At 48.2% G+C, this 250,994-nt stretch overlaps 1 protein-coding gene and 1 long non-coding RNA gene across 3 annotated transcripts; both read left to right on the plus strand.

The window, feature by feature from the left end:
• Nucleotides 1-41,793: 41,793 nt before the first annotated feature.
• LOC119804991 lies at nucleotides 41,794-70,441 on the plus strand. Of its 2 annotated transcripts, XR_005283860.1 has the most exons (4): nucleotides 41,794-41,972; nucleotides 51,307-51,389; nucleotides 66,323-66,397; nucleotides 70,141-70,441. It is a non-coding gene; the product is annotated as an uncharacterized LOC119804991 (long non-coding RNA). The 2 variants fall into 2 exon arrangements; XR_005283859.1 differs by lacking the exon at nucleotides 66,323-66,397.
• Nucleotides 70,442-88,987: 18,546 nt separating this feature from the next.
• Nucleotides 88,988-240,924, plus strand: Mical2 (microtubule associated monooxygenase, calponin and LIM domain containing 2). Its single transcript, XM_042056049.1, has 43 exons — nucleotides 88,988-89,320; nucleotides 126,375-126,582; nucleotides 129,853-129,969; nucleotides 132,098-132,199; nucleotides 133,985-134,140; nucleotides 137,412-137,512; nucleotides 141,548-141,805; nucleotides 142,996-143,111; nucleotides 143,895-144,021; nucleotides 144,735-144,825; nucleotides 145,806-145,953; nucleotides 146,784-146,983; nucleotides 147,283-147,389; nucleotides 151,787-151,855; nucleotides 155,090-155,233; nucleotides 156,461-156,586; nucleotides 157,943-158,161; nucleotides 158,350-158,451; nucleotides 159,855-160,089; nucleotides 160,867-161,056; nucleotides 163,515-163,566; nucleotides 165,107-165,251; nucleotides 165,695-165,765; nucleotides 168,985-169,092; nucleotides 170,458-170,644; nucleotides 172,651-172,739; nucleotides 174,349-174,451; nucleotides 181,065-181,069; nucleotides 188,030-188,205; nucleotides 191,357-191,538; nucleotides 199,235-199,309; nucleotides 203,485-203,630; nucleotides 204,674-205,961; nucleotides 216,894-216,994; nucleotides 220,254-220,334; nucleotides 222,840-223,023; nucleotides 223,890-223,945; nucleotides 226,059-226,182; nucleotides 227,042-227,139; nucleotides 230,729-230,771; nucleotides 234,215-234,314; nucleotides 238,034-238,107; nucleotides 240,619-240,924. Exons 1-43 carry the CDS (start codon nucleotides 89,057-89,059, stop codon nucleotides 240,801-240,803), a joined length of 6,753 nt encoding a protein of 2,250 aa, XP_041911983.1. The 5' UTR covers nucleotides 88,988-89,056; the 3' UTR covers nucleotides 240,804-240,924.
• Nucleotides 240,925-250,994: the final 10,070 nt, after the last annotated feature.

The following is a 250,994-nucleotide window of genomic DNA, read 5'->3' on the forward strand; positions in this document are numbered from 1 at the left end:
ACACACACCCAGAGCATATGTCATCGTCATCCTCATCTCCTGGCTCCTCTTAGGTCTCCCCCCTCCTGCACTGTGGCCTGTGGCACCTGCTGGCTGGATAAAAGCAGTCACATTCTTTTATTTTATTCATTAATAGATAGCAATTTATTCTTTATTAATAATCACCTCTGGGGTGGCTGAACAGGTGGGGGCTTAGCGGACACCTCTCCACACGGTCTCCACTTTCTGGCAAGGGTGTTGCTCCTCCCTGCCCACACCCAGGGTTCATCCTCAAGGAGGACTCTCCAGCACATGCCACAGTGGTCGCACTGGAACTCTCAGGACCACACAAGAAGCACAGTTTTCACCTGCTCCCACAACCCCTGCAGGTTCAGAAACCGGTTTCTCCATATAAATATAGCCTGGAAGTTTACCTAACAGGAGAAATTAGGAGCCCAATCTGGGTTCTGGAATGCTCCCATTCTAGACTCATACAGTGACAGAGCTACAATGTGTCTCCCTCATTCCCCACCCCCCATCCCCACACTCCCGTCCCTGTTAGCTCTGCCCTAAGCAGGAGAGGTGCTGACTCTGCTGAGGCGCCTCCAGTTTAGGTTTGCCGCCACTTGCACTCTGCAGAATGCCCAGTAGGTGGCGACAAACTGCTGCCCACAACAACCTGTGGGCGTCTCTATCAGATAGTGGCCCCTGTGTATGTGAAGGCAGGTATTAAAGACAGTGCTGCCTTCAGGTCACCCATAGTGAAGGCCAACAAGGCTTGGCTCATTAATACTGTCCAGTGCTCAGTGAGGACTGGGCTCTAGGTCTCCCTCAGCCCAGGCATTCCTTTGGGGGTGGGGGAAAGGGAGGGTACAATGCAAGAGCAGACAGAGTTCTCTGCACCCCTACTCTGGCTTGAAGGAACAAGTTTGGTGTTCTAACCCTGGTGCAGGTGGGAAAGTTGGCCCTCATTGAAGACTGATGTGCCTGGGACACCAGGTGGACTCAGGGCGCGACTACTCCCTGGACAGGTGCTGACAACCAGCAGGCTTGTTATTCTGCCGTGGCTACTTCCATATGAACATAAAATGGCTGGAAGGTGCACCCAATATGGTAGTAGGTGCTAGGTGTATATGACTGTCTAAAGTAACTAATAAAATAAAAAATCTTTTGATATAGGGTTTCACATATTTCAGGCTGTCCTTGAACTTGCAAGGTATCGGAGAACAACCTTAGACTTCTCATCTCCTGCCTCCACCTCCACTTCCCAAGTGTGTGCCGCCACATCTGGTGTAGGCAGTGCTGGGCATGAATCCCAGGGTACAAGCTAAATAGGATTCTACCAAAGGAGCTACATCTCCAGACCTAAGATGAAACAAAATTTAAAACACAGTTCCTGCCAGGTGTGTTGGCCCATGCCTGTAATCCCAGCATTCAGGAGACTGAGACAGGAGGATTACTATGAGTTTGAAGCCAACCTGGGATGCATAGCAATATCCTCATCAACAACAATAGTATTGAAGTGGAAAATCCAGTGTCTTAGTTTCGTTAGCCACATTCAGACACGTGGCCCGTGGCTTGCCCTGGGCCAGCATAGAGATGAGTATGTTAATCCCTGGAAGTTCCACTGGGCACACAAATCCGAAGCCCACCTCGTTTCCTAGCGACAGGGTTGTGTGTGCGTGTCATAGTGTACCTGACCCTCTACACACTACTGTAGTGTGACTTCTAATTGATCTTAATAATAAAACCCCAAGTCCAATATTAGGGGGTGAAAGCTGAAAGATCAGAGAAGCAGAGCAGCCAGCCACTAGTTCTTAACTCTATGAAATCCTCAGAACCAAGGGGACAAGATCCTATCTCTATGAATCCTCAGACTGAATGCCTCCTGTCTCCTCCTGACTTACATTCCTCTCTCCACCCAGCCATATCCCTTGGGATTAAAGGTGTGTGCCACCACTGCCTGGCCTCTAGGGCTAATTAGTGGCTCGCTCCCCACTCTGATCTTCAGGCAGGCTCTATTTGTTACAGCATAAACAAAGTATCACCACACATTGCCTCCCACAGATGTGGTCTGAGAGGTGGGAGCAGGCAGTCCTGGTCCAAATCCTTGAACCTGCTACTTCCTATGACTGAAGCTTCGGCCACGCCACTTAGCCTCACTCCAGCTGCGTTCTCATCAAGGGAGCAGAGAAAATATTGCCCAGCTGTCACAGCTGATAAATAGTAACAGGTGAGTCCCCAGCTCACTCTTGTGCTGGCTTGTCACCATGGAGACTCGTGCCTGGCTCATGGGGAACACAAGGCTTGATTCTTGCCCAGAAGAAGATGGCCATCTAGGTGGGAGGTAAGAGATATGACCTGACCAGCCTAAGACCATTCTCCACGGTCCCATCTAGGGTCAGATGGGGTCCTGTGGCAGGGACCCCAGGAGGAGGACCATGCTTAGGAGGTGCATGTGAGCATGCCTGCATGGGGTTTGGACCAACAGAGATAATGGGGGAAAGCAACCTCATGGTGCGGTATTGAACAACAGAAGGATGGAGAAAGATTCGGAGGTTGAGAGGGAGGGCCTGAGCTGAGGCAGTGCAGAGCGGCCCAGTGGGGAGGGGAGAAACTAAGGGGATGGAGTAAAAGAAACTAGGCCATGCTGCTGCAGCTACTGAAAGCAGATGGTGGCTGGTACTGGAAAAGGCAAAGCTCGGGGACCAATTGTGGTGGTTGCAGAAGGAGGAACCCTGGGGAGGGGGATTGTGCAGCAGAGGTGACCTCTCCTCCATGTGTTTTCTCTCTGGCCAGCACCTCCACGGCTCCAGAGCTGGGGCTAACCCCGGGCTGTCAGCAGTCAAGCCGGGAAAATTCTTGTCCATTTCTAGTGGACGCTTCTCCAGATCCTGCCTGTAAACACTATTTATTTTGGAAAGCAACGGCTCTGTTTTCAAATAAAACGTTGGGACATGCAGTATTGGATTTCCCTGATCTGACATTGACCTAGAAAAATGTGCTGGCAGAAACAGAAAATGTGATGCCCCACTGTGCTGGCAGGCACAAGTGTCTCTGCTCTTGGCAGTGTCTGCAAAGGTTAAGAGGCAAGGAAATGGGTGGGGTTTTCTCCCAGCTGGAAACACGCTCTTGCCCCAAAGAGGGGGACAGCTGAGGACCAAGGGACAGTGTGGGCTTCTCATAGCCCCTGTGTGCATGGTCATGAGGAACAGGAAGAGAGGTAACCAGTGATGATGGGGTGAGCAGCGGAGAAGAAGCTGGTGAAGGGGGAGGGGCCGGGCAGGTCCATAGAACAAAAACAGCCATTGGATTTGCTGAAGGTAGACAGAGCCCAGTTCTCAGAAAAATGACCAATGTGATTTGAGCCGTAGAGGAGGTCTGGAGTTCATTCCTGTCTCTCAAGGGACAGGCTTCTAAGAGACAGGGTGGCCATATCCAGCTTCAGGGGGAAGTCATGACCTGTCATAGGCTGGCAGGAGACTGGGCACTTCTGTAAAGGTGGGATGGGGCTGGGAAGCAAAGTTAACAGCGGGATCCCTGTGTCATAGTGGGAACATCTGGGGTCATCGAGGGCACAGGGTCCTGATCTCACTTACAAAGGAGACCCAGAGAGCCTCAGAAACCTCCACGGAGTCACTAAATCTCCCGGAACAGCCCCCAGTTGAGGCAGAGACCTTGTTCTGTGCATATCTCACAGAGAAGATACCGTACCCCTTCATCACCCCCCACCACGGGATGAACTGAGATCAGAGGTGTACAGTACCCGGCTGGGAGCTGGGCCACAATGAGGGCTCAACAATGCTGTGCCACTCGGCCGGCTACGCCTTACCGTCCTCATTTGTACACGACAAATAATAACCAAATGTGCCTCACAGAACTGTTGGGGAGGTCCAGAGAGACGGCCCAGTTGGTAGAACACTTGTCTAACCCCCAAGATAGCCAGGGCTCCATCCTTAGCACCATATGCACCATGGGTGCGGTGGTCCACCCATGCGAAACTAGCTCGAGAGAGGCGGAGGCAGGAGTTTAAGGTCACCCTCTGCCACATAGTTCAAGGCCAGCCTGGGCTACATGAGACCCTATCCCACAAAAGAGAATTAAGCCTGTAGGTGATTAAATGAGCTCTCACACACAAAACCACCCTCCCCGTGCCTGTGTGGAGTAACCGCAGCTGTTTGCCATGCTAAATATTATGCTTGCCTGTCTCATCACAGTACCACTCCCTCATTCACTGTGTCTTTGAGGAGAGTTTGCCATATGTTGAGTACTGGGAATGCCCCAGGGAGCAAGAAGAGCCCAGGGTCACTGAGTGCAACAGTCAAGTTGGCGAGTCCCCTGATAGGAGCAACCTCGGCTCACAGTTTCAAAGGGTGACGTCTATCCTGGTAGAGAGGTGGGGCAACAGGGGTGGCTTTCTCTGTCTCTGCAGGGACGTGGGGTAGCTGCTTCACATGTAGTGGTTAGACCAGGAAGCCATGTATGGGATCTGAAGCAGGGCCAGGCCCTGTAGCCACGACTCCTCCCCTCCCCCCTCAACAGGGCTTCACCCCTGCCAGTCTTGCTTCTGGTCCCAAAGATACCACAACTTCCTAAAGCAGTTCCAACACCTGGGGAAACGTGTTCAGATGTGCGAGCCTGCAGGGGGCATTTCACACTCAGCCCGTGACAGTTCTCAGACCAGCCATGTTCATGTCTGATCCGTGCATTTGGTGAGCATCCCGTTCAGGTGGCTGAGAACTAAGGTTGCAGAGGGAAGGGAGGCTAGCCTGGGATTGCCAGGGGGTACCTATCTCATGCCGAAGCCGTTATAAGGAGGATAGAACTTCAGGCCAGCCACGGTGCTGGTGGAAGACCCGATGGCAGAGGAGGCAAAGGTCTGAGTGTGGAAGCCATGGGATCAAGAAAGGCAAGGAGATGGGGAGGGACAGGCTGCCCTTCATGTCAGCTTGATGAGACTGGACCTTCCAGAGTCTAGAAATTCACATGACTTTAAGCCACTCTCTTTGGGAGTTATAGCAACCAAGGGAAACGAACACAAACTCTCGGCATGGAGTGTCCCATCCTTTTATGGAGAGACAGCAATGAGGAACTAGAAGGCTGGGTATGCTGGACACAAGGATTGCAGCTGGGGGCAAGGGTCAGACAGACCATCTGTCTGTCCCTCCCGCTCATCCACCCTAGCTTCACACCCCTGCTCTTGCTGCTTGCAGCATTCAGAGCTCCCTGACTCTGGCCAGAAGTGGAAGCCCGTAGAGAAGGAGGCTGTCAGATTCCTGGGCTAGAGAGGGGCAGGTGTATAGTTTCCGGACCAGGAGGGCACTGGTGGGGCCTGGGAGCAGGGTCTAGAGGAATTAGCCTGTCCCCGGGTCCCTGGGTGGGGCGATGAGGAACTGATTTGTCCAAGCCTGTGAGCAGAGACGGGCAAAGCTGGCAGGCCGCCCCAGTGTCTCCCAGGTCTCTGTGATTACAAGTTCTCATCGCTGTAATAAAGAACACCTAGATTCTTCCCATTTGGAGGCCGTAAAATACCACTTGGGCTTGGCTTTCATCTTTCCAGGCTGCGGGCTGCTTACGGAAGCCTTCCTCTTTCATCTCTCTTGCCTTTAATTGGCAGGTCTGAGGCCAGGGATCTCAGGAGCTGGCCAAGGCCTGACTCCAGTCAATTTCCCTGGCCTCTCCCTGTTCACGTCACCGCACAGGACTCTGCTCCTGCTCCATCCTGGAGCAGACAGCTGAGCAAGGCCTGAGGAGGGGCAGAGAGGTACAGAAGAGCTTAACCCAGCAGGGGGCCCACGAGTAGGTGGGGCTTGTGGCTTGGCTGGGGTAATTAACCTGTTTCCTGGTTCCTCGGGGGTTACTTGGGGGTAGATAGAGTTCATCATCCTTGGAAGGATGATGCTTGAGGCCAATGTCCAGGAACTCAGGTGGGACATTGCTCAAGGACCCTGTATCTGGGGAGAACTGTTTACACGGTGGATGTTTTAAAGTATAGTGACACGCTTCCCAGTGATACTCAGGAATGTGCGCAAACTGAGGCACATGTGTTTCCCCTGTTTTACATGCATGAGAGGGGTCAGAGGTCAGGTGGAGGCTGACACCAGGAGCAGGGATTTTGCTCTGGCAGAAGGGAGACTTCACCCGTTAGACTAAGGGGGCCAAATACCACTGAGCCTTGGAGCCTCTGAGACTGTGATGCTATTTGTTTGCCTCAGAGGACTACTGGGGTGAGGAGGGGCTCGGACGGAATGCACGCGCCATTGGCCGTAGCATGCCTCCTGGAATATGTGTTTGAGCCGGGCAGCCACTATCTATGTCCACTTTCTCCATGATTGACAGCATACATCCAGGGTCAGCCTGCCCTTGACCCCTCTCATCTCATTCTCCCACCCCTGAAACTGGACCTAGCCCTGCGCCACTATGACTGTTCACTGTGGACAAGCTGTCTCCACCCTCAGAGTCCCCTATGGGGAAGCAGTGTATAGAGGAGGGATGGAGGGAGGGGTGAAGGGAGGGAGGGAAGGAAGGAGGGAGGGAGGGAGAGAGGGAAGGAGGGAGGTTCTCTCTGAGAGCAGACCTGGGCACTGGCCTTACCCATCCCATAGCCTCTGTCTCCCATAGTTGCTTCTCAGCTTAGACTGCAAAGTTAATCCCAGGCCAGTCCGAGCTACAGAATGAGACCAGCGCTAAAAATCAGACACACCTTCATCCTTGGAGTTTTTAGGGGGGCGGTGTTGGCTGTGGGTCTGTGCATGATGACATCTGTAAGTCACCCAGAGTTGCTTAGGCGAAGCAGTGGCTGAACCCTGGGTTGTTCTCTGCTCTCATGCACTTGTTCCTAGAAGCAGTATAAAGCTGTATATCTGAAAGGTAGGTGTTGCTCAGTTTGAGACTTGACAATATCTTTTGTCGTCATAGTGATGTTTATAGTACAGAAACAAAGTATGTTCCAAACATAAAAGTAGCCTCAAATCATGGGCTGGGCCTCTTTAGCTTTACTGAGGTAGAATCAACAAATGAAAATATACATATATTGCTTTTTAGTCCCAGCACTGTAGTCCCAGCCTCGGAAGGTAGAGGCAGGAGGAAAGGAAAATTCTGAGCCTCCCTGGATGTTGTGAGAAATCTTCCCCCAGGGAGAAGCTAACCACATCTTTCCCCTTCTTCCTTAGACTCCAACAATAAAGGGAAGACTGGATCACCACAGCTCACCCTGAGGAACCAGAGTTCACTGGGCAGGGGTGAGGTGTTCCGGACAGGAGTGTGAGTGGCCCCAAAGCAGCCACACTGGACACTCTTCCCCTGCTTAGCTGACAGTTTCCCCTTAGCCACCTAGATGGAGTGTTCCTCAGTTAATCTTTACTAACGATATACCCTACACTTTATACCGCCTATACTTGAGCATTCCCTAAACCCCTAGGCCACATGCAACTAGGATGGAATCGCACATACAAGTGGGAGGGAACAGGTAAAATCTCAGAAGAGTCTACGGACTCTCCCCACCTGCTTCTATAAGGGAAAGCTCACAGCAGCCTCAGGATGCTATTTAAAGATACCCGGATGGAAGCAGCCATGAGCATACAAGCGTCTGATTATACTATATACAGACGTGTGCACACATCGTACGGGCTCGACTCTCAGAAGACAAGTAGAGGTGGCTCAGTTTCAAAGTGCTCGTCAAGGAAGCATGAGGACTTCAATCTGATTCTCAGCATCCTTGTAATAGTCAGATGTGGTGGTGTATGCCTGCAATCCTGGAGCTCGGGAAGCAGAGACAGGAAGAAACCTGGGTTTTCCTGGAAGACTGTTCAGCCAACTCTGTGAACTCGAGCCTCAGTGAGAGACTCTGTCTCAAAAAATAGTGTAGAGAGAAACAAAGGAAGAAACTCAGTGCTGACCTCTGGCTTTCATCCACATGCTTAGATATGTGTATGTGCACACACACATGAACACATGTACACACGTGTGCACATACACAAACATTTATATATAAATTCATTTTGCTTTTGGTGAAATTTGGCCATCTTGGTGTTCTGTCCTAAGCAGTGACCCTGGTCTTCAGAAATTCCTTGCACATATTGATTTCAATAACTATTTGCTGCTCTTTCAGAGGCTTAACTAGTCTTTTTTTTTTTTTTTTTTTTTTTTGACAGGGTTTCTCTGTGTAACGTCCCTAACTGTTCTGGAACTCACTGTATAGACCAAGCTAGCCTCGAATTCACAGAAATATCCTCCCTCTCCCCTCTGAATGCTGGGATTAAAGGCAGTGTACCACAGCCGCCCAATTTATACATTCTAAATAATGCATTGCTTCTAAACATTTAGAGTGTTTCTAATTTGTCATTAACTCTTAAAAAAACACATTGCTATGAACTTACAAATTTAATATTTTTTGTGTATAATTTTGATGATCCCCTTAACATGAACTACTTGGTTCAAGGTAAGAACTATAACTTCATCGTAGGTTTATTGAAACATAACTTACATGATGTAAAATCTACCCTCTTAAAGTATAGAATTCAGTGATTGTTGAAATAAGTCCATGGAGTGGAGAGATGGCCCAACCAAGCACAGCTCTTGCAGAGGACTGGAATTTGGTTCCCAGCACCCACATCAGGGCCTCACAACTGCCTGTAACTCCAGCTCCAGGGCTCTACTGCCCTCTTCTGGCCTTCATCAGCACTGCATGCACACCCCCCACTACACACACAATTTAAAATAATGATAGCATCATCATCATCATCATCATCATCATCATCATCATCATCATCATCATATCTTAAAAGCAATGCAACCATTTCCATAATCTAGTTTTAGAATATTTTTATAGTTTAAGAATATTTTTATCAACCAAAAATGTTTTCTTATGAACATTCATAGTCATTTTTACCTCTTCCTTAACTCTGGGTAGCTATAAATCTACTTCTGTCACTAGAACTTTGATTTTTTTCATATTAACAAATTATCTGTCTGTCTGTCTGTCTGCTGTCTGTCTGTCTCTATCTATCTATCTATCTATCTATTATCTATCTGTCTATCTCTATCTGTCTGTCTGTCTGTCTGTCTCTATCTATCTATCTATCTATCTATCATCTATCTATCTGTCTGTCTATCTCTGTCTCTGTCTGTCTCTATCTATCTGTCTGTCTGTCTGTCTATCTCTGTCTGTCTCTCTATCTATCTATCTATCTATCTATCTATCTATCTATCTATCTATCTATCTATCATCTACCTACCTATCCTCTTTCTGCAGGTTCTCACCCTAAAGCTCAGACTAGCCTTGAACTTGTGATTGTCTCACTCAGTCCCCTGAGCGCTGGAATGTGGCACCACACCTGTCAGTGACGACTTGACTGACTGAGGGCACAGGATGTGTGTGTGAATCTAGGGCACAGGATGTGTGTATAAATCTAGGGCACAGGATGTGTGTGTAAATCTAGAGCACAGGATGTGTGTGTAAATCTAGGGCCTCACACATGTTAGACAGGTGCTTCATCACTAATCTCTATTCCCAACCTTTTTGGTTTTGGACAGAATCTCCCTGAGCTGCCTAGGTTGGCTTTGACCTAACTATACAGCTCGGGCAGGTCTTGAATGTGTGATCTTCCTGTCTCAGCCCGTCTAGTAACTGGAATCCCAGGCCTGCAGCTCCAGGCCTAACATTGACAGTAGAAATCCTAGTAAAGTTGGTGTCAACATCTCTGTGTGACTTGAATTGACAGTTTTAAAGGGACTAGTAATGTTGAGCGTCATTTGCACTTCTTTGAAGGAATATCTATTTAGATCTTTTACTTGTTTTTAAAACCCAGGTATTTGTTTCACTTGTGTGAGAGTTCTTCATTCTAGAGATAAATCGCTTAGCAGTTATATGATTCGCAAGATTCTCCCACTCTGCATGTCCCCACCTTCCCCTGCCTCCCCTCTCTCTCTGTGAGTGTATGTTGCCATGAGATCCTACTGTGTTGTACATGCTGGGCTCAAACGCATGGCTCATGTGACTTCCCCACTCGAGGCTCCAGAGTAGCGCTCTCTGTCCATCCTTTTGAATTCTTCTCATGGAGTAAGTGGTAAATCTTGCCCTGTAGAATCTCTGCAGGATACAAGGTTCCCTTTTTAGATTCTAGAGTCTACTGTGTCAGGACCCCATGGGTGAGAATGGCAGACTGTCTCTCCCATCTCCTAGAACCTCTGTAGGTCACTCTAGCGGGAGCCAGGGTAAGAGTCACCGTAAGTAGAAATTTTCACAAACGGATTGTCGACTGCTTACAGGTCTGTCTCCTCCCGCAGTGTCGATCACAAATGTGGTCCAGGGACTGGTGGGAGGGCCCAGTGGTTAGGGTGCTTGCAAAGACAAGCTTGAGGGCCAACTAGGGTTCAAATCTCCAGGATTCACATAAAAGCTAAGTGGGTGTGGCAGCCTACCCGTAATCCAGGGCTTGGATATAAGACTAGGGAATCCCCAGACCCAACTGGCCGGCTGGCCTAGCCATAGCGGATGGCTGTGGATCAACTGAGAGGCTTCCCCTCACTCAGTAAAGAGGAAGAGCGATCAAGGCTAATTCTTAACATCAACCTCAAGTCTTCATTTGCATGAGCACACACATGCACACTCACCACCCACACACATGTGCCTACATACATGCAAAGATGTATGCACAATACATAAGAAAGCACACATCAGACCACATATTAATAGGAAAAGAAAGGAAAAACAAATATGGTCCAGTTTCTTGGCTCCCAGAATGGGGTCACCACTCCAAGTCCCTGTTCAGAGAGTTCTGATTGGGGGGGGGGGGGAGCGTTCTGTGCTAGCAGAGCCTGGAGAGTAGACAGACAACCAGGCCCTTCCCTCCAGAAAGGCTGACTTTGTGTGCAAGCGGAGGCTGCTTGGTTCTTGGCTCCAGAGCTGGTCTGACATCAATCTCTCAATCTCCAGGCCACTTTTAGACGTGAGGCTGCTGGTGTGGGGACTTGATGAGAGCGGGACTCCCTGGCTGTGAAGTCACTGGCATTTCATGGAGCGAGGGAAGATTTTACAAGCACTGTGCTGAGCTGGGCTCTGAACACAGGCCAGGTCGTTACGCAACTGCCCTGGGAGGCACAGCATGTGTGGGTAGAGAAGGCAGGTGCAGAGAAGGGGAGCCCCTAGCTCACTGTATTGGGGGGGCGCTGGCCCCATCCAAACACTGCAGGGAGTAGATCCTTTCAGCCATATACTCCATAGATTTTCCTTAAAGCTTTTAGCGACTTATCTCATTTTTCATATGTGTGTGTACATGCGCCTGTTTGTCTGTCCCCTCCCTTCCTCTTCTCTACCAGAATGCAAGCTTCCCGAGAATGGGAACTGTACCTGCATGCTGTTCTGCGTCCAGATATAGTGGAGGGTAGCCTGTAAGGTTCTGAACTCTCTGCTTCTGGAAATACCCAAACATCTGTTTACTCAGCAAACTGACAATTTGACCTCTGTACTTGTCAAGTCTCCTAAGTTCACTGGCAGCCTCAGAGTACTGACGTTCAACTTGATACGTCGACTTAGTGGAGGAGCAGGTTTGCATACATCTGGGATAGGGCGAGGAGTCATCTGGGCCAGCCCACACTAGGACCAGATGGCCTGGCTGCTGGCTCTGCTGTGGGGTCAGCTGCTATGATCTCCAGGTGGCTGTCTTTTATTGTCCTCACTGTGGGGCCTTTCTGTGTATAGGCTCACCCCCTCTTGTCCCTGGAATCCCCCAAGGACTTGAAAGCGATACCATGTGCTGTCCAGGACCAGTGTCCCATGCCTTTGAGCTGTTTCTTGCGTGTCATAACCATCCTTGTCACTGTCCTCAGAAGGGTGCTAGTGAGTCACTGTTCCCTACTAAGTGACGTCTCAGAGACCTCAGTGAGCCTTAGCAGTTTGTGGGTTTTGACATAGTGCCCTTCCCCCACTGTAGCAAATATTTAGGTCAATTTTATGAACAAGCTTCTTTAGCTAGAGAAGAAAAGAGGAGAAGCCCTTTCCCCACCCATTTATTTATTTGTTTCTGAGTCAGGTTCTTCTTATGTGTAGCAGGTTGGCCTGAAACTTAATACATAACCCAGGCTGGCCTAAGACTTGCTGATCAATACTTGTAAAAAATAATTATTGGTGATGGAGAGCTCGGAGGCAGGAGAGATTTGGAGCAATGTTTTAGTAAAAAAAAAAAATCAGAGCTAGGCCTGGGGACACAGCATACCTATTGGCACAACACTTGGAGGTAGAGGCAGGAGGGTCAGGAGTTTAAGGTTATCCTTGGCCACATAGCAAGTTTAAGGCTAGCGCGGTCTTCATGAAAACATGTCTTGAAAAGAACTTTTTAAAAAGAGAGTCAGCCACATCCCTAAGTGGGTCATATCGTTTGTCATACAGGCTGTGCATGCCTGGGGACCTGAATTCAGACCTCAAACAAAGGTGGATGGGGAAAACCGACTCCACGGGCTGTCTTCTGACCTTCAAAACACACCACGACGTGCATGTCCATAAACAGAGATACGACAATAACGATAGGAATAATAATAGCAGCCTTTTACATTCCTGACTGGGTGGTTGGGATTCAGGTAGCTGTCAAGAGTCACTTGGAAGGTAAAGGTGACTTTCAACTGCACACTATCACAAAACCAGAAGGAAACAAAATAAACCACCTTACAAAGACTGGTTATTTGGGTATCCGTCAGCCTGCGCCGGCCGTGCTAAGAGCGAGAGAAGCCCACACTGTGCTTGTACTGAGCAGTTTCCCGGTTACCCATTCCAGTGTTTCCCATCGCCGCCCACCTCTGGGATCCAGGGCGATAGGAGAGGTGTATGTGTGTGTATGGCCATGGTCATCCACTCTGCTCATGGCCTCTTCACAGAGACAACGGCAAACTTTGTATTTGGAGGCCTTTACTCCTGCTGTAAAGTGAGTCCCAGCTGGGTCTGGTTGACACATACCTAAATGCCAACACTTGGAGACTAAGGCAAGAGGGTCTCACATTTGAGGGCAACCTTGCAAGACTTATTTTACAAACAATAACTGTATCCTACACTCAAGCATCAGACACTTCGTGGACACACCTGGGGACCCAAAACTTTACAGGTTTCTCAATTCTCCCCAAGTCATAAGTCCTAGTTTGGGTGCTAACCTCTTGGTGCCCTGGTTTCTCCACTTTCCCCAGGGTAGTTGCACAAGGACTAACTTGAGGGGCTATGACAGCTACTGCTGTATAAACAATGAAAGGTTCAGGGTGTCCTGGGGACCCTGGTGCTGTTCCAGAAGGTATATGTCAGGGAACTTGTGAAATTTGAGGACCAGAGGCCCGGTGAAAACAGAGCACTTTGTTCCCTGCCATCCTGGTGTGCACGCACTGTACCCTGGCTTCCCAGCTTCTGGAGATGTCGCACTTGTTCACAGCCAAGGCCAGTGGAATCACTGGGTAACAATTATAGCTGTGGCTATGGCCCTGAGGGCCACAGCACCTCCGTGATTGGTCTATTTCAGTCAGCGTCCAATCAGGAGGAGGCATCTAACTGTAGTGGCTCATACAGCCCAGAGACAGGGCTCTCAGCAGGTGTCTGGGCACAGGGCAGTTTGGGCTCTTATCCCAGCTCTGCTGAGAATGCCCAGTGGCTGAGCACTCTTCGGGCCGACTGTCCCACTAAAACTCAACTCCTCATTTATGAATCGGGGTTAATGCCTGCCGCCACATGGAGCTACTGTTTTAAATGAACTATGTCTAAAAAGTCCTGCTGAATACTTGGTGCAAAACAAGGTTGTTGTAATGGGAGTGCCCTGCCTCCTCCAGGCAAGGCAAGGCAGAGGTGTGAGCTGCCCTGGAGAGGACTCCCTTTCCACCCACTCCCTGTATACATCTAGACGCAGATGAGAATGGATATATGGATTGGGTGGAAAGGGGTTTCTGCCCAGGGCACCTCAACCTCTGCCTTGCCACGTGTCTGGAGCATCAGAGCCCAGCCAGTATCCTCTTCTTCAGCGCTCTATACACTAGTACCAGGGACAAGACTCTCTTCTCTGCTGGCAACCGCAGGAGAGCTCACCATTGTTCTCACCAAGCACATGGTTGTCTGTTCAGGGCTTCTGAAGTTTTCCATTCTCAGCTTCTGACCCCTAAGAAATTTTTACATGACCCTAGGTGTATAGTATTATCAAATAGAGGTGCAAAGCAAACATTTACTGACAACAAATCATGATGAAATTTATTTAAAAAGAAGTCTTTTGGGGCCGGGATACGGCTCAGTTGGTGGACTGTGTTTCCCGTATACACAAAGCTCTGAGGTTGAACTAAGAACCACAGAAACTATATGCCTGCAGTCTGGCACTTGGGAGGTAGACACCTAAGAATCAAATGTTTGAGTTCATTCTTGACTGCATAGCAAGTTGCTGGCCAGCCTGGGCTACTTGAGAGACTCTATCTCAAAATCTAAAATAAAATGAAAAACCCAAACCCAATAATTCTTTAGTATGCATATAATTTTAACATAAAAAAAAGCTGCAATGGACCCTAGAACCCTTGAATTGGTAGATAGATAGGTGGAGAGATAGATGGGTAGGTGAAGGTATGGGTATGTGAGTGAATGAATATGTGGATGGATGGATGGATGGATGGATGGATGGATGGATGGATGGATAGATGGATGGATGAGTAGATGGATAGATGGATAAATGAGTAGAGGATGGATGGATGGATGGATGGGTGGATGGATGGATGGATGGGTGTGTGGGTAAATGGATGAGTGAGTGAATGAACATGGCACGCTGGGTTCATATGGAGTACAGGGTTAGCTTTATGGTGAGGCTGGAGAACAATTTTAGTTGTGGAACTCGCAAAGGATACTGGGCACTTGTGCCTCCAACTTAGGGCAGATTATTGATGACAGTTATGACTTATCTCTCTGGGTGAGGCATGCAGTCCCTCAAGGAGAGCTAATGCTGTTCCTCTGAGAAGTTTTGACTGCCCATGACATGGTGTCAGAGAATGCAGCACCATGAAAAAGCCAAGCCAGCTAACACAGAAGCTTAACATGGAATCACCCAGTACCACTCCTTGCACACACAAACCATCATCACCAGGGCAACCACAGGACAGCAGTAGCAATGCCTCCCTTCTCCCATAACCTTTTTCCTTATGCTGCCACATGCCCTGGGGGCCTAACTGCCTTTGAAGGCAGCTGTGGGTAGAATGATGGAGTTCCTGGGGTAGGGAACAGCTCCACTCTTAACATTTAGTGGGATTACCATTTTATATTATTGTTATTGTTTTGTTTGATGCCAAAGAGGAACAGCCACAGTTTAGAACAGGCACTGAACTCCTTGTCTGAGTTTTTTTGAGGCGATGGGGGAACAGGATGAAGCGGGGATTCAGAGTGCCTCTAAAAGCTACAGAGTTCAAAATCTGATTAGCGATTCATGGCCATAGATCTTGTGAAGACTGGCAGTTTTCTCCACAGAAAGTCAACAGTCGCTTCTAATTATGACTTTTAAGGACTGCTGGGGATGTAGCTGAGTTGGTAGAGTGCTTGTCTAGCCTTGGGTTTGATCCCCAGCACTGCATAAACTGAATATGCTTGCACACACCTGTATTCCAGCACTCAGGAGGTGGGGACAGGGGGAACCAGAAGTTTGAGGTCATCCTTAGTTACATGATAAATTGGAGCCCAGCCTGCGCCACATGAGACCCTGTCTCAAAAAACAAAACACAAAAACTATTAACGACTGTCTTTTTAGCTGACGGACTGGGGCTGAAAGTGGTAGCCCTGATGCTCTGATGACTTGCTTCCAGTGATGTGAGCATTTGGGGCTGTTAAATGGTACAGAAGAGACAGGAGGAGGAAACCCAGACACGTGGCATTTCTGCCAGGGCAGAGACACAGAGAGAAGCTGCCTGTCCCCCATTGGAACCTTCGCTACCCTGGAAAGATTCATTTCTGTTTGTCTAGCAGCCCCTTCTCTTTGTCACTGTCCTGGTTGATGGTGTCACCATTTGCCATCCCGCCCACCCCTGTCTCAGGTAGCGCCCTCTTTCCTATTTCAGATTCTTTCTCTTCATTCTCATCTCCCCAGAAGATGGTTGGATGGCTGCACCATCATCCATGTGATCACAGCCCTCTTATCTGGGACATTGTTCGGTCCTGTCTCTACCACTGGCAACGCAGGCCGTAGCCAGCCTCCAAGCCTCCCCACTGAAGGTTTCAGGTGGGGGTTCAAGAGGGTACTGAAGAGTTACTAATGCCACAGACAGACAGACAGGCAGACAGAGGAGCATCCACATGGCAGGGACCCCAAGGAGAGCACCAGAAACAGATAGCATGGTGGGGTCTCTGAAGAAAGAAACTGGAGCCTACTGAGCAGACGCGAGGGTCTCTTCTCTGGCCTAAGTGCAGGAAGTTTCAGAGTACAAGTTTCAGCAGCTAGGCTGTGGGAGGCAGGGAAGTGGGCAGGGAGTAGGATGTGTGGCCACTAACACCTGCTTTGTTAGAAACAGATGGGCTCCTGGGAGTCTGTTAACTGGGGGCGGGGCCAGACAGACAAGTCTCAGTAGGATGCCTGTTTGTGTGGCCTGAGCAGCCCAGATTCTAGCTTCCCCTTCTTACATCTCTGGGGTTGGCCATTGAGGTCAAGGAGGGGAAAGCCAAAACTTGGCTTCCTCGTGGTATAGTAATTTCAGGTCACGGCTCCTTTCAAGGTGACCTTTACCTAACTCCCAGCAACTGTTTCTTCCCTCTGCCCCTCTTGCCCCACCATCTTCATGCTCCTTTCTGCAGACCATACCATACTACACGGTTGGCTTTCTGTCAACAGTTCTTCATGAGCGCGCCCCAAGTTCTCCCAAATGACCTGTCGTTTTACGCTGGGCCCCTCAGTGATGCCACTCTTGTAACAAAGCCTTCTGTGGTTTCTGCAGGGTTGGAAGATGAGGTCTCTCTCTGTGCAGCCCGGTCTGGCCTTGCCCCGACTCTATCCCAGGCTTGTACTGGCCAAGACTTACTCCGGCCTGCGTCATCAGAGGCCTCTTGCGTTTGTTCTCTGAAATTCCCATTCATCACGCTCTTCCTCAGGTCTGAGCGCCCCCTCCTTCCCCAGCCTCGTGAAGCAAGGCCGTGTTTTAGGACCTCATAAGAGAAGCCAATGGTCTGGAACAGGGTCCATGAGGTGGTAAATATTTGGTAAATGCAGGACGAATGTGCAAGCCTCAGGAGAGGGGTTGAATGAGAATCTTTTTTTAAAAATTTTTTTTTATGATTTATTTATCTTTATTTTATGTGCATTAGTGTGAAGGTGTCAGATCCCCTGTAACTGGATTTTCAGACAGTTGTGCGCTGCCATGTGGGTTCTGGGAATTGAACCAGTGTCCTCTGGAAGAGCAGCCAGTGCTTTTAACCGCTGAGCCATTTCTCCAGCCCTTGAATGAGAATCTTTGAGAGCTTTGCATTTTTCTTCAAGGTCCAGTGTCAGAGACGTGTTTGTGGGTAGACAAAGCTGAGTGCCTTCTATTTTATTTTATTTTGTTTTATTTTATTTTATTTTATTTTGAGACAAAGTCTCTGAGGTAGTTTGAATGAGAATTGTCCCCATAGGCTTGGGTGTCTGAACCCTTTGGTCTCTAGGTGGTGATGTTATTTGGGAGGGTTTGGAGCCATGACCTTGCTGGAGGTCATGCCACTGTGAGAGTTTAAACCTTTCTCAGCTTCCAGTTTGTTCTCGCTCCTTTGTGCCTATGGTTGAGGATATAAATTTCCTGGCCATTCTGTCTGCTGCTTGCTGCCACAGCTGCCCACCATGAAGACTCTTCTCCCTCTGCAACCATAAGTCCAAATAAACCCTTCCTTCTACGCCTTGGTCAGGTGTTTTAGCAACACAACAGAAAGGTAAGCATGGCAGTCCTTTATATGACCCTGGCTGACTGGAAACCCACAGGTTATAACAGGGTGACCTTGAACTCACAGCAACCCTCTAGCCTGTCTCCTGAGGGCTGGTACTACAGGCTTTCCCTGCCACCACCTTGCCCAGTCTGCATGTTTAAGGGAAAGGCTAGGATGCATCCTAGCCTATACCTTGGCATCAAATGGCTCCCTCAAGCCTGTAGTTTTCTGCTCTGCGATTTAGGGATGAATAAGCAGAGCGAGAGCCAGCCTCTGAGAGCAGATCCACATGCAGTTATGTAACCCAGATCAAAGCTAGGGCCGGAGCACAGGCATGGTCCCCATCAGCAGCTCTGATGACTCTGGGCTGAATCACTGTTGGAAAAACAGAGAAAGGAGATAGTCTATGTAATCAAGAGGAAAGCCTTCCTGCAGGGCAGTCTCCCTGGTGAACAGTCCCCTGCTGCCAGGAGCCTCTGTGATCCTTTACCCAGCTGCTGAGGGGATGGGGGCTAGGGACTGCCTGGAACTTCATTCACCTGAGGGGATGGGTTAGCAGGCCTGGGGATACTTCACAGGGCCCCCTCTTTCAGGAGGAACAACCTGCAGAAAGGTCTCTGCCATCCTCTTTTGTTCTATGTCTGCTGCTGAAGAACAAATTTCTAGAAGAAACTCTGTCAGCCCTGATGCCTGGTGGGTCCCTGTGGGAAGGGGGCTAAGGGAGAGGGTTTGGTGTTTTTCTTTTAGGAGGAGAGGAGGAGGAGGGGGAAGGAGGAAGAGCTTGGTTAAAGGTGGCTCAGATGCTCTTCTTTTCAAAATCCATTTTATAGCCCTAAGGAGAGAGAGACTGTGCTAGGTGCTTACGCCCCTTTTCCTGCTACCCTCACTTCTACTCCCCATATCCCAGCCTCCTCCCGCAGGGACTCCGTCTCCAGGTCTTCATCCCTGCTAAGCCTGACTCAGCCATCCCTGTTGGCGTCTTCTGGGCTCTTGTCCTTCCCAGGATGTAATTGGGTATGCTCTGTGGGCAGACAGTCTGTAACAAATTTCCTAGGATGGAAACCAAATGATTATAAAAATAGTTGGGCCAGATTGCTGGCATGCATCACGCTCAGAAGTAGCCCTGGGACGTCAGGGCCCAAGCAAGTGCTTGGCGAACAAGGCTGTCACCCACCTCTTCCACCTCAGGGTGCCCATTTGCATGCCGGCTCCAAATAGGAGTCAGGCGAGGGTGGTGTGGGCCTGGGTATCTTCCTCTAGGCTCTTTGTCAGTATTTATTTCCACAGTAGCCAGAAAGCCACCTGGTCCAGAACAGGTGCTCCCTGACCACCTGGCCCGCCCGAGGTTGGCTTCCGATGCCAACGTTCCCAAGGAGAAGGCTTGGAATGAGTCATCCCCAATGCTCCCAGAAGCTTTATTGGAGGGACAGAGTCCCCTTGTTTGAGGACTAGGGAGTGGTAAAGGCCAAAAGGACTTTAGTTTCTAGAAGGATGACCACCTGAAGACGAGCTTTTCAAAGAGAACCTCCTTCCTTTTCCTCCTTTGTTCCTGGAGAAGCTCAGGGTCCGAAGCCCTGCCCTCCACCCCTCCACTAGAGACTGATGAGGGTCCAGTCACAGTGGCCAGATGGTGGTGGTTGTGATGGGTAACAATGATTGTCAGCTTTGCAGGATACAGGACAACTGAAGAGACAAGTCCCCGGGTGTGTAAGGGATTTGTTTTTCTAGATTAAGTTAATTAAGGCGAGAAGAGCCACTCTAACTGCAGATGGCACCATCCCATGGCCTGGGTCCCATACTGTACAAAACAGGGGAAGCTAGCATTCATCTCTCTCTCTGCTTCCCAACAGCAGAGGCCATGTGCTGGACCAGCTGGTGCACCCTCCCATGACGGAGGGAGCCAAAGTAAAAATAAATGAGCCCTTCTCTCAAGTTGTCTTTGTCAGGGCTTTGTCACGGTCAGAAAAGTAACCAACCCCATGGCCTGATGGAGACTTTTGCCCATGGATACCTTGACACATGGCCCTGGGCATTTGTTCCAGGACAGAGACAGCAGGAGCAAGGACACAGGAAGCAAAAGGGTGGAGTTTTGCCAGTCCCTGGCCAGAGTTCCCTCTTCCTCACTGGGTGCAGGAGCTGCTCCTGCACCTGTGGGCACAAGAATTTAGCTTCTCGGGGAGTTCCCATCAGATGCAACTGCTTAGTGCCTGGGACCAGCCATGCACGGGAAGGACTGAGTATGAAGGGTCTTTTTGCACAAACCAAAGTAAACACAAGGATGGAGTCATATGGGGAGGATCCTTGAGCATGGCTGCAGCTGGCAGCCTCAGTTTGTGCGGCAGTGAAATCACCTTATATGGCTTGGGAGGAAATTCTCGGCAAAGATGCAAATAGGTCATCAAGTAATGGCAAAAATATGCGGCTGAATGGATGGGTCTCTGCAGCCTCTGTGGCTCCAGAGGCTGAGCAAACTCCTGGACGAAGAGCTGCAGTCCACAGAGGATGGGGACAAGAGACACTCAGTGTCCCCCGGTCAGCCTCTAACCTCCTCTTCCTATCTCCCCATGGGGATCTGCCCCTAGTCTGGCCAGCATCGCCATTCCCAGTGGCTGAGACCAGGCAGGGACAGGAGATGGCTGGAGACTCTTTCTGGTGACTAATGCAGAACTTGAACAGGAAACAGACTGCAAAAGACTTAAGAGAGGCTATAATTAGCTCACGTCCTAAAAACACTCACTTGGGAAGAAATGGAATTAACACACTGGAGGAGGAGAAAATACAGCTTCCGAGCAAATCCAGACTTCATCCGGAAGCGAGCTTTCCTCCCAGGCAGCCCTCCTTCAGCCCTTGGAGGACCAGCAGCATCACGTGTGCTCAACTCTGCTTCCTGAGTTGACCACCCAGCACCGCTTGCTGCCAGTAAGGTGGCCTAGATCGCCTGTGGTTCTGGTAATCCAGCTTCATAGAGTCTGTAACAATGTGCATGAGGGATTGAGAGTCAGAGGTCAAAGGTGTGCAGGGTCTTACTCAGGGACATTATGGATTGTATGTAGAATGTTCTTCACAGGCTCATGTGTTTGAGCACCTGGTACCCAGCTGGTGGCACTGCTTTGAGAGATTGTGGAGCCTTTAGGGACCATGGCCTGTGAGGAAGCGAATCTCTATTGGCATCCCATATCCTTTTCAACAGGTTCCCCTCTCGACTTCATGTCTTTTGTTAGAGCCCACTTACTTAGTTATATGTACACAGGTGTGAGTCCACGCACAAGAGCCTGGGAAGCCTACCAGTGGCCACCTCTTCAAGGAAGACTGAGCCACACTACTGTGACAAAATACCTCACAGAAACAACTTAAAGAGAGAGAGGTTTATTTTGCCTTGCAGTTTAAGGGAATGCAGTCCACTGCCACGGGAAAATGTGAAGATGGCTCACGGGGCAGCTGCTTTGTATGTAACGCTCACTGTGGAGTGCAGACAGCAACCTTTGTCTAACCCTCAAGGCCCTCCTCCCAAAGGCCCCCTGCCTCCAGATGCACAGTTTCTGGATCCCCCACAGCCCTTGATTGGCAACTATCAACTGCCAACAGCTCTTCAGTAAGGGCTGGGGACTGGCGAATTCTGCCTGACTTGCTAGTGTGCAGGTCACAGCTGCTGTGAGTTCGGGATGGTGATAACCATGTCCAGGTAACAGCATGTCATGGCACTCTACCCGCTCCTCCAGCCCCTCTTCTATGATGTTCTCTGAGCCCTGCGCATGGGTGAGGAAGTGGGGAGATTGGTACAGATGCCCCACTGGGGGCTCAGCATTCTTGCCAGGCATTTGATCACAAGAATACTTTCTTATTCTTTCCAATAACTAATATCCTGGAGAAGTGAAAAGTCAGAGCAATGATATTTTAAGAAAATTCTTTATGATTGCCTCAGTTTTCCCTATATACCAGGCTGCTACAATTCCATTGTCTTGAATCCAGTGATGGAGGAGAGAGAATATCAGAATTGGCCTTGGATAAAGTGAAGCTTGGGGTTATAACACTTGCCAGAGCACTCACCTACTAGGTCCCTTATAGTGGACATATCTGAGATTGCTTTGGGTTTTTTTGTGGGGGGGTTGTTTTGTTCTTTGAGATGTTGGTCTGGTCTTCTGTACTTCAAAACTGTTTATTTTTTCAAATCCTTACAGCACTCCAATGGAAACTCCAAGAAAGGGAGAGAAAATAGGTCAACACTGGATAGGGTGGGGACCCACTTTCCTTGGACCTTCTACAAAGCACCCATTCCCCACACCGCCCCTGGGCTTCATGGGCACTGTTTGAAGACTACAGATCTAGAGTCCTGGCCGCCCAAAACTCCTTCTCATGATTCTTTTACTTCCTCTGTACAAGAATTGTTGCTAAAATAGTGAAGGCATTGATTATTCTCGTCATGACATTGTCCAGACATGCTGGTCAACGCAGAAGGACCATTCCTGCCTCTCAAGCCCCCGCCAGTGTTTCAGCAGCCCCAGGAGCTACGCGATGGACAGAAGGCAGACGACACTGGGTTCTCCCTCTCCCCAGTAGCCACACCCTCTGCCGTGTGACCTCGGGCACCTCTATTAAGAGATGGGCTCCATTGCTCACCCAGTGACTATCAGCTGGCCTGGGGATTTGCTTCCAACAGGGTTTAGTGGAAGTGATGGGGTTAACTCCTAGTAGGCCTTTGGAAGCTTCGTGTCCCCCACCTGCTCCTCCTCCTCCCCCAAACCCCACATTTCTACTACTGCCATAAGACCAGTTCTAGGTTAGCCCACCGAGGGTGAGACTACACAAAGCAGAGGTGTCTCCACAGAGGCCATCCCAGGCCAGACACCCCCAGTTTACCTGCCAGCCACCTGTGAAAGCCTCAGCCAGTAGAAGCACTGGTGGCCGCTCAGAGGCCTGTGTTTCAAAGTCTATTCCTGTTCCAGCTATCTATTGCTGAGTTCCAAAGCACCCACTGCTGATACTTTATCCTAACTGCAGTCTGAATGTGAAGTGTCCCTTACTGACTCACGTGTTCAAACGCTTGTAACACATAGACACTCCCCCATCACCTCCCCTTGGTGGTATTGATCTGGGAGGTAGGACCCAGCTGGAGGCAGTAGATCTCTGGGCAGGCAGCCCTGAGGGTTATAGGTTAGCCTCTGCCCTGGTCTGGACTCTGATCCCTGTACGAGGCAGCAGTTACGCTTCTGTTACCATGGGCCACCGACTACTCTTCCCCCACCATGATGGACTATATAACTTCCACCTGGGAGCCCCTCCTTTCTTAATTTGCTTCTGTCAGATAATTTGCAGCGACGAGACAGTGTCTGGTACAATGAATGCTTAACTACAAGCTGGGGGTGTAGCTCCATCATCAGGGTAATAGAGTCGAGACTCACCTTGGGGTTAGTTTCTGATTAGGCTTATGGGCCATTACATCGATGCCATCGATTGGGGTATAAAGTTCTGCAGGGACCATGATGAGTCCTGCCTCCCAAGGGCAGAGTGCCAGAGTTGGCCACCTGGTAAGTGTGAACTTGACCTTTTACTACTCTTTGCTTGGACGGCTCCTACCCCCTCACCCCCTGATCTCTAAGGCCTCTTTGGTGTGGGTGGGAGGAAATGCAGGTCTTCGGCCTCAGAAGCAAACAGATATAATCCTGTCAGTCAAGCCCTCTGCCAAACCATGATGGGAAAAATCAGACTATCAACAGGCTCCGTTAAGATTTGCACCAGATCCTTGTCTAGTGAGGAGCCTGGAGGTTGTCAGTCTGCCAGCCCGAGGCCAAGCCCGTCTACACGGGCCGGAAAGTTTCTACCTAGCCTGTTTAGCTTTTCCCAGGCTCATGTACCAGTGACACAGGTCAGCCTCAGTGGCAGTAGCCCCATCAGGACAGTGGGAAGATCAATAGTTGTGCCCAAAGTGTGCCAGAAAGATCCCCTAGGGCCAGCACCTTCATTCTCCCCTCCAGCCTTCCTAGACCCCAGTCTGGCGACCAGGCTTCTGCCGCGGCTCTCATAGTGTCTTAGTCACTGTTCCATTGCTGTGAAGAGACACCTGACGAAGGCGACCTTTATAAAGAAGGCATTTAGCTGTGGGCTGGCTTACAGTTTCAGAGGCTTAGTCCATGATCATCCTGGCACTGGAGCGGTGGGTGAAGGCCACATGCTGATCCGCAGTTTGGGGGAGAGAGCGTGAGAGTGATAGAGATGGGGGGAGGTTGGTGTGGGCTTCTGAAACCTCAAAGTTCACCCCCAGTGTTGCACTTCCTCCAACAAGGCCACATCTTCCAATCCTTCTAATTTTTTCAAAGAGTGTCATTCCCTGGTGACTGAGCATCCAAATACATGAGCCTATTGGGGCCGTTCTTACTCAAACCACCACACATGGTTTTCCCTGCAAGGAGTGGAGTTCTTGATCCCATTTGCCTGGGACCAGAAGGTCTCGTTAAGTTCCTTTATCATTTATCAATATCTCTTCCTTATTCAGGCCAGACCTGGTTCCTGAATCCAAAACCACTTCCTGTTTCAAATAGGAAGTCTTCTCAGAAGTAAGATGTCCCTGCCCACCTGGGGGCAAGTATGCTTGGCAAATGTCAGAGCCTCTTCCTGGCAGAGCTCCTGCCAAGAGACCTGCTGGGTCCTGAAGGCAGTGTGCTAACTCTGCTGAGAGCCAGAGGCCTGATAGTCCTGTGCTGGCTGGCCTTCAGCTGCTGAGTCCTGACAGGAAACTGTCAGTTACCTCCCATACTGACTTGGGTTTGGCTTGCTTTGGCACCAACATCCTGTCTGCTCTGCTATGGAGGAGCGAATGAGTACGTTTTAATTAGGCTGGTATATAACAGAGCCTGGGGGAGAGCGGGCTTCTTGGAACTCCTCAGAGAGGATGGCATCTGGGAGCTGAGATGGGAGGGAGGGAGGGAAGTGAAGTCACAGGGCCGGAGGCTTCCTTCTTGCCTGAGATAACGCTCCAGTAATGTGTGTTTTGTAGCAAACACCTCACCTGAACCTCCACACTCAGGAACGACAGACCCTCCCTGCAGGGTCCTCTCCACACCCAGCTCTACCCTGGGCACGAGCTCTCCTTCCGGTCTCATCAGTCCACTGAGCAAACATGACCTTTGAACAATGCTGCAAATTCATCAAGGTGGCAGGCATTGTGTCCACCCTAGCACAGGCCTGCAAGAGAGCACACACGCAGAGCAAATCACCCCACGTGCCGCCTGCAGGGATCCTGGGAGAAAATGCGCATTCATCCGTGTTTACCAAGCCCTACTCTGCTCGAGCCTTCCCTCCCTCTGCCAGGCTGCAGGGAATCACGGGGCTGTTGTGTCTTTTCTGTTCCCATCACTAAGATCCCAGGCCCCCAAGGTCTGGTCTCAGGGTTCTCCTCCATACCCACCCACCAGGCTTCAAAGAACTCTGCCTTGAGGGAGAATCCTGAGCTGAAAGTATCTGCGGTTGTCCCCTCCTCTTCCTCCTCCTCTTTTCCCTCCTCTTCCCCCTCCTCTTCCCACCTCTCATCTTCCTCCTCCTCCTCCTCTTCCTACCCCCCCTTTTTTCCCTTTTCTTCTTCCCCTTTCTCTTCCTCCTCCTCTTCTTCCTCTTCCTTCCTTCTCACACCCTCCTCCTCTGGTCATATAATTATCCTGGGCAGACAAGAATACTGGAATCTGTGACCTCAAGGCCAGCCTGTAGACCCTGGGAAAGAAAGGGAGTCTCCGTTTCTGTGACAGGCCTGGGGCTTCCAATTCTCTGTTTCTCCCATCTTGCCCTAGTCTGCCAATATCTTCTGTTCTTTCTCTTCCTAGCACTGTCTCTCCTGCCCCTCTTTCTCTTCCCTCACCCTCCCTCCCTCCTTTCCTCTCCTTCATACAAGCAGCAACAGGCTAGATCCCACAGTAACAGGCCTGCAGATCGCAGGTCACAGTCCTAAGGGAGATAGGTTGTGTAACCCTGACAGAATGAGTGGCATCAGTGCCCTGAGCCTTTCTTTTCACGTGTAAGGTGGGGGCCCTCTCCCCTGTCGCTGTGCTGAAGGCCCAGAATAGGGAATAGCTTTAGTGATTTTGAAGGCAAGAAGAGGCTTACCCTGGCAGACGTCAAGACTGCTCCCAAGCCCCACCCCCACCATGTTAAAGGTTTAGACACCAGTGGACCTTAGAGAGTAGGGCAGAACAAAGCTCAAAAGTAAGCCCATGGCCATCTGGACTGTAGTGGGAGGCAACACAGGATGTAATACTGTGCATACCGTGAGCATATGAAGTCTAAAAGCCAGAAGAACACAACAAAACTGTTTAGAACGAATACCTCTGAGGACAGATACTAACCCTGCACCAACATGACAAATATGCGGCTGGCCAAGGAAACACGAATGCCTCTGGGGCCCAGAGTACATTTGTGTCTATTGATTTAATTTAATTTAATTTTGGGTTTTTGAGACAGTGTTTTACATAGCCTAGGTTGGTCCTTAACTCCTGATGCTCTTGCCTCAACCTGTTGGACACTGGAAAAACAGGCATGCGCCACCGTTTCAGGGATGCTTATGTCTTTAAAAAGAAGAAAAGTATCCGCAGTGAGCATCACAAATGGTCAGAGCTGCGAAGCTGTATGGCGGCATGCAAGTTGTGGTCACTTTATTGCCTTATGTTAGAAATATTAGAAAAACAATCCCCATGTCCTCGGCCTCTTGTCTTCCCTGCAAAGCTGGTTGTGGGCTGGAGGGCAAAGGCTCTCCATATATATATATATAATGTATAATGTCAACCACCTCACAGTCATTTGTCCGTCCCTGTCTATAAGTCATGCATGGAGAAAGCAAAAATACTAAGGTCTGAATGAAAGACCAATGAAAGAAACAGGAAAATGACCACACTACAATTCTTGCTAAACTGAGGTCTATTTCAAAGCCCTAAGGCAGAAGCTTTCCTTCTGACTAGTGCGTGGAAACTGGGCTAGCATGGAGTTGGGCCTTGAAGGGTGCATAGGAGTTTGCAATAGGATAAGAGGGTGGAGTGAGTCAAAGTCCAGAATGTAGGAGGGTGTGGTATACTGTGGGGCTGGAGGGCAGCTGCAACTTGACCTGTGCATCAGAGGGAACATCTGGCAAACACGGGAAGGCAGGAAGCCTGGTGATTTGTGAGAGGCAATTAGAACACAACCTGCAGGGGTTGGGCATTTAGCTCCGTGGAAGAGCATTTGCCTAGCAAGTGCAAGGTCCTGGGTTCGGTCTTCAGCTACGGAAAGAAAAAAAGACAAAGGACACAACCTGCAGCCAAGATATGGGTATGGGAGGGCCTTCTGTCTAGGTGCTTTTATTGGTTAATGAATAAAGAAACTGGCTTAGCCTATAGCATGGGAGGAGGAAGGCAGAGTCAGAGAGATGCCATGGAGCCCTGCTAGACACAAATGCTGGAACTTTACCTGGTAAGCCACAGCCACGTGGCGAGATACAGATTAATAGAAACAGATTAAATTAATATAAGAGTTAGACAATAAGAATCTAGAGCTAATGGGCCAAGCAGTGATTTAATTAATACAGTTTCTGGGTGATTATTTTGGGTCTAACCTATCTGGGCGGCTGGGAACCATCAAGCGGCCTTCTCCGAAAAGATATCACTTTGGGGTGCACAGTCAGACTGAATCTGTGGCTTCCACATGACAGATCTAACCATTTGGGTATGGAATATATGTATTTATGTATGTATATACATATATAGCATACACAATTTATATTCTGGATGGCTGTTGTTCTAAGGGAGCTGGCATGATGTCTCAGCAGTTAAGAGTACTTGTTGCTTTTGCAGGGGACTTGAGTTCTGTTCCCAGCACCCACACATGTGCACATGGGCATATACACATACACTTAATTAAAAATAAAATAAATGTTAACTTTTTTGTTCTGAATACATATAGTCCCCCTTCACCATCATTATTTCCCAATATCTCAGTAGAGCAGTGATTATAGGTTGTTTGCTTTGCAGTATTTAAATAACCTAGCCAGGCATCATGTGATCGAGCACCCAAGAGGGTGAGGCAGGAGGACTACCATGAGTTCCAAGCCAGCTTAGACAACAGAGAAAGATCTTGTATTAAATTATCTCCAAACAACAAAAGCCAAAGTAGGCTGAGAGCTTGGGGGATGGCTCAGCTGATTAGGTGTGTGCAGTGAAGGTCCCCAGAACCCACACAGTAAAGTGGTACCATACACCTGCCATCCGAGCCCTGGAAGGGGGATGAAGATAGGAGAATTCCCGGGGCTCTCCAGCCAGTCCCTCTGAGAAACCTGGGTCAGGGAGAGCCCCTATTTCAGAAGGTGGAGGGCCATCGAGGAAGACACCCACAGGTGACATCCGGCCTTGTATACATATGCACGCAAACACGCAAGCACTCGTGCACGCACGTGGCTGGATTTTGGAGGTAGAGGAAAGAGAATCAGGAGTTCAATGTCATCTTCAGTTTCACAGTGCATTTGAGATCAGCCTGGCTTACATGAGATCCTGCCTCAAAAAGCCACAATAAATAAAATAAATGTAGCAAGAGAATGTGCGTAGGTTATAGGCAAACATATCCCCACCATTGTACATAAGACACTTGAGCATCTACAGATCTGGGTACCCCAGGGGCTCCTGGCTGTGGAACTGAAGGATGTTTGTGTTTTTCTGCGAAGCTGCGTTCACAGAGAGCGGGGCAAAGCTTGGTTAGGCTTGGTTCATCTCTGTTGGGTTTGCTTTAATCAGGCTGTGTTTATCTCTTCGCTGCACCCGCAGGCCTCCCTGTCTGTCTGCTGGAGGAGCTCAGTAAATACATGTTGGTGGCCAGGCCGGAGAGAGGAAAGAGGCAGCAGAGAACAGAGCCAGAGAGGAGGGATTTCTCAAGAACAGCCTTAGCGCTAGTTGCGAGCTCGCTCAGCGCCTCCCCATCTAGGAAGATAAAGGACCCCCCCGAGGCTGGTTACCCAGCCTGCTGACAAGTGTCTGTGCATACGTGTGCTTTTAATGAAAGGACTTTACAGGTGTGGGCCTGTTGCAGTGAGTGAGTCCTGTCATAAGGTGGTGGTATTGCATGGTGCCACACGCCTGCCATCCCAGCACTCAGAGGGATTGCTTTGTATTGCTTTGTATTCCTGGCCTGGGCTACAAAGTAAGATCCTGTCTGGAAAAAAAAGTAGCATTATTTATAAAGAAGTGCTTTCCTTTCTCCTGGGGCAAAAAGGCCTCACAGAAAATAAAAACAAGTTCTCTCTGATGAATAATACAGCACAATAAGCCCATGGCTGGTCGTGCGCCAGCTGCCAGGCTCTGCTCAGGTGGCTCAAAGCACCTGCCCCGCCCTGTTGGCATTGTGGGAGAGACAAGGCCTGCAGAAGCCTAGGACTTAACAAGTCTTTGCTCTGCTTCCCTGAGTCAACGCCAGTCACCAACCACAACTTACTTCAATTAATAAACTGGGCCCAAAGCAAACAGGCCCCCAGGGGTGCTCTGAGGTGAACACATGACTGTTCGTTCCTCATTGCCTGTTCCTCTATTACCCAGGGAGATCCAGCCTCCCGGGTCCAAGGCTCCTCCTGTCTCCTCTCCCTCATTCCCCTCTGTGGGCAGTCTCTGTTGCCTCTCCTGCTCCCCTCAGTTCAGCCTCTTCCTGGGACAGATTTTTCTCCATCTGACCACACTTGCGGAAGGTGGCCTAAAACCTAAGACACCAACCCCCACCCCCTTGTTCTCTTTCTTTCCTTCCATGTCTCCTTCCACCAAGGAAGGGTCTACAGAATCATCATGCTCCATCCCGGCTCACTTCCTGGTCACCTCTCAGCTAACTCAGGGAGTGCAGGGTCATCGGCCTCATCTGTAGCAATGACTGAACAGAGATGTTGACATCACTGTGTGTTTGATGAATTTGACAGGGATTGTGTATGAGCTCTTGCTAACCCCACTGCCACTTATATTTCACAGAGGAGGGAAGGGAGGTACCAGGAAGTTGAGTATTTGCCTTGAATGTGGAGTCTGGCTGCAGAGGTTGCTCTTCTCTTGTTCCTTGACAATTTTTTTTTTTTTTTGCTTGTCTTACACCTGGGACCCAGGACAAAGTACCATGTAAGAAAATTGTTCAAGAATATGATGCTGCCCCGTCTCTTACATGTTTGCTTATCAGCTCATATTATTTCCGGTTCCATCGTGGGCAAGGTGGGGACTGCCATGCATCTGTTTTCATGACACTGGAGCCGTAGTGGAGGCCGAAAAGGGTGGGGAGTGCAAAGCCCAGAGAAAGCAGTTTACTTGGCTTATAGCAGAGGTTCCCAAATCTGCTGTGCACTAGAATCTCCTATAGTGGTCATTCCTGGAATCCCAGGACTTCGGAGGGAAAATCTGGAGTCCAGCGTTATCCTTGACTACACAGTGAGTTCAAAGCTAACCTGAGTCACATGAGATCCTGTCTCAAAAAATAGTATTTTTTTAATATGCTGATGCTTGGCCCATTCCTAGAAGTTATGGCCGAATTGACATTTGGGTGTTTTAATTCCTCAGGTGATACAAATGCTCAGTAAAATTGGGGAAACATGGGTTTCAATGTTGATAATAATTAGCAAGTTTGGTTCACAAGTGGCCCAAAGCCAGCCAAACTTGTTTGTGTATATCTATAATCCTAGCACCTGGAAGCCTGAAGCAGGAGGATCACCAAGTCTGAGGCCAGCCTGGACTACTTAGCTAGACACTGTCTCATCCACTGAAAGAAATTATACAATCCAATTTAGATTATTTTAGGTATGAAAGAAATCAGGGAAGGAGTGCTATATATCAAATCATCTTTAAGTAATAGAGGAGGGGTGTATAGCTCTGAGTGGAAGGATCTTGAGAGGCTCCAGAGGGATGGCTCAGTGGTTAACAGCACAGACTGCTCTTCCAGAGGACCCAGGTTCAATTCCCAGCACCCACATGGCAGCTCACAACTATGTGTAACTCCAGTTCTGGGGAATCCAGCGCCCTCTTCTGGCTTATGTAGGCACTGCATGCATATGGTAGACATATACATTAAGGAAAAACTCCCATATACATTAAAAACAGGTTGTAAAGGGACCTGTGAGGGTGAAGGGAGGCTTCCTCTTTCTCTAGGTGGCTGCAGTCCTGGCTCATCGTGCCTACAAAAAGCCATAGCTTGCCTTGATGTCACCCTTCTTTACAAGCAGTGCAAAGAGGTTTGAGTCCCTGGAACTCAGAAGGAAGTCCAGAACAGCGTCATGGGCTCTGACTTGTTCTGAGACAGTTCCCAGGTGAGTGGAAATGGCTGGCTGGCTTATTCCTGGACCATTACTGTTTTCCAGGGTGTAAGCCAGGCAAATGCAACCACCACCAGCTCTGCTTTTGCTCTTTTCTTTTTATTTCACGTGCACTGGAGTTGCACATAAAAGAAGTGTGCATTGCCTGCATGTATGTGTGTGTAAAGGTGTCAGATCTCCTGGAACTAGAGGGTCAGACAGTTGTGAGATGCCATTTAGGTGCTGGAAACTGAATCCAGGTCCCCTGGAAGAGCAGCCAGTGCTCTTAACTGCAAAGCCATCTCTCCAGTCCCTACCTTTTCTTTTTATAAAGAGAGGGCCTCATGTAAGTCAGTCTGGCCTCCGGTTTACTGCAGCACCGGTAGGCCGTCAATTCACGATCCTCTTGCCCCTTACTGCCGAGATTAAGGAGGTGTGCCCCCACATCCAATCACTTCTGCATTTTAAGATAGAATTCCTTAAAAATTTTAAATTACAATTATTTATTTGTTGTTTGTTTGTGTTTATGAGGGGGTGAGTTGCTTGCCCCAGGACATGTGTGGAGGTCAGAGGACAACTTTTAGAAGCAGGTTCTCTGCTTCTACCATATTGGTCCTGGGTTCTAATTCAGATCAGCGGGCAAGATCCTTCACCCACTGAGCCATCTTTGCAGCTCTGAAGATGTAATTCTTGGGGCTGGAGAGATGGCACAGCAGCTAGGAGCACTGGATGCTCTTGCAGAGAAGCCAGGTTCGATTCTCAGCACCCACATGGCTGCTCAGAATTGTTTGTAACTCCAGTTCTAGAGGACTCATGCCCTCTTCTGGCCCCTTCAGGTACTGCACACTTGTGTTGCACAGACATTCATGCGGGCAAAATACCTGAACACATAAAAATATTAAAAAGATGTAATTCTTGTTATAGGAAGGACATTGAGAATAAAAAGAAGAGGAGACTTAGATCATTTAAGAAAGAGATTCTGGGGCACTGAGACCATGGAATCCCAGGCTGATAAGCAGAAAGGAGTGTTTGGTGAATTATAGTTGATAGGGTTGGTCATCCTAATAGAAAGAAAAGTTAGAAGAGAAGATACACAGATGACTGACAACCTGAGTTTGTAGTCAAGCAAGTACCTGGCCATCGGATTTGGATATGCCAACTTTGAAATCTTGTCTCTGTGTATCTGTATTGCTATAACAGGATAGCCCAAGCTGGGTTCTCAATAAAGGTAAGACATTTATTCTCAAATCTCTGGAGGCTGAGAATTTCCAGATCAAGGAGGAAGTACTGGGCAAGGACCTTCTTGCCTTTATCCCGAGGCAGAAGGTTGGAAGGGTCAGAGCGAGCAGAAGGGGCTGAACTTATGTGACATCCCAGCCTCGAGGCAACAAACTCACTTCTGTGACAGTTACATCAGCCCAGGCATAATTTAGTCACCTTCAATAGTTCCACCTCCAAATGATTTCCACACACCAGTTTGGGAGGACATTTAAAATACCTAGATGTCTTGAAGATTAGTAGGGGCGATGTGCAGTCCAGAGAATTAGGCAAGAATTAGAAGTCACCAGCATCCAGAGGTCTGAGGAAGCAGGGGCCTTGGGTATGGTCCCGGGAGGAGAGATGAAGGAGGAGATTAGAAAGCCAGGAGCCTGTGTGGATGAGGGAAAGGGTGGAGGATGGCAGGTACTGTCTGCCTATAGTGCAAAGAAATGAAGGGGACCGGAGCTGGAACTAGAACACGGGTTTAGCTGCTAGGAAGGGTCTCTTGCTCTGGCTAGAGTAGGCTATACGATTTCCAGTGAGAAGGATGGAGAATGCAAAAATACGGAAGATGCTCAGGCCAGATGTGGTGATGCACCCTGTGATCTGAGTAGTCAGTAAAGGAAGGAGTACCAGGAGCTCCAGGCTACCCTTGGCTATATAGCAACTTCAGGATTAGCCTGGGCTAACCTGTCAGAAAACAAAAAAGTTGAATGATGAGAAGAAGCGCAGTCTCAGAAGGGGATGTGTGAGATAATTTCTGCATGCTTGGTTTTAAAGTTTCTTATTATTTTCCTGCTTTGTTTTTTTTTGTTTTTTAAAGCTTGATTTTGTTTGCTCGATGAGAAAAATATGATTAACGCTACTAAGAAACACAAAGATGGCAAGAAAGGATGGAGATAAAAGGTAGTGGTTTTCTGTAGACCTTCAAAACAGACTGTCAGATGTTAGCGACTGGGAGGAAGGGCGCAGGGGAGTGTTGGCTCCACAGGGAGGAGTGTCCTCCTGGGCTGATAAAAATGTTCTGGAACTAGATAAGAGTTTATAGGCTGCAAAACCTCGTGGATTTATGACATGCTCCTGGGTTCTGTACTTTGAAATGGGGGTGGATTTTTTAAAAATGTATATTTTACCATGCTTACAAAAATAGTGGTCTTACACATGCCATGCTTGGTGGATTTTACATGCTTCACCTTAACTGATGCCCACGCAATTACACAGGGTGCCATATCTGTTCTTCGCGACTAGATCACACAACTGGATTTAAGATTCCAGCTCAGCCGATTTAACTACAAAACCCAGACTTGGGATCACTTTCTAATACTGTCTCCATAGCCACACTTCCCAGATATCTGTATTGATAATGTGAGTGGATTCCTATCTACTGATGCATTGGTCAACTTGGTTACTGTAACTGACATTTAATTTGGCTCACAGTTTTGGGAGATTTAATCTGTGGTTACTTGGTCCTGTTGATTTTGATCATGTGGTTTGGGGAGCATTTTGATGTTGTCATATGTGGTGGAGGAAGCTGTTTAACTCACAGAAGTCAGGAAAGAGAAAGAGAGAGCTGGATTCCCACTATCTCACCAAGGGCATGCTTCCATTGACCCGAGACTTTCCACTGGTTCTACTCTTAAAGGTCTTGTCACCTCCTAACAGCACCTTTAACAGAAAAACCCCTGAGGAGAACACTATAGATCCAAACTATAGCAACTAAGGTATTATGGTCCAAAGAGCTGGGTGATGAATACATCTACTTTTTGCTTTTCCTTTGAGATAAGGTCTCATGTAGCCCAGGCTGGCCTTAAACTTAACTGTGCAGCTAGGGATGACTTTGAACTTCCGAATTTCCAAGTTCTGGATTATATGCATGCATCATTAGGCCTGGTTTATGTGGTGCTGGGAATTGAACCCACGGCCCCACGCATGCTAGGCAAGCACCCTACCTACTGACCTATATCCCCAACTCATCATCTACAAATGTTTTTGTCATTGCTGTTGTTTGTTGGTTTGATTTTTGAAATAGGGTCTCACTATGTAGCTTTAGGTAGCCAGGCACTCACAGTATAGACTAGGCTGGGCTCAAACACAGATCTGCCTGCCTCTAATTCCTAGGTACTAGGATTAAAGACAACACACACACACACACACACACACACACACAGAGAGAGAGAGAGAGAGAGAGAGAGAGAGAGAGAGACAGAGTGTTTCTATATGTTAAACTTTATCTTTTGTCATTTGTCCCTTTGATTAGCGACAGCTGTGATTTTAGAAATTATTGTAAGTTCAGATTTAACAAAAGGAGGAAACAGAGAGGTTGGCTCCTTGCTGAAGGAGGCGCTACAGGTGTTGAGAAAACACGCTGGGCTGTGGCTGGGTCTCCGAGGACTGTGGGAGAGCATAAACAGGGTGATAAGGGAGCTCCAGGTGTTGACCTGCAGCACAGTCTGAGAGGGAAGGACAGTGTCACTGGGTAGGAAGGAGGAAGGAGGGCTGTGGGGGAGGGTGACACTGGGCAAGGATTCTCAGATCTGGCAGGGATGAGGGCCAGTGAGCACCAGACTGGACCCTAGGGTCTGCGCCAAGCCAACTCCTGGTTCCCACTGTTTGGCTCCAGACCCCATTCCTATCTGTCTGGAAGAGAGACCCCCTGTGGCCAGAACTTGCCTTGCTCCAAAGGACCTACCTCGATAGCCTTGTTCCAAGACAGCATCCCCAACCCCACCTCTGCCCCAAGTCCTTGGAGAAATAGCAACACGGCCTCCCATGCTCTTAGGAGACTGATACAGTCAGTGCCTTCTGCTTTGTTCCAGGATCCCTTGGGCATGCACCTGAAGCAGTCCTTTGCTTTACTCCATTGCTTCTTTGATTTCCTTCCAGTGTTGCTTGAGGAGGATGCTGAGTGATGAACCTAAAGAGAATGTCTTTTTGTCTCATTCTGTCTCAAGGAAGGAACTGCCCGTGTAGGGGAAGTCAGCTATGGGAAGCTTTTCCCAACCGGTGGACCCAATGTGCTCCTGCCCCAGGACCAGCCAACCTGTCATCCCTCCTTCTCTACGTGTGCATGCGGGTGTGTGTGTGTGTGTGTGTGTGTGTGTGTGTCCATTTGGGAGCATAGCCTATTGTTATGTTTTGAATACATATGTCTCCCATAGGCTCATGTGTTTGCACACTTGGTCCCCAGCTGGTGGTGCTGTTGTGAAAGGTTGTGGAGCCTTTAGAAGGTGAAGTCTTGCTGGTGGTCACTGGGGGCCCTACTTCCTGTGTGTGTACTCTATGCCTCCAGACTGTGAATGCAATGTGACCACCTGTGCACCTCCACTCCTGCTCCCATGCATTCCATTCTGTGATGGATTGTACCCCTTCTTAAGCTATGACCCCAAATAAAGTGTTCCTTCCTTAAGCTGCTTTTGAAGATTTTTTTTTGTCACAGAAAAGAAAACAAAGCAATTACTGTTCCTTGCTCCCTGTCTCTGTCTCTCTCTGTGGTGCACAACCAGGGGACTCAGGCATGCACTGCTGCCACTCTGCCAATGAGCTGCAGCCTGGCAGATGCTTGGGCTTTTCCAGTTGAAGAACCAGCTCTGCGAGGAAAGGCTTGTAATGGACACTTCCTGTCGGTCATACTGATCTATTAAAGAGAGGACAGCCCCTCCTGAACCCCTCAGGGTCTGCGATGCCCAGGGATTTCTTTGCCATCTCAGCTGTATCAGGAGAAAGACTAGGAAGGAAGCAGTCAGAACTTACTGCCATTTAAAAGTATTTATTTATTATGACATTCAATAGAGGTTTATCTGGGATGCTGGTGTGTGTTCGGAGAACAGAATGCAGACTGGATCACAGAGGAGGGTGTCAAGGTGACATGACTTTTTGAGATGTCAGAAACATGCGCTTACTCTGAGAGATAGCACAGGTCAGAGCCGGGGGTAGTGTACAGGCCACAGGGAATCGGGGCTACAAACACCTCACTTCCTTCTGGTTCTGGCGCTTTATGCATTCCAGACAAACACTACCTTAGTCCTCTTACTGATTTTCATTATTTTATTTACCTTTGAGAAAACCAGCTTTTTTATGGCAGTGTGTGGGCCACAAAACCATGGAGGCCATGGGAAAACGTTGTTTCCTCGTTTATCCCTCCAGCAAACATTTATGATCCCCTACCGCATGCCGGTTACTATTTAAGCAATGTGCACTTGGTTCTGGTGACTAGGGTGACCATGGTAAACGCTATACTGTGACTCCTCCCAGGAGGTTTGACTGTGGAGCTCGGATGAGCTGTGTGACAGACAGTTTTCTGTGACTGTGAGAAAATAAACTTACAAGAGGGAAGGTTCGTTAGGGCTCATGGTTTCAGTGTGACCTGCTTGGTCTTGTGCTGTGGGAGAATGCTCTTGTACACTGTAAAAATTTGTCACTTAATAAATTGGGAGCATGGGGACCATGGGAGAGGGTTGAAGGGGAGGGGAGAGGCAGGGAGGGAAGCAGAGAAAAATGTATAGCTCAATACAATCAATAAAATAATCTAAAAAAGTTAACAACAACAACAAAAGATTTGTTACTCAAATTGGTTTAATAAAACACTGATTGGCCAGTAGTCAGTCAGGAAGTATAGGCAGGACGAGCAGACTAGGAGAATTCTGGGAAGAGGAAAGGCAGAGATTCAGTCACCAGCCAGACACAGAGGAAGCAAGATGAGAATGCTGCACTGAGAAAAGGTACCAAGTCATGTGGCTAAACATAGACAGAATTATGGGCTAATTTAAGTTGTAAGAGCTAGTTAATAATAAGCCTGAGCAATAGGCCAACCAGTTTATAATTAATTTAAGCCTCTGTGTGTTTATTTGGGATTGAATGGCTGTGGGATGGGACGGGACAGAAACTTTCATCTACAGTCTGGTTTGTTTGGGAGCATGTGGCACTGAGGCCTCTTCACTGCATGGCAGTCAGGAAGCAAAGAAAATCAGAAATGATATGGGCATGGTGACTCATGCCTGTAATCCCAATACTGGGAAAAATAAGGCAGGAAGATTGCCACAAGTTTAAAGCCAATCTGGGATAAGTAGTTCTAGCCAGTGTGGGTGCAGAGTGAGACTCTGTCCCAAATAAATAAACAACAAAACAACACACACACACACACACACACACACACACACACACACATAGGAACATGCATGCACATAGTAACCACCAAATAGAGATGGCTCAATTGAAAAAGAGCTTATTTTGCAAGGCACGAGCACTTGAGTTTAGATCCTTAATATCCATGTAAAATTGTGCATTGAGGGAGGTAGCTCAGTGTTACCAGACAAGCGTGAAGATCTGAGTTCAGGTCCCCAGAACCCCCATACAGCTGGACACAGGAGCACATCTCTGTGACCCAGCATTCCTATTGTGAGATAGGAAGCAGACAGGAGGAGCCCAAAGGCTCACAGGCCAGCTGGTCTGGTACACATGGCATCTAACAAGATGGCTCAAATAAGGCCAAAGGCTGGAATGGGCACCTGAGATTATCACTCGATGTCCTCAGTGCCATGGAAACCTGCAGCATCATTCACATATACATCCACATCCACATAAAGATTTTAGTAAACAACACTGGAGTACAGGTGTGGGGTCCAACCGTCAGCTACTCCTCTGCTGTGTGCTGGCCCGAGGGAGCTAGCAGGCCAGGGACTCCACTTCTCCAAGATGCTATTATATTCTCTTACCTCTCAAGTGTGGATGATAATAGTACCTACCTCAAAACACACCGAGAACTATAACACATGCCCAGGTATGATGCTGGGAGCTGGCCAAGTCTTTGATCTGGAATCACTTACCTAATCTGTGCCTCTTAGAGACAACTGATTAACTCAAGAGAGCCGTACCCATCCCTTACCAGGTGCCCCCCTCTGTTCTATGAATGGATCCCCTGCTTCCGTTGCTCTGCTGTAGGGAGGTGTCTGAGTTACGCTTCCTGTTTGGGGCACACTGTTGGTAGAACTGGGATTCAGCCCAGGCACCTGGACTTAGAACATGTGTGACTACTTGCTTGGTCATGGCTCTTCTTGGGAGAAGCAGGATGTACATGCTTGTGGGATGGTTGTAGGATGGGTAGACAAACAGGTGTGAGTCTCCTTTATGGACCAGAATAGAGATTTTTTTCCTTGGCCCATCTAGCTGCTGTGTGGAGGGTTGGAGAGCACTGCTGTGAGCACTGTAGGAGCCTGCCTCCAGGTTCCATTTAGCTACAGCAGTATATTCTGGAATGTTCAGTAACCACAGCCCAGCACACCATGAGAGTCCCAGGGTTTGGTTTCTTGTGTCTCTCAGGACCTTAATCGATGCCCTTGGATTCGGTTGTCTTTGAAGAGGTGTGTTGAAGCTAGCCGTGACAGTGCAAGCCTGTATTCATAGCTCTTGAGAGGTGGAAGTAGGACTCAGTGTTCAAGGCCATCTTTAGCTACATCGTCAGGTTAAGGCCAGCCTGAACTACAGAAGACCCTGTCTCCGTAAGCAAAACAAAACAAAACAAAAATTAACAGAAAGCCCAAAATAAACAAACTATTTAAAAAAAAACCCAAAGTACAGGCTAATATCTCCAGTCTATTTAGGGCTGAGACTGGACTGTACCTGAGGCCCTGTGTCTTCCCAGCTCATCCACACGCCCATGCTGCCACTGTTAAGTGGGCACCCCTTGCTAGAGTGCTACTTTCTGCCTATGGTAGTATCTCTCAGCTACCTCAGCAGGGACTCTCTTACATTTTCAGCCACGTGCACACATCCCCCAAAATGCTGTGGGGCCGCAGGGATAATCTTCACTGGAAGCCCTCAGAAAGCTACCATTTCCTCCCCAAATTGTCGGAAAAATCTTCTCAAAGGTGCAGTAAGCCTGATTGGTTCCTGGTGACCTTGAACACTAGGGTATCTATCTAGGAACAATGGTGCCTTCTGCAGGCTGCGGGATGATAAGAGGCTAGAACAAGCTGCTATGATCTTGTTTCTCACACACTGGCGGGTATGCCCAAGGGAGGCTCCTCTGCTCCCACTTCCTGGCTTAGAAAGTCCTCCAAAGATAGCCAGCTGTCAAAGTGGCCTGGGGCCCGTCAGCCTCTTTTCGTCACTTGACAAGGTCGCTGGGCACTGTAGAGACCAGGCAGCCTTCCTCTTCCCCTGAAACAGCAGCTCACTTTGATGTCCGCTCTAGAGAAAGCCTGGGAACCACCAACTTACAGTGTCACCCCTGTGGGGAACAGTGAAAGCTGGGGGAGTGGGGCAGAGCATCCTTCCCCAGGACTCCTCCAGAATCTGTACCAACTTTGCTTCTAGCAGACCGGGAGGCTGCAAATAGGGGAAGCAGACCTGCTACCTCTGCAGCAGCCCCCTTGGAAGGTGGTCGGGTGGATGCTGATAATGAGAGGACCAGCTGGGGATGCTTTGGAGCTGCAGACTCCATGGCTTCGGTTGGAAATGAGGATATTTTTAGGGCTGAATCTGGGTCTTTCTTCTCTCCCTCCCTCTGATGCTAAGTAGCCATCTGTATCTCCCAGGCAACCTCCTCAAGCTGCATCCTAGAAAAGCAGCAAGGGGAAGCGGCTACCGTTAAATACAGAGCGCTGCATCACTCATTCACTCATTCATTCATTCATTCATTCATCTGTTTAGAAAGGAGCTAGATACTGTTTCTCCCTAACATGGCATAATGCTTTCTTTGAAGCAGTTATGGATACCCCCAATCCAGCAGGCCACTCTGTAGTTACTACTATGTTCTGAATTTTGACACTCCTATCCCCAGTCTTCTCTTCCCATTACCCCCTCACCCCCAGGGAGCCGTTCAGCAATGGAAGTCTGAAAGATGATAAGAGACTCTAGCCCAAGAAGCCACAAGACTTATCTAATTCCTCTACACCGGTGGTTCTCAACCTTCCTAAGGCTGCGGTCCTTTAATGCAGTTCCTCGTGTTGTGATGGATCCCCCAAACATAAAATTATTTTTGTTGCTACTTCATAATTGCAATTCTGTTACTGAGTGAGTGGTGTCTCAAATCATGGGAAATATATGTCTTCCTGTGGACGTGACCCACAGATTGAGAACCTCTGTTCTATAGGCTGCCCCATCAATACCCCGATTGCCCTGTTTCTGAGTTAAAGCTCAGCTCATCACACCTCCCACTATAGTAAGAGTCTTTCTCAGTGGAGCCCCTTGAGATACAGGCTTGCTTGCGTACAGCAGAAGAGAGGAAGTATCGGTAAATTCTTACTTTTGAGCAGCCAGGTCTTCCGTGCTAGCCCAGCAATGTGGTACGAGCATGCAATCCTGGCATTTGGGAGCCCCAGAGACAAGTTAGCTGTGAACTTGAGATCTCTCTCTCAGAGTCAGTGATGAGTGAGCTGTGCAAACTGAGTGGGGTCCACAGAAGTGAACTGAATTCTGAGGCTGCTAAGAGACAGCCCTTTAGAAACCTGAAGGGCTGCAAGGAGGAACACACAGCAAAGACAGTAGAAAACGGGGCCTGGGGTTGCAGATGGATGGAATTGTTGCCGGCACTTGCCTGGCCAAGGGGCATGCCTCTCTAGAGGGTGGTATCCAGGGGATTCCAGCAGCATGGAGTCATGGTACTGTTTGCTTTTGCCTCCCAAGCCAGCCTACTTTCCTCCCCCTGGGTCAGTTCAGCTCCAAGAACATTTGTGGACATTGTATTGGGACAAGCTGGGTGATGGGCTCTGGGTCCCAGGGGAGAGTCAGTCCTGCTGCTTGCCACTTGGATCTTATTTTCCTGGTCTCTGCTGTCACAGCGACTGCACGAATTTCGCAGAACTCTCAGCCCCGAACCATTCATACATAATTTTCTCTGAAAGGATGAGGGGCATGACCACTCAGGAAAGCGGGAAGAGCCGAGGTTAGCCACTCTACATCCAAGAAAGAGAAGATGCAATGGACCCAGATAACGCGGATGGTCTGTATCACCACCCCTTTCCCACAGCTTTAGCCAAACAGAGACCAGTTCAAGGCAGGACCTAAGCAAGGACGACTGTATGCAGCAAAGCAAGGCATGAGGGCCCACGAATGCCAGGCAGCCCTAGAAGTCCTTCGTTGCTCTCTACAATCCAAAAGCGGACAGTGAGGCTGGCTTTCCAGCTGCCTAGGCCAAGCATCATGAGGCCCAGCCCTCGCCTCTCCCTTCACATCAGAACACCAAGGCCGGATGTTCACCTCGCAGCAGCCCAGGGCTGGGTCTCCGACCTGTGGCCAGAGTGGGAGCGGCCGGCCGCTCCCGGGACTGGGGCAGGGTTTCAGCCCACGTGCGTCCGAGGCTGCAGCAGCTGGGAGGGAGGGCGTTGGGGTGGGTTCCGCGCTGCATGACCATTGGCCGTGCGTCTTAGGCTTGGGGCGGAGCTTCGCCTTCAGAGCTCCTGTCATTGGCCGAACTTCCGATGGAGGCGTGCCCCAACCGGGTCCTCTGCAGCTCGCATAACCGCAGGCACCCGGCCGGCTCAGCCTGCGCCGGGCCGCCTTGCTAGCTCTGGGCTCGGCAGGCGGCCCGTGGGGTCCCGGATCGCTGCGCCCACAGCTGGAGACCAAGGCAGGCGCTGACCTGAGGCCCGGAGGCCCGCGAGACCTTCGGTAAGACAGAGCGGGAGTGGGTTCCGTGGCGCGCGGGAGCGGGTGGGGACCGTGCCAGTCCTGGCTGGACTCTGCGCCCTACCGGGCGCCCCGGAGGGTCAGGTGCGGCAGCTGCGTCCGCAATCTCAGACCCACCTGCTGGGCGCCCTGTGGGCTCTCCACCAATCAAAACTGCCATTCTAACCTCAGAAAACCCAACACACCAGCCCAGAGTGGGCGCCCTTCGGCAGCAGGGTCGCCTGTCATCGCTCAGGGGACCGTCCCCAAACTTTGCTCCACTCGATCTAGGCTCCCATGCCTTTCCCATCTTCTCACTAAGCGCCTTGCTTATTTTTAATTTATTATCTTTTTCTGTCTCCCTTCTTCTCCTCCCTCCTTGATAACAGGAAGTTAAGTTGGGCCAAATGTCAGTGGCCTGGCCGCCGGCGGGCTGGGACCCGGGCTGGTTACTTGGCCGGTGGCGGCGCTTCCAGGGACCGCGCTGCTGTCCCCTCTATCTCCTGTGACCCCTGGCAGCCTGTGCTCGTCCCCCGCTCTTCCCCCGCCCAGGAGTACCTCATCCTTGCGTCCCGTCCCGTCGCTGGCTGGTCCTGGGCTGGGGTCTCTCTCGTAGCCTCTGCCCTGCTGCAGCTGTCTGGAGAGGGCGGGGTTAATTTATCCCAGGCCAGCCTCAGTCTCAGCCGCACCCTCACCGGCACAGCTGGGAAGGGCCTTTACCGACCGGGAAGAGGCGTGTTGAAACCAGAGTACTCTCGTGTCTCCTTCTACATTGTTTATTCTGGGCCTGGGTTTCTAAAGTGGAAAGAGCTCTCGTTTGCAAGGCCACTCGCTACCCACTAATGTCTTAGGTGGTTTAGAAGGAGGATAAAGTCAGTAGCCAGTCCCTTTCTGGATAGACCCGGAGGGAAAAAAGCCAGCGGCTAATTGGTTTTCCGCATTCGCGTGCCTGAGTTCCCTGGCACCTGTGTCCTCTGCCCGCCAGTCACCTCCGCGGGGGCAGTGAATCTAACAGGTGGGCCACCAAGGCAGTCCTTGTTCACGTCCCAGAGATTTTTTAAAGGCAATCAGTGTTGCCTTCTTCAGATGCTGGGAAGTGGGCACAGGTTGGGTCCCGATTGTTACTCTCCAAAAAGCCCGAGTTGTGTGTTCTCCTGGCTCTGTGCCTGCTTCCTGCTAGCTTCCTACGGGTGGCTGTGGGAATATGCCCTGCGTGCATGTGCCTGGAGCCCCTGGCCTTGGAGAGATTCTGGGGCCTGCAGGAGTAGTTTGCAAATCGCCTGAAAGGACAGCCAGTGGGATGCACTGCCATCTGCCCCTCACTGTGTCCTCCAATGGAGGGGCTCAGGCAGTGTTAGCTGTGATAGGGGACAGCAATGCTGCCACCTCTGTGGGGCTGGCTTTTCCAAGAGCCTAGAACTGTATTCATTGAACTAACTTGGACCCTTACAAGGAACTCTAGGCTTGTTCTTTCTGCAGCGGGTGAGGGGCAGGTTTTGGAATATGCTTCTCTGGTTGCTGAGTGATTGAAACCCACAGTTTGAACGGTCCCCTTCCTAGGAGCTGCAGAGAATAGCCCCAATCCTTCCCTCTGTTCTCTCCACATGTCTACATCACTATCTGGGTTTGCCTTCCAGCCTAGGCCTGACGCTGCTCACTCTCCACTGGTGGAGGACTTGGCTGGACTGGAGGGGGCTGAACGTGGCTAACCCAGGAAGTCTGCAAAGTGCTAACAGACTCTATCCTTTAATGTCCAGAATTCTGAGCCTGGAAGAGAATGTTGCATTCTGGGATTGCTCATTCTTTACCTCACAAGCATCTCACCTTAGTCTTCTGTAGTACTTGGGGCTATACCCATTTTACAGAATAGGAAACTGAGAAGCAGAGAGATTGTTACTGGCATCATCAGATGACTAGAGTCTCACAATGATTCCAGCTTCCAGCTGTTTGGGAAGAGGATTAAAACATGACAGGAAGCAGGGAAATCTTGGACACCCTCTGGACTCCAAGGACTTAGTACAGACAGCCCCTGTTTGGTATTGCCAAGTTCCCTAATGACAGGTGAGTGGGTCTTCCCACCCCTCTATGAAATGACACAAAACCCCCAGTTGGTTCCCACAATCCTCCTGGCTCTTTGTTGTCTGTTCCTTCTACACCAGTCTCACCGGGGCATCTACCGCCATACGGAGCAGTTGCCTGTCAAAAAATACTGCAAGGAAAGCCGAAGCAGGGAACCCAGGGTTCAAGGCTGGTCTAGCTAGGCTGATAGTAGATTTGAGGCTAGTCCTAGCTACCAAGCAAGACCTTATCTCTACAACAACAAAGAGCAGTAGGTATGTATCATAGGCCATAATCCCAGCCCTGAGGAGGCAGAAGCAAGAGGATTGCTGCAGGTTTGAGACTAACCTAGTAAATATGAGTTCTAAGTTAGTCAGGGCCATCTCAAAAGCAAAACAAAACCAAACCGACCAAACATACATACATACATACATACACACACACATACACACACACACACACACACACACACACACACTTTTTTTTCCAGAAAAATAGGATGGTGTAATGCGCCTACCCCCTTCCTCAGCTCCCCAGTCATTAAAATGATGCTACATTATGCTAACTCTCTGACTGTCTCTTCTGCTTTTCTCTCAGTTCTATTTTAAACTTTCCATTTAATTATTTGTTTGTTTATTTATCTACTATACGCGTGTACCTGTATGGGTGTGTGTGCCACAGTTCCTGTGCAGAGATCGGAGGACACTTTGGAGGAGTCTGTTCTCTCCTTCAACTATGTAGGTCCCTGAGATTGAACTCAGATTGTCGGACTTGGCAGCAAGTGCCTGCTTAAGCCATCTCTCCACACCCCGCCCCCCACCCCCGTCGGGTTTTTTCTTCCTGAAATATTTTAAAGCTGATTTCTGATGCCATTGTTTATGTCCTTTTTCTTCTACATAATTATTCAGCATGTTTCACTTAAGAGAATTCCCCTGCAGAACCATGGTCATTATTGCACAGGACAGAGACTGCAGTGATCTTTCAGTGTCACCTGTCCACATCCATATCGGCGTCCCAGCCTGCCTGTCGGGCATGACCTTTCCGGCTGTCTGCTGGAGTGACGATCTGCGCACATGCTGTATTTGGTCACGGTGCTTTGCTACCTGCCGTGAACAGCAGAGGGTCCCTTCCGCTCTGTGAGCAATTAACCCCCATCCTGAGGAGTTCATCTCCCCAGGGATGGATCACAGCGAGCCCCTGAGGAGTCCCCTCTTGTCCCTCTCTGGATCACCAGGATCAAAGCCTACATACAGGGGACACACAGCAGAGGCTTGGTGAGCATATGCTCCGAGGCATAGCAGTCCCTGGAGGGGTGTGTTCCGAACAAGGGGACTGTCGGGTTCCTGTGGCTGTGGTGCGTGTTTGGAACGATGAGTCGCTCACGCTCGTGTGGCTGTCGCAGGAGTGAGCGTCAGCCCGTAAGCATCCTGAAATAATAGGAAAACTATTTACGACGCTCACCCTCGTCTCTTTGGTCTGTGGTGTGGCGCCCAGATGGCCACGTGTGTGCCCTCGGCAGCAGCTGGCCCAGCACATCACGCATGGCTGACAGCCACTGAGGTCATTCTGCCCAATCTTTGAGTTCAGTTCTGTCAAGACCAAGCTGTGAGTCCGATACAGGGCTAGGTAGAGAGCAGGGTGCATGTTCTCTCCTTAGCAGTACCTCTCCCCCGTCAAGGCTCTCCCTGCCACAGCCTCCAAGGGAAGACTTAGGGTTTTGATTTTGTTATCTTAGGTTTTTTTTTTTTTTTTCCTTTGAGCTCTTTTGAGAAAGGGTCTTATGTAGCCCAGCCTGGACTTGAACTCGATATGTAGTTGAGAATGGCCTTGAACTCTTGATTGCCGCTGCTTCTATATCCCAAGTGCTGGGATTACACATGTAATCTGCACTTCATCTTTTTAGTTTTTTTCAGCAAATGTAACATTTTAATGCTTCTGTTAGTTATGTCAGTATTTGAGTTGCTATTTTTCCTTTCTTATTTACTTTTTGGGGTCTTTCATTGGTTGGTTTTATTACTAGAGACCAAAGCCTGAGCCTTCTCATGCATGTTAGTCAAATATTTGACCACTGAGACGCAGCCTCTGCCCTCCTTAAAGTCTTTAATCTTGAGAAGTGGTCTTTGTAAGTTGCGTTGAAGCCCAGGAAGGCTTGGAACTGAAACTCCTCCTGTCTCAGCCTCCCAGAGACCTGGGATTGCAGGCATAGACCACGAGGCATGACACTACTCTTTACTTTTTTTCTCCCTCAATTTTTTTTATAGTAAAGATGTTCTCATCATAGGAAATCCATATTATAATCTCTCTAAAGCCAGGCCCTCAACTGCTTGTGTGCCTGTGGACAACCTTGGACTTACCACGTGCATTGGTTACAGCTATGTTTATTGATAGTACCGCAGTCAACTGGGATTTTGAAATTTGCTGAGATCATAATATTGTTTGTATATTAGACTCATTTTGTTATTCGGGAGGCAGCACAGAGCAGTAGAGCCCGGAGCTTGGGCCTGCCTGGTCTAGGCTCCACTGCTCTGAGCTGCCTCTTGGGAAAATCCTGAAGGACAAACACCCGTGCACCTCTCGCTAGGGTACCCCGGCCCTCCCTCTACTAGCTTCTTTCTTCTTCTGGGCACCAGCCCCAGACATGCCTGGTCCCTGAGGATAAAGTGCTCCTTCTAAAGCAGGAATCCTCCTGTTGCCCGTGGCCCACATTAAAGCTGGCGGGAGTGATGGTGACGGGGTCCCTCTGGTCATAATCTGCCGCTGCCGGGTTGCATCTGCCGTGAGTCTGATTTGGGGATGCTCCCTTCTCTGTCAGATCTTGAAGAACCTTCATCATCCCTGTGCCCCAAGTCCACAGCACACAGCCTTTTGTGTACAGAGTGGCAGATGTGGTCTGGTTACTTCCACTCTCTTGCTCTGTCCGTGTGTTGACCTCCAAGTGTTGCTGTAGTCACCAAGGGAAGAAGTCCCCTGGCTCAGTGAGTGTGCAGGCCACTGTGTCTACATAGTTAATACTGCGTTTGCCATGTTGGAGATTCTAGGTTTTTGTTTTGTTTTGTCTTGCTTTTTACAGGTTCTCATTATGTAGCCCTGTCTGACCTTAAACTATATAGACCAGGATGGACTCATTCACAGACATCTGCCTGCCTCTGCCAAGGGCTGAGATTAAAGACCTTTGCTACCACTCCCTCTACACTTGGTTTTTATTTTAAAGACAATGTCTCATGTAGCTCAGGCTGACTTCAAATTTATTACGTATGTAAGAATGACCTTGAGTTTATGAATTCCCTGTCTCACGTAATCCCTGAGTGATGGGGTTATAGGTATGCACTGTGGCCTTTTAATACAGTGCTGGATTTCATATCCCGGCAGTTTTCTGTGTAGGGACAAGCACATTCCCAACCGAGCTACAGCCCAGGCCCTTGGCGTGCTCTGTATGTGACTTAACACAGGACCATGTTCTTTCCTCCCAGAATCTTCACCTCTCTGTGGCTGCCCGGGTAGCTTGTGGCTCTAGCATTCGTCTTGTAGCGTATCCACATTTATTTCAGGGTATAAAACTGTTACAGCAGGCCCTTTCCCAGACAACAAGGTGGGTCCAGAACTCATGTCCTTGTAGCTGGCTGCAGAGCCAGGCAGCAAGGAGCTAGACAGTTGTTGCTGGCCCTGCACTGTCAGAGCCACAGGTCAGTGGAACATTTGCAGGCCCAAGTTTCAGACACACCCAGCCCAGAAGCTCAGCACATGCCAGAAACAAGAGTGAGTGTCTAGAACATTCTGTCCTGGATTTGCCACCTTCATATCAGTGTGCTGAGCTGCAGGGACTCCCCTCTGCTCACAGACTCTGAATGCCGGCCTTGGCCATTCATCTGAGCACTGGTTCTGGGAGCCAGGAGCATGAGGAACAGGGAAGGATGATGACATACGTGCGGAAGAGTCACTCAGAACTTTTAGTCTCTAAAGAGATCTGCTTCCTGGTGTAGAGCAGACCCAGGTCTCTAGGATTCTGGATTCCGACTCCTATGTTGGGTGCCTATTCATCCTAAGGTGCCATGTGCAGCATTCATGGAGTTGATAGCTCCACGTGTTGGGACAGCTGGATCTTTAACACTTGAACACACAGACGGTGATGGACAAGAGTTTCTTTCTGAAGGAAGTGGGTATATCTGGCAGTCAACTGAAAGGGTACACAGAGTGGAGGGAGGGCACACATGTATGTACACACTCTAACACGCACATGGATGCATGCTGCTCACCCATACACACATGAATACTCTGTATTCACTCATTCACACACGGTACGTAGTTCTCCCCTGCCACACACACAGGCATGGTACTCGCCCCAACACACATGTATAGATGCATGGTTCTCACCTCCACACACAAGGATATGTGATACTCACCATCACCAACATACAGATGCATAGACCCAGCCCACGTGCACGCATACATCGATGGATGGTAAGACACTCACTCCATACGAAAGGGACTAGTGAAAACCCAAGCCTCTTTTCTTCTTCAGCCTCCACCCATAGGCTCTCCTCACAATGGTGTTTGCTGTTCCAAACCGTCTGTGGAGATGCTGTGGGCACATTCTTCTGCCCATTCCACACTCTGCTTTTCCTTCTGTCTGTTGGGCAGTGACCAGAATGGGAAGAAACAGGAGTCACAGGGCCCCAGTGACTCAGCAATGAATTGGCCAAAACTTAACGATTACCTTCTCCGTGAGTTTCACCCACTCTCCCAGTCAGAATCCTTTTGCATTAGATCTGGGGGATTCGGAGCAGCTGGGCACCGAAGATAAACATCAGGGGCAGGTTCTCCAGGCAGGTGATAGAGGCGAAAACAAGAAAGCAGGCAAATGAAGCATGCTATAACAGACATGGGTTCGAATCCTACCCATGTGGTCTTGGAAAGTGTGTGAACCCTACCATTTAGCCTACACAGAGGTAGTCACACTTATCTCAAGACTGATGTGGAGATGAAATTAAAATACTTAAAAAGTGCCCTGCGTAGGTGTGTATTCCAGTACCTCTCTTTTTTTCTACGTATAAAGAGTGGTCAATTCCATAATGAACACCACGAGTGGGCTCCTCCAGAAGTCCCACTTTGGGTCTCAAGCTTTGGTTTTCCATAGAAGTCAGCCAGTTCTCTGTTTTCCGGCAAGCTGAGCTGCTTCTGTCTGCCTGTCTGCTCCCCCAGCCTACTCCCTGTATGGTGGCACCACCTCCATCCCACCTAGCCCATCAGCAGCCCTTCCTTCTCTGCCCTTCACTTCAGCCCCCCTGGCTCCTCCTCCTTCCTTCTCCTCTTCCCTGGCGAGCAGTAGCTTCCTGGAGAGGGCTCCCTGTTTATGGTTTCTCCCTGGGGTGTTTATGCTTGCCTCTCTTTGCAAGCTCCTAGCAGATGTCTGTTTATTGCTGAAACTTCATCTTCAGCCAGAAAGAGGAGAGGACTTTTTATTTTTATTTTTTTTAAAGATCTCTAATTGCGGTGACTGCACAATACGGCTTAGATTGCCTCTGAGTCTAATGCGTCATTACTCTCCAGCTCTGCCCATTAGGAAACCCTTCAGATGTTGGCAGAGAGACCTTATATGTCCCGATTTCAGAGCGGCATTTAAATTTAGCATCCAGTTGTAACCACTCAGAAAGGGAGTGAGGGCAACTAACAGTTTGTCTTCTATCCTGGCTCAGACAGATGGTGTGAATGAGAGGAGCATTTTTGTATCCATAGCAACGGCAACCCTCCCTCACACCCCCTCTTTTCACCTGCAGGGTTGAGCAGGCACTCAGAGGCTGTCATGAGATTAGCTGGCAGCTTGGGAGTTTTATCTTTCCCTTTGGACTGGGGTGCTCAGGGAAGGGGCACTGGGGTGGCTGTAGGTGTTTCTGACTTCTGTGTCAGAGGAGTAAGAGAGAGCGTGAGTCACAGAGCCGTGGGATGTCAAGTTGGAAGGGCCCTCTGATGTCATGGTCACAGAATTCTCACTCCTGCCTTGAGTTTGCGTGTGTAGAATAAGGGGCTTAGACGTGTGTTTATTTTTATTTTTTGAGGCAGGGTCTTATCATGTAGCACAGTTGGCCTTGGCTTGCAACCCTCCTGCCTCCCGACTACTGGGATTTCAGTCATTCACTCATCTCCAGCCTTCCTTAAGGAAGGACAATGTAGTGTAGGGTGGGCTAGGGCTTCGAGATCTTTCCATATCAGAACACATCTCCAGAGCCTTGGGGATTGAATTCCTACCTTTGTTTTCTTAGCCTTTGATACAAACCCAGATTTTTTGTTTTTCAGAGACAAGGTCATATTGACCTGGCTGTCCTGGAACTCACTCTATAGACCAGGATAGTCTCAAACTTAGAGATCCACCTGCCTCTGCCTCCCAGGTGCTGGCATTAAAGGGATGTGCCACTACACCCAACTCCCAAACCCAGATTTTACCTGGGAAGGGCAGCTGTCTGTAAAGATTGGTTTGTCTCAAATTGGCTGTCAGCTGAACCTTGAGCGAATACACCAACAAGAGCCAGTTGGGAGCTGCGGAGGAGGGCTGCAGAAAGGGCTATAAATAGGAGCTGGGGTGGGGTGGGCTACCAACAGCTGTAGGCTCAGGCTTGTTAGTGCCCAGCACAGCGTGCAGCTGTTATACTGGGGCGCAGATCCAATTGCTCTTCCACTGCCCAGAGTGAGGTATGTAGGACCAGTCTCTCGCTGCTCCCTGCACGCAAGGGTTGGGTATAGAACACACTCAGCAGGTGCCAGTCAGAGGAGGAAGAAGGGGTAGGGCCAGTTTGTTGGTCACAAAACACCTTGGAAGATGAGTAGGGTGCCCTCAATAGAAATGAGTAGAGGCAAGATCACACAGGGGTGTGGAGAAATAAATGACATATACAGGATGTGAGCAAACCCAAGAGGCAGAAGGAAGGCACCAGAAAGGACTAGGGCACCCAATCCTTGGACCAGGTAAGTTTAGGAGCCTGTACCACCCTCCCAACACGGAATGCTAACTAAATACTAAATGGTTGTCTACATTGAGAAGTACCCGAGAAAATGGAGTGGTGGAATTAAGGCAAGGCTCCTGTGCCCTGGTTTTGGTCTTGTAACCTGCCTTATGGTTACAGGGTCTGTGTATGCAACCCCCTCTTGCCATTTCTACGTCCAGTGACTCATTATGAAACTCCCCAGCTAGGGTTGTAGAATACGGTCCATCCATCCTTTCCTGCAGCTTGTGGTCTGTAGAGAAAAAAGCAACTGCCCCCTTACACCCTTCCTTCCCTTCTTCCAGGTCATTATTAGGGGAGGAAATGCAGGCATAGAAGGTACTGACCCCAGAAGCGGACCGGATCAGGAGGTTCCTGCTTGCCTGTGGTAAGTCAAAGCAGCAAAGGGGGGGAGGGGCGGGGCCCGTGGGTTCCCTCCTCAAAGGATTTGGAAGAATCATTTCTGTAGGGGCCAGAAGCTTGCAGAACCCAGCAGCCCATCTGACATGCTGCTGATTCTCTCGCTTTCCGAATCTCCCTTCCCTCCGTGTGCTGGTAGGGAAGGGGAGGTGAAGGCCCTGCTCAGCATCCACCTGCTGCTGATGCTAACCTGGTGGGTGGGTGGCATGGCAACTTGCTCTGTTTACAGTTTTGACATTTGAGCAGTGCTGCAGGCACCTGTCTTTCATGTCTGTCTTGGGGACACCCTGGGTTTATGTGATGGGGTCAATTGCTCTTGCAAGCTGCAAGTGGAAGGAGTCGAGTATTCATGGGAGTTGGGGCTCCGGTGTGATAGGAACCTTCTCTTTTCTTTCTCCCTCCCTCCGGCTCTTCTTCCAGCTCTCCCTTCCTCTCTCCCTGCCCCTTGCTTTTCCTCCCTCCTGCTCTTCCTCCTTCTCTCTTCCTCCCTTCCTCTCTCCTTCCTCTCCACGTCTCTCCCCTTCTCCCTCCCAAGCCCCCTTTCTTTCTTCGAATCAGTTGTCTCAGTGGGAGCCCAGGTTGGCTCTTCCATGACCAACTGACCACTGGGCCCGTTTGAGCTTCAGTACAAGACTTCTGATGTTCTGTCTATTGGAGGCAGGTTGTCACAGGCAGAACTGAACTTTCAGTCGGGTTTAGTGACATTATTTACCTCACAGGATGCGTTTGCAGATTAAATAGGGCGGTGGGTTCACCATAGCCACCAGTACCCGATGCACCAGTGGGATCTTTTTCTGGGTCAGGGTTCCTCTTGCCCTCAAGCCTCCCATTTGTATTGTTCTATAAGTGACGTTGCCCTTAAGCAATGGATGTTTAAAGAGTGCCTCAGTTGGGACACCAGCACAGGCAATGAAGAGATGGGCAAGGCTTGCCTTCTTGGTGAGGCTGGTACCCCACTGGACACAGAACTGGATGGTGAGGAGAGTCCCGGTTCCATCGAGAACTTCACTGATTCCACTTGCTGTCATTTAAAATTTATTATTCTATTAGGCATTAGACAAATGTTTTTATGTTATGCCTGAGTTTTGCTTGTTTAGATTTTTGAGAGTACAATTCTCATTCTGTAGTCCAGGCTGGCCTGGAACTCAAGCTCTCTGCAATATAAACTCCTCAAGCTCATTTGCTGTATAGACTAGACCGCCCTGACCCTCCACCTTAGCCTCCTGCATACCAAGGCATGCAGCAGCAACTTGGTTTATTCCGTATTCCTCTTGTGTGCATATGAAAAGAGAATAAAATTGGTTACAGCGTTTCTGAACCTCCTTCATGCTCAGGGTCCATCTCTTCAGCATCTCTTTCTGATCTGCCCTAGTCAGCTGTAACTGTCAATTTGACACAGACCAGAGTGACCTGAGGAAACTCTCAGATGAGTCATTGTCTTTATCGGGTTGGTCTGTGGGCATGTCTGTAAAAGACTGTGTTGATTGTGATTCAACAATCATGCTGGTTAATTTTTAAATTACATTTTATTGATTTATCCGTGTATTCGTGTGGTTGGGGGCAAGAGTGCCTATCACAGAGCACACATGGAGGTCCGAGAACAACCTGCAAGCATGGGTCCTCTCTTTCTACCATGTGGGTCCCAGGGTTGAATTCAGGTTGACAGTTATGGTAGCTACTGCCTTTACCCTGTGAACCCTTACTGTTTCCTATTCTGGTTAAATTTGGACTTTGTCTTGCTTCTCTTGAGGCAGGGTCCCAGCATGTCGTTCAGACTGTTTTGAACCAGCAGTCCCAAGCACTGGGATGTGGGCATGCATCACCTTAAATGCTGACTTGTTAAGTCCCCAGCAGCCTTGCTCTGAGGATGACTTCAGGGTCGCATGTAATGACCCCAGACCGCACACAGGTCACCACCACACAGGGCTCTCAGAGAGCCTTCTGGCACAATGCTAAGAGCACACTTTAGGGGACCTAAGACCTTAGCCAACTTGCTTTGGGGACACAGATTCCAGCTACCTTATGGATTCCATCCTGTTCCTTCACTGACCCATGACAAGATTCCTACTGGCTCTGACTGTTATAGCTCTTCATCTGTTTTCTTTGACATCATATGCCCCCCAGTCCCCATAGGGTTCTGGGCCCACTTTCAGGTCTGGGACTGGACTGCCTTTCGGATACAAAAGCCACTAAGCTATTAAGCATCGCCTCTCTAGATGTGTGCAGTGCTCTGGGCTAGAGCTTATTGGCCTGGAGGACTTGAACTCATTATAACTGTTTAGACATCTTTCAAAACAAAACAGGGCTAGGGACAGAGATCGGTGGTAGAGCGTTTCCCTAGAGTGCTCAAAGCCCCAACTGTGAAAAACAACCAACAATAAGAAAAACATAACCAACAATAAGAAAAACATATAAGCTAAATCAAGTCCCCATCTCATCAGAGCGCCCTGTGTCGCCCTAGGGTAGGTTCTTGTGTCTGCCTCCCTCCCTCTTCTCAGGCTGGAGGCTGGAATCACGTTTCCGAGTGGCAGCCCCAGCCAGGTCTAGGAGCTCTCTTCTCTCCCAGCTGTTAGGAAGGGCTGTTGTCCTCAGATCCTGTGTACCAACTTCCCCTTTTGTGGCTCACAAACTTCACAGGAAATGGTTGTTTTTCCTCCCCATTTCCTGTGTCCTGGTCACTCACTGGTTCTGTCTTTGCTGTGGGAAACTAAGGAATTAGACTTGTCCTGTTACCATGGAAGCTGCCTCCTTCTTCTGGATGGTGAAGGTCTCCGAGAGGCCAGGAAGCCCTAGGCAATAGCCCCTGGGGTCCACCCGGCCCTCAGGACTAGCAGCTCTCTCTGCTCAAGTGCATTCATGCTAGCTGTGGACTGGAGGTTTCCATCCTGAGCCAGCCCTTTGCCCCAATCCTGTCTGCTGTGGGCTCTGTCTCACAGGCGTTCCTCATGAAGATTGTTTCTCTCCCTGCCCTAATGCAAATTCGTCTCTTACAAGGCTAAAGGGACAGCAGTGGGGGAAGTCAGCTGTCGGTTACTTAAAGGAGTGGACTTGGCTTTCTGCCTGTAAATGCTTGAGGAACATCATCAGGAGGCCGCTCAAAACGGCTTACCTGTTCGATTGGCACACTAGCCAGGGCCCAAGAGAAGGGAAAATGTCTTAAGGTGGGTGGGAGCTTCAGGATTTTGGATTTGAGAATTCAGTGAGTATATTCCCTACCCCCTTCCTACCACCAAAGTCTCAGGTAATCTGGGTATATAATTAGCTAATTGGAGTTGTTGAGGCCATGTGGAAAGAGTGTGGTTTGAAGTCTGAGTCAGGCCTCTGTTGATTCCTGCTCACCTGGGCCTCAGCTGCTCAAGGGTACAGTAGTTGCTGCACCCTTCTGCGCTTGCAGAGGCAGTGGGAAGACCATTCTGTCCTCCAGGGTCCAGCCCAGCCTCACACAGAGCACCTTCGAGACACCTCCTCCTCTATCCCACCTGACTCATCTTCCTGCACAGCAGAAGGAATTGGAAAGCAGGGTTTGGTGGCTCACACTTGTAACCCAGAACTCAGAGGGACTGGGGTGAGGGGAACCCTGGGAGTTCAAGGCTAGCTTGTGCTACAGAGTGAGTTCTGGGCTAACCTGGGCTACAGTGTGATAGCCTGCCTGCAAAAGAAAAGTCACTGGAGCTTCCGCTGGCCTTGTAAGGTCGCCTTGCTGAGAGCGTCCGTCTGTTTGCTGAGATCTCGCGTTCAGCAAGCCGAGTCTCCAGTGTGGGTTTCAGCTATGAGTCACCTCCACCTCCACCCTGGTGATTTCTCTGCTAGGCTCCTGCCTCTGGGGGAACTGCACTCTGAACCCCTGGCCTGCCAGAACGAACCAGACACTTCACTTTTCCAGGCCTGTGGGGCTTTGCAAACCACTTGGTGGGCCCTATCCAGGAGCCTTTGAAGGCACAGGTCCACAGCTGCCTGTGCAGATAAGCTAGCAGCAGCCAGGTTAGGGGAGAGATGGAGGGTGTGGAGAGGCCAGTGCAGGGAGGGGCTGTTGAGAAGGTGGCTTGTTTATACCCGGAAGTGAACTGAGAAATGTTTGTTGAGTCCCTACTGTGCGCCTGTTCCCTGTGCTTTGGGGACATTGGAATTCATCAGGCTTGGCAGCTCTTCCCAGAAAGTTTACAGTGCCAGGAAAGCAAGACACACGTGTGTGTAAACAAGTGTGTGTAAACATGTGTGTGTAAACGAGTGTGGCAGCAGGCTGCGGGGGGGGGGGGGGGGGGGGGAAGGGATTTGGGAAACATCACTGGGAAGTTCATGGCTAGTCCAGACCACAGAGGACAGAGGGAAGGCCTTGGTGTGAGGAATGTTCTCTCTGGGCTGCGGAAGCCTGGAAAGGTTCTGAGGAGGGGAGAGAGTGGTGGTGGTGTCTGATGTGGATCTTGAGGGGTAGGCGAAGTGCAGATGGTAAGTGGGAGGAAGCACGGAGCGTCTGTCTCTCCCTCTGCTCATGCTGGAGGGAAGGGAAAGAGCCGGTAGGAAGGTGGGAATAAGCACAGACTCTGGGTGAGTGACACCGGACAGGTGAGGGTCTTCTATGTAAGACGGGGTGGGTACCCATCAACCCCTAGGGTCAGTGAGGCAAGACAGACAGGGTTTGATGTCCATCTGCTCCGATCTAGGTAGCTGCAGCGTGCTGAGGAGCAGGAGGGCAGGAGGCATGCTGGTCACGTGTTTACCACGGCTCCCCCAGGAGGGTTTCTCCCTTGACATTTTCATTTTGTTTTGTCTTAGTCAAGTTGCCTGCTCTCAGGCTGGTCTTGAACTTGGCTAGGATAACCCTGTGCTCTTGCTCTTCCTGCCTCTGCCTTCTGAGTGCTGGGCTTACAGGCACACCGCTGTATCTGACTTTATACAGTTCAGGATTAGTGTGCACGAAGCTCAGGATCAGCCCCCTGTATGCTAGGCAAGCATTCTGCCAGCTGAGCTACAGCTGCAGCTCTCCCTGGAAATTCTCAGGCCTGTTCAGTCATCCCATGGGCAGTTACAAGAGGTGGCTCTAGTCCTCCAAAACCGTGGTTCTCAACCCTTTAATGCAGTTCCTCGTGTCATTTTTGTTGCTACTGTAATTTTGCTACTGTTATGGATCCTAATATATCTGATATGCGACCCCATGAAAGTGTTGTTCTACCTTAGGGGTCACAGCCCACAGGTTGAGAACTGCTGCTCTAGAACAAGCCAGCCATTGCTCTAAGCTCTGAGCTTATGAAAACGGTGTGTGTGTGTGTGTGTGTGTGTGTGTGTGTATAAACAACAAGCCAGACAGCACCCTGTTTCCCAGCTCCTGAAGCTGATCCAAGGAAAGGGGGGCAATAAGAGGTCAGTGCTAAAGGATGAGGGGCCACTGGAGACGGCTGACGCAGGGGAGGGGAAGGGTTGCCGGGTGAGGGTGGGGTGGCTCTTGTAAACCGGCCCCTTGAAGTTGGCAAGTGAAAGGTCTGGAGTCACAGGGAGGGGACAAGCTGGGTCCCACGGGGATCTGGAGTTCCAGCAGATGTTCTTTAACTCACTGGGGTCTTTGGCTCTAAGCCGTATGGAACTGTGAGTGTTCTCGAGCAGAAGAGTGCCAAGAAGCAGCCCGGTGTGGTGTGCACACCTGTGGTACCAGCCCCTGGGAGGCTGAGGTAGCATGGTGTGTTCAAACCCCGCATGAACTACGCGATGGGTTCTAGGTCAGTCTCGGTTATAGAGGGAGACACTGTCTCAGTAAAAGTAGCAATTATAACAATTGTTATTAAAGCACATGAGCCATGCAGAGGAGTTAGCCTTCTGCCTTTGCTTTCTCTCAAACCAAGAACACACTGGCAGCTTGGTCTCCGCTGATCACTGGCCACCCCCATTTCCCTTTTGTGGGCTGAGGTCAGGGCTAGAACCAGGCATTTAGGGCCCAGTGTGGAGCAGAGACAGTAGGGCCTGGAGATAACTTTGGGGAACCTGGCAGTTGAAGTGGGAGGGGGCAGGAAGGGGCCCAGGCTTTGCCGAGGAGAAGGGACACTATGGGTGTGAGGCCCAGGGCCTATCGGGGCCAGAGAATACTGGGGACTGAAGCAGAGACAGTGGCAATGCTTCCTCCTAGGGGAGAAGCAGGCAGTAGAGCTACAATGTGGCTAAACCAGCCCTTAACATGGACTTGTAAGATGTTATGGAGGGACCCTCAATAGGAAAGGGCAGTTCGATGAAAGTGTCCTTAAGAAGTCCCTGCGGTGAGAAGAGCCCACCATGGTTGGGGCAAACCTCAAGCTTTGCTAAAAGCAGCACTCCCTTCATCTTCCTGACTACCTTGGATGCTGAGGCTTCTCTTCTTGGGCTAGAATCGGTGCCTGGCAGGTCAGCAGAGCAGCGCAGAGTGGAAGCTCAAACACACCTGCTATGAAGTTGTTTCCATCCTGCCACAGGAGGAGAAGCCGCTGGGCTTTGTCATACACTTGCCTCTGAACACCCTCCATAAGGTCCCCAAGGAGCTGGTGCTGGAGGGCCTCCAGGCTCTAGGCGACAGAGGTTCTGGTAGAATTGTTCCTGACAGAAGAGCTAAGATCCCTTCCACTCCCATCCCAAGTGGGTCTCCTATACCTCAGCTTCCACGGTGGCCTACCCTGCTAGCATTCACAGCCCCCCCCCTGCCCCCGCCCACCAGCAGTGCCCCAGCTGGGGAATGTTACTTTAAGTTGTGTGGCTTTTGTTTATGCTGCATTTGTTTAACTCTGTGAAGCTGTGATTTTATTTTATTTTTTTTTTGCCTGTCTAAAACACCTGACAGTCCTAATAAAGAGCTGAATGGCCAATAGGGAAACAGGAGCAAGGATAGGCGGGGCTGTCAGGCAGACAGAGTATACATAGAAGGAGAAATCTGGGCTTCAGAGAAGGAGCAATGAGAGGAAAAGGGGGAGAAGGGCATCAGGGGCCACCCAGCCACCCAGCCAGGCACAGAGTAAGAGCAAAAGTAAGATACACAGAAGTAGGAAAAGGAAAACGCCCAGAGGCGAAAGGTAGTCGGGATAATTTAAGTTAAGAAAAGCTCGCTAAAACAAGCCAAGTAAGAATAAGCCTCTATGTGAGTGGTTATTTTACTTTAGTTAAGGATTTTTAATATAATCTTTTCTCATTTTACATAGCTATCCCAGTTCCCACTCCCTCCCCTCCTCCCACCCCACCCTTCCTCTCTACCTCCCTATCCACTCCTCAGAAAGGGTAAGGCTTCCCATGGGGAGTCAACAAAGTCTGACATTTCACTTTGAGGCAAGACCAAGGCCCTACCCCCTATATACCTAGACTAAGCCAGGTATCCCTCCAAAGAGAATGCGATTTGAGACTCCAGTTCAAGCACTAGGGATAAATGCTGGTCCCACTGCTAGTGCCCCACAGCCTGCCCAAGCCTCACAACTGTTCCCACATTCAGAGGGCCTAGTTTAGTCCTATGCAGGTTCCCTGATATCATTCCAGAGTCAGTGAGCTCTCACTAGCACAGGTGAGCTGTTTCTGTGGGTGTCCCCATCATGGTCTTGACCTCTTTGCTCATATTATCGCTCCTCCCTCTCTTGGACTGGTCTCAGGTAGCTCGGCTAGGTGCTTTGCTGTAGATCTCTGTATCTGCTTCCATCAGTTGCTGGATGAAGGTTCTATGATAACAATTAAGGTAGTCATCAGTCTGATTATAGGGGAAGCCCAGTTTAGGCGTCCTCTCTACTGTTGCTTAGAGTCCTAGCTGGGGTCATCTTTGTGGATTCCTGGGAATTTCCCTAGTGCCATGTTTCTCATTAGCCCTTTGGTGGCTCCCTCAGCCAAGATCTCTCTTTCCTTGTGCTCTCTCTCTCCTTCCCCCTTCTTGAGCACCCCATCCCCCCATGTTCTCCCATCCCTCTCCCTTTCCACCCTCCTATCTTCACCCCAAACTCCCAGGTTTTTTTTTTCAGGAGATCTTGTGTGTTTCCCCTTCCCAGGGGGATCCATGTATGTCTCTCTTAGGGTTCTTCTTGTTATGTGAGTGGTTTCTTTGGGATCTGGGTAGTGGACCCCACAAAGAGCAAAAAGTAAACCACCAACACAACTCTGTTGCTGTTTCGGCCTTTTGCTGTGGCCCTGCAACACTTCCCTTCCCCATCCTCCTCCTCCCAGGCTCAACTCCAGCCTGCCTACCTCAGAGAGGCTCTCTACACTTCCTTCCACCCATTCTCCATCTGCCTCCGTGGTGGGAGCCAGCAGCTCCCGTCTCAGAACTTTGCAGCTGCCAGAGTGGGGCTCTCTTTCCCATGGACATGTTTTGAGCACCCACCATATCCCAGGCTGCCAAGCAGAGACTGAGACTCTAGTGGAGTGTACCCTGCCAGGGCACACGTTCTATCTCTGCTCCTCCTCAGGTATGTGACTTTGCGTAGATGATTGAGCTTCCTTGGTCTCCGTGTCCTCGTGTGAAGGGAGCGTGTGGTGCCTGCGCACACATTGAAAGCATTGGATAGAATGCTCTGAGCACAGTGCTCTGTGCCCAGCTCCAGCCTCACTGGGAAGGGAGGCCGTATGGCAGCTTTGATCCTCGCATCTTAGTTGTTATGGTTTGCTTATGCTATGTCTCCTGCAGAGCTGGTGCATTTGAGCCCCTGGTGCCCAGAGGGTGGTGCTGTCCTGAGAGGCTGCAGAGCCTTTGCACAGGACTTCGTAGACAGTAGAAAGTGGGACTGGGGGGTTTCAAAGCCAAATCCACTTCTGGCCAGAGATCCCTGTTTCTTGATCTGTCAAGCCATGTATCAACCTCCCCGCTGCCACGAATGGAGTCCCAGCTGCCATGCCTCTTCTGCCGCGGTGGACTGTTTCCTTTAAACTGTGAGCCAGAATAAATCCTTCCCTTCTGTCACTTCTGTCAGGAATCTGGTCTCAGTGGGGAGGAAGCAGCCAAGAGTTAGCTCCCACTCCAGCAAAAGGCAGCTCTTCACTCAGAGCTGATGTGACTTAGGGCTCCTCTTCTCCATGGGCACCCTTCCTCCTGCTCCCTCTGCTTCCTGAGCCCCAACCCCCACTTCCCACTTCCTCCTCCAACACCAGGCTACACTCCATAACCAGTTCTCACCAGCCAGCAGGAGTGAACCAGATCAGGCCATGAGGAAAGATGAGCCCATTTCTTTGATTGTTTGAGTGGCAGAGAGAAAAAAAAAGGGGGGGGGGAGAATGAGAATACTTACCTGGGGGATCCCTGTGGTGGGGGCAGCTACTGCTCCCTCTGGCTGCCAGGCAGGCTGTGGGCTGTGCATGTCCCCGGGGGTTGGCAGGTAACGATCCCCAGGCTTGGATTATTGCCCTTATCTTTATACACAGGTGCAGTGTAGACCCTGCCCAGTGTTTTCCTCCCATCATTGCTGTGGTCGGAAGGATTTTCACATTGTTCCAGACTGTGGTTTCTAATTTCATTCTCCAGCGAACGTTGGAAGCTCCCACTTCTGCCTGTGGCCATGTCCCCTTCTGTGCCAGGAGATGTTTGTGTCTGGACATGCCTTTCCCACTGGCAGTCTGGGATACCCATGTGCACTGGGGGAGCTAGACTTCCCGAGAACTGGGAGGCAGGCGACTGGACATACTTACTCACGAGGCTAATGCTGCAGGAGAGGTAGGGCTAGTATGTTTTGGTTCTTCATTTTGGCTGTCAGGCCACAGATTTCGTTATTTTTGGCAACGTTATAAACCTTTAAAATCTAAACCATGTTGGTAGTGACGCACGCCTTTAATCCTAGCACTTGGGAGGCAGAATCAGGTGGATCTCTGAGTTCGAGGTCAGCCTGGTCTCCAGAGCAAGATCTAGGACAGCCGAGGCTACACAGAGAAACCTTGTTTAAAAACAAACAAACAAAACAATAAAATCCTTTAAAAAAACTAACCTACCAGTAGAACTCCCTTTCCCAAGGAGAAGTTAGAGACTCGGCTTGAAGGCTTGGGTCAATCTATTTAAAAATAAATTATCTTTGGGGCTGAGATCAAGCAAAGATAACTTTGTTGAGCTCAGTACCACGTGCCAGATACTGCAGTCTCTACCTGTTAAGACAGACACTCCTGGGACGGACAGCTAAGACAAAAACAAACATTGACTCCCCATAGGGCTCTGATAGGTACACCTAGTTAAAACACACAGCTCATGTGGTCTCCCGAGACTCACATAGAGCCCTTTGAGGTTAAAAATCTTTCCATGTATGTGCAGCTATATGTGCCTATGCACGTGTGTGCACATGTGTTTATGAGTGCTCCTGTATGCCTGTGTGTGGAGGCCAGAAGTCTTAGGGGTCATTCCCCGGGAGCCACTCAGCTTGTGTTTGAAGTCATGGTCTCTCACGGGCCAAGTAAGACGGCTGACTACCCAGTGAACCCCACGGATCAGCCTGTCTCTGCTTCCTCAGTACTGGGATTACGAATTCACGCCACTATGTCCTGTTTTGTATGTGGGTGCTGGGGGTCAAACTCAGGTCCTCGTGCTTTGGTGGCAAACACCGAAGCAACTGAACTATCTTACCAGCTCCTAGGATTAAAAACTCCTTGGTGGAGAGATGTGTGCCCTGAAACACACTTAGTGTAGTTGAAGCTACCTCTCATGTCTTCAGCTGTCACCGGGAATGGACAGAGGGTCAGAGAAGAGAGAACACCACCAGTATCCCTTGGCCATTCTGAGTTCATGGATTAGTGGCAGCAGAAATGAGCTATGTGAGGAGCAGAGCCCAAGCTAGGGAATTAGAATGAAGACAAGACCTGGGGAGCAGAGGCGTGAGCCATGTGGTGGGTGATTTTGGTTACAGATCTCTGTGAGCCCTAGTCTCTTCTCCTGGAAAAAGGGACTAAATGATCTCCTGGCTCTCAGGAGGATGGTGTAGGTTGGGGTGAGGTTCTAAAAATGAGTCAAACACTCCAATAGGTCAATTTCCCTTCCCTTGCTCCCCTCTTTTCTCCCTTTCTCCCTCCTCCAAAGAACTATATTAAATAGTTATCTTAATTTTGAGGGGTGGGGTACCTCTTTTGAAGTCAATGAAAATCAACTCTAGCTTCCTTCTATCTTTCTCTCCGTCTGCTTTCCAAGTACTTAGGGCAATGTCTGAGGCCAAGTTGTTGCCAAGGACTGTGGGACCAGGCTTGCAGTGGCCTCCCCTCCCTGCTGCTTATAGATACCTTGCTGCACCTGTTTGCTCTGTCCTGGCTGTCGGGGTCTCAAGGAGGATGGACAGCTAGCTCTTCTTCCTGGGCAGATTTGGTGGTGACGAGGCAGCCATCTGTTCAGGTCTGTTGTTTGTCAGGATTCTCCATTTAAGGAACAGGAGCCAAACCCAAATGAGCTTATGTCAGAAGGGAGTCTATTGGAAGATGCCAGGGGAGGCTTGGAAGCATCCAACCCCGGAAGGAGAATGACTGACTGACGGCCTCCCTCAGCCATAGTTCCCTTTCTAGTGTTCCTCAGTGGCAGGCAGCTCTCAACTTACCCCACCCAGCCTGAGGGGTGGCTTGACACAGGGGAACCAGATGTTCCAGGGACTTTGCAGAGCAAACTATATGCATGCTCAGCCTTGAGCCCTGTGCCTCCATCTTGGGCTAAGGGATGGGACATGGGATGGGATAGAAGATCACTAAGTCTTACCTCGTGCTTACTTAGTGATGGCTAATAGTCTAAGGTTCTTGCTTATGTAACTCATTACTCTATAAAGTTATGTGCCATGAGACTGAAACAGGAAGCTTAAACAGTTTTCCCAAGGATGCTTCCTCCTTCTTCTGGAAGGATTAGGCCAGGCGGAGGGCTCCACCCGTGTCCCTGCCACTCACTCTAATGCAGGTAGTAACAGCCTTGCCACTCTGAGAGCTAGTGCTGGGCTAAGTCCTTCCCTATATCTCACCTCACATTCCAACTATCCTTATTAGGTGCTGACTAAAAATTGATCCATTTTAAATTAAAAAAAAATTTTTTTGAGACAGGGACTCATGGATCTCAGGCAGACCTCAAAACTCACGAGTAGTCAAAGATGATCTTGAAGTTTTGAGCCTCCTGCTGCTACCTCCTAAGTGCTAGGATTCCAGGCATGCACCACCATGTCTGGTTTTATGTGGGGTTGGGGACAGAAGCCAGAATGCAGTGTGTGTCAGGGAAGCATGACAACTGAGATCCATTCTCCGCTTCTAGCATCAGCTTGTGACTCTTCCAAGGCCACTAACTATGTTGAAAGGAAGCAGACTGGAATCCCTGAGATGTTGACTGGGAAACCTTAAGATGAAGACATTTCTCTTGCTCAATCAAAGGCTCCTGGGTGCCTGAGGTAAATCCCAGACTTGGCTCAAAGTCTGAGCCTCTGTCCTCTGTCCAGCAGGCTGGGGTGTGGAGACCTCTCTCATTGCATGCAGCTTTAAAGTCTGAACCTGCCTTGATGTGTCTAACTGGACTCATCCCAAGTGGCTCCTGGGCCAGCCCATGTGCTAAAGAATAACCAGGTTCTACATACCTTCATTCCCCACCCCATTTCTCTTAATGGTACTGGGGATTGGACCGAGACCTTGCACATACCAAGCAAGCAGCTCTCCTACTGAGCCACACCCCCAGCTTTTATTCGGCAAGTATATCCTAAGTGCCCGGAACATTCCAGGCCCAGTCTAAGTGCATGGAGTGCTTGAGAAGGACTCAGACTTCATACTGCTAGATGTGCAGCATATCAGAGAGGAAGACTCCCCCCCACCGAATTCACCTCCCTTGGGCTTCTCAAGTTCCTGGGATCCACGGGGACACATGCACCACCAAATCAAGTCCACGGGAGACCAGAAACCTCCTGCTTCTTAGCTTTTCCTGGCATGTTGTCAAGTTCCCAGGAGATGACGTTTCTTCATCCGACTGATCACAAAGGGAGGTTTTGTATGTCAAGGAACAAGTGTGGGCCTGGACTTAGGCTGCTCCACCGTGGATCCTTGGACTGCTGTGGTTAGTGTTAGCTGGGACTTCGATTCAAGCACATGACATAACTCTAGCTCTTTCCAGGGCAGGTGGGAGGATTTGCCAACGCAGAACATAGTAACCAGTCAGAGCAAAGCCTGTTCTATGGGTGATTCCATGCCCGGTTTGTTACCAGTCACCTGTGTTTCTAAAGCCAGGGTCAGTGGGCAGCCGAAAGGGCACAGTGGCGAGGGAATCGCCAGTTATGCCAAGCCCTTCATTGTGAAGATGAAGACATGACAATGGACCTCGGGACCTTCTGGTCAGGTGTGATATGTAGGGTATGTCTGACTGTTGGTCAGAATGTAGGCATTGGTTGGTCTTCTGAGTGGCTGGATCACAGCATTCCCAGGCCTCTGGGAAACTGACTGATGTCTCCCCGACCCAGGCATGTTCAACTCATTACCACTGTGAAAGCAACCCAAGCAGACCTCCCAAAGAGCCCCTCATCTCCTTGCTATTCTTCATAGATCTAATGAGCTCTAGGGAACAGGATGTAATACAAAGCTTTAAAACACTGGTTAGCCTGACAGTAGACTTCCAAATTCAGGATGTCTAGCTCTCTTACCCACTGCTCCCGGAAACTTCCCTTGAGAAGCAGGCCAGATATGTTAAGGCCCCTGACCGACTGCTGTCATGAGGCATCAGTACTGAGCCTACAGCTCAGGGTGATAGAATGTAGCCAAGGCAGGCTAGCCTGTTCATCAGTTGGCACAGGCCCTGAGGACTGTGGGCATGGTAATGGGGATGATGATGGGCAGGGTGTTAGCTCCCGAACAGGTGACTGCTCTCAGAACTTGCCAACCTCACAGGCTGTGCAAGCCATATAGCTGCACCAGGCCTTCGTGTTCAGGGCACCGCAGCTTGGTTGAAGGGACCCTGAGTGTTGGGCTTGAGCCCTGCCGTGTTGTAAGGTCAAGGCAAGTGCCACCCAGACCTCCAAACTAAGCTTTTCATCTATGCAGAGCTTCTGGGATAAAAACATGTCTGATCCTGGCAGTGCTAACTCCACTGTGGCCGGTACTCAATAAATAGTGAGTTTCCTCTCATGAGTTATGTGAGCAACTGGGCAGGGGATCCTTCCTCCTAGCATTCTAAACATGCTTCTTTATGTGCTAAAGAGAACACCCATGGATGGCGTGTGTGTGTGTGTGTGTGTGTGTGTGCACGCGCGCGTGCGTGCATGTATGTGCATGTAAAAGCAGGACCTCTGCTTCTCCAAAGCATGGGGATCACCTCTGCATATCTCAGATTTCATATCTGCTTCGATTTTCCTCCTCCCCAAGTTCCTGAGACATTTGCATTTTCTTTGAACATGAAAATAAATTACCAGACTTATTTTATATCTCTAAACTTTCTTCCAAGCAGGTGTGAAAGCATTTTCTGCAGCAACAGTTAGGATGTAACCAGATCCTGGGAGGGGGGGAGGTCACTGGAAGCCAACATAATAATTTGGTTAGGAAAGAGCCCTGCTCAGCTGTCTCACTTCTGTTGCTTTCTAGTTGATTTATCCTTGGGGACCTTCCTACCTTAGATTATACATCCGTAACTTGTTAAGTTTTATACCAGTTGGAATTGCTTTCATTCTGTCTTGAGTTTAGAAGTTCTGGCACTTTCTCAGTAGACTAAAGCAACCTTAAAGATAGTGTGAAGGCCAGGGTGGCCCTCCATGGAGACATAGCTGATTGTCTTGTGGGCCTTCACGCCTCACCCCATCCTCCCACTTCTTACTGAACTGCCTCATTTTCTGCCTCTCCTCCACTCTGGCTCCATTCCCACCATCCTGAAGCAGCTCACCGTGCCCAGCACATGCCGTTCCCCTAAGAAGCTTTCTTTGCTCAGGAGAGGCTGGTGAAACACGTCTTCCCATTGTACTTTGTGGGTTCCTCAGACCCACCAGTATGGTGTCTGTATTTGGTTTTCACCTACAGGCCAAGGGAACCTCTGGGGCAAGGAACCACCATTCAACCTCCCTGTCTGAGCTTGACATAACCAGCACAGTGAAGGTGGGTAGAAGGCATTTGTTCGAGGATATGGGCCCCGAATCCACTTAAGGCCTGATGAGCCCTGAAACTCAGTCACATAGCACTCCATATGCAAGACAGTTGTATTGTAGTCCCCTGTTTGTGGCCGTGTCTGATACAACAAATCACAGGCTGCCAGGGAGCTTGCCCCAGGTCACACACTCCTAAGGACCAGGCCTCCTATCGCCTGAGTCCTGGGTTTTTCTGGCTTCTGTAATAGCAATCTTTATCATGAGAGAGATTATTTAGAACAAACCCCTCATTATCAAACAGGGAAACTGAGGCCCAGCCTGAAAAGACTTTCTGCAGGTTGTAAAACTGGTGTGGAGAGGAGTGATGGACCACAGGCGATGGACAAGCACTGTGGCCGCCTTTCCATTCCCTGCTTCCTCTTCTTTGCCTCTCTTCTGGGAACTGCACTCTGAGAACATGCTGAGACCCGGTGTCTGCCTTTTTTGGAACATACAGAGGGCTCTGAGCTGGAGGACGACACGGGGAGTGACCTGGTCTCTCCCACAGGAATGCTCAGGACTTTTGTTGGTGGAGGGAGGATAAAGCTTGGGGGAGAACAACAGGATCCAGTCTAGGGCTAGGGTGACAGCTGGTGGCACACTGGCTGATGCATTTAGAGGCTGCTTTGGCGCGCACTGAGGACCCACACGGGGACAAGATGGGAGGGTGACTGGACTCAAGGGAAGGCTGCTGTAGAGTTCTGATTCCTAGGATTGTGTGCAGGCTCAGGCAGAGAGGTCCGGATTGACCAGCATGTGCCAGCCTGAGATGCCACCCCTACTTTCCCTGAAGACATATAGCATGTGTGTCCATGGAGAGTCAGCAGCAAGCAGTGAATTCCAGCATTGTCTGAAGCAAGCGTGGGGTGAGCGTGTGTGCCTTTCTGGCCAGCTCCCTCCTCTCACGAGCCCATGAATTGTCTTGTTTTGTTTCTGAGTGACCATGTGTTCTCCTCCCACATTGCATTGTGGGCCTTTCCTGGCTCATTCATTTAGTCCCAGCTTGACACAGGGCCAGGCAAGCTCTGATGTGAACTCCACCCGCCAGCTCTGTCTCTGATGCCAAGTAGAAACATACAATTTGCCCAAATTACAGAGAATGTGCTGTCAGCCAAATAGGTACCTTGGATGGTTTTCCAAAACATGCCCAGATTACACATTTCTCCAGGGCAGAGAAAGTGTGTGGTGTTACATGACGACAGCTTAAACTCCGAGTTCACACTGCACTTTGCCGTTTACAAAGACCATGCCATCTTCCCCATCAGGCAGGTGAATTCACCTGCATTGTCCAGATGAGAAGAAACTTGCTTTAGGCAGGCTGCAGCCTGCCCAGGTAGCGTCATCGGAAGGCTGAGCTGGGGAGCTGTGCTGCTCAGAACTCCCTGAACTCTCTTCTCTGTTGAACTCCAGCTCTATCTAAATCCCAGAGGGTCTGGCAGGGCCATCTGGGCATAAGTGGGTCTTCTTGGGCAGCGGTCAACAGTCACTGCCCCATGAAGTGTGGATTTCTTGCCGAGGTGGAGTGACTAGTGAGCTTCCTTTTCGCCCGGTCTCACCCCCAGGAACTGGGTCATGCTTCTGAATAATTAACTCCTTGACTTCCCTGACGTGTCCTCCTGTTAGCAGATCTGTAAAGGCCAACCCTTTTATTTGCTGTCCTACACTTTGAGATGACCTTGACATTGCCCACCCGTGATGTTCGTGATGTAAACGGGACAGATCTCCCGTGGGGTAATTGGCTTTCATGTCACCCTCCCCCCACCAAACTTTCTCTGGACGTCAAGACCAGGAAAAGAGAGATAGTGTGTGTATCTTATCTATTTGGGGCTGTGGAGGGACAGAGAGGCCCAACTCTCTCTTCTCACTGACCTCTGATCTCCCCATGATTTTGCCGCAAAGCGCTGGAGAATGAACAAAGAAAAGTAGGTTGAAGGACTGGAGAGATGGCTCAGTAGGTAAAGGTGCTTGCCACCAAGCCTGATGACCTGTGTTCAATACCCAGGAACCACACGGTAGAAGAAGAGAGCAGACTAACACAGATTTCGCTTTGACCTCCACAAGTGTGCTGTAGTGTATGTACATGTCCATACATGCACAGAGAAATAAGTATATGTATGCACACACACACACACGTGTGTGCAACAGTGTCTCACCACATAGCCCTGACTGACCTGGAACTTGCTAAATAGGCAGAACCATCTGCCTCTGCCTCCTAAATGCTAGGATTAAATATGTGCGTCAAAAGCCTGACATATAATTTTTCAATAGAAAGGAGAAGCCCACGGAGTCAGGAAGGAACCCATGAGATGAGGAGGCAGTTAGCATGACATCTCCCTGGCCACGCATAGCGAGAGTAGCACCGGGGTTGAATTTCCTAAGCATCTGCAGCAGGTCTACTGACCTCATTAGACTCTTGAGGTCAAGGGAGTTGAATGGAAAAAGCAGTGAGCTGAGCCCCAGAGATCCCTGTGTGATCCACTGGTCGCGGCTCAGATCAGGGTGCTTCTTCTGCCTTATTCTTAAGGAAAAGAGGGAGAGGTGTAGGGGGGTGTATCTTGAAGGAGCCTCCCAGGCTGCAGGGGTCTCAGTGCCCACTCTTACATTGCCTTCTCACCCTGTCACCACCTCCTCTGAGGAGAGCTTGCTTCTGTAAGCTCTTCCCCCCATGGCCTGTGTAGCTCTGCTACATTTCCAAGCCCCACCCAAGGATATGCCCTAGCTTAGATAAGAGCAGCCTGTTGTTGCCCTGGCCTCCTACCAGGCTGCAGGGGGGCTTTCTCTTGGAAGAGGTGCTGGAGCTTTAAGGAGAGAGACTGGTTGGTAGACAGGCATGGGACTGGGAGGAGATGCTGAATATCCAAGGTTTCAGTGTCCCGGGTTCCCAGACTTTATTGACCAGAGGGTAATAAATATATTCTTAATAATTAAGAATTATTCTTAACAATAAGTTCTTAATATTATTGCCATTATTGACCAAAGGGTAATAAAGATATTCTTTTTAACTATTAAAGCTTTACCTTACTTAGGCTTGTTCCCAACTAGCTCTTTTATTTTATTTTATTATTTTATTTTATTTTTATTGGGCTATTTTTTTTCTCTGCTCTGCTCCTTTCATCTCCCTTCCCCTTCTACCCTCTCCCATGGTTCCCATGCTCCCAATTTACTCAGGAGATCTTGTCTTTTTTTTACTTCCCATGTAGATTAGATCCATGTATGTCCATGTGTGGCCCATTGGATCTGGTGGCTGAGACCTATGATCTCAGCTGCTCAGGAGCCTGAGGTAGGGGGATTACAAATTCAAGGCCAATGAGGCTACAATTAACTTAAAGCCAGTCTGGGCAACTTAGTAAGACCGTGTCTCAGTAAAAAGTGGGACGAGGGCTGAGATACAGCTCAGGGGTGCTTTCCCAGCATGGGCAAAGGCCCTAGATTCAAACCCCATGACGACCACCACTAAATAAAGACATAAATGTGTGTTCTAAAAGTGGCAGACGCTGTGGCCAGGGTTTAGGGTGATAGACATTTGGTAAAAAGAGGACAGAGCTTAGCCAGACATCTAACACCGGATGGGAAGGACCCCGAAAGGGACCTGTCACTAAGATTTGCAGTTGTATAGCGTACTCAAGCTAGAAGAACTTCCAGTCTTCACTTACAGATGGTCCAACCAGTCTTCTCTTACAGATGGTCTAACCCAGTCTTCCCATTTGTGAATAGGGAACCCAATGCCCAGAGAAGAGACTGAAACAATCCCAGGAAGCAAGCGGGTGGCAGGAGTGAGCGTGGAGACATCTTCATCCCAGCCGGCTATTCCCCAAAGCCCGACTCCTTTCTCGCATGAGCTCAAGCTCTGTGCCTTCCACTTGCCTCTTTGACCCTGAGCTTGGTTGTCTAAGGTGTTAGCCAGGCCCCACCTTGTTGTTTATTGAGAACTAATAAAAAAAACTCAGGCACAGCAGTGTGGGGAGCCTGAGCTGCTTCCCGTCTGTTTGGCTGGTACTTTGTACCTAGCAACTCTGAGTCAGCAGGATTCTGTTTTATGGTGTGTCTTGGGGTAGAGGGTCAATTTTAAAGACAAGTGAAGGGAATAATGCCCAGCTTCACCTCTGGTGGTCTCCTGGGTTTGTCGTTTGGATAGCAGCTGCATGGCTCGATTGTGAGGCAGCCTTGTTCTGGGGCTGTACTGAGTGCAGCTGTGCTTGGCTCCCAGAGAGACTCTTGGGGTGAGAAGCCAATGGCTGCGCCATTGCTGTGATGGTCTTTGTGAACAGGCAGGGGGGTCTCACTCTTCTGAGGACTCCTCTTGACTCTGCACTTCTGCATGAGCGAGGGTAGAGGGCAGGAAAAGAGGGTCTGTGCTGCACTCCTTTTGTTGGATGAGCCTAGGTTTGCTCGCACCTTCTTGCTTGTCCTCCCTCCTGTGAGGACTGAATGATAAAGGAGAGGCTCTGGTGGGAAGGAGTGCTTTCTGTGTTTTGACTGAAGAGGGCTGTAAGGGTGTTTTCCCCTTAGCTGAGAATACAAGGAATGGAGCATCCACGGAACCGCCGGGGTTTGAACTAGACTGTCAAGGTATTTCTAAACACTTGCCACCTTAGGCCCTACAGAGCAGTGTCAGCCATCCGGGTGTGACGTCTCCATGCGTATGGAGTCCCATGTGTCTGGAATACAGAGTGAGACCTCAGGCGGTCTGTGTCCCTTTTCTACTTCCTGCATCACTTGCAGCAGTGAAAGTGGCTATTGGTAGGCAAGGACAGCGAGGAGAGACATCCCACACTGACAGTTCATATTTAAAGTGTCTTGGATTTCTTGTGCCAAATAAACTGAGATCAAACATCCTTGTGAGTTGATGACAGACTGTCCCTCCCAAGACTACTACATACTAGACAGGGCCACATCATAATTCTGCAGGAGCTGGGCCAAGGGTAAGAAAACTATTTTTTTTTTTTTACAAAAAGCCCAATAAAAAATATATGATAATTTGCAAGGCAACATTACCCAGGAAGCAGACTGTTTGTCACGAGGGCAAGCTAGAAATTAAAGAAAAATCCAGATCCTTCAAGTGGAGAAGGGGAATGAGGACAAATAGTCCCCCAAGAATTCGTTCCTCTGGCATGGACGTGCCTCCCAGTACCTTACTGAGGTCTGCCTCCTGGAAACCAGCTTTAGAGACTAACATTTAAGCCCTTGGAGAGCAATCTAGAGTCTACAGCTTTGGTGGCTTCCTATCAAAAGATGCATTGTTGCCTCTAGAATTTTGTTTTTTGGTTTTTTACTTTCTTTGCAGTACTGGGGCATGGACTTCAGAACCCAGGGCCTTGAGCATGCTATGAAAAATCATCTGAGCTATCTGGTTTTGAGGCAGAGTCTCACTACACAGCTCAAACTGGCCTTGGACTTGCCTTCCTCCTGCTTCAGCCTGGGAACTAGGGGCATGTGCTGCTATGCCTGGTTCAAGAGCCCTGACTTTTGTGTCTTGATGAAGAAAGAGCATTTGGTGCCTGTGTCTTTCAGAGCATGAACCACATACCAAGGAGAGAGGTCAGCACCTTCTCTGAGCAACACACAAATGCATTACGTCTCCCTTCTACCATGGAAAATTGATCTTTGGTTCCACCCTGTGGTCCTTTTCCTGGGGCTGTGGATACTGAGTCACTGAGAGGTACTTCAGTCCAGTAAATGTCAAGATATTTGCTGAATTTGGTTCGTTTATCCTAACATCTCCAAGCTCAGGAGATGTGGCCTCTGAGTGTCTCCAAGAGAGTTAGTCAGCATCCTGAGTCTGTTGCCCCTCCCTCAGTCTGTGTTGCTCTTAGCAACCAGCCTTGTAGCTACTTGACTTTCAAACCCCAGTACTTGATGAATAAGCTTGTCCAGGTAGCAATCTCCTCCAGACTCAGGTAACAGCGAGTGGATTGCAGGCAGGCATTTCACCCCCATCTGATGAGAAAGCCTTTATACTTTAGTTTATACAGCCTAATTGACTTTGGGGGAAATGATTCTTAGTGACTTCCATTTCCTGCCCAGGAAGGGAGTGGGCCACTGCTGCCTTTGTCTGTGTGTCTGTCTCTCTGTCTCTGTCTCTGTCTCTCTCTCCTGCTCAGACTTTTGAAATGCCAGCCAACAATAACACAGCCCGTTTCCCACAGGCAGGGAGCTGGGTGGCCCTGGTGAAGGGAAAGAGGACTCTCTTGGAGATGAGCTACATCACCTGTCTGTGTGTGACCGGCTTGCTCTCTTAGGGTTGTGTCTGGGAACTGCTAGCACACTAGCTGGCACATCCTCGTCGGTGTTTGTAGGATGGATTGATGGATGAGTATATGAGTGAATGTAAAAATTAATGGATGGGTAGAGAGATGGATGAAGGAATGAGTGTGTGGGTGAATGGATGGATGAATGGTTAGATCGATGACTATGAATGAATGAGTGTATGAGTGAATGGATAGGTGAATGGTTAGATCGATGTCTGTGAATGAATGGGTGTGTAGATGGATGAGCAACAAGCAAAGCTCTCTTCTTCCCAGTAGAAGCATAAAGGAAGTCAATAGGTCCAGACTGAGTTGCCCACCTGCTATCTAGGGTTCAGCATGTACTTCAGAAGAAATCCATTTGGTCCTTGGAGCAAAGGGAATTGTATGGTGAAGCTGTTTCCTAGGAAGTACCAGAGAAGGGCAGCCAACCTTTGAGCCTCAACTCCTCAAGACCTCAAGTCCTGTTTTCGGATTTAAAACAAGCACCAATAGCAATTATATGGCTCTGGGAGAGCCGACCGGGGCAGAGCAGGGTAGAATTTGTTCAGGCAGCTCCTTTTGCTTGTCCAGCCCATGGGACTAGATGCCCGACTGCTGGATGCGTGTCATAGAAACCTCCCCATGGGGGTGCTTGCTCTGCCCATTGGCTTCTCTGAGGCATAGAGGAATTCACACTGTTACCTTAGATCCTGCCATTCCAATATACTGATATGCTAGTAGGCTTTAAGCCACTCAGGAGTCCCTTCTGACTCAGAAAGGGACTACCCGTCTGTGCAGATGGCCTCATCTGCTCATAAAGGCTGGATGATGCGTATGAGCTTTATATAAAGATGTGAGGGAGGGTGTAGCCAGATGCATGGCTACCTGGGTGGACATTTAATGGAAGGAACAGACAAACACTGCCCCTTCTCCTGGCCTCAGCATGTTCGCAGGGGCTAGCTGACTGCTAAGATCCAGGAAAGTGCTATTTACATCAATGATGGCATCGGCAGCAAAGGCATGGACTCATACATCAGGGGATTATACTGAAGGTGAAAGTCCATGACCCAAATTTAAAACTTTAGAGGTAGATGAATTACCATCCTTCCTGAGATACATTTTTACTGGGGAACATTTATTCATCCAATGAATGTATCAGCTTCCTCCCGGGGGTGGGGGTGAGGATGACCCTAACACTGAGATTTCAAAGACAACTCATCAGGAGGTGAATTGGGCAGAAAAAGCACATAGCACGTGGAGCTCAGTCACTTGAGTTCTAAACATTGAGTGCCAGTGGGACACTCAAGAGCGAAGTGGTCACTCTGGGAAGAGACAAGACATATGAAGGGCATCTCCCTTTCCCTTAAGATGTCCCCATGCTGGTTATCCAGGCAGGATGGTGAGCACATAGAAGGCTCAATAAATTCAAGGCTGAAGGAAGTGCCAGCAGCTTGGCCTCTGTCCTGTATGATACTCCCCTGCCCAACCGAGTCTTCAGAAGAGAGAGTAGGGTGTGTGCCTTGGTCACCTGGTACCGCCAGCCTACCGTGGTGCCAGCACCATGTAGGTTCTCAGTGAAGGAGATGGGTGGAACTCGGTGTGGCTGTTGGCCTTTGACCCTGGTCCGGCAGTAGAATTCTCTGGAGAGTTAAAAGCATTTCACCTCTGGGCCCTCAGCCACAGAGATTCTGATTGGGAGTGGCCTTGGATGCTAATTTTGGGTCACTCCACAGGGAATCTATTGTGCCATTACCCTTGGTGACTCTGGCATTGAGCAGTTAGAAGAATGCAGAGGGAAGAAGTAGGTAAAGCATCAGGGAGCTTTTGCCTCTGAACACTCCAGCTCTCCCCTCAGAGCCAGCCGGGGCTCTGCAGCTGTGTGGTCACCTTCATCTTGCAGCTGTGTGGTCATGCATCATAGTGCCCACCTTTGCTGTAGTTCTTCAGGGTGTAACTTCCATGGGGGCACGATGTCTAGTAGGTCTCTGACCAGGGCTGTGGGTAGACTCTGTTGGGCAGGAAAAGAGACAAGCAGAGGCGTGGTGAGAATTCTGAGTAGGTTGCTACAGAGTGAGACAGAGGGGCTTCTGGAAGCTAGCCTGATAAGGAGGAAGGTGCTGCATGGTGGTAGCCATGCCAGGAAGAACCTGGGGAGACAATGAAGATGTGGGGACCCCTCAGTCCCTTTCCAAACAGTCATACTTGAAACCATTATGTACCCTGAAACTCATGTGATGCTTTTGATCTGATTTGATCCTTACACAGTTTTTATCAAGCATCTGGCACTGCCAGGGGCACAGATGCCAGGTACTGAAACAGGCAGCCACTGGCCTTTAGTAGTTCAGTGCTATCGTGTGGGAAACATCCACAGGGTACCGTGTGGGGAAGGGAGGAAAGGGAGGGCAAAGTAGTCTTCAAAGAACAGTGCTGTGAAGAATACCACCTGGCCAGGCATCTTTCTACTTTACCCTCAAGGAGCCCAGCAGGGCAGAACTGTTATTATCCTCATTTTATGGATGAGAAAACTGAGGTTCAAAGAAGTTGGGCAACTCATCCTGGTTCACACACTTAGTAAATGGTGACTTAGGGTTTGCCACCAGTCTGCCTGACTCCAAAGACCACACTGAAACCCTGTGGTGCTGTGTTGCCCCTGAGTTAGTTGCTTTTCTCATTGCTGTGACCACGCCTGATAAGAAGCTAGTTGAAGGAAGATATGTCCACTTTGGCTCATGGTTTGAGGGAATACAGTCTATCACTGTGGGAACTGATAGCAGCTGCTTGTTCATATCAGTGGACCAGAACACAGGATGGAAGAAGGGAATCCAGGTGTAAACCTGAAGTTCTTCCCACCCCATGGTCTTTTTCTCCAGCAAGACCAACTACTAAAGGTTACACAACCCACCGAAATAACACTACATCACGAGGCTCAGTGTTTGAACATATAAGCCTTGAGGGAACTTTATATCTAAGCTGTAACAACTGGAATTTAGCCAGTGACCAGAGTCAGGGTGAGCACTGTGGATAGAGGGGGGCTACATCAGTAGGACCTGAGGGTGGGAGAAAGAGGACTCCCATATGTTAGAGAATTGGGACTGGGATCAGGGCTGAAACTGGAGGGGCAGGTAGGAACTCGACATGCAGGGGGGCTTGCATCAACTAGATGTTGATCTTCACCCTGTCTTTACAGCCAAAACTTCTAAGGCAGCAATGCATTATGGGTTGCAATATGCAGAAGTAACAGGACTAAGTTCTGTGCATTTCTGATAGATCCCACCAGCAAGAGTTTGAGGTCTGGGTTGGGAGCTTGGTGGGAGGTGAATCTGGAAACAGAAAATGTATTAATAAGGAGACTTTGGGGGTTCAGTGAGTGGATGGGGACCTGCTCCCTGGGTGAGGAGAGGAGCTGTGAACAGTCTACTGAAGAGGCAGGACTCACCTGGCCACATCTGCAGTCTGAGAGGAAAGAAGCCAAGAAATTGGCTGTAAGGATGTAGCACCAGGGTCTGGTGTAGAAGGGAGACAGGTACAGGTGAACTTGAGACAAATGGATCACACTGGAAGTTTCTGTAGGGGCAAGAGCGTGACCTGTGGCACTCTCACCAGTGAGTCACTGGGAGGCAGCCGTTGGTGGGACTATAGAATGGCCGAGGTCCTGGAGGGCAAGAGTCAGGAGGGCAAGGGTCAGGAGGGCAAGGGTCAGAACTTTCTCTTTCAAGGGCAGTTGAGAGAGACAGGGCTTTGCCAAAGATGGAAATCACACTCAGACCAGCAAGATAAGGCTAGAGAAGTGACTGTGGGATTTAGAAACAGAGAGAGGGTGATGACGTGGAGCCTGATGCATGGGGTGTGAACAGAAACCAGAATGTGGTGTGGGACGGGTTGGTGGGACCCAAGAAAGTGACCTTGAAAGGGAGCATTGGCTATGAAGTGCAAAGGGGAGGGTGTAATTTGGTCTCTCTAATGAAAGGAAGCTTAATTCTAACTGGATTGATTTGGGGCATATTTGGAGGAGTGTCTTCCTAGTGATACATTCAGAAATCAGATGACAACCCAAAATGTGAGTAATGAATCTCTGGAGGAGGAGGTGGAAAAGTCAGTGAAGAGGCACATTCTTCTAATTGGGGGACATGTCGGATAGACCACCAGATGCCAAGAAGCAGCGGGTGGGCAGAGTGAGCGTGACTCCGCGGTCATCCTGAGGATCTTAGACATGGTCCTGTACACACTGTAAACAGAAGTGGCTATCTGACCCTCTTCTGTTTCAGCATCCCCCCACATCTTCAGACTGAAGGTGGGGTTTTCATTCCCAAAGCCTGACTTCAGCAAGCCAAGAGAGGCACCTCCAAATGCAAAGATTCACCTGGGAGGTGACTTTGCATGGGGGCCGGGCAGAAACCGAGTAGAAAGTGTACATCAGCCATCCTATTTCAACAGAGAGTTGGTCTCATCCCTTTGAAAAAATGTCTAGTTTCTGGAGGGGAGAACCACTCCCAAGCCTGGTGTCCACACTGACGCTTACCAGGCATGCCAGGGAAGTGGTCACTGTAGGAAGGCTCTTCATTTAATTTACAGGAGTTCTGTGTTGTTTGTGACTTGCTCAAGGGAGAGTTGGATGACTCAGACACCCACATTTCTTTTGAGCCCTTCACACAGGTTTGTGGGCTCTTGGGAGTTCAGTAGCTGGGTTATCATTGAAACCAAGGGAATGAACTAGCTTGTCTGCTCAGCACTCCGCCGAACACCATTTTCAAACAGGGAAAGGACATGGGTTTCCAAGAACATTAGGTAGACTTATTTCTGGAATTCAAACAACTTTTTCAAAACATCAAGGTCCTGATATAATGTTAGATATAAAATGGCAGAACAGATTGTTATTGGAAATTGACCTATGCATTGGCTTTTTCTTTAAAAAAATTATATAAATTTATTTTTAATTTTAAATAAAATATAATCACATCATTTTCCGCCTTTCCTTTTCTCTCTCCAACCCATCTCATACCCCTCCCACCAACCTCTCCCATGATCCTCACTCCCTCTCAAATTGATAGTCTCTTTGATTTTTATTTATTTTATTTGATGGTTTATTTTCTTTAATTATTATTATTATTATTATTATTATTGGCACATATGCTGCATAAAGATAGAACTATAACCCACAGAGTCCATTTAATGTTGCTTGTGTATCCATGATTCCAGGACGGACCACTTGTTACTGGGGAACCAGTTAGGGCCTCCCCTTCTCTCAGCAGTTATTCTTTGCCTGTGGTGCTATGTCTGCGGGTGAGACCCTGTGAGATGTCCTCTCGTCACGTTAGCGTGTGTACTGGTATTGTCATTGGTCGGTCTTGTTTAGGCAGACATATTGTTGTGATATCATGAGTGTAGTTTCTCTGTCATTTCTAGGAGACAGTCTCACAGCAGAATTCTTGGTCCTCTGGTTCCTACAATGTTTCTGCCCTCTATTCCAAGATGTTCCCTAAACCATAGGTGTAAGCATGGGTTGTAGATGTATCCATTGTGACTAGAAACCTCCTCCCCCCACCATCAGTAGATCTCTGCAATTTGACTCACTGTGATTTTTCTGTGATGGTCTCTGTCTGCTGCAAAGAGATTTTTTGATGAGTGAGACCTCCGCTCGTCTGTGGGTGTGAGGGTAAGTTTTAGGATATATTTAGGGATTAGGCTGGGTTAGTGAAGTGGTGGTGTGTTCCTAAGACCCTTGTTCTCACTAGCCCCAGATTTCTATTACCAGGCATAACTTCCCTCATGGTGAGCTAGCCTTATGTCCAATTAGAGAGCTGTTGGTCACTGCCAGGATATGAGTGTAAGTATTGTTCTTTTAGGGATGTTTTGCCATGCTCATTACAATGGTTCGTGGGCCGATTAGCTATTTTAACATCACTGAGATGAAAGGAACCTAGCAGATAGTTCATGAGAGGAAAGATTTGCTTTGGCACATGATCTCAAAAGGTCTCATCATGGCTTATACTTGAGAAGCAGAATGATGGAGTGACAGTCTGTGGGGGTGAAAACAAGTGGCAATGGCTGTCCCCACTGCAGCGGGCCAGGAAGCAGTGAGAGCAAGAACAGTCTAGGTATTGCTCTAAAAGACTCACTCCTAGTGAGTTACTTCCGTCAGCCAGACCCCAGCTCTTAAGGTTCTGCAGAAGCCTAAAATAACACACTCAAGAAACAAGCACTCAAGCGACCGACCAACCAGTGGGGACATTTCAGATACAAACCATGCCAGCTGGCGGTGGCATAAGAGGGGTGTAGATTCCCACATGATCGGCATTCTTGTTGGAGGGAATGCTTTCCAATGACATAGGCCAAACTTAACATGCCCACTGATACCTGTCGTATTGTTAAGGTGATGTTTTCTGCCCAACAGGTAAAGCCCTGTGTTCAATGATTTCAAAATTACAAGTTGTTTAAAATACATATAAAAACTGAAACATGTTCTGGTCATAAAGAGCTTTTTTTCCAAGTGGGTGTCTAAGGGGAGCTGACTTTTCTCTCTCTGGCTTTAAACTACCTCACCATGAAGTTCCTAGGGTTGTGGTACTCTGGAAGGGAAAGAAGAGCAAACAGCATCTTGGGATGAGGCAGGGCACTTATGGGTCAATCTTGGGATGAGGCGGGGTGCTTATGGGTCAGTCTTGGGATGAGGTGGGGTGCTTATGGGTTAGTCTTGGGATAAGGTGGGGCATTCATGGGTCAGTCTTGGGATGAGGCAGGGCACTTATGGGTCAATCTTGGGATGAGGCGGGGTGCTTATGGGGTCAGTCTTGGAATGAGATGGGGTGTTTATGGGTCAGTCCTGAGGTGAGTCTTGGGGTGAGGTGGGGCACTTAGGGATCAGTCCTCAAAACATTGTCCCTCCTGCTCCTGCTCCATAAGGGTATACTTAGTTACCAGTGCTCCCACAACTGCAAGGACTAGCCCAGGAGGAAGGCACCCTCAGGCTGGAGGTCAGCTAGCTTCTCCCCGCCAGGCCCACCAATAACTACAATGTCACCTTTCAACTAAGTGTTGATGGGTGTGTCAGTCACTAGCCTCCTTGGCTCTTCATTGAACTCTCATTACCTCAGACCCTGCTGTGTTGAGGTGATGAAGAAGGGATGTGTGGGAGCATCACGCATCGAGGGCTAAAGGAAAGCCGGTCATTGACTGTGGCAGGAGCATTATGGTAGTGGTGCTTAAGAATATGCTTTTGAACTTGGCTGTGGGACCTCCAATGGAAGCTTCCCGACTCAGGCCCTATGGCCTTCAGTAAGCTGCTGACTTCCAATCTTTTGAAACATGAGCATGAGGTGTCCAACAATGCCATGGTTTGTTACCATAATTAACCACTTCAATACACAGCAAAGCTGTTAATACTTTGCCTGGGACTTCACTGATGCTCATTAAATGCCAACAATTATGTTCTCAGAGAGAGAAGACTCACTCTTTAATTCTTGAGCCACAAACTGTAGAGAGGGGCTTGTGCCGGGTGCTAGAAGCAGGGAGTGAAACGTGTCAGTAGGGGAACTGATTGCAGTCAAGGAGGGGTACGGTGTGCTGTGAAAATCTGTGGGAGGGACTCAGCCCATTTGGGGAAGAGCCTGGCGTGGGGTATGTCAGGAGGACAGGAGGCTAGGAGCACAAGAGTTACCGGACGAAGATCAAGACTGGCAAAGTCTGGTATGTGAGGGAGTCCGCACTGCCTTATGAATAACCAGCTTCTTTGCGTGACAATAGGATTCTGATGAATCAAGGGGAGTCAGAGGTAGCATCTTTAAAGTGGTTGTTAGTCAATAAAGATATGCTGAAACTCAATTGAGGGACAGAGCTGTGGCAACACATCTGGTGTTTGCACACACCAAAGACTGTACCTTCTAGGCTTTCAGGATTCCACTCACACAGGCAGGAAGGTTCCCTGGATCCAGAGGAGCAGTCCCCAGTGGTCTATACCCCAGTGGTTCCTACCACAGGGACTGGGGGATTGGAGTATTCTCCCAGGTGAGGGTGGTGGGTGGTGGCTTTGGAGACCAGCACTAAGGATCCTGTACCCCATTTTCCCATGGGGTGTTGAAATTGGATTCCATAGGTGCCAGGTGGGAGGAAATATGTCATCATGAGATCCCTGTGGAAAGGGGACAAAAGACAACAATGGGAACATGGTAGATGAGCTTCCAGAAGCTTCTTGGGCCTAGATGAGATATAAAGGGGAAAAGGAGAGAAACCTAGATAACTTTGAAAATTGTCTAAAGTCATGGCACATCACCAAATAAGAACCAATGTGTTTCTTCCATTAGTGTAATAGTTTATTTTATTTGCTGTGGTTTAAAAAATTGGCTTCACTGAAAATGATGCTATTCATTCTTCACCCTGGTCTCGGGCACCTCTGCTCTTAGGTGGTGGTCTTTCTGGTTTTGTTTTATATGGATTTGATTACTTGTTGTTTCTGCAATGAAGTATGCATAACATTAAATTTGCCATTTTAACCATGTTTATAAGTATACAGTTCAGTGGTACAAAGGATGCTCACATTGTGGTCTAGCAGTACAAAGGATGCTCACATTGTGGTCCAGCCATCACCACCATCCATCCACAGAACACTTTCATCAGCCTACACTGAAACTCTGTATTTTGTTAAGGGCTTCCCGTCCCTTCTCCCTCATACCTTGGCCACCTCTATTCTCTTTTGGCTTTGCTTTATAGTCTAGGCAGGCCTTGAGCTGTGATCCTCCTGCCTTAGCCTCTTCAGTGATGGGATTACGAATTATAAGCATACCCCACTACGTCCAACTTCTTTCTACTTTCTGTCTTTGAACTTGATTACTACAGGTAGCACCCACTAGGTAACTAAGAACACAGGTTTCCCTACTGGATTCACTACTGGGGTTCTATAAACATAGACCAGATGTGACATGCATTGATGGCCCTCTCATGCACACGGGAAGGACATGATTTCTTTTGTTGTGGTTTTTAAGGTTTTTCTTGATGACCTTGTGAACTAGCTTAGCCTGGTCTCTTGCAGGATTCTCTTTTCTCATCCTCATGGCTGCTGCTATTCAAGGCAGGCCCTTCAACGCCCAGCTGCATTCTCTTTCCATCGCCGAGCTTGCTTGCTGTGCTATCTCCACTTGTCTACCTTGAAACAAGCAAGCTAGCGTTCAGGAAACTAGAAGTCTGAGATCCCAGTTTTCCTGGGTGATCCCAGTGTGTGGTCACCAGCCCACAGTCCTGCAGAACATCCTTTGGGAGCAAAGATGGACTTGGCCTATGGGGAGATATATATGCTAGCTTGCTGACCAAAATACATAGGGTTCCACCAGGGAGATCACATCAGACGTGTGAAGTCATAGCCAAGGCATAGGTGGATAGCACATCGTTTCTGTCCCACGCTGCCATGAAACGACATGACACTTGGGTTCTTAGTGTTGTTGATGTTATTGTTAGCTTACAGATTATTTGCGAAAGTGTCCCTCAGTCTGGTCTACAAGTCACTATGTAGCCGAGGTTGTCTTTGAACTACTGGGAACTCCCTCCCTTAGCCTTTGGAGTATAGGCATCGCAGACGTGAACTACCGTCCTGGCAAAGGACACGCTCTTTGGAAGGGGCCCTGCCACACTGATCTTAGTGGCCCCGTGGTCTGGGAAGCAGAGACGCTGGAAGGAAACTTAACCTTATTGAGATTTAAGCCCCACTGGTCCATCGCTGGCAGGGCTTTATTCAGGACTGTTCTTTCTTTCCTGCAGGAAACAGGTAGTGCTGTGGTCCAGGTGGGCACTGGTGACTGAGACTGGGCATAGCTGGGGAAAACATGAAGCCATGTCTTAGGCTAAATACGACAAGCAGGGGAGAGATATTCCTGGGTTTGGGGCATGTCAACAGGAGGGAGTTACTTGAGCTGTGCATGTGTCGTGTAAAATGTTTGGGAACTAGATAAAGATGCACTAATCCTTCCTTGTTCAGGATGCTGTAACTCAGGAAGCCTTGCCCAAGAACGTCACAGGCTACGAAATGTAACCAGCATAATCGGGGGCTGGTTGGAAGGACGTGAGCAAGTACACACGCTATTTCTGTTATATGGCGCCCACCCATGGAGGCTGAAAGTGTGGGTCTCCCTATGAGAGAATGTTCTGTATCTGCCCATATGGTATCTGATGAGGCTGCTTATCCTGGAACCTCCCTTTTGCCTGTCAATCACAGTGAGTGAGTGAGGTGTGGATGTGTGAAGGGGTATGGGCAGCATTAAAGCTACCCCAGCAGGGCTGAAGGAAGGGGCCTGCAGCGACTGAAGCTTCACCTTCCTCACATGGGGATTCTCCTAGGAGGCCCTGGAGAGAGGTTTAGCAGTACTAGCTAGAGATGTGGGGTGCAGCCAGAAATTCTCGGGGAAGAAAAATTTAAATATACGTATATACATGATTACATCCACACGTGTGCCCATAGATATACACACACACTCACAGATATTCAAACACATGTAAAATAACTACCACAAATAGCAAAGTTATAGTTACATTATACAGAAAGGAAAAGATGGGCATGTTTTGAGATGACCTCTTTTTATGATCCGAGGGGGGAGGGGAAGGAGGAAAGGAAGGGAGGAAGAGAGAAGGAAGGAGGGAGGGAGGGAGAGAGAGAGAGAGAGAGAGAGAGAGAGAGAGAGAGAGAGAGAGAGAGAACAACATACAGGCTTGTTGCCAGAACTCCTGGGTGGAGGCACCTGTGAGGCAGTGACCTTGGATAATGCTGGCTAGCTGTTGTTCCTTCTTGCCACCTCCTGGTGTATACAGGACATAGGTAGTAAGACCCTGGAAGGTGGAGGCTGGGGACTGATTCTCTGGGTCATCCTGGTGTCTGGCATTGCGTGTGGCTCAAGACCGTAGTGGGTGGAGGCCAGGAAGTGGTGAACCGTGAGACTACTTCATCAAACCAGATCGCAGGCACCACTGAAGAGGGAGGAAAGGGACCTGAAGGCCAGGAACAAGTAAGTGGTCAGGATCGTGGGGCAAGAGCAGGAACGGAAGGCCAGGACCTATCGTGGACCAGAATGTCCTCTGGTGCTCACCTGGGGCTGGGGGTGCTGGGGTGACAGGTGTTTCCAGCCCTCATTGCAGCTGGGGGTCAGGTTAGTGTTATTACAGCTTATCCCTGGGTATCTTCCCATAATCCCTTCCTAGAGAGGTCCCAGGCAGGGTGAGTAGAAAGGACTTCTGCCTCTGGTGGGTGACCTCTTGGTTGAGAGATCATGCAGCAAAGACACTTTGGCTGGACAATTCCTCTCTCTGGGGCTGACAGATGGTTGAGGCCAGGGCACAGGTGGGAGGCCTGGAGCCGATGCACAGCCCACGATGGAAGTGATTAAGACAGGCAGTGCCCGGTGGGCACAGCACAGAACATGGACACACAGGGGGGGCCCGTCAGTCCCTTTCTACCTCAGACTTTCCTGTCTTTTCTAGAATTGGGGCTGAACTCAGGGCCTCACACATTAGCATTAGGAAAGTCTTCCATTGAGCTAGCTTCTTGGTCCTCTTTTCAGTTCTTATTTTGAAACAAGGTCTAACTAAACTGTGCAGGCTGGCCTTAAACTAACTCTACAGGCCAGATGGACTTCAAAATTGCCATCCTCCTGCCTTAGCTTCTTGAGTCACTAGGCTGATAAGCCTGTGTTACCAGGTTTGGAGCTGTGCCCAGTTTATGTTGGCTGCCTAGTGTTCAGAGAAATGGAGGGCCAGATGGAAAGTTAGGGTTCCAGGCCACCTGTGGGGACCAGGGCTTCCTGTCATTTCCGAGGGCTCCACAGAGAACTAGCCATGAGGTAAGTGTTTCCTACCACACCCCTAGCTGGATTTAACCTCAGCTTAGGAATTCAGGTAGCCGTGACTGGTTTCCTGCAGTATCCAAGGCTAGCGGGCTAGTGGTGTTTCCTATCCACACAGAGTACAGGACGACACCTAGGTCATTGCTGAGACTCCCTCAGAGACCCCTTGCTGCAGCAGCCCTAAGGGAGTGCACCTTGGCATGAAAAGGACACAAGAGTTTGTTCTTAGCTTGCAGTGACCTTGAAACAGATCTTGTCTGTGAAGCCTGAGAAGAGGGTAGAGGGTTGAATGTCTCTTCTGGACACAGTTACCCCATGTCCCTCCCCAGGCCTCCATAGGTTTTCAGGAACTCCACCTTTTCCTCAAAGTCATTGTTATATTGGCCATCGGGTGGTGGGGCTCAGAGGACACCTCGGGAGTGAAGTTCTAAATGTGAGTACACAGGCCAGCCAGGACTCGGGAGTCCCAGCACTTACATCGAGAGGGAGCACAGGCTTGTCGTGCGATCTTTGACCTTTGTCTCCCAGATGCTGCGGACTGAGCCCATCACTATGATGTCACCTGCAGTACAGGGCTCTGGATGTTCACTTTGGATGGTCAGAGGCAGGGGAAGGGAATGTCTCTGTGACTCATGAAGTCACACAGGCAGGGAAGCTGAAAAACCGCAAATAGGGGACTCAGTCAACAAAGCCCAAACTTCTGCAGGCTATTCTTGGAAAACGACACATCACATTTTGTTTCTTCCCAGAAAATGCAAAACCCTGCATATTTCTAGCTAGTTGCTTCTATTTCTACTACGTCTCAGACTCCAGAGAAGCAACATCTGGGCGGTGGTTAAAAGGGCAGACTCCCAAAAACCAGCCACCCAGGAGCCTCTGATTGAAGTACTCTTCTTGTTTTTGAGACTCTGTGGTCTTGTGTAGCCTCAGGATGGCCTTGAACTCAGTTTGTAGCCAAGGGTGACCTTAACTCCTGCCTAATCTCTCTGCTTCTACCTTGAAAGGACTGGGATTACAGGCTCGCGCCACCTTGCTCAACTCTGCTTTAACAATTTTTGGCCTTTGTCATTTGGAGCTGGTGAGAGTATTTCCCAGAGGTCATGAACCCACAAATCTCTAAAAAAAATGGAAGCTTAAGGCTCAGACTCACTGTGTCCCCCTCACAGTGCTTGGCAGGCCCCTGAGCAACACTGCATGTATGCACTCTGTGTTCTCAGTTTATTATCAAAACTCCCTGGGTGAGACTCCCCCTTGGCATATGGGGAAATTAAAACTCACAGATTTGGTGATTTGCCCAAGACTACATAGGGCTAAGAAGGGAGCTCAGACCTTGATCTTCTCAAGTGATGCTCTTGACTTCTAGAGCTTTTTTTTGCTTAAAGACAGGGTCTTCCTATGTAGCCCAGGCTGGCCTAACATGCTTCTGCCTCCCAAGAGCTGAGATTACTGGGATGGGCCGTGTCCTGTAGTTTTAAGATATTTGTAATTTCTTGACATAGGAAGCTAACCTAGCAGGGTTTGGGGTTGTGCTTGTGGTTTTTTTTTTTTTTTTTTTTTGTCAGTTCTAGGTCTGCGCATGCTAGGCAAATGCTTTGGGAAGCCTTTTAAGCCCTACCTAGGTTATGTTTCTCTTTGAGCTGATGTTTGAACCATTGAAAGATTAGTCCTAGTTACAAGGCCAGCAAACAGTAAGTACATCCCAAACCTGAAGGCATTTGTCTCTTGTGATCCTATGATGTGAGAAGTATTGTATCCATCTTACAGACAAGAAAATTGAGGTTACCAACTGAGATGGTGTGTCTCATGTCACACAGCTGGCAAGTTCTTAAGACTTGACTCAGGCACAGGTTTCTTTGATTGAATAAACGATCTGATGTTCCCACAAAGATGGCTACCCACCATGTGACAGTGCCATCTTAAAGGGGTATGACTTGGCAATCCAGTCTTTAAAAATGTGGAGACTATTTAGATCCAGGGAGGCGTGTTCAAGCCTGGTACAGTGGGGTTCATGTCCAGAGCCAAACTCCTCCCATGGGCCCTTTACTCCCCCTTCTCTTATCGCACCCTAGATAAGAGCCAGTTCTGGGAACTCTCACACCCCAGACCCTCACACCACCTTTGCCTCATCCTCTACTGAAGTCCAAGATTTAAGTGGTTTTAAGAGAGAGAGAGAAGACAAGTTCTTCAGGTTTGTAATTGTCTCCCGGGAGACAGATCTGGCTTGATACTTGCTAATGGTATGCAGTTTTAGACAGATTTTAGATAGGAAGCTGGGAGTGGTGAGTGGATTTGGATATAACATGTGTTACATGCATTACATATGTTAGCACACATGCCCAGCACTTCTTGGCCTGAGGTTATCATCCTTCTCTTAGAAGAAACCGAGTCTTGTCATTTAAGTGGTTTGTATGAGGTCATGTGGTGGTGAAGGGGCTTTGCTCACCTGCTCCCAAATCTCCAAGGTCACCCACCCCACTCCAAGGTCAATCCATCCTCACTAGGGATTGTAGAGGGAGCCTTGTTTTGACTCTTAGCTGCCCTCCACAGCCTCCATGCATGCCACACTGTTATGGTTCCAAAGATAGACAAGTCTGGGAATGTGAACACACTCAGAGAAGCAGATGAGCCCTGCTTCCTGTGGGTGCTTTCTGGGTGGCAAGTGTGACCCGCAGAGAGGCCACAGTGTTGACGTGAGATGCCAGGCAAGTGCCGGGGATGTCAGAGGAGCAAAAGGGAGCACAAGAGAAGGAATTCATGTCTCTTCCAAGCTAGGCAGGGCACTGGCATTGCTAGCTTTCTCCACCTGTGTAACTTGTTGGGCAGCTTGGATCAGGGTATCGAGGTAGGCCCTCCTGAAGGATGGGCCTGGCCAACATATGCAAGTTAAGACCTCGCACAGGGATGGAGGTTAATCTCCATGTGAGCACAGTGCCTGCACAGTGGATGCCCTTGAAGAGCAGAAGGGGGAGAATAGGCTCCCACATGAGCCGTGTATACCCCTTGACCTGGAGGAGATACGCCATGATTGATCTCAGAACCCCTGATCTACCACTTTTGCAGAAATCCTGAGCTGTTAACACCTTGAATTTACTGTTGCTGTAACTGAACCAGCTCTTTCCCCACTCATGCCTCTGAAGGGTGTCTCGCTGGCCCATAATGGCCACTTCCTGACCTTGTACTGCAATCCCCCTCCTTCCTACAACAGAAGCAATTTGGCATTTCCTGGGGGCTTCTCCAGGCTCAGTGGGATACCTGCTTCTCTAAGCAGCCCCAGGTTCTTTGTCCAAATGCTACAGTGCTCTTTTGTCCACTGTTCTATCTTCTTCCCCAGCTGGGGTCTCTCTCTACATGAGCCATCTCTGTATTCCCAGCACCCAGTGCGATGCTGATGTTTGCCAAGGTGACAGAAACTGTTGTGGATGAATCAGGCATTAGGGAAAAAAAGACACACAGCCTCCTGACTGCTTTTGGATATTTTGAAACCAACCTCTGATCCAGATGTGCCCTTCATAAATGATCCGATCTGGGAAGCATGAAGCTGCCTGGGGCCTTTTACTCTGTGTGTTGTCCAGTCTCCCATTGCCAGGTTCCTCAGGACCCCAACAGTGGGGCCAGTTCAGAGCCCTCTTGCTGGCCCTTCTTGCTCTAACTATGCATTTAGAGAAAAAAAAAAAAAACTTTGCTTTGGAGAAGTGGCTTTCCTTCATTTCATTCCTTTGAAGCTGAAATGACTTTCCTAAGACATGCTTGAGGTTAGAATGACCCAGAGAGAGGGAGGTGGGGAGCATGCCCCAAACCCAAGCAAACTATTTCAGCAATGCGAATGAACACCCCATTGTGTGTCCCCGTTCCGTCAGTCCAATTGCTCATTCAGACAGCTCTCGGCTTGGTTTTGCACAGACCAGGATCCTTTCACTATTGGCAAAGAGAAGGCCACGCCACTCTGCCTTCTGGTTGTCTGATGTAGATGCTTCCAGTGGATTCCAGAAACAGAAGTTGTAAGAGGTTGCCACTTGTCACCTGTATCGGGGAAAACCTGACCCCAGAGTAATCAGTGGAAAGGGTCAGAGTGCCTGGAGGAAGATAATGGTCTGTGGGGTTTTTTAACCTGTGCACTGACATCATTATAACCAGGTCAAATTCCTGTTAATCCGTTTGCAGCACCAAGAACGATAGGTTTCCATTGGGGCTAAATCAGCTGTGCCTGTCTGGCCTTTTCCTTTCCCTACTCCCCGTTTCCAGAGCCATCTGACTTGCAGCATGACTGCCTGAGCCCTGTTGACATTCTCTGGAGTATATTTATATAGCTGGGTGCAATCTGCAGTTCTCCAGCCAGAGAAAGGACTGGGGGATGGGGAGCGAGGTTGCCAGCAAGGCGTCATGCCAGGCTAGAAGGTACATTGGACCTTCTCCAAATAAGGTCCAGGTGGAGCGGTGAGCGTGCGGAATCAAGATCAGCCCTTTAGTCCCTTTAAAGGATGTGAGACTCACCTGTCGACGCCTTCCTTTGCAGGGGTGATACCTTTATAGCACTTCATGGTAGCCCTTGGACCCCTCCACACCACGGTTCCACACAGCTCCTGAACCATGGGAGAAAATGAGGATGAGAAACAGGCCCAGGCCAGCCAGGTCTTTGAGAACTTTGTGCAAGCCACCACGTGCAAAGGCACCCTCCAGGCCTTCAACATCCTCACCTGCCTCCTGGACCTTGATCCGCTGGACCATAGAAACTTCTACTCACAGCTCAAGTCCAAGGTGAACACCTGGAAGGCCAAGGCCCTCTGGCACAAACTGGATAAGCGTGGTGCCCACAAGGAGTACAAACGAGGGAAAGCCTGCATGAACACCAAGGTAAGGGGACCCCCATGGACATTTCTCATGGAAAAGAAACCAAAGAGATGTTATCTTGCCATTTTGAGGTTCTTAATGGATGTGCCTGTGGGTGCTATATTGTGGTTTTCAGGGGAAGGTTTCCATTGCCTGGAAGGGGTGCCTTGAAGTTGATCCAATTGTGGTGACCACTGCTACCCCTTTGTACCGTCTCCAAGGGAAGGAACCAAAAGCAAAATGGGGGTATGAAACAGTGGCACCACCCTATCTCCTAATCCTCCTGTCTCTACAACCCTGCTGCCTGTGGTGGGTCCTGCTCTTTATTGAGCAACTTCTGTATACAAGGTACCCTTCCATCCCATCTGAGCATTGGACACTTGCAGGTCCCTGTGCTGCTCTAGAGATGTGCAGACTCAGAAAGCAATAGTTTTACCTGCATTCACACTTCTTTTTTTTATATATGGTTTATTTTTTTATATTTAAAAATTTCCATCTCCTCCCTTCTTCCTCCCCCTTCCCTCCCCTCCCCTCCACCCATACCCCCGTCCCTCCCTCTCCAGGCCAAGGAGCCATCGGGGTTCCCTACTCTATGTTAAGACCAAGGTCCTCCCAACTCCCCCCATCTAGGAGGCACGGTGGCTCTGAGTCTACAGCTTAAGCACTGTGTCACCTAAGATGTGTCGCTCAATGCCTGTCTACCGGCAGCGAACATTTTAGAAAGCCCCCGTGTGGTTTTTGTGGAGTGGGGTGGGTGTGGGTGGGCGCACTGCCTGTGTGTGTGCATATGAAGCCGGGGGTCAACTTCAGCCATCTTCCTCTCTTTGCTCTCCACATTGCTCTTTCGAGACAGGTTCTTTCACTGAGCTTCGGGCTTGCTATTCCAGCTAGACTGGCTGGCCAGTGAGCTCCCACAATCCTCCTGTTTCTGTTCCCGCAATGCTGGGCTTGTGGATGTCTGTCTCCATGCCTAGACTCTATATGGCTGCTGGGGATTAGAACTCGGATCCTCATGCCCACTCAACAAGCTTTGTACTCACTGAGCCGTACCAGTCTGAGCTGTGGGGTGGTTGCTGGTATTTTCTTCTTAACATCTCCTTGTCCCTTTCCTAGGATCCGTGTCTCTGCTCAGGAGCACACCTGTAGATAAGATAGTCTTCCTAAACTGCTTGTGTGCCTTGTGGCCCACTGTTTGCAGCATCCGTGAACCTAGAGCCCAGAACATCACTCTTCTGACATCTGACATGACCCCGCCCGACAGGCTGCTAAAGCTGAGATTCGTTGCTGGTACAGATCCAGGCTGTGTGTTTAGGTTAACGCTGAACGCACGGTATTTAGATCTCTCGGGAGGTAGCTCAGCAAAGCCCATGGAATTCTAGTCTGTGCCAATCCCAGGACAAGAGGATTGAACTCTCCATAGCAATGGAGCCTGTTGTGTTTTTGTTTTGGTGATGGGGAGTGGCTAAGGCCACCGTGGGATACGGCTGCTTTCCATTGCCCCAGGGAGACAGCTGCCAAGCTCCGGAGCCCAATACACCAATGTGGAGAGTGCAGGCCAGTGTTCCAACTGTACTAAAACCACATACACTTCAGCCATGAGAAGAGACCCCCTTCTGCTCCCCTCCCCCATGCTGGTCCAAAACTTGCCACACTCTAGCTTCAAGCAGAGACACCAGGGTGGCAAAGGAAAAGGGAGAAGACAGATGCCCTGGGTGCCCCTCCCACCAATGCCTCCTTCAAAGTTGTAATTTCCGGGTTCATGGCTCCCTGGGGAATTGAGTTACCTTTTTTAGTCATTGTATATGGTGGCTTTCTTTTTAAAAGAATCCCATATATGGTCCCTGTAATCCCCAAGAAAGTCCTAAGGAGGGTACCAGAGAAAGAAGTTGGGTGGTCACTATTTGATACACTGTCTCTCATGGAGGATTTTTAAAGAACTGTTAGCCCAGGCTGGCTCTGAACTCAAGGCAAGTCTCTTGTCTCAGTGCCAGAATTAAAGGTGTGAGTCAGTCACCTTGCCTAGCAGGACTGTTTTATTAGGAAGTGGCATTGCCCTGGTGGCCGATCCAAAGGTGAACGTTCTGAGGGAGGCGGGCGAGCCGGGCATGAGAGGAAGGCTGGCTAACACGATGTCTTTTGTTTTGAGCCTGGGTCTCACGTAGCCCAAGCTAGCCACGTACTGGTGACCAGCCTTGAACGCCTGATCTCCTGCATCCACGTCTTGATTGCTAAGCTTACTGGCCTGCACCACCCCACCTGGCTCTGGGGGTGCGCTTTGAAAAATCATCAGTCAGAGGGTGGCTTGTCGTGTCTGGCCAGTCCTATTTTACAAGCTCGAGTGGCTTCGAGCAGCAGAGTCTCCATGCCGTGTGGCTGACAGGTCACTCTGTGTACCTGAGACACAAAGAAAGTGAGAGCATCTTCAGTTTGTGGTGTTTCAGTCAATAGTAGTGGCCCCAAGCCTGAGTCGTTGGCCTCTGTGAGGGGAATGAAGGCCTTTGGAATGTCCGGGAGTCTATCTTATCCTTGCTGAGGAGTGGAAGAGCTGAACAGGCACTGGCAGTCTACACTGAGACTCTCAGGTCGCTTTTGCTGGTCTTTTCAGCAACCCGGTTCAAACCAGTCAAACTGGCAGGGAAACCATTCACTCATGGAGGCAAGATGGTCTACCACACAGCCTCCCGTCCTCTCTCTTTCCTTCCATGTTGGCTATTTTACTCTATTCCTCTGTACCAAGGGCAGGTTCCTCTCCTCTTGGAATGTCTGGGTCCCATCTTGACAGGTCTATGACCCAAAAGGTAAATCTTTCTCTTCCAACTCAATAGTGAATTTTTTTTTATTGCTCTGACTCTGGATTCATAATAATAAAATCCAGGAGACTTGGCTACTGCAATTGACAGCCCTTCCACACATGATTGACACATGGGTGGAGCAGCTTCCCAGGACTGGGAGTGCAGACAAACACAGGTGTTCTTTTCTTTTATTGCTTACTTTTTTTCTGGTCAGGCCCTCCCATGCCAGATTCATGCATGGGTGATGGGTACTCAGCTCTAAGAGGCCGTGTTGCTGTTCTCGTGAGTCAAGCCAAACCACAGAAAGTGGGTCCCACCTGTCCTCCCACGTGACAAACACTGACTTGTTCACACAGCATGTTTGTTTGGATTTTTTTTGACATAATAGTTTATGCTTAGCATCAGCCAGATAAGAAATACTAGACCTTAGCAAACAAGTGGTTGATCATAAATCCCATTCCAGATAATGCAGGCGTGATGAATGCCTGCTTAATGGAAACTCCCAGTTAGCCCACAGACATGAGTAGGAAAAAATGCAATTCGTCCCGACCCCTTCTTTGTATTGAGGGGCACATGATCCAGTACCATCTGGAGTTGATTTGGGCTTATCAGTCCCCCACCTGCATGTATTAAGTGCTGTGATTGCATCCAAATCTCCAACCACACCTGCCTGTGTGCTGGTGGCAGTGGCAGGAGGACCGGGATCTCCGGGGAGAAGAGCTCTAGTGGAGGTGCCTAGAAATGAGAATGACCTAGCAGGCCTTCAGAGCCCTGGCACCAGTGTGCATTGCATAATTTAGCCCGAGACGGTTGTTTATGACCTATTAATATTTATGAGGGTTTCATTAGGCGCTTCATAATTCATTCCCTGGGTGTGGCTCTGGATAAGAATGGGGTGAACCAAGGATCAAATCATATGAACTCTCTTGAGATTGATGCCACCTTGGCGCTAGGGCCACACCTGACTCAGATGTGACATCCAGGTGGGTAGGTATTATGCCAGGCCCAGATGAACCTGCAGTATGTAATTTGGTATAGAGCAGTCACACCTCCAAATCCATGCACGTATGTAATTCTAGAAGCAATGTAAGAGAATAGTGTTCTCTTCACCTGGCAGGTGACATGTGCAGGGTGTGGGACAGACAGGGAGCCACAGCTGTTTGGGGGAGCCAGGGAGTAGCACTGCTGGGATTCAGGTTATCTTGGTTTGTCCCAGCAGCAGGTGTTTGTAGATCCCCACACCACAGGTAGTCATCCAACAGTAAAGGTGGTTTGAAAGATGGGTAAGAAGGTATTAATCAACCAGTTGGTGATGGTCCATCCCTTTAATCTCAGCACTTGAGAGGTAGAGGCAGGCAGAGCTCTGTCAGTTCGAGGCCAACCCCGTCTACAACGTAAGTTCCAGGACAGCCAGGGCTGTTACACAGAGAAACCCTGTCTCAAACAACAACAACAACAACAACAACAAGGAGTTAATTTACCTTTTACACAGTATTTGAAGCCAGCCTGAGCTACACCGTCCAACAAAGACTGCCAGTGGGATACTGAGATGTTGGTTCAATGGATAAAGGCACTTGTCATGCAAACCGGGTGACCTGAGTTCAATCCCTGGAGCCCACGTAAGGGTAGAAGAAGAGAACCAGCTCCACAAAGATATCTTCTGACCTCCATATACATTCTATGGCCCACATCCCTACACACAATAATAATAATAATAATAATAATAATAATAATAATAATAAAATTTAAATTATATTTAAAAAGAAATAGTGCTAGAGTTATGTGTGGTTGCTCGTATCTGTAATCCTAACACTAGAGAGGTGGAGGCAGGAGGACCAGGAGTTCAGGGTGAGCCTGGGCTATATGAGATTTTTGTCTTTTTTTTTTTTTTTTTAAAAAGTTCTCACCTAAGTCTTTCTTTTCTTTTCTTTTCTTTTTTGGAATGGAGATAGGAATGTAATTATGTCCTTATTCATCTACATATTTAATAATTTACAAGTGTTATGGAGCTAATACTACACCAAAGCTTATTATCTAGGTGCCTGTAAACCCTTCCATTATTCTGCAGGCAGCTGTACTATCTCTATGCTTTTCTCTGTCAAATATGAAGAATAATGTATCTGTTTCACAGTGACTGTCATAGTGACTGTCAGGGTTAAATACAGTCATCCTTGTGGAGTCCTTGAGTGTTGTCTACTGCATAGTTCATGATTGGCAAACACTGAGCCATCACAATCATTGGCATCCTTCTAAGTGTTAGGAGAGAGGTGTGTGTGCCCCAGTATGGAGGAATATAGGAAAACAAATGACTAACTGGCTGGGTAGTCTGGATATGCTTCCTGGAGGAGGGTGGATGATGTGGGAGTTTGCCAGGTAGGTAGGAGTCTGTCTGGCAGAGCTGAGGACAGAAGAAAGGCAATCTAGAAAGAGGCATTGCTTTTGTAATGAGAAAGAGGGGCGAGGGGGCAGGAAGAGCCTTAGAAAGCAGGATGGATGGATGGATGGATGGATGGATGGATGGATGGATGGATGGATGGGAGGAAGAGATGGGGAAAGGCCTCCTGCTCTAGAGCCAGGCTATATGGAAAGGAGGACCATGGGCAGAGAACCTCACCTCAACCTCCCTGCACTAGACACCCTGCCACCCAGCCTAGAGCGCCTTCTAGCATCTCTCTGGGTTCGCTCTATAACACCAGGTGATCTTTGCAGCATCTCCTTGGGCTCGCTCTATAACACCGCGTGATCATTGCAGCATCTCCCTGGGCTCGCTCTATAACACTGGGAGATCATTGCAGGCCAGCAGGCACTGTTTATCTTACAGAAAAACACACTTGCAGAAAATGACTCACGGACTCCTGTCCCAGTCAAAGATTTGGGAATAGCTGATGTGATGTCAACAAACAACCAAGACAGTCCTCTTCCTCTGTCATTGTAGAGGGATGAGCGTGCATTTGGGGAGCATCCAGCTGAGCCTGCACACACTGTTTCCTCCCCCGTGTGACCCTTGCTCATGGCCACCTCAGCACCACTTCCCCATATAGATATCATGTCGTGGGTCTCACACGTGACCCAGCTTGCCATGTGGCGCCTGCGTGACCTGAGTGAAGCCATTGGGGAGGCCTGAAGCTGAGAGCAGGGGAGAGTTAGGAGTGGAAGGGGTAAAGCTGGGAGCGCCCAGCTACTATCTCCTGCTTGGATAAGCCTATCAGACATTCCTGGCGTCTGAAGTCACACACACAGGCTGTGGCAGGTCAAGTGCCTCTTTGCCTAATATGGACAGGTACAGGCAGCTGGGAAGGCAGAGGTGGTTCTGTCTCTGGGCTGTGAAATTGTGTACTCCATGCAAGAACTAGCTGAGGAAATTCTGGATCTGCCCACTCACCTGGCCAGAGACCACTGACCCTGCTCTTGGACCATCCTGGAGATAGAAGGGTGTGCTAACTGCCATTCAGTTACTATCTCAAGGGAGCACACAGTCTACCCAAAGGCCACTTCCTGACAACATTTACTGAAAAGAAAACCCTCTCTCCTTCAACTAGCCTCATACAAAACCATCAGTTTGGGTTCACTGTGATTTGCTTTGTGGCAATACAGTCAACCCTATGTATTTCTGAGTTTTGTATCTATGGATACAACCAACCATAGATCAAAAATACTTAAAATTTTTTTCATCTGTCCTGAATGTACATGGATTTTTTGTTGTCATTCCCTTGATGATACAATAAAATAACTATTTATATAGCATTTGCATTTTGCTGGTATTGTTATAAGGGATCTAGAGATGGCTTAAAGTATGTGGGAAGATATGCACAGGTCATATGCAAACACAATATACCATTTATTTTATTCAAGAGACTTGAACATTGCAGATTTTGGTATCTATGGAGAAGTGAGATAGGCTTCCTAGAAGTCCATGGATACTAAATAATAACTATAATATACTTTTTTTTAAAAGGGAAAGCTAAGTGAGCTGGGGATGTAGCTCAATTGATAAAGCGCTTGCCCAGCATGCATAAAGCCCTGGGTTCCATCCTTAACATCCCATAAATGAGGCATGCTGTAACAGGACTATAATCCCAGCACTCAGGATGCAGAGGCAGGAGGATCAGAAGTTCAAGGTCATTCTCAGCTACATAACCAATCTGAAGCCAGCCTAGGCTAAATGAGATCCTATGTCAAAGAAAAGAAAAAGGGAAACTAATCTTCATTCATTAAAATGCTGGGGGTGGCATGGTGGCATATGCCTTTAATCCCAGCACTTGGTAGGTAGATGTAGACAGAGCTCTGAGGTCAAAGTCTAGGCCACTCAGGGCTACACAGTGAATCCCTGTCTCAAAAAAGAAAAGCCTATTGAAGTTGGGAAGTAGCTTTCTCCTGAAGGATCCAGGTGAGCTGTGCTATTCCCAAGGCTGTAGGAGGAGTTTTAGAAGTGGTCCCAGCTAATCCCTTTGCTTCTGAGCATCTCCCCCCTGTGAGGGAGGGGCAGTGATTGCAGCCACTTCTGGGTCTTGGCTGGCATCGCAAGGGGTGTGGGAAATCAGCTGATCAATAGGTCTGTAAGGCTGGAGAGGAACCTTCCTTTTCCATGGAGAAAGACTCTTCTCACAGTCCCTGGCCCACCCAGGGTTGCACTTGAGGGAGTCTCTCGCCAGATTGTCCAACTAAATGAATGTCTGGATAGGGCACGAGGCAAAAATGGAGGGTTGAAAGCTATGCTTCCTACTTAGAAAGAGTTGCCTTACGTCTTTCTTTCTTCTTGAGGCTCTTGCTCCTCCTTGTTGTTGCTATGAAGGAGGAAGAGGAAGAAGAAAAGCTTTGGGGATGGCTTCTTTCCATAGCAAGGCATTCTCCTGTGGGGCAGCTACCCGGAAGTACATCAGGCTCGACCTTTAGGTTGTTCCCCCTGGCTGAGTCAGTAAGGACTGTGTTTGACTACACGTAACTGTAAATAGCCACACATAGCCATGGGGACTGAAAGGAAAGGCTTGGTTTTTAAAGTAGGAATTTGGGGCAGAGGTGGCCGCCTGAGGATCAGTAGCCAGCGTCTGTGGAACAGCTCTGCCCGAGAGAACATGATATGAGCCGCATTGGAGAAGTACAAGGACATGGTGGGATGATTTATACAATTTAGTTTTACTTTATGTGTGTGTTCTTTGCCTGCATGTGTGTATGTGTGGCACATGTGTGCAGTGCCCAAGGAGTACAGAAGAGGGCATCAGATCCCCTAAAACTGGAGTGACAGATGTTTGTGGCTGCAAAGACGATGCTGGGAACTGACCTTGAGTCCTCTGGAAGAGTAGAAAGTGCTCTTAACGTCTGAGCCATCTCTCTGGATTGGTAAAATAACTTCAAATGTGCCCATGTGCATGTACACACACACACACACACACACACACACAGAGGGGTTGGGGAGGAAGCTATTCCTTCAGGCCTGTCCGTGGAAGTTCTATGGAGAGAAGATGTTATTCTGAGACCTTCTCTGAAGACAGTCGTTTAACCCAAGGAGAGAAAGCTGCCGGTTTTCACTATCCGTTCTGTACTCGTTCACTTGGTTGATTGGTAATTGAATTTATTTCGTACATTTCCCTCATGTAAACAGAACAGGGCATCCCTGCCACTCTCACCCGCTCACCTGCTCACCACCCTACAGCCCTTGTCCATCCCTCTTCTTCCCCACAAATCTTAGTCCCATTCCTATCTCTAGATTTGTTTTGTCACTGGGGCAATCTGACGGTGAGTTTGGAGCTGTCTCCTGGAGTCGGGTGGGTTTAGAAACGAGTACACAATTAAAGACAGTGATCCTTTATCCCAGTTCTCCCAGAATTAAAAGCCAGCAGTAAAGAGTAGGCCCCTAGGAGCCCCTCCCCCTTCTCTGATTTACTCTTGTAGGGTAGGTCTTATGTAGGTAACCTTAGTCATTGTGATTAGTGATTGCACTGTTTGTATTATGTCCAGGGCATTCCACCGCACACCCTATCATCTGGCTCTTACATACTTCCTACCCTCTCTTCTTCAATGTCACCTGCGCCTTAGATGGGGAAGTATCCATGTCCTGTTTAGGACTCTGCCCACAACCATCACTTGCTCTCTGTGACTTTGGCAACCATGAGTTTTTGCCCTAGGAAGAAGCTTCTCATGGAACTGGAAAAATAGTACAAAGTTAGGTGACCCATGCCCAATGGGACAAATGACGTATGTTCTCTCTCCGTGTGAATCCTTGCTTGATTTTCCTGTTTTGTCTGTTTAACATGGCCACCTGTGGAAACCAGAAAACTGGTGTTTTTAATTGTGGTAAGATATATATGCTACCTTAACCATTTTAAAGGTCCAGTTCCATGAGGTTAACCACGGTGTTATTCAGTCATCTCGATGCCTGTCTGTTTTGAGAGAGATCTCATGTAGTTCAGGCTAACCTCAAACAAACCGTGTATTCTGGGCTGGCCTTGAACTCCTGATCCTCCTGCCTGCACTGCAGAGTTCTGAGGTACCACCTCACCCAGCACCAGTTTCTTATGTCTAAAAATTTTCCACTCTCTAAATAGAAATTCTGAACTCATTGACAGTACTCCACCGACCATGCCCTTTCTCCGTAATTTTTCCTGTTTGAGGTATTTCATAGAAGGGAATCAGATATTTGCCATTTTGTCTGTGGCCATTTCAGTCAGTGTAGCGATGTCAAGAGCATGCGTTCAAACTCCATTCCTTTTCATCGTCCAGTCTAGTCAGACCTTCCATTTCATTCAAATGTATCTGAAATATTGTTTTAGCAAACAATAACTATCACAGTTATAATGTATCTTTCATTTTTTTAGTGCCAAGTCTTCAAATATATGCTGTTTTTGACCCTTATAAGACTTCTCAATTTGGATACCAAATATTAATTAGAAATCTTTGCTATAGGGAGGTGGGAAGTACCTGGGAGGAGATGACAGAGGGGAAACTGTGATCAGAATATGCTTTATGAAAATAACTTTATTTTCAATAGAAAAAGAAGAGATGGGCCAGAGAGTGTGGCTACCACATGGAACTTTTCACCCTATGAGATGCAAGGTCATAGGGGGCTTCTGGGTCCTGGGTCACCTGGTTTACTTCCTCCAGGAGGAACTTGTGATGTCCCAGGGGTGCTAATGGTAGATAGGGGTAGACTGGGGCAGCCCTTGTCCCTGAGTTACCCCTCGGTGGTCCTGAGAATTCCATAGTGGCCTGGGTTAGGGTTAGGGTTAGTCATGCCAGAGCTCAGGCCTTGTGTCCCAGGGAGTGGCTTGCTTTCATAGCACGCCTGTAGGTCATTGGGAACGAGGGCAGCCAGCTTTGCCGCCAAGGCCAGGCTAGATGTGGGTGCTGCTGGGAAGTCTTACCCTGTAGCTTCGTCCATGTGGGGAGGACCGTGCTGGATGCTTCACTAACCTAGCGCTCATTTCTTGTCACTGCCTAAACACCAGGTGTCTGTCTGGACTGGAAATAAGGATGTCCCCGTCTGACAAGTGTTGAGATAACAGGCTCACACCAGCACATACAGTTTACATAGTGCTGGCATCACCAGGCAAACTCCATCAAGGTTCCATCCCCCACCCTCAGTTTTCTTGTAAAATCATAAAGTTTAGATCTTTGAGTCACTTTGAGTCCAATTTTGCATGTGGAGTTAGGTGGGCCGTGCTTAAACTATTTTCCAGCTCATTTTATTTCTCAAATTGTCACTGTCCTCCTTTTCTTCTCCCTTCTCCTCTTCCTCCTCCTCCTCTTCATCCTCCTCCTTCTCCTCCTCCTCCCCAGTGCATACTCTGCGTCTTCTGCGGGTTTGCCACTGCATCTTTTAGCTCCTGCATCTTTCAGCCCCCTGGACATGACTTCTCAAGGAATATCTCAGCTACAGTCACCTGTGTGCTACTGAAGGATGGCTTTTATTACACAAAGGTCACCCCGGCCAGTCTGTTACTAGGCAAGGCCTCTGTGGACAGCCAGCTTCCTTCTTCTACAGCAGCAGTGAGAACAGGCCCTGAGGGTGCCCTGCCCCTGCCGCTCTAGGCCTTGGCCTTCACTGCCCAGTCCTGCCAGAGCTCAGGCCTTGGGATTGTGTGCTCTGGTCCCCTGCTCCCCCAGTGCTTAGAAGAGGGTCCTTAAGGCAATGTATTCTAAGGCCAGCCCTTACGTTCGGCATCTGAACCACCAGATAGCAGGCCTGGGAACGCCATTAATCATTTTCCTCAGGGACTGTGCTGAGCTACAGCCACACTCGCAGACTTCCAGCTGTGGTTTCCAGCCAACAATCCTTAGGTGGAAAAATGTAGCCTATTGTCTCGGGGAAAGGTGCTAAAATGACGGAATGCTTTCTTTGCACAGGATACTGAGTGGGGCTGGGCTTCCATGCTGTTAGGAATCCATATCCTGTTTTTTTTTCTTTTTCTTTTTCTTAATTAAACCCCTAATCAAAAAAAAAAAAAAAAAAAAAAAAAAAAAAAAAAAAAAAAAGCATTGTGGTCCCTGGACTCAGGTGACACATTTGGTGGATTTTGTTTTTCACTTCTAGAACTGTTCCAGCCTTAGGAGCACACACTTTTTCAGCTTGACCTCCAGAATCTGTGAGCAGGCATGATCTGATTGGCTGGTGGCTATGCTGTCCCTTAAAATGAAGTCTTGGCATCCTGGGTGTCTGCCTGTGGCCTGCCTGTCCTATCCCTGTTTCAGCCCTGTCTCTCAACTTCCATGTGGTCCTCGGAAGTTTGCAAAAATGGAGCACTGTGAAGATGCCAGTGTTTCTGAGATGGAGCCGAGACAAGAAGGGTTGATGATGTGCTTAATGTCGTTAATGCCATGGATAGGATGTTGGCTGTGGACTGTTGAGGTGAGAAGAACCATCCTGCGCCAGAACTCAGAGAGGAAGACGTGCTCAGAGCTCCATCAAATAGACTGCCTTTGATGCTCCCATGTCTGCAATGAGGTATCAGAGAGGCTGTAGCGCCATCCATGGCTGAAAACATGGTCGATAGGATCATAGGAGCCTGGGTTCATATCCTGCTATGGTCCTGTGACCTAAGGCCTATTATTTAACTTTCTTGGTGTCTTGATTGTAAAATGAGGTTGGTAATAGCACCCACCTTACAGGGAATTAGGAAGCCTACATAAGTTGATATATTTAAGCATGTAGGCGCAGTGCCCAGTGCGAGACACAATTATGACCTTTGTCCTCATTGCTGTACAGTGGGGTTCTTTGTTTTGGCTTCTCCACTGCTTGGGGCTACTTTGTGATTACTTCTCCACTAGGGGATAAGAGTAGGTGTCTGTTTGGGGGCAGAATGTCACTGCAGTCCCTGAACGGGTCATCCCTGCAGAGCTGGCAGCCAGCTGCCTCTATTGAAGTAGCAGTTCAGGGGGACACCTGGAGAAATCAGGCTCCCTTTCTTTAGGATGCTGGCTCCTGAGTGTCCCATGGTGTCGTATCTCCAGGAGATGTTCAACACTGGTGTTTGTGAAGGAATTGTCTGGGCTTTTCTGAGAGGCTTACACTAGGCCTTTCAGCGTTTCCACTGACATAGTCATGAGTTGGAGTCCATTGTTCAGCCTGCTGGGTGAGGAGCTTTGGGTAAGCTTTCTTAGTGGTGAATGTGCCAAGGCAAATTGCCTATTCTGGACTCTTAAGTTTTGAATTCCTTGTCAAGTCTCTGGGGATGTTATATGCTCACAGCCTCTGAAGTACTGACTGGTATGTTTAGGGGAGTTTGTATCTCAGGAGAGAAGGAAGCAAAGATTTTATGCTCTGGAAGGTCTAACTGGCCAGGGAGTCTCCTCACCCACTCCACCTAAATGCCCAATCTCCACAGGTGTTTTCTTTAAGGCTTAAAATAACCATTAACTTTTATTCAACAAGGACAATCAATGCTTGGATGATGGGTAGGTGGGTAAATGGTGAAGGACTGCATAGAAGGATGTACGGATGGATAGAGAGACGGATTGGTATGTGGACAGTTGGACAGGAAGGTGGAGAGATGAATAGAAAAAAGGATGAATGAATAGACATATGGAGAGATGGATGGGTGGTGGATAGATGGATGGATTGGTTTATGACAGGTAGATAGATGATGGATGGATGGATGGATGGACGGACAGACGGATTATGGAGATTACGCTGATGCAGATGTTAGCAATAAGTAGTTACTGTTGGGCTAAAACTTATTCCTATCACTTAATGCTAGCAGGAACAGCAAAGAAATGCCTCCCTGTTGGCTGATCTGGAATTACCTTCCCCCATGATGAAGTATCTTCGTTTGAACCTTCCTTAGTCCAAACTGCTGAGGTTGTTGTCTGCTTTTCCAGTTGGGACTGAACATGAAGCTCTCAGCAGGTCTGTCATCTGTTATGCAAGTATGTCAGAGGTCAGAGGGCTAAGGCCACAGTGTCTGAGTTGGGGAACACTCTAGCTCTCGGTTCTTAGCTGGGTGTTTGGCTCTCGTTCTTGGGGTGTCTGTCCTGTGCTATATTCCTCACTTCCCAGTGATGTCCATATCCCACAAATAAAGTACAAAAGAGGAGAATCCCAGGGTTCTGGAAGAAGCCCAGACAGCACCATGTACTCTTTTGTACTTCCCATAAGTGACTTCAAATTGAGTCCCAACCCCAAGCTCAGCCTGTGGCTTTGACTTTGTTTTCAAAATAGTGCAGAACCTTTGAAATCTTATACCTCTTCATATACCAGATATCTCCTGAGCACACAGTACATGCTCAGCAGTGGAATCCTGGAACTAGTTAGTTGGTCCAACTGTCCTTGTTGGGCTCCCTGACCCCTGGTGCCGTGAGGGTTCCCCACCCCCCACTTGGGGAGATGGAAGCCGTCTATACATAATGTAATGGCTTTGGTTTATGAGATTAACTGGGGCCTGCACCATTGCTGGAAACCTCGGAAGTGGCTAAGGGTTTCCCCAGTGTTTTTATGAAGTGGGCTTCGAAAGGCAAACAAAAGAATCCAGAGCAGCCTACGCAGGCCAGGAGAGGAGGCCAGATGTGGCTCGGGAGCCTTTTTGTTTTTCTGTTGGCTTAGCTGAAAACAGACTAGACTCTCTAAGTGAGCCTTCAGCCCTTTGGAAGTAGGTCTGTTGCTTTTTTAGAAAACAGTCAGTTCTGTGTATTATAAGTAAATTTAAAAACTCATTTGTAAGAAACAGGATGTGGGCCGGCGAGGCAGTTGGCGAGGCAGTTTGGTGGGTAAAGATACTTGCCGCCAGACCTGGTGATCTGAGTTTGCTTCCTGGGACTCACGTGATGGAAGGGGAGAACTGACTCCTGCAAGTTGTCCTGTGACCTCACTGTGCATGCCATGACATGCTCTCTTGTTGCCAGATGTGTCTCTCTCACACATATACACACAAAATAAATATAATAAAACATTTTGTAAGAAGCAGGATGGGAGGGTAGTCTGACCGTGACACCTGTCACTTTGTTGATTGTCGGTATTGACTCGCTTATAAAAAGCACTATAGCTTACAAAGGCCTTCAACATATATTGGATTTATATGTGTAGCAAGTATTATCTGTTAACTTTCCCCTTTACTCATTATATTTAAAAAATAAAAGATACAGACTCATCATTCCACCTGAACCATAGTAGAAAGAACACAGACTTTGAATCTTGGGCTCAGTTTTCCCATCTGCAAGGGAAATAAGTAATACAGGGGTGGCTGGGAACATAGATCTGAATAAAGCATTTGTTGAGCAAGTATGAGGGCTGGAGTTCAGATCCCCAGAACCCAGGCAAGTGCTGGGCGGGCCTGCCTGCCATGATCCCAGGACTTGGGAGACAGAGACAAAGGACCCTCAGGCAAGCTGGCTAGTTAGAATAGCTGAAATTGATAAGCTCCAGGTGCCGTGAAGGGATATAGAGAGCATATAGAGAGGGATTGAAGAACTTCAACTTCGGGTCCCTACATGCGCTCACAGGCATGCACACACATCCACACACATACATGTACTCATATATAAACAAATAAACACATGCATGTATGCTACACGCGTGCATGTATGCTACACACATATACACACGCAACAAACAAGCAAGCAAACCAGGGAGACGGTGCTAAGGAAATGGCCTCTCACTGCACAAGTGTGTGAGCAGAACTGAGCTACCTGTGACGGTTACCGCGAGTCAACTGTGCAGTTAGTGGGGACTGTTCCCTTCAGGAGCAGCCAAGTTAGGGGTGGAGTTGCAGCTTCTTGGAACTGAGCGGGAGGAAACCCTCTGGTGTGAGAGCGAGGAGACTCTGGGCCCAGCCTACCCTCCTGAACCTGTCTCCCAGGATGATGGGGCTGGGTCTCTGGAGGGACCAGCCGGTCAGCTGTCACTGGGAATCGTCTGATGAGCAGTAACGGATGGTCCCTTCCTCTGCCTGCTGACGGATTACCCTTTCCTCTGTTTCGCTTAAGAGCCCCTGTTTCCAGTGGGAGGGGGAGCTCTCCTCTTTCTCTGCTCCTGTCCTCCTCACTGGGGGCAAAGCCCAGGGCCTCGCCTTACCTGTCGGTGTCACCTCCAGACCTTCTCACCATCATGTTCCCGCTCCACTCTGTTCCCATAAAGCAGTTGGTTTTTTTAAATATCAAAGGTGTTTTTTATTCTGTTTGTAAAACTTGGATTCATGAAACAATTGCATAATCAAGGGGGGAACATCTCCAAGACTTTCCTTTCCGAATGACATGCTTCAGTGATCACATCCTGGCACCCTTTCTAGGGTGTGCTCTAGTCCTCTATACTAGACGAGTGTTCACCGTTCCTTCCCGAGAGAGAAGCAAAATAAACGAGTGTAAACTAGAGGCCAGGCAGTGGCAGCCTCCATCCTTCCCCTAAAACTGTGCCGAGAATGGCAGGGGTCCCACCTGATTCATCCGAAGTGAGCTGGGAGTGGACTCAGCAGCCTGTGGTGCTCATGTAGGCATGGAGCGCATGGTTTGGAAGGCTGGCTTTCTGCCCTTCCCTGGGCCAGGATCAGCCCTGCTTTGTAGCCCTTTAGTAAAGGGGTCTGGGTGCTCCCTGGCACTATTGTTTCATCTGTATGCACAGTTCCTCCTCTCCCACCAGAGGCAGGGTGTTGACTCCCTGTGGGGGCTTCCATTTTCCACATGGGTGAGCTACCCAGGACTCCCAGGCTAGGCTCTATGCAGTTTTCCCACCTTCTCCACTCTTCAAGTGAGACCGCATCTGACTGCATCCCATGTTGTAGGTGTACCTTGGCGCTTGCCAAACAGGAACCTAGTACATTCCATTCCCGGTTTTCTTCTTCTCTCCCCCTTCCTCAGACGTGTCCTTCCTCTGGATCTGCAGTCTCGGCTCACAGTCCCACCACACCCACTCTAAGAATCTGTGTGGTTTGACTTCCTCCCCCTTCCCCTTGACCCACATCCGCACACTCAACCTCTTTAGGTCATGCCTCCTCCAGCTCCTCCATCTCCTCCCCCTCACTGGAGACCTCTCGTCCCCATCCCATGGTGCGTGCGAGGCAGAAAAGCTCTGTCTTGCTTAGGGACCCGTGTCAGTTTGCTGAACTGTGGAGAAATGCAGACAGGAAGCATGACATATGCCTTTCTGTTTCCTTGGCAACCAACAGGATGCCTTGAAGAAAGCTGATCTTAGCGTTTTTAGGATGAGTAGGCAAACGAATGATGGATGTGCATCTCCTCTTGCCTAATGGGTGGATTCCGGTGGGTTTGTGGGTGGGTGCGTTCAAATGTCTTATTTTCTGTTCATAGTTCAGGAGAGCTTAAACTATGCCCTTACCTACTTTATCAACCCAATACCTCCTCTCTTGAGTTTGAGGTGGGGAAGTTTGTCTAGCTGTGCCATGTATTTACAGCAATGTGATAACAGACCCGGAACCCAGAAGTCCTGCATTCTCCATGTGGGCACCCTCCACACAGCTGAGGGGGACACCAAGGCCCTCTCCACAGAGTGGCTGCTCTGACTGCTCTGCCATGGCGTTGGTGAGAGAATCCCAGACCATTGCCAGTAGGCTGAGAGATGCCTTCCAGATATACGCGCTTCACAATGTCCTCAGAGAGAAAATATAACAGGTTTTGTGACAGACCGTAGGCGATCGTCACATGATAATTGTGGGCGGTAAGGACAGAGTAAGATTGGAGCCACCTGATGTCTAGACACTATGGTCTAGTTACAGTTTAAAAGGATTTTTAATTACAAAGCACTTCATGGTGTAAGTTGACCCACTTGGAAATATTGAGAACTGAGTAAATGTCTTCACTTCTTGTGTGGCAGCCTCGAGTTCCGTGAAGACTACATTCCTCCCAGGAGGCTGGGTTCCCTGGCTGGAAACATGTCACTGTTCACAGCACCTCTTTGCCTCTCGTCTGCAAGTCTCCTCTTTCTTTGCTGGGGAAGGTATCTCTAGGCAGATACTCTGGGATTAGCCTGTTCGAGCATCCCAAACAGCTGCTCTCTTGGATTGGGTGCAGATTTATACATCCCACCCCCAGACAACAGGCCTAGGTGCAGTGAGTGGGCAGTAGCTTTGTCCTTAGAAAACTGAAGTATTTGCTGACGCCTCTCACTGGCTTTGAGACATCTGTTTGTTTTCCCTAGCTAAGCCTAGGGATTACATTTATAAAAGGACACACACACACACACACACACACACACTTTATTGCATCTTTGATTCCTTCTACTCGCTAATCCAAGGTTATGCCTTGAAACCAATTGTTTAATAATCCTGTATTTATTGGATCATAATGTCTCCCACCTTGTTTGTTTGCTTTGCAAAGTTCAGAGACATATATCTACCCCTCAAGCCCTTCCAGGGGCCAATAAGTAATCTGTATTTAGACTAAATTGATAAAATTACACAAGAGTGCTGGTTGGAGTTTTGCCCCAGAGTGGGACAGATCTGGGTTGAAACTGAGTCCTACTGTTTCTCAGATAAATATCTTGAAGTGGTTTGCCCTTACCTGCAGTGACCTCACTGAAACAAGGACATGAGAGAGTTCCTACCTCCTGAGTTAGCTTCTCCCTCATCTATAGGATAGCTGGGTATCTTTATCTAATAAGAGGATATCCCCAAATCTTTGTAAATGCTGGTCCTTGCACTTCAGTTAGCCTTGACATCCATCAAAGATCTGATCTGATCTGACTCATATACTCAATAGGCAAATATATGGGTCTGTGCTATGGATCAAGGATGATCTTGGTCTTTGGGGACAAACCCATGAACTGACTAGAGAGGCAAGACCCTGATGTTTGTGAACCCTATATTCTCTGGGAAGAGACATGGAGAGAATTGGTTAATGAAAGAAAAATAGATTTAGGATTGTGATAAGCGCTAAGAAGAACAGGGAGGGATGAGGAAGGGAAAAGAAAGAAGAAACAAACAAAGGGGAAAGCCACAGGGTCATGGGTGGAGGCTGGTGGGAAGGTGTCTTGGAGGATTGTGATGCTTGGGATAAGAATGAGGAATGGCCCATGGAGGAGGACCAGCAGGGAAGTCCTTGCAACTTCAGGTGTTAGATGGCCTCTGAGCTCACTTAAATATTTCTTAAACTCCCTAAGGACAAGGGGTTATGGGAGGGACTCACTGAATAATGGAAACCAGCAACTGGGGTTAAGAAAAAAGTATAAAATATTTACTAACTGGCCCTTCACAGAAGAAAAAAAAAATTCCCTGGACCTGATCTGAGGTCTCTTACAGTTCAGATAGTGCACACACTTGCAAGTTCCTGGGGACCAGGCAACTCACTGCAGCGAGAGTAACTACCCAGTGACCTCCCGTGTGGCCAGGCTCCAGGTGAAACTCATTTACCGTCCCGGTGGTGGCCGTAGTGAAGTGTCTGCCCTAAACAATGAAGGCTTCTTATAGCCTACTGGGACCCCCATGTCCATGTCCCCAAAGGAGATGGCCTGGACCTTCTCCCAGACCCTTAAGAGATCAAAATGCTTATTACACATGAAGAATTACTTTGCAGGAGGAAAGAACTGAGGGGAGGGGCCCTCCTTTTTTTTAAATATCTTTACACAGTGAGCACCATGTGCCATCAAGATGTCTTAATGAACAGTTCTATAGAGCATTCCCTCTTCGCCCATAGCAACGCTGGTTGGTAGGAGACACCATTATCCAGAGACTGGCAGCCTATGTCATAAGCTGTGTGCTGAAAGCCACTGAGTGGCCCATGGCCTGCCTGCGTCTCTTCTCTCCCCTGCCCGCTGTCCCTGGAATACTCAGTTCTTTAGAGCATGAAGGAAGTCAACCGTATCACCCGCAGCGTGGGAAGAGGCGGTGATAAAGAAAAGAGGCATGTTCTAGCGGAGGCCTCCTGCCACCTTCCCTGAGCCCCCTGCTAGGCCTCCAGCTAGGTGGGTGGTTGTGGCTTCTCTGTCCCGTGTTCCTTGACTCCACCTCTGCACCGGCTCCAGACACAGCTGCTGGGCATAGCAGTTTGCCCTTTCCTGACCTCCGAGTTGGTCACAGAGGAGCGACTGGCCTTGTCTCTTACACTTCCATTACCTCCGTGGCCTCTCTGTGATGCCAGACTGGGACAAAGCTGTGTCTATCAATAGAATTATTCTTGTCTGCTGCCATGGTGGTCACAGGTTGAGATGGCACCAGAGGATTCCTATCCTCACAAGGGAGATAAAAGGTGACAGACAGGAAAATTGGGACCTATATCTTTGAGACAAGTAACAGCAAGGAACAATGCCAGGATACTGGCATCAGAAATACCGGGTGGTAACTCCCTGAGCTGCCCACCATTAGCTGTGTTATCTGTTTTGTTGAGACAGGGTTTCTCTGTGTAGACCCAGCAGCTGTCCTGGAACTCACTCTGTCGACCAGGATGGCCTTGAACTCAGAAATCTGCCTGCCTCTGTCTCCCAAGGGCTATGATAAAGGCGTACGCCACCACTGCCCAGCCTAGCTGTGTCATCTGAGATGTTTGTGCTTCAGTGCTGACCTCCCCATGTTCAAATGGCAGCTCCTTCACTTCCTGTGTGCTGTGACCTTGAGCATGTGTGTAGCCATTTTGTGCCTTGATTTCCTAAGGTCGGGTGGTTATGAGGTCTGAATGTGTGACATACTTAAAGTCATGCTGGCCAGCGATCAGGTTCTGGTGGGACCGACCGGTGGACCCCGCTCATCTTGGCTCCACAGTGGCTCCTGCAAAGCCCGAGTGAATATACTTCAGGCAGGCTGGGCAGTAAGCATGTCAGGAGCTTAGAGACGCCTCTCTTGACCTCAAGTGGTCACCGACCGGCTGTGGCACCTGTTGAGAGGAAACTTGTCATTGGGTGGATTGACAGCTGCGGTTTGGAGCCCTGGCTGGAGTTTTTCCCACTGGGCAAGCGCAGGGTGGCCCTGCTCAGGCAGCCTTCAGCCTTTAACACTGGATTAGTGACCTATGATATTGGCTCCTTCGAGAAACCGCCACGTTTGGCAGGCCAAGGAGCAATCTGCTGTTGCTATTATTTTCCTGTTAACTGGTGGCTGTTCACTGTTCTCCCAGCCACCAAACCAGGTTGGCCCCGGGGGTGCTGTCTCCTCTAAAACCCACTGAGTATTCTCCCTCTATCAGCATTCTGGCACCGTTTGATGCTTGTAAACCTTATCATCTCATAATTCCATTTAAAAAAATGTGTCTGGTAGAGACGCTTAAGTGTGAAATCAACATCAATGAGCACATTCATGGCAGGACCACAGTGAAGCGAGGAGCTGAGACTGAGCCGTAAAGAATCCTGAGGATGCCAGAGCCTGGTCCCGGCTGACTTATTGCCAGCCCTTTCTGTCTTCGACTGTTGCGAAACCTTCCAGGATCCTGCTTTGCTTCTTGTGTGTCTCAGTTTGTTTTGTTTTGTTTGTTTTGTTTTCCTGAGTTCCTTTAGGCTAGTCTCCTGTGAGTCACAGGAGAAAGTTGTTTGCTCAGGGAGGAGGGAAGAGGTAAAGTCTTCCCCTTCATGGCCAACAAAGAAAAAAAAAGCTGGATATATTCATCATGGTTCTCCAGAAACAGAACCAATGGGACATATGCAATACGACCTGAGGGTAGTGTCCCCTCCTTTCCTCTAGTGACTTTTGAACACCTTCCAGTGCCAGAGACACGAGGGATGCATCTCCTGAGAAGTCCACAGGAGGGTGGCATAGATGGGCTTAAAAAAAAAAATCACTCAAATGTACTTACGACATCATGGTATCATAGAGACTTATGGACTCCTGGTCTGCCACCTGCCTCACCAGGGCAGCAGAGCACGCACCAAGGCCTACTGCATGCTCTGGGAATGGGAACAAGGGTTAAGTGTATGCTCTATATGATGTGGCCTTGAAATAAGATGATTGGGTTAAAAACACGACCTTTGCACAGTTAGATGCGTGGTCCATGCACCATGGTTAAATGTGTGATCTGTGTACTATAGTTAGATGCGTGGTCCATGCACCATGGTTAAATGTGTGATCTGTGTACTATAGTTAGATACGTGGTCCATGCACCATGGTGATCTGTGTACCATAATTAGATGCGTGGTCCATGTACCATGATTAAATGTGTAATCTATGTACCACAGTTAGATGTGTAGTCCATGTACCATGGTTAAATGTGTGATCTGTGCACAGTAAGATGCATGGTCAATGCACTATGCTTAAAATTGTGATCCATGTACCACAGATGTGTTGTCTCAGTACCAGATGCTTGGATTCACTTTCAGTTCCACCACTCAGTAGCTACAGCTGCAAAATATTGTCACTATGGGCTGTGTGTTGCCCTGAACCTGTACTCAGAAAGGTCTTGGCATGTAACTAAAAATGTAGCTATTATTATAATATGGGAACACCTTACTAAGCTACTAAGAAAAAAGAACATGAGGAAAATGGACCAATAATTCTGGATGCTGCACTGTAGTGATATTTAATTTGTATTTTAATAAATAAAAAGTTTGCCTGAAAACTAGAATGTAAAACAACCACATGAGTCAGCCATACAAGCCAGGCAGTGGCACACACCTTTAATCCCAGCAGCCACACTAGTTAGCCATAGAGGCAGGGCGGTGTGATGCACGCTTTTAATCCCAGCACTAGAGAGGAATATAAGGCGGGATGAAACAGGAACTCACACTTTTGTTCAGTCTGAAAATTTCAGAGAGGTAAGAGCTCTTTAGTGCCTTGGCTGCTTTGCTTCTCTGATCTTCAGGTTGAACCCCAATATCTGTCTCTGGATTTTTATTATTTGTGCTAATATTGGTGCCCAATATTTTGGATACCAATCCATGAAAAAACCATTTGCCTGTGGCTTTTTAGCCACTGGCATAGGCTGGAGCTGCACATGGGGTTCTCGCTGCACCCAGCTAGGCTTTTTTTTCCTTTTTTTCCCCAAGCCTCTGAGCGAGTTTGGAATTTTCCTGTTGTAGTATCTCTGAAATTATCTCCAGCTGCCACCAAACTCCAGAAGCACATGGATTCTGAATGCCAAAGGACTCACCCATCCTAGATGGACTGATTCTACCTTCAGGCAGCTGCCCCCTACTACCACACATGCACACGAGCTTTTTCCAAACAATCCCCTGCACATTTTCCAGATAGCAGTCTCTTTCCCTCTTCCCCTCTCTTCCTCTCTTCCTCTCTTCCCCTCTCCCCCTCTTCCCCTGAACTTCTTAGGCTGCTGCCAAACTAGGTAGCTGCCTTGAAATCCAGTCAGGGCCTTTACTATTCTACGCAGTAGCAATAAGCCGCACATCTTCATCAACATCATTGATAGATTTGGTAAGACAATTAGGAATTCTTAAAGGGAGGAATTAGTTAAAAGTGGGGGAAACCATTACAAAGAAGGAATTTGTGTCTCTGTATGGTAATATGCTGACAGTTTGAAAATGGAATGATTAAATGAGAGGATATCTAATTTAGAAGGGATTTATGTAATGTCAATTATAAACATTATCAACTTTGTCTCTTTTTTTTGTTTTATCACTAAAAAGGTTGGTTAATCTGAGTGCTAAGATACAGGCCTTAGAAAAACCTAATGAAAACAGATCACAGAGATATTCCAATCCAAACAGAGGAATGTAATGGAGAACCAATTTTAACATTGCATTATAAGAATAGAGAGGAACGGTCTAAGGTATTCAGACAACCAACCTTAATATGTCCAGTTGCCTTATAGGAATTGCCAAAAGGCAGAGGCTCTGTTACAGCTAACTAGAGTCCTGTGCCAATGTTAGATTTAAGGAGATTCAGGGAAGCAAATATCATATGGCAAATGTTAATTTCGTGGCCAGTTTGTAATAGAATTATCCCCCAAAACTGAATAGAATTGGTTAAAGGTGTTTTAGAGCCTGGTCCACAATTGCAATGGAGTACCTGGTTCAAAGAAGAGGCTACAATTATTGAACAATGGAATAAAGCTAGAGGTATGGAAAACTCCCAAGATCAAACTCTTGGAGAAGGAGATTATGCTACTATAGAAAGACAAGCCGTATATGATGTCCACACCCTGGATTTATGCTGTACAGCAACTTTGAATGCTTTGTACGAATTGGAGAAATAGGAAAGAAAACTGAGTCATTTACTAGTTATATAGGGCCCAAAGGAAGTTTTTATGGATTTCTTATAGAGACTGACTTCAGCAGTAAATAGAATGATACCAAATTCAGAATCTAGACAAACAATAATTTAATCTCTGGCTTTTGAAAATGCCAGCTCTCTATGCAAAAGAATAATTAGACTATTAAAGGCAAGGTCAGCACCTTTGGAAGAATGGATCCGAAATACAATTAATATTGAATCTCATGACCTTGATGATACATGGATAGGAGAGGTGATTTCCAGAGGTTTGAAGAAAAATTAAAATGTCAAATGTTATAATTGTGGCAAACAAGTTCCCCTTAAAAGGGATTGTAGACAGGGCATTCCTAGAAACAATGTTTTTTCTAAGAATAATCCATTCAAAATGCCCCTCCCTTCTGGATTATGCAGAAGGTGTAGCAAAAACGGGCATTGGACTAACTAATGTAGGTCAATGAGGAATATTCAAGGTAATTCTTTACTGTCATAGTTCCATGTCCTCTTGCAGGCCCCTATGGCAAATCTTTTTGAATAGTTTCCTGTCATCACAGAGGGAACGCCTTCCCAGAGCAATTAAAGAACCTAAAGCCTACTGTAAGAAACCATACTGCTCTGAATAATAGAACAGCTATAGAAGAGAGGAAAATTTCAGGAGAAACCATAAAGCAAGTATTTTGGTAAACTTTTATAAATTAACAATGACCAAAATTAAAAATATGTCATTGAAGGTCTGGTAGACACAGGTACGGATGTAACAATAATTTCATCAGAATCTTAGTATCCAGATTGGCCTCTTCAGGACATAAATGTTCATTTTTTAAGGGACTGGAACTTTATCTCAGCTAAAGCAGAGTATGAGCTGGTTCAAATGTTTAGGGCCAGAAGGACAGAGAAGAATATTAAAACCATATGTGACTAACATAGCAATGAATTTGTGGGTACATGATTTGTTACAGCATTGGAATACTCAGATTAACATTCCCACAATCTTAGAAACAAACCACAAATTAATGTATGTTTCTGGGGGGGGGGGTTAATTACAAGATATTATAAAGAACAGTCACCAACCATTCAGATTGTACAAGAACAGGTCACAACCGCTGCTGACATTTCAAACAGCCTTACCTTTAAAATGGTTGACAGACAAACCTGTATCAGTTAAGCAACAACCTTTAACAACAGAGAAACTGCAGGATTTAGAACAGCTGATACAGGAACAACTAAATGCTCAGCATATTGAAGAATCAGCCAGGCCTAGGAATTCTCCTAAATTTGTTGTTAAAAAGAAATCTGGAAAATGGAGAATTGTAACAGATCTAAGAGGTTTTAATAAGGTGATTCAGTCAATGGGCTCTCTACAGTCTGGTGTAGAAGGAAGCGGCGGGGCTGCGTCCCGCCACCCGGCCGCCGGCTAGCTTTACACCCGAAATAATTACATGGAAACTGTATTCTTTTAAAACACTGCCTGGCCCATAGTTTCAGCTTCTTATTGGCTAATTCTCACATCTTCCTTTAACCCATATTTAGTAATCTGTGTGGCACCACGAAGTGTGGCTTACCAGGAGAGATCTTAACCTGCGTCCATCTCAGAGAGGAGAAGCATGGAGACTACATATAGCGACTGCCTGAAGCTCTCCCCAACTCTACTTCCTTTTTCCCACAATTCTGTTCTGTCTACTCCGCCTACCTAATTTTCTATCCTATTAAAGGGCCAAGGCAGTATCTTTATTAATAATGAAAGTAACACATAGACAGATGACCCTCCTCCATCAGTCTGGGATTCCTTTGCCTTCTCTGTTGCATAAAGGATGGCCTCTTACAGTTATTGATTTAAAAGACAGTTTCTTCACTATATCTTTACAAGAAAAACTTGCCTACTTATAATAATTATCATCCTGCTAAGAGATACCAATAGTAGAATCTCCCACAGGGAATGTTAAATAGCCCCACCCTGTACCAATTTTTTGTAAATCAGCCATTAGAAATGATACATAAGCAGTTTTCTGAATCTATAGTTTACCATTGCATGGATGACATTTTACTATCTGATTCAAATGTAGATACTGTAGAAAGAATGTTCGAAAAAGTAAAGAAAAATTTGCCTTGTTAGAGATTACAAATTGCTCCTGAAAAAAATACAAAGAGGAGAAACTAGTAATTATTTAGGTTATAAAATAGGTCTACAAAAATTAGACTCCAAAAGGTACAAATTAGGAGAGATTGAGTACAGATTCTTAATGACTTCCAAAGACTGCTAGGAGACATTTCACATCTATGGTGCACTATTAGGATAGGTCCTGATGACCTGATTAATGTAACCAAAACTTTAGATGGTGACAAGGACATAAATAGTCCCAGGGAATTATCAACTGAAGCGGAGAAAGAATTGGCTTTGATTGAAGAGAAATTACAGGAGGCACATGTAAATCATGTGGATCTGAATTTTAATTGCATTTTGGTCATATTACCCTCCAAAAATTCCCCAAAAGGAATTTTAATTCAGAAGGAAGATATTATCTTGGAATGGATCTTTTCCCCCACATAAACCAAGTAAAAAAAATTAAAAACTTATGTGGAAAAGGTCTCTGAGTTAATTCTAAAAGGAAAATTGAGACTTCATCAATTAGCAGGAATAGACCCAGCAGAAACTGTCTGCTCCTTGTAGCACAAGTCTACTTCAGAGAGGACAATGGGCATCAAGGAAACTCCACATGGAGTTTACTTTCTTTGTGGAAAAAGTAAGCCACTGGGCAAGAAAATGCCCTTGCCTTGTCTACTGACAGTATGCTGTCCTAATTGAACAAGCAGGACACAAAAGAAAGTGACTTCCAAACATTGTCAAGACAAGGAAGGACAACCTTTCAGAATATCTTGCATTACATAAAAAGTCTGCCAGATATTCTAGGCCTATAGGCTGATGATGGATGCTGCAATGTTGCTGAGGAACCTTGGGTGACTGTCCAGGCAGCCAGCTGTTTCTGTCATTTCTCACGCTTTTTTGAAGTCGCTTGCTTACACTTCCCGATTATTTAGTTAATATTATTTCCTTCTTGGGTCTCTGAGGGAGTTGAAGACTAGGTAGTTATAGTTTTTCTTGTTTACCAGATACAGAAAGCAAATTATGATAGAAAGTAAATATGTACAAGACTTTGGACTCACTAAGATTGGCTAGATATGGAGTATTTTCTCTGAATTTGTCAAATACAAATGGACTAGACATTAAGTATTTATTGAATGTACATATTATATATAGTTATTGTACTTATTGTATATAATTTTCCTTATATTAGTTATAGCCTTCTTTTTATTTTAGACAAAAAGGAGAAGTGTAGTTATATTTCATTCATATTTGAATAAATAAAGCTTGTCTGAAGACCAGAGCACAAAACAACCACACTGGTCAGCCATACAGGCCAGGCGGTGGTGGTGCACACCTTTAATCCCAGCCTAGAGAAGAATAAACGGGGGATGAGACAGGAACTCACCCTCTTTTCAGTCTGAAGATTTCATAGAAGTAAGAGCTCTCTAGTGGCTTGGCTGCTTTGCTTCTCTGATCTTCAGGTTGAACCCCAATATGTGTCTCTAGGTTTTTGTTATTTGTGCTACACTGGACCATGTATATATTTTAGCTCTACTTTTCACCCACATGTGGATTCTAACTGGCTCTGGGAGTTTAAGCTTTGGCTGTGTCTTATACTATCCTGGAAACTTCTTTGCCTCATTCCTCTTCAGTACGTGTAATATTCTTGTGATACCCCATTTTGGCTTTTGGAAGAACCTATGGCTTCTCTTCTGAAGGGAGGAAAGACATCCATCCAGGGCCCTGCCCTTGGTTAGGAGTACTTTGCTAGTGGCTCTGAACACTGAGCTGTTAACCAGAAGGTTGAAGGTTTACAGAGTTACATAGAAGAAAGATCATTAACAGGGAAAATTATTAAGTAAAGCAAAAGATGTTGTAATTTGTCATATCAAGTGACATTTATGCATGTATTGGCTTAGAGAGGGCTCAGTTAAATTTCAGAACCCAAGTTAAACAAAAAACAAAACAAACAGGAATGGTAGTGCACACTTGTAATCCCTGACCTGGAGAAGTGGGGAGAGGATTCCTAGGTCCCCTGGCCAACTAAATTAGCCTAACCTGAGGGTCCCAAGTCCAAGAGCAAAAGACCTTGTGTCAAAAACAGAAAATATCTCCTGAGGAGCAATATCTGAAGCTGACCCCTGGCTTCTACATGCATGGAGGAGTCATAGATCTAGTCAAGATTAAGTTTGAGTCATAGCTATGTGGGTGTGCACATACACATAAAATATGTGGATTTCAGTCTGTGTAAAACACACCTTGAAAATATCTGATCAAAAGAAATAAGTGGTTTAGAAATTAGTTTAAAAGGGTGCTGAAGAGATGACTCAGTCATTAAGAGCACTGGATATTCTTCCAAAGTACCCAGGTTCAATTTCCAGTACCCACATGGCAGCTCATGACCATCTGTAACTCCAGTTCCAGGAGTATGATACCCTCTTCTGGCCTCCACAGTTACCAGGAACACATGTGTGTGTGAACATATGTACAGGTAAAACACCAAAACACATAAAAATAAAGTAAAATTAAAATGTTTAAAACTTGGCTAAATATTGACTCTCTGAACTCTTGCCAATGATACTACCCTGAAGTAATTGAGAGGAAATGTTCCGGTTCTGAAATTGAGCTGAGATGCACCAGAAAGTAAAATAAATAGCTGAATGGATGGATAAATGAATAGATGGGTGAATAGATGGATGGAGGAATAGATGGATAGATGGATGGATGCATGGGTGGAGGAATCAATGAGTGAATAGAAACATGGATGGAGGAATAGATATATAATAAAACAAGGAGGTGAAAATCTAATTGAAGAATCTATGTGGTATTTTGATGTTACCTAAGATTCTTGAAAACTTTCTATTTGAAAACTGTTTAAACTTTGCTAAAAGTATTATAAAACTATTAGACTAAAAAGTGGGAGCCTATAATAGGAAAACACAAAAAGCAGATTCTGGGACTGGTGAGATGGATCATTGGGTAAAGGTGTTTGATGCCAAGTTGGGCAGCCTGAGTTCAATCACCAGGACCCACAGGAGAGGACTGATTCCCACAAGTCATTCTCTGACGTCCATGTGGGTGCTATGGCGCATGCACGCTCTCCACTGCTCACACAAACGCAACATCAAATATAAGAAATCCTTTTATTACATGTATTAAAAAACATTTAAAATACTGTAGAAAATATGAGTGGACAAGTAGATGCCCTATAATAAGATGCCCTTTTTAAGTTAGAAAAATGACAGCTGGTGAAGGGGAAGCAGGTGAGAAGGACCCATGTGGACACGGAGGCCACTACCACAGAAGAGCCAAGATGGAGGATGTAGTAGAAACTGAAATAGGAAGGAAACGGGAAGACAAGGTCACATGGGGTCTGAAGGCCACAATGAGTTCTTCTGATTTTGAGTTCTGAGAGCCACAGGAACGGGTGAACGGTGGCAACCGGGAGAGAAAAGGCCTCATATTCAGAAGGACTCTGGCTGCTGTATGGGGGAGTGGTTAGAAAGGGATGCGGGTGGGAGCAGGAAGCCCAGGCATAACCCCTGATACCAGGGCAGGTAGGGATGTGAGGGACTTGGATAAGGTGGCAGCACAGAGGAGACAAAAACATCGACCTCGATGTGTTTGAAAGGAGTTAACGGGTTTGCTGTGGCGGGGGTGGGGGGGGAGGGGGAATGATAAAGGAGCAGACAGAGGCCGAATCTAGCACATCTAGATTTCATCTCAACAGCTGGAAGAGGCCATAAGAATTTCCCAGGACCTCGATGGGGAAAGGAACAGATCCAGGGCAGGCTGTGAATCTGTGAGATGCTTGTTAGAATGGCTGGAAACGATCAGCAGGCAGGTGGACCACTATTGCGTTCTGAATTCTAGGGGAGTTACCCGTGATGGTTTTACATATCATCAACATGTGAGTGGATGGGGTAGCCTACCAAGAGCCAGCCTGAGGACCCACTCGGCTCATGTAGCACCAGGAAGATGAGCAGTTTCTGAGCACCAGTGGGGTGTGGTGGAAGATTCTATTTAAACAGTCATGGATGGCGTTCTTCCTCTCATGTCTTTTTCTAGAACCAATTCTCTTAAAGCAGGGTTTTCGTTCTATTCTATCCAAACCCACTACAGGGAAAAGGAGGAATGGAGACCCCACCTGATCCAAGACTTCCAGGTCTGGATCTTTCTCCCATGGCTACTTGGTTTCATCTTCTCTGCCTCTCTGAACCCCAACTCTAGCCCCATCCAGGCTCCCTACTGCTCTGCAATCATCTCCCTCTTCCTCATTCTTGCTGTTTCTTCTGCCTTTATTAATTCTACTCCCACCCCCACCCAGCTCAGTTCTCAGGTGATCAGGACAGATTTGATGATCTTGCTCGTGGTAAACACTGTCTTTGACTTGGAAGAAGTAATGGTAGCATAGTGACCTTGAGCCTGACTTCTGAGACCAGAGGTCACATTTTCACCCTTGTTCTAGAACCAGGATCCAGTCACTCACTCTTCCCAGTGACTGTGGGCAGTGAGGGCAGCACAGGCTGCGCCAGATCTTACTCTAGTCTTAGTGCTACTGTTTCCGTTGCTCTTCTCTGGCTGCTCTTCTCAGCAGAGACACGCACGAATGCCACCCTTGGCTCTCTCTGTCAAAACTGGAGTATGCAGTGTTTGTGAAGAACCTTCCCTCCCAGCCCTTTCAAGGACTCCTTCCTGACTGGTATCTTGGTGGCTACATCTCCAATGAAGCTCCCTCCTTGTTGCTATGCACACTGATGCTATAAAGCCTTCCAGCCCCCACTGTGAGCCACCTCCTTGCAGCCACAAGGCAGGTGCCTTGGCTTCAAACACTTTTTATCCTACAATTATGAACAGGCTGGTTTTGCTCACAGTCATCCAGTAATAGCCATGAACTTCCTGCCTGGTTCAGAAAAATCACTTGTCCTAATAGCCAGAGGCTGTGAAGCCACCCTAGGAAGTACAATGGCATGTCTCTGGCACCAGAGTGCAGCCCAAGAGAGCCAGCGTGCCTGGAGGGAGGGCTGTTGTTACCAGGGCGACCTTCCAGGCCCCCAGCTCGTTGTGAAATATTCGTGCCATCTCACTGAAAGCTCTACACTATGGCACCTGCCAGTCTGACTTCTTGGGACCTGCACATGCTCAGGCTTCGTCTGGCCTGGGGACGTCCATCCTGGGGAAGCAGAGCTGGGCCCAGCCCTGTCCTCCTGTGCAGAAATTCCCTGTGAACCCAGCTTGACCTCTGGTTGCATTCGTGTGGCCTCGGTGCAGGGAGAGAGGGAAATGACCTATGTCCATTCTTGCTGCTAAGTTCCTGTTAGTCAGGCTTTTTCCTCGCAGGCAAGCCATTCAGAGCGTAGGCCTGGGGTTAAATCCAGACTTGATCGTTTACTGTTAAACGGTCTTGGGAGGAAGTTCTTGCCTTCGTCTCTGTTTTGTTTTATTTTGACCCCCCTCAAAATTGAGGACTGTGTTCATGACCTCCAAACCGAGTAGCAGAATATTTACAACTGAAATTGTCCTTTGACCCCTACCTTTAGCCCCTGGACACATTACTCACCCTAGGAGGTACTATGTGTGTGCATGCACGGATGCACATGTGTGTATAGGTGTGTATCCCCATGTGCTTTCAAAGGCCAGACAGTCTTACCCAATCACTTTTTGCCTCATTCCTTTAGTTCTCTCCCTGAACCTGGAGCTAGGCTTGCAATCAGCAGACTCCAGTGACCCTTATGTCTCTGCTCCCAGCTGTGCTGGGGTCACAGATGTGTGCATAGCTACACCCAGCCCTCCCCCTTTTTTAACACAGTTGCTAAGGATTTGAACTCAGATCCTCGTGTGCATAGCAAGTGCTGAGCCGTTTCTCCAGCCCTTGCTTAACTTTTCTGTGCCTCTGGAGACTGCCTCTAAGGCGGGTGTGACGCTGACATTTTCAAAGGGCAGTTACACAGATGTGATACCAGAAGTGGCTAAGGTGGCAGCCCGCAGGCAGAGAGTGCTGGCAGAACGCATGTGAGGTGTTTTAGGCCTCATCTCAGCTGAGGGCCAGGGCTGGTCATCAGGCTGTGAATAGCAGATCCCTGGGTGCTGGCCATTTCAGCGCTGCACAGCACCTCACCATAGCCTTAGCCCACATTGCACCCAAAGTGAAGCGAGGGCGGAAGCAGAGGCAGAAACAAGGACTGCAGACTGCTGAGCCATGGACTAGCCCCAGGTCCACTCAGTGATCCGTACACCGTCTCTGCTGGCTCCCAGCGTCCCCATTTACTTCTGGGTTAAGAGGAGATATAGTTGGAAGAAGTATTCAAGCAATGAGGATTGAGTTGGGGGAACTGACTCGGTGTTTGCAAATGTGAGAACTAAATTCAGATCTCCAAAACTCACCTAAGTGCTGGCTAGATGTGGTAGCCCATCTGTAAGCTGGGCTCAGACGCAGGGGTCTCCAGACCAGGAGCAAGATGGCTAGCTAGACAAGCCTGTATCTGTGAGCTCTGTGCTACCTGAATAAGATGGGAAATGATTGAGGAAGACTCCAGCTTTTAGCTTCAGGCACACACACACACACACACACACACACACACACACACATACACACACACACACGCACACACGTGCACACATATGTGCCTATACCTATACATATGGACACACACATACACCCATGCACACCACACAAACACATTCAAAAAAAAAAGAGAGAGAGAGATGACTCAGTGGGTAAGAGCATTGGCTGCTCTGGCAGTGAATCTGGGTTCAGTTCCCAGCACCCACATAGTGGGCCACAGCTGTCTGTAACTCCAGTTCCAAAAGATCCAACACCTTCTGGCTTTCCCAGGCACTTGCAGACAAAATACTCATATACAGAAACATAAACAAAAAACTAAAAGAACCATGCTTTCAAGGTCCCTCAGAAGTGCAGCAAGAGTTTTATGTGAGTCCCCTCCCAACCCTTCCTAGCGTTCATGTCCTGGCTGGGTACACTGGCTATTGTCCCCATCCCTGCTCCTTGATAAATAGTCTGTTTTTTCCATGCAGTGTTTGTCTCATGTTTGAGAATGTGCAGGCCTGAACTCTGCCAATCTTATCTTTACAGTGGATTTCCTGCTGGTGGTGGATCTGCCCGCTCCCCAGTGAGCAATAATTCACATCACCCAAGTGCAGAGATAATACTGACGTTCATGATGTAGGTGGCCTTGGCAGACCCCCGGCTCCTTCTGTCTGGGTGGGAATCTGCAAACATTAACCCTGGCTGGCGTGCACCCAACATCCCTCTCATGGTCAGTAAGCCAGGACTGAGTTGGCGGGGAGTGGGTGGGGAGTTCATTCATCCATCAGCTATGTGTTGGACCTCCTGTGTGTACCAGGCAGTGGATGAGCTCCAAGCACATAGATAACACAGAGGATGGGGCAGTTCTTGAGGCCCAGCCAATGATAACATGAGGGTTTGTTCTGGGGCAACAATGAGGACTGAGCCAGCCGGAGCATAGGAGGAGTGTGCAATCTAATCTAGGAACTCGAGGGAGGCCTTTAGGCTGTGTGTGTGTGTGTGTGTGTGTGTGTGTGTGTGTATGGAGGCCAGAGGACAGCCTTGAGAGTCGCTCTTCGGGAGATATTGCCTTGTCTTTTAAGATAGGGTCTCTCATTGGCCTGCAACTCACCATTTTAACTAGACTGATTAGTCAGTGAACCCAAGATCTACCTGTCTCTACCTCTGTACCTCCCCACAGCTGTGTGCCACCAAACATAGTTCTCTCTCTCTCTCTCTTTCTCTCTCTCTCTCTCTCTCTCTCCCCCCCCCCCCCCCCACACACACACACACACGGGTCTAAGAACTAAAAATAAGTTCTTATGCTTGTGCAGTGAGCAATCACTGACTGAGGCTGAGTTTTAACCAAAAGCTCTATGTACTGAACATCAGTCCTAAACAGCAATTGCTGGGTCTGTGGGAAGAGGAGGGTCCTTTGCCGCTGTGTTCAGTCCGTTGGGCTACACCTAACATCCAGAGCATCTCCTGACCATGGCATCCCAGAAAGCTGGTGCTGCTCCTCTGCCCATACATGTAACTGCATAGTATTTGACCCCTTGCCAGGATACCAAGTCCCCATTCTGATCATAACTAGCTCATTCCAAGGGAACTGTCCTGTTCCCATCACCTCAGCCAACAGGCCTTTGTGCTAGCAGAGATTTTCTCCCTTGATGTAGCTAAGCCCATTGGCATTTGCTTTGATTAAAATTATGGTATGACTGGCATCTCTGAGATTTCAGGCTCAAAATATGTAACACAGCCTAGAATGATAGGAAAGCCAAGCATTTGCTGACAGTAACCCATGTGCTGCCAAGAAGACTGGACTTGAGTCCCGGCTAATGTTTGCATGCTCTAGGTACAACAGTCCCTGGCTGGAGAAGAGGTTTCCTGCCTTGTCTGGGTACCAGAGATGGGTCAGGCATGAAGGCTTCTCTCCTCTTCTGCCCTTCTTCACCTACATCCTCCAGCTGGCCCAGCGCTGGCCATGGAGTGACCGAGCTCACCAACAGGAAAAATGCAATAATTGTGAAGACGTGATGGGGCCAGACTTCGCCCAAAGCAAACCTCACAAGCCTGGGGTTTGGAACAGGTTCTGAAATGACCGTCATTGTCTGGCTATGTGGAGCAAGAAGTTGCATGGAGGGTGAGATAACATGCAGGATCTGGGCTAAGGAAGCTGGTTTTCTCCAGGCACCTCTGTCCAGAGAGGAAGCCAGGGCCCCACCCCCACGCACTCCCCAAAGTCTCTGGGGGTGAGTCAAATCTCAGCAGTGACTTCATTTCCTCTAATTGGGACGCTACAGACTCTCTGGAAGCTTCCAGCCAGTAAACTACACTGATTGCAGTGTGGGAGCCTCTGATATACTTGATCGTACTTTCCCTCCGGGACCCTGGTGGCCTAAGGGAGTGACAGCCAGGGGTTGGAGTATTTGCTCAGGAAGAGGGATGTGTTTTTAAGATAACATTTAATCCCAAGTAGAGGAAAGTTTCCAGATGTCTCTGCAACGTCCATCAGTGAGTGAGAAATGGGTGAAGGTCCTGCTTGTTGACTTGCTGAACAGCTCCAGCTATTCACATATACCCCACCCACCCACCTTGCACACACCCTCACCTGTGACCTCCTTCCACTGCTGGGCTACTTCCATGCGTTCAGGTCTTATGCAACACTATAGAAAATTAGATGTGACTATCTACATCACCATATGTCCCCCTTTCCCCTCTTCTGTCCTAACAGACTGTGTCCTCTCTGAAGAAGGACTTTGGTCTTCTTCAACATGCAGTGACTTGGTATATGGACCTTATACAAAGTCCTGTTTGTCTTTCTTTACTCCCTGTGACCTTCAGCATCCGGACATAGACCACTCCCTCTGTTATCCCCTTCCTCCCGTCTTCCTGAGTGGGCTCCATCAGCTGAGATGGTTGGTTTTCTTTTTCTTTCCATCAGCCCAGAAGCAGGACTGCACCGTGGTCTTGGGAGCAAGACCACCTGGGTTTAGATCCTGGCTCCGTGGCTTTCAATCTGACACCGTGGACCAGTTGGTGACCTTGCAGCTTTGTGCCCTGCTTTCCCCGTATGGGAAGTGGTCAGAATGAAAGCTCTCTTCTTCTATGAGCAATAACAGTTCCTGAGCTTGAGAAGCCAAGCACGTGAGACGTGAGCTACAGTGACGCGGGTGATAACACGGGAAGCCCCTCCTCTAAAGTCCCTTGCATTCTACCAGGCTTTTCCCTGTCTGAGCATGAAATAGCGTGAACCATATGACATTCTGGCTCCTTATTTCAAAGTCCAAATTTACACCATGGCCTGAGTGTCTCTAGAAACAGACACTAGTTTTCAGTAATAAGACCCCAACTTCAGGGCTGGAGAGGTGGTTCAGTGATGAGTACTGGCTGCTCTTTTGAAGGATCCAGGTTCAATTCCCAGCATCCACATGGTGCCTTGCATAGCACCTGTAACTCCAGTTACAAGCTCTTGGTCCCCTCAGTGTTATAGCAAGCTCTTAGGTGGGGTGTGACTAGTAGCTTGGGGGGTCCAGTGAATGGGTTTGGGTTTTAGGGGAGCCTAGCCACAGGAAACTCCCTGCTGGCTGGCTAGAAAAGCCAAGGGAGTTGGGGGAGGGTTTTTGTCCCATTGGGGAGGACCTAGAGAGTGGGGTGTCCTGCCACGTGTCTGTTCGTTCACCTCTTAAGTCCCCTCATTATTGGAGCAAGCTGTGTTTCAGAGTTCCACCGAGGTTGCAGGAGGATAGGCCCACATATATCTTGCTTATCCATCAATTCATAGGCTCATGAGTGTTTGCAATTTGGGGCTGATGTGAATAATCCTTCCCTTGGTGTTCATGGAGATGATTTTGATGAATATGAACCTAGGAGTGGGCTGGCTGGCTAATATGGTACCCCTGTGTTTAGCTGATAAAGAAATTGCTATACCAGACTGCTTGAAATCATTTGCACTAATAAGGTGTGAGATTTGACTGTTTCCAGCTCTTGGTTCATGTGCCCCCATCAAATTATCAGTGACAAGGGAGTGGCCATTTACCATGGCTTATTTTTTGCATTTCTCTAATGGGTGATAGTTTTGGGATCTGTTTATATCTTTACTGGGAAAAAATGCTATCTAAATTCTTCCTCTGGGGTTCACTTGGATATTTTATTTTTCATTTCAAGCTGTCAAATTTTATGAGTGTTAGATACAAGTTCACTAACAGAACTTCTCAGTTATGTGGTTTGCAAGTATTTTCGCCCATCAGTGGGGCTGTCTTTCCCTTTTGCCCTTTCCTTGCCAGATTGGGGAAGGAGGCAGGGGAAGACAGGCTAGCCTGGGCTCACAGGCATATGCCACCATGACTTTCTCCTTTTTACCTCCTTGGCAATACAATCTTTTGAAACATCAGTTTTATGTTAAGATTTATTTTTATTTGTGTGTGGCAGGGGTGGGAACATTTGTGTGCCGGTGCATGATGGGCCAGAAGAGGGTGTCAGATCCTCTGAGCTGGAATTACAGGTGGTTGTGTGTCACCCAAGATGGGTGCTGAGAATGGAACTCAGGGCTTCTAGAAGAACAGAGAATGCTCTTAGCCACTGATCCATTTCTCCAGCCCCAGCACCGAAGTTTTTAATCTTGCCGAAGTCCAGATTGTCAGCAGATTCTCTTGTTATTTGGCTCTTCGTCCTAAGGAACTATTGGCTGCCTTCAGTCACAATGATGATGTTCCACACATTTCCATGACACAGAAGTACTTCCTTCTTTTACTGAGTACTTAGTGTTGCTGGGTTGTGTAACCCAGGGCCTCGCATGTGCCAGGCTGGCACTCTACAGTTGAACCACTACCCCAGCCCAGTACACTTCCCAAAGGTGGTCCCATTGACACAGCCCTCTGCAGAAAAGCAGCACTTCACAGACCCAGCTCACAGGAAAGGAAACTGAGATGTGGGAACCAGGCCCGGGGTCAGATCCGGTCCGGCCTCACTCAGAACCTCCTTTCCTCCCAGGGCTTGGACAGTGTCCAGTCTGTGATGGACCCACAGGGAAGGCCCACCAGGTAGGTGACTAACAGACCCTAGCAGATGCCCAGCGTACTGTGGCTGGTGAGGGGGCACCTCGGTGACAGACCGCCTGAACACTCAAGGTTGCTAAGTGTCCCCTTTCTCCCCACAGTGTCTCATTGTCGGAGGAGGACCATGTGGCTTGCGCACTGCCATTGAACTTGCCTACCTGGGAGCCAAAGTGGTTGTAGTGGAGAAGAGAGACACCTTTTCCCGGAACAACGTCCTGCACCTCTGGCCCTTCACCATCCACGACCTGCGGGGCCTAGGAGCCAAGAAGTTCTATGGGAAATTCTGTGCCGGCTCCATCGACCACATCAGTGAGTAGGGCTGGGGTGGGGTACTTCATGAAGGTCCAGGTCTCACTGTGGGTGGACCCATCTTGGGGTGGGGTACTTCAGTGAGTCCAAGCCTCACTGTGGGTAGACCTACCTTGCCACATCAAGGAGCCCCCGCTGGCCCTTTGAGGACCATACATCCAGCTGAAGGACTATGCTTAGTTACTTTGTTTTGCCTGTGATCAGATGCTTCACAGGAATCAGTTTGAAGGGAGGTTTTATTTGGGCTCACGGTGTGAAGGGACACAGACCTCTCATGGCAGGGAGGTGAAAAAGGCAAGCAGCTTCATGGCTGCTAGCTCACATCTGGGCAGATGCGGAAGTGAAGAGAGGCCTAGCAGAGGGACTGGGATATAAATTTCAAATCCCCTTCCTCCGCCAGTGGCCCACTTCTTCCTGCTAGGCCACATCTCCTAAAGGTCCTAAAGTCCCCTAAAACAGTCCCACTGGATGGGGGTCAAATGTCAAAATACATGAGCCAGGGGTGACATTTCACATTCAGACCATGACAGTGTGCTTTGTGGCTTATTCTGGGCTCTGTGCTGTGTCCCATCGGTCACAGACTGTGGCACATACTGCTTGCCAAAATACCTGTCTCCGGGGCCCAAGTGCTTGACACATAATAGATGAACAATAAACATCTGCCGGGTGGAAGAATGAAATACAGAGCCCAGGGGTAAGCAGCGGAGTCTGTATGCTCCGGGAGTGCGCAGATTCTGTCAGTAATAAAATGTGCTCTAATAGAGTGAGTCACGTTCCCAGGAGGAATTTGAAAGAGAGAACTCACAAAGCCACTAACAGGGCCAGATGGTTGAGACCTTGTGCAGAAGCCTTTGGACATTGTGCTGCGAGTCCTGGGGAGGAGGGCAGGTGGCAGATGAGAGGAGTGACGTAATTGAATGTGTAATCTCTGACGGATTGCTAACCAGTGCTCCTTAGAGCTTTGACCACAGGGGACTGGGAAGGGAAGTTGAGGATGCAGACCAGATGCCGGGCAGTCTGAATGCCTGTGTGGAGCACGGCTCCTGTTCTGCTGTTGGTCACTTGTGGAATCTTGAGATAAGACCTAGGCAGACCTGCTTTGGGGAGGCAGTACCCCACCTCCTCGCAGCTTTGCAGGGAAGAGGTCTCTGGGCATCTTCAGATGACAGTGAAACGTGGAAATCAGGCCCGTCCCGTGAGAGTCAGGTGAATTCAATACAAAGATGTCTCTTTTATTCCTTACTTGGCTAAAATTCCTTACCTTCCTCAGGTCACAATTCTATCTCCTATAAAACAGGACTAATGTTGTCTCCTTGAATTGCTAAGCTTACGTGGGGTCAAGTTTGTAACTCCACAGCACCTCATCTGCTGTGTGGTGAACATTAAAGCCCTTTGGGTCTGGTGGCATAGGAGGGTGCTGTGTGTGGTCCTCAAACCTGAGAACCTTGTACTTCTCCATGGGGATGGGTGAGAGTGGAGCCCAAGGACCCATGTCCATATGAGACCAGCGCTGAGGGGAAAAGTGAGTGGGGTGTGGGTGGGACTGGAGAGAATTATCAGCTGCTAAGGGTGTAATTTATTCAGACGCAGAAGAATTTACCAGCAGCAACCCCAGAGTTTATTCCCACTTTGGGATGAGAAAATTCCAGGAGTCCAACGGAAAGAAATGTGTATTTGCCCAGAAAGCCACAGCATGAGCTGGCGGGATGCGCTGACCCACCCAGAGAAGGAGGTCTGTTGGTTAGACTGTGGAGTGAAGGCTTCAAGCAGTGTGGAGAGGATATGGCCTTGCCCAGGGCAGTTCTGGGAGAATGAAGGTGGGGACTTAGAGAGCACCTCCTGTGTCCCGGAAGCCAGGAACCTTGACACTGTGAGGTGGGGCCAAGCCTCCCCTGGAAGTACTGTCTCCTCAGCAGGTTGTGGCCTGGGTTCTCTAAACCCAGCTGGCTGGCTTCTGTTCAGCCCGCAGGCCGCCCCCAGCCACAGCTGCATCTTCATGTTCAGCTTTGCTCAGCTTCTCTTTACGTCCTGGGTTAGAACTCCTACTTCCCGGCACTGTTCTGCCAGCCCTAGGTTCTTAGCGGTGGTCTGTGCCCTGTGCCTGACACAGAGAGGCATTGAACAGCCCTTCACACGCTCAGCTTCCCTTCTTAGCATCCCCAGGACAGAGGCAGAGCGAGCCACGCCTTCCAACTCTGGTCTCTCTTGGATTTCTCACCCCCTTCTCCCTCCCCTCATCACCAGTCTTCCTGCGCCTCACCCTGGACCCCACCTTCTCTGGGGACCCCACTGTTGTTCCTTAGCTTAAAGGATTTGCTCTAGAAGAGGAATTGTGAACTGTCTATCCCCTCATACTCCTTCCCTTGCTTGTCCACCTCCTTCTGCCGCCACACTAAAGAGATTTTTACCCAGCCGCTTCCTGGCTCCCAGGTGCCCTGGCCTCATGTGGCCTTCATTGTTCTCAGTCCGTCCAGGAATTCTGATGCTCCCGATTGCTCCTCTCTTGCAGCCCCAGCCCAGGCCCCATCAGTCTGTCCGTTTCCTCCATTACAGAGCATGTGCCCTGTTCCTGTGACTTAGATGGCACCTGGCATGTTGTGGGTGCTCCACGAACATTAAATAAACTATACCCACTCAATGCAGAGAAGCCAACAGCAAGTTTACAATTTCTCATTGTACAGGAAAATAGTTGGAGGGATGCCCATTTGTGCCGAGCATTGGGGAATGAACAAGGTTGCACTCACTGAAGGCATTTAAAATGGCAAGAGTGGAGAGTATTGAGCCCAGCTGGTGGGAGAATTCCCTGCCTTGCCCATTACCATTGGAGAGGAGGGAGCTTTAGACCTCATCCAAGAGCCATTTGATCTCTGACTTTCCTTGTGGCTCCTTCCTGACTCTGTCTCCTCCTCTCTCCACTTTATGTCATCAAAGCCAGAGCCCAGCTCAGCAAAGGTGTAGGAAAGACAGAGCTTCCTAGTTAGGACAGCCTGGTATAGATAGAGTAGAACCTTCAGGTCAGACTGAACTGGATCCCGTCTGCTGTTTGTTTCTTTGTGGCCCTGAGCAGTCACCTGGCTTTAGCAAGTCTCAACATCTCCTCTATTAAATGAGAGTAAGAAGGATGCGTGGAAAGCCCCGCAGTGCCTAGTACAGACTCAGCAGATGCCGTGCTGAGTTCGGAGGCCACCAAGCCACACCTGCCCAGCACTTACACACAGATGGTGCCCAGGCATGGCTCCGAACAGTCATCTCTCCCTCCCTTCCCGACAGGTATTCGTCAACTTCAGCTCATCCTGTTCAAGGTGGCCCTGATGCTGGGAGTGGAAATCCATGTGAACGTGGAGTTCGTGAGGGTTCTAGAGCCTCCTGAAGACCAAGAAAATCAAAGTACAGTATAATTTTTCTCCTCTGCCTTGAAGGCAGATATTCCAAGCAGGAAGCTGTGCTAGTAGCGTTCAGAGGCTATCTCTGCAAGTTATTTTTGCTAGGAGCTGTTTGGCACACTTCCACTGACAAATACTTTACCTTTTTTGACCATTTCTGTGGCTTTGAGCTTATTCTTCAGCTCCCAGCAAGGGTGGATGTGATGGTGGAATTACTATTACGCCATGAAGCCTATAATTTGGTTACTCGGTCCCTAGGAAAATACAACTTTGACAAACAACATTCAGCTGGTGGCAGCCAACAAGACAGATCTGATAGTATAATAAAGTCACACAAGCTTCAGGATATGTGTGTCAGTTCACACGCAGATAGGAAAATGTGCCTGCTGCACCCTCAGAATATTTTAAAATACAGTAAAGAAACTGAGACTTCTAGAATGGTTGTCAAACAAAGGTTCTAGATATTTCTTGGAATACGTATGTCTTAGGACTTTGTTGCTGTGAACAGACACCAAGGGCACGGCAGCTCTTATAAAGGAAAACATTTTGTTGGGGCTTGTTTACATTCAGAGGTTCAGTCCATCATCATGGTGGGAAGCATGGCAGCATGCAGACAGACAGTGCTGGGGAGGTAGCTGAGAGTTCTACCTCTGGATCAGCAGACAGCAGGAAGAGAGAGCCACTGGGCCTGGCTTGAGCTTCCAAAACCTCAAAGCCCACTCCAGTAACACACTTCCTCCAACAAGGCCACACTAATCCCTATGGGCCTATGGGGTCCATTTTTCATTCAAACCACCACAATGTATATATTATCCCTGAGATAGTCTTATGTAGCCCAAACTGGCCTCAAACTTGCTATGTTGCCAAGGATGACCCTTGACCTTCTTTCTGAATGCTAGAATTACTGGTATTACAGGTATGGCATCATGAACATGTGTATGTTTGATTTTATTGAGTTTTAACTTAGATCATAAAATGCCTCCATCTAGGTGGGTTCTTGGTAGTATTCTTTTTTGGTGGGGGTGGGGGGAGATTCAAGACAGGGTTTTAATGTAGCTTTGGAGTCTGTCCTGGAAATATTCTGATATTTTAGCTGAACATGGTGGTGGTGCATACCTGTAATCCCAGCACTGAGGCAAGATGGTTGTAGGATCAAGGCCAGCCTGGGCTATATTCTGAGAACCTACCTTAAAAAAAAAAAACCTAGAAGAAAGGGAAATCAAATTCTGATCTCTTTCACACACCATTGTCATGGAGTTTGTCCAAGGCTCCCTATCTTGCTGTCATAATTGCCTCCTATCCTGGTAATGCTAAGTTTTGAAGTAGTGTGTATAGGAGACTTTGCTGTTTCCCAGGGAGGGTACACCCCTGGCTTCTCCTGACCTTAGCCCAGAATATTTGACAACTTGCAGAGGATTTCATTGCCTTTTTAACAACACACAGTCATTCCCAAATGACTCAGAGACTGGGTGCTCCTGTTGGAACATCTCTGCTGGATAGTCGACCCTCATTCCAAGGACCCAGCCAGGCTTGTCCTGAGAATGTGCTTCTACAAGCAGCAAACCATTGGAGTCAGAAGCAGAAATGCAAAGTGGCTCCCTGGCATCTCCCACATCCCCTGGGATCTGCTTGACAATGAGGAGCCATTGGATACGGGACAAATAAGGGGAATCTTTGAGATATAGACAGGGACAAGGGAGACTGGCTTGGGGTCTGCTAAAGGTTAGCATCCTCGCGAAGTTCAGTCAGCCCAGGTGTGGAGTTGGGAGTTCCTCTTCGCCTTGTGCAGGATAACCAGAGAGAAGCTGGATATGGACTGTCCAGGTGTGCCCCATCTGCAGCCTGGGAACCACATGCTATCGGATAGCTATGCATATGGCCAAATATGAAATAGTGAACTTATTAAAGTATTATGAGAGGTCTTTGCCATAAAAAGCCTCGATTGCGCAGATTCTCAACCATGAGCTTTGTAGACAACAGCGCTGTGTCACAGTGTCAAAAGCTGGATATGCCTGATGCCTTTCTTGGGGAGGCTTCAGTGGGTCCTTATCCACTTCTCATGGCCAGCAGGGAGGGGTAGCATCTCTCAGCCTGCCTCTGCCACTCATCTAATAGTCTCTCTGCTCTGGTAGAAGTCGGCTGGCGGGCAGAATTCCTCCCTGCAGACCACGCCCTGTCTGACTTTGAGTTTGACGTCATCGTTGGTGCCGACGGCAATAGGAACACACTGGAAGGTGAGGACTCTTCTTTTGGGGCTGAGAGGTGATGAGGGGAACCGGAGAAGGATGCTCAAGATGGCAGATGCTTCGGCTAAGAATAGAGACAGACAGACTGTTCTGTCCTGCCTGAGTCTGAGCGTGTGAGGATGGCTATTCCACTTTCCCTCACTGGACCTAAGCATCCCCAAATGAGAATCTGGGTAGCAGAACCCTCCCAGAGCGTGGGGCAAGAGGTAGGGGAGGGATTTTCTGTAAAAATGCTTCTTAAAGGGGGATACTGTGGGAAAAGTCAACATAAACTCACTAAGCACCCGCTGCTGTGTTAGCCAAGATGCATTCTCCTCTCGCTCTGTCTAAGGCAAACATCTCAAGATGTCAATGGCATCCGTTCATGTTCAAGTACTCTACCAATCAACAGAAGGGCCTCTTTCTTCGTAGCTCTTAAGCATACCCACTGCTGGGCAGCCAGACAAACTCTCAGACTCCAAAGCCACACTTCTCTGAGTCCAGCAACAGGCTTCATGTACTCATTTGTACGGAAAGGGTTGTCTGATACCATGGGTGGAAGACATCATGGTGTCAGTGGCATCTCTTAGAGTAGGGATAGTTGCTATTTCTGAGTCTGTCCCTGTCAAAGGTCACAAGATAAAGATGCATGACTGGGCAAACTCATTCTCTGAGGACAGGATGCACATACTGAAATAGGTCTGATCTCAAAAAAGTCTGCATAGGTGGTCCTTCGCTCAGACCTCTCCTGTCTGCCCTGCCCCACAGTCTGCCCTGCCTTCACTCCCATGCCCACCCTCTCACAACAATGTCCTACAAGACACCTCGAAGCTGCCAGTGTGAATACGTATTTGATTTGTGGGATTGCTCTGGTGGTCTGGGAAAAATACAGGTCAGAATACTTGAGAGCCTGCAATAGGTTAAACCCTTCCACACATCAATCACTAAGCAAGAAAATACCACCACGGACATACCCTCAGGCCAGTCTGATAGGGGCTGTTCATCATTTTAAATTCCTTCTTCCCAGGTATGTCTAGGCTTATGTCAAGACATAAACCAGCCAGCATACATCGAAACACCAGCTGCTGGGAACTATTGTGCTGGTTTCTTTTGCTAGGCATTGGTGCTACTTTCAGAAGCACAACCCCATCCCTGCCTTCATCTTTACGGAGCTTCTTCCTCAGTGTGTTTATGGGTCCAACTTTACCTATGAATAAAGACATCAGCTGTATTACAGTAGATGGCCCATTATACTCCAGTTGACTTCATATTAACTAAGCCCAACATACAGAGACACCAAGGGTTAGGATTTCACCATCCATATGTGGAAGGAAGATGACAATGCAATACGACCCATAACAACAAATTTATAAAGAAAATGTTTTAGCATCCCTCTCCTATGGGAGTTTAGTCTAATCCTATTTTTCAAAAGGTTTTCTCTTCCATTTAAAATGCTAACAAAATCATTTGACTCATGCAAGTCCTCAGTGCCAAAGCACCTTAAGAGTGTTCAGTGATATACTCAGAACATCTCCAGAGGGCTGAGGTCTGTGGTAGCCTGCTGCACAGATCATTTTGGCCACTGGCCTGTGGATATGTAAGCGCTGCATATTGTCCAACGATGTAGAAAAGAACAGAGTTCAAAATGCCTCTTGCTGGAACAAGTCTGGTGCCTCTGCCTGCTCCAGAACCGCTGTCCCCATTGTCTTTGGGGGCACAGAGTGTTCTCAGCAGTATTGTCTGAGTTCCCACCTGATCTAGAGGACTAACCCATCTATCCTGTCCCTTACGCAGGGTTCAGGAGGAAGGAGTTCCGGGGCAAGCTAGCCATCGCCATCACTGCCAACTTCATAAATAGAAACAGCACGGCTGAGGCCAAGGTGGAGGAGATCAGCGGCGTGGCCTTCATCTTCAACCAGAAGTTCTTTCAGGACCTCAAAGAAGAAACAGGTGAGACCTCCCCTCTCTAAACCAGACACTATTCACAGTATGTTTGTGTGTGTGTGTGTGTGTGTGTGTGTGTGTGTGTGTATGCATGTGTGAACCGATGTATTGTAGTCAGATGACAGTTTCTAGTGTCCTTCTTCAGATGCTGTCCCGTGTGTGTGTGTGTGTGTGTGTGTGTGTGTGTGTGTGTGTGTGTGTGTGTAGAAAAGATCCCACTGGCCTAACGCTTGACAAGTAGGCTAGGTTGCATGGCCAGTGAGCTCTAGGGGTCTGTCTCTGAGCAGCACTGGGGTTGCAACACCATACCTGCCCTCCCCCAACTCATGGATTCTGGCCAAATTCCATTTTTGCAGTATTTGCCCAACACATGTTTTTCTAACTAAGCCGTCTCCCTAGTCCCTCACCCAAGATTTCCAAGCTGTTCACAGGGCCCTCTGGCTTCCATGGGTTGTCTGGGAGCAAAGATTTCTCTCAGCCCACTAAATGTCTAGAGGCCCTTCAAGGAAAAGAGGGAATCTTGAAAGAATGTTCTGGATGTTGTATATGGAAATAGATTGTAGACTTTGCTAATACATGGTGGACATTTACTGAATGTCTGTTGTGTACTGGCACTCAGCATTGTAGAGTACAAAGTCAATGTTAGCCCCACCCCTCCTGAAGGGTCTCCCTATCCAAAGACGGTACCCACATAAAGCACTGTAACACAGGGTAGTTGGGAAGTCTGTGTAAGCTCAGCATGAAATGCTGGGACATGCTGAGGAGGGAACCTATAATCTGAGGGGAGAACCTGAAGACTCCCTGGTGCTTTGTGCAGCACATCAGCTGCCCCTCCTTATGAGACAGGACAAGGACCCTACACACAACTCACCCCACCCCCAGCATGCTCTGGCAGCAATTGTCACCTAACCATGGGACAGAAGATATTGATTCAATAGCTGAGTATACAGCCTGGGACAGATAAGCAACGCAATACTTATATTTTATGTGGCCAGATAGCTAGTAAATGAACGACAGATGCTCATGAGGGTAGTGGAGAAACAACAAGAAATTGGCTTTCTTTATAAGCTGACCAAAGCTGCACATTGTCCCTTGGAAAGGCAGCGCAATGATAATGTTATATTAAGGCCTCTATACTCACCAAGCGTGGTGGCACGTGCCTGTAATCCCAGCACTTGGAAGATAGAAGCAGGAAAACCAGATGTTCAAAGCTAGCACCAGCTACATAGTAATTTTGAGGCCAGCCTCAACTACAGGAGAGCCTGTCTATAAAAGGAGCGAAGGTGCCAGGCGTGCTCTCTGGTGCCCAGTCTGCCCTGGTCTGCTGACACTTTCCCTCACTGCCACCCACACGCTCATTTCCCGTGGCTCCAGTTCCAATCACTGTACCCATACCTTGTCTTCTCCTTGTCTCAGCACTTTTAAATAGTGCCACGTTTCTCGCTTTCCCATTCAACATCACATCTTAAATAGAATCCTGATGGTAGGTTTTGGGGACTGTGGCTTCTCTTGGCATCCAAGCCCGAGGACTGTGGATGACCGTGTGGTTTTGGTATCGCCTCTGAGATGGGACTGATTTTCTATGTTCAAGGGGCCAAAGGGAGAAAAAAATCAAAAAGGGGTATGTTTCATGATACGTTGAGATGATAGGACATTCAGATTTCAATGTCCTTTAGCAAGGACTGTGATTCCACAACATCATGGACATACATTCACACTGTTGTCTGTGGCTGGTTCCACTGTATTGATAACAGAGACCCTGTGACCCACAAAGATACATGTGTTCACTTAAGACTCAGGCCTCTGACCCCCTCCTTCCATGGGTTTCCTGTTAAGGTGCCACTTCCCTGGAATCATTTTCTCCAAAGTTCATTTTCTAGGAAGGGGCTGAGTTGCTGAGCCAGGCTCTGCCTCTTGCTGGTTACAACTCTATTTGCCACCTTATGTCCCTCGGAACCTCCCCAATTTATTATTACAAGTTTTAATGTTTCCTTTCCAGAGTATTATATCCTTTGAATGATTTAATACTTAATTTTCCAGCCCTTCCTTCCCCTTAGAAACAAAGAAAATAAATACCCAAACCGCCAAATAGGTATCATGGCAGGACTTGCTTTGTGCTTCTCCAAAGCTTTCACGAGCTTCCTTTAAACTTGGCTGTTGTCACACCGTAAGTCATTGTCTCACGACAGTGACAGCAATAAATTTCCTTTGATTCTCTTGGGGGCCTTCTGTGTGCATGGCTGCTTCCTATTTTACTGTAATAATAAGGGTGTTGCTATGGTTACCCAGCACACCTTGTGTGGATGCTTTGAGGTCACTGTGTGCCTTTCACTTCCTGTCACATAAACTAGCCAGAGGTCCTCATGTTCTAGTGACCACCAGAGCCACCCAGGGAACTTAACACTTACGGTGTTGGCCCTACCCGCAGTTTCCTATTCAGCAGTCCTGATGGTTTGACTTATGTTAAGTTCTCAGGTGAGCCAGTGGCTCTGACTGAGCCTCCCCTCATCCCTTTGAGAACCAGAGCCAGCGATCATCTCATAGCGTGATCTTCAGTGCAGAATCCTAATGTGTGAATGTGTTGTTATCTGTGGAGAAGACAAAAGATGAGGTCTAGGGCTGGGGAGATGACTCCACTGAGGATCTGAACTCAATTCCCAGGACCCACATAAAAATGTTGGCATGGTGGTATATGTTAATAATCCCAGTTCTAGGACGTGGAGACGGGAGCATCCCTGAGGCTCATGGCTGGCCCGTCTAGTCTAGTTGCTGAGCTTTGGGTCATTGATAGACCTTGTCTCAAGTAGGTAGGTATGTAAAAAATGATACCTGAGGTTGTCTTCTGGCCTACACACAGGAACATGCCCACACCCACATACCACAATGCAATCTAAGCCTCTAACCTCTGACCTGGGTTTTCTCATGCACGCTAGGCCATGATAGAAGATGCTCTGTGGGCACACAGTGGATGGGGCCTGATCCATACAGTCAGGTTCAAAGTTGGGTTTTGCATCTGTGGTCCTGTCTAGCACTTCCTATAACACTTTCTGCCTAGCTTTAACTTAAGAATATTGGACATCTGTGGTTGTTGTGAGCTGTTTGGTTGTTTTTATTTTTGAACATGCCTTTGTGCAATCAAAAAAGCTAGTTGCTTCTGGTCCACAGCCTGGTATGTCTTTACTATTCGTCTTATATGCATCTTCTGCACATACATAAGGAGACCTGGAATGAAGCAAGGCGTGGTTGGTAAACTTGGTCCGAATGCTTCTCCTTTCAGGGATTGATCTCGAGAACATTGTTTACTACAAGGACTGTACCCACTACTTTGTCATGACAGCCAAGAAGCAGAGCCTGCTGGACAAAGGCGTCATCATTAATGTATGTACTCTCAGATAGCGATTTCTCAACTGTTTTCCCCCAGGCCGTATGGGCTGGCAGCATCAGCAGATGTGAGAAGAGATTCTGCCCTGCTAGAACCCATGCGAGGGGGGAGGGGAAAGAAACTGCCGGGTACCTTCCTTGCCTTTGACATTGCGTGACTACCCATCCACACAGATATGTTTCAAACCTGTTGCGGTGAGAGACCTTTGCCCAGAATATGATCAGTTGAATCTTTTCCTTCCTCAAATGTCATTCTTCCTTTGGCCCTACTTCTTCTCCAAGAGGTCACACTCACTTGGAGATGGGGACTCCTTGTCCATGTGAAACGTAGAGATGACGTCACTTTGGAGCCTGACACTGTGTCCCTTTGCCATGAGGGAACACTCACTGTTTGCACCTTCAGAGATGAGCAGAGACCTGGTTCTCCCATGAGCTAACTCAGGATGGTGGCCAAGATTTTGATTTTTTTTCGGAATCTCAGTCTTTTGTCTATAAAGTGGAATAACGCCTGTAAATCCTCTGAAGAGTTCTTGAGATGTGACTGTATATGAGCAGGGGATGCATGAGGAATGTACACACATATATGTATACATGTATGCACACACATCATGCTTGCCTCAGTGTCTGGTAGGCAGTGGTTTTCAGGGTTCTTCACCCTGCCCCCAGCCTTGCTTGGACACTTGCTCTGTCATATTGGCTGTTTGGTTTTTCTCCATAGATTTGCTTCATGTTTACTTATTTTTGCTCTGAGACAATGTTTTGCTGTGTAGCCCAGGCTGTCCTCAAACTCTCCATCCTCTTGCCTCGGTCTCCCAAGAGCTGGGATTGCAGGCATACACACCAGACCCAGCACGCATCATGGAGTATAAGAGAGAACACGGTGTGGCTGGAGAGATGACCTAGAGGTTAAGAACACTTGCTGCTCCTCCAGAGGACCCGCGTTTGGTAACTCTCACCCACATCCGGAGGCTCCAGCCGACTCCAGTGCCCTCTTCTGGTCTCTGCAGGCACTGCATGCATGTGGCATATTCTTACATAGACACACGCATATGGATGGATAAAGATGAGAGAGAGGAGGTGGGGAGGATGAGGGCTTTGGTCAGACCTCACCCTTCTAGAGCTCCTGTGCTCACTGCTTCAAGATAAGGATCCCACAGCCCAGGTCAGCTGCCTCCAGGTCCTGTGCTGGACTGGGACCACTCAGAGTACAGTGTGCCTATCTTCTCACCAGCTTGTACTGGCATCTGTCCTGGAAGCATTAGTAACCCAGGCCTCCTTTGGGCCTCCTCCACCTTGGCTGGGCCTCTGCTGAGAGCATGGGTTGTGGGCAGAGTCTGTGGGTAGGACAGGAGAAGCTAGTCTCTCTCTCTCTCTCTCTCTCTCTCTCTCTCTCTTTCTCTCTCTCTCTCTCTCTCTTTCACACACACACACACACACACACACACACACACACACACTAGCTGTTGTGAACACTGGGCTTTCAGATCTGCCAGCTCACTGCTGGCTGGTCAGTATGGCAATAGGATATCCTCTTTTTCCCTCAGATATACTGAGGTGGCTTCTTCAGTCTTCTCTTGGGTGAATGCTGAGTATGTTCTGTGAGGAAATATTAGAATTTCAGAAATAGAGTATTTGAAGTCACAGTTCCCCAAGAAACAGAAACAAGAAACAGAAGGTCGCTCTGGGTATAGAGGAGGTTGTATATTTTGGAACCTGTAGAGTGCCCATACTGGCACCTTGGATAAGTTCAGTTGGCATCTCATCATATGGCACCATTCATGACATTGTGAATTAGTAGGAGCAGGGAGTATCATCTATTCCTATGTGCCAGGCACTGCATGATGGATTCCATGTATACACTCTCTTTCCATCTTCATACTGTTCCAAGGAGGAGATCTTATAATTATGGCTTTGAAAGTGAAAACACAGAAAAAAAGTTGAACAGCATGCCCATATTCCAGCTGTGATAGAATCTCATGTACGCCAGGCTGGCCTTGAACTCATTTTGTAGCTGAGGATGTCCTTGAACTCCTGATCAGTGTGCCTCTGTCTCCCACACACTGAAATTACAGGCGTGCTCCACCACTCCCAGTTTAAAACAGCGCTGGAGACTAAACCCAGGTTGTTCATGCACATTAGGGAGGATGCTGCTGGTGGGAGCTTGCCCTTTCGCATCCTCCCTAGGAAAGGTGGCCTTTAAGCAGAGCAGACTTTGGAAATATCTAGCGCTCTGCATCTCTGGGATGAGTTTCCTCACTGTGCATGCAGTCATCTCCATCCCAGCAGAGAAGCAGGACAGTGCCCACTTTCATAGCCAAGCCAGAGTGTCCCCAGCATCACAGAAAAGTGGGCAACTGAGTTCGGAAAGAAATTCAGAGAGACGCATGGAACACACACACCCCCTTTTTTTTTCCTGATCTTGCTTGACCACTAACCGCAGCATATCTGGACCCCAGTAGCTTAACTCCATCCGTTATTAAATCACATTAACTGGCTTGTTCCTTTGCCTCTTAATTGTACTGAAAGTTATCGTCAGAACCAGCCATGTGCAATGTGTTCCCTGTTTGCCGGGAGGCTGTTATCAAGTCCGCTGTCCATTACGGTTCCCAGTGCCCTCTCTTAAATTCCTGCATGAGACAGATCTTTCAGCACTCGTGCCAGGAAAAACTCACCTCCCGTGAGGAACTGCCATGCTTTATTTTCTGATAAGGAAAGCCCATATCACATTTCCCCTTCACCTTGGATGCCAGAAAGCCCAACGCCAAACTGGGTGCTTAATCACAACCGTGCTAACTGCCATGGCTGGACCATGTGCTTATTTCTTTGGCTCTGGTGTTCTAGTTTTGATTCGTGCATCCTCACAGGTACACACACATGTGCGCGTGCACACACACATACACACACTTCCTGCAGATACACGTCCACATGTATGCATTTCTGGAGGTCAGAGCTTAACTTCAGGGGTGACTCCTCTGGAGTCATCGTCTTGTCTTTTGAGGTCTCTCACTGGTCCGGAGTTTACCGATTAGGCTAGGCAGACTAGCAAAGGACTCTTGAGGACCATTTCATTCTGCCTCCCCAGCACTGAGATTATAATCACACACTGTTCTGCTTGGATTTGTTGTTGGTGTTGTTGATTTTTCTCTACTCCCCTCCTTGCCTCTCCCCTCTCCCCTTCAGCCTTCCCCCAAAGTCCCCATGCTCCCAATTTACTCAGGAGACCTTGTCTTTTTCTACTTTCAGCTTCCTATGTAGATTAGATCTATGTAAGTCTCTCTTAGTGTCCTCATTGTTGTCTAAGTTCTCTGGGATTGTGGTTTGTAGGCTGAGTTTCTTTGCTTTATGTTTAAAAACCACCTATGAGTGAGTACATGTGATAATTGTCTTTATGTGTCTGGGTTACCTCACTCAAAATAATGTTTTCTAGCTCCATCCATTTTCCTGCAAAATTCAAGATGTTGGGTTTTTTTTCTGCTCTGTAGTACTCCATTGTGTAAATGTACCACATTTTCCTTATCCATTCTTCGGTCGAGGGACATTTAGGTTGTTTCCAGGTTCTGGCTATGACAAACAAAGCTGCTATAAACATAGTTGAACACGTGTCCTTGTGGCATAATTGAGCATCCTTTGGATATATACCCAAAAGTGGTATTACTGGGTCTTGAGGAAGGTTGTTTCCTAATTTTCTGAGAAATCGCCACACTGACATCCAAAGGGGCTGTACCAGCTTGCATTCCCACCAGCAATGCAGAAGTGTTCCCTTTTCCCCACAACCTCTCCAGCATAAGTTGTCATCAGTGTTTTTGATCTTGGCCATTTTGATCTAAGATGGAATCTTAGAGTTGTTTTGATTTTCTGCCTGGATTTTTATCTCGTTTCTGGAGATTGAAGTCAGGCCCTCATGTTTGCATGGCAAACACTTTAAAGACTGATTCATCTCCCAGCCCCTCTAGCCTCCTCATAAAGACCCATCCCCTGGTCTCGAGCCCTTTAAAGAGGAGGGAGGTCTTACGTATGTTCTGATCTCCCCAGGACTACATTGACACAGAGATGCTCCTGTGCACAGAGAATGTGAACCAGGAAAAACTGCTCTCCTATGCCCGTGAAGCCGCAGATTTTGCGACCAATTACCAGCTGCCGTCCTTAGACTTTGCCATAAATCACAACGGGCAGCCTGATGTGGCCATGTTCGACTTCACCTCCATGTATGCCTCAGAGAACGCAGCCCTGATGCGTGAGCGCCAGGCACACCAGCTGCTCGTGGCGCTTGTGGGTGACAGCTTGCTTGAGGTACTACCTGCCCTTTGAACCCTTCCTTCATGCTACAGGTTCAGATCTGCACATCTGTACTCAGGATCATAGCCTCTGCTGCCAACATCCAGGGAAGGGCAAGTTCTCAGACAAAGGGCAGACCTCTGCCAAGGCCACATGGCCTGGGAACCAGCCCTGTTGGCTGATTCTGAGATTTGTCAGGTTGCCTGTAGCAGAAGCCTTTTCTCCCATTTCCAGCTTCTGGGTTGCTTCTAGAATGAAAAACATAACTAACCAACCCTGGTCTAGAGCCCAGGACTGTCCTCACAACATATAGACCCTAAGCATGGCTGGGAACTGTTACCCACGTGGGTGGCCCTGTGTGGCCTTACCATGTAGAAATCCTCCAGAGTGTGAGGGAGGCTGTGAGGACAAGGGGTTTTCAAAGTACAGTGTAGACGTCACGGCCCTCCCTCTTGACCCTGTCAGTGCAAGGCCCCTTAGATAAATGACCATTTCAGGGTTAGCTTCCAATCTTAATATGAACACTGACAGTGTCTGCAAAGCTATCTAGGGCTGAGAGTCAGATTGCAAACCCTATCCTGGGTGCACCATGGAGCAAACTGTTTACCCTCGACTTGACCAGATTAGTTCTTGTTCACCCTTATTGTGGCCTGTCATTTCTTCTTCATCATCTTCTTCTGGAACTCGCTATGTAGACCAGACTGGCCTCAAACTCAGAGATCCGCCTGTCTCTGCCCCCCCAAGTGCTGGGATTAAAGGCGTGCGCCACCACCGCCCGGTCCAGTGGCCTGTCACTTCTATCCCTGTCTCCCTCCCAACCTTCCCTTCCTCATTCTCCTGTGCTGAGTATTCTGGCAGGCTCCAGCACTTTTCAGCCACAAAACCTTTGCCCCTGACCTTCCCAAATGGACGGAGCAAATCCTATCCATGCTTTACAATGAGCATGAAGGTCACACTTCCATGAAGTGGTCCCTGGTTCCGTTCTCTCCCGGAGCTCCCAGGTAGCCTTGCTACATGTGGGGCTGTCATACCCTTCACATGTGTGCGACAACAACCCGTGATTCTGGGAAGCTGTGGGCAGCAGGATTCTGCCTTTGCTCTGGCTCAGAGATGGCAACCAGCAACCAGAGCGTGCCAGGTAGAATGGGAGAGGAGGCCGCGAGTCACCAGAGCCAATGAGAATTTTACCTGTGTTCTTTTTACAGCCGTTTTGGCCTATGGGCACAGGCTGTGCCCGGGGCTTCCTGGCAGCCTTTGACACGGCATGGATGGTGAAGAGCTGGGACCAGGGCACCTCTCCCCTGGAGGTGCTGGCTGAAAGGTGAGCCTCAAGCAGAACTCCTAAGTGGGGGGCGCTGGGTAGAAGACTCTGGTAGGAGTAGAGCTAAATTAGCTGTCCTGCGGCCTCTGCACTGAGCTTAATCTGCCATCCCACTTGGGGCCTGATGTGATCTCCGCATGGCCCCTCTCCGTCAGTGAGTTGCTCTGGTGTCCAGGACAGTAGAGATGCATCTGGACATAGGCTGGTCTGAAATCAGCCCTTTTCTCACCCACACAAGGCCCAAGAGGTTTATTTAAGGAAGTCTTCAAGGGCATTTCACAGTGTCCTTCCCTGGGTAAGGATTCTGGGACCTGCCAGGCCTCTTCTACAGCTGAAGTCCTGGCTTCTTCCCAGGCCCTTGCTGCTGGCCATGGGACCGCGAACAGATGGCTGACCGGGAGAGTTAGTGCTGATATGGGAGACAAGCTTTTGATGGCCTTGGGTGTGGACCGCCGTGACCACAAAAGCAGGCCACAGGAGATTGTGGCTGGGTCATAGCTTTAACTGAACCAGAGTCTACTGAGATGTTGGACCTGTATTCTGGCGTCCCACCCAGGAAAGGAGACCTCATCCCTACCACCTGGGTACTCTTTCCTCTCTCCCCGTTTGTCCCTCCCCCGCATTTTGCAGCTCTCGGGAGTATGTGAGATTATAGGAAAGAATTATACAAACACACCAGAGGCCATCTGTGAAACCTTGGAGGCTGGGGGAGAGGGGAGTATAGGAACAAGGGCCTGAGACAGTGAGAACAATCCCTGACTTCTGGGTTCTGACTCCCTGCAGAGAAAGTCTTTACCGGCTGTTACCTCAGACAACCCCAGAGAACATCAACAAAAATTTTGAACAATACACATTGGACCCAGCAACACGGTACCCAAACCTCAACTTGCACTGTGTCAGGCCTCACCAGGTAAGCCCATGCCCAAGCCTGTCTGAAGCCCCTGCAGTGAGCTGAGGGAAAGCAATGGTCTCATAAATTGTCACCGTCCTGAGACTAAGGCCACCAAAGCTTTTTAGCAAAAGGGTGGAGCCAGTTCTTTCCCCCACAAAGTGCAAAGGTGCTATAAAGGCCTAGAGGCCTCTTTATAGCCTTAGGAGGGGACTAGAACACATATGGTACTGTGCACTTTATAGCCTTAGGAGGGGACTAGAACACATATGGTACTGTGCACTTTATAGCCTTAGGAGGGGACTAGAACACATATGGTATTGTGCACATGTGTGTTTATATATTTTCATGTGGTAGTTTGTCACTGTGCAGATATGACTCTGCTTATACCCCCTCTCTCAAAAATAATCCACTTACCTAGATATTTCCCCTCTCCTTACCATGTGTAGGCTTGGACATCATTATCCTGGGGATTTTATGCAACCCAAACTCTATTAATTAATAGGATAGAGAATAGTATGGGTTCCCATTAGCCAATTACATATTCACTGTCAGTTTCTGCCTCATTTGGGAGAACTGTTGAGGCCTGCTGTCTGTGACTCAGTATCTAGATGCCTGCTGAAGTAATGCCAGCCGATACCTGAAGAAAACGTAGCGGGTAGGGAAGCTGGTATGGGGCATAGAGAGGCCTCCTGGGAACAGATGGGCAGATGTGTGGTCTTTTCTGCTCGTAGGTGAAGCATTTGTACATCACTAAAGAACTGGACCGCTTCTCTCCCGAGAGATGGGGCTCAGTGAGGAGATCTGTTAGCCTCTCCAGGCGGGGTGAGTTGCCCGTCTGGGACCCTGGGACAAGGTGTGCAAGGGATGAGGCTAGCTGCCTCTGCCCCATTACCTGTGTGACCATGGCAGGTGCCTCTCCCTTTGTCCTTCAGTTTCCTCATCTATAAGAACAGGGGTAAGATGGGGATTATCGGAATCGAGACATGCAGTTTACTTCCTGAGCACTCAGCCCAGGAAAATCCACTGTGGGGAGTTCCATGGGGCTAGGTTTTCTTTGCATCTTGTTTCTGGGAAGAGTATCCTGTCTCCCTAGCAGCTAGTCACCAGATTCCTGGGACTTTCCCCCTCCCCTCTCCTTATCTTCCTAATCTGATTCAGCGCTGGCACAGAGTGGTATTCAGAGCAGGGGAGTGATAGTCCAATGAGTAACTCCCCAACAGCCCTTCATCCAGGCCCCCTGCTCTCCTACTCAGAGACACTCCAGCCGCCACTGAGCCCGTCTCCCCCCTCCCATCCCTGCACACACCACATGCCCAGCTGCTGTAAAACACTGCTTACAATAGTAAAGTTTTATTGTTACCCAAGTACGGCAGGCTCTCCACAAGCCTTGCTGTCACTCCATCCTGTTTTCCTGGAATACCTCCGTCTGATGAATTCCTAGACACTCTTCAGTAGCCAGCTCACATGCACATCCACAGAGACTTTCTGTAGAGAGTGCTTCCTAGGCCAACTTGCAACAAACCTGGTCATGAGCACCTCTGCACGACAGCCCCGTGTCTCTATGTCACCTAATAGATGCAGGGTCTGTGTTCCCAGCCTCCAGCCCTGGACCCTGGCCATAATAGACCCTGGGGACAGTGCTGTTAGACAGTGTGCTTCCTGTTGACCTGTGCAGTGACCGTCAGAGTTGCATCTCTGCCGTCCACTGTTCCTGGTTCCTAGCCCTGACAGCAGTGGCCGTGATGCTCAGACCGAACTCCCTGAAATCCCTGCAGAGCCTCACCACCTGTCTCCTCCCCCAGAGTCAGACATCCGGCCTAACAAGCTCTTAACCTGGTGCCAGCAGCAGACCGAGGGTTACCAGCGCGTCCGTGTCACCGACCTGACCACATCCTGGCGCAGTGGCCTGGCCCTGTGTGCCATCATCCACCGCTTCCGGCCAGAGCTGATGTGAGTGCAGACCCTGGATACAGGGGACCCCAGACTTCTCAGGGTGAAGACTCCCAACCTGGCTCAGTGTTTCTCTCTGCAAGTTCTTTTTGGGTTGTTTTCTAAAACTTGCTTTTCTCTTGTTTGGACAGCAACATGTTTGCCCTGTGTCCTAGTATCTGACAGTCATCACAGGGTCAGTGGTGTGTCTCACCACTTGGCACCCAACCCTAATAGCCACCTTTTGGAAATTGAGTGTAGGCTCAAAGTCCCTCTCCCCATGAGAGGAAGTAGAAGAGAGACCTACTTTACCAAAGAAGTATTGTTTTGACATCCAGAATCAGATTATTTCTAGAATCTTCTAAAGCTTCTTTGTTGGCAAGATGGCAGGGTCAATAGGAAGGTGAGATGACAATCTAGAAACCCTTCATGACACCTACGGACCTATTGACATGGGGAGCAGCACAGACTCCCACCCACGTACAAACCCTTCCTAAAGGCTAATGGAAAACTACCAAAATCATCTAGCCCCGAGGAGATGGGAATATCTCACATGATGCAGATAATTTGATTGGTTTGAGAAAAGATCCTGTTACTATAACAGTTAAAATAAAAAAAAAAGAATGAGAAATAATTAAAGTAACTCCCTACATTTTCAAAGAGAGTACATCGTTTTCTGAGGGTTTCAGCCTAGGTCAGTGGTATAACCATGGTCTGTGTTTGATTCAGTCCCTTCATGAGCAAGGCGTGTTCCTGGGCTTGAGGTTGGAGCTCAGTGGGGCTGGGAAATCATCCTTCTGTGCTCAGTGCATCCTGTCTCACCCTGAACTTACCTGGTATGGTTCCTCCAGCAACTTTGACTCGCTGAATGAAGATGACGCTGTGGAGAACAATCAGCTGGCATTTGATGTGGCCAAGCGTGAGTTTGGGATCCTGCCTATGACTACAGGCAAAGAGATGGCGTCTACTGAGGAGCCCGACAAGCTCAGCATGGTCATGTACCTCTCCAAGTTCTATGAGCTCTTCCGGGGCACTCCACTGAGACCCATGGGTAAGCGTGGAGGCTGTGCCTAGTCTCTAGTGTCTTCGTCTTCTCTGCCCCTGCCCAAGTCTGGCTGGTGTTGTCTACTCTGAGCTTCAAGACACCTTCCCTTCAACTCAGAGGCCAAACAAGGGTGACTGTCCTTGAAGATGTGCAATGGCCTTCCCATGCCCCTCAGTCATTTAAGGCTTTACAAAAGTTGGGGTGAGGGAATTATTCTAGAAGAGTCCTGATATAAGAACACCCACAAGTTACATCACCACCTGGGCCCTGGATCCTTTGTCAGAGTTGTTTTTGCTTCTCAACAGATTCCTGGCGTAAAAACTATAGAGAAAATACTGACTTCGACTTGGGCAAATCACTCATTCCTAATAACTATCTCAACCTCACATTTCCCAGGAAGAGGACCCCACGGGTAAGTTTCAGGCAGGTCTTTTGTTTCTTCCTCACTGTGGGTGATGGGGGAAGAGGAAGGAGAATTTCATGGCTGAGTTTGTTTATGTTGACAAATTGTGTAGCTCGAGACTCAGAAGATGAGCAGTGTGTGCGTATTTTCAGAGTGAACCCAAGTTAGCTCTGTTCCTGGAGATGTGAAGCAAGTTCATTTCTCCTATCATTCAGATCCAGGGGTATGACGGACATCGGTCAAGGGGCAAGGTTATGGTAGTAGTCTACCGTCTCGCATTTCCATCCGTTCATTCATTCATTCATTCAACCATTCATTCATTAAATAGTCCCACTAACTTTAAGGCTGCAGCTTTTAGTTGTTTTGGCGATGGGAGTGATGGATTACACAGAAGTGAGTGATGTAGGGTTCTTGGCTTCGAGTCCCATCCTAGCTTGCTTCTCTGTTGCCATGATAAAATGCAGACCAGACCAACTTGGGGGAGGAGACGGTTTGTTTGTTTTGCACTTCCGTGTCTCAGACCATGATCAAAGGTATCCAGAGCAGCAGCTCAGGGCAGGAATCTGGTGGTGCGAACTGAAGAAGAGGCCACAGAGGAAGGCTCACTGTCCATGGCGGCCCTGCTTTCTTCTACAACCCAGAACCACTTGCTCTGGGGTGGTACCACCCCCAGTGGGCTGGGCCCTCCTGCATCAATGATCAGTCAAGAAGATGCCCCACAGACTTGTCTACTTTAGAACGGTCTCATGGGTTGTAGTTCCCTCTTCCTTGGGGACTGTAGTTTCTGCCAGACTGGCAAACATTACTCAGCACAAACCCAGGGCATAGTGAGCTTCTAGAACATTCAGGAATCATAGAACCTTTAGTGTCTGTGACTTTTTCACAATACCCCCCAGATTATGAAAAAAAATGCCTGTTTTCTGTCCCCTAAGAAGTTAAGTCAAAATAATCAATATTTTTCTATGCTATCATACTTAGCTGATGAGACTTTTCTGGCAATTTTTTTGTAACTCAGTTATGCATGTCTCAAGTATGAACTTTGTAAATGACAACATTGTCTCACGGTTGCATAAAATAAGCATGTGTATGTTCTCACAGTCTACAAGCCACAAGTTGGACACCTCTGAATTTAACATGTGGCATAGGACAATTCACTTCTTCCAGTGTGACCCAGAGAAGTTGGGAACATAGTGTCCTCACAGCGTAGTGGGTAGGGAAACTTGAACTTGGCGATGTTAAATGTTAGTAAGTTATACAGGTATTGTCGAAGTAAGAACTAGAATTCAGATGTTTAAAATTCTGTTACTAATAGCATTGACACTGTATAGCAATGTGTAGTTTAAGAAGTGTTTTATATTCTGTGATCCCCTCAGACTTGCAGTAGCTTCTGAGTAGATGGTGTCAGACTCTTTCCTATAGGTGAAGACGCTGAAGTCAAGGTGGTTAGGTGATTTTCTGAACGACACTAGCCACAGACTAGCACCTGAACCTGTGATTCCTTGGAGAGAGAACTTTCTTGCTGCTATCACTGGTCACTTTTTAAAATATCAAAGCTGATATCCAACTCAACCAGATCTAAATTCCTCCATGGTTGGGCTAAACCAGATAACTAAATATAAATGTTGTCTGCACTGAGCCAAAGCAACTCAGGATGTGTGGGGACATGGCTGTCCTCAGCTAGTCAGATTAATAGGCAGACCAGCAGATATGTGGCGTTGGTTGTTTTTTAAAGAGGGAAACCATTTAGTTTAATAAATGGATTTTGGCATATCAACTCTTTCAAATCCATGGAAAATCATGATAAGAAAATGTTCCTGGGGTGAAAGAACTGGAAAGCTAATAGGAAGAGAACGTAAGCCATTTGTTTATTCTCTTGGTCTCTCTGCGTGGCCATGAGAAATATTTGGTTTTTCGTTATGCTTCTGGTTCTTTGTCAAGTATAATAAAGTCAGAATGATTAGAGTCTTTTTGTAAAATGTATTTATTTATTTTTTTACAAATCTCATACATGTATGCAATATATTTTTATCATATCCATCCCAACACACCCCGACCCCCACAGAAGCCCCTCTTCTCCCTACCAGTTCCCCTCTGACTTTGTGTGTGTGTGTGTGTGTGTGTGTGTGTGTGTGTGTGTGTGTTGCCTGTGTCTGTGGCAATGTCCCACTGACTTTAATTATACTCAGTTATATGAGCATAGCAGAGGTTTTTACTGGGGTGTAGCAACTTACTAGTCGTTATGCCATTGAAGAAAATGGCTCTGGGTTAGAGGTCTTGAGTCAACTTTTGGCTTCCAGTGAGAAAATAAATAAATCTCTACATTTTAATTTTCTTAGACTTTTGTTTTTGAGCTGAATCTCAATAGTACTTTTCCATAAGGGAAAGTAAACATTGTTTGGATGTGTGTGCATTGCTAACCTTTTCCTGTAGGTGCATTTTATTTCCCAGGTCGTTCACAGTGGAGACATCTAAGAAGCAAAGGTTGCCCCCTTGTACTTCATTTCTTCTCCCAGGAGGACTTAGGAACTTCTTAGGAGCTGCTGGCTGGGCCTACAACCACCCTGGACTGTGTTCTGTGAGCCCTTAGGTCACATGTCCAAATGGGGTCTAGCCAGGCTCCAGTTGTTTGAATTGGTCCCACCCTGGGCTTTCAAGTATAAGGGAGAGAAAAGGATGTATTACTCTTTGTGAGAAAAGCCAAGTCCTCCTTGAAAGTGGAAGCATACAAAGAGAGCCCTAAGATGATGCAGGCCGCATTCTTTTTGGTGGGACATTCTGTACTTCACAGTTCTGGTCTCTGGGCCTAAGTGGCATTCACAGATGGTGGAGCTGGGAGCCCAAACAGTTTGTGCCTCTAAAACCCAGCATTGTTGGAAACCAGGTCATCTGTTTCTCTTGGTGTTTGTCCAGGCGTTAGACTGGGGTTATTTTCATTCACAGAATAATGATTTATGAGAAGCTGAAGGAGATGCTGAGGGAGGCAGGGCCCTTGATCTGCCTGGCTGCGGTGCCTTGGTCAGATTTTGAACAAATATCCATGACTAAACTGTGGTTTGTTTTTCTTTTAATGGGGGTGGTGAATATGGCAGGCATATGTGTATATGTGTGTGTGTGTGTGATGTCGTGCATGGTGTGTGATGTGTGTGGTGTGCGTCTGTGATGTGGTGCATGTGTGATGTGTGTGTGTGTGTGTGATGTGGTGTGGTGTTTGTGTGGTGTGTGATGTGTGTAGTGTGTAGTGTGTGTTGTGATGTGGTTGTAATGAGGGTGTTTATTGGACTCAAATGATGCACAGTAGACTCGGTGCTAGGGTTCCCAGGCTTCTATTTCAGAGTATCCAGGCCCGGAAAGGACCCTTCTGGGGCCAGGCAAACTATGCTCGGGACTGGAAAGGCGTTATGCCTGGGCTTACAGTGAGCCTGTGGTACCTCTTCCTGCATTTATGGTGTCTGAAAGGCTGGGGTGTGATGTGGACCTGCCCGTGGAGGAAGTCAGAGTATAGGAAAATCCATGTAGATGTGACATATACTCTGTGGGATGTGACCCCAGACTCCAGCAGGAGCTAACTGTTGGGAGAAGGTCTAAATCACTGGAAGCTGGTAATTATGATGTCTGTCCTTAGGGAATAGATGCAATCTGGGCTCAAAGATGCATGTGGAGAAGGAACAGTATTCAGCCTCCACCCCACCCAGGCCATAGGGACAGCTCAGTCCTTACACCCCCCCTTACCTAACAGGCCTGGGCTCCGTTGTTCAGATTCGGGCAGTGGGGGTGAGCTGTGAGAGGTTACCAGGATAGTTGGTAATACACTATGAAAGGGAATGTGTCTATTAATAGTTACAGTGGCTGAGGGAGTCAATAAATCTGAACCGTCCTTGGCAAGCTGGACATTTGATCTCTAGTCCTCAGGTTGGAGCTAATGTTTATTGAAACGAATTAAATCATTTAAGGGTGGCTGGATTACAGGCTTCATTTGACACCAAAGCCCTGGACAGCTCACTCAAGTCCTGAGAATGCTCTCCGCAGGTTGAACTTGTCCTACCTCTTCACTGGAGGCCCAGGGAACAAAGAAAGTCAGGGAGTTCCCACAAGGCAGCAAGCACAGAGGACATTCCCCCGGCCTGGCTCTGACTTCGGGGACATGATTAAACCTCCTCCAAGCCCACAGCCACTGTAATAGAGGTGACGCCTACCCTGCTTGTGTCTCAGGGATTCCGAAATAGAACAGAGGCACTCTCCATTATACCTAACTGTAACTCCACGGCTGTGCTTACATGAGGAGCCATCTTTCCCCTTGTCTACCATTAGACCGACAGCTGTGTCCAGACGAGCATGCATCCTTCCGTGCTTCCAGCTCAAACAGCGTTGGTGGCCGTGAGCTCACCCTGTTTCCTTGGCCGTTGCAGGTAGACACCCAGACGGAGGAGAGCGACATGAACAAGAGGAGGCGGCAGGGCGTCAACAACCTGGAAGAGGTGAGTGTGCCTGGGCTCGGCTGATACAAAGGCCCGCGTCCCAAGGACCAGTGGCTCTGGGTGTGCTTGCTTAGCTCTCCCTAGCCCTGGTTCCACTTTGTGTTTTTTCTCTCATGAACCACTGGGATCCGGGCTCAGTTTGACCACTTTACTACTTCCTAGCTGTGTAACCTTGCAGGATGGAACCTCCCCGGGGTGAGGGCCATGGCTGTCAAATGTGCAGATACATCCAAAATGTTTAAGACTTTGAAAGGTTTTTCGATTAATAAGACGGCACACATAACATAGTTAATTAATATTGAGTTGCTAATCATAGTAAGTAGGAAAGAGACACCAGCCAACATGCCCTGGGCACTTTTTGCGGCTTCCCTTTAAGACAAATGTTGGGTGCCCACGAGTGCCACCATCTGGCGAAAGGAGAAAACTGTAGGAGACAGTGTCGAAGTCTAGATAGAGCCTGCCTCTGAAAATGGGCAGGAGGGTGTGAATTCTACCTTAATGAAATAATCTAAAGAGACACGAGATGTGCACTTCATTTCATTTGTGTGCATGTGTATATGTTGGAAGGTGATCATGCACCTTGTATGCATGTGGAGGTCAGAGATGCTGTCAAGCATCTTCCTTGTTTGTGCTCCACTTACTTTTTTTTTCAAAACAGGGTTTCTCTGTGTAACAATCCTAGATATTCTGGAACTCACTTTGTAGACCAGGCTGGCCTTGAACTCTCAGAGATCCACCTGCCTCTGCCTCCCAAGCGCTGAAATTAAAGACATGCACCACCACCGCCCAGCTTCCACCTTACTTTTTTGAGACAGGGTTTCACTCTGAAGTGATAGCTCATCCGTTAGACTTGACTGGATGGCCCATGAGCCCCAGGGATCAGCCTGCCCCCACTTCCCACTACCAGGGCTATGGACATGCGCCACTGCGCCTAGCTTTTAGGGGGGTACTGGGGAGACAGACCTAGGTTCAGGTCTTCATATTTTGTATGCCAATCACTTTACCTGCTAAGCCATCTCCCCAGTCCTGTACTTCATTTTTCAAAGCCATCCTAATTCTGCAAAAGGAAGCATGCATATGCCCATGAGGTGTGGGCAGCAGCTTTAGCTGAGCTACTGGCTGATGCCGTAGCTGACTCAGAGGCATGTGGGGTGATTTACAAACTACACCCATGCTTGAGTCCCAGGACTTAGAAGAGACTACTTGCCTCTTCTGTGTGTGACTTTATTGCTATATTTTGTAAAACATCGGTCATGCCTTAGACTCGTTCTATCTCCCATCAATGAGCTGCCAGTCAAGCCAGAAGCCCACCCTGATAGAGTGTGGCTGCCCACCACTTACATCATTCTCTGATCAAAGGAAATCTGGAATTCAGTTCACATTGTGCAGTGTAAACATGCTTGCTTCCCTCATCTGAAGTGTTTCCAGAACTTTTTTTTGGAAGGGGGCAATCCTGCCAAGAACTGTGGTTTTAGAGGCTGGAGAAATGGCTGAGCAGTTAAGAAAGCTCACTGCTCTTCCAGAGGACCCTAGTTCAGTTCCCAGCACCCACATCAAATAGCTCACAACTGCCTAAAACTGCATCTCTAGGGAATCCAATACTCTCTTCTGGCCTCCAGAGGTACACACACACACACACACATGCACACACACACACACACATGCACACACGCACACACACACACACACACGCACAGAGAGAGACAGAGAAAGAGACAGAGACAGAGACACAGAGAGAAACAGAGAGTTTTAAAAATGAAAAAGTCATGCAAACCCCAGTGCCCTGACTCAATGACTCGGTGCACTGGTGGCTGTGTGGCCCACTGTTGTCACCGACTTTGATTTGTGCAGTGTTCACCCAGTAGACTCCACCCTCCCTCCCCCTTGATCATGCGTGGTTTGTGCACAAGCCACATTTCATACCCTAAAGCAGGGAGTGGCTCTCCATTTTGCGTTTGTCCAGAACTTGACTGTGCTGTGCATACACGACCCCTCCCCCAGGCTCCTCTCTTTGGGATCTTATTTTTAAAAACAGTCAACTTTAGCTTGCGTCTTCCCATGCATCTCTTCTGAATGAACATATCTTTACCCTCTCAAGAATGCTGTTCCTGTGGAGAGAGAGTCTCATTGTCTCCTTCGGGGGCCTGACCACCCACTTGGCCTAGTACCCCTTCGTATGCTCTGGGGTGTATGGGAAAAGTGGCGTGGAACAGGAAATACATACTAAGAAATACTAGAAATTTTCAAGTCATATTAGTTAGTAGACAAGTGAGATGGAACTCAGTTTTGTAAGCCATCGTAACCAAGCTTGTTACCATCGTGCATCCCAACAGGATGGATGCGAAGGGCCCTTCATCCCTGTGCCATGAGTCTCCAGAACCTCCAGTCCCAGGCTAATTGTGAGAGTACCTCAGACCAACACAGACTGAGATCTTTTTATCCAATAGCTGCCCAGTGCCCTTGAAAAGTGTCCGAGCCAAGGAAGATAGCGAAATTGCCAGAGATTGGAGGAGACTAAGGAGACAAGATGACTCAATGTGTGGGATCCTGGATTGGAGCCTGGAACAGAAGATGGGTGGGAATGGAAAAACTGATGCAATCCAAGCACAGTCCATGGTCCAGTTGAGAGTATTATGCCAGTGTCCGTTCCCTGGCTTTGATAACAGTGCTTTGATTATTCCTGAAGCTACATCAAAGGTGGCTGCAGGAGGCGTCCTTGGGAGCAGGCTGTACTTCTTTGTACCGTCTGTATAAATCTAAAGTTATCTCTGAGTTATTTTTTCTTTAAAGATTAGAGTTGTGGGCAACGTTGGGAAAGGGAGTGCAGAGGAGAGGAGCAAAAAGCTGAAAGCCTGTGCTCACCGTAGCCCGACTCCCTTCCCTCGCCACTCTCTCTCCGCTTCTCAGATGAAATGATTTATTTTGGAAATTATTTTATGTTACACTTCTCTATTTGAACTGATTTTTTTTTTTTTACTCCTCCCATTTTGTACATGGGGCAAATTCAAAGACATCCATTGCCTGTATTCAGGACTGGTAGGGAGAAAGAATTCAAACTCTAAACTGCCGGGTTCCCAAGCCAATATGTCCACCCTCTAGACACATGCATTGTGCTGTGAGCATCAATTCCAGAGGACACCCCTGCTGTCTGCCCTCACTCCCACGGCCCGCTGAGGGGCCCTATGTCCTGACGATCCCTGGATTCATTCCCATGTGCTGTTTTAACCTTTGCAGCTGCCAGCTTTCTCCAGCCGTAGCTTGGGCTCCAGTCAAGAGTGTGCTAGAGAAGGCGGCAATCAGAACAAAGTCAAGTCCATGGCCAATCAGTTGCTGGCCAAGTTTGAGGAGAACACACGGAACCCTGCAGCCCTGAAACAGGTAATGCTTTATATGGTCAGTGGACATATCCTACTGGTAGCGGAACCCTGGGTGTGGCCAAACGGGGGAAAAAGACTTCAGCCTTCTGGTTGTGAAATAACAGACTTTTCCATGGGCTCCTGTTAGAACATTTAGGCCTTCATACTGGGTCCCTCAACAAGTAGGGGCTGCTAGCATTCCAGTATGCGGCCTGGGAGTCACAATTTGCTGGTGCCCATCTTTCAGATAATTAAATCCATTTCCTAAATCGCTTTTGCCCTCAAGCCATGATTTTAGCCAGTGTGAGAGAGGACAGTTCTAGTCGAGAGGCCATGTAGGCGAATACTACCCAAGTCCCTGGTGAGACGGTGTACCCTGATCAGAGGTGCAAGGACTTGGACAACTTCCTTAGCATGCCCTGGTGCCTCTGCCCTCCCCACAGCCTGACAGGCTCTACAGGGTCGCTGTGTTTGACCAGGGCAGGCTGGCTGCTGTGGCTCATGCCGTCATGCCTTGTTTCAAGGCTGTGGTCTTAGCTTGGTTCCTCTGTTCTCTTGCCTTTGGATGTATACTATAAAGTTACAATATGTTGTCATGATATAAGACTCTGGGGGTCAGATTCCCTTTGTTTATGGTGGACAGTGGTCCCATGACAGAGCTGGACTCATTTGGGAGAGACAGTCTCTTCCCTGGTTAACTTTAGAGGCAAACGTGAATAGCTCCTTGGTCTTGGGGCTAGCCACAGCTCTCTTGGACAACTAATCTTCTCAAGGAAGCGGATTTGAAACAAAAGGGCAATTTTCTTGAGTCCTATCTTTGTCTAAGCATAGTTTTAATGGTCCCTCCTGGAGGCCTGACTCTGTTCATTTGACCTAGATCCCTGTCCTGGCTTGGGCAAGAGGCTTTCTGTTTCCAGGAGGACTATGCTGGCCACCCTGGCCTGGTGTAGGCTGGCACTGATGGCCCAGAGCCCTGTGTTTGAGCCAAACAGCAAGGCCTCTGGGATTGACACATTGTCCCAGAGCAGGGAGCTACAGAACTTGCCCATCTACATGCTTGTAGAGCCAGGGATCCAATTTCCAGTCTGGGCTGGGCTTGCAGGAACCCAGCCAGCCTCATCTCTGCTCCTCCACACAGCCGAGTCTCCTATTCCTTGTATTCCCCTTCCAAATCCGCGTGCCTTTTCTCACTTGCCTTTTCTTTCCTGTCTCCTTGGGCTGCTTCTGTGGACTGCCCTTTTCCTCCCAGGACTGCCACCGGGTCTCAGGCATAGGTAAGCCTGTCTTATACTCTGCCTCTCGCCCTCCTGCTACCCCTCACTGCTCCAAGCTGGAGGACTCCACTCCCAGGCTTCCACCTCCTCTGAAAAGGCAGGTAGGGCTTTTTCCAGTGGATGCTATTTTGGTAAAGTTTGAAGGAGGGGACTTGGAGCCAAGGGATGGGATGCATGGCTCCCTCCAGCCCCCATATGTGACTGATTGTAGAATCCCTGTGCATGAAGACACAGTTCAAGGTTACTATCCTTACGGATAAGAACAGCTACACAGGGAGCACCTGTTGTATGTGTAGGCCACTGGGCCCTCAGCCCACCACAGGGGTTACCCAGCCAGCCATGCACAACCTTGATGCTGTTGCTAGGGGGAGAATAAACAACCCCAGGTGGCCACTTTGGAGAATTCCCATGCGATGCTTTAGTACAGAGGGGCTAGCGAATAAACTGATTTCCAAATTATTGAGAAAGCAACAATGGAACGGGCTGGGGGGTGCCTCATGGCTACACCCACAGAAAGAGTAAGGCTGGGGCATGGTAAAGGCCTTTCCAGATGTCTGAGCAGCCAGAGCCTGCATGGAGAGACTCTCCGGCTCTGGAATCTGGACAGTCAGGATAAGCACCCACAAATTCCAGGGTCATCTGGTCAGCACTGTGTGTTTGTTGTATACTGGGTACCAGAGGTTGAGAGCTGTAGGTGCAGGGCTGACACAGCAACTGTGTGTCCTGTGTGCATACCATTCTCATGACGAAGTCTCCTGCATACCCAGGTCAATCACTGTAGTGGTGAGGCGGCGGGCTGCGTCCCACCACCTGAAATAATTACACGGAAACTGTATTCTTTTAAACACTGCTTGGCCCATTAGTTTCAGCCTCTTATTGGCTAATTCTCATATCTTGCTTTAACCCATATTTAGTGATCTGTGTAGCACCATGAGGTGTTGGCTTACCGGGAAGGATCTTAGCCTGCATCTGTCTCAGAAAGGAGAGCTATGGCGACTGCCTGAGGCGTCTGCCTCACTGCCTTCTTTCTCCCACAGTTCTGTTCTGCCTACTCCGCCTACCTAATTTTCTGTCCTATTAAAAGGCCAAGGCAGTTTCTTTATTAACCAATGAAAGTAACACATAGACAGATGACCCTCCTCCATCAAATCACAGCCCCTAATGGGATGTGTCAGACTTTCCTTGAGGAATCCTAGGCAATCTCAGAACAGAGATATGCATGGGAACCAGGGCTGTAGAGGTTTGGTTGTCTTAGGCGAGGCCCAAAGCTGAGTACTGTTGACTGAGTGCTAGGGGTACTACCAATACAAGTGCAGAAGCTCCTCCTTCATCGGGCCTAGTCTGTGACTGTTCTCAAAGTGCCACATGCTGCTGTACCCTCTATCTCTGGTCCTCGTGGGGGTTCTTCCTGGGGGGGGCTATAAAGGGAAGGAAGCTGACTTCCCCCTCTCTCCCAGTTCTCCTCTGTGGTGGCTACAGGACAGGTGCTCAGAGAACTCAATCAAGTACCTGCTAGCGGCGAGAGCCCAAGCAGACCCTGGAGAGCCAGGGCCAAGTCAGACCTGCAACTGGGTGGGGCTGAAAATCTCGCCGCCCTGCCTCCCACCTGCCAAGGGGCACTGGCCCTGTCCAGGGTGCTGCGGCGACTGCAGCAAGTAGAAGAAAAGGTTCTTCAGGTGACCGCCCTCTCTGCATCCTACCTGTCCCTCATCCACCTAGAGCAGGTCCCTTTTCCTCTGCTTCCTTCCCTATCTCTGTCTGCTGTGTCTGAGGAGACAAGCCTGGCTCATTCCTTCCCCTCTCCCTTGGAGGTGACCCTCATGGCCACTGTCACCATCTTTCTCCTTTCTCACCTTGACTGCAGAAGAGGGCCCAGAACTTGGCTAACAGGGAATTTCACAAAAAGAACATTAAGGAGAAGGCAGCTCACCTGGCCTCCATGTTTGGACACGGGGATTTCCCACAGGTAAACCAGGGGCTTTCGCAGTGTTTGGGAACCAGGGCTAAATGTCTAGCCAGGTAGCCATGAACCAGCCCTGGAAGCTCACGTCTCTCCTTCCTTTTCTATAGTACAAGAAGCAATTTGCTTTTTACGCCATTGACAAATTTGAGCTTGCATCTAAGAGACGCAGATGCATGGTTTGGAGACAGTAGACACGTTATGACGAGGGGGAATGGAGGCAGGAGAGTAAGCTCAAGTGAAAAGAAACCCCCACCCAGCAAAAACGGGGACTTTAGGACCCTAGTTGGGCTGAGCGTGGTGGCGCAAGCCTTTAATACCAGCATTGAAGAGACAGAGGCAAGCGGATCCTTGTGAGCTTGAGGCCAGTCTGGTCTAATAGTGAGTTCCAGGACAGCCAGAGCTATGCAGTGAGACCCTGAGTCCATACAAAGTAACATTAAATCAAATGAAACAACCCTAGTCAAGAGTATCCAATCTTTTGACTTTGGGCTGTGATGCTGTCATCTACAAAGGTACTGGGTCACATTTATAGTTATCCTGGGGCAAATGTGGACCACAGCTTGGTTACACGTGTGCTTAGATCATTTCTAAATAGATTCTGAGCTTCCTGGGAGGGAAAGGAGGACTGTTGGTCAACTGCAAGACTTAAAGATGAAAGCAAGCCAATTGCTTGTACTGCTAAAGGCTGCCCCCCTCCCTCAGCTTCAGCTGTCTCTCAAAGCAGCAGTGCTAAGCTAATGCAAGAAACTTTGCCTTAGCATGGGAAGTACAGCTTCCTCTGGGCCGCCTACTTACTTAGAAACTGGTAGGAAAAGAGGAGCTGGTGTTCGCAGAGCAGGAACTGAGTAGTAGTGAAGCCAGGGAGGTGGGGGTAGGGGTATTCTCGTGGCATCCTCCTCCTTCAGCAAGCTGTCTCAAAAACACATCATAGCCACCTTCGCTCAGCCCCCTCCCGTGTCTCCAGCTGTCAGTGGAGCCACGCACAGAGGGAAGGTTATTGCCAGGGTTCTAGCAATCTCCAAGAGGCAAGTGTGTGCCTCCAGCTGCTGAAGCCCCAGCTGTGGCAGGCTGCCCCATTGGCTCAGGCTTCTCCCCTCCTAAGCCTGCAGCTGCTCCCTCATACCAGACTCTTCTATAGTGGATTCTCGTGAGCACCACAGTCTGGACAGCTCTAGGCAGGAGCAGAATGGGTCTCCCCAGGGTATTTCATGGAGCTGGAGCTGGAGCTGTAGCAGATACAGTGCAGCTAGGAGCCACATAATCCCACTTGGCTCCAAAGACACACTCCTGTGTCATCCTGAGATGCGGCCCTCAGCGTCTGCTCCTCCATGGGTGTGTTAAAGGCAAGATCGCTCCACATGTCACAGCTATAATCCTGCTTTCTTTCCTGTCTCTGTTCCATGCAGGATAAACTCCTGTCTAAATGTCTGCCTCACGCTCATCCTCCATCTCCTCCCTCTGGCCTTCCATCTCCTGATCCAGCTGTTCCTTCCTCTCCACCAGCTGCCGACTCTGTTTCTCCTGCCAGAAAGGTAGTCATCCCGGAATCACTGCCGCCTCCACCCCCTGCGTGTTCTGAGATGTTCTCAGGCTCCATTTGGCCGGCACAGCCAAACATCTGGAGATGGGCTTGGCTGGGATGAAAGTTTGTTAGATATTGTACAACAGTCCCCAGTCCGGTTTAGGTTTTGTGTTAGTGCATGCATCTAGCAGAACGGCTTGAGCCTGCACTGCCAATGCTCACACAGAAAGTGCTCCATCTGGGACCTGGATGCTGAGCCCTGCCCAAGTACTGAGAAAATAAAGGGGAAGCTTTGGAACCCTTACTACAGTTCAGACAGAAACAGTACCCCGTCGTAAGAGTAATCACGCATTTCATATGCAGAACTGTGAAACTGGGCATGCCTGGCCTAAGTACATGGCAATTTCACACAGTAAACTTAATACAGTACTATTCGTGAATCTTGTGAGCCATAGAACGGGCAAGATTGCAAGAACAGAGAGAAGCCTGCAGAGGGTTCAGAGGCAGCTGTAGGAGACCTGTGTGGACGATTTCAAGTGGCTAATTTCCCGAATGGAGAGCTAAGGTGTGGTGGGAAGTGGTCAACATGTATAAGGCAGGACTGGCGTGACATGAGAAGACAGAATGTCTGGTGTCACCTGGCTCTGAGATGACAGTGTGTAAGGCTGGACAGAGAGTGAGAGCAGCACACAGCACAGTCAGCGTGTTGGGGAAGGTCGTCCTCTCACAGGGCTATAGCGAGCTCCTGAAGGGAACACCCTGTGTTCTCAAAGGGTGGTTTGGGTAGCAGTACAGGAGTTAGCTTGGCGGGAGAGAGGCCGGGAACGAGCTGTGATTTAGTGGATAGTGAGTGTTCTGTGAACAAGAATGAGTTTGGCTCTGTGGTACGTTTCTAGTCTCCAGAATGGGTGTTCCCCAGCCAAAGTCTGCTGAACTTAGTCTGCCGGCCTGGCTCCTGCTGAGGCCAGGGTGCAGGCTGGGTGTCCCATCTGTAGGACTCCTGTTTGGCTCCTGGGTTGTTGAGCTGGTACGCATCCAGCTTCATGCTATCGTCTTAGCAAAAGGTTCCAAGTTGCCCCTTGTTTTGTAACTGGTTCTATTCCCATGGACACTCCTAGCATCTATAGGGGGAAGTGTGTAGAAAGAATCTCTACAGACAGATGAAATCTTATTACCCAGCCCCCTCCTGGGTTCCCCATATGGGCATGAAGCTCCCCCAAAGACCAGGAGGGAGTGACACGAAGAGACAAAAACACTTCTGATTTCCACTGCTACTTATCATGGGCAAGATATCAACACAGCTGCATCCCGGCCAGTGTCAGCCCCTTGGCCAGCTGTCTGTCTGTCTAGTCCTCTGTTCTCTCCCCACCCCCCTATAAAGGGGTCCTGACTCACATCATGGAGAGCCATATGCGTGGAGACAGACATTTTTGTCACCACCATTAGCAAGGTCTCAGGATAGACTTCCCATCAAGGATGGTGTTTCCTGCTGTGGGAAGCATCACTTCCATCCTTGATCTTGGCGGGATGACAGGGATGGTGGAGGTGGTCAAGGCGCTGGACGCAAGTCATGCAGTGACTCTACTGGTTAGCCAGAGCTACCCTGCTTCTCCCTGCCTAGCCTTTCTCCTGCTTCCTAGGGCGTTCAAAGCTGAGCTTGCCAAGACCCGCCCTCTTTTCATCCCTGATTTTCTTCTACCCTCAAGAAGTTCTCTCTGTCCTCTAAGTGATAGCAGGAGGTAGAGCCTGAGATCTGGTGGACCCTTGTCAATAGTAAGCTTATCCCTATCGTGTTATCACAGAGCCCCCCGCCAGGCCTTTCTCATCAGCCTTCAGACAGTTTTTAAAACAAGGTCCCCCACTAAGCTAGTTAGTAAAACTTCATTTATCCAACGAGAATTTATTAAACTCAGTTTGGATACTTTCAGGCTCTTAACAGAGGCACCAATAAATCAGAGATGATAAGTCCCTGCAGTACGTAGGTTTCTGTTACAGTAGAGGAAACACCAGCATGAATGTGACATATAAGTGAGTCATAGATGTCACAAGATGACATGGTAATCACTGTGGAAGAGGTAAGCACTAGCAGGAGCCCAGGGTGCTGGCAGCAAGAGCAATATAAAGAGGGATGAGCGAGAACGGCTGTCCCGTGACCGGGAAACTGAGCATGGGCAGATCAATAAAAAGAGATTTGCCTGGTCTACAAGAGCTGTTCCTGGACAGCTATGGCTGTTACACAGAGAAGCCCTGTCCTGGGGGGAAAAAAAGAAGAAGATGGTGGTTTTCTGGGTTTTTTTTTATTGTTTTTATTGAGCTATATATTTTTCTCTGCTCCTCTCCCTTCCTCTCCCCTCCCCTTCTACCTTCTCCCATGATCCCCATGCTCCCAATTTACTTAGGAGATCTTGTCTTTTTCTACTTCCCACGAAGATTAAATCCATATATATCTCTCTTAGGGTCCTCTTTATTGTCTAGGTTCTCTGGGATTGTGAATTGTAGGCTGGTTTTTTCTTTGATTTATGTCTAAATTATGAGTGAGTATATATTATATTTGTCTTTCTGAGTCTGGGTTACCTCACTCAATATGATGTTTTCTAGATCCATCCATTTGCCAGGAAATTTCAAGATATCATTATATTTTTCCTCTGTGTAGTACTCTATTGTGTAAATAAAAAATGTGTATCACATTTTTCTTATTCATTCTTCATTAAAGGGGCATTTAGGTTGTTTACAGGTTCTGGTTTTAACAAACAATGCTGCTATGAACATAATTGAGCACATGTCCTTGTGGTACGATTGAGCATCCTTTGGGTATATACTCAAAAATGGTATTGCTGGGTCTTGAGGAAGATTGTCTCCTAATTTTCTGAGAAATTGCCACACTGGCATCTAAAGGAGGTGAACCAGCTTGCACTCCCACCAGCAATGCAGGAGTGTTCCCTTTCCCCCACATCCTCTCCAGCATAAGTTGTCTTTGGTGTTTTTGATCTTGGCCATTCTTACAGTTATAAGATGGAATCTCAGAGTTGTTTTGATTAGTATTTCTCTGATGGCTAAGGATGTTGACCATTTCCTTAAGTGTCTTTCAGCCATTTTAGATTCATCTGTTGAGAGTTCTCTGTTTAGGTCTGTACTCCATTTTTTATTGGATTATTTGTTCTTTTGATGACCAATTTCTTGAGTTCTTTGTATATTTTGGAGATCAGCCCTCTGTCCAATGTGGGATTGGTGAAGATCTTTTCCCATTCTATAGACTGCCATTTTGGAAGGTAAAGGTTTAAGGAGAATCTTGGGTCTATAACTCTCAATATGTAGTCCACTGGTCTCTCTTAACCAGATAAATGGGGCCTGGCAGAGTCACCAGCCCACAAGTTGTGACCATGGGAAGCACCATACTTGGGGACAGGCTGAATGGAATTGGCTTGGAGATGGTCCTGCCTCTGGAGCTTTGCCCCTTGTTTCTATGGGCTTGATACCCAGGCCAACCTTGGTCATAAGATGGTTGTATAATTGGTACATTTGAACAGCTTCCAACTTGTTACAGGGCAGTTGTGGCTGGGGATAATCTGGGAGCTCTTAGAAGTCACCATGGCATGGTGGGTACATAACTGTATTTCTCTGGGCTTCAGTTTTCCCGCAGTGCCCACGCTCAAAGACCACTGTCATTCTCACTATGAGTCCATGGCAGGCAGTCGGGGATGGAGTTGTGAGGATCCAGTTGCCAGCCTCTTGGATAGAGGCTCCCCAGCCTTGCACCTACCCAACCTTTCCCTCCCTCCCAACTCCTCATCCTTAAGTCACCACCAGGCCTTGTGCAAAGTCTACATCATCCTAGCCCAGCCTTATGGCCAACGCCATTTTCTCTTCAAATCCTTGTCACTCATTCATGTCTTTCCTCTCTGGAAAGGGGAGGCCACATCCGTTTGGTCCACAGTTTGGCTGCTGACATTTGCCAAGGTTGTTGAGCTCTTACAAGATCAAGATGGTGGTGAATGACTGCACAGCTGGGCCAAGGATTGCTTCACTGTGGCTTAGCCAGCTGACAGCCTGAAGAGCAATGAGTCTCACAAGAAGAGCTTCCTCTGCCCCTCAGGGTGTTTGTGTTCAGACTAGATTTGCAGGATTTACTCTGGGATTTATGTATTAGACAGAGATACCATCAACGGGCATGTTTTGGCTGGGCAACCTGTCTTGTGTTAGCCCTTGTTAGGACAGAGCTCAAGGGCCCCTCCATTCTTGACCTCTTCCCTCTGTCCTGGAGATAGAACTAGGCAACTCTGTAAAAGTCTCTGGTGTGCATCCCAGTCCAGGATGCCAGTGCCAGTGTGTATTAGGGAAATAGGATGTTATTAAGTAGAAGAATCTGAGCTTAGAACCAGACTTGAATTTAAAGTACTGCTCACTCACTGTGTGATGTTGGACAATATAGTGGATCTCTCTGAGCCTTAGTTTCTTAGCCTATAAGCTGGAGCTATATCAGCTACTCCTTGGGGTGGTTAGAACATTGTAGATCCAACATATGCAAAATGCCTGGAATATTGAATAAATGTTCCCTTTTCCCAATAGAAGAAACATCTAGAAAAAAGCTCATTTGCCTAAAACACATATTTCTAAAATACCAATTATTTTAGGGCTTTCCATTTTCTACCATAGCCACTTAAGAACAAATGTCATCATGGCTAATTTAGAGTCCAAAGGGATTCGGGAACCATCTGCAGAGCTATGAGCGCTAAATGCATGTGATCAACTTTGCGTGCCTGTCATTCTGGGTAAAATTAGGCAGATGAAGAATCCCCCAAGGGAGCTCACAGCCCTTAAGGCTTGCCTCATCTCAGTTCTGAGCATGTCATTTCCAGTGTTCTTATAGAAGACAGTATTAGTCCCTTGCTCTCCCCTTGCCTTGGGCAGAGACAAGGAACCAGATCCAAGGCCTGTTCTCTGTGGTTTTCTTATCTAGGGACTCCTCACTGTGGAATGTCCTTGACCCCCCGGACCCAAGAGACCACTCTAGCTCTGCGGTTTGACCCTTCCCCTTCTCACAAACGCTCAGCTCCAAACCTCTGGAAGCTTGAGTCTTGCTCCCAGACGGTCTAGCGTGGGCTTGCTTGATGCTCAGAACATGCTAGCTGGCCACAGATGACTCAACCCTTCAGGGAAGCACTGCCTGGGCATCTGCTGTGTGAGCTGAGTTCTGGGCCCAAGGTGGGGAAGTCCCACTGTTTTGACTCAAAGGGCCTGGCAGCCTGCATCATATCTGTGACAGAGGAAGAGAGATGGCTAAGTCAGGACAACTGACGTCAGGGATGCAGACTCAGGGAGTAGCTGAACCGGCCCAGTCCAGTATGAGAAAGATTCCCACATCAAGAGACCTGGGCTGGAAAGGGTCACATGCCTGTGCCGAGGCCTGTCTCTTGGTAGAAAGCTAGTCACCCCTATAGCCTCTGGCATCAATGCTTGTGACAATATCTGTGTCACCATGTTTGAATCAAGAGTGTCCCAGGGAAGACAAAACTACGCCACTCTTATTTGTGCAAAGGAGAGAGAGAGAGAGAATCTAAAAACCAGAACTCAAAACTAAAAAGCATGACAGTGTTCCAGTCTCGCAGGCTCCTTGCTGAGGAACTCTGGGTGCCCAGCATTTGTGAGACTCCACCTAAGGGTTTTTGCTTTTTATGTTTGTTGTCTGTGTCTGCACGCATGTATGCTGTGTGTGGGTATCTGCAGGAGGAGGAGTTACGACGGTTGGGAGTCCCCTGATATGGGTTCTGGGAACTAAACTCAGGTCCTCTGAAAGAGTAAGATGCATTTATCCTCTGAGTCACCTCTCCAGCCCCTACCCAGGTCTTTAGGGTGCTTCCATAACCCTGAAAGCTTGGGAGTGATCTCCCCATTTCCCAGTTGGGGAAACTAAGGTTCCTAGCAGAGAGGTTAGTCAAATGTCATGTGAGATGATGGGCTGCCCCCAAATAACCAACCGTTCTGTAACTCATTCTAATGAAGTCACTGAAAAATAGTTTGAATTCAAGAGGAACAGCAAATAGTGGAAAACATCCAAATGTAATTCTTGAAAATTATGACTATAAATTATATAGGAACTGCAAGACCAGTTCCAGGGAATCCCAAAATTGCTAATTCTTGGTGTTCTGGGGTTAAGTCATCAGATTGTCCAGTTTCACATTTCAGTAAATGTTTCCCAGGCAGACCACCAGTGTTCCCCTCACCCAGCCCCCAGCCCCACAGCACGTGTGGCTCGCCACTCAATGTATGTGACTCTTCTTGCTGAGAATGTGTAATCGTATGCTGTAGTCACCGCCAGGATGAACTCTCGAAGGCTCTCCACAAACCGTGCCTTTCATCGCTTCTGGGAAGACAGGCCACCTGCTAACTCCCCAGCTGGAGAAAACGTGGTCCTCGCAGAGACCGGGTTATAGTCTCCCTTTCACAGAGCCAAGAGAGTGGTCCTCCTATCGAGAAGTAGAGTGAGTTGGATAGGTGGCTCAGTTAAGAGCACTTATCATTCTTGCAGAGGACCTGGGTCAATTCTCAACACTGTTGGTGGCACACGACATCTGTGACTCCAACTCCCGGAGATCTGATCCCTTCTTCTGGCCTCTGAGCTAAATGTACATACATGCAGGCAAACCCTCATACACATATAATAAATCTAAAATGATTTTTAGAAGGAAGATAGCTCCCAGTCCTCAGACTGATGATCACTTTCATGTTGGTCTTTAGTAGGCTTCACGAGCCCTCTCGTCCCTTGGGGCAAGACTTCCCCCTTTGAGTGCCTTCTGACCTCTGTAAATCCCATTTATGGCTCAGTGATCTGGGATGGTTCCCAGTAGGTGGAAAGAGCATCCAAGAGACCCACTGCCAACTTAGTTAGCTCAAAATTAAAAAAAAAAAAAAAACTGGGTGTGGCCTTTATCTTGGACATTGCTGTCTCCTGACACCCTGCCCAGCTGCCAGGTGACTTGCACAGCTGATTTGAACAACTGAACAGGCTTTGACCATCCCAGTGTGTTTTAGGGATACCACCAGCACCCACACAGTCCTCTGCAAGCTCCAGTGATTTCTCCCTAGGACAGGATTGCTTAGAAGTTCAGTGACACAAAGTGCTTACTAGCTAAGCAGTTAATAAGGTCTCATTAAACATTCCGGTTTCTAGTCTCCGACAGTACAGGCTGAATCTCGGCTCCATCAGAAGGCAGATACTGTCCGTGGGTGTTGTGACACACCTCATATCCTTTCTGAGAGAGTGATTTGGAGCCAGTTCTCATCACAGGCGTCTGGGTGGGTGCTACCCAGGGAGAAAGCTAGCCTCCCTCCCCTCTTTATTTTCAAGTAGACCTTGTATTCTACAGCCTCTATCTGAGGGTCAGGATTGGGGGCCCCACCAGGGGACGGAACACCAGATGGCTGATCGTCCTGAACCAATATAACTGAACCTTCCTAGAAGGAGCCAGATTGTTTGGCTTGTGCAGGCTCCTAGAAGTGGGAAGAGGTTGTATCAAAGCAGAATTCTAATCTTTCCCAGGCTAGACATGAGGGCAGGGACAGGACTCAGGGAGTGGAGTGGGTGGAGGGTCAGTGCTTGGCCTGACAGCTGTTGTTCACAAGCACAAGATGAGGAGGCCCAGCCTACACTAGAGAGATCAGAACCTCTTACCCCAGCAGCCTGCAGCTATGTTCCTTATAGTCCCCAAGAACCCTCCTCACATGGAGTGACTACAAACTGCTCTCAGTAGGACAGCTTCTAGACTCGCCAGAGGTGTGAGGGTCTCTGTGACCGTCTCTCCTGCCTGCTCAGCTTCCTGTCTGTTCACCCCCATGATATCTGCTTTGTCTGGGATCTGAAGAGTTAGCCCCAGATGCTGGGGTGGCTCTGCTCCAGGAGCTGGGGGTACAAGCTTGGTTGCAGTTCCCTAGCTCTCCTGCTTTGTTCTCAAGCCTGGCTGTTAGCACATTAGATATGGCTCCCAAGAGCAGTCTAGATTTGGATGGCAAGCATTGTTTTATCACATAAGACTTGGTGTTTCTTGAGGCAACACATTGTACTAGAATCTTGGCAGCCTCAATGGCTTACTAGTTCTGGCCACTCTTCTCAGCAGTTGAATCTGGAAGGCAGCAGGTCTTGGAGTCTCCCCTCAAGAGTCTGGGGATCACAAACAGTACATCTGGCCTCTTGGGCTATGCATTATTCACCTCCTGACAGAGCAGACAAAGCGTTCTCAGTGTGGTCTTTCAGAGCTGCTGGGGAGGGAGGGGCCTAGTGGAACTTGGCTGGGCCTGGATGTGTGATTATTCCATCCCCTGTTCGAGCTGTTCAGTGATGCTGCTCTGTAGCCATCCCTCAGAGTTGTCTTCTGACTGCTATGCTGAGCAGGTCATGGGGTGGGACTCAGACCTAGCTCCTCTCTAGAAGTTTCCAAGGTATGCCACAAAGCAACAAGCTCTTGAACTTGGTTCACTCATTTAGGAAACTGCAGATCTTTGCATGTCAGAAAACAAACCCTAGACCCGTTATGTACAAACTCCCTCCCCCAACCCCCGGCTATGATTTCATTGTCTATGATTTTATTGTTGGTTTTGGGATGTGTTTTTTATGAGTTGAAAGCAGGATCTCATTCTATAGTTCAGACTGGTCTAGATCACACTCTGTTGCTCAGGCTGGCCTCAGATCCACAGCAATCCTGCATCAGATTCCTGAGTTTGGGGATTCTAGGCCTGTGTCACTGTAACTGGCTCTATCTCTGTGATCTGGCAATGCTACGTAGCTGATAGGAGTAGAAATGTGGGCTTTTTCCTTTTGCTACCACCAGTGTGGGAGTTCCTGCCTTCTGTCCATGTCTATACCTCTGGTGTCTGCTCCAGGTGCTGTGGTTTACCTCTGGAGATGCTGTGGTCCTGCCTTCCTACAGGCTGGAACCCTCTTCCCGTCGCCCGACATTTCTGCTGGGTGCTAACTGCCTTTCTTTTTGTCTGTTTCCTCACCTCTGCTCTCTCTCGGCTAGCTGACAGTAGGGAAAGTGTCCAGCGGAATAGGGGCCGCGGCTGAAGTGCTGGTCAATCTGTACTTGAATGACCACAGACCTAAGACGCAGGCCACCTCTCCAGATCTGGTAAGGAAATGCGCGGTCGAGGAGCCTTCACAGGCAAGAGTATGGGAGGAGCCAAAGGGACCAACAAGGGGGTGCTGAAAGTAGGCCAGAGCCAGCAGAGCCTGGGGAAGCTACATTTCCTCAAAGACTGACTTCGCTCGGATCCTTGTGGTTCGTTTTCCACGCAAGACATGCTCCCTGCTATCTGCGACTTTCAGGTTCTATTCAGTATCAGGCCTTCAGGGCTATTGTACAAGTCCCCATCTTCAGCATTTAGTGTCCAACCTGAGTAGATCTAAGTAAACCTGGGAACTGAGACACGCGTAGCAGGGCGAGAACGTCTTCCCTCTGACTCTCTCTCTCCCTCTCTCGCCCTCCTCGCTCTAAGTGGCATGTTGCCATCAGCAACACTGTGCACTGATTGTTGAGCTGGTTTCCTTTGGGCTCACTGACCTGGAATTGCCCAGCACCAGCCTGCTGCAGCCCTTCCCTTCCCCATTGCTAGTGTGGAGGGAACCATAAGACACAAGCCCCAGCACCAGCTGCTCCAGCCCTTCCCTTCTCCATTGCTAGTGTGGAGGGAACCATAAGACACAAGCTCCCTTTTTCGGCTGTCTCTTGAATAGATCTGAAGTCATACCCAGTGACCTCACTTGACCCCTGTCACTGCACGGGCAAAGACATATAGCACACCTTCTCGTGGTTTCTTTCCCTCTTGCTGCGATGGACTACCCCGACAAACATAACTTCAGGGGAGAGAGTTTATTTAACTCACAGTTCAAGGCACAAGTCCATCACGGCAGGAAGTCAAGCAGGACCTTGAAGCAGGTGGACACATTGCATCCACAATCAACAAGCAGAGAGGGTTAGATGCAAGCTTTCTGCTGTTCTGTCTATGCCATCCAAGCTCCTAACCAGAGAATGGTACCCCTCACAGTGGGCAGGTCTTTCCACCTCGGTTAGCTTATCAAGGTAATCCACCGCAGGCAAACCCAGAGCTCCCAGGTGAGACCCGATTCTGCCAAGCTGACAACTAGCGCTGATAACCACACAGTATCACTGTGGTACCCAGTGATTTTTACCCTCCGGGACGGACCGCAAGAAACAACACAAGATAGACATATGGACGGACCGCAAGAAACAACACAAGATAGACATATTCAAGCAAGATGTCCACTCATTTAGATCAACCTGGCGGAGAGCCCCTGCAGGGGCGGAGGCTGTAGGGAGTGTGTCTCCCTGCCCTTGCTCTTGTCTGCAGTGACATAAGCAGCAGCCAGGAGCCCTGAAGACGCTGTGATTTGATTAAGGATTTCTACAATCCCTAGGCCTGGCCTTTAAAGTCGTATGCAGCCCTAACACATTGCTTTTTTCTCCTGGCCCTAGGAATCCGTGCGAAAGGCCTTTCCCCTGAGCCTGGGCGGCAGTGACACCTGCTACTTCTGTAAGAAGCGCGTGTTTGTGATGGAGCGGCTGAGTGCTGAGGGTCACTTTTTCCACCGCGAATGCTTCCGATGCAGCGTCTGCACCACTACCCTGCGCCTGGCTGCCTATGCCTTTGACTGCGATGAAGGTAACCCTAGGGACCGGGATGCCACTGGCCTCTGGCCTCTGGCCTCTGTCTCAGATGTGACTTTGCTCTGGGAGGCTGTAGGACTTACCAACAAGAGTATGGTGTCATCGGGAACGCTGCTTAGGGAAACTGGAAGACCCTACTATCCAGAACAGAAGCCACCTTCACCTGCAGTGCCCAAGGCACAGGGACACCAACTGTCTGCTGAGGGCCCTTACTGTCCCACTCAGCTCCACCGCTATCCATGGTGCCTGTGAGGCCAAGATAACCAAACCTAATGAACTGTGTGACATGCTCAGAATTATACCCGGCACGTAATAAGAGCTTAATGGATGATGGCATGCTAATAAAGCATCTGGAGCCGGGGAGGTTACTCAGGAAGCTAAGTGCTTACCTAGCATCCACGAGGACTTGAGTCCAGTTCCTGAACCCATGTTTTTTTTAAAACTTATTTATTTATTAGGTATACAGGGTTCTTGCTGCATGTATGCCTTTAGGCCAGAAGAGGGCACCAGATCTCAGTACAGATGGTTGTGAGTCACCATGTGGTTGCTGGGAATTGAACTCAGGACCTCTAGAAGAGCAGCCAGTGCTCTTAACCTCTGAGCCATCTCGCCAGCCCCCATGTTTTGTTTTGTTTAAATGGGACCGGATGTGGCGGTGCATACCACAATCTCAGCCCTGGAGAGGCAAAGTCAGGTTAGTCTCTGGAGTTTGAGGCCAGCCTGGTCTACATAGTTTCAGGCCAGCCTGAGATATATAGTGAGGTTCCATCTCAAAATTAAATAGAAAAGAAAGAGAGAAGCAGCGTGTGCTTGGGCATGTTCATAACCCCGGCACTGGAGAGGCAACACAGGAGGATCCTCAGGGCTTTCTGGCTGGCCAGCCTAGGCTGGTTGGTACATTCCAGATCAGTGAGAGGCCCCTTCTCAAAACAAAAGCAGAAAGCCAAGGTAATGGTGCCTGAAGAGCTAACTGAGGCTGTGCTCTGACCCACACATACATACACATACCAGTATAAACACACACAAAGTATGAACTATAAAACTGACCTCAAAATTTGCACCTCTTTGGGTAAGTGGCCTACCAGAGCTCATCAGCAAAGAATTATGTTCACTATCCAAAGAGATCCCTTTCAATTCGTCAGTCTTTGATATTATACTGTCATACAGACTGTGGGGGCAGTGTGACATAGTGCTTATGACTGTGCGCCTTAAAGTTCTCCTACCCAGAGTGGGTCCGGGCAGTAGTACCTGCTCCCTGCATAACCCTGGAGCTGCTACTTGGATTCTTGCTCAGTTTCATCATCTGCAAAGGAGGATAATGGTTGGACCTGCTTGGATGCTGCCCACCAATGATCCCAGCACTCTAGGGGAAGAGACAGTAAGATTCTGAGTTCCAGACCAGCCTGGGCTGTGCACAGAGACTCAGCCTCAGATGAACAAAACGAAGAAGTAATAGCTCTGAGTTCATGAGGATGTGGGATGATGAGTTGATGAGTTACGTCATATGAAATGGTTTCCCCATTATCATCATCACTGCCATCACCACCATTTTTGTTACTGTCACGGAAGTAGGCAGCAGTGCCTATCCTAGAAGGTACCCAGTGGTCCTGGGCAGCCACTGTTTTACCCAGCACGTACCCTGCCTGAGTCTTTTCTCTCATCACTGACCAGCTGTACTGACCCTCAAGATCCCAGAAACGACTGGGGAGCTGATACCTCTCCCTGCCTTGTGAAGAAATCTAACTTCTGTTTGGGTGGGAGTCACCTACGGGTTTTAGCTCTACTCAGGGAGTCCCCCATTGCTAGCACCTTCTCTGAGGGAGGCAGCAGCATGTAGCTACCTAGTTTTGGTGCCATGTTAGGGCGAGCGTACCAGCTCCTGCTTGTGTCTGAGCTGGGCTGATTTCCATGACTTGTGTTCTGACTGGCCAGGGATGAGCCATTATTCCTGTGATTCTGTCTACAGAGAAAAGCTGTATGTACTTGTATCTCTTCTCACAGGCAAATTTTACTGCAAGCCCCATTTCATTCATTGTAAAACCAACAGCAAACAACGGAAGAGACGGGCGGAGCTGAAGCAGCCAAGAGAGGTACGTGGGTCTCAGCAGTGCTGGGAGAGCAGGGACCATCCCTCCCCCTTGAGGAGGTCTCTAAAGGCAACCTCAAAGTTAGCGGGACTTCTCTAGCCCTGAAGGGAGAGAGACTGCCCCTAAACACTTACGAATCCCCTTCTAGAATGTCTGTTTGCCTTAGTCTGTTCAGCAGTCTCTGGATTGGCTCTGTTTCAGATGCCAGCTCCCTGACAGGTAGCCTAGCTTCCTCTGAAAAATTAAAAAATGCTTGCACATGTGTCGAGACTGAGCTGTATGCTGAACTGTGCAAAAGCCATGTGGTCCCGCTGTGCCCAGCAGGAAGGCCAGGTTTCCAGGTCCCTTCCTAGGTATGGTTTGTGGTAGTGCCCCCCTCTGGCAGCTCTTGGGATGGCTCACCATGATTCACATGAGCTTTCCTAATGATGCCATCACAGGCTTGCTGGGGGGGGGGGGGGGGGGAAATGCGAGAGTAGATAGAAGACACTAGCATCACCCACCACTTACTGTGACAAGCTGTTACTTGCTCCAGTTGACATTGTGGCAGTTGTTTAAGACAACTGACATTTGGAAAAGCTGCATTGTGCTCCATCACCTCTCCTCCCAGACGGGCCCTCTCTGAGTAGACCCCACCTCTATAGCTTGTTTGGCTTTTTCTTTGCTGACAGCATATATATTGGAAAATCTTTTTAAAATTTTTTCTCATTTTATTCTCTGTGTATGGGTGGTTTTTTCTACATATATGTCTGTGTACCACATTCGTGCCCTGTGCCCATGGAGGCCAGAAGAGGGTGTCAGATCCCCCAGAGACTGGAGTTACAGATGGTTGTGAACCACCATGTGGGTGTTGGGAATCAAACCCATGTCTTCTAGAAGAGCAGCCAATGCTGCTAATGTGGAGTCATCTCTCCAGCTCCTACAGAATCTCAGCACTTGGGTGACTGAAGCAGGAAGGGCTGGAATTTGAGTTCAGCCCAGTCTACATTTGAAGTTCAAGGCCTGTCTGAGCAACTTAGTCACACTATAACTCAACAAAAGTGGGGAGGGAGGGGAGAAAGTGGGGAAGGGAACGTGGGAGGCTGACAATTCAGGAGTAAAACTTTTTTGGGGTTTTGGTTTTGGATTGAGATAGGGTGGCCTCAAAGTCACAGAAATCCCCCTGCCTCTGCCTCCTGAATGCTGTGATTAAAGGTGTGCACCACCACACCTTGCTCAGGAGTATAATTTCTAATACTATTAAAAGATTATATTTTATGCATGGTCAATAATCTGCTTCAGTAGTTCGATCCTGTTGGGCCTTTATGCTATTTAACAATTTTATCTTGTACAGATTTTTACAGTGAATATATTTGTATACAAATCTTAATCCCTATTTCTAATTATTCATGTACTATATAACAATACAAGTAGGTATGCAGGATCAAAGGGCATGCCTATTTGGAAAGCTAGTGCATAGTATGGTAAATGTGCCCCCTTTAAAACAAGTTGCGGCCGCATTCAGTACCAATGTGGGAGCCACCCCAGTTAGTTCCCCTGGCTCAGCCTGCTGTGACGGAGGCAGCCTCTGAGACTCTCGGACTAAGTGCTCTTGCTTTGCTGTCTTTCTCAGGAGGAAGGGACATGGCAGGAGCAGGAAGCCCCTCGGAGGGACACTCCCACGGAGAGCTCTTGCGCAGTGGCGGCCATCAGCACGCCAGAAGGCAGCCCTCCAGGTATCTCCACCTCCTTCTTTAAGAAGGCACTGAGCTGGCCTTTCAGGCTGACAAGAGGCCTTCTCGACCTGCCCTGGAGCCTGCTTAGGTGGATGCAGGGACTCCTGAGTGCTGCTGGCCACCATGTCAGGGACAATTCTCACAACTACTGTTTCACGTTTGAGCTCCTGAGCCTGGGGCCGCTGCTCCTCTGGGCCTTCTCCGAGGTCCTGGCCGCCATGTACAGGGAGTCTGAGGGATCCCTCGAGAGTATCCGCAGCTGGTTGCTCAGGTTCATCCCGGTGAAGATGCAGTGAGGTGCACACTGCCCCACAGTGCCCTAACATTTCCAAGTGGAGACTGCAATATTTGTAGTTTGCTCTGGCTCTGGCCAGCGTCCATAACCAATTAGCTCTAAGCCAAAGAGTCCCACATCGGCCACCTCCGCCTGGCTTTGACAAGGTTGCACATCTATTCATGGTGTTAGGATCAGGGACAACATGAAGGATTTTTTTTTTAAGAAAACAACTTTGTATTGTTTTGTCTTTTCATACCAAAGCGAGCCATTTTTCCAGGTTTACATTTCAATTTTTAACTTTTCATAAGCCAAAAAGAAAGCATTATTTTTCTACAAGTATCAATACTTCTAACTGTTTAATTTTTATCACCAGTTTTACAAGACTCTCGAACTTGGTACTGAGTTGAGATTTGTTGCTTCCAGCAACGTTAATGAGCTGAGACCTTAGAGCCACAAAAGAGAGCCATCCCTAGACCAGTGCCTTTTGATTTTTGCATACAGATGCCACCTGTTCACAGTGGATGCTGCATTTGTTTGTTTTCAAAAATGCATATATGTAAAATCAGTAAGGTTAAGAGAAATAAGTAGGAGGCGTAGAGCAAACCAAAATTAACCAAAGCACACAGCACTGTGTCAATGCTATCTGTCCTCAGAGTCGGGGAGAGGTATTTTACTTCTATCTTTTGAAGTCAAACAGCAGCTTAAAGGCTTCCCCTTATGCCCACCAAGTCACAGCCAAGAGCATAGAACCACAGGGCTACTGCGCTGCAAACTTACATGTTCCTCCCCACTAATGGGTACTGCAGCGAAGCCCACTGGCACTTGGCCCCGAATAGCTCACAGGCTGATGTGATGCTGAGGACAGATGTTTTCTGATGGCGTCATTTTCACCTCTATCAAGTCCTCGGCCCAGGCTTCAGGCCGAGCCAAAGCCACTCAGGTCCATTATGATCAGGCTGCCCCTCCCCACCCGGTGTCCTTAGAACTGAGGGTACTTGCTGGCCCTGATCAGCGAGCCTTGCTGGTTGTATCCTGACTGCTCAGGCACATGGCTGCCTTGCGTATTTCACCCACACAGTCAGAGATCCTTCTCCTAGTGCCCCAGAAAAGAGTGTCCGGTCTTTGGGTGGCTTTGAACCCATAAATGTTTCTGCACTGGGTGTCTGGAAAAGCCTAAAGCTGTCCCCACCCAACTCTGTGACGCTCAGCTTCTGTAGCAGATTGAGCAACTGGAGGGTCGATAGGGGCCTTCTAGGTTCTCAGGGTCTCCACATTCACGGGGTGCAACTATGGACTAGAAACTCAGGGTCTCTACCGTCACTGGGGTCAGCTGTGGAGAGCTGTGACCACTAGCACTCCCTCCAAGTTTAAGAAGGACTTGTTAAAGACAAAGCGTCTTGAAAGCTTTGACATCAGTTTCTGTAAGGTGGAGAAAGAGGGGTGCATTTCTGGAGACTCTATCCTGAAGTCCTGGGAAAGACAGGGCATGGCTGTGATCAAGTCTGTGGGAACCAGCACCTCTGACCTTGTTGGAACTATTGCCAGTGTGATGACGTTACATTGTATTTGCCCTGCTTCTAGCTGGGGTTTTAATGGTCAATCATGATGGGAGAAACCCTTGGGTCCTATTCTGTTTCATTATGCCACATGAACTCTTGAGGTCATATTATAGTGATTTTCTCCAGCTCAGGGTGGGCTGAGATGCTCTGTGGAATGCTCTGGGAAGCCAGAGTGAACTCTCTAAAAAAATGTCATTTATAGCCATAAGGAGGCTGGTTTGAATTACTCTGGTAGACAGGGTGTGTCTGTCAACCAGACATCTGCATGTGTTGAGACCTTGAACCTTCCTGGTGGGCAGCAGCAGGGGCGGGTCCTGGGAGACAGATACTCCAGAAATTCTGAATTTGTCTCGAGGTTGAGTTTGAAGCCCCAGAGTCCAATGGAGACAGGGGGCCTGGGAGGCGGGGGCGAAGGTCCTGGGAACATTTGGGGACAGGAGTGGGGATCTGTGAATATGCAGACACTGTGTATCCACTATTGGAAATGGATGGCTGGCCGCCACCAGGAAGGTCTGTCTCATCTCATCTGGGGGGTGGGGGTGGGGACAGTGGTTGCCCTGTTTCCACCTCCAGTGCCTTTTCCTCTTGTGATCTGGGATTGTCTTACTCCCTCGCTAAGTCCTCCTTTCTGTCTTTCTCTTTCCAACCTCACACTGCGGCCGCCAGTGCGTTTCAGCCTTCCAGTCCTACACCCACTTCTTGGCTGACACTCCTGCTCTAAGGTGACTCATTTTCTTGGCAATTTTCCGGAAGAGGTACTAACCCCTACCCCCGCTATTCCTCCGCCCGTCCTCTGCGCCCTCTGCGTCGGGTGGTACTGGTAGCACTAACTGTGTCTTGCATACTAACGGACTCCCTGTGGCAATGAGTGGTTTAACAGCATGGGGTGGGGGCCAGCTTGGAAGCTGTTTCTGCCTCCCCTTCTTCAGAGCCCAGCCAGCAGCCTGGGTCCACACAAGTGCATGCCACCCTGCGCCTCCCTACTCCCGCCACCGCCCTGGACTGGCCTCTATGCATGCGCTTTCTCCATTGCACCTTCAAAGCCTCTTATCTTCTTGGGAGGGTTCGCCATGATTGTGAGACAATACTGTATAAGGAAGGCTCTGTGGCTTAGAAAACATTTCTGCTTAGTGACCTTCTAAAAAGAACAGGTGTAGGGATACCTTCTTCCGTCACTTCTAATACAAAGATTCCCAAAACCTTCGATTGGAACCATAAGTAACTCAGTGTGGCAAGGTTTTAAAAGTATACTGGCTCCCAGACTCTGTGTGGCCAGCTTGCCCCACGCTCTGTGCTATGCATATAATGATGTTAGCAACCCCTTCCTCTGTTTCGGCAGTTAGTCCTAGGGCCTTGTATGCCTTTCATCTGCCCCTGGGCTCCTAAGTCCCACTGGTCATAAGCCTTAATCAGAACAGTCACAGTCACAGGAGAAGGGCTGGCTTTCAGAAGGAGCTCAGGCCAGCCACTCTCAATGCTCCTCTCGACCTATCTAAAGTCCCTCTGTTCATTTACCTGGAGCAGCGGGATGGTCATGTGCTACTACAAAAAACACACGGAGAGCAGAGAGCGGGTGTGAGTCCAGCCCCACATCCTCAGGCCTGAGTCAGAGTGCATCCCGCCTGTAGCTAGAGCTACCCTGCCCTTCAGCTTCTGTCGGCCTGCATGCTGCACTTGCTTGCTGCATTGGCGCAGTGCCCAGCCAGTACAAAGCCCTCTCCTCTCCTCTCTTCTTCTCTTCCAGCATTCCCCTCTCTAAAATGTCAACCAAAGAGAGCCCCCCTTGCTCTCGGCCTCCCTAGCTAGCCTCCTCCCCCTCTCATAGCAAGGCATGTCTGTGACCCTAGAGAATTCATTTACAGTGCCATGTGGAACCCTGTATTTTACACAGCAAAATGATGTTTAGGTTTATTTATGATATTTTATGCTGTAAATGAAAATAAATATGGTTCTTTATAAAGCTCATCGTTTCCTCTCTTCTTTGCCATGGAAGCTTCTAAACCTCCAACACAGGCACCGGTTTAGGGGAGCCGTTTCTCCTAAACTGCTGGCGGGGCTTGCACTTGTGGTGACCCGGGACTCTGTGGGGCTGTGCCAGGGCAATCTGAAATATTACCCAAGGTAATATTTGGAAAAATGTCATAATACTCTGGTGCCAGGCTTTGGGGTCCTCTTTCCTTAAATTGTGTGGTACTTTGGTGTTCTAGATGCTGGGCAGAGGAGGACAGGGCCAGGGTAACCTCAACTCTTAGGAACAGGTTGTGTTGGCATCTGTCTGAACTGAACCAGTTTCCCTGGCACCTGCGGGTCATGGCTGTGTAGGAGGGCTTTACCAAAAGCCCCAACTATTTTGGTTCTCATAGAGAAAAAAAAATTAGTTTTTTCATGGTTGCACTGATCTACCCAAGTGATGGGCGAAAGGTAAGGAGGACAGAGTGGGCATCGGTCTCTGGAAGGCAGTGAACAGCAGGTATGCACTTGGGTTGCCCCGCACTGTGAGGTTCTGCCCACCGGCCACTCTGAGCACAGTGCCCAGCAGCTCTGCCCAGCTTCACTCTGTAGAGGAAGACTTGGAGTCTCCGTTGGCTATGCCTGGGACGGTGCCAGATCTCCCGAGGAGAAACTTCTACCATTGCCAGACTGTATGTGGTTGGCTTTCTGATACTGGCATAAAAGTCCTCTGGACTATGAGGGCCTTGACATCTCCCAAGAGAGCAGTTCTGGAGTTGCACTTTCCGACTCAGTTGCTGGTGTTTGTATCTGCTTCAGAGCCACCTCGGGTGTGACTCAGGGCCCCTGTTCTCTCTTCTGATCAAGGGAGGCTATAAGGGACTAGAGATCAGATGGAAGGATGGGCAAATAATGTATATTTGTATGTAACAGTTATTATTGCCTAGGGCATTATTCTAAATCCAAGAAACATAGCAGCAGGCTCCAAAAAGACCTGACATTTAAGAAGTGTGTGCCTTAGATTGTTGTTCGGATTCTGATCGTCTTGTCTATTCTCTGCTCATTCATCTCTTTACCTCACTTTACTAAGCACCTACTATGTGCTAAGGAGCACAGCTAATCTTTCCAGTCTCACTAGGTCTTGAAGGCTCTTGGTAAGTCTCTGGTAGAGTCCTCCAGTAACTAAGCTTAATTAACTGTTTGGGTTTGACTTTCTCATACCCGCTTGGAGATGTCTTGGTTGATTTGGTTTGACTATTATTATACCCTACATTATTAGATTTGGTAGAATATTCTCTAATTCCAAAAGACTTAACATTTTGTGGTAGGGAGAGCAAATCCAAAAAGATCAAAAGACTTATGTATAGGTAGGCAGCCCTCTACCATTGAGCTACCACCACCCCCAAGACTTAACATTTTTAAGCAGTCTAATAGAATTCAATATTAAGTAGAGGAGCTGGAGAGATGGACTCAGTGACTAAGAACACTGGCTGCTCTTCCAAAGGTCCTGAGTTCAGTTCCCAACTACCAATATGGTAACTCATACCATAATAATGGCATCTTGATGCCCTATTCTGGCCTGCAGGCATTACATGCAGATAAAGCACTCAAATGCATAAAAAAATAAAACTTAAAAAAACATATTAAGTAGAAGCTCCAAACACCAGTCAGGCAAGGTGGCTATTAGGCCTGCAATGCCTACACTAGGGAGTGGAGACAGGAGGCTCATAGTTCGAGATCACCCTTGGCTAATAGCAAGCTCAAGAAAAAACCTTGGCTACGTAAGAGCCTGTCTCAAGAAAATAGACCCCAAAAGAAGTTCCTAATGGGGAAAATTTGTGATGTGTATGTTTTAAATACACTTAAATATTTGTTAGATCATGAAGGGATGAGTCTAAGTTTTAGAACTGCTAACAAAAACAAATTCATGTGAGGAAAACATGAAACAAATTTGACCTTTTACATTTTAAATATGTTTAAATTATGCGTATGTATATGTGTGTGTATGTGTGTGTGTGTCAGAGTGTGGGTTTGTACACGTAAGTGTGGTGCCCTTGGGCATCAGAGAGGGTATTGGATCCCCTGGAGTTGGAACTAAAGGTGGTTGTGAGATGTCATATGTGTGAACTGGGAGCCAGACTCAGGTCCTCTGGAAGAGAAATGGTGCTGCTAACCACTGAGCCATCTCTAAAGTCCCAGCTATCTACATTTTAAAACAAGCATGAAAACTGGGCATGGTGGCACATGCCTTTATTCCCAGCACTCAGGCAGAAGAGGCAGGCAGATGTCTATGAGTCTAGGCCAGTCTAGTCAGGCCTACTTAATGAGTTCCAGGGATGTGGTAGAGACCCTGTTTCAAAAACACCACCAAAAAATAAGAATAAATAAACAGTTCATGTAATTGTAAAAATTGAATCATAACTTACAGTCAGATCAGAGAAAAAATCTGAATTAATATAGTAAACGGAAGTTCATTGCTGGTGCTATTCAAAAGAGTTCCCTTAGAGCAGGTGCTCCCGGCCCCTCCCACGGTGACAACTGACGAAGTTAGTCTTTGCTGAGCAGTGACCCAGGACAGTGAGTAAAGGCTGAGAAACAAATAGTCCCCACTCATACAGATTCAAGAAGTGAACACGGAAAAAAAAAAAAAAAGGGAAAGCAATTGGGGAAATGTCCTTCTTGGCTTTCAAAGGAGGTAAATGAAATCGTGTTTATTCCCGCCCTCCTTGGCAAAGGAGACGGGGAAGTAATGATGGTAAGGACTTAGGTGTGTTTAGGATCAACAGCAGGGACAGTCTCTTTTCTGAAAGGCAATATAGTAACGGAGATAAAGTCTCAAAAAAAGCCCTGACCTTTGGCCCAATAAGACAAAATCTCCACGTACCTCGAGCAGTAAGAGTGAGTGTAGCCTCCAGAGTAGGTGGGCTGTTCTTTTTATGATTTAACACTGCACCACCACCACCCCAAAAAATCTTTAAGTCAAAATCTGCCTCCTTTACTTCCCTGGGTCAGCTGCTCTCTGCCCAGTACTGTCTCTGGGCCCAGCTCTCCAAATACAGCCCCTCATTAGTCTTGTCCCCTTGTAGCACCATGAAGTCCGTGCAGACATAGAAGATGCTAGGAAAGGTCATTCATTGCTGCTAGGCGGGCAAGTTACAGTGGTATCCTCCACTGTGAGGGAGCAAAGAGCACTGGGGCCCAAACTAGGTGTTCAGGCCCTGTGTCGTAAGGGCCTGGACTTGGCTGAAATCCCAGCTTTGACCCCTGAAACCCCTTCTGTGTACTGAGAGCTAACGGAGCCTCTGGCTTTGAGTTTTTGGAAGGTGGAACCAACAAGTCAGCCTAGGCCAGTGTCTGGGCCTCTGTTCTCAGGGCGTTCTGATGAGCTCTGGCTGGCACCTCTCTGAAGAGATTGCTTCCAGAAAGGCTTCCTTCTGAGGCTCTGAGTCCCCTACAGGGTAGGTGGACACTGGACAGAGGCCCCAGGGCATGCGGGAGGCACCACCTTTACTCTCTCATGCTCTCATCCCCAGCCTCCTGAAGGCAGCAACCAGCAACTTCCCCTCAGACTCAGGTCTCAGTTCCAGAGGCCCACTCCTGCCTTCTCTCCAAAGGCTTTGTGTGGGGAGCGCCAGAGCCTTGGCTAAGAGGCTAAGCCCTGGCCTTGTTACTGCCGCTCCACTACCCCACCCCCACATCTACCTGGACAGCCATTAGGCAACTCCAGCTTCCACCCATCTCCAGCACTAATGTTTTTCACAAAAAGGTCTCCACTGTTAACTCTCCCCCTTAGAGCAAAGAGCAGTTCCTCCTTGTTCATCTCAAAAGCCTTAGAGCCGTGCTTGAGTCTGCTTTATCCTGGACCCATAGGTTGCACGTCGAGAATCCACCCTGAGGACTGGAATGGTATATTTAGGCTGGGAACTTCTTGCTGGTGCCCAGCCACAGTTCATGACAAAGCCCTAAAGGAGCAGAATTCAGATATTGCGCATCCTGCCTTTCCTACACAGTGCCTCCACTTTGTTCCCTCCTTGCCTTCCAAGGACACAGTGCCTCCACTTTGTTCCCTCCTTGCCTTCCAAGGACTGTCATCCTCACATTCATCTTGTGACAAAGCAGATTTGAGTGCCCCCTCCCCCAACCCCAAGGGGGCACGCCTGAACTGACAGCCTCTTGCTATGGTAACTTTGACACCAAGGTTCTGTTTAGTAATGTGTCCCAAGTCCACTAGGCTACATACATCCTCTCTCCTCTCCTCACTGTCTCTAACACAGGGATCCCGGTGACACTTGAGACAAGAAGCGGAGTAGGGAATATTCCACTCTTACAATCTGGCCTCTGGGAGGGCCAGAGGCACTGACTGCTATCTTCGATCCACTGAGCCATGTGTGGCTATAGCAAAAGACCCACCTGGATAGAGCGACCAACCTGTCAACTGTGTGGGAGCCCAGAAGGGCTGTCAGGTCTGTCTCATCAACCTACATCAGGCCTAGCAGATGTAGACCCCTCTGGACCTATGGCAAAGCCAAACCACACCCTCTGTCCCAAAGCATGCTATGGAGGAGACTTGTTGTACCTAGCACTAGGCCCGAGAAGGAGGGTAATATCATAACACAGGCTCCAAGGCTGCCTCCCTTTCCTCCCTTCCTAGATTGCTGCAGAGAGATGGCAAACTACCCTCCAGAATTTCAGTGTCCCTCCCCTTTCCCGTCCTTGTTACCCAGAGTTATTAGGGACGGAACCCCGGAGTACTAACGAAGCAGGCTTAGCCAGTTGTCCTCAATAGGCCAATTAAACAGACGAGTAACAGAGAAATGAGACTACATTAGGAAGAAAAAACAGACATGTAGTGAACCACAACCAGGACCCATCTCACCCCTCCACCCTCCTCACTTCTCTACCCCCCCCACCTCCATCCCCACCCTGCTCCATGCTCGGGGAGCTGATATCTGTTCTCAGGATCCATGTGGGGGCTGGCATTCCTAGCTCAAGATTAGGGTCAGATGAAGCTGACCCTTCATGGGGAATGCGAATGGTAAACTCCACTGAGGCCCACAGGATCGGCTGGGCCTGCTTCCCTTCCTCTCTAGGCAGAGGTGTGGCTTCCATCTGGGAGGGGATAGAGCTTTCTTTCATTCATGTGCATTTAGCTGAAAGTGTCTGTTTGCTTAGGCTTTAGCTGAGGCCAGGCAGAGCCCTCTAAGTAACACTCTCTACCCTGGTTTCATTCAGCAAGAGGTAGAGCTGCTGTGTGTTCACACCCCTACACACACACACACACACACACACACACACACACACGTGCACGCGCACTGGGGTCTCTGACTCCTGGGAGAGCACAGCAAAGCAGGCTGACCAGTCTTCAGAGTGGAGGGCAGACCCCGACACCCCAAAACTACCTATCCATGGATTCATCTCTGAACACCCCACGATACTCTACTTCCATTAGAACTGTGATGAGTCACTCTCAGAAGCCCCTGGGGTAGCAGCAGTGGAATTGGAGTACATGTCCTGCTGAGGACCATTGACCACTGCCAGGGACAAATCTTCGACCCAAAGCAATTATAACAGCCCTGGGAATGTGTGGAAGGAAGGGGTGCTGCTCAAGCCTCTATCACCTGCCGGATGCCTCGTCACCACCCATCACTGATCACAGTCCACCTTTCCGGAGGCTGGGGAGGCCACTCTGGGCACAGCATCATAGACATCTGCCTGTCTGTGCTGCCTGTGTGCTCTGCATCCCTGCTCTGTGCTGTGCTCCAGAGGATCAACCCTGCAAACTATTCTCCAGGAGCCTTGAACTAGCTTCCTGTTTAGGTTTGAGACCAGGATGGCACTGGTGGAAGGATGGGATGGCATCAAGAGAGGAGCCAGGAGTATTACTCCTGAGACCCCCCACCCTTAATATCACAGTAGTGACCTTGGCTTCTGGGATCTGGTAAGGCTGGCCTTTCGCTTTAGCCAGCACCACCATGTCCCCTTGCCTGCCCTCGCCTCCCTCTGCTGCGCTCTGGCTGGGGTTCTGTATTCTTAGTTGTATCCTGATGTTCCCTCCACACATTTCGTTCTCAGCTTTTGCCCACGGGGGCAGGGGTGGAAAGATGAATTTCTTCAAGCCCCAAACCAGAAGAGACTCTAGTAGTTAGGAGCCTGAACAAAGTTCTTGATCTCAGTGGTGTGTGTGGTCTGTTCTGCTTCCTATTCATGAATCTAAGGGTGGCTGGGCGATTCAACAGGCTGGGTGTGTAAGGATGGGCTCCAAGTCTGTCCCTCCACGTAACCTCAACCAAGAATCCAGGCTCACAGGGCAGCAACCATCAGAAACAACTTGTTCAAACAAGAAACATGGGTGACAATTCAACCCAGCAAGGCCACTCAAAGCCGTGCCTCACATGGTCACGAATATCCACTGGTCTATGACAGAAGGGGTGTCGCCATTGCTGGGGCAGGGGTGTGTGTGCTCTGCTAAGCTTGGAAGGACCACAACATCAAGGACAGGGTGCGACTCTGTTCAACCAAACAAATAGTTCTGTCATATTCTCAGACATACAGAAGGGCAACACATGACCATCTGTGGGTGTCTTAACCTGTGTTTCCCTTAGCTCAGAAAGAAAATGGGGTCACAAAATGCTTTGCTTGAAGGATTATATGAGTGTTACAGACTTAGTATAAGTCAGCTCTCAAACTATCCCTGGCATATATTAGGGGCCCAATGAATGTAAGCTGCCACTGCTCTTATTATAACCATCATTACAAACACCAGCAAAACCAACACCACCACTGCCGTCACCATACCTAACACCATCACCATAAACCATCACCACAACCACCACCCAAACCAGAACTACCATTACCATCACAACTACCATCATTACCACCAAACCCACGGCCACTTTATCACCACCATCACCACAACCATCACTACCATCATCATTGCAAAGCAGCCGGTAATAGTCCCCAGATACCTCCCTTCCCCAGTTGCGCTGGCATTAAAGCGTAGGCACGTGTGCAGCAAGCAAGTTTGCATGTACGTCGGGGGTTAGACTGATAGCCCACTGGTTGCGTCTATGTGTATTCACATTTTATGGACCCTATCGTATTTTAAAAACTTCAGGAATTTCACAGAAAGCTTAAGTTTCTTGAACTGTCTTTACAGGTGGGAAGTGGACTTAAGCAGAATGCCTGCCTCTTCCAGGGAGTGCAGAGTGAGAAGAAGAGGCTTGGGTGGACACGTGAAGAATAGAACATTTAAAGGCAGAGATGGAGAGAGAGGGAAAGAAAGTCTCCTCAGAGTAAAGAAGGGTGGGACTCAAGGGCCAGAGAAGAACCTCGGGGGGGGGAGGAGGATCCTGTGAACTGGACTCAGCAGCGAGCAGGATCTGGGGAATTTTCTAGAAGTAAGAGGGTAGAGAAGTAAAGGTCTCATCAGAACTGTAGGGGATTGGTAAAGGGACAGAAAGCTTGCCTAGCTCTTCCAAGATTGGTCCGAAAAGAGAGGGCCTGGAGGTGGAGCCTCCTATAGTTTAGCACAGATGGAACCAATCCACTTGAAGTCAAGAATACAGAAAGAGAGGAGGCAGTGAGCCATATTAGGGGTGAGAAGTGAGAAGGCAACCAAGTCCAGCTGAGGTCTAATTCTAGCAAGGAACACAGGCAGCTGCTTCCCTGTGACAGGAGATGGCTCACCACCTAGCTAGTGGCCGAGGCTGGAGCCGGGCTCAGGCATTTATCAACACTCAACAGGCATCCCAGGAGCGCCTGCTTTACACACGGCAGAGTCTAAACAAAGGATGACAAAGTACTGCCCACATTCTAGTCCTGGAAAGAGTCAACAAACCAAAGAGGGAATTCCACTCTTACTGGAAGGCAAGACTCACTGTGAGGACTAATGAAGGTGAACAGAGTGTGTGCCCTCTTCGGCAGTACACTTCAACCTGAGAAGATGACATTGACCACTCTTGCAGGCAGTGATGGGAGCATTCAGGGACAGCACTGAATGGTAGATTCGAGGGCAACATGAGAGGCCTGAGATGGTGGCCTGCCTAAGTCCTGAGGGGGCAGCACAACAGTGACACAGCAGGAGAGGAGCAAGGGACAGAGTGAAGAGATAAAGTTCACAGAGGCCACAAAGCTGAATTAGATGGGACTCTTCCTCTTTCCCTCGATGAAATGAGAACCCTCTTGGGATCCTGGACAGGCATGCTGTTCTCCAACTTGTATTTTCCACGGTTAATTCTGGTTGCTGTTGAAATCTGGGGGTGGAGCTTGGAGGAAAAGATTGGGGACCCAGGGAGAGTTGTGGGGTTTTTTTGTTTTGTTTTGTTTTGTTTTTATCATCTGAACAAGAGGTGTATAGGGGCCAGGTCTAGGGCTGTGGCAGGGAGAGGACTCCATTCCTGGCACATTGAGGAAGATCCATCTCACTTGTAGAGGGCTTTGTGAAGGATGAAGGTGGCATCTAGTGTGTCATTATGATGCCAACGTTAGCTTCAGAAGGTTCTAGTTGCCACACTGAACTGTGCATGGTTGGTGGTGGAGCACGTGATGGGAAACGTTTTAAGATGAAGGGTTCCTTTGAACTTGTTGCGTGTGTTGTGTCTGTTAAACACCTACGTGGATATGTCAAGTAAGAACAGGAGAGACGCTAGACGCAGGGGAAGCGTCTAGGCTGTGGATGCAAATCTGGGACTCCTCACTGTCCGGGGTCATTGGGAATCATGGAAGCAGGTGCGACTAAAAGCTGAGTGCAAATAAGACTGTGCAAAAGAAGGAAGCAGCTGGGAAGAGCTTGCTAGAGCTGAGAGCAGCCTTCATGGAAGAGCGTGACAGCCTAGGTCACGAGGTCAATAGGATGAGAACTGAGGGGCTGTGGAGATGACTCGGGGTTAAAGCGCTTGCCATCCAATCATGAGCACATGAGTTCAGATCCCCAGAGAGCCACAGAAATGCCAGGTAGGAGGGGCGGCCCCTCTGTAATTACAGCCTCAGAAGATGGGGGTAGAGGATTTCCAGAGTAAACTGGTTAGCAAAACTCACCATATCTCTGAGCTCTGGATTTGACTGTGACATCCTGTCTAATGAACAAGGTGGGAGAGCAATCAAGGATGATTCTAGATAGCAACCTTAGGCCTCCATATGCACATGTACATATATACACATGTACCCACACATGTGCTTCCATACACACACATGTAAAGCTATGCACACATACATGTGTATATACCATACTACACACACACACACAAATACAGAAACATTCTTTGATGGGATTTGCTTTATTTTTTGAGACAGGGTCTCATTGTGTAGCTCTGGCTGGCCTGGAGTTCATTGGGTAGACCAGGCTGGCCTTAAACTCACAGAGATCCTCCTGACTCTGCCTCTTAAGTGCTGGGGTTAAAAGGGTGTACCCCCATGCCTGGTGGAAACAATTTTTAAAGATGATATCTAAGATGTCACCCCTGAGTTTAACAGTACACTGACAGAAAGTTTGAACGAAACAGTCCAGAGGACAGTGGAGCCTATAAGTGGGCCCTGAGAACATCTCAGCACCGCCCTCCAGGTTAAATGGTGGTGGTATGTGTACTCATGCCTTACACACATCAGGAGTGCCCCAGCATTGGTTGCATCTGCTGGGCTGAGAGGTGGCCCTCGGCCATGACGCAGAGGATGGGAAGGTCTGTCCCTGAACATCTGAGTGGCCCAGAGGCCCCCTTTCCAGCATCCTATCCAGATGCTTGGAGGAACCATTTGTTCCGCTGTCTCTATAGGCCCCTGTTCTCTCAGCAGATTGAGCCCACCTCCCCCAAGAAGCCAAAGAGTGTCCCTGAGCCCACACCCAGAGACATGGACGCTGAAGTCACCTCTTCCCAACCCTCCGAATGGACTTCAGTGAGGATTGGTCCAGGAGAGGATGCAGTCGGGCAGGATGTGCTGGCTGTGCGTGTCCTGGTCACCAGTGAGGATAGCAGGTATGCCCAGATTGCTGAGGAATGGAGGCAGCGACAAGGGAATGGTGGGGGTAGGCTGCACCTGAGGTCTGTTTTCTTTTCCACTGAGAACTCCCAGCAAAAGGGACTCTCTGGGCCTGTTTCCTAACCTGCAAATGGGGACTGTTATAGTGGCTTGCCTCTGAAGGAGCCATAAGACTCAAAGAATTGACACGTGCCAAATATTGGTTGGTGCCTAGTAAATCCTATGAGGCTGTGTCACCATTATCTTCTTAGAGAAGGGAAACCCCTGGCTCTCCTGTTTCCCCCCAGGAGTCCACTGTCACACAGTGGAGGGCTACAAATGAGTGACACTGTCACAGGGAGAGGCTCCTGGGGACCTGCATGGTGATGGAGATGCCAGGATGGGCAGAGAGGAGAATACAGTTCTTACGCACACAGCATCTGATCCACACTGACTACAGTTATGAGAAGCACAGCCCCCACAGACACTGAGTGCACTCAGGAAAGCATCCGGATCATCTGCTTATTATTGCCTAGACTCTGAGTGTGTAACTGTGACTCATACACCGGGTGAGGTCTTTGCTATCAGATAGCTCCATCACCTAGGTAGACAGCCAGGGAAACAAGGAAATATTAAACAAGAAAAATACCGTGTGTGTGCCAAGCAGAGAAATAAAGTGGAGTTATGCTGTAAACAGAGCCCGGATGGTTACCTTTGACTGGACGGCCAGGAAAGGCTCTGGGTACTACGGTGACAGAATGACATAGTAGCCCCAGAGCAAGTGGGTTATTCTCCTACCACGTGTGAGCCAGAAGCTTCGGGGCCTCTATGAGACAATGCTAGTCATGCTGGCCTCACCCAGATGGGGTCTCGATCTAGCTGGCTGTCAGCTAAAGTGGTGGGAATGGTGTATGAACAGAATGGAAGATCCATGTGGCCAGCACTCAATAATGGATGAAGGGGGGATTATTCTGGGGAGCTGGGGTGTTGTTCAGTGGTAGAGCACCCAGCCAGCATGGACCAGGCTTGAGTTCAATTCCCCAGCACCAGGGAGGAAGAAAGAAGGGAGGAAGGGAGGTATGGAGAGAGGTTGGTTGATTGGATATGAAGGAATTTGTATTTTATTCTGCAATAATCAAAAGAAAGTTAAATTCTAAATAGCACATCATTAACAGTTTTTAGACAACTACAGACTTTGGTGTGGAGGGCAGAGGAGACGGGATAGGGGAGACTGAAGGCAGGGGGAGACTTGGTTAGAACCTAGGGCCCTTGGGGGACACAGGTCAGAGCCATGGTGATGGGTTTGCTGAAGACTAAGCGTGAGAGGAAGAAAGAACTCAAGGACTTCTCCCCAGTCTTGACTTGAATTACTGAAGGGATGGTAAGAATATTCCAGAGGCATCTGAGGGTGAGGAAGATGGGTTGTGGGAAAGCAGAATGCTCTGTGTTGAACCTGTTAGGTCTGACTGGGCTGTGTCTCTGTGCTGACACTGAGACCGAAGCTGCGCAAAGGCCACAGTTTCTGTGAAGCCCCCTTCCCTACTACTTGAATCCCTGCAGTTTTTCCTTCCATCTGCCCATCTACACAGCCACGCTGATGGAGGAATGCCACATGTCCGTGCTGTGGTGTAGGAACTAGATCCCTAGAGATGAACTTATTTGACCCGAAGAACTTAGCAACCACACTCTTGTTGGTCTTTGTTGCTATTTGTGGGTTTGGTTGGATCTGGTTTGGGACAGTTTCGTGCAGCCTAGGGTGACCTTGAACTCACTATGCAGCTGAGGCTGGTCTTAAGATCTTGATCCCCGCCCCAGCCCCCTTCTCTACCTCCAAAGTGCTAGAGTTACAGGTGTTTGGGAGGAGCTGGGGACTGAACCCAGGGCTTTGTACATGATGGACACACTCTCGGCCCTGCAGTCACAGCCAGGTATGGTGGGGGGGAGTGAGAACAGCTTTTACTGAAGTGGTTCTGACTCAGGAGGCCTGGGAGGGGGACCTTCCCCCGTTCTGTCCAAGGCCATAGCAGTGTCTGGGACTGTCAGGACAGTGCCACAGCCTGGAAGCCTCATGGAACGTCTGCTCACATACTGGAAACTGGAGTATGATATAGGACAAAACTTCCTCTGGGGAGATGCCACAGGCACATCTACTCACCCTAGACTGGGAACCCACAACAGACCAAAGTACAGACAGATACCACCAAAGTCCACCTTGGTGAACCATGCGTTTTCTCGGGGCTGCCTACAGGAATATGGGTGAGGGGTGACTTAATAAGGGGCAGAAATGACTCAAAGACAGCTGCATTAACAAAGCTCACCCCAGCATGGTGACATCTCTCAAAGCTGGGAAGCTAGAGCACACTGCATAGCCTGCAGGTAGCTCAGCAGGTGGAAGAGTGTCCTTTCCGGTGCCACAGTTGGTCCAAACCTCTTCTGAGTGGCTCGGCTGGTTTCGGCTCCTTTCAGGGGATCTGCTCTCAGAGTCCTCTTTGTATCAGCTTGTCTGAGTCTCCTTGGCTTTTCAGCTCTCTCTCATTCCAGGGGGACTTCAGCTTTTACTGCTTACTCTGGTGGGGCAGGACTTAGTGAATCTACTCAGATTCAGGGACTCCCTGAGGCTATTTTGAGTTGTTTGCTTTCCTGCTTAAAGAACTTCCCTGCAGGATGGAATATTTCAGTATCAGAGGACACTGTCCCATGACAAATATGAGGGGAAAGGGTGGCAGAGAATTCTCCGGGTGGGAGGGGCTCCGAGGGAAAGGTCTATCTCAAGCCTCTCCCTGGCCTGTGGATGTTGCCTTCCTGTTTGCAATGGCAGCCACCGTCTATGCACACTTATAACCCGTTTTCTTCCTATAACAACACCAATCATAGGATTAGGGGCCACCATAATGACCTCATTTTAACTTAATCACCTCTTTAATGGCCCTCTCTCTAAACACAGTCACATGCTGAGGGATTGGGAGCCACCCTTTTAGCACAGGAATCTAAGGAGACACAACCCAGGACATGACAGAGCTAAGTCTGGGCCCAGGCACAGAGGTAGCTGAGTTGAAACCCTTGCTCCTGGTCCCTGAGGACTGTCAGGGGTTGGTGAGGAGAACATGGAGTGTAGGGGTGATGTGGGGTTCTAGAGCTGCCAGCTCACCCTCTTCTTCCTTCTTCCAGCTCTGATACAGACTCTGACTATGGTGACATCAGGGCCCCCTGTGCAAAGGCCTGCAAAGAGAGGCCCCAGCTTCCAGCATCTCCACCTCCTTCAAAGCCCCCGACCCGGCACTTTTCCCTGCGGGAGCCCCTGACTAAATCAGCCTCTCTGCTACACCACGAGGAGCCACTAGCTCTGCCTGGTGAGTAAAGGATCCACCGGGCTTCATCTGGGAACACAGAGAGGGGGCAGGACCTGGTATATACAGCAGGACCACGATCAGACCTAGACTCCTCCAGAAGCTTTGGAGTCAACAAGTAGGACGGCATCCAATAGTTCTCAGCAACTTGGGTGTGATTGGCTGTCATAGATGAGGAAATCTAGGTCTCCTTTGCCTGGAACAGCCTCCTTGTGTCTCAGGGGACCCTCCAGCATCCCATAGTGTTTGAGAGAAAGGGCAGGGAACTGGTTGCTATGCAGCCCTAGGTAACTCAGTCTCCTAGGATCCCCTGAGTGTATGTTCTCTCAGGGTGGCACAGGAGATCTTCCTGGTTGGTGTGTGAGGGGGTCAATGGGATGCACCCAAACTTGACCTACCCAGTAATGGGGGTACTTTTTCTCCTGGGACCTTCTTCACACGTGACCCCTTCCTATCACCAGGTTGATTTGTGAGGCAAGTACCACGCAGCTTGTTCTGTGGAGCAACTCAGTCAGTGAGCAGTGTGGCTGGGGCTGGGAATTCCACTCCCTAAGCTCAAGTCAGCTAAAAACTTGATTTTAGTAACCCAGCTCTTGACTCAGTCAACAGCAACATGGAAGCAAATCAGGACAGCCTCTAACTTTCTGGCGACCCTGACAGGGCCTGGGGAAGAGTAGGGTCATGGAAGTCTGCCACCCAGAGGACCAACCTTAAATAGCCTGTGAGCCATGGCAGTCAACCTGTCCTGCATTGCCCTCTGGTGGCCAAGAGCAGAATGTCAGCTGATCCTCTCACCAGAGTGGGGGTTTCCCAGAAAACCCGGCCTGGGAAGAGCTGGGCCAAAACAAACAAATACAGCAACTTGTATAGACATTTCCAAACCTCGGAAACTCTGAGCTTAACCTTTAATGTGGGCCTTTAGGAACTAGAAAGCAGAGAGGCACGGTGTGTGGTTAGTGCCTGTAATCCCAGAACTCAGCAGGTTAAGCAGGAAGATAGCAGCTGGACCAGCCTGGGCTACAGGGTAAGACCCTATCTCCAAAAACAAGAACTCCCTAATCCTGAGCGAACCCTGATAGAGGGAGGCTGCCTGCCATCCACCCTTTTCTCCTCGCCTCCTCTCTCCTCAGTGGGACTGGCAGCCCCTTGTCTGGAAGCTGTAGATCAGAGTTATGTGTCTGTCTGTATGAAAAATGAAACTCTGGATCAAGAATAACAAAGCCAGTTTAGGAGATAAAGACTCTAGAGAGTGAGGCCATAGTTCTCAACATCCAGCTTAGAGCTGTTTAGAAGGAAATGGTTTCACCAGTGTAGTTGAAAACCCAGAGACGGTTCTCACTGTCAAAGAGGAAAAGAACATTGGTTTGTAGGTGTACGTTGACAGGACTCGCCTCAACACTTGTCCAAGTTTGCGTGTCTGCCGACATGATAAAACACCAACCAAAACCAGCGTGGGGAGGAAAGAGTCTGTCCGTCTTACAGGTTCTAGTCCAAAGTCAACAGGAGCCAAGGCGAAGACTCAAGGCAGGAGCTGGAGCAGAGGCCATGAGGAATGTTGCTTACGGCTTGCTTCCTCTGGCTTCCGCAGCAGTCTTCCTAATCCAGCCCACTCACCTGCCCACGGGTAGCACCACCCACTGCAGGCTGGCCCTCCTACATCAATTGACAATTAAGAAGATACCTCCACAGAGAGCCCACAGGCCAGTGCCGATGGAGGGAATTCCCTCTTCCCCGATCTGTCTAGGTTCCTGTCAAGTTTGCGAAATCCCTAACCAGCACAATGCTTAACTCTACAGAAAGCTTCTGGCTTATGTCAAATAAATGATGTTGAGAGATGCCCTGAGTCATGTCCTTGACATGGCTGCCTATGTCTGGTTTTCTTTAGGTACCCTGTGCTGACAGGGAAGGGCATGCCAATGCCCGACTCTGTGAAGCATGGGTTGGCCCTCAGAAACTAGAGAAGTTTGATCTTAGCAGCCCGACTTTATTCTACAGTGAATTACTGGATAGATAGGAACACGGGTTGATCATATGACTCCCATCCCCGTCCTAACTCAGTCATCAGTAGTCATGATGGTGATTGACAGATAAGGCCCAATGCAAGCATAACATTTCTTACATAGGTGCTGCAGCTTAGATAGAACGTGTCCCTCCCCCATCCCCCACCAGATGCCCATGTGTTGGAGGCTTGGTCCTCAGCTATTGGCAGTTAATGAGATCCTGAATGGTGCTAACTTCAGTGGATTAATTTATCAATGAGGCCACGAGAGTGTGGGGCCTGGTTGGAACAAGTAGATTGCTGCAGATGTGTCTTTCAAAGGCACATCCTGCCCCCCAGATTCCTCCTCCTCCTCTCTCTGCTTCCCAGTGGGACAGTTCACTGCAATATGTGATGCTAGCTATGGACTGAACCCTCTAAAACCCTGGTGCCCAATGAATTGCTCCTCTTTCAGATAGTTTGCACTGCCGTGCATCGTGGTGATGAAGTGAGCCCATCACTCTCCCAAATAGCACAGGACTAACCCCACTGGTGGATCTCATGGAGGTTCACCAGCCGTGATGCTCGCCTGTATCACTGCCTCTCAGGGGATTCAGAGGAGAATGGGTAAGAGCCAGATACTGTTTTCAAAACTGCTGGTCTATACAGCCACAACAGTGTTAGCCACAACAGTAGCACAAATAACAAAAACCCAGAGACACATATCAGGGTTCAGCCTGAAAACCAAGAAAGCAAATTAGTCAAGTCACTTACCTCTACCAAGGCTGGGCGACTGCAGACTAAACAGACTCAGCCTCTATCTCCTCCCATTTTATATTCCCTCTAGTGCTGGGATTTAAGGTATGTGACTCCCTAGGACTGGGATTAAAGGTGTGAGCCACCACTACCTGAATTTGTGTAGCCCAGGGTGACCCTAAACTCACAGAGATCCACCTGTCTGCCTCCTCTCACAAATCCTGGGATTAAAGGTGTGTGTTGCCACTGCCTTACCTCTAGTGGCTTAGCTTTGCCCTTCTGATATTCAGGCAAACTTTATTTATTAAAACATAAATAAAATATCACTATACAACAGCCCCCAAGGGTATACAAACCCCTCTTTCTCCATCTCTCTAGACATCATTTCTATGTGGTTGTGCCTAGTTTTACCCTTTTACAGCACAAGAGTAAGAAGATCCTGGCTTTAATGGCCCTTTTTCTGGTAATGCATTTTACCACTGCTTAACAAGAGATTGCCAGGACTGCCTTGGCATGCCAATCAACCTTTCACAATCTCCAAGTTCTTCAACACAGAACCTTCCCCAGATGAGGATGTGAAGTGACTTGAACCCTTATGCTATGGAAACTCTAGAAAATACTCGTTTAGATTATATGTGTCTTAATCGGCTTCTGTTGCTGTGATAGAATGTCTGAGACAGACGACTTTCAGAGAGGCTAGACCCTGGCTTGCTGTGGTTCCTGGTCTCTTGGCCCGGTTGCCTTTGGGCCTGTGGTGGGGCAGTATATTCCAGTGTGCTCACCTGGTAGAATCTCAGAAGAAAAAAAAAACAGGAAGGAGCAAGGGTCCTCATGTTCCTTCAAGGCTACAAGCTGAGGGACCTAACTTCCTTCCACTAGCCCCACCTCCGGAAGTTCCACAGCTCCCCAGTAGCACAGGCTAAGGACCAAGCTTTTAACACAGTAGCCCTTTGGGAACACTTAAACTCCAAGGCATAAGAACCCCGTTTCACTGGTTCATATAAATCTTGGATAAAAGACATAACCCCAGATCCCCACCACCTGAGAGCCAGGCTCTGTGGGCCTAGAGAAAACTCGAGTGTGGGCATTTGGCAAAAGAATCCCAAGTGCTTGGACACAGGTTAGCATGCCTGTGCTGTAGTCATCACAGCAGGGCAGCTTCCTAACATGCCAGAATGAAGTTGCAGCAATGCATGCCCAAAGCAACTAAGCGGATATATCTAATGCATTGAGTTCATGGACAGAAACCAACAGGACTTAGGAGGGCGATCTGCCCCCAAGTTGTTCCAGCCCAAACAAGTTGGTGTTCCCCATCTCTGAGCAGTCATTTGACAGCAGCTGTGGTACAGGAGGAACACTGGTTAATGTGTAACAATAAAATCAGATCAAAAGCATCTGGCCAAATGCTTGCCCTCTACCCCTTTTCCCTAAAGAGGTTGGGTGCTGTAAGCTCCAAAAGCACTCCTTTAAAATTAACACAGAGTGGGGGCTAGAGAAGTGGCTAGGAACTTAAGAGCCCTTGTTACTCTTGCAGAGGACCCAGGTTTGGTTCCCAACACCCACATACTGGCTCACAACTGCCTTTAACTCCAGTTGCAGGGAATCTGAGACACTCTTCTGGCCTCTGAGGGTACCAGGCATGCACATGGTACACAGACATACATGCAGGCACTCATGCATTTAAAAAAAGAAAAAAGCTATATACAAAGTTAATCATACACACAGAGCACAGCTATATTGGACACTGCTAGATAAATCGTTGCTGTAAGTGCTACTTAGACATTTCTTTTCTAGATATGTGTGCACGCCTGTAATCCCAGCACTCGGTTAAGATGTGAGTGTGCACAGCTGTCATCCCAGCACTCGGTTAAGATGTGAGTGTGCACGCCTGTCATCCCAGCACTCGGTTAAGATGTGAGTGTGCATGCCTGTAATCTCAGCACTCAGAAAGTAGAGGGAGCAGGGTTGCTGCTAACCTGAGGTCAGCCTGGTCTAAATATAGCAAGATCCAGGTCAGTCAGTGATACACAGTAAGACAGGTTCAGGACACAAAGGAAGGGAAAGAAAGGAGAAAGGGGCATAGAGAGAGAGAGAGTTTCTTTTGCTAAAAAATGTTAGCTCGGGTGCTAGCTTTCAGAAAGCATGAAAGAGCCAGGAGACCAGGACGTTTGCTGTGGGGTTGTCTCCTAGTCATGTCAGATGCTACACCCATAAGGTCTCAGCAACATAACTGACTAAACATGAGTGGAACAAGGATGACAATAGACATGCCAGCATGGACAGGAGCAAGCCTGTGTGGCCTCGACCTTACACAAAGACCCACAGTCAACTGAGGAATGCAGAGAGTGGGAGGGACAGTCTCCCCCAGGAAAGGACACATGGACTGGTTGTCCAGTACCAAATGATCAGCCCTGAAAGCACACGTAGGAGTAACACTACACAGAGCAGGTTAGGAATATGTGTGTGTGTGTGTGTGTGTGTGTGTGTGTGTATACACCTACATACATGCATGTAACAGAAATTAATGAAAAAAGGTCATGAATTAGAATGAGAGCAAGGAGAGACATATGGAAGGGTCTGGAGGGAAGGGACAAATGATGTGATTATAATCTCAAAATTAAAAGGAAAAGATGTTACTCCTCACTTGGTCCCATGGGGTAATACAGAGCAAGGTAAGTTTTTCTATTTGAGTTTGCATCTGTCTTTGTACAAACTTTGGCCAGAACACTGCATGTTAGTCATGCCAGGAACATCATCCGTGTCAAACCACGTGACACCTGCCCTATGTCAAACACACACACACACACACACACACACATGCACACACACATGAAGGTACACAGATAATATCCGTGGTGGCTTTACTTTTAGCCTTTATTGTGTCCTGTTCTAGACCCCAAAAGTTTTCAATCCTCCTAAACCTATAGTCACCTCTGAGATTCCAGACCAGCAGAGCCTGGCAGGCGGGTCACCCCCAGATGAGATTGCACACAGCCCACCCTCACCCCCACCCGCGATCATCCAAAGGACGTGACTTGTCCCCTCGAGCACTGAGGACTGCTTCTCATCACTGAGCAGAGCACTGATTAACCAGACCACACCTCCACTTTGACCTCTTGCCTCCTGGCCCTGTTCCATATCTGTTAAACCCAGAGCACACGTCAGTGCTCCGAAGACAGACTTAAATGCTTGCTTTCTGCCCTCTTAATAATGTTGATTTAAAAAAAAAAAAAAAAAAAAAAAAAAAACAAAAACAAAAACAAAAACCCTTTCCTGCATTCTCACCATGATTTGTGCTCATTTTCTCTGGGGCAAGCTTGACATGTGGGAACCTGCCTGGGACGAAACACCGTGGCCAGGGCAACGTAGAGGGGGAAGGGTTTGTTTGGGCTTATGGTTCTAGAGGGATGAGAGTCCAGCATGGCAGAGAGGCATGGTAGCATACAGCAGGCATGGCGGCCAGAGCAAGAAGCTGAGTGCTCACGTCTTCAATGGCAAACAAAAAAAAAAAAAAAAAAAAAAAAAAACTGAAGCAGAGTGAGGCTATGCGTTCTCAAAGCCCACCCCCTCAATGGCACACCTCCTCCAGGGTCACTAACCAGGGAGCAAGTGTTCAAACACCTGAGCCGAGGAGGACATTTCTCAACCAAACCGTCACAGAACCTGAGGAGTCAGGCCTCTGACCTACGACTCCTGTTATATTATGACCTCACTGTTGCCCCTGCCGTGGCAAAACTGCGCCTGGGTACCCTGTTGGCACCAGTGGTGCATCTACGCCATCACATCCACCACCCCACAGAGTTTACAGCAGAAACCCAAGGAGCTGAAGGGTTTTGTCCTGAGGAAGGAAAGCCCAGGTAGGGGCTGGCACGGCCGTGCTGAAGGTCAGCTCCTAAGGGCGGGCTGGGGTGTCTGGTGAAATAGAGAGCCCTCACTGGTCAGGTGCTGCATTCAGAGAGCTCCGTGTTCAAACCTCTGCCCACTCTCCCATTCCCAGACCCCTCCCATGGGTGGATTTTCCCCCATACCTCCTAGTTCCTTCTCCTGCCCCTCAGACACGCACACATGCCCCTCCTTTCTCTACGAAGGAGACACAGGAGCCTGTGCATCGGAATCCAGCATGGGAACAGGAAGCATTTGGATCCCACGCCTGTTCAGGTTCAGAACGGCCGGTGCCGGTTCTCAAGGCCCAGCCAGGCAGAGGGGAAGTACACGGGTCCTCCAAATGTGCTTCCATTGGGAGCCAGATTTTGAGGAGTCAGTTCGCCCCTCTACTCTAAAGGCAGGCTTTCTCCTATTGCTTACGTACATATACTACAGACCAGCTGGGCTGTGAGCATTCGGCTGAGTCGCCTGTCTACCAGAGGGCTGCGGTTATAGATGCACGCCTCTACAGACAGATTTTTTTTGAGATTGTAATTTAATTACATTTCTGCCTTCCCTTTCCTCTCTCTAAACCCTTCTAGACACCCCTTCCTACTCCCCTTCAAATTCATGGCCTCTTTTTTTTACTAATTGTTATAACGTGCATATATGTATTTATCTATACACATATATCCCTAACTATAACCTGTTGAGTTTATGTGATGTCACTGATATGTGTTTCCAGGGCTGACCCTTTAGCACTGGACACCAACTGACGTGCTCTTCCCTGTAGAGGGCCATCTCTCCCGCTCCCAATTTTTTATTTGTATTTCGGGGATCAAACTCAGGGTATCTGCTGAACCATCTCCCCAGCTTCCTGTATAAGTTTTTGATGAAGAGCGAGTGAGGGGGTGGATGAGCGAGAAGTGGGGCGGGGTCAGAGAAGTACACTGTGATAAGAGTCAGCGTCTCTGTCCATCCTGAGTGTCTGCCTGCTGACTTTTGGTGAGAAAGCCATAGGAGACAAACTCTTCTCCTGCACAGCTAACAGACTCTTCCTCCCTCTCATCCTCCCTGCCCCCTTCTGGTTTCCCCCCACAGTGCTGCAAAGGACCTACAGCCTCCAGTCTCCAACTCCAAGCAAATACCAGAGCTGGGGAAGAAAATTCCAGTCCTGTGAGTCATGAGCAGGGGGGGAGGGATGGAGGTGGGGGCAGCCGCTCTCATTCCTTACATGGTGTCTTCTCTGGCATAGCTTGGGATATGAGGGCAAGAAAAACCATTAGCTTGACTTGATTTCCACTGCTAACCAGAAGCATTTGTCAAGGGTATCTGGGACCTTCCCCATGCCCCTCCCTCTCCTCTGAAATCCCAGTGCCTTAAGATTCTATACTCTCACCAGAACAGCTCCTTCTCAGTCATGAACTCGCTTGAAATGAGAGAGGAGAGAATGAGAGCCGGGCACTTGATTCTGTCCCAGAAACAGGACTAGATGCCCCTTTGGGCTTCATGTCTTTGTAGCCAAGGCACGAAGGTAGCAACTTTCACTAGAACATGAGTGTAAACACACACACACACACACACACACACACACACACACACACGGTTTGTTTCTTCTGAGCAGGTCTTGGCCCCTGAGTGAGTTCCAGGGCTCCCACAGAGGTATAATGACCATACACATACAGCCACACAGCAAACAGAATTCCTCCAGGGCCCTTGAGTGAGACACAGGGGCTCCATTCTGCTCCCAGCCTTTCACCCCCTCCTGCTTCCCCTTGTATCCATGTTCCCTCTCCAGCCTCTCTCTACCCAAGGCAGACCCAGGAAGGCCTTGGACAGAAGCCATAACTCTCCCTCCTTCTGAGTCAGCCTGATTCCTGGCCAGTGAGTCATTTCCCACCAACCCCCAGACTCACCACCTCTCCTTGTATCTACCTAGGACAAGGGCCACCTCTGGAGCTCCACCAGACCTGAATACCTGGGGATAAGTTAAGATGACAGCTGAGTCACCTGAGCTGCCCCCCCCCCTTGAGGTGGCAAATGTGAGATCTCAGAGGGAATAATGTTTCCAGGGGTCTTCTCCCTCTGTGCCTGGCGCTTCAGAAGCTCTAGGGTCCTGCTCTCAGGCCAGTCCTCCTGGGTGTTGAGGCTATCCCAACGTTTCTGAGTATCACCAGTGTCAGAGAGCTCGGTCTGTCCTCGGCAAGCTCCCAGAATGGAGTGAGATAGGAGACTGGCAAGCAGCGGAAGCAGGGATTCTAGAAAAGAAGCAGGATTCTGCTACTCAGACAGAGGTGGGGTATGGGGACAGACCCGGAGACTTCGGTGTGCAGTTATTAATGAATATAGGGTGTGAGCCTTAAGCACACCATGATGCTGGGGTGTGGACAGGACTTGAGCCTGTCGTTTCTATGGCCTAGCAAGGGCCAGTCAAAAAGAGTGCTTGTTTATGAGTGAGAGAGAAACAGGAAGGAAGGGAGCTGGGAAGTTGGGGGTTAGGCTTGATGAAACTGCATATTGGTTCGAACTTGCAAGCTGATGCCCCTAGAGGGCGCTCCAAGACTTTGAGAAAACTGGGTCCTTCATGACCTCCAAGTTCTAGGAAGCAGTGGCACCTAGAAACCCAGTCAGTCCTCATGACTATCCCAAAAGTCAAGAACCTCTATGCCCAGAAGAAGGCCTGTCAGTCAGTAGAAGATAGAACACAGGCATCCTTTCCAATAGCATGCTTACAGTGACCATCACCATCAGTGAACAGGTCACCACTGACAGCCAAGTCAGGAGGAGGTAGAACTAAGAATTGCCCCAGGGGGCACAGAGGCTGTAAGCCTGGCCCAGGCCTGCTTATCAAACCCTTTGACACAAAACGACCTGAGAGCCAGCAGCACTCAGATCCTGTGCCCTACAGAGGACAACATAGCCTGGCTGGGCCTTCCCAGAGTTCCTGGGCAAGCACCAGAGAGGAGAGGGAAGCAGACAAAGAATGCGTTCCTAGACCAAGAGTTAGAGAAACCCTGGCAGGGCTGTGTGTCTCACTCCTTCTGAAGCAGACGGAGGGTCTCAAGGTGTCTTTGATGGACGGTTTGTGTGCAAGAAGGGAGTCTAGGTGTGATTTGTACTAGACTACTAGCATCTAACTGCATGGTTGTGTGTACGTTTTTGGATGAGGACACTGGGCATAAGCAACTTGTCAGTAGTCAATGTGAACAAACTGGGGTACTGGGGTCCCCTTTATCATCTTTTAAAGAAGTTTGAAGACGCCACCAGTAACAGGAAAGATTTCTCATCTCTCAGCCGCTCGCTGGCCTTTCTTTCCCCTCCTGGACTTGTGCCTGGCTCTTGGGCAATGACTTGGCCCGAGGACAAAGACAAAGGAGAGAGACTGGGCCTCCATGTCTCCGCTTCTCAAGCCCTCTACAAGTTCTGTCTTTAAGACAATGCCTAAGGACCTTGTAGCCATAGAAGCCACCACAAAGCATCAGAGGAAGATGAAAGAAGCAACGTCTTAGTCACAGCCTTATGGATCCCAAGACTTCTCTGTCTAGCTTGTGTCCCAAGGTATCCCTGGTCCTGTGTCGCAAGGTCCCCTGTGACTCCTCAGAGGAACAAAGGGACAGTCTGTGTGGCTGAGGGGACTTCTGAGGCTACTTAAGGAGCCTGATTCAGGATGGCAGAGAGAGGAGAGCGAGGGGGGCGAAGAAGAGGGGGAGAAGGAATTTGGCAGGAATTTAGCAACTGGGGGCAGGAAGCAAGGCAGCAACTGACTCACAAGTTTTGCCTTTTTAGGCTCGAACCATTGTGTTGTGGGCTGAAATGGGGTGCGGGTGGTGGGATGGAGGCCAGCGCTCCCTTGCGTCAGCTCCTGGCAGCTTCCAGAATTTCCTCCTTGCCCACCTTCATAGCAGCTGTGTTCCCCCAAGTTACCTTCTCCCTCAGAAGCATCCTGGGGCAGGGGTGGGGTACCCTATGGGAGCTCACAGACCACAGACGCATCTTTTCAGAGCCTGTGCCTGGTTTGTACAGCCTGACATCTTTGCCCGGGTGTGAGGAGAGCAAGACACATCCTAAAAGCCCACCCCAATGTCTCCCTGCAGGATGTGTGGAACTCTTCCTGAGTGGAGGAAACTGAGGCATGGCTTTTCTTTCAGACTTATGTCCCCAGAGATCCCGGACTCTGTGTCATTAAGTTCCTTGGATTTACTCAGGGTAACAAAAGCATAGTTTGGGTGCCTGCGCAGGTGCCTATCACCTAGAGCTTTGGGGAAACTGAGGCCTGAGAATTGTGTTGAACTAAGAAATGTGGATATGTAGAACCTGTAGATTGGACACAGCAAAGAGGAGTCTGAGTGCCCCCTCCCCCCCGAGCTGCAGGAAACAGGAAGTTGAGGTACTGGGTTGGAGAACAAGCTAGTACCTAGGGAGCCCTGCTATGGGCCACAGTGGTTTGTGGTGGCCTGAGGATAAAGCTCATGTATACCCGTGAAAGGCTGCGTGTTGTTTTTTCAAATTTACCTCAGTACAAGTTATCTGAGATGCTCCCTTCTGGAGATAAAATACTTGGCATTGCAGATTTCAGGTCACTAAGTTGGAGGGGAAGAGGGATACGTGTCAGGACAGGAAGGGTCAGCATGTGCGGGCTTGGATGACGTCCCAGGCTGCACTATCACAGCCCTGCTCTTGCGGGACCAGATGATTTCAGCTGCCCACAGTTCATAACTGGGCTCTTCCCCAGGGGCCAGCCTTGCTCCTTTCTCATGCATCTCAGAGCAAATGCACGGCTTCCTGCCTGCTCCCTGAGCCACAGAAGTTTGGCTTGCACACACTGATTCTGTGTGATTTGAACCACTGATATGGGTGTAACCTCCCTCCTTTGGTTTTCCGTAAGATCTCAAGCTAACCACCTTGTCTGAGAGCCCCTCAGCAGCACACACAGGAGAGGGAGAACCCATTTCATTAGGACTAAGCATCTATCCTGTTCGTGCCCACAACTAATGGTCTGACATCTTGTGGAAAGAAACCTCAGATGGTTTATCGACGGAGAGATTTAGGGCAGTCCCAGATCCTGACCACCATGACTTCAGGGAAACATAGGCAGTAAATGTCCATCTCCCAAAAGCATTCTGGGGGCTGGGCTCGCATCTCCCAGAAACAATCCTACAGAAGTCGGAAACACTGACTCGAGGAACTTCTCCTCCAGGGCTCTGCTGCCAAGTCACGAGCTATGGGCACTAGGGCCCTCCCTCTGACTCCATCCCTAGCACCTTCAAATCGTAAAACTGTGGATCCACCCACGGTCTTCTCTCTTTATGCTAAAAGCAAGGCAATGATGGGGTATGTTCTTTCCTTGATAGATTCAATACCCATGACCAGAAGAGCACCACCGCCTCCCAAGGAGTCTCCTTCGCCTTCATCTTTATCTTCTTCATCTTCCCTGCCATCTTCCTTTTCTTCAATTAGTGTACCTGAGCGCACTTCAGATATTTCCTCCTCTCCTCAGGTAAGTGCTCTCGGGGGCCCTGCCCAAGAGATGGGCATGCCGACTGTCCTCACTATGGCCACACTTAATTCTGGATTCTAAGTGCTCACAGGTCCCACCACCCAAGTGCAAAGCCAGGGCAGAGTGGGCCTCTGGACACTCTACATGTGTCTTTCATAAAACCCATCCTGCCCCTCTTGGGCCACCCTCATGAGCACAGCCACCCCCGTCAGCATGTGTGGGAGATGGACATAGTACATACACTCCTGAGGAAGTTCACACAGGGAAGACAGCCGAAGGGTGATAGGCCCAGAAATAAGGGTGCTCTCAGTAGCATCCAAAGACCCTGAGAGCAATATCTACCTAGACTAGAAAGTATCACCACTGAAACGAATGGCTGGACTTTCTTTCTGTGTCCATTATGCAGTCTCCGTAACCCGCTAGACTTATGCTATACTCGGGAGAGCCCTCAAGACAGAAAAAGCATACACTCTTTTGAAGGCCTCTGACCTGTGGCCTTCCCTCAGGCACCAGGACTCTTGACAGGGCATAGCTACTCTCTGAAGAGTCCACTTATGTTCTTCCAAGTGCCTATGTGCTGGAAACTTTGATTTTACAATGGTGCGAGGTGTGACGTTTAGAAGGGTCCTCTGAAAGTCCCAAAGGCCATCCTTCCCTCCCAACGCTTTGGCTCAGAAGGATAACTCTCGCTTTTTACCTTGATAGCCCGAGATCCATGGTTGGAGAAACTGACATCTTGGATGTCAGCAAAGCATAGCTATAGGAAGAAGGTCCCCTTAGTAAAGGCAATGTCTTTTTGTCGAGAGCAGCAGCCAAGTTGGGCCGTTTTGTTCTGGCTTTTTCTCCACATGTTCTAGAGCCTTTACTGGCCTTTGATTAGAGCATAGAAACAGCAGGTAGATGTCAGCAAGTTCCTAATAGTCACTTGGGCATCTGGATGTGAGAGAAAGAAAGGAAGTGGCATGTGTATCAACATTCGCCTTCCCCAGGAAAATAAGCACTAGGAACTGTAAGTAACAGGTATTTCTACCCATTCCCTATAGGTGCCAGCTTATGACCTCCACTCCCTGCCTGTCTCCAGAGGTGATTTTAGCCCCACTCCACTCTACCTGAGACGCGCCAGGGCTCAAGGGATCTCGAAGGAAATTCCTCTCTATCTGCCTCATAGCCCCGTGCTGGAGAGCACAGGCCTGGTGAGCCCTGGTGGAGAAGACCTCAGCAGCCCTGCCAAGATGGCCTCAGAGGACTGCCAGGAAACCTGGGCTCCTCCTGGGAGCACCAAAAGCATGCACCCCATCACAGGGAAGGACCAGTGTTTGTCCAATCAAAACCTAACTCTTGGGACTGCAAGGAACCCAAGAGAAGTGAGTGAGGGACCCAGGAGGGAACAGACAGGTGGCCCAGGGCTGTCTGCAGAAACGAAGTTGGGTTTGAAGAAAATAACCCTCACACAGGAGCAGAAGAACATGTTACTAGACTGGAATGACCCCACCCCTGAGCACAGGGCTGGGGAGCAACTCTCCCAAGAAAGAGCTGAGAATGGAAGAGGTCATACCCTGAAACCATTCTGCTCCTCTACCCTCCCCCAGGCAGTGAAAGAGAAGCTGCTATCCCAGACAGGGGCCCAGGAGGAGATATGCACCCCAGCTGGCAAGTTGCCTCGGGAGCGAGAACAGACTCCACCCAAGTCTCCCCTGAAGTTCATAGCAAATGCCATCCGAAAGTCTCTGCACCTCAATTCTGAAGGTGGAAAGAAGACCAGCCCTAAGCCAGAGTCAAAAACATTGCCTCAGGGCCAACCACATGGCTTCACTCGCTCCTTTAGTTTTCGGAAACCCAGTTTCAATAAAGATGGGGACCAGCAGTCTCCAGTGAGACACATGGCCAAGAAGGCTTCAGCCTTCTTCTCTCTGGCTTCTCCAACTTCTAAGGCTACCCCGGCCTCAGACCTTAGCCTTCCTGACCCTATCCTCCGCTCCCGGAGTTTGCCCAGTCGTCCATCCAAGACGTTCTCTGCAATCACATCCCCACCACCCCACAGCAAGATTGAAGATGTCCCTACCCTCCTGGAGAAAGTGAGTTTGCAGGATGCCACCCATGTTCCAAAGAAACGAGCCTCGCGTATTTCCTCCCTTGGCCTAAAAGATAAATCCTTTGAGAGTTTTCTCCAGGAATGCAAGCAAAGAAAAGACGTTGGGGATTTCTTTAGCAGCCCCAAGGAGAAGGGGCCACCGGGGAACAGAGTCCCATCCTTGGAGAGGCTGGTACAGCCTTTTGGCAGCACCTCGCTGAGGCAGGTGGCGCATCTTTCTTCTACAGGGCAAGATGCACGTAAGTGGCTTTCTTAGTAGTCCAGTTTAGAGTTCATGCTGGGCAGTTAGTGGTCTCCCCAGAGTCACACAGGCACTGTGCACTTTGATTTCCTTCTCCAGTTCATTCTGACGAAAGTGGGGAACACGGGGACTGACGGGATGGCTACAGGCTTTATAGGCTCTTGCTGTCAGGCTGGATGGCCTGAGTCCCATTCCCAGGACCCACATGGTGGAAAGAGAGAACCAACTCTCCCAAGTTGTCCTGTGGTCTACACATGTGCGCCTCCCTCCCTCAATGCACAAAGAAATGTATGTAACTGAAAAAGAAATTTAAGGAAACTTGAAAGTTTTGTAAGAAAAACCCTAAAAAACTGAAATTATGTTATAGAAAGTTAAATTAACAATCTTACCACTTTCCTTTTTTCTGTAACTATATTAATATTTTTACTGAGATGTACATAAAACTATATTTTTTTTAAAAATCAACTTTATATTCTAGGTATTATACAAATAACCACAGAACCTATATAAATGTGACTTAAAAGAATGTTCCATCTTGTAGCAATATTGTTATTTAATGAACCATTGTTTGATTGTTTAACTTATAAGTATATATGTAATATATCTATATATATATATACACACATACTTGTAGGTGAATGTATTTATAATGTATGGATGGTGCTGGTTGGACATTTTTACACACATGTGCCTTTTTGTTTCCCTTGAATTGCTAACCGCTTTTCTGTATGTTTGATTACCGATGAAAATAGAGACTTTTTATATTTAAACCTGGTTGTTGCTAATTATTTAATTACGATATTGAAGAGTCAGAGTAATCAAACAGTATGGAAATACCTAGCAAAAAACAGAACATGTTATTGTTTCTGCGCCTCGCCAAACATTTAGTGTATTTCTTTAAGGATAGTGTAAATGCATACATGATATCTTTTTTTTAATGTGTGAATGTGTGGTATATCTGCATGCCTGTGGATGTGTGCATGCATGTGCACTCTAGGTGAGAGAAGGTTGCTGGGTATTCTGATCAATTACTCCTTGACTTCCTATTCCCTTTAAGACAGTGTCTCTCGCTGAGCCTGGAATTATGCTGGTAGCATGAAAACCCCCATGATCCCCCTGTCCATGCCCCTAAAATGCTGGGATTGCAGAAGTGGGTACAGCCATGCACAGCCTTTTACATGGGATTTTAACTCAGGTCTTGCAAAGCAAGCAGCATCCTCACCCACCAAACTGTCTCCCCAGACAATGATTTCTTTTGTCGCTGAATGTTCACTTGACCACTTTAAATAAATTGTGATCCTCTTATTTCCAGTTTTCAAAAATTCTGATAATTTTATCTTTTAAATTTTTAAAATTTTAAGGGATAATCAGCTTTAAAGAAATTATTTATCATCTTTGCACCCTAATCAAATATCTGTATAGATTAACAAGAGAACATATTAGCAGCCAAGTTTGGAATGAACATAGGTAAGTTGAGATATAAGAATTCTTTTAAAATCACACACCATGGAATTTCATTTGTTTTATATATGTGTGTGTATGTGTGTGTATGTATGTGTGTATGTGTGTTTAGATTTATTCACTTTTTATTTTATGTATATACATATTTGCCTACATGTATATCTGTATACCATGTGTATGCTGGGTGCCAATGGAGGCCAGAAGACTGTATTGGGTCTCCTGGGACTGGAATTACAGATGGTTGTGAGCCATTGTGTGGGTGCTTGAATCAAACCTGGATCCTCTGCAAGAGCAACAAATGTTCCTAACTGGGCATTCCCTCCAGCCCCATGTAATAGATGCTTAATAGATAGTACATTTGTCTACTTTAAAACTAAAAGACATGTGGCTGGGTGTGGCAGTGCAAGTCTATAATCCTAATACTCATAAGTCTAAAACAAAAAGAATATGAGTTTGAGGCCAGCCTGGGCTACATAGTGAGACTCGATTATTTGCATAAATATGATTATATCCATCTGATTAGAAAGCATAGCAAAAAGCCCTGTTAACAGGTTGAGAAGGCATTCTAAAGAACTAGGGGAAATCTTTGCCAACTATTCATCTGATTAGAGAGATTCATATGCACTCTTTAAGGCCTCAAAAAATTAAACACCCAAATGTTGTAAGAAGGCCACTTGTTTGTTCCTGGCTGCTCAGTCCAGAAATAATCACACAGAAATCATATTATTTGTAATACTGTTTGGCCAATAGCTTAAGTATATTTCTGGCTAACTCATAACTTAAATTAACCCATCTCCATTAATCTGTATATCACCACGAGGCTGTGGCTTATTGGTTAAAGTTCTGGCGTCTGTCTCCAATGGGGTTACATGGCTTCTCCCTGACTCTGCCTTTTTTCCCCCCAGCATTCAGTTTAGTTTTCCCTGCCTATCTCTGTTCTGCCCTGCTATAGATCCAAATCAGCTTCTTTATTTACCAACAGTATTCACAACGTACAGAGGGGAATCTCACATCATCCAAACAACAAATAATCTAACCAATAAACTGGCAAATAAACTGGATAGTAGAAGGATAAATGTAGAAGGAGCAGCAGGCTGCGTTCCCACCCAGCTCCCTCACGGCTAGCTTTACACCCCCAGAATAATTACCCGGAAACTGTATTCTTTTAAACACTGCCTGGCCCATTAGTTTCAGCCTCTTATTGGCTAATTCTCACATCTTGCTTAACCCATTTCTATTAATGTGTGTAGCACCATGAGGTGGTAGCTTACCAGGAAGATCCTAACCTGCGTCTGTCTCAGAGAGGAGAGGCATGGCGACTACCTGAGGTGTCTGCCTGACTCTGCTTTCTCTCTCTCACAATTCTGTTCTGTCTACTCTGCATACTTAATTTTCTGTCCTATTAAAGGGCCAAGGCAGTTTCTTTATTAACCAATGAAAGTAACACATAGACAGATGACCCTTCTCCATCATTTCCCCTTTTTCTGTTTAAACAAAAAAGAAAGGCTTTAACTCTAACATAGTAAAATTACATATAGCAAAACAGTTATCAAGCAAGAATTACAGTTACAATATTTAAATCTATCTTATCTTTATCATAATAATGGAAAACTATAACTATAACTAACCATTCTTCAACTCCATCAAAGACTCCAGAAGGATATAATATTACCTAATTAAACAAGAAGTAAGCAACTTCCAACACTCTAGAAATGACAAAGACATCTCGCTACCTGGACAGTCACCCAAAGTTCCTCTGTACCGTTGGGGCATCCATCTTTGGCCTACAGGCCCATAGTATCCAGCAAACATTTCCATAAAGCAGGAAATTTCAAAGACAGTTCAGTCACTTTTTTCTGTATCCTACAGAATTTCTTGCAGACTCTTTCATGAATCAGGAACCCCAAAAGACCATCTCACCTTTAGGCAAGTTCAGCAGTCCTTTCTCTGAGGGTTCTCTGTGTCCAGTTTATGCAACAGTCCAGGCAAGAACAGTTTCTTGCCCAAATTGCTATCAAACTCCATAAGGAGCCTCTTCGATGCCCATCTTCCTCTTGAAGTAGATTGGTTCTGCCAGGAGCAGACGTATCTCATTGTCATGAAAAGCCCTAAGTTACTAAAACATTTAAAATGCCATATTCTGTAGTCTTTGAAAGATATGAAGAATGCCTATCTGAAATATATCTCTATATATCTAGAAAATCTAGCATGACTACAAGCTTGACTATTATTGATTATATCCATTAACAACCAATATTTCCTAGTTATACATTACATTTTTAAAATGAACTACACAATCACAATACCTTAATCAAGATCAGAAATACATATAACAAAATTGACCTTAAATTTCTATCAATAAGGCAAAATTTTTACCAATGTCAATTATTCATATATCATATCCCCATTTAAATGTAAAAAAAAATTATAAACAATGTTTGGGAATATGGACGTAGTTATTTCTCTCCAAACTGGTTTGTGCTGAATGGGGGCGCTGTTAATTAGACCCATTTAAAGGTCTTTTATGTCTGAATCTGTCCTATTGTGAATCTGTAATTCTTTACTATCCAGGAGCACTTCTTAGAAATGCTAAGCACTTCTTAAAAACTTAAGTTGCGCCATGTAGAGGTAATACAGTAATGCCTGTTTCCTGCCCAGTCTAAACCTTAACTGTGCTGTTATTATGGTAATTACAATAGCTCCTGCCTGAGACCAGCACAGTTCAGTATGGCAGAGCCTCCCCGCTTGTGCCTCTGAGCCATGCACAAGGCACAGCTAACATGGCGGAGCTGCTTGTGCCTCTGAGCCATAGCACACAATGACCCCCTTTCAGACACACAGTGAGTCTAGTTGCCATCAAACAAATTGTAGCACTTTACTCCAAATGCTCCATTCAAAAGCTCTGTCTCCCGCAGGAGCCAGACAGAGATGGTGTTGGCAGCACAGCCCAGAAACTGGTATTTCAAAACCACCACTTTCTAGCAGACCTGATCCCACTGCCTACCCAGGCAGGAAGAGCTGAGCCACAGCCATGGTCTCAGCTACTTTGTTCCCAACCCCGAGTGGGCCCAGAAATGTTCCATAGCCGGAGTTTGCACTGGCGGCAGGGCCCAGGAAGCCGCGTTTTAAAACCGCGCAGGTTCCCCCCCCCCCCCCCCATTGCCTCTGACTCAGGGAAATTTCTCTGCAACACACTGCCAACAAACAGCAAAAGGCTGTCCAATAAATGCATAAAATGTTCAACATATTTAGCCATCAGGGAAACGCAAATCAAAACTTCCCTGAGATTCATGTCACCTTAGTCAGAAGGGTGGTCATGAAGGCCACCCATGAAACAACAAATGCTGGCCAATGAGGATGGGGTTGGGACAAACATGAGAGACCCTTCTGTACTATTGACAGGAATATACATTAGTTCAACTACTATGTAAAACTTGGTATGAAGGTCCCTTGAACACTGGAACTGGAGCTTCCATAAGACCCAGGCATTCTACACTTACACACCTGAAAAAAATCCAAGGTTAGCACACAATAGCCTGACACACCCATGCACACTGCATACTATTCAGAACAGCCAAGTTATAGACTCAGCCTAAGTGCCCATCGTAGACAGAGATCCCAGTGTGGCGGCATATGTCTGCATTTTTGCACTTGGGCAAGAGAATGAGAAGCTGAGGCCAACTTGGGCTACACTGAGACCCTGTCCCAAAACCAAAGCAATGGGGAAAAATACACACACACATACACACAAAAAAAAAACCCAAAACAACAATAACAGATGAATAAATACAGACAATGTAGTCTATATACACCATGGAGTGGAAGATTGTTTTTGCTCTACTGAATTTTGTTGGAAAGGGTCCATAACACCAAGTGTGTTGCAGTTATTCAATGATGCTCATAGTATGAACTCCTACATTGGTTTGGTTATTTTCTCAACTACTAAGAGAGGAGAGTGAACACCCCAACTATAGTTTGTTCAATTGTTTTATATTGTTTCAGTTCTGCAACATTATTTTGGGTTATATATATATATGTGTGTGTGTGTGTGTGTGTGTGTGTGTGTGTGTGTGTGTATACATACACACATATGAATATATATATTTCTTTACTTTTTAATATATTCATCTCTGTGTACATGTGTGTGTGCATGTGTGCCCACATATGTGATATGAATGAGTATGTGTGTGAATATGGGCCTGTGAGTATTGTATCAGGGCACACAAGTGAAGGTCAAAGAACAAGTTTGGGGGTGGGTCCTCACCTTCTACCTTATTTACGACAGGGTCACTGTTTTGAGATTTTAATTTTATTTGATAGGTGTGAGTGTTTTGGTTGCATGTATGCCTGTGGACCAACTCCACGCAGTGCCCAAAGAGGGTGTCAGATCCTCTGGAACTGGAGTTTTAGACAGTTGTGAGCTGCTGTGTGGGTGTTGGGAATCAAACCCAGGTCCTTTGCAAGAGCAGCTTGCGCTCTTAACTGCTTAGTCATCCCTCCAGCCCCAGGATTGCTGAGTCATCCCTCCAGCCCCAGGATTGTGGAGTCATCCCTCCAGCACCAGGATTACTGAGTCATCCCTCCAGCACCAGGATTGCTGAGTCATCCCTCCAGCACCAGGATTGCTGAGTCATCCCTCCAGCGCCAGGATTGCTGAGTCATCCCTCTAGCCCCAGGATCTCTGCCTACTCCAGACTAGCTGGCCTTCAAGCCTCCCAGGATTCTCTTGCTTCTGCTGCCATCTTGCAGTGGGACACTGAGATTGCAGATGTATATCTGGCTTTATGTGAGTTCTGGGGATACGAACTCCAGCCCTCATGCTTGCTTTACTCACTGAGCTGTCTCGTGGCAGGGAACACATGGGTGGTAGGGGCTATAGGCTGATGTTTTTGTCGTATCAACAGTCAAGAAGCAGAGAAACTGAGCTAGAAACAGTGCACAGTAGCATTCAAAGCCCATGCCGCAGTGACCTTCTTCATCCAGGTAGGCTCCACCTCTTAGAGGTTCTGAAGGACCGTCAGATCAACTGTTCAAACACATGGGCCTCTGGCAGACATTTTACATTCTAGTGCTAACAGTCTCTATGCTATAGGATAGGTCACTCAATCTTGATCCTATTGAACTAAAATTTCATATCCTGTGAACATCTCTCCAGTCCCTGCCTTCACCTGCTAGTTCTAGTGACCGGCATTTTATTAGACGCTCCATGTCTGTGAGTTTCTGTGATTTTCTTTTATAAAGTTGCGTGTAAGTAGATAGACATGCTACTGCCTGGAGCTGAGGGTGTGGCTTTGCCATAAAACTCAAATTTAGCCTGTATAATTCTCTGGGTTTGATTCTCAGCCCCAAGCCAAAAGGGAGGGCAGGAAGGAGGGAGTGGAGGAGAGAGGGAGGAATGGAGGGAGGGAGAAAGAGAGGAAGGGAGGGAAGAAGGTGAAGTAAAGAAGAAAGAAGAGGGGGAGGGAAAGGAACAAGAGGAAGGGGAAAGGAGCTAACCAACCATAGTAATGCTAATTTTACAGACCACTACTTTATTAAATTTATTAGTTCTCAAGGTTGTTTTAGTAGGTTACTTTTAACTTCTTTTTTTTTGTTTTTTTGGTTTTTTGTTTTGTTTTGTTTTGTTTTGTTTTTCGAGACAGGGTTTCCCTGTAGTTTCTAGAGCCTGTCCTGGAACTAGCTCTAACTAACTAACTAACTAACTAACTCTGCCTGCCTCTGCATCCCGAGTGCTGGGATTAAAGGCGTGTGCCACCTCTGCCCAGCTACTTTTAACTTCTTGACAACATTGATGGTATTTTTAAATACTTGCCTGTTAATTTCACTGTATCAGTCATTTCTGATTTTTGTTTTTATTGATGGATTTTTCTCTTATTTGACTAATCGTGTGTGTGTGTGTGTCATTGTTTACCAACTAATAGAATTTACGTAGAAAAATGGTTGAGTTTTATTTTTTATTGTTAAATGGGGGAATAAAGAATGTTTAATAGGCAGTAGAATAATGTTAAGGTCACTCTGTTCCTTCCATGACTTGTCTTCATGCTTGCTAGGTGTCTGTGATAAGCATTGCTCTAGCACTAATCTACCCCTGTTAATAAAGTAAAAGTTTCCTGTGACTGCCATAATGCCCCAGGTGTCTCTGACTAGGGACTATCTGAGCATCTCCCACCCAGAAAATTCTAGAAGTTCTCAACCTGTGGGTCATGACCCCTTTGGCAAACCTCTCTCTCCAAAAATATTTACATTAATTCATAACAGTAGCAAAACTGCAGTGATGATGTAACAATGAAAGTAATTTTATGGTTGGGGTCACCACAACATGAGGAGCTGTATTGGAGGGTTGCAGCATCAGGAAGGCTAAGAACCACTGCAAAAGCAGTAGACTGTTGAGCCTGCAACTTCTCTGCAGTTATATGCCCAGCCAGGTAGCTTCATTTTATACATCTTTGGATTCCTGTTAAAGCAGTAGATAGACATGGACTTCTACGCTAATTTCTAACTCTCTCTCGCTCTCTCTTTCTCTCTGTCTGTCTGTCTGTCTGTCTGTCTGTCTGTCTCTGTCTCTCTGTCTCTGTCTCTGTCTCTCTCTCTCTTTCTATCTCTCTCTCTCTCTCTCTCTCTCTCTCTCTCTCTCTCTCTCTCTCTCTCTGTGTGTGTGTGTGTGTGTGTGTATGTGTGTGTCTCTCTTGTCTTTTGTGGCACTCCCTCCTCTCCAGAGCTCTCTCCTACACATTACTGCTGCCTCTGCTTGGCCAAACTCTGAACTGCCTTTCAACTCAGTGAGCCTACTTTAACCTGTTAGGGTTTTTTCCTGCCTGCACTGTGGTCAGCAAAGGACCTCAGGACAGAAGCATCCGTGGCTGTAGGACTGTATGGCTTTCTGCTCTTATCTTTTACATCTTTCTGTACTGCCTGTTGGCTACTGTCTGGAGAAAGATGCTTTGTATATTGTGTCCTGAATTCTAACTGCATTCTGGTGAGAAGTCAGCTCCAAAATCAGGCAGTCTGACATGGTGTGGGGAAGCAGTGCTGCAAAGTCCTTAAAGATTGCAAGTGACTTCAGAATGGTTGGCATCCCTTGATGGGAGGAGAGGAATGGTTGGTCTCCCCTGATGGGAGCAGAGGAATGGTTGGTCTCCCCTGATGGGAGCAGAGGCTCGGGCAAACTGCTAATCGGCCTTCCTACTGCTTAGAAGCCATTTCACTTCCATTTCCAAATTTTGTTGTTGTTTTTTTAATTAGAAAAAGTTTCAACTTTACATCTGTAATTCTACTGTACATAAAGGTCAATCAGGCAGTTGTAGAACAAGAAAGTGTTGTTAATTGAGTCAATGATAGCAATAAAGATGGTGAAGACAGTTAGGATATGAATGTTGGTTGTCAAGTTGACTGGGCACAGAGCCACCTAGGAGACAGACACACCTTTGGGTCATCTGCAAGGATGCTTTTAGAGAGGGTTAACTGAGGAGTGAAGACCCATCCTGAACGTGGGCACCACCATCCCATGGGCTGATCCAGCAGACTGACTGAAAAGGGAATCAAGAGGAGTTGTGTGCAGCATTCATCTCTTTTTGCTCCCCAGTACTCAGAGGGGAGCGAGCAGCCTTCCACCACCCCTTCCTTCCATGATGGACTGTATCCTTAAACTGAGCCTTCTTACCTCAAATTGCCTCCTTTCTGAGACAGTCTCTAGCTCTGGCTGGCTTCAAACTCTATAGTAACCAAAGATGGCCTTGAACTTCCGTTCCTTCTGCCTCTGTCTCCCAAGAACAGGGATGGGAATCTAACTCAGAGCCTCTGGCGTGCTGAGCTACAACCCCGGTCCTGAAGTTGCTCTATATCAGATACTTGGTTGCAGTAATGAGAAAAGTAGTAAATAAAACAAGCCTAAATAAACCTCCCCAACAGCTACCCCCATGTACCAGATACCATCAAGGCTTTTGACTGGGTTTGCTTGACCACAGTGATTCTGCATGCAGGGATCATGACAGCAGAACTCAAGAGCATACAGTCGGCTCCTTTAGCTTCTATACTCAGTGTTCAGTGTCTGGATCCCTCTGTGGTGATTTAGTGGCTGAAGCAGGATGCAATTTCTGCCCAAAGAGAACACAGCCTTCTCCTAGGATGATGCCACTCTCTGATTCTATCTTTACCTGAGCTTTCCCATCTGGCAAATTAAAGTGGAAAACAGCAAACTCTCTCCCCAGAGAGGCTGGGTTGCTATATGCATGTTTTGTATTATTTTGCTCTGAATAAGAGCGTATGTAAATGTGTTGCTGGAGGTTAAAATTACCCTTATTTTGTAACACTTGGCTGCTCCCACTGGGGTGAATAGTTGAAAATTATAGGGAGGCTGGAGAGGATGTTAGCTGACTTGGAATTACTTCTCTCCTTTCTCTCCACCCACTCCATCATTCTGTGCAGACCCAAGCTGCCACTATAGGGTCCATTTGCCACTGCTAAGTTCTAGATGGTTTTGTAGTGCAGTGACCAACATGGGTTAATCCTGGTATTGGCATAGACTCCATCAGGTGTGTGTGCAGGGGCAGATGTTCTTGCTGGAAAAGATGAAAGTCTCCTGTAGTACCTGGAAGCCCAATCACACCTGGGTTTCAGCCAGATCACAAAAAGGTGTTTGGTCAACATGGGCATATTACCGTCCTCAGCCGTCCAGTTCATGTTTGGAGTTTGGCATGGCTCCTCAGCTTTCGCTTCCCCATGGGCCCTGCTTTGTTGGGCCATCCCTATCTTCAACTGCTTTTTTTCCTGGCATTTGAATCATCCCTTCCATGATGTGATAATATCTGCAAGTTGGGAAAATAAAAGTGGCATTTGTTTAGCCATAATTAATGAAATATTTATGTTGCATGAGGCTATGTGATAAAATCCTTAGGCTTAGAGTCCTTTTGCTTCTGATTACATTTGGGATTTTTTTTTTCTATGACCAGACATTCTGACGCCAGCTCTTTTACACTGAGCAGATGTCGTGTAGTAAAATGGGTGCCAGATGCTGCAAGCCGCAGAAGGGCGATTTGTTTAAGAGCTGGCTCTGACTTTTTTTTTTTTTGCATTCAATTACTCTGTAGAACGAACCTTACCCGAGCATTTAGGTAACTCAGCTAACTTCAGATATGCATTTTCATAATAGATTTTTGATCCAAAAGCATTGTAAGCAAGGATCCTGCCCTGTGAAGGGTGTTTAAGGACTTCCTTGATTTCCGCATAATACCTTGTTTTGTTTTGTTTTGTTTTGAATGTGAGAAGAGAGCCGCAGAGCTCTTGGCAGGGATCCAGAAATGTAATTAAGGTAGAGGGCCAACTTTTCAGGGGCCCTGAGGTACTGCTTTCCCAAGCTCCTGGCAGGTGTAGTGAGGGGTGGGCCGAAGGAAGCAAACAGGGTGAGGGAGGAGAGAGGCAGAAGCAGGAAAAACAGCCAGCAGTTTGGTGAGTTCTCTGGTTCTCGTTTCAGGCCTTGAAACTCCAGTGACAGAGGCCACCTCTTCTCCCTCGTCTCCTACCTCCTCCTCTGCAGAGGAAGATACTGGCTCCCAGTCTTCCTCACTGCTAAAGGTAACATCACGTGGAACACCATACAATGCCTTGGCTGGCTAGGGCTTATTTCCCATCCAGGCTTCAGAGCCAATGTGGGCTCCAGCTGCGAGGATCCTCAGGAGGATAAAGCCACATTGCAACTGACAACCACCCTTCTTTTTAACTGGAACACCCCAAGATTTGTCTTCTTTTGAAAATAAAACACCCAACAAGAAAACTTCAGAGTCTCAAATGGGGGAAGGGAAAAAAGAAGACATACTGACTTGAAACCATTTGGCGAGTGCCGTGCTTAAAGTGGGTTTGATATGCGGCCCAATAAGCAAACCCTTGAAAAACTTCAACAAGCAGATGTGTATTTCCCCAAGGGAAGCACAACTTCATTTAAGAAGCACTAGAGGCAGATTGCACAGAAAAATGTTATGTTTATTCTAATCGGAGCTATGAAATGAACCAGGCAGTTGCACAGAGACACGGATACACCAAGGCACCTTCTGTGGAAGGAGCCCACATGCCACTGGGAAGGCAACCATCCCCTTTCTTAGTGGATATTCATGTCTAGCAAGCACTTACCAAATCTCTCATGCCAATGCAGAGAAAACACAGTGTGGCATGTCTGTGGATGTGCCTATATGTCACATGTGCAGAGAGAGACGTTTGCCACCCAAGCTCGCTGCTGTTTTCTCCAAGTATGGGACTGAAGCTTGTCCCCTAGGACTCAGAGGGGTCCTCTCTTGCCTCTGGCATAGGCAGAGGATCTGTGCATTGCTCTGACTCTGTTTATAGTTTTGGAGCAGAGAAGAGCTATGAAGGAAGAAGAGAACCAAATTTACTCACACTCGGCTTTCCCATATCTAGCAAGAGAGTCTTTGGCTTCAGTTCAAGTCACAAAGGGGGATTCCAACTCCCTAAGGCGCACACACAGTGGAGATGGGGGAGAGGAATCTTTCTTTTTTTAAATTGCGGGCTTCTTTAGTTATTTCAGTCCTCCCTCACCAGAAATGAATTGTTATGTAAATTGTGTTACATTGATTTCTGGGGGCTCCTTATTGCCCCTCATCCTCTCAAATGACCCTAAGTTAATTGTTTACTCAAATAAGACAGATTCCAGACTCCATCTTCTTAACACTCATAGAGAAAGAATAGGTTAGCACGGGCATGTGGAAGTAGCAAGACCATAATATCCCAAATAAACCTCACAACTAGCTCCTTGCCATCTTGCTGGCCTAGCACACAGCTAGTGGTTACTTCAGAGAACCAGGTGGTGAAGCATACCCATGCTACCTCTTCCTAATGGGGCCCCACTCCTCCAGGAAGCCTTCAAATGGGAAGGAAGGGCTTTGGTGCATTCAGGTGTGTCCCCACCCAGGGGTCACAACAGAGCCTGCTCAGATGAACCTCTGCACAGGAAGCTGGAGGCAGGATGCCTGAGGCAGGGGACTTGTGGCAGCTGAGCCTTGGTCCTTCCCTCCTCCTGCACTGGCTCTTCTCTTGGCCAGCCCTTAGCTTCTCTCCTCCATTCTCTGCAACAGCACCATTGCTGGGAACAGAATGAAAAGCCCATGTGTAAGGATTCCTGAGCTTTGCGAGAATATGGTTTAAATACAAGATAACAAATTCCCTTTTATCCCCAACTTTGGGCTCTGTTTTACTGTTGAAAGAACAGAGAGAGAGAGAGAGAGAGAGAGAGAGAGAGAGAGAGAGAGGAGAGAAAGAGAGAAAATGTGTGTGTGTGTATGTGCGTGCACATGCATCAAAGATCAAACCCAAGACCTCACACATGCTCAGCAAGCACTCTGCCACTGAGCTACACTCTGAGCCCTGTAGGGAGGACTATGCTTCTGGGAGATTGCAAGGCACTGTTGTGGTCTACCGTTCTCCAGATGTCCTCATTTGCTTTCTGTTGCTGTGATGAACATCATGACCAAAAACAACTAGGGGAAGAAAGGGTCTATTTCATCATATAGTTTACAGTGCATCACTAAGGGAAGTCAGGACAAGGGCTAAAGGCAGCAACCTGGAGGTAGGAAATGATGCAGAGGCTGTGGAGGAATGTAGCTTAATGTCTTGCTCTCCATGGCCTGATTAGCCTGGACCAACTACCCAGAAGTGGCACTACCCACAATGAACCAGGCCCTACCCTATATCAATCATCAGTCAAGAAGATGCCCTACAGACTTGCCTACAGGGCATCTGATGGAGTCATTTCCTCAACTGAGGTCCCTTCTTCCCAGATGGCCCAGCTTGTGTCAAGCTGACAAAAAAAAAACTAACCAGAATACAGAATACAGAATTTGTATTCAGTGGTCTCCATTTAGAGGAAAATGACACTCCTATAGGCCCTATCACAGAGCAGGGGTCCTTGACTGTCTAGCCAAAAGAAAAGGCCTGTGGGAAATAATCATACTGAGGATGATTCGCCTGCATCCATTACTAATTGTGTCAATTTGGGCAGGTTGTCTTTCTGACTTTTGTTGTCCATATTTGTGGAGACCTTCAATCTGAGACATAAAGGAGACATCATGAAGGAATTAGTTCATTGCCTGGCCCATGCCACTCTACAGATGCTAGGATTTACAACCTGGCTCATGCAGTGGGTGCTCCTGAGATGCTTGTGAAATAAACAAGCCAGGTCTTTAGGTGAGCTGAGAGACCATCTTAGGGCAGGAAACACCTCACCCTGGTCCGGATTTTCTCCAAAGATCCTCACTGATTACTAGAGGGTTCCCATGCTAAAGCCAGAACCCAAGCAGTCTACCTGGAGGTCTTCTCCAGGAACAATGACGGGACTGTGATGAGATGTAAAAGCCAAGGTTTCCTCCCGAAGATCTTTAGGATTCTAAAAATCCTAGAACAACTTCCATCCCTGAGATGGAATACTTGGGAGGCAAAGGCAGGTGGATCTCCATGAGTTCAAAGACAGTCTGGTCCATGTAGCAAGTTCCAGATAAGTAAGGGCTATACCATGAGACCCTGTTTTAAAATAATAAAGATAATGGTGATGATGATGGTGCCGATAATGATGAAGTTAAATCAAATTTTAACTTCAATTTTTTATTCACAGCTCAATTCCACTGCCCCCTGTGGATAGTGGCATTCATATTTCACACAGTACAGATAGAGGTCATTGTCATCACTGTAGAAAGTTCTATTGGATGTCGTTATGCTAGAAGGCCAGCGGTGGCTTGGAGTCATGCATGGAGAGGGCAGAGGGCAATGATGAGATTTTGTTATCCCTTTTTCTTAGTTGTGGCTTTTTCTTCTCCATTGCTTTGTATAGGAGAAGATACCCAGAAGAAGAAGGAAGCTGGAGAAGCAGTTGGTTAAGCAAGAAGAACTGAAAAGACTCCATAAGGCTCAGGTCAGGAAGCAAATATGTGAAGGGTGTCCCCGGGGTATGGGTGGGAAATCCTTCAGGAGTCAATCTGTTCTTGGGGAGATGGGCCAGGGAAAGGCCTGCATCCCTTCTGTGAGAACCAGACTATGGCCATTCTGAAGGTCCTGACCCAATCCCCAGTAGGGCTCTGTGGTGAGGAGCTCAGGAGGTTGAACTATTCCCATCCCAGTCACCTTTCCGGCCTCAGGTTTGTGTCCTGCAAAGTGAGGCTGGCATGGCCATCACCATAATCCCTTACTCCCGCAAAGCAGTGACCTTGGTTGTGTCCTCAGTAAGGACAGAAGTCATCCACCAACTCCTTGACTGAGTCTCTGCTAAACTGGTAGCTACTGGGGTCCAATTCCATTTTAGGATTAGTTGAAAGCGTAAGTACCTAGTACTTCCTAACCTAATGATTTCCTCCAAGCATTTCTGCCCAAGCTGATCTGTCAGTCTCTGTCCTGGATGAACAAAATGGAGCAGACAGCATAAACACTGTCCCTCTCCAAGCCCAGTCTTGAAGAACTGTGTCCTTGATGTGGCCATGCAGTCTTGTGTACTCGTCAGCTTTCTGCTACAGTAACAAAATGCCTAAGATGATTAACTTTCAAAGAGGAAAGCTTTGTTTGGATTTATAGGGTCAGTCATACTAGTCCATGGTCAGTTGGCCCCATTGCTTTAGGCCTGTGGGGAGGGTCTATCTCTGCAGGGAGTATAAATAGTATAGACAGAGAGGGAGGCAACTGTTGACTTCACGGCCCCAGAAGCAGGGGCAGTGAGAGCGGGAGGAGTTCTTCATATCTCCTTCAAGGGCACACTCACTCACAGTGACATGGCTTCTTTCTGTGAGGCCCTGCCTTCTAAAGGCTTCGCTGCCTGTGGTAGCACCTTGGCTGGGAAGTGGGCCTTTGGAGAATGAACGCTGTGTTTACTTGCTCAGGCTTCCATAGCCGCAGACCACAGCCTGGGTGGCTCAAACAACACATATTTCTTTCCTGGGGACTGAAGAACTAAGATCAAGGCGCATCAGGCTGGGCGTCTGCCAAGGGCTCTGCTTCTGGCTGAGAGACAGCGCCTTCCCATTGCATCCTCACAGGATCTTTTTGAGGAGAGGGGCCAGGGATGGGGGAGAGCATCCTTCCACTCATACAGGTAGGAGGCCCATTAGATCAGGGCTGCATGCCTATAACCTCAAAGGTCTCCTCAAACACTTTGTCTCGAATACAGTAACCCTGGGAGTTGGGATCTCAACCTATGAACTTAGGGACAATTCATTTTATTCCAGAACAACCTCATAGCTGCAACCACACAACCATCAGTTACAAAGTCACGTACCGGTCTCCCTTCCTTAGTAAGCTTGTGCCTTACCTGCAAGAAGAGTTGGGCTTTATCAAGACACAACCTCTTTCAAAGGCAGCAAAGAAGAGGGCATGAAATTGCAAGCAATTAGCAGCAGAATTCCCATTTAATTTTTGTTTCCCGCTTTAAGACTCATAGCTGGGGCAAGAAGAGCCAGGTGGCGGATCATGTCCCCATTTGAGTCTCTTGGTGCGGGGGATGCCTTGACCATTGTACCTATGATCCCAGGGGAGATTTAGAAGGATGGGTGTTTGGGGGAGGGAGAAGCAGACAGATGCACCATCTGCCCTGATGGTTCATGGTTTCTTTACTGTTCCTGTGCGGCTGTGTGTAAGGACCGTCCTGCCTCCCGGTAACCCACTGCTTGAAAGCAAGGAAAGTCGGTGGCGATGAACAAAATTTACCAAAAAAAAATGACCGTGCTCTACTTTCTTTCCTAAAGGAAAGCTGTTATTCCATGAGAGTAACAGCTGGCAAGAAAAGTAAACATGCCCACCCAACCCATGTATAACCCCAAACTGAACAAGTGCTTGGGGATCCATAGAGTGTGAGCTGTGAACATCAGGGGTTCAGCACCTGCTGCTCCACCTTCAGAACTAGACGATAACAGATCCACAGGCACGTTTGTCGGGGAGCACCTGGGGCCACAACCAGCGGTGCAAGGCCAGGGCAAGGCCCTTTTGAAGCCAAGGTGGGGTACAGGCTGACCCAAAAGGGAACCCTGATCCCCAGGAGCAGGCCCAGGTCTCCTTTTCATGAGGTGTCAGCGGCTCCCTCCTGCAAAACAGTCTCTGAGCAGCCCTAGCCTGTGCTGAGGAGACAGCCCTGGCCATTGAGCCCTTGGTAAAAGTCCAGGACCCATGAGGATCCCATGGCCAGTCTAGGAACCTCCCTCCCAGGACTCGAGTGTGGTGGGCCTTGTCACAGGGTGGTTTTTGACTCCTTCGTGGATGTCATTTATACATATACAGATGCTGTGCTCCGTGGCTCCTCCTAAGGAAGAAGCACCGAGGTCCAGAGCTGGGGAGCTCCACGGGCAATGGCAACGCTGGCGGCAGCTAGTAGCAGGCTCGACCTCTCGTGCCCCCTCATCTACAGAGCCTCTCAGGACATGCACTCTTGGTCTTGCAGGCCATCCAGAGGCAGCTAGAGGAGGTGGAGGAGCGGCAGAGGATCTCGGAGATCCAGGGTGTGAGGCTGGAGAAGGTGCTGAGAGGAGAAGCAGGTACCATCAGCAGATCTGGGAGTGGCACTGGCCTTGCATGGTGGGCAGGACAAAGAGCACTCATCACCTGCAGGGGACAGGTCAACACAGGCATACAGGCGCTAAGTCCACTGCCTTATGCGATTATTTTTAATTTATTTGTTTTTATTTTATGTGTGTGCATGTTTTGCCTGCATCCTTGTCTGTGCACCAGTGAGTGTGATGTCCTCAGAAGCCAGAAGAGGGCCTCAGATTCCCTGGATCTGGAATTATAGATGGGTGTGAGCTGCCTTGTTGATGCTGGGAATGGAACCCTTGTCTCCTGGAAGAGCAGTGTTCTTACCTGATGAGTCAGCCCTCTGGCCCCAGTTTAGAAAAAAAAAAAAAAAAAAAAAAAACCAAGTTCTAGGTTCAGCGAAAGGTCTTATCTCAAAAAATAAACTGAAAAGTGACAGAGGAAGAGACACACCATCAACTTCTGGCCTCCACATGCATGAGCACACAAGTACACAAGCACACACACATACGCACACACGCGCACACACACATGCAGACACACACGCGATTTCTCAAAAGAGCCTTAGGCCAGGACTTTCAGTGGAGCAGAAGCCCGAACACGATGTGCTTCTTCTCTTATTGGGTCACACCGTGGATTTCCTGTGCAGGGGATCTGCACTGGATCAGCTAGAGCAGACTCCTTTTGCTACAGCGATGACCGCTCCTGCTACTTGAACGGAGTCACTGCCTGTCTTTCCACCGGCTCTTAGGGATTCTGGTGGAGTGGACTGCCCTTGTTTGGTGTGTTGTGTAATAAATAGTATTCCCAATCAAGAAGGCGCTATTATTCAAATTTAGGACCCTCTTGTTGTAGTGGGGTCTCTGGGAATGAAAAGACTACACCAGCAAAGGGAATGTGTCTTTCGTGCTGTCGCTGACACGTTGGTGATCTGGGACACAGTGGGATCCGTGACTTACAGATGTCACAGAGCCTGTGCTGGGCCAGGGAGGTAGCTCAGCTGCTAAAGTGGTGCAGGTATGAAAACCCAAGTTTGGTCCCTAGAACTCACCAGATATTATTCATACTTGTAATCTCAGACCTCAGGAAATAGAGACAAACAGATCCCTGGGGAACCACTGACTAGCCAGCCAAGCCTAACTGTCAATCTCCAGGTTCAAAATCCAAGGTAAACACACCTGAGGAAAGAGATCCTACCCTGACCTCTGGCCTACACACACACACATGCACACACAAGCACACACACACATATGCACACATGCACACACAAGCATGCATGCACTCACACACATACACATACATGCACATTCATACATGCAAGCACACACACAAACACAAGCACGCATGCATGTCCATACACACACACACACACACACACACACATACACACACCCCTATCCCCTCACATACACATGAACTCTGTATTTAAATTTGCTTTCCTTCATGCAGAATGAGCAGTGATGGGTGGTAACTCAGTAACTGGTGGGGTGCCTGTCCAGCGTGCTTCATGAGGTCGTGGGTTTGACCCCTAGCACCACAAAGCAAAACATTCCAATTTACCTGTATTGGCTGGGCATAGTCTTAGGAAAACTACTCACTCAACCTCTCAGATTCCTTAGCTGTAATCCCCACAGCAGCAGGCGACTTTGAGAATTCAAGGGCCGTCTACCTACATCTCTCCTACATGGAGACAGTCAACAAACACTACCCATAGTCTCCAAAACATTCCAGTCCACAAGATGCTTTAAAGGAGACACCTCTGCGATCTTTCCTGCCGGAAACAAATTTTAGACCCCAAATGTTTACAGCTTGTTCTGCACATCTCCTCCAGTCTCCAACAGTAAGGAGGGAGAAACTATTTTGAGCCATACCTAAAGAAATGTGGCCGGCTGCTGGTGTGTTGTCAAAGGTGAGTCAGGCCAGCCCAAAGATGGTTCTATTCATTCTCTTTCTATTCTCTGTAAACTAATGACCCTGCTAGGTTTCTAGGCCTCTGATGTCCTTGTGAGGGTGACAGATGGAAGTCAGAGGGGGCTAGAGACAAGAGTCAAGACACAGAGAGCATCCTCAGAGGAAACCAAGGGGAAGCCCCACAAGACAGGCTGTCGAAGCGAAGACACGTGCATTTGTGTGACACTCATACTTTTCTGTGGCTCCGTGGTCCACGTAGTCCCTTGAAGAGATTGCCCTGCTGCTTAGTGAATGACCGATGCTTATTGGGTTAAGTTGTATTTGAGCTGGCCTCTGCTGCTCCCATTCAAGTGATTTAAGGAGAATTATTTAATAGGTATTATTAGGATAATTAGACAATGATCACAGTTAGGCAATAATGTTGAGCTATCAAGGTTGTGAATAACCAAAGTTAGAGGCAGGCCTGCAAACAAGGAGTGGGCTGCGATGGCTAGGCGAGGCCCCTCTGTAATGACTGGGACAGCCTGAAAGGTTCTTTTGTGCCTGGGAGTTATTCATTAGGCCCATTGAATTAGAGGGCTGTGCAGGGTGTGGGGTGGAGGGTGCAGACCAAGGGCCCTGACGTCTGAGTGAAATGAGCTCTTCATTGTCCCGACAACAATTCTGGCTTTCTTTTAATTTTTTTTCCCAACAGTCAGAAATGAGTCTTTCCCCCCCACCCCAGCATGGGGTCCCCCCCAATTTGTTCAGGAAAAGGAAACAAAGTGAAGCAGAGAGTTAACCATCAACCCTAAAGGACAAACCGAGGATGTCTGTTACACACAGGCTGTCTGTGCATGTGGTGGGTATCTTGGGCAAAGGCAGCAGAGAATCCCTGTGGTCCCCCTGTGTCTAAGTCACTAATGGAGCACGATACTCAGGGACCTGGACCCCCTGAGTCCACCTCCTTGCATGAACAGCCTGACCTCCCTCTGTCAGCTACTTGGGCTTGTGTAGTTGAGACATTAGACAACACTAGGGTTACATCATGGTAAATGCCAGCTAGGATCACTGTATGCCCTGGCAAGAGACTACCATGCAGATTATGATTGGGTAGAGTCTGAGCTTTCTTTCCATGTCTGGAGACAGGAGAAATCAAATACAAAAGGAGAAAAGCTTCAAATGATGAAAGGTTTGTTCTCAGGGAAGATGGATAAGCCAGGCCCTTTCCTCATTCCAGCTGGCTGCCTGGAAGCCCACCTTGGGCTTCTCTCCTGTGGTGGAGTCTTGCAGTTTCTCCTTCACAAGGATAGCAAATACAATGCACATGCTGGAGGGTGCCAGCAGAGGGCAGCAGCACATACGTGAGGAGTGGTTTAATGGCCTTTCAGCCCAGCCAGGGAAGAGACTGGCTGTTATCCTGTGGTTTTCATCTTGCTGAGGAACCCAAGGAATGATAATTTCCTGTCTCATGTGACATTGAGGGATTCTGGACCGAGCACAGGGATGAGCCAGGTGTTCTTGAATGAATCTTGACATCACCAGCGTTCTGCAGTTACTGCTCCGTCAAATTTTCCCATCTGTAAAATGGATAAGGTGATAGACCTTCCTCCAAGGGATGGTGGAGATAGATGACAAAGGAAATGATAGGTGTGTGTGTGTGTGTGTGTGTGTGTGTGTGTGTGTGTGTGTCTCAGTCAGTAAAGTGCTTGCCACACTAACCTGAAGACCAGAATTCAATCTCCCACACCTTTGGTAAAAGACTAGGTACGGCAGCCCAATCCCAGTGCTGGGGAGGCGGAGGTGAGAGGATCCTAAGGCTTGCTGCCCAGTCTTATCAGTGAGCCTCAAGTCCCAGTGAAAGACCCTGTCTTAAAAAAAAAAAAAAAAGAGGGAAAGTGGTTGAGAAAGATGCTTAGGCCAACCTCTGACCTTCACAAAAGCACACACACACACTCATACAGAATAAATGAGACCATCTTAGCGAAGCACTTGATAAATGGGCCTGTCACATCTTAGACTGTCAAAGAAATGAATTCTTCTCTTTCCTTTTGAGTCCCCTCCTTCTACAGCCCAGTGATGGGGCCAACCTTCCCTTAGTGCAGGGCTTGTGTTGTATCCATTTCGTTCCTATTCACTTAGAACTCTCTTCTCCAGACAGAATCGAAGCTGCTTTCCACAGATGTGTATAGTCCATGAGTTTCACATGCTTGCCCATTTAAGAATCTTGGAGGAAGACCGACTTAGTGACTCCTGCCTGTAATCCTCTCAGGTGGCTGAGGCAAGAGGATGAGACGTTCAAGGCCAACCTGGGCTACGTGGTGAGCCTGTCTCACAAAGAAGGAGGAGGAAGAGGAGGAAAGCTATGTCAATGTAAACTTTGAAAATTTGTATTACACTGATGTATAAATATCATGTGTGTGCATGGGTGCACATGGCATAGCACACAGAGGGCAGCTTGCAGGAACTGTTTCTCTCCTCTGCCATAGGAGCCAAACCTAGGCTGTCAGGCTTGGGGCAAGTGCCATCTTACCAACTGGCCAGTTGTATTTTTGTTTTTTTTTTTAAAAGGTGAGTGTGTGTGTGTGTGTGTGTGTGTGTGTGGTGTGTGTGTGTGTGGTGTGTGTGTGTGTGTGTGGTGTGTGTGTGTGTGTGTGTGGTATGTGTATGCATACACCCATGGAGGCCAAAAAGGGGCATTAGAGTCCCTGGAGCCGATGTTGCAAGCAGCTGTGAGTTGCTGGGTACCAAACCACAAGTGCTCTTACCCACCGCGTCAACTCTCCAGTGATGTAGATTCTTATTGTCACTCTCAGCACCACATCAACTAAGCGAAGACAGTTCAACAGAGAAGCAGAGCCTGCGGCATGAAGGGTGCCCATCTGACAGCTGATCATCATTAGGGGATGAGCTCTGGGGCGCGGGTGGCCTTAGCATGCTCTCTTTAATGCCTTCTTCTCTGAATGGCGAAGCAGTGAGTCTGAGGTTAGCCCTTGCCAGCCAGTCCAGGCGGCTGGTTTCTATGCTTCCGCACAGCAGCAGAACAGGGAGGAATGAATCTCTCCATGACTGTCTTGTGCAGACGGACCACAAAAGTGGAGTCAAAGGTGATGTCAACCCTGTATGTAAATATGATCTTGTCAGAAAAGAACTGGACCCAGGGAGGGTCTCCAGGAGTCGCTCTGACCTGGAGTGACTGAAGCAAGCAGTTTGACTGGCTTTCCCAAGATCTGCAGACGCCATTGCTGAGATTCAGTGTCTCCAGGGGGTGGGGGGCGGCTTGAGATTCACTGCACAGCAAACAACAGGAGCAGCAGCATGGTGACACAAGAAGTCTGTCCCCAGGTCCCAGGGTGTGACACAGTAGGTTCTGATTAGTGGGTCGAGCAGTCAGTGCAGTGTGGGGTTCTGAGCATAGTCCTCTTCTAGTGGAGTCACAGGAGAGGCCCAGGCTTCAGATGCATGCATAGGCCTGTGCTTTGCACACTTGGCAAAGACACATGCAGGTATGTTAAGAGTCCACAGAAGACGGCATCACTCACAGATATTGAGACCCACCTGTTACACATCTGTTTCTGTTCCCAGCTTCGCTGTGTGTGTGTCCAACTATGGCCCACAGGCCACATGAGCCCAAGACAGCTAGGAGCACAGCCCAGCACAAATCATACACTTGCTTAAAAGGCCATGAGGTTGCTTGGTCGGTCGGTTTGTAACTCACATGTGCAGTTCTCCTCTAGTGTGAGCTTTGTAAAGAGAACATCTGTCACAATGTCAAAAGGTTGGCCACTGATCTCTGCAGGCTGTGTTGATAGACTAGAGGGCAACCCTCCTGATTGTTTAAAATAAAACAATTGCTGGGCAGTGGTGGCTCGTGCCATTAATCCCAGCACTCAGAAGGCAAAAGCAGGCAGATCTCGTGAGTTGGAGGCCAGCCTGGTCTACAGAGTGAGTTCCAGGACAGCCAGGGTTACACAAAGAAACCTCATTTAGGAAGGAAGGAAGGAAGGAAGGAAGGAAGGAAGGAAGGAAGGAAGGAAGGAAGGAAGGAAGGAAAGAAGAAAGGAAGGAAGGAAAGGAAAAGGAAAAAAAATCAAATAAATAAAGAAAAAATGGTCAGGGCTGATGAAGATAGAACCGATGTTCAAAAGATAAAACACCCAATGGACATGAATCCAATTGATTGAAAAATCAGAAAATGCCTTTAATTCTGGCACTCAGGAGTCAGAGGCATTCAAATCTTTGTGAGTTCAAGGCTAGCCTGGTCGACAAAGTGAGTTCCAGGATACTCAAAGATACACAAAGAAACCCTGTCTCAAAAAAAAAAAAAAAAAAAAAAAAAAGAAAAAAGAAAAGAAAAGAAAAAGAAAAGAAAAGGAAGAAGAAAAAGAAAAATCAATGAAGTGTGATTTTATAACCACCAAACTAAAAATTTAGGAAAACCTTATAATGTTTTCATAAAAGGAGCAAAAATGATCTGAAAAACCTTAATACCCATGACCCAGTGAGATGTTTTTGTTAAGTTTTGCTCTGACAACCCAAATTTTGTCTCCAGGACCCACATGGTGGACTCAGAGAACTGGCATCCACAAATGGTCCTCTGGCCTTGAGAAGTGCACACACACACACACAAACACACACATACACACACACACACACACAAAAAGTCAATATCGACTTAGGATTTAAAAAAAAATGTCAGCAATAAAGCTTATTCCCCAAACCCTAGAGCACCCATCTGTGGGTCATCATTGTCGTGAGTAGGAATTGTAGGAGACAGTTAACTCTAAGCTCTGGGACCTTACACTGACAGGGACTTCAGTGACACCAGCCAGTGTGAACTGAGCCACAGGCTTCTGAGAAGTCAGAGGACATGGACTGGCATGTAGCACAGCTAGTAAGGCACTTGCCTAGCATGTATGAGTCCCTGAGTTCAATGCCCAGCACCCACAATAAACAAAACCAGAGAACAGAAGGAAGGACCACAGTCTTGAGAAAATGCCCCACAGATGCGCGGAGAGTTCCGACATAGCCATTTTATGCCAGCAGCATCAGGGAGGGTGTCCTGTGAATTACCAAAATAGCAGTGAACACCCAGTGAGGATGCCCCACAGAGTGTAAGGAGCCAGAAACATCGTATCTAAAGAATTAGTTCTGAGCCAGACAGTAAACAAGACTGGACTGGGAAAAACAACACACCAATACACAATCAGAAAAGGGGTAGCATCTGGAAAGGGAAATGCTCACAAAACCAGCATGGCTTTACAGGACAGATTGTACATTCCTTCTGTTATTTTCCATCCAGAAGACAAACTACTGAACGTTGTATGCCAGTCACCCCAGGCAGGCAAGGACTAGGGTGTACCAGGCTTGGTCACTTGACCTTGATGTGGAGAGTCGTAGAATTTCAGTCGAGACTGGCATAGCTTGCTCTGTGCTTTTGAGAGCAACCTTGGGCAAAGTTGGATCAATATAAACGATGATTAACAAAGAGTTGATTTGTGTCGAGCTTTAGGTGTTTTTGTTTTTGTTGTTGATTGGTTGGTTAGTTTTTTGAAACAGAAAAAAAAAAAACTGTCCTTGAACTCCTGCTCCTCTCGCTCCCACCTTCCGAGTGCCCGGGTGCCACCCAGACACTGCGTGTTGTTGATTTTATCATGGCAAGTGGAACCCTTCCATTGTGTCTAAGAACCACGCTAGGAGTTCAGGAGGAAAGAACCTTGACAGTTGGACCAAAGCAGAGGATAGGAGGAAGGGTTAGATAATTGAACTGTCTGGGTCGCGGTCAGAAGTCACCTTGCCTTCTGGCCACACCCCTCTAGCAGAAGCCTGGCTCTAGGTGAGGGGTCACAGCCCTGTGCAGGAACAGCAACAGCCTCTGCAACAATGACAGAAAGCTAAGAGCCTGGGTAGGCACGCCACACTCACATCTTTGTGGATGATCCGCTCATGGTGGGTATGTCCATTGTAGGGGTGGGGTATTAGTAAGGTGGTGGTGGTGGTGGTTTCAAGTTGTTAGAAGACAAAGTGTTTTTTGGTTTTGGTTTCGGCTGCCTAGCTGAGTTTTAAAGATGAACGGAAATTAACCCGTCTGAAGCTAGGCGTGGAAAGAATGGCTGAGGAATACTGCAAGGGGCCAGTTCCCTGAAGGGTTACGATGCACGGAGCATTGGGCTGAGTGTTTCCCATGTATCATTTCATTTAACATCCTCAACCAACACTGTCTGCAGCGTCCTCATGGAACATGGGGAAGACCAAGGCAGAGAGATAGGAGGTGACTTGACTATCACAGGCCTGATTGACCCAGAAATCCTACTCTGTCCATTCCACTTTACCTACAGTGAGAGGCAGTGCTTTCTAAACTGCGCAGTCTCCATGAGGGCCGAATGGGAACAGACAAACTACAGACAAATACTTCAGCGCACTGTTGTAAGAAAACAAGGTCGCCTGTATTTGATATTTTGGGAGGGCAGGTTCCCTGGTATCTTCGTTACCGTTCTGTTGCCGGGATAAAGTAGCCTGACAAAGTACACTTAAGGGTTTGTATTTTCAGAGGGATTAAATCTTCAGCGTGGTGTGGAAGGCCTGACGGTGGCAAGGGAGTGCTGGCAGGGCAAGGAAGGCATGGTGGCAGGAGCAAGCCTGTCTGGTCACAGTGCCTCTGCATTCAGGAAGCAGAGTGAAGGAAAGTGGAGCCTTGCTAGAAAGCCTCAAGGCCTGCCCCAGTGATCCACTTCCTCCAATGAGGCTTGGCCTCCTAAAGATTCTGCAACTTCTCAAAACAGCTAGGGACCCCGTGTTCAACTATGTGAGCCTGTGAGGGACATTTCATGTTCAAACTATAACACCTGCAAACCTTTACAAGAAGCTGTATCTACAGATTCCCCCAAAGAGACTTTGTCTACTAAAGAACAGAAGGCATATATATATATATATATATATATATATATATATATATATATATATATAAAATCAAACTGAACCAAAGCCAATAAAATCACCAACTAATCTACTGGTAAAGGAACATTAAGTGTCTCGGTACGTCTTGTGATTGCTCCACGTGTGTTGGGGACGTTGCTGTGACACATAGGGAAGTCCATGATGAGCAAGACTTTTAGAAGGACACATAAGATGGAAGCAAGGACATATAATCCGGGATACAAATCTAGCTAGACCATTCGGATCTGTGTAGCGGAGCGACTGAATTTGAAAAACAAAAGCAAAAGCTTCTCTACAGACAGCAAAATAGTGCTTTAAAGCTGTTTCTTTTGGACTGGGGACAAGGAAGGGGAAGCCCAGAGCTGGCAGCAGATGGTGTCGTGGTAGACGGTAAGGAGAGACAGCATTTCTACTCACAGCTTTTCTGTTTTCTCTAGCGTGGAAAACGGTTCTTAATACAGAAACATTAAACAAACATCTAGAAGAAACTGACTCTGGATGGTTGATAAAATGGAAGAGCTTTGAAAATAGAATTCACTACTTTTAAATTGTGTGTATATATGTGTGTGTCTGTGTTGTGTGTTGTATTGTGGTATGTGTGTGGTGTATTGTGTTGTGTGTGTGTTTATGTGTCTATGTTATGTATGTCTATGTGTCTGTGTATGTGTAGTGTATGTTTTGTTTGTCTATGTGTCTTGTTGTGTGTGTCTATGTATCTGTGTAGTGTGTGTTGTGTGTGTTGTGTGTGTCTATGTGTCTGTGTGTGTTGAGTGTGTTGTGGGGGGTGGGATGTGTATGTCTGAGGGGAGGGTACTCCACAGAAGAAGGGTTACTAGTATATACTGCTCTTGCAGAAGACAGGCATTCAGTTCTCAGCACCCGCCTCAGATGGTTCACAACTGTTTATAGCTCCAGCTACAGGGCATCCAGACTCCTGTTCTGGACTCCAGCAGCAATCCACACTCACATGTACTCACCCACTCAGAGACATTTTTTAAAAATAATTTTAAAAATAATTTTAAAAAATGTGTCGGTTGGGTAAAATAGTCAAGAGATTTCCCTGTAACAGAAAAAAAAACAAACAAACAAGCTGGTATTTGATTTATTTTAATTAATTGGTTAATTGTTAGTTTTTTGAGACAGGGTCTTGTTCCATATTCCAGACTGGCCTGGAACTTACTATATAGCCCAGGTTGGCTTTGAATTCACAGCGATCTTCCTGCCTCAGTCTCTGGGATATCAGGTGTGCCCCTCCACACTCAGCTTAACAAGATGGTGTTTAATGAGATCTATGCAGAGTCTTGAACTGGCTTTAAGGAAAGGACTTACTACTACCTAAACAAAACACGGAGCACCGTGGCATCCTTGCTGTAGTGGAAAACCAGAGTTGCTCTGTGAGTGAAGATGGAGTTCCATTGCCAGGGCTGGTACAAACGATGTCTGTAAACCCAGGTCACAGGAAACGGGTGCGGGAGTCTCCCCCAGCTTCTCTGTATTTCCAGAGGGTTCCTCTGTTGTGATCTGAGGTATTCTGATCACAAAGATTATCAGACACAACTGTTCAATAGATACACTGAATTCTCTCACAAATTTCTTGAGATAAATAACGTAAACATCACTCTAGCCCTGACTTTGTATAAACCAAATGAACAAAACGCTTTCTGAAATCTCAAATTAGAGGTTGGAGAAGGGGCTCGGTGGTTAAGAGTAGAGGCTGCTCTTGCAGAGGACCCAGGTTTGAGCCCCAGCACCCATGACACTCACCACTCCCTGTAAAACCCGTTCCTGGGGAAACTATTGTCCTCTTCTGACTTCCGTGGGCACCAGGCATGCACATGGCGCACAGTTAAGCCTCTGTTTAATAAAGGGGCATATCTATGCTGTAAGAATATAGGAATACAAATTTATCTCCTGTGAGACTCAATTCTGACTGTATTTTTTTTCATCGTTTGGCTTTTCCTCACGGGGGAAAGAAAATCAAAATGCCAATCACCTGTCTGTGATCAACTGTGGTGTGAGCACCCCTGGCTTGGGAAGGGGCAGCACACCACCTGGGTACTCTGTGTGAATTTGATTTCCAGAGGGGTGGGGGGGGTGAGGAAAGGCAGGCAGCTAGGCCTTCGCTGATGCAGAAACGTCCATTAATTTTATGAACACAAAAGTGGGCAGAGATGAGTCCTTTGTAGTAGGAGTAGTAGGACATTAGTCATCACAGGCATGTGACCTTGGAACTGAAGTAGTCAGGTCCTCCGTGCCCAGGAGGACTCCCCCTGAGCAGGCAGGCACAGGTGGGTTTCATTTGTGCTGCTCATGACCTTGAGGCATCCACAGGGTGCCGGGAGCTGCTTCCTGCCGGGCCCTGCTTGCCACAAACATGGCCCGCTAAAGTGGCCTGGAAGCAGTTTGATCATGGGACGAGAAATGCCAATCTAACCCATTTGCCGTTGATTTCTTAAGCAGATTCAGGGACACAGGACGAAGCCCAGCTTTTGCAGGAATGGTTTAAGCTGGTTCTGGAGAAGAATAAATTAATGCGCTATGAGTCGGAGCTACTGATCATGTGAGTAAGACAACACTGATAACAGTGAGTGCTAACAGCCTGGTAGCTGGGCGCGGGTGGCTCACCGTCCTTGGCTGGAGTCCCAGGGCTTTTCTTCTTTGTGCATACGGAACAGTGATTGAGGCAAATTGGTATTTTGTGTCTTGCATATCATGCTGGCATTAGTGGAAAGAGTCTTTAGTGTCTGCTGTCTCTTCCGAGTTCAGTGGCTAAAATAGATTTCAGTAGCAGGTCAGGAGCAAGACGGGAGCTGGACCACTCCTGGCCCCTAGTCACACACCATCAGTGGGGATGCTGTCCTTGGCTTATGTGTGAACCATGGGAAATCTGCCTGACCACTTACTGGTGGCTTTAACAAAAAAAAAAAAAAAAAAAAAAAAAAGGCTGAACACTGACTGTCTGGGATCTGTCTTCTTGGAGAAAGGGCTGGTGGCCTGGTCAGATGGTCAGAATGAAGACTTAAGGTTCATCACCCCATCCCCCATCCTGAAACAGACAAAAGATGCTGTGCCTGCCAGCCGTCTGGAGAGAGAAAATGCCCTGAGAATAAACCACTAAGTTCCAGAGTTAGGCTGGGAGTTTTCGTTTATGCCGTTGGTTTCGTTTTCACTCCAACCCTGAGTGGTCATCTGGGGAGCTTTGAGAGGGGGGTCCACTCTTCCCTGCCAGGTTCTGAACCAGGTGAGAAATAGGTAAGCCCTCCAAATACTACCTTTACTATTAGGAGTGACGGATGACTGAGGCTGAGAACCCAGGCCGGCTCACTAACTAGTTTCTTAGGGCTCTCGCAGCAGCAGGAACATTTCCCTTAGTCTGGAAGCCGGAAGTCCATGTGAAGGGGCCCGAGGGGCCACTTTCTCCCAGATACTCGCACAGGGACTCCCTCCTTGCCTCTTCCACTTCTTGTGGCTCTAGGCATTCTTTGGGGGTGGCTGTGTCGCACAGCCTTCTCTGTGTGTGTGTCTTCTTGTCTGTCTCTCTGGAAGTCTTCTCACTGGGCTGAGGAGACTCTGATATAATCGAGAATGTAGCCACCTCAAGGTCCCTAACCACGTCTGAAAGACCCTTTTTCCAGGGGTCATCAGATTCACTATTTCCAGGGCTTAGGATGTGGACCTGTCTTTCTTATTCAACCTTCTACACTAGTCAAATCTTAGAAATGGATGTAGCTACCTCATGAAGAAAGGAAGGGGACCTACTTGATCCTTAGGGAAAGGTTTTATCCTAGACCCTTGGGTCTCAAGGGCAATGAGGGGTGATATCCCCAGAGACCATTTAGCAAAGGCCAGAGAGATGCACGTGGTTGTCACACTTGGGGCTGTGACCGAAGGCTACTGAATACAGGCCAAGGATGCTAAGCTTTCTTCCTGTAGTTCGCAGGGCAGCTCCTCCTGCCACCTACATGGAGTCAGCAGCCTAAGCGAGCAGCACTGTGAAATCTTACCAAAGCACGTAGCAAAGCCTAGGGTGCCTGAGAACACATGCTTGCCGAAGATAGACCGAGCCTGGGAGGGAAGAAGGGAGGTGAACATGCCTCATCTATCTCCCTAAAATCTACCGGAGAGAGGGGATAGGAGGAGCTGGAGGAGGGGGCCAGGAGTTACAGTTGCTACTCACCAATCCCATGGAAGGGAGTGCCAGGCACAGGGAAAAGGGAGCTCCCCTCGAGCAATCATTTGAGTATCTGTCCATATCTGCCTCATATGTAGCCGTACTGTCTGCATTGGAGTTAGGTCTGACTTACAGTCCTTCCAACAGAAATTTAACAAGAACATCTTCTCTGTACTGGGAACTCAACTGGTTTCTATAAAACAAGCCGTAGCCAGGCACGGTGGTGCAAGCCTAGAACCTCAACCCTTTGGAGGTTGGGGGCGGGCGGGGCAGAGAAGTGAACGCATGGCAAGAAGAGTTCCATGAAGAATACAAGAGTCTGTTTGGGGGAGGAGAGAGGCGAACTGGGGCTGCAGCCGAGTCATCAGCTTCACCAGAGAGAGGACTTTCTCCTCCATTAGAGGTCAAAGAGGACAACCGGGGTGTGTGCACTGGACAGAGGCATGTTTGAAGGGTAGGGTTTGGTTGGAGGAAGACCTGTATGAGCAAGGAAAGATGTCTTAGATTGGCATGTCAGGTCAGACCCTTCAGGAAACAAAGTTAAGGCAGAATGAGTGATTCGTGAGATTCCTTGAGGAGGACTCCTGTGAGGGACAAAGAGAAAGCAGACAGGACAGTGGGAGAGTCTTGGACCTTATTGCAGTTCTGATTCCTTGTAAAAACAGAGGAAGGAAAGAAGGGAGGGAGGGAGGGAGGGAGGGAGGGAGGGAGGGAGGGAGGGAGGGAGGGAAAGAGGGAAGGAGGGAAGGAGGGAAGGAGGGAAGGAGGGAAGGAGGGAGGGAGGAAAAAAGGGAGGGAGAGAGACTTGGGTAGGTGGAGTTCCACTTGTGAATAGCTCTGAGACCCAGCCAAGGCAGAGGAGCATCAGAATAGACAGCCCATCAGAGATCTCCATGTTTGGAAGGACTTGCTAGTTCTCACACCGCTGTGATGCTTAGCTGATGGGAGTCACCCGGGAATAACAGGACTTCAATGAGACATTGAAGCTGATTCTACAGCAGCCTCCTGTCACTAAGCTTCTCCCAGAGAGTTTCCTCTGAGATCTGAGCTACCACCACCTCCGAGCTCCTGCAGAGGACCCAGGTGTCAGTAATAAGACAGGACTTTAGCTGAAGCAGCTTTAGAAGGAAAAGCAGTAGCAGGTCTTGGGACGTAGCTCAGCTGGTAGGATGCTTGTCTAGCATTCGGAAAGCCCTGGGTTCAAATCCCAGCACCACCGGCTTAATGGCACACATCTGTAATAATACCACCATTGTATGTAGGGGTAGAGGGGGTGACAGGAAGTGCAGAAGTTCAAGGTGACATAGCAAGTCTAAGGCCAGCCAGCACTACAGGAAACCCCATCTCAAAAACAAAGGAGCAAAATAAATACAGAAACTAATAGCAACGGCTCTGTCACGGGTACACATGCAACTACAGGTCAGGTCTGGAAGAGCAAGTCCCAAGAGGAGAAATGAAGGGACCCGTTCCCAACTATCAGTCTCTCTGTGGCCCGGGAACAGTAGCCCTAAGCCCCTCTCCTGTCTCACCCTCTGGGTCTGTGAGGGTGCATTGCTGTGGACCCTTCAACCCCATGGGGGCCACTCAGTGATTCTCCCCTTTACAGTCTTTTCTTAAGGATCATGTGACTCTAGCTACCCCCTCTTGACATCACCACATCTGTCTAGATCCTCATTCCTCTACTGAACTCCAGAGTGGCATTTGGGAGTCCCCCGAACAATGCATGGGCCAGCATCTGGGGAGCTACAAGTGAGGAATACCTGAGACATCCCCAGACTCTGAAAAGTCAAGTCCCTAGCTGACTGTCAAAGAGGACTCAGCTCTGCTCCCTGCTCTGTTAGTTCCACAGAGCAAACCCTAAGGAACAGTTTGGTGGCCTTCAACATCACCCCGCTCCAGCTGTCTCATCTTCTCTCAGATCCAGCGATCTCAGTCATCTTTCTAGGCACCTCTAGTGGCCCCAGCAGTAGCAATGCCTTCTGTTTAGAGATATTAGAATAGTCCAGTTTTAATGGGAAAAAAACCTGTGCTGGCCACTGTTCCTTGCTACCTCTATTGATGTTCCTACATACTCCCTATTAATGGCAGGGACATTTTCTTGTCCTCAGGGCCCAGGAGCTAGAACTAGAAGATCACCAAAGGAGACTGGAGCAGAAGCTACGACAGAAGATGCTCAAGGATGGTGAGTGTGGCACAGGTGTGGGGCCCCTGCTGAAGACACACCCACCCCAGAACCTTGGAGCAAAGCATGCTATAGATTGGTGGAGAGCCCATCCCGCCTTGTACAGCCACCAGTCCGAGAGCCAGAGCACAAAGCCAGCCTGTTCCTTGACCACCTCTGAAGCCCAGCAGGTCTCTGGCTGGTGTCATTCACTTGTGAGAGCCACATTTCCATCATCCCATGTGTTGATAAAAATAAAGCAACTTATTTTAATTTTTAAATGTATGCTTGTTAAGGTGGAGTCTTGTGGTGTAGCCCAAGCTGACCTTGAACATTTAGGCTTCCTGCCTCTGTGTATTCGTTACTTTTCTCATGGCTATAACCAAACACCTGAAGAGGTTTGTTTTGTCTCACAATTTGAGGGGGCACTGTCCACCGTGCCTGGAAGGCATGGCCACTGGTGGGTCTATGGTGGGAGAAGCATGCAGCACCTGTCGGTTCTTAGCTAAGCAGGAAGCAGAGATAGGATAGAAAACAGAGCAAGACTATAACCCCCCCCCCCAACAATGATCCAGTTCCTCCAGTGAGGTCCCAGCCCCCAAAAGATCAGAAAACCTTCCAAAGCAATGCCACCAGGTAGGACCCAAGTGTTGAAACACATGAGCCTGTGGGGAAGATTTTCCTACTAAAACCATACTGGTAGCTCAGCCTCTCTCTTATGCTGGGGTCCCCGGCATGTACCACCATGCACGGCAAGTACCATGGTATCCATGTATTTACTTAGGCTTGGCAGATGGCAAAGACCAGCCTCTCCTCACTGGGGATTTGTGATCTCAGTGGGAGAGCAGTAGCCAGATCGGTCATTACAGTACATGAGGACCGTAGAGAAGCCAGGCCTGGCTCTGTTGGGCACCAGAGATGGAACTAAGAATATTCCCTGCTGTCCTTGGCTGGGACTGTGACAGGGCATTGGGCATGAGATAATTGTCCCACCAGTACTTAGGAATTCATTGACTCCAGCCTTCAGTGCGGTCTTTCTGAGGTGTGCCTGTGGGTTTGTGGGCCCGCTCTATGATGACACCTTACAGCCTTCTAGCTCTCGCAATTGTCCCAGCCCTTACCGAGTTACCTGCTACTGCAAAAGCGCACTTCATATTAGCCACCATCAGTTTTGGCTAAGTATTTTATCCATATTTTAAGATTCGAAAAACCAAGTCACAGTGAACAGAAATAATCTCTTAAGGTGAGAGCAGCTGGGCTCCAATTTAGCAGGAGACCACAAACTCATCTCCCACCCATGGAAGTGATTTATAGATTCCCTCCCCTCAAATTGAAACTCTCTCTCTCTCTGAAGTTGGCCTTAAAGTGCAGCCTTCCTCAGCCTCCCAAGTGCTGGGACTACAGGCAAGCACCAATATACCCAGCTCGGACTGTATTTCTTTTTTAAACTACACTTTTATTTTTCTGTGTGTGGGGGTGGGGGACACACATGCTCCCCACCCCACAGCACATATGTGGAAGTCAGAGGACAGTTTGTGGAAGCTGGTTCTCTCCTTCCACTGTATGGGTCCTAGGAATTGAGTTCAGGTCATTAGACTTGATAGCAAGCACCTTTATCTGCTGAGCCATTTCTGTTTCTAAGAAACCCTATAGGGTGGCACTATATAGCACTGTTAAGAAAGGTGTACAAGGCAGTCATAATGGTGCACGCCTGTAATCCCAGCAGCAAAGAACAAGAGGGACCTTACCTAGAACAATGTGGAACCCAAGAACCAACTCCTGAAAGTTGCCCTTAGACCTCCACGCACATGCCATAGTGGTGCCTGCCTCTAATCCCTGTACTTTAGAGGTAGAGGCAGGAGAATCAGGAGTTCAAGACTAGTCTCAGCTATATAAAAGTTTGAGACCTGCCAGGGATACAGGGATAGAGGGAATGGCACACACACACACACACACACACACACACACACACACAATGTTTAAAACAAAACAAAAGGTACAATTTATTATTATATACAAATGGCAGAAGAGTTGTTCTCATTGACATAGAAGCCCCTGATGCAGGCAGTTTGATTTGATGTGGCTCAGCTGTGCTTAGGAAAGCAGCCTTCTCCTGTTCGGTGTCTTCCTTGGAGGGAAAGGAGGGTTAAGGCTTGACAGGGTGTGGCTGCATTAAGTTCTCTTTCTCTCAAGTGCCCCTTCCCTACTACACACTTGTATACACAAACATGCACATGCAAAAATATACATGAACACACTTGCACACTTGCACAAACACACACGTGCACACCATGTGTGCACACACAGGCACATGAACACACACACATGCACGTATGTGAAATTCAAGCTGACTATGGCACAAAGCATCCATGTTTCTCTTCTGTGGCTTTAAGGGCAGTTCCTTGGTGTTAAATTCACTTCCTTGTATAGGATATAACAAGCCCAGAACAATTGTGAACTCCCACACTAAGAATTCTCCTAGCCCCAGTCTTACCCCAGGGCTGATTTTTTTTTTCTTCTTTTTTTCTTTAGAGGGCCAGAAAGATGAGAATGATCAAAAGGAGGAGCAAGAAATATTCAAGCAGATGATTCAGGTGATTGAGCAAAGAAACAAGCTTGTGGATTCTCTGGAGGAACAGCGTGTCAAGGAAAGAACCCAAGACCAACACTTCGAAAACTTCGTTCTCTCCAGAGGTTGTCAACTCAGCAGGACTTAGGTGCCCCTCCCCCACTGAAGCCAGAGAACCAAGAGCACCACCCTTTCTCACCCAGGCACTGAATTTAGGCCTCACCACTTAGAAAGGAAGAAAGAAAGAAAATTAAATGCCTCTCCTATGAGTTCTGTGTGGTAGTTCATATCTGTAGTCTCTGCTTGAAGAAAGCTGAGGCAGGAGGTTTGCTGTGAGTTCAGGCTAGCCTGCATTATACAGGGAGATCCTGTCTCAAAAAACAAGCATCTTTTTATAGGTCTTATAGCTGTTATGGCTTCCCAAGGTTTTTTTCCAAGTCTTTAATGACCGAGTTACAAAGGTCCTTGAGCTCGGCAGTGCACACGAGCCAGTCCTGAGAGTGGAGGTGATCTTGGCAGACAGCCAGCATTGTTTGCTCCCTGGAAAGTCACATAGGCTTGACCTCCCCACTGCCTTTGTCATTTTCCTTTATAATTCATTGAGTTACATGTTTTAAGACTTTTAAGAAATGCCTTTTCATTAATACACCCATATTTGTCTTTTTCGCATGGCTGACCAGTTTCCAAATGTCAGGACACAGCAGCGGCAGTTTAAAGATTAACGTAATATTTAAATTGTGTTTCCAGAGAAAGCAGAGAAACCCTGAGATTACTGATTAAATAAAGCCAATAACTCATATAGCAGGTGTTAATTCAATCCAGGGTGAATTTAATTTTCCAGGTATATTTATAAGCCTTAATATAATATACATAAGCAATGAGAGTTGAACAAAACATTTGAGCCTTAATTTAATTTTTTTTTTGAGAATGGAAAAAGGAAATAAAACTTTAAGTCCATGCCAGCAGGATCCTTTTCACCAAATCCGCTACCATAAGAAGCCTGTTGTTCCCACGATGCTCTGCTTCTAGCCCTGGATCATCATAAGTGCTTCTAGGAAATGAACGGTTTTAAAGTGCTTTCTGAGGGAGCTTTGGTGATGGCAGAAAGGGAAGCTTTCATTTGTTGGTGAAACACCGGCGAGCTGGCATTGCTACTAGAAAACATATGTGGTCCCAGGGCACTCAGTTTTACCATGGTCATCTGTGGTCATAGTAAGTGCATAACCTCCTTGAGACAAAAACAAAACCACTTCTGACTTCCAGGTAGAACTGAAAGCAGAGCCCCCATTTATCTAACTCCAGATTGAGCCAGGAGCATGTGTATGCGTGCGTGCATGCGCGTATGTGCGTGCATGTGGCATGCCTGTGTGCATGCGTACGTGTGTGTGTTTGTGTGTGTGTGTGTGTGTGTGTGAGAGAGAGAGAGAGAGAGAGAGAGAGAGAGAGAGAGAGAGATTTTAAATCTGCAAAATAATGTTTGTGGATCAAGTGGCCGTTACCAAGCTGCTGGGCTTCCTTGCGTATCTGGACAGAGCGGACAGGGAGAAGACAAGATTTAGAATGGTGGCGTGTTTGTCATAGAAGAGTGGATCGTTCTCCTTTGATGGAATTCTTAAAAGATTTAGCTGCTCATGGTGAGAGAGACTAAAGGACTCTTCAGTGTGTACCTGGCCACTCATATCCATGAGTATTTAAATGTTTCACCCAGACTCGGGGGCTTTGTAGCTGTTGACTGTAAACTGGTGACTGGATTGTTCTCAGTCTAAGCTGACTCATTAATTACTTCCATCGGAGATGTTGTCTGTGTGGTCCAACCTGGCTGAGGGGAAGCCAGATCTAGATGCATATAGATGACCCCGGTCAGCCAGTGTTTTGGGGAGTAATTAAATACAACCCTCTATGGCACCCTAAAGTTCAACAGTTGTCTTTACTCCCTTCTCTTTCTTTTTTGTTTTTATTTTTATTTTCTAGAATCAAATCTTCTAATGGGTTCAGTTCTAATACTAGCCAATAGTGGCAGCCTTTTCTTATCTACCTACTAACCTACAAACACTGCCATTTCTGGCTCTTTATCTTTATGTGTTTGCATACTTAGTGGACATGGGTCACGTGATTGCCCATCGTTCAGATTCTCCTAGGTTACCATTTGGAGAGGCCTTTCAAAACAAAGATATTACCATATAAATAGCATAAGGCCTAAATGTTTGAGGCAGTGATTTGCATAGTAATAAAGATGTATAAAGAACACAAAAATAATATTTTCAGCCAGGCATAGTGATACATTCCTTTAATCCCAGCACTCAAGAGGCAGAGGCAGGTAGATCTCTTGGAGTTCCAAGATAGCCTGATTTACATAATGAATTCCATGTCAGCCAAGGTTGCATAGACAGACCTTGTCTCAAAAATTATTGAGAAAAATATTGGATACACAAGAATGAGCTCATTTTGAGAAAAAGATGTGTAACTCCAGTTTTTATTTTCCCAGTTAGGTGAAAGCACACTGTCTGGTGTCTGCATGTATTTAACAGAGGATATGAGTTTGTGGTGCTTAGGGTGTCATTGGGAAAAAGAATTGGCACTTGTTTTAATCAGTTATATTAAAAGGGATTCTCCCAAAATGGCCAGGAGAGAAGGCGATCTTGGCCCTACTGTTGGATTATTAAGCTGTGACTGCTGGGTTACTTAAAAGGGTTTGATTTCTTCCAGCGGTGAATGTTCTAGACCCTCAAAATGTACAAGGCACATCTTGAAGACAGTTTCTTTGTGCAATGGAGCAGGTTTGTGAAAGGATTCTGAACTGCTCCACAGAAGAGCCCCAGGGTAGAAAGTCAAGAAGGAACTGGCATCAAGCTCCAGCCTGGGGTCATATTTCATAGTCAGCCTCCCACGGCATCAAAATCAAGCCAGACAGGTTTTCATCGTCACAAGCTCATAATTTTACCCACGCTGGATCAAGAATTGTTCTTAAGTGTGGTCTCTCCAACCATCCATCTATTGATCTACTTATTCAACATTCTCTGAGTGTTGGTGGGGTGTTGAGTGCCAGGTTACAGAAAAGGGGGTTGCCTTCCTCCACGTCCAAAGAGATACACAGGTCGGGAACTCACTGTCATCCCCAAAGAAAAGCATTTTTTAAAAAAGGAGGAGGAAGGAAGGAGAAAAGGAAGGAAAGAGAGAAGGAAGGAAGGAAAGAAAGACAGACAGACAGACAGACAGAAAAAGAAAGAAAGAAAGACAGAAAGAAAGAAAGACAGAGAAAGAAAGACAGAGAAAGAAAGACAGAGAAAGAAAAAAGAAAGAAAGAAGGAAAGGAGAGAGAGAGAGAGAGAAGAGAGAAAGCTTCTCTGCTGACTATTGTAGTCTAGCAATAAAAATAAGCTCGTGTTGCTAAAACTATGAAAAATCCTATCAGGTTGTAGCATTTCATTTAGAGCTCCTTGTTGGCAGCGTCAGGCTGCTTGGAATCAATCAATGGCGAGCTGCAGCATGTTAATTACCGCTGAGAAAGGAAGTGGCAGGTGGCGCCAACTCTGATGAGCTACGATGCAATTGATGTTTTCTGCGTTTGGGGGGCAAATGACAATTCGGTGATGTCTCTCTTCCCAGGCAGCAGATTGATAGGCTTCTCCTTCCAAACTGAAAATGGCAGCCTGCCCCACCCAGGTGGCGGATCCGAGAAACCACCTCAGCTGGGCAGAGGTGGCAGGGGGCAGCTGGCGCCGCCGCACGAACAGTCGATGAATGTGGGCAAGATTCAATGTGGGAACTGATTGTCCTCAGAAGGTTCACGTGGGGCAAAGTCTCCTATTTCACCTCGCCTCGCTGCTGACGAGCTTGTAAAAGATTAATCTGCCGCGACAATTGGCAGCTATTCATGTTGATGGAAACGTGTTATATGTGCATGGCTCTAAATACCGAAATGAACCCTCAAATAAATGGTTTTGTGTCTCAGGAATCAAAACATATTCATGTGGGCTTGCCTGGCCCCTCTGAGGGCAGCGTTCAATTCATCTCTTTCTTCTCCGTGAAAGAACCCGGACAAAGCCTTGATTTCGTATAGGAGTCTGGAAATTAGCATGGGGCCTCTCATTACGCGAGGCACCTGGAAGGATTTACCTGCCTGGCCTCTCATTGGATTCCACTGGGAGAGGTGGAACCAGCTCAGCTCAGGTGTGTGCTCTCAACAAAGGGAGGTATTTTCAGTGCCATCGTAGGGGAGGGATGAGGCCGTTCTTACCCCAGCCTTACTGGTCCTCTCATTATCTTGCCTGGGGAAGATTGGTTTTGAATTCCATTTATGCACCAGGCACACAGAACTGGTTGCTTTCTTCCACTCACGGTCTTGAGAATCAAGTTTGTTTTGCCCTCATTCTTAACCTCAGCACACGTAAATGTAAGCTATAGTGCCCCTGGATGGCCACATTGGGACCTGGTCAGTCCTGGGAGCACTCCCCATCCCATTCAAACCCCTGCCTCATGAGAAAACCTTCATCCCCTGTTTGAAAAGATTCGCTTTTCTCATTGGTTGTCAAAGGGAAATGTTTTGTAGGGCTGACCTATAAGGGGAAGAGGCAGAGCCGGCCACCTAGGACAAGCTTGACTGGTGTTGTTTGGGAATCTGCTGGGATCCCACTGCCTTCCCGGTGGCCTTGAGCTGCAGACAGAGCACCATCCCGAGCCTTCAGGAGCAGGCTGGGTGATTATGTACCACTCCTCCCAGCTCATTTCTGCAGAATAGGGAGGAGGAGAGGAGGAGAAGAAATAAAGGAAGAAAGCGGGGAGGGAAAGAAAATATAGGTTCTGGGTTTGACCCTCAGCACCACAAAGAAAGAAAGAAAGGATGCAAAAACCATGACAACATGACTGACCAGGGTAGCCCCTGGACCACCCACTAGTGTGACAGCCACTGCAAACTCAGCTTGCCCCTCCTGTTGGGTGCTGTAAACTCTGCCAGGTAGTTTCCTGTCTCCTCCCGAAAATGCAATCCTGGGTAAACAGTGTCTGAATTTTGAGTTTCAGGATGAACCTGAAACACAAAGAGGCTCAGCCACTCAACTAATTATCATTGCTCATGCCGGTAGTGGCTCAACCCAGCTGTGGCCTCAGGAGTCAGCACCTCCTCCAGTCCCCTGCCTTGTATTCCTGCCTACACTTCCCCTTCCTGTTTCAGGTGGCTTTCCATCACCAGCCCTCACAAACAACATGCTGGCACCCACTCTGTCAAGGCAAACCTGGGAACACAACCCAGGCTGTCACTTGATCCAGTATTTTATGCTGGTTTCGTGTGTGTGCGCGTGCGTGCACGCGTGTGTCTGTATTCCAATATGCAAATAGTGGTCCAAAACTGTCCAGTTACCCAGCTCTGCTCCACGTCTCCAAAGTCCAACCAGAGGCCCACAAGCTGCGTGCTCCCTGGGATAGCTACAAATGTAGCCTGACAGAAACCGTGAACTCACTTGAAACACGATGCCATATTTTTGTCCCCCCCACCCACCCACAACTATGCCGTTCTCTATCATGAACATATCTAGGACTATATCATATTACTACGCCACTCCCTATGGTAGGCAGATGCCTCTTTTTATCTCACATGCTGATGGAGTTGTGAGCCTGGGTTAGGATGTGGGTATCATGGAATCATGTCCCAGTCCTAACCTTGTGTGGTGGGCCACACCTGCAGTCTCAATACCTGGGAGCTGGAAGCAGGAGGGTCAGAAGCTCAGGGTCAGCCTCACTCATGTGGTGAGTTCCAGGCCAGCCTGGCTACATAAGACCCTGTGTTAAACAACAACAACAACAAAAAAAAGGATGTGCGGTATGAGAGGGGTGCTGGGGAGATGGCTCCACTGGGAAGAATGCTTACTGTGCAGGCAGCGAGACCTGGGCTTATATCCCCACACCTATGTAAAAGCCAAGCATAGCTGTGCTGTGGGGCAGAGACAGACTCACTGCCCAGCTGGCCTAGTTGAAAAGGGCAAATGTCACGCTCAGTGGCAGATCCTGTGCCAAGGGAATAGAGTGGAAGTAAGCATTGGAGAAGACACAGTGACATGCTATGGCAGAGTGTGTGCATAAGTGTGCGCCCACCTACACACAGTACACACAATGATAAATAAATATATCTTAAGGACACGCCCACCTACACACAAGTACACACAATGATAAATACATCTTACAGACACACCCACCTATGCACAAGTGCACACAATGATAAATACATCTTACGGACGTGCCCACCTACACACAAGTACACACAATGATAAATACATAACATCTAATGGACATGCCCACCTACACACAAGTACACACAATGACAAATAAATGCACTTAAGGACAGGGTTACATCCTGGTGCTAAAGAGCAAAGGGGGATGTGAAAGGAAAGGAACTGAGAGAGGGTTTGGGGTTAGTGTGAGTAGAAGTGGCTCTTGCAGGATTTTTAGGGCGTTTGTGTAAAGGGTCAAGGCTTTCCAGAAGGGAGGCATGAGTCATTGGAAAGGACCTCATGGTCCTGTGTGCCGCTGAAGCCAAGAGCCTGATACTGAGCAGTGGGGGCTCATGACTTCGGTCCCCTCCCCATCCTACAATAACAGAAGATACATCCACAGTAATCGGATGTGTGCACAGATAGGTGTGTGCGGCACTACATGCATGCATGCATGTGTAAACAAGACCTCAAGAGAATAATTTTGAAATAATCCAGCAGTTCAATAAGTATATCCTTTCTACACACAGTCCGCAGGGGAAAGATAGCTAGGTTAGGATTCCAGTTCTTGCTAAGTGCCGCTCCCTGGATGCCCCAGAAACTCGTTGTGCCTTGATGTCTCCGTCTGTGACATGGGGCTGCTCCCCCACACGTCTCCCTCAAGGGTTTCTGCTGTGCATAGTTTTTAAATGGGAATGGCAAGCTGGAGAGTTAGCTCAGAGGTTAAGGACATTTGCTGCTTTCGCAGAGGGTCTGGGTTTGGTTCCCAGCACCCATATGGTTGCTCCCAACCATCTGTAATTGCAGATGCCTTCTTCTGGTCTCCATGGGCACCTGGCACGCATATGGTATGCAAACATACATGCAGGAAAACACGCATATACATAATGTAAAAATAAATAAATCTAAAAGACAAACTTCAAAATGGGAAGAGCCAGCATTTAACTTTGTAATTGGATTCAGTGTCCCAGTCCCAACAGTAGAGCCAGAAAAGGACCTACAGGTCTCAGGTCAGAAGAGACACGGGCAGATGCCAGGTCAGGTGGCACACTCCTTTCAGGACTGTCCCCTGGATAATGGTTTGCATACAGACTACTCTGGGGTCACCTTTCTGACCTGACCTCTGATGCTGAGCTGTCCAGCCTCTTCCTCGCCCACAAGCCAGCAGTGCTTCGAGCCCAAAGTTTCCCGAAGAAACCACATGCAGATTTAGTTCCATTTCACATACACCTGGCTTCCTCCATGGAGAAATGTCTCAGTTCTCAACAGCTTTAGTGTCTCCCCAGCAAACACTGGTGCGGGCACTCTTGTTCCTGTTGGCCACACAAGTCTGGAGATGGGGCATGGAAGGAGGCAGTTACCACAGCACAGAAACCTTGGTTCCAAGTCACACTGATCTGGGAAGGGGCAGAGGAGAGGGGACAACAGACTGGGGATGACAGTCCAAGCCGCAATATGAGTGAGACACAGTTGCAAAGTAACTCACACCTGCTTCCTTTGGTCCTTAAAAGCTAGGTGCTTGGTGCTTGAATCCCGGCACTGGGGAGATAGAGACATGTAAGCCCCTGGGACTCACTGGCCACCAGCCTAGCCAAGTTGACAACTCCAGACCAATGGGGGCCACTGTCTCAAAAATAACAAAATGCCAAAGTGGACTGCATTGTCCTCCTCTGGCCTCCACATACGAACTGTAATGAGATTTTTCTTCCAGGAGAGATGTAAGCATCTACCTACTCATTACAAGGCCAAGGACAAACAAAGCTCACCCTGGGAAACCAAAGAGTTCACTGGGCTTCCTAACAGGAGTGTGGGGGCCTCACAGCGGCCACACTGTAAAGTCTGCACCTAGGATGGACAAGGGCTTCCCATAGCTGCATAGGTAAAGTCCCTTTCTGTTAACCTTTCTTAGTCTATGTGCACTATCACCTCCCCAGACCCAGAAGCCACGTGCAGAATTGCAAACAAATGGCTGGGAAGAGTGGGCTGCACTATTCGGTGAGAGCCCAAGGCCCTCCCCCTCCCACGAGCAATGTCAACAGTTGACAGGCCCAGCTGTGATGGGTTCTCGACAGGAAGCACAGCTGACCTGAGGAAGACGACATCTGCTTTTGTGTGGAGGACCTTGTCCTACCACACATACTCACAGACACGTGCACTTACACAAGCATAAACACATATTCACACACACACAAGCTTAGCTGTCGGTGCTCTTCCTAGCCATGTTCTCTAGTCTTCCGCTACCGATTTCACAGACTTGCCTCTCTAGCTGGCCGTTAGCTGTTATCCTCAGGGAAAGAAATCCCTCGGTGTGTCTACAGTCCACTGTGAGACTCCGCAAGGACATAGCTAAGTGCGTCATCTGTTTCAGGAACCTGGAGCTCACCCCTCCCCCAAAGCCCATCTGTGTAACCCTCAAAAGACATCCTACCTATGGCTGGATGTGGTGCTGCACACCTTTAACCCCAGCACTTGAGAGGCAGAGGCGTCTAGCCTGGTCTGCACAGTGAGTCCTAGGTTAGTCAGGGATACGCAGTCTCGGAAAGCAAAACAAAGTCAGCCCACCCTCAGTCTCCCATGTTCCCAACCATGCTTGAGGCCTCCCGTCCTCCGTGCGCACGGTCTACACGCTCTCTGGCAGGCTGCCTTTCCAAACCGCCACTACAACCCCAGAGTCCCTAGGTATGTACAGCAAGGCGTTTTTAAAAATTGTTTTATTGGGCTATACATTGTTCTCTGCTCCCACCCCTTCCTTCCTCTCCCCTCTCCCCTCTCCCATGACCCCCATGCTCCCAATTTATTCAAGAGATCTTGTCTTTTTCTCCTTCCTATGTAGACCCATGTATGTCTCTCTTAGAGTCCTCTTTATTGTCTAGATTCTCTGGGGTTGTGGACTGTAGGCTGGATTTTCTTTATTTCTAAAAGCCATTTATGAGTGAGTACATATCTTATTTATCTTTCTGGGTCTGGGTTACCTCACTCAATATGATTTTTTTTTTCTAGATTCATCCATTTGCCTGCAAATTTCAAGATGTCATTATTTTTTTCTGCTGTGTTGTACTCCATTGAGTAAATGTACCACATTTTCTTTATCCACTCTTCAGCTGAGGGGCATCTACATTGTTTCCAGGTTCTGGCTATTACGAATAATTCTTCTATGAACATAGTTAAGCACAAGTCCTTGTATGATTGAGCATCCTTTGAGCATATACCCAACAGTGGTATTGCTGGATCTTGAGGTAGATTGTTCCCTAATTTTCTGAAAAATTGCCGTGCTGATTTTCAAAGCGGCTGTACAAGTTTGCACTCCCACCAGCAATGGAGGATGTTCGCAGCAGGGGTACACATCAAGGCTTTTTATAACCGCCCCCCCAACTCCAGAATATGCCTATATTCAGATGTCTTTTCTCAAAAGAACATTGGTTTTCCTGGACTAGTACCATTATTCTTCAGAGAACATGCCAGAAGAATGGTCTTCAAGGCCCCCTGCTAAGACCCCAGAGTCCCTAAGAAGGATGTGTAGATGACCCCTCCCATAAGAACTGGGCTCCTCCCCTCTCTCTTCAGTCTTTCCTATCACACAGGGCCTTCATCCCAAAAGCACAGCTCCCTATCAGTGGCCAAAGAGCTTCCCAAAAGCTCTGGCAAGCTCTTCTGGTCCTTTCCCATGTGCGTCACTGTGGTCAACAACTTCTGGTTACAGATCAGCACCGCGGAGTCCTTGTAAAATACTCATCCCAGTTACAGTCATGTGACTCTTAGATGTGTGTTAGCTTCCTGAGATTACTAACAAAAAGGACCAAGAACTGGGTGGCTTAGAGCAATAGAGATCAACTTCCCTAGAGTGTAGATCCTGGAAGTCCAAAAGCCTGGTGTCTGTTGAGCTGGGGTGCCTCAAGATTCTAAGTCAGGATACTTCTGTGCCTCTGCCAAGCGCTCCTTGGCTTGTGACCACCTGCTTCCAATCGTGTCCCACCCCCATGCTTGCCTGTGGCCAGATGTTTCTTGTCTCATAAAGACATTGTCCTTCTTGGATTGACTGGCCACCATACTTCAGGGACATGCTCACTGGCAGAATGGCCTTCAAATATCACCACGAGTACTTTAGAGTCCATAAAGAGTCTGAGGTCATTCTAACT

Source organism: Arvicola amphibius, chromosome 1 (assembly GCF_903992535.2).
Source record: "Arvicola amphibius chromosome 1, mArvAmp1.2, whole genome shotgun sequence".
NCBI lineage: Eukaryota > Metazoa > Chordata > Mammalia > Rodentia > Cricetidae > Arvicola > Arvicola amphibius.

Coding starts and splice junctions, on each gene's coding strand:
- Mical2 (XM_042056049.1), top strand. CDS start 89,057: ATGGGAGAAAATGAGGATGAGAAACAGGCCCAGGCCAGCCAGGTCTTT. Junction 158,452..159,854: donor GACACGGGGATTTCCCACAG/GTAAACCAGGGG, acceptor TGTTCCATGCAG/GATAAACTCCTGTCTAAATG. Junction 170,645..172,650: donor TGCCTTTGACTGCGATGAAG/GTAACCCTAGGG, acceptor CTCTTCTCACAG/GCAAATTTTACTGCAAGCCC.